At 41.3% G+C, this 288358-nt stretch overlaps 9 protein-coding genes and 1 long non-coding RNA gene across 14 annotated transcripts; 7 read left to right on the top strand and 3 right to left on the bottom strand.

Moving 5' to 3' along the window:
* Positions 1–27700: 27700 nt before the first annotated feature.
* pou3f3a (POU class 3 homeobox 3a) lies at positions 27701–28999 on the top strand (the record flags this gene model as incomplete). Its single annotated transcript, XM_080457077.1, has 1 exon — positions 27701–28999. The coding sequence occupies one exon, from the start codon at positions 27701–27703 to the stop codon at positions 28997–28999; it is 1299 nt and encodes a 432-aa protein (XP_080313203.1).
* Positions 29000–42106: 13107 nt separating this feature from the next.
* On the top strand, positions 42107–43267 carry gpr45 (G protein-coupled receptor 45; the record flags this gene model as incomplete). Its single annotated transcript, XM_080456886.1, has 1 exon — positions 42107–43267. One exon carries the CDS (start codon positions 42107–42109, stop codon positions 43265–43267), a length of 1161 nt encoding a protein of 386 aa, XP_080313012.1.
* Positions 43268–45869: 2602 nt separating this feature from the next.
* On the top strand, positions 45870–50161 carry cUnh2orf49 (chromosome Un C2orf49 homolog). The gene is made up of 4 exons (XM_080457007.1): positions 45870–46028; positions 47284–47450; positions 48382–48634; positions 48818–50161. The coding sequence occupies exons 1-4, from the start codon at positions 45915–45917 to the stop codon at positions 48872–48874; spliced, it is 591 nt and encodes a 196-aa protein (XP_080313133.1). The 5' UTR covers positions 45870–45914; the 3' UTR covers positions 48875–50161.
* A 1028-nt stretch (positions 50162–51189) lies between these two features.
* fhl2a (four and a half LIM domains 2a) lies at positions 51190–59028 on the bottom strand. Of its 2 annotated transcripts, XM_080412659.1 has the most exons (7): positions 58874–59013; positions 55175–55249; positions 54249–54422; positions 53655–53829; positions 52438–52607; positions 52142–52328; positions 51190–51734 (listed from the first exon to the last, which is right to left on the bottom strand). In XM_080412659.1, exons 3-7 carry the CDS (start codon positions 54402–54404, stop codon positions 51583–51585), a joined length of 840 nt encoding a protein of 279 aa, XP_080268785.1. In that variant the 5' UTR covers positions 54405–54422; positions 55175–55249; positions 58874–59013; the 3' UTR covers positions 51190–51582. The 2 variants fall into 2 exon arrangements, with proteins under 2 accessions (XP_080268785.1, XP_080268786.1); XM_080412660.1 differs by lacking the exon at positions 55175–55249 and having other exon boundaries at positions 58874–59028.
* A 6155-nt stretch (positions 59029–65183) lies between these two features.
* Positions 65184–66719, top strand: LOC308073572. The gene is made up of 3 exons (XR_013932010.1): positions 65184–65304; positions 65880–65953; positions 66623–66719. It is a non-coding gene; the product is annotated as an uncharacterized lncRNA (long non-coding RNA).
* Positions 66720–74634: 7915 nt separating this feature from the next.
* On the top strand, positions 74635–109878 carry nck2a (NCK adaptor protein 2a). The gene is made up of 4 exons (XM_080412936.1): positions 74635–74872; positions 95790–96031; positions 105363–106147; positions 107174–109878. Exons 2-4 carry the CDS (start codon positions 95806–95808, stop codon positions 107366–107368), a joined length of 1206 nt encoding a protein of 401 aa, XP_080269062.1. The 5' UTR covers positions 74635–74872; positions 95790–95805; the 3' UTR covers positions 107369–109878.
* A 20475-nt stretch (positions 109879–130353) lies between these two features.
* On the top strand, positions 130354–136738 carry ecrg4a (ECRG4 augurin precursor a). Of its 2 annotated transcripts, none has more exons than XM_080412398.1 (4): positions 130354–130499; positions 134333–134380; positions 134492–134655; positions 135914–136738. In XM_080412398.1, exons 1-4 carry the CDS (start codon positions 130439–130441, stop codon positions 136061–136063), a joined length of 423 nt encoding a protein of 140 aa, XP_080268524.1. In that variant the 5' UTR covers positions 130354–130438; the 3' UTR covers positions 136064–136738. The 2 variants fall into 2 exon arrangements, with proteins under 2 accessions (XP_080268524.1, XP_080268523.1); XM_080412397.1 differs by having other exon boundaries at positions 134486–134655.
* Positions 136739–136871: 133 nt separating this feature from the next.
* On the bottom strand, positions 136872–185419 carry uxs1 (UDP-glucuronate decarboxylase 1). Of its 2 annotated transcripts, XM_080457185.1 has the most exons (15): positions 184473–185419; positions 177312–177339; positions 176183–176231; positions 172959–173002; positions 170233–170293; positions 169091–169271; positions 161406–161510; positions 158548–158607; positions 156485–156606; positions 149742–149861; positions 147923–147966; positions 139232–139292; positions 138781–138838; positions 138043–138146; positions 136872–137764 (listed from the first exon to the last, which is right to left on the bottom strand). In XM_080457185.1, exons 1-15 carry the CDS (start codon positions 184558–184560, stop codon positions 137633–137635), a joined length of 1257 nt encoding a protein of 418 aa, XP_080313311.1. In that variant the 5' UTR covers positions 184561–185419; the 3' UTR covers positions 136872–137632. The 2 variants fall into 2 exon arrangements, with proteins under 2 accessions (XP_080313311.1, XP_080313312.1); XM_080457186.1 differs by lacking the exons at positions 176183–176231; positions 177312–177339; positions 184473–185419 and adding an exon at positions 175086–175090.
* Positions 185420–192188: 6769 nt separating this feature from the next.
* On the top strand, positions 192189–232344 carry tmtops2b (teleost multiple tissue opsin 2b; the record flags this gene model as incomplete). Its single annotated transcript, XM_080412153.1, has 4 exons — positions 192189–192546; positions 223269–223594; positions 229906–230154; positions 232321–232344. 4 exons carry the CDS (start codon positions 192189–192191, stop codon positions 232342–232344), a joined length of 957 nt encoding a protein of 318 aa, XP_080268279.1.
* Positions 230266–277176, bottom strand: st6gal2a (ST6 beta-galactosamide alpha-2,6-sialyltranferase 2a). 2 transcript variants are annotated; one of them, XM_080413117.1, is made up of 7 exons: positions 277025–277176; positions 275018–275080; positions 256375–257430; positions 247359–247456; positions 246107–246208; positions 241776–241950; positions 230266–234789 (listed from the first exon to the last, which is right to left on the bottom strand). In XM_080413117.1, the coding sequence occupies exons 3-7, from the start codon at positions 257348–257350 to the stop codon at positions 234542–234544; spliced, it is 1599 nt and encodes a 532-aa protein (XP_080269243.1). In that variant the 5' UTR covers positions 257351–257430; positions 275018–275080; positions 277025–277176; the 3' UTR covers positions 230266–234541. The 2 variants fall into 2 exon arrangements, with proteins under 2 accessions (XP_080269243.1, XP_080269242.1); XM_080413116.1 differs by lacking the exon at positions 275018–275080.
* Between the last annotated feature and the right edge of the window lie 11182 nt (positions 277177–288358).

Raw genomic sequence — 288358 nt, 5'->3', positions numbered from 1 at the left:
GAGTTTGGTTTTCACTTTATTAGCTTTTTCAACGCAATACTCTTGTGTGATATCAGTGGTTAAATGAATCAGCACATAATCTTTAATTTGTGTTAAGTAAATACACAGAATGTTGTGTAAGTAATCCATGCATTCAGAGAATATATTAATGCTCAATAGTCCAGTCCATTTTATTTCCTTTCAGCGTTGTTACATTTCAGAACCAGGCAGCTTCATATTTGGGCTTGTCTTCCCCTCGAGCAATTAATTAATGCTACAGTACAAACAGCCGATGTATTTTGTCATGAATATTCAAACAGGCCCCATGCATATCATTTCTTATTCAGTGTTGCAGCAAGGGGCTCTGGTGAAGCAGGCATCATAGCTTCAAAGCCTGTGGGGTGGTAGTCTTATACTGTACTTATCTATCTTCATCTATAGGGTACTGTAAGTAACCAATTTATCTGACTTGGTGTGCATTAAAAGGTTGTCCGATTAAAATGTGATGCCATCGATCATTTTCCACTACAACTTTGGTTCACTCCTATATTATGTTGCATTCTCATCCTCTAGCTGTTCATCACATTAGTTTTGTTCTATTAAATTGTTGCTTTTAACCAAAATGACAGGAAACAATTCCAGAAGACAGTGAATACATTTAGGAAAAGAATCTGGGGTGTTAATTCAACTCTGAAAGTGTAAATATGGAGAGTAAATAAGAGTCAAATTTTACACTTTCAGAGTTGAATTAACACACTGTGTCTGACAATCTCAGTAGTGCAATAAAAAGTGTTTGTTTGTTGTTCTATTCCACTGAACCGTAAGCCCTCAGACTGTTTTAATGTTGTACATGTTTATTAATGCCGTTTTACAAGAGGGCACTGTCATATCCCTTTGTCTTAAGCACGTCAGTATGTGTAAATTAATTCAAAGATATACGCATACATGCCCTATTTAACATATTTAATAACAAAAAAATATACAATTCTAATGTAACTATTCAAATTATTTTTTCTTTCTGTGTGTTGTTCTTCATGTGTATTCATAAGAGTTGCTTCATATGCAACCTCACCTCATTAGAGTAACATTTATGAAAATCATTATGTATTACATATTGAAATGACACAAAAGGAAACAGGCCTATTACTAACAGTTGAACTACATCTGTACAGACATAAGAGTCACATAGCACGGCTAATCTAGGTGACATCTCTCTGAAGTTAGAACAGGTCAACCGGGCGACGTGTGTCCTGGGATGTCAATGCACAAACCTGTAACAGCACTGACCACAGCACACAATCTCACCATAGCTTAAAGAAATACATGCACGCTACCTGATCTTTAAATTATTAAAAGTATTAAAAACAATACTTGTTAACCATATTTTACAAATATAATATATATACATATAAACACACACACACACACACACACACACACACACACACACACACACACACACACACACACACACACACACACACACACACACACACACACACACACACACACACACACAGTATATCACAATGTTATATGTAACAATATGTTACATATAACAGTCCAGAAAATATACAAACAAAGACAACTACAAAGACCCAGACCGGTGAAAGGGATATTTTAAATACACAAAATTGCAATAAGAGATTTTAAGGCAGCTGGATGAAGCAACGGAGAGACAGACATATACTTTACCTGTTGATTTCCAGACGAGGGACATCATTTTAGTTTGAAGTTCCAAATAACTCACTTTAGCAGGGCCGTGCTGTACTGTACTCTTTTGTCTCAACATGGCAGCACACTGCCTGTATATGCTCCCTCAGCTGTCGGCAGATTTGTTTTTATACCGAATCCTACTTGCAAAATTAGACCTTTGACCCCTAGTGGGATCAGCTTTTCTTTAATGTAAATCTTGAAAGGAAATGTCTTTTACAGATTTTGCAATGGTAATGGAGACTTTATATTAATTGAAAGATAATGTTATCCTGGAAGTTGGGGGAAGCAGAGCCCGGTGAATAATGTATCTACATGCAGATGTTAAATGAATGTTAATGTTCATGCATCTATGGATTTATACTTTTGGATTGTTATTGAGTTTGCCCTTATATTCTCAATGCTTGGAAGATCTGTCATTTTATCTTAACTATGCTGTTTGCTTTTATGTAACTATTACAATATGTTGTGTGCCACAATACACAGTGTTTTTTTAACCTTTTTATCTGTATCAGTTTTGCCTGTCTGTTTGATTGTTTATTCTACTCATTTATTTTTCTTGCCCGTATTCAATACAACCGTTACTGTCCATCAGATCCTGTCGATCCTTTATTGTCTCTTCCTCCACTCTGACTTTCATCACAAATTTCACATATTTTTGGGTGATTTATGCTTTTTGTTCACTTTCTAAGACATGGAAAAGCCATTTGAAGGGGGCATACTTTCAGAGCAGGCCATATGCCTACAGGACCATATGAGGGCTGGTAAATGTTACGTTGATAAATAAACATTATTTAAAAGATCTGTCAGCCTCTGTTAAAATGTCCCCATAGCCGTGGTTCATTTGATTCACTGCTCTCGGGGTAAAGAATATTTAATTACCACTCTGAATGACATGAATAATCACAAGTTGGATTTTCTGGTAGCCACCAGCACACTGAGAGGAATTGTGCATTGATGCTGAATATTTGCTCACTAAATTCTACAGTATTTAGCATTATAATTCAGAAGTTCTGACTAAATTGTTTTCCATGTTTTCAGCTTTTGGTTCTGCTAATAAACACTTATGGCTACAAATATTATCGAAAGATATTTATAACCACAGATGCTCGGTTGCCTGTAATAGTGCAGCCTCTACCAGTTAATATAATAGATCTAGACCCCCCCCAGTCATAAACATGTATCATTCCAACATAGTTGGACGTAGATGAAAACTATGTAAACACTTGCATGTCCATGAGTGCATATCTGTCTGAGTGTGTGTGTGTGTGTGTGCGTGTGCGTGTGTGTGTGCGTGTGCGTGCGCACACGCGCAGCAATATGTGTGTTAATGTATTTGTGTGTATCAACCTGAACCTCTGACCGTGCTCCAGTCATTTAGCTTTTTCCTCACACTCAGCAGACAATATCAGGGTAAGCACCAACTGACACCTGCTTGTTGGCACCTGCTTGTTGGCATGGCGACATCTGTGCTTCCGGGATGGGCAAGGGGCATCTGCTCAACAGATAAGGGAGTTGAATGAGTTGCCCATGGTAACGGGGTTCTGAGCAGGCTTTGGCACCAAGGTACAAGGGACAGTGGAGGATGACCAGATGAATTCCTATTGACCACCCTGATGGGGTGGAGTCAAGGCGGTCCCCCCAGTATGACATAACAGCAATGGCCGCCATGTGAATGGTGTGATCGAGGAAGGCTTGGACCGTTGTTCTTGTGACAGCCTTAACAGTTGGTAAAAAGATTTGTCCATTAAAAAGATAAACATACCGTACATCAGGTCTAAGTGACAAACTATCTTGTTTAAACTGTTTATATTGCATAGCTGCTACTGTATGTCTGTTGTCTGTTACATTTTGTGTGAGCAAATACATATACTGTACATAAATTAGGTCTTATCTCTTATAAACATAAAAAAGTGTCCATATTTCTGATGCATGGTGAAGAGATGCTGAATCTGTCTAACCTTTCTTTGGTTTCTGCTAACTGTCTTCATTCCTTTTCTTTTGAACTATTTCCCACTCCAACACCTGTTCCTTCAACCTGTTCCTGTACTGGTTCCATTTTAATTATTGCCCTTGAACTTGCAGTATACATTGTTCCATACCCAGAACGTTCTTTTTTATTATTACTAGATGTGGCTCCATTTAATTTTCATTTCAAGTTACTGACCAGGTTTTTAATATATGATTGCTGCATTATAGTCAATGCTTTTGACATGTTATTGACATGTCTGCATGTTTTATTGATCTGTTCCACAGTTTTGAAACATGTGCACAGTAGAGATAAACATTCAGAAATCAATAAGCACATTTTTAAAGTTATAACGTGATAAGATTCCTCATTTGTTATTGATTTAGACACAATTTTCCTATTGCAATGGTTGTATAAGAATAGTCTGGGTTTGATTATTTTCCCTGTAATTAAGGATTGCACTTTGCTTACAATAACTGCCATGTACTGTAGTGAATATTGCATTTGTGTCTTAGTATGGCAATATTTTATACGTCTATTTTAAGTTCCACAGATGAACCACATGAAACCTTGAGTCATACCAAAGACTATATAAAAATGGTACCCAATGCCTCACTGCTTGGTACTCACAATCATGTGTTGGATTGGGGTTAGTCGTTGCGACATACAAGTGTCATGTCCAGGGAGTGTACATCTTGGCCGTGGAATGAACTTGTACATCGAGCTGCCTAACGCTATACAGAAACAGAAGATAGGCTCCTGACCTATGGTCCACATGGCTTGGGAATTGTTGTTTCCCCAAGGCTTCTTACTTACTTACATGAAACCTAGCATCCCTATTCTGGGGCGAACTGTGAGAATGAACCATTTAGCGGCTGGAATTAGTACAGAGGCCGGAAGTTGGTTCAACAGAAGAGGTGTAATCATTCACCATATAACATACAGAGAGAGACGTCACAGGCGCTCCAACACAGGTGACATGGTGGTGCCTATCTCTCATCTTACCACCAACTTAATCTCTTCGATACTGGCAGCATTTTATACTCAGCTGGAGGCAATTAGTGTGGACTCCACCATGTCAAGGGGTGGATTAATGAAGAATACAAATACATAAATACATAATAACTTTAACTCATAAAATCTATTAAAACTCCATGAACTACACCACTAATGATTCTCATACCACATTACTCTACAACGATATCGTTAGCTATTCTAAATACATGGGGCAACTCCCCCTCTGCCATCCTGACTTGGTCCAGCCCAATTACACTGGAAGACAGCAGCAACTTGGTACAAGTTTTCAATCCTTGCTTAAAGTTACAAACATTATATTGCACTTCTCTATATATTCACTTAAATGTAAAGTGCCAATGTGCTGTGCAAACATGTAAATATCAATGCTGTGCAAATAATCAATATTTCAATCAGGTTATAATGTGCACAAATGGGTAGCAGAGGACCTCTCATGAACATTTGGCCAAAATAGCCTTAGTATCTAGTGTTTAAGTGGTTAATATTACATTTCAAAGTTTGAAGGTGTGTCACTTGCAGTCTTCTCCTTCTTTAACCTTCGCTAAATGCTTAAACAGCATTTTATTCTCATTCCAGTCCCTGGGAATACATTTTCTCAGAGTGAGTTTAATATCTTTTTTGCTTTATATGCCACAATGATGGATTATCTTGATTGTAGATCGTAGCGTTGACAAGAGATGGGGGGGAAAGCAGGATAAGCCCCCTTTTGGTGGCGTTTGTCCAACTTCAAAGACCTATCAACGCAGGACAATAAATCTTCTGAATGCATATTTAACACTGAATCAATGCACACTGTAGCTTGAAGGTTAACCTGCTTTTTGATTGAATTTGTTATTCAAATACAGCCGGCTTGGTGCAGCAGTCTTTGACCATCCACAGCACTACTTACTCATGGTTCAGTGGATTTCTGCAGGTAAGAAAAAAAGAAATAAAATGCTGTATGACCATGTACAAAATGGTATACTCCTCTATGATGCCTCTACATATTATGATGGTTCTTTATTAGTGTATTCAATTTTCTGTAAAGAGTTGATAATCACACTTTCAGAATCTTAATCACTACGAAGGATTGTCACAAAAAAGGATCTTTCACACTGATTATGTATATGATATGATTAGATATTAGGGAGAGATGTTTTTTTGTTTGGTGTACTAGGGCCAGCAACTATAGCAACTGTGTAGAGCATGTAAACGTGCAATTAGTAGACATGGCTTATCAGATTTTTGGTTGCTTATACATCTCTGGTATAGACGTGTGGACAGTGATGGCTATTCAAACAATCCAAAACAAGGCAATATAATTTGCATATACCATCCTACAGTATATCAACGCCAAATATATTCTTGTATCAGATTTGTGAGCTTGTAGATCAGGATTTTATGTCATATCCAAAATAAGGATGCCCGATTGAAAGTGGTAAGAAATCGGGGCACGTCGGCAGAATAATGCAGATACCGATGTCATAATATATTTTTTTATGAGGAATAAAAAGGAATAAAACAAGAAATCTGAGATTCTAATGTCACGCTGACGTATTGCCTTGTTCTTTTACAATGATAATGAATGGGTGACTAAATGTATGGACTTAAATCCAAAATCTCAGCTCTAAGCTCTATCAAGTCCAAAGTAAATTATCCTAAGAAAATATTCCAGATACCTTTTTATTTTTTCATAGGAGTCTGTTATCAGTAAGCCAATGACATCACAGACTGGAGGAGGGTTAACGTTTATTTCATTATTTGTCTCTGGCTAGGAAAGGCAGTGAATAAGTGAGGGGTCACCAATAAAGGGCAAACTTCTGTTGCTGATATTATCCTTTTCGAACTCCAGACGTTTCTGAAAAGGATGGCCAGCGACTTTGTCTGGGGATTAGCCCCTGTTCTGCTAACAAGGTGCTGTGCCTTAGAATTAGAACTGGTAATGACTTAAAGAGCATCAGCTATGGCTCGTTTGCTGTGGAGAGGAAGAGTAGGCTGTCTGGAGTATCTGGTTTAATTAGGGATTTGCTAAAACACAGCTCCCACATGGCCCTGCCACATTAGCAATACTTACGTATGTGCTTATGTCTATTAGTGCTTGAACTCCTCAGGGGCTGCATGTTATCCCATAGCCATCCAATAAATAATACACTAAGCAGAAATTATAATAAATCCAAAGACAGGCAAACTATGGAACTATATTGTTTGAAATGTTTGGACATTTTACTATCTCTAAAAGAGTGAAGATGGTCCAAACATAAACTTGGTTGTAAGTGAACTATTTTATTTTATTTTAACGTGTTCTTCTGTCCAGCACCTGGGATCTTTTTTGGATGTGCGTGCCTTGTAAACCTTTTTTTTCTATCTCTGCAATGACATTCCTAGCATGGACAAAATCTGGTGTGATACTATAGTCTGTAGGCTATACAATTCTCTATGCAAGATTTAGGAAAAAAAACAAACAAGACAGCACTAAATATAAACACAATATTAATTTTAAAACTGGTTGGCTTCTTCCTTTGTCAGTGTACAAAGCCACCAGCAGTGAGAAAATGAAGAAATATATATAGCGTGTGTGTGTGTGTGTGTGTGTGTGTGTGCGTGTGCGTGCGTGTGTGCGTGTGTGTGTGTGAATTCAGTATGAATGTGGACAAACACTATGGACACAATTTTACGAATTGTTTTTAATTGAGAAAATATACTGATTTATTTCATATTTTTAAAGCTGTTGCCTTGTACATTGATGAAAGAAGAAGCCAACATGTTTTCAGTTGTTTAGTGTGCTTATGCATGGTGCTGTCTGTTTCTAGAAATTGTGTATAAATAGTTTTGCCTACCCTACATCCAGACTTTAGTATCACACCAGATTGTAGATACTAAAGTCTGTCTGGGCAATGACATTCCTTATCTAGTTGAACATGACAGTTGTAAAATAGGCTACATTTCATGCATGCTGCATCCAACAAAGATTGATATTTTTGAGCTTTGTATCGAAAGTAATAAGTTCACTTTCATTGCTGAGCAGACTTTCAAAGTCAGCCTTCTTGTACTGAAAGCGAAAATCTCAGTCAGAACCTTTCTCAATCAACCCCAGATCAAGCACAAAAGCAGTTCTGACTCTAAATAATACATGACTCACCTTTCCATATACTCTCCCCACAGGGACGACGAACGGGGTGCAGGTTCAAACATCTCTCCTCATCTTCAAACATCTTCCCTTCATCTCAGCTTCTGTCTGGCTTCCTGATGTGGCAGAGACTTGGAAGGAGCAGGTTAGAATGACTGCCAAAGGGCAGCACCGCTGAAAGAAGCAAATATCTTCTCCTATACCTTGGGATGTCATTCTCTTTGTTTTAGTGAGCATTAAGCATTGTCCCCATAGATGTTCTGTTTGAAATTAATTTAGCATGCAAAGGATAAAAAATGCTCAACAAAGTGCTAAAGTGAATACACCTCTCATTGGCCATCTAACTTTTGGAGAGGCTTGTCTATGTTTGTAAATTACAAATGCATTAACCTAAGCCATACAAAAAGTGAATTCTTTATTCAAATGTTAATATTACCCTTTAGGTTAATGCCATGTCATTGCAACAGGAGGTAATAACTGTATCTTGTATTACAGGTATGTGTGTTATCCTTAGATGTGGTTATTGGATACGGCTGTTAAATCAGTATCACACTTTGAGATGCAATTTTGTGAAGAATGTTAGACTCTTAATTGAGGGAACTCTTAAAATGTATCTTTCAAATCACTGGTCATTTGATTACAACAAAATAATATTCCTTTTCTTTGAATAGAAATACAGGCACCAGACAGCTCCACAGGACTCACAATGTTCTCTTTTGCTGCTGATAAAGATTGAGCCTGGTCCTTTAGCTCCAAGTGTAGTCATGTGTATAATTGCTCTGGGACTGGAAATGCACCGTGTGTGAATATAACGGAAAGGCCATTTAATGGGAAACACTGTCCAAACAACACAGCTCCAATTTGTCTAAATGTCCCAGGTCACATAGAAGCTATGGAGGACGAGCAGAGGTTCATGATAGGAGCAGCAAGTGACGTGGGGAGAGAGAGGGAGAGGGGCGAGCATAATAGGATAAGGAAATGAAAGGGTAAGTGATGGGTGGCAGTTTAATGCTTACCGTGCATTAAATGACAAAAGCCACAATTTAATGTTTTACATTTTGATGGACTTGGCGCAAATTCCTCGTCAGAGGCTTGTTTGGTACCTCCTTTGGTAATAAGCTGGTCGGTGACACAATCGGCATTCACCTGATTCAGTCATTGAACTGTGTCCAGGTTTCCAATAATTTCAAAGCCGTTTAATTTCAGAATAGCAAATTGGCTGATGGTCTCACGCACTGCAATACTGAGGAAGAAAACATGGTCAATAAATGTGAGACCTTATACAATTTGACTTTGATTTATGTTTTAATGTATATGGCAGACATTAGGAAATGGGCCCGTGAACATCACAGATAGAGTGTTAGAATAACTGCTGATACTAGAGAAGGAGAATTATGGCAAACCGAGTGTGGGCGTGGGGGACGTATGGTCTGGAGTGAGTGGGCTTAAATGTAAATGTTCCATTGATCGTGCGGCTGAGGCACTCTTATTGATCAGCTCAAGGCCAAGGGCAGGATGAGGCTGACACCTCAGAAACTGACCTGTAATGCCTTGACCTTGGCCTCAAGCCAGAGAGCTAGCCTTTAACCCCCATCATCTGACCTCTGACCTCAAGGGGGATGGGGGGAGGGGGGGCTCCAGATGTGACCTTTGCGTGGTGTGTTGGTGCTGTGGCTGCTTTTCCTTTCCTCTGGTTAAACTGCCCGCGGCCAAGGGAACATCTCCAGAGAGCTCTGGAAGAAGGTGGGGGTTAATACCAGTCAAAAATGCTTCACTAGAATATGACTGGTGTTGCCCTGCCAAGGAGAGAGAGAGAGAGAGAGAGAGAGAGAGAGAGAGAGAGAGAGAGAGAGAGAGAGAGAGAGAGAGAGAGAGAGAGAGAGAGAGAGGAGAGAGGCAGAGGCAGAGAGAATGTGTGGAAAGAGTGGAAAGAAACCAATATGTTCCAACATTCATTAACAACTTAAGCTCAAATAGCTGATCTACGTGCTCATAATGATACAATTTGTGTGAGCTCTGCTATTTTCCACAACTAGCCGCAGCGGCCCGAACCTCTGGAGTTTGGGCCAGCCGGCCGGCCGGACCTCCCTTAAGCCAGTTTTAATTTAGGATATTTGAGAATTTAGACATTTTTGGAAACGTTTGAATATCTGTCATTTTCTTACTTTAAAAAAAAACGTTTGAATATGTTTTTATTGCCTATAATGCTATGACCAAAGAGGGATGCCAGGGTTACTATGGTTAATTAATACTAACATGAGAACACACTAATCTTGCATAAAGACATGCACGAACACATATACATACACACAAACACAAACACAAACACAAACACACATACAGTATATGCGCAGACAGAGCTCTTGCAATGTGCGTACAATCTAATAGCAAATGGATCACAGTATTAGCCAGCTGTGACAGATCTGTTGCCTACCCTGTATCAATAGACCACACTAGAAATAAAAACGTAGCACTGCTCTCTATGCAGTTTTTGTTGCTCTATGAAGCAAACACGCGTTTACAGTTAGACAGGTAGACAGGCACATGGAAAGACATCCAATTGGATGGACGGACGGACGGAGGGATGGACGGACGGACGGACGACTAATGGATGAGGAAAAACATCACTTCTTGAGTTTTGAAAACTTTAGAACTTTTAAAACTAAAAGTGCCTGTTTTATTTACAAATGCCTGATGGACTGGCTCCCCCTCCTCTAAGGGAATGTATTTGAAGGAAGAGGGACACGGGACGTGGCACTAGGTTAGATTCCAAAGGGGACTGCGAGGTCCACCTTTGGACAAAATTCTGAATTCAGTGTGAATCCGTTCCTTCTATGCCATGCCTCTCTGCCTACAAACTACTGCAAAAGGAGCCAGGATGTTACTTCTTCCAATAATAATTTCAATAATTTCAACGTCCTGCCTCCCAGAGGATTTGGGATTTTGTTCAGATAACTGGATTATAACTGGGATATCATTATACTAATCACATTTAAACATGTCCATTTCCTCACTGGTTATGGTGCCACAGTACCACAGGCAGAGCCAGACATGATCAATAGATCATCAGACAGGTTAAAGGTGAGAGGTCACTGCCACAGGGGGGCTGTGTGTGTGTGTGTGTGTGTGTGTGTGTGTGTGTGTGTGTGTGTGTGTGTGTGTGTGTGTGTGTGTGTGTGTGTGTGTGTGTGTGTGTGTGTGTGTGTGTGTGTGTGTGTGTGTGTGTGTGTGTGTGTGTGTGTGTGTGTGTGTGTGTGTGTGTGTGTGTGTGGGGCAGTTTGTATTGCTGAATCAGATCACAAAAAGCACGCTTGCCCACCTCCAGTCACCAAATATTTGTAATACACTGTATCAGGTAATTAATTTTCACTGGGAGAACAAACGCATTTCTTTGTGTCTTCATGGGTGGGCGGGAAGAGCGGTATTGATTACCACCAAGCTCCACTTCAGCCAATTGGAGAGAACGCCTGAGCCACTCATAAATCGCTGATAATTTTAACGCTGGGTGCATCAGTGTGGAAGAATAGAAGATAGCCATCTCTGTTCCTATAGACAACAATAGAAAATTGCTATAATTAATTTAAATTATACATTAGTAGTAGTACTGTACACCTGGATTTGACCAAATCGCTCATTATGTGATACAAGGCAATACTCAGATTGAACTAATTAACAACACTGATCTTTTCAGTGACACTTACAGCAAGCATCTCAATCACATACCATTTTTACAATACTAATTGTCTTGTTACATGGTCCCGGTGTGTTAAAGCCTCCATGTCGTATGTTCACAACCCCATCCATCTCCAGTGGTTCCACATTGTGTGCTTATTGCCTTTATCAATCTACTGGAGCACAGAACAAAGACCTCTGTGTTCAAACAGCAATTACTCTCTCATCTCCTGAGACATCGGCCCAGGCCTAATTGGATTTAAATGAACCCCCAAATTTCCCTTTGTTACGGCAAATAACATGCAAGGCTTTTTAATTAAGATCCGATTCCAGCCCGTGTGGAGGGGCCATGGTTGCTTTCATGTTCACTCTTCAAATATAGCCTGGAGAGTGAGATGCAGAGCCAGTATGGCGGGCAGTTCGGCCCACTGCCCACTGTCATCAGGGGGTGCAGGTGGTGGGAGGGTCTATCAGGAGAGTTGGATCCGTTAATTAAAATATTCTAATTGTAATGTGATTGATCAACTTCTATCAGAACCACGAAGAAGAGAAGTTCTATGTTGGACTTTTGTTGTAGTGTGAACATACGGGCATCACCGGAAGCTTTGCTGGGTGAGATGGAATGGAATCACATTTGCTTTGACTCATTTACAAGTTTGCACAGAGTTTGTAGTAATGTAGTATTATACTTCCTCAAGTCATTGTGTTTGATGGGTAACTGGCTGGACATTGAGAACATCTTGCGCAACAGAACTCAATATACCCAGCATTTTTTTAAAAGATAACTGTCTAACTGTAATCAAATGGGGTTATCGACCTCTAAAGACATTACAGCACCTATTGCGACCCATAGATATCATTATAGCGACAGGTTCCAGTTGACACATCCCATTAAGATCATTCTGACATTCTGTAAAATAAATTCTACCTTGTTCGTCACCTATTGAGTGGCTATGCTGCTGAAGAAAAGGGGGTACAACTAGAACGAGTACCCAAGGCAAAATGTAGACTACTAGTCACATTTGCTTAACAGATACCCCTGCACAGGAACAATGCATTGCCTTTGGCATATGCTGTAGGTGCACTAGCTGAATGAAATGTGCTGAGTCTCATGGTAAAGGTGTCAGCCTTTGCACTTGGACTCTGAAATTGACGGTACTCATTTGCTGCTTCAAAAGTGACTAGATTGCAACTAAAGAGTATTCTCTCGATGGATCACTATTGTCAGGGGAGATATGATTGATAGATTGATCTGCTGCCTACGTCCTCTGCAGAGTATGCAGCCGTCACACAGCCTGAGACGGAGGAAGCCATCAATCAGCCAATTGCATTCATGAATCATTCAACCTTTGACTTCGTTATGACTCAGCTTTGGCCAATCAGAACGAGCAAGATTCAGGGGAGAGGACAAACACAAGAGCACACGGGGTACATGCTGAGCATAGTGAAGATGGAGCAATGCCTTTGTCATTAGAATTGTGATCACTATCCTAGTATCCTTAGCTGTCCATGTATGTCAATGTGATCCCGATCCTCAGCAGAGGATGGTATAATCCATGGATGTCAATCCACTGAATCCAGACCAAATGCACATAAAATCCCCCACTAAGCGAAGCACTGTTACTATAGTATAGAGCCATGAATCAAGGAAGTAGGCTACCAATGGAAACGCTGATTGATAATGGATGAGAAAGGATTGTCTTTTTCATTAACTGAAGAAGAAACCTCTAGCTCCAAACTCTTAACCACTTACTGTAACTAAGCCTTATACTTGGTTGACCGAAGTCCCTCAGGGCTCTACAGTATACACTTTGCGTCTTCGCTGAAAGTAGCCGATCTACAAGCTCACAATGGGTCGCAACACGACAAGCTTGTAGATCTGCTATTTTCAACGAAGGTTTCCCCCAGAATACGGATGCTGGGGTTTAAGTGGGTAACACAGTGTTGGCCATTATAATAACTTCTGGAGGGAATTACATATTCATGCTTCACTTTCCTAATGTGTGATTTTCCTTTTTCATGGAGATGGAGTGTGCAATATTAAGTTAAACTAAGGAAATATTAGGTTAAGCAAACAGTTTGCTGTGTCAGAAATGGCAGGTTCTACTATAGAGTCTGCTTCATTATATGTAGGCTTCATTATTATTCACACTTCAAGACTGTGTTAACATTATAGATTTGAAGAGCAAAACCAATTACAAAGAGCACTCCGTATCCTTGGACTTGGGACTGTGTGTGTGTGTGTGTGTGTGTGTGTGTGTGTGTGTGTGTGTGTGTGTGTGTGTGTGTGTGTGTGTGTGTGTGTGTGTGTGTGTGTGTGTGTGTGTGTGTGTGTGTGTGTGTGTGTGTGTGTGTGTGTGTGTGTGTGTGTGTGTGTGTGTGTTACTATACTTGTGAGAACCAAACGTCCCCACAAGTGTATAGTAGAATTGTTTTTATGGTTAAAAAATATTTGTAGGCTTACAATTAGAAAACGATTCAGGTTAGGGTTAGGAATTGGGTTGGAGTTATGCCTGATTTATACTTAGTTGCATACCGAAAAAAGCATATCCACATGCTCACACTTCGTTGCAGCGTGAAACGTGGTGTCGCCTATTTTCGGCTTGAGGGGTAGGGCTAAAAATGGCAATTTCTTTTTTAATGGTAATCATAAAATTGGCATCCTAAAATGTTGATGTCCTCACAAGTATAGTGCGTGAGTGCATGCGTGCGTGCATGCATGTGTTGGGCAAATGAGCCGGTGAAGCTGTACTAGGACAGTATTGAGGGGGAGGAAGAGAACTAAACTCCAGATTCTATGAGTGTTTACTCTGTAGGTTCTCTCTCTCTGTCTTCACGTGGACAATATTAAGTGCGCATATGAGAGGGGAATTCAGATGTCACCGGGAAAGCTGAAGTTGAACAGTTGCGTGCAGTTTGTGAGTGAATTAATCATGATGATTAATTGGCCTTCAAGTTAAATATCCAGTGAGTGATGTCAGGCTGCCAGACGTCAGGGCTAAATTGACAGGCCTTTAAGCAGAAGCAGATTGATTTACACAGCGCCTGATGGATCCCCCTCCACTCTGAAGGGGGAAGAAAGGTAAACAACTCTTTTCTCTTCCTTCCACCCCTCTGCCTTTTCTTCCCCCAAGAGCACTTTGTGCTGTCTGTTTTGAACTACGTATACCTTGCTTTTGTTTCTGAGGCTATTGATACATCTTTGCAGTGCTGCCCTCATCATGACAACAAAACAGTGCTAACAGGGAAAAAAGGATGCATTTTTAAGAATGTCAGTTGTTTCTTTTACTCATTTATTTGCATACAAATGCAAATCTGAAACTTGAACTCAGGGTTTTTTGATATCCACGGATATCCAAAAGCAGTCAATTGAAGTGGTTCTCAAAGTGAGGTCCGGGGACCCCCAGGGGTCCTTGACGGGGTTCCAGGGGATCCCCAGCAAAATGAGTTTATAGCATCAAAATCGGTTTAACCACTTTAGATTTACATATACATTGGCTATTTGAAAAAAGCCTATCTACAAGCTCACAACGCGTCGCATTGCGTTGTGAGCTTGTAGATCTGCTATCTATCTATCTATCTCTCTCTCTATCTATCTCTATCTATCTCTCTCTCTCTATCTCTCTATCTCTCTATCTCTCTATCTATCTCTATCTCTATCTCTATCTCTAGGAGGATTTACAACGAGACACACAATGGTCGCTCTGCCAGGTCTACCGTAACATAACTTGGAACACTGATGACGTGTCCAAGTTTGTGCATCAGTTGATGTTTTATTAACTGAAAACTCTGGGAGTGGGAGTACCAGTGACAACCAGGAACAGACTGGGTGACGACCACAAAGAGTGTGGTGACATCTGGAGAGACAGAGGACGGCCGGAGAGACGGCGACCCGGGGTGGAGAGGGTTGGCAGCCCAAACCACTTCTTCCGTGAGGAAGAACCAAAAGCTACAGACTGCGGTAAAACCTGCAAGGAGGTTTTAATCCATCAAGGCAGAATGAGATGTTTGTGCTGCAGCAGCAACGACGACGCAATGCACAGAAGAATGCTCACTTCTGGTCAAACGAAGGAGGAGCCAGGCCCGGAGGCAACCCACAGTGCCTAGAGCCTCCTAGTGTCGCCAACACCTGCTGCAACATCTCACCTAACCTGACCTGGCATTGGCTGGACTGACGGCGAGGGTTCGCTCACATACGTTCCAAGTGTGAGTGGATCCACGTTGTCAGTCTGGCTAGTGCCAGGCTAACCCTAACCCCTAATTAGCACTGTCTCTAACCCCCAAGAGACAGTGGGGGCAGTAGCATGCCACTTGGACACAGGCACAGTCTGATCAGCCTCGTCGGGTCGCCTGGAGGAGGGGTCTGTTGCAAGAAACAACACAGATGATGTGTCCAAGTTTGTGCATCAGTTGATGTTTTATTAACAGAATATTAGATGTATCAAGGCCTCTGACCTCTAATGACATTCTTAGATTATGGTTACTTTTTTTTCACTGTGAAGTGTGAACACTGTCACTTTCTTTCGCATTGCACTGATTGAAATGGACACTTTTTCTGATTGGCATTGCACAGACTGTAATGGACACTTTATTTGTTTTAGGCATTGCACTGACTGTAATGGACTCTTTATTTAGTTTTAGGACGGGATACGGTGAGACACTGTAACTGTGTGTTGTTGCTTTCCTGCATAGTGCTGGAAAAGCATATAGACACTGTAACCTTGTGTTGTTGCCTTTTGCGTTGTGCAGTGTTTGTTTTTCCTGCATACTGCAGAACAGTTGTATAGGTATATACTATTGTATACTGTTCTGTTTTGACGGCACTTCTTGTTTTATTTTTCTTGCCTTTTTGCTGTATAACGACAGTACTTTCTTTCCTTACTCTTTACCTGTAACTCTGTAACTCTTAACTGCTGTGCTGCCTCTGGGCGACTGATTCCCCCCGCGGGACCAATAAAGGTATCTAACTAAACTTAAACTTTGTGTGTGAGTTGAGTGAAATAAAAATACATTTAAAGTAACTGAAACTGAAACTATTAGTTTTAGCCTATTTGGTCAAATTTGTCAAAGCAGCAAGCATGTGGACGTATTGGTGCATGTTTATTGAGGACATCGCTAAAATGTCACAGGTTTGACTCAAGCTCATGAAATGTGTGGCTTGTCATTTTTTCCTGTCTCTGTGCTGTCTTATAAAACTAGATTTCCTTGTAAAGGAGCCATCTGCATCTTATTGCTTATGAGCTTATGTTGCTGGTTCATACAGTACAAGTGTTCAACTCAAAATGTAAGTTTTAAAATACATAATCTCTCATAATTTTAGTGACACTTGCTTTGTTATTGCTGATTGATGTGTCTGATAAGTTACAAAACAATTGCATATGTATAACGTCATTATGATTCATGGCCGTCATTTGACTCCGGCTCATGACATGCGTAAGCACTCACATACAGCAGGGAACACGGAAACACTTAATTGATCATTCACAAACTGTTAGTTAAGGAGTTGTTAATGATTTGTTAAATGTTTGTTAATAGTTGGTTACGAATGTATAACTATCTAAGGGATAGCTAATAGATCACTCACAAGCAATGAGCTATAAATGACTTGTTATAACTATTCCGTATAAATATTTTATAGATCACGAACAAGCTAGTAGTAAGCTACTTACTAATGACTTGTTAAGTATTTTCTAATTTGTTTGTTGATTAACAACTTTAGTACAAGCCATGTACTGCCAACTCATCCTTTTCTAACATCTGTACTGGAAAAGGCAACGCAGAGCCCTTAAGGAGTGAATAACAAATTGTGATTTAAAGGTTATTGAATACAGTTGTTAAGACCATGTCAGCAGTTTATATATAGGGACGTTATTCTAAAGTTGCAACAGCAGGCTCTTCATGACTTTAGTTCCATTTTCCAGAAGGTGGCGTACCTGTTTCCTGTTATGGGTTTCTCTCTCATACTGTAGCTTAATTTGATTGGCTTGGCAGCAGATTTGAACTGGAAATACATGATGTTGTGTGACAAGACACAAAACCACTCCTCAGTCCTCATATTTTCTGGTACAACCAGCATCAACAGCTTTCTTGTTCTACAACAACATGGAACGTTATCTGACTTATCTCCAACAACTCATGTCTCCTCACTTCACCAACTTCACCCTCCAGCCAAGCCCTGAAAATCTGACTACAGCGGCTCTTCTGCTCTTTTAGGCCTGTGCTGTGTGTGTCCTGAGTATTCTGGGAATGTAGCTGTGCTGGTGGTTCTAATATGCAAACTGGAGCAAAACAACTTTACTCATCTTCTGGTGGTGAACTTGGTTTGCCGTGACCTACCGTGTGCTGTGTGAAGATAATCATCATCACAGTTAAGCACAAATAGGTAAAAGGGGAGAGAGCTCTGAAAGTGGGAATAGGTCAGGTGTCTTGTGTCATGACATGGCCATCAGCTGCCTCCTTTGGATGAAGGATGGATGCTTTGTCTGCTACAGGCTGCCACAGATGGAAGGGCAAACTCTGACTGCCACAGTGCTTTTTACTTTCATTGTGCCTTTCTCTGTCATGACATCTTTCTACATCTGCCTTTACTGGAAGGGAAAAAGAGAAATTTCTGTCCAGCAACAGCCTAACAAGCCAGCTGATCTCGAGAATCATCATAACTTTCCTTGTTCTCTGGGCTCCTTACCACATTGTCAGTTTCGTGGGAATATGTGGAGCTTTACTTCATACATCACAACCTGATGAGATGTGTAAACTGGAAGACTTCAAATGGTTCATGTTTTTCCCATGTTCAGTTCAGTCCCATATGCATTTTCTTTTTATAAAAATTGGCCAGGCAGTTACTACCAATTTACATTGTTGCTGCTAAGAGGTTTTTAATTGTCAAACATAGTATAATTTTGAGAATAAATAAAGCTTGAATGAATGAATGAATGTGTCTCATGCACTTTTTAACTTAATTTTTAACTATATATTTATCTTATCCTTCTTATTTTATTTATGTTTATTTATTTATTTGTACATCATTACAAACCAGTATTATCTATTATCTGCTTATATATTGTATTGCTGTTGTTAGCACAGTCTTGCAGAGCATGCCACACAACATTTTGTTGCTTTGAACCTGTATGAGTGAGTGACAATATAACCCTCTTGATTCACTTATACTACCTGTACTGTGTTGTTCTGCATTTTCCTGTTGTTCTTAATTTTGGTGTTATTTGAGAAGTATGAAGTATATTCATAGCATGCTCAATTTCAGTCCAACCAAAACAAATACTCGAGTATACGTTTTTTTTACAGATCTGTAGACCACAGTAAGGTCTTCATAACATGGCAGGAGTCAGAGTTATTAGACTATAGTTTTGTATTTTTAAAAATATTATTACAAAAAAAAAGTTTTTGTTTTTGTTATTTGAGTTCAATTCAGTTGAGTTAATTTCCAGAGTGGGTTTGATAGCTTGAGTTTAGTTTTTACTTTACTAGTTTGAGTATTTGTTTCAGTATTTGTCAGGGTAAGATTTAAGATGCTCAGAATAGGTACTGTATTGTGCAATACAAACACATCACTTTGTGAAGGAAATTGTCTCACATCCCAGTCTCAGTAAACAATGCCTCCTCATGCGTGTTGCGTTGACAAATTGGACCAAATTGAAAAAGACTAAAACTAAAGACATTTTCTGCATTTAATTTTAGTTAGACAAAAAGTACACAACATGGTTTCAGTTAGTTTTTCTTTCTTTTTTTACTTGACTAACTACTTGACTTTACTTGACTAACTGTTGTCTGTCAATTTTTACACTCAGAGTTAAATTTACACGTTTTGTTGTACTGTGTGGTTGATCACATCAGAAGAAATAATTTAAATAACAAAAACAATAAATATATTTCAGCCAATGTTTTACACATGTAAAGCTGTGATGTGATGATAAAGATTCTGAATGAATCCTATAGTACTTTTCTGTGCAAGTGCAACTGAAATCTTTTTGCTGGTGTACTACCGTACTGTACTGTACAACGGAGGGGTCAGGGCTGGTGTAGAGCACAGAGGCTAGTGCACTATAGTTGTGTTTTTGATGTTCAATGCTACCTATTCCCTCTCTGTAACCCTCTCCTGAGCCCCTCTGATCTGCTCTGCAGCTCATTAAAAACGCCCTCTCCACCTCCACATTAGCATCAGAGTCATGGTCAGGCTGCTTTGTGTTATGAGGATGGAAAACAATATAAACAACAACAACACAAACGATAGTAGCCTTTAGTCCGTGGAGGAGAGAGGTCTTTGATAATGTAGATCAAAGACAGCTATAAGGTAGACTGCGTGTTTTCAACGCATGCCAAGGTCATCTCTGATCTTGCCTCTGTGGTGTTGGCACTGATGGGGGCAGCCTAATGGCACACGATGAGTCTGGAGATCTTGCAGGGACACACATGCACATGTGTTTTCTGTGAAGCATTGAAAAGTGGGCATTACTCCATTGCCATATTGCAACTACACTGTATGGCCTCAGACTGTGTACAATTGACATGGACTGATGATGCGTACGGCTAGGGAGAGATTTATTTAATTAGTGTTGGAAGTTTTCATTTTATGTTCTTGATGAAGCACAGTGCAGTGAATGGAGGCAGACAGAAGTTCTCGCTTCGCAGACCTTCCGCAGTATTCATTTGTTCTCTTTTACAAATGGGTGCTTTACCGCTTTTTCAAAGCAGCTGTGACGCCTCAGTTTGGTCTGGTATAAGTTGAGTGAATAATATTAATTGTAAATATACATTTGCCCTTATACAGCAGGGTACAGTAATGTAGTAGAGCAGTGGTTCCCAAATGTTTTACCAAGGCACACTGGTGTGCCATGAGACAAGTCCAGATGTGCCATGGGATTTTGTTATAATCACATTATCATTGCAATATATACAACTGCTCAAAAAGTTATGAATGATCTTTTAAACACTTAAAGGTTAAAAAGGTTAAAACAACAAAAAAGGTTGTTATTTGGGCCCTATTTGTAGATACTTTGGACCACAAATGAAGGGTGAGTGTTTGAATTTATCCATTCTGCGAACATTCCAATAGCTTTTACATACAAACTTTGTTTGAGGTCCAAATGATCAAAAAAAATTGGCCCAGGTTTAAACCGTCTATACTTGGTAAACTAATATACTCAGTTGACTGGGGTCAGCTCTGTACTTGGTCCGCTCTTTAAAAAAAACCCTGTACACCCAATCTCTTTGCCAAAAGTAGCTGATCTACAAGCTCACAACGTGTCGCATTGCAATGCGGAGTGAGCTTGCAGATCTGCTATTATCAGCAGATTTTCTACTATTTTTTACTATCATTGTGCGCAATAATATCGCAATACAGAGTCAAATTCTATACCCCAATTTTTTTTGTCCAAAATAATTTTAACCACTTTCAAGATATAAAAATAAAATAAAATGTTTATTATTACGTCACAAACCTGTTACAAACGTAACATCCGGATTGGTATTGGCCAAATCTGGTCACAAAGGTGTTACAAACATCCGGATTTGATTGGGCAAGCTTTGCGCTCTAATCAGCACTATCGATTTTCAGGCCACAAAAATAACAAAAAGCAAGATAATAAAATGTGACTGTATGACCTTATTTGGCATTAGTAAATAAAAATGTTTGTGATAACTGATAACAAGTGTTTAAAGAGGCAATTTTGCAGGGATATGAATACAGATGGGCCTTAATATTTTGACTTGCCCTTTTGTGTCTGTTGGGCACAAAAGGTTTGAAAATCACTGGTGAGTTCAATTTCCATCCAAACTAAAATGTGTGCACTCATGTTAATGAATGGGGCTTTTGAAGAAAGTGTCCCTGAAATGCCTTATGTTTTACTATATTGCATTGGGAACTTAATCAGTCACTATGTTTTCCCCATACTCAACATCCATCCTCTTAGCGAGATATTGACACTGTTGTGGTAAAATAGAAATAGCATTTCTCTGTGTTGTGACACTCAATCAATGTGCAATGGGGGTTGTGACTTTCAAAGGGTACAATATTAATGTGATTCTTCTTCATGAGCAGTGAAGAGCTGTTAATTCCAAAGCTGTGTGCCGTCATTTACCTGCTGTGCTTAAGAGAATACATGGTACTTATTTAATTAGATCACACGGTAGCTTTCTCTGCTGATGTCGTGCTCAATTTGACACAGCACCACTTACCAGTGACAAATTTGTAATAAGTGTGTTCTTGTGTTCTGCTAATCCGGGAATGTTCAAAGAAATCAAACATAATTGTGCCAAAACATAGCTGATTATGAATCCAGCTACTGTAGCTTTCACTCAGCTGATTAATCAGCTGGGATAAAATTGACTATTTGCATTCCTCTGCATACTTGTTTAGATATGGCCCCCTGCTTTGAGTTGTGAACTGGCAAGTCTAAAATTAAGGAATCATTTACATATTAGCTGCAGGATACTTTCTTTACTGATGCTTGGTTGAGATGATGACTATACGATTCACTGTAGTGAACTATTTGGTCACTCACAGGGAGACTGGGTGTGGGGGGACCCGTTTAAATGGGCATTTAGGACGCAGCATGTAGAGAGATGTAAATTGAAACGGTGTGAGACGGACGTTCTGTGGCTTGTATCAGAAGTTACTTAATTTTTCATCATATGATATTTCCTTCCAAAGCCACCTGAGAAACGTCCTTAACTACAGAGATCCTCTATAATCATGTAGCCCCAGGTGGGGGCTTCAGAGAGAAATCTGTCCATTCATGAAAGGCCCGGGGCCAGCCAGACACAGTCTGACCAGCCAGGCCTTCAGGGACACCCGCTGTTTGACTTGGCCCATGTCTGGGCTTGGGTACAGGGCTACAGTTGTCCGGACCCACAGCCTGCAGAGCAGGAGGTATTTCCTGACAGAATTTCCCCTGTTGCTTTGCAACGTCTTATTTGAAAAGTGAAGTGAAGGAATGTTTGAAGGGAAAGAAGAAGGAGAGAGAATACAGATACAAACACTTTACATACCCACAGAGAAAACAACAAGACCCAGTCCATAAAAATTCTGTGCTCATGCACATAGTGGTAAAGTAGGTAAAGCTAAGAGGGTAAAGGGAAATGAAAGACTCTCTCATCTTCCTCTTCTGCAGCATCACTTCCGCATCGTCTTCATGTGCAGGAACGTTATGCTTTGTACAGACCTCGATTTTATCAAAAGATTCACAAAGCACCCAGTTTCATCTTTTCTCAATTTCCTTTCTTCTCCTTCAATGACAGTCCAGATGTTTCTGTTCTGTCCTCTCCGTCTCCCTGCATTTCATGTGGCGTAACATAAATATTCAACGTAACCTTCTGCTGGAAACACACCAGTAATGCTAAGGAGATCTTTCATCATAAGGCTGACAGACACATATAAGACACACATACTTGGATCTAAACCCCTGCGCACACCTTTAATGTGCATAAAAATACAAATATTACAGTAAGTAGAGGAAACGGTGATGGCCATTTTTCTACCTCATCGTCTGTCCCATTTCTTGACACTTTGGCCCCCCTTTGCAGAGATAATTCACAAATTAACTTCCCCCATTGACACATAATGGACTAGCCCACAACAATGTTTAACCAGCACATCTGTCCTTTGGGTATCATCATTTAGCCCACAGCAGGGGGGGTTATTGACTGCTGTTCCAGTGCTGAAAACATGGCAGGTCCCCAGTCTTCTCCTTTCTTCCCCTCCTGCCCTAGTAAGTGAACCACATCAAGTGGAGTGTGAGAAACGCTACGCATATCCCAAAAAGCTTTTCCACGCCTGCTGATTTATCTCATTATTATGGACAAAACAACAACTACTCAAATTGACACTGAGACATATGGCCAAACATCAGAGAAGTCTATCTTTATGTTGAGACATTATTAGACATATTTGTTTCAGATTTCACTGTACTTTGTGGCCTGAGGCTTCAAGGATGTATATGCACTTTGACGATGTCTTGTTGATATCTCGTTGTCCTCCCCCATTCCTATTTTTCTCATTTCTTAGCCTTTCTATCATAATATTCTCTCTCTTACTGTGTCTCTGTGTCTGCGGCTCTCTTTTTCCAGATATAAACATGCTTGGGTAGTGAGGCTTTTTATGCGAAGGATTTCTCTGACTCAGGGAGAGCTGAAGGTCAAACACCCTCATGATCAGATTCAGGATCATGTGGAATCTGTGAAATATATAAGGATGGTATGAAAACCTCTGAGTTGCATTCCCTTCTCCCGCTCTTTCGCACATGTTGACAGTTGGTGACTGTACACGTGTGTGTGTGTGTGTGTGTGTGTGTGTGTGTGTGTGTGTGTGTGTGTGTGTGTGTGTGTGTGTGTGTGTGTGTGTGTGTGTGTGTGTGTGTGTGTGTGTCCTCTTTAAAATGAAGGTCTAAGAAAATATTGCAGTACTATATTCTGTCCATTCAGCTTCCAAAGTACCACTGAGTGCATCCGAATGATGACAACAATAACAGCCATGCCTTTGTCATCCAAGTTTTTGTTTCTGTCTGCCTGCCTTGCTCTTTCTCGTTCTATTTCTATACCTCAGACCGCTAAGAACAGAGGAAATCATCTGGTTCTTTGAGTTGAAAACTCCTGGAACACAGATGAAGGTTTTGCCTTTGCAATTTTCGATGGGAGCATTTGCATATTTCAAACGTCTACCAAAGAAAATAGCCTGGGGCAGGAATGGCCAAGCTGCTGTGCATATTGAAGACCGACCAGGGGGAGAGCAGAGAGGAACAGAGTGAGGGAGTAGTAGGCTCTGTGTAAAAGCTGTAAGGGATATCCAGATGAACAATGGGGTCAAAATAGGCTACCCGACAAATGTGTGCTAATTGTATTGAATTAATTGCAGTATTTATTGCAGTAAAACATTGAGAATTAACCCTGTAGTCAAGTACATCTCTGATTTCTCTGATTGGGGTGCGAGAGAGAGAGAGAGAGAGAGAGAGAGAGAGAGAGAGAGAGAGAGAGAGAGAGAGAGAGCGCGCGCATTGTATGAAGGCCTCTTCACCCAGCTTCCTTCATGAATAACAAACAGAGGACCCTGCACTGTGACCATGCCAGCACAACACATGAAAAACATTACTGCAGTCTGTCTGGTTTTCTGTAGGCCTATACTGCTAAAAACACAGAGAACATTGTGGTACATTTGCAAAATGTCTCAGCCTTTACTCTGTATTTTATAGTTCACTAGCTTATTCAACAGGTTTCATAAAATGTTAACCAGTGCAGATTGAAGGCTATAGCCTATTTATAATTGATTGTTTGAGAAATAAATCAAGGATTCCACCCTGTGCATATTAGAAGTAGCCTATTCCATTATTAGTGAGGTTTAAAACCATCCATTCATTCCATGGTTCACCAAATTGTAACTGCCACTGGCTTTAAAGTTAAATGTTCTCACCATAGTGGATTAAGGAAATCCCCCCCAAACTTCTGCAGCTTTAAAATATGTTGGGCATTATGCTATTGGCCTATATTATGGTCATATAGTTTGAGAATATGGGACTGTGGTGTTAATAATAATAACACTGTTAACGGTTTCAACACTGCAAATACTTGGATATGGGTGGCCTATGCTATGGGGTCCTATAGCCTAACTGTCGAATAAAGCACCTATCCTCGCGCACCCTCCCTGGAAGGTCGCTGCATGGGGAGACACCCGGTTTCCATGGTGATTTGAGAACTATGCACGATTGCACGAGGAGATTATGGGTAGCCTACATATGTCACATTTAGATCCAATTTTATTGATTTTTCTTTTTCTTCCTTGCTTTAAAAAATGGTATCTTAACTTGTTAAACGTCTTATCTATTATGCGAGCTGGGTCCAAGAATAACAAAATGCTCGCCCCAAAACACAGTCGCCCCGGGGAAAATCCGGTGGTATTCACTAAAACGTAACTCAGTAAACTAAACCTAAACCTAACCTTATTCTTAAACGTAACCTCAGTAAAATGGTGCCAAAACCTAACCTTATTCCTAAACGTAACCTCAGTAAAACTATGTCTAACCCTAAACTTATTTCTAACCTTATCCTCAGTAAAACAAATACAAGAATACAAGAATCAATGGTCCGCGAAAAAAATGGGGGCAAGCGTGTTTTGGGGTGAGCCTTCGGTTACCGTGCCCAAACGTTTGGCCAAATCTGCGGTTATGGTGGCTGTGCCTAAATAAATAAATGGGCCGGATATTTTCCAAAATGTAGTTTTATCTTTCTACTTTCAAGCATTATAGGCTACTTTTTGAACCAGAGGCCAAAACTAGTCCGCTGGAAAAGAAAACACGAATTGGCACCACATTTATTAGGCTGCACCTGGGTCCCTCCACCACTATCACAAAACTGCATGTGTTCAAGGTGATTCTGCACACATTTAGTCTTTTAAAAGTGGGGAAACTTGTGGGCAGAGAAATGTGAGTAAGTTAAATAGTCTACGTTTATTTACCAGGCCAACCATAGCTCGTATGGAAACATTCTGTAACTGTTAGAATAGACTGTATTAAGGGTGGAATATCAACTGCTTGCTTGGGTTGCACCCCGCGCTCACTAGAGCAGTGCGTCACTCAGTAGTGTAAAATAATAAGTACATTTACTCAAGTAGGCTACTGTACTTTACTTAAGTATAACATTTTAAGGTGTTTTTACTTTACTGGAGTATTTCCAATTTTCAGTAGGCCTAAGCCTAATTTTTTACTTCTACTGACATTTTGAGTTACTAGTTACTTTGCAGATAGGCCTAAAAGTTATTAGATTATAAAACATACATTAACCAAGCCCTATTTTATACATAGGCTATTTGAAAATAGCCGATCTACAAGCTCACAACACAATGTGTTGTGAGCTTGTAGATCTGCTATTTTCAAACATTTTAGTATAGGCGATTTTTACTTTTGGTACTTTATATATTTTGATGCCAATACTTTTGTACTTTTACTCAAGTGACATTTTGAACACAGGCCTTATACTTGTAACAGAGTATTTTTATATTGTGGTATTGCTATACTTTAAAATATGTAAAATATCTCAGTAGCCTACTTGTCCACCACTGGCGTCACGCCACTGTAGCCTTCCCTTTGCCGTTATGAAAAGGAGGGCGCATTGAGATGCAAGAAGCGTATAAACCTCTGTGTATCCAAAGCTGCCTTGAGTAGGCTATCTTGACATGGCCCTGTTGCCCTACTTTAGCTATATCCGAAATAGGCTAATTTCTCAAAAAACTGCAATATGCTAATATATTATTAATCAATAACGCTGATGATGATATATAATAATATATAATAATAATAATAATAATAATAATAATAATAATAATAATAATAATAATAATAATAGGCTACTTGCAAGTTGCAGCTGTCACTATAATCTAAATATTTGAAGTAAAACCATTAAAGTGTATAGGCTATAATCAATAAAGTGTTTCCTTAGCCTATAGCCTACATAATGTTTTGCGGCATTTTTTTTCTTTAGATAACCAGTTGTGCTATTTTATGTTAAACTATAGCCATAAGCCATAGAACATTTTATTTTTGTGAACTGTGCGCACCCGAGGCTTAAACCAACTCCTCTGCGGGTATCTGTCCAATCAGCGGGAGTTGTGCTCAAACTTCCTGTGGTAATTGGACGGAGATAGGAAAGGAAAGGCGTGTGCATGCTTGGCACAGGGTAAACACTCGCGTGTCTTCGCGCTGTAGCGGACGCACAGGGTAGAGTTGATGGAGTGAGCAGAAGATTAGAGAGAGAGAGAGGACCGGCTGGCTACAGTGTGTCTTCATTTTCATCCTCTTCAACGCATTAATATAATACAGGGTACCAACAACAAGCCCAAGACCTCCGTATCTTGGCGAGGACAATAGAGAAGATTATTTTCAATTCACAAGCCTGTGGATTATTAACCAGTCGCTGAGTTCACGGGCCCACAAACTTTTGATGGCTTTTATTTCTTCGCTGTGGAAGTAAAGGGGAGATCTAGCTTATTTTACAAGACATTTCTATGCACATAAGTTATTGCTTTATAACTACATTCCATGTAAACTTCTATGGAGTATATGGCAGAACTTCTAGCTTTTTATTATTATTATTATTATTATAGCAGACAGTATACTAGCACATAGTAATTTTGCTTTAAATGACATTTGTAGCCCAGTGAACCCAATGGAATAGGAAAAAAAGAGCATTCAAATCAATCTAAAAGAGACCAAAAGACATCAAGATATATGGTTTGGGGAATGGCAACAGCCACCTCAAGCCCATATTTAGCCAACAATAGGATTTTATCGACCGGCTCAATCATACACTCTGATCGAGGGGGCATTGGCATGCAGCCTGGCAGCACCGCTGTGACAACGGTGTCTGGTGGATACAGGGGAGACCCTTCCATAAAGATGGTCCAGAGTGACTTCATGCAGGGAGCCATGGCGACGAGCAACGGGGGGCACATGCTAAGCCATGCCCACCAGTGGGTGACATCGCTGCCCCATGCAGCCGCTGCAGCGGCCGCGGCCGCGGTGGCAGCCGCCGAGGCCAGCAGCTCTCCGTGGTCCTCCTCCAGCTCCCAGCCGCAGGACGCGAAGAGAAACGCGGGGAGGGAGGATCTCCACTCCGGCTCCGCTGCTCTGCACCACAGGTCTCCTCATCTGGGATCCCACCAGACGCACCCGGGAGGCTGGGGGAGCAGCTCAGCCGTGCACATCAGCATCGCCGAGGGACAGCAGCAGCAGCAGCAGCCCCTCGTCTACTCCCAGCCGGGGGGCTTCACACTGAACGGGATGCTCAGTTCCCCGGGCGGACAGAGCCTGATGCACCCGGCGCTGGTGCGCGGCGGGGAATCCCCGGATCTCGACCACGGGAGCCACCACCACCATCACCACCACCACCACCATCACAACAACAACAACAACGACAACGCACATCACCACCACCATGGCGTGGGCCACGACCCGCACTCTGACGAGGACACCCCGACGTCGGACGACTTGGAGCATTTTGCCAAACTGTTCAAGCAGCGACGCATCAAGCTCGGTTTCACCCAGGCGGACGTGGGCTTGGCGCTGGGCACGCTGTACGGCAACGTGTTCTCGCAGACCACCATATGCAGGTTCGAAGCGCTTCAGTTGAGCTTCAAAAACATGTGCAAGCTGAAGCCCCTGCTGAACAAATGGCTGGAGGAAGCCGACTCGACGACGGGGAGCCCGACCAGCATCGATAAGATCGCTGCTCAGGGCAGAAAGAGGAAAAAGCGCACCTCAATCGAGGTGAGCGTAAAGGGCGCGTTGGAGAGCCACTTTCTGAAGAGTCCCAAACCCGCCGCACTGGAGATCACCTCCCTAGCGGACTCCCTCCAGTTGGAGAAGGAGGTGGTCCGGGTCTGGTTCTGCAACCGCAGGCAGAAGGAGAAGCGCATGACGCCCCCGGGACTTCCACACACCCCGGACGACGCGTATTCACAGGTTGGCAACATGAGTTCTGATTCACCGTCACCAATAGACTGCAAAAGAATGTACAGCGAGACGTGAAAACACGATGGACAAAACTACCATATTAATGGACAAAACTATGCTATATAGGCTAACTTGAAATGTAAAAAGAAAAAATGTGAACAGGCATTTTGGAAAATATTTCAATATTTCCTTTCCTTGAGTAATTTGTTTATTAAATAGCCTACTAGGCTATAAAATGGTTAACCCATCCAAGAACACTAGTCCTAGTTTGGTCTTAAAACATGTCAACCAGTGTGTATATTTCTTCCAATAATATAGGCCAAAAGACCTAATTATGCCTTTTCAGGTATTTTTCTGCACTATAAATCTGCCAACAACTTTTGAAGGACAGAAATTAGTAAGTTGGAGCTGGCAATAGGTAACTATTTTAAGTGTATCTTATACACATTATGTTCACCAAAGGACATTTTATGGACTAATAAATAAAGAGAAAAAAAAAGAAAAGGACATTGGGTGTGAAGATCTAGAAATGTACTTGGACACCTCTGCAATGTTTCATAAGTTCCTAAGTAATGCTGCAGTGTTTACTTTCTCATAATAACAGGATGGAAAGTGATTTGCTTTACTCATCAAGTTCTTTTTTTGACAAGCAATAATTTATATTCCTTCAAACATGTGTTTTCTCACCTTTGTGTCATGTGCCAATGGAGTTTTAATTCTGATCACGTTAGTGATCAATTATTTATGTCAATATGTTAAGTTCAATATGTACAATGTACAATAGGCCCATGTTTTGTTCTTGGTAGGAAGTTTGAGTTTGAATGAGCACACGCATACCCTTAAGTTTGTGTATTGGTAAGCCTACTTAGTATTTTGGTGTGATGATTGAGGCTATTTATTTTTCCCCCCACTGTGTTTATTTTCATGGATAGGCAAACTATTTAATAAATTTGTCATAAGAAAATAATTGTGCTAAGCTTTGTGAGAAAACACACGCACACACACACACACACATACACACACACACACACACACACACACACACACACACACACACACACACACACACACACACACACACACACACACACACACACACACACACACACACACACATTTGAAATATTTATTTATGTCCACATAAAAAGATGTACAGGATGTACAAAGGACATAAACACTGCCAGTGCAGTCAGATAAAGGGAAAACAGCCAGTTACAAAGTGCATGTAAAGCAGAGCATTGTTACATACAAAACAAAAGATGGCATACTTGTCGAACACAGCGGACAACAATCATGGGTAAAGGAAGCAACGCCTCCTCCAAATTGAGCGGCTTCCTATAATAGCTGATATTGAGCAGTACCTTGCTAATTGTTTAGCCCTCCACACACACACACACACACACACACACTCACACACACACACACACACACACACACACACACACACACACACACACACACACACACACACACACACACACACACACACACACACACACACACACACACACACACACTGAAACACACACCATTGTTTACAAGTTCATATACTGCACAGCTTTTTTTACTATATTTTTTGCAGTCGAAACAAACTATTACAATGTAGCCTACTTGTATTGCCAAAGAAACTAGTAGACCTAAGCCTCTTTTTATGCATTTTGTCAAAATATCCCTAAAGCCGTGGCGCAGTCGGTAGCGCTGTCGCCTCACAGCTAGAAGGTCCTGGGTTCGATTCCGGCCGGGGACGCTGTGGGCGCTGGGGGCGTGTCTTCTCCGCCGCGTCATCAGCGCCCATACCCTAGGTGGGGTTGGCGAAAGGGCCTACTCTGTGTGGAGTTTGCATGTTCTCCCCGTGTCTCCTAGGGTAGTTAATACCCTCACAAAAACATGTAGTAATCCTGGTCACTATACTGCCTCCCCCTGGTCAGCCGGGGCGCCTGATGGAGGGGAAGGGAACTGGTTGGAATAACGTGTTCCTTCCACGCGCTACGTCCAACCAGGGAAACTCCCCCCTGTCAGGTGACAAGAAGGTCAGTTGGCTCTCATGCATTGAAGGAGGCATGAGCTTGGCCCTGGCCTCCCTTGGCTGGTGGGGGGAGTGTAGTGCCCAGGATCACTTAGCAAATTGGCACCGGGTGAAAAAAAATCACACCCTGTGTGAAGTGGGTGGTGTCTTGCTAGCTAATCACAATACTGAATGGAGTCAACCAATCATGTACAAAAAATAAATACATTTATTGAAACACTCTTTATGATGGAAGAAACCATAACTTAAAAAAAACAAATTTATGTTTTTTTTAAAGTTATGGTTTCTTATATAGGGCTATGCACATGTGTCATGTGACACTGGCCAATCACAGTCCTGAATAGACTGTGATTGGCCAATCACGGTGCAGGGTTAGGCTTGGTACATTTTTGGCCAATCACAGCGCAGGATTTGTTGTACAAATATCCAAACCTCACTTATAGGGGCGGTTTCACCGCCCAAAAAAAGGGTTACAAAATCGAGGGATAAAAATGTATTTTAAAAAAAGAAAAGAAGAACAGTATGCCTATGAAAAGCAACAATGTAGCTAATGCAAAATTAGTATTCAGGCATCTGATGGAGAGACATTTACAACAGAAATTTGTTGTTGAATCATATAGCCTGCTGACCATGTCAAAACGGCAACCACCTAAACCCTCTCGACTAGACTTAGTAAACTGGACCTGAGTTGGCTCAGTACACAGACCGTTTTTTCATCTACACTAAATCTCTTTGCCAAAAGTAGCCGATCTACAAGCTCACAATGAGTCGTGTTGCGACACGTTGTGAGCTTGTGGATCCCCCCAGAATATGGATGCTGGGATTCAAGTTGTTAATGCAGGTCAGACGTGGGAGGTACCTTGAAAATATTGGTAGGATTGTGATGATCAGTTCATCCTCTGGCAGGCCTATACGGACTGCAGCTCTGTGGAACACGGCCAAAAAGAGGTCGGCTACTCCAGCTGGCAGTTCACCTCCACAGCCGTTGCCAAGGTGACAGCGAGATGGAGTGGCAGGAGGGGTGAGTTGGGAGAGGATCTATTGCCACAGATGATGAGTTTGGCAGATTGGCAAGAAGAAACTGAGCACTCAGGCCCACAAAGACCACACAGTCAAATCTGGAGTGTTGCCTCTGAAAATGTCACAATTGCAGCATATGGCATAGCGCTACGGGTTCACTGTCAGAGTTAAATGAACACTCCAGATTTTTCTGTGCGCTCAATCAGTTTGTGTGTGTGTGTGTGTGTGTGTGTGTGTGTGTGTGTGTGTGTGTGTGTGTGTGTGTGTGTGTGTGTGTGTGTGTGTGTGTGTGTGTGTGTGTGTGTGTGTGTGTGTGTGTGCGTGCGTGCGCGCGCACGCATATACACAGCCTTACCGTATAAATCCCATATCCTGTTGATAATGAAGGAAAAAGGGAAAGATATGGACGGCACAGTGTAAATAACAAGCTGAGTGAAACTTGGAAGGGAGGTGAAAGGTCAGTTGCTACAGTAGCTGCCATGTGACGACTATAGAGAGAACACAGAGGAAATTCAGCCAAGCCTGTCGGGTTAATATATCACCTTCCGCGGTTGCATTGCTAAATACAGTTCACGCATGAGCTCTATAGCAAGCAGATACATTCTTGAAACTCACAAATTGGGTAATGCCATGTAGAAACAATCCCCCCCCCCCTGAAATTGGCATTTCCAGAACTGCACATGCAGCCAGGTGGAGGGAGGCTACTGAGTAACCTGTGGATTAGAGTAGAGGTGACTGGCCGGTTTGTCTACCCTTACTGTTGGGTAAGGTAGTGGTTCTCAACCTGTGGGTCGGGATCCCCAGGGGGGTCCGCATAAGATTTTTTTGGGGGGTCCCCAGATGACAGTGAAGTCACAATTTAAGGACGTTGAAGTAAAAGTAATCAACAAACTATACTATAAAAACTGGTCAAACATTGGCCAAATTGTCAAATAATATAAGAAATAGGCAAACATTTGGAAAATAGACAACCTGCAAGCTCACAACGCCTCGCAACTCAAGGCATTGTGAGCTTGTAGATCTGCTATTCACAATATTTATCTGTTGAACGGAGTCAAACTAAATTGAATCCCTCAACTCCTACATTCCAAGTGGTGGGGGCTCCCCAGTTCAAATATGATAATTTTGAGGGGTCACAGCATGAAAAGGTTGAGAACCACTGGGGTAAGGTAGCGGTACTGTGAAACCAACCGTAGGCCTAAGGCTAAATCACACAGAAACACAATGATAGAAAACAACGGCCTAAACAAACTTTTTTCATTTTTTGGAGATTTATATCCACGTATGTGTTCTTGCACAAAATGTACCCTTTCTTGGAACTGCAATTTACATATACAGCAACACACTTAAAAAAATGTGGTGTGTGCATGCGTGCATGCATGTATATGTGCATTTGTGTGTGTGTGTGTGTGTGTGTGTGTGCGTGTGCGTGTGCGTGTGTGTGTGCGTGCGTGTGTGCGTGCGTGCGTGCGTGCGTGCGTGCGTGCGTGCGTGCGTGCGTGGGTGCGTGCGTGCGTGCGTGCGTGCGTGCGTGCGTGCGTGCGTGCGTGTGTGCGTGTGTGTGTGTGTGTTTGTGTGTGTGTGTGTGCTTTCATTATGCATATATTATGTACCTCTCTTGGCTGAATATTGGCAGGATTGAGAGGAAACTTGGGCCTCCTGGTTATAAATAGCAGTGTAACTGCAGAGACATGAATGAGTTGATTGAGTGGACTCTGCAGGTATACAGCAGTCACTCCAGGTCAGCTCTCACTGACCACCATCCGTCTTACTTTTAGACTCTGTGAGTGTCTCTCAATTTGCTGAGGAGATATAAGATATAACTGTACATACACTATATAATCCAGAGTGTTAATGTAACTCTGAGAGTGTACAAATAGACCTGTGAGGGTCCATTTGGTAACATTTGTACACTCTCAGAGTTACGAATTAACAAATTAACACTGAGGATTAACATTAGACGACAAGGTTCATGCTGTTGCTATTTTTCACAAAATCTTTAAGAATATTCAAACACTTTCAAAAAGTGTGCAATGAACAGCATGTAATGATTACATTTTGGTATACAATTTTGGTTTAAAAAAAAAGAAAAGAAAAGGTAAATCGCATTTTGGAATAAAGACTCTTTGGTGCTGTCGGACAATATAACTCAGAGGTGGAAAGGTGGTGCCATAGTTCAGTGTAATCACTGATGGGAATAACACTGATGGGCCCATAACATATTCCCCAAGAGCTCCAAAGGTCCGTGTTTTTCTGATGAAACTGAGGTGAAATCTAAGCCTGTTGGATTGTAATGTGATCCCCTCAAATCTTAGCAATATAAGAGGGAGATAAGAGTGGAATTAAAGGATAAGAGAAGCCCTTTTTTTAAGGTTTCTGTCATCAGACATACTTTAGCTGTCTTCTCTGAATATCAATGCTGGGATCTGTACGTATATGTGCAGATGGTGCATTTGTTTGTTTCAGTCACCACAGAACTAAAACAAATCCGCCAAACAATAGAAACAATATAAGACCAGCTCACGGGAAAGCACTTCATATAATGGCATTGTTCTCCAAAATAAAAAATTGAAAAAAGAAACAAAAAGTGCGATGTTATCTTTAGCATTGAGTGTTATTGCTTTGCATTACTGAAATAGTGGATGTTATTTACCATTACATGCTGAGGATGTAATTACCTCTGCCAATAACAGCTGCATGTGTAATTGCTCATAATTGCTCTTAGAACCTTGTTCAGAACTACTTTACACAACATAATTATTGCATGGTAATCCCTTGCTCAATACTCAATACGTCTGTGTATCACAGAAAGTCCGATATACTGAACAGTGGACACCGTAAAATCCTGGGTGTTCATTGAACTATGTGAAGTTAAATAAGCCCTCAGGGTTTTTCTTTTCTGTACCCACATGTACCCACTGTTTTGTGTTAATTATTGTCACATTGTGGAGGTTTACCACCAAAGTCTAACACTGATTAACACGTGCCTTTCTCAGTGTTAATCTGAGCTCATGAGATACAGTACCACTACCTCCTCTCTGTGGGGTCTGAGCAAGTGGCATGTATTCATATAAAACATTACAGATGCATTTTAAGCACAACAAATCTTACAATATAAGGATTGGTAAAATGTCTAGTGTGTGCCTGATTCTCTCTCTGGGTGTGTGTGTGTGTGTGTGTGTGTGTGTGTGTGTGTGTGTGTGTGTGTGTGTGTGTGTGTGTGTGTGTGTGTGTGTGTGTGTGTGTGTGTGTGTGTGCTCGTGCACACACTCTCGCACGCACGCACGCAGGCACGCAGGCACGCGCACGCACGCACGCACGCACGCACGCACGCGCACACACACACACACACACACACACACACACACACACACACACACACACACACACACACACACACACACACACACACACACACACACACACACACACACACAAACACACACGTTGTATTAGCCTACTATACTTGTGCGAACATCAACTCACCAGTAATGTGTTTTTCTTTTCTTTTTCTGCAATCTTTGACTTTAAAGGTAGGGTTAGTGATATTTTTCATTAAAATAAGTGTTAAATAGCTCTATATTCTGATACTTATTGCTACAGATAGAGTGTCTCTCCAGCTCTTTAATAAACAGAAAATACATTTTCAGCTCGGAATACCAATTTTATCCAATCAGGAGAGAGAACTCACACAGGATACAGGATAAACATGTGAAATTGGAAATGATGACACAAAGAAATGAGCAGACAAAATTGGAACTTCACTATAAAACTTAAGCTGATAAATCGCTACACTCTCTCCTGATTGGCTGACATTTTTCAACCCACCTGAATATTTATTGTCTGTTTATTAAAGTCAAAGAGCTGGAGAGACAGCTGACCCATGTTGCTGAACAAACTCAGAATACATTATAATATATATTGTTAAAAGGTGTTAACCTTTTAACAAAAAGGTTAAAACTTTTTGTTTTAACCCACAAATATCACTAACTACCCTACCTTTAACCCTGAAGCCAAAAATAGCTGATCTACAAGCTAACAACACATCATGCTGCCAGGCTTTGTGAGCTTGTAGATCTGCTATTTTTGGTGCATGACACATAAGTAATAAATCAAGCACAGCCCTAAACCTTTTAGCAAAACTAAACAATAAAAGCCTGGAGATCGAGGCTACCCTAAACCTAACCTCTAAATGCTTAATCCTTACCCTAACCCCAACCTGAATATTTTACTAATTGTGAGCCTAAGTCTAAAAATCTTTTGAACAATGAAATATCCATTTATTTTGTGAGGACCACGAAAATGTTCCTTACAATGTCTATTTCTGAAGATCTACTGTACATTTGGCCCATACAAGTATAGTAGACAGATACACACACACACACACACACACACACACACACACACACACACACACACACACACACACACACACACACACACACATACACACACACACACACACACACACACACACACACACACACACACACACACACACGCGCGCGCGCACACACACGTGTGATAAGAAGATATATTTGAAATGTTTTTCTAAAAGTGAGGTCAATCTTGCGTTTGTTTGGCTCTGCTGACCCAACAATATTGTTGCCAATGGGCTTTCTAAAACTTTGTCAAGCTTCTCCTCTGTTTATTCTGATAGTGTTCTCTTTGCCTATATATGTTTGATCTTCTGGTGAATGATGGAGCACCAAACGCACCCCATCAGGAAGAAATTAAAGCAAACATCTGTGGAATAATGGACAGGGAAATGAATTTTCTCACCAGCAAGCGTGTTGTGTGGGTGCCACTGAACGTGACCAGCATGCATGTGCCAGACCGGTGGAGTGGAACTCGTTTGATGGCTACGTTCGACACATGGGCATGATGCCAATTTAGACAAGCATGCCCACGAAACGAATCTCGCACTGCATGCTAAGTGTGTGTGTGTGGTGTGTGTGTGTGTGTGTGTGTGTGTGTGTGTGTGTGTAAGATGAAAGAGAACACCGGTTTTCCTATGTAGAACCAAACGTAATTTACAATTGAATTTATCTGCGGAAAATCTGTCTCTGTAGTCAATTTTCTGCACATCTGCACAGAGTAGAAACATTCCAGGACTAGTGTTTTGTGGATCCTCCTCAAAAATAAGAATTGGTCTATCTTGCCAATACAATGGCTACAAAGTGAAATTCCATTTAATTGTTGCCAGTATGAATATGAAAAACTAACTTTGTTAGGTTTATATATTATCAAAGGACTGACATGGCTATTAAATAATTCCTCTGAGCCTTAAATGGAATGCCCTTTGGATATAAAGTACAATGCTGCCATCTCCTGGTTCATATTATTAATACATGTCAGTTGGAGCCATCAAAATAAATAAAAAAGTAAATACATTTGGCCAAACAAGACAGAAAAGAAGAAAATAAATCCCCGATCACTTGAAAAGGTTTTTTACAGCAAAATTATCATCACCATTTCAAAGGATTTATTCTACTTTAATTATTCCCTGCAAATTGGGTTGGAAAACCTGGAAACATTAATTGGATGGCAAAACAAACAGGTGATGAAAACCTGTTTCACTTAAACTTATCACAAAATAATTGCATTCATCATCATTCATTCATTAAGTTATACTCTGCTATCACAAAACTAAATATAAAACTTAATGCAGAATAAAGCAATGACAATTTTTGTCCAAATGACCCTGTGACCTGTGGTTTATGAGGTGGGGAATCTAAATAGCCTAAATAAAATAAATAAATCACATGATATCCCTCTGGCCTGTAAGTTACAGGCTGTAACATAATGGGTAATAATGTCAGATTGTTCATATAGAGTTTGTTTAATGATATTCCACAAGGAGAATCAATTGAAGCCTACTGCACTGCACCTTTAAATCAGGGAACAGCCTCTCTTCTCGCGCGTCAGCATTAGCGGGCGCCACACATGATGGCAATCGATAGGCAAGCAATGTTGCCATGGTCCCTTATTAGAAGGAACTTTGGGCTTGTTTTTCTGTAAAGTTGATTGTAAATATTAGTTAGTTGCGGCCGGGTTGCGTTTTTTTGGGCTCGTTTCCTAATGTTGTTTGCTGGTTCTCAAACATTTTCATGTCAAGGACCCCCCAAATTAATATATATTTGTCCACGGACGCCCCCATCTAAAAATATTTTGTGACCCCTGAACCAGATTGGTGTTGTTCTAGCTGTAGAATACAACTCTCGTAGACGTATATATGATTCTGACGTTTTCAATCTACGAGAGTTGTAGGGTTCACCCCCCATGGACCTAGGGACTTTCAGCACTATACCCCGTAGACACTCCAAACATGTACAAATTGATAATAAAGGTGCTTACCCCCACGTTCCAAATGTTAACTCTCGCTACGGGGTAGTAGTTTAATGTAATAATCCATATCTTTCAATAAATAAGTGTTTTAATGCCGTCTGTGGCCGAACGCCATTTTTTCACCCTCGTTTACTTCCTGTTTACATTGAGTGTAATTCCGGGTTTCACCAGATGGGCGCGTCACTACCACCCATTGGGAACTTCCGACAGATTCGGCCACAGACGTCATTAAAACACTTCTTTATTGAAAGATATGGATTATTACATTAAACTACTACCCCGTAGCGAGAGTTAACATTTGGGGGTGGGGGTAAGCACCTTTATTTTCAATTTGTACATGTTTGGAGTGTCTACGGGGTATAGTGCTGAAAGTCCCTGTATCCATGGGGGGTAAACCCTACAACTCTCGTAGATTGAAAACGTCAGAATCATAAATACGTCTACGAGTAACTTGTATTCTACAGCTAGTGTTGTTAAAACAATATTCAAAATGTTTCACTTATTTTTCAAGATTTATTTTTGGAAAATATTTAAAAAATAACTGATGCGCATGTGACCTATTAATAGTCGCTTATTTTGGGCTTGTTTTCAGAGACCTAGTTGTTGCTTATTTCTCTCGCAAAATCTGGCAACATGTATAGGCAAATATTGGAACTATCAGCCAAGGCGTGTGGATGGAGGCGGACGATCACCGCTGTCACCTCTGGACTGCACTGAGACATGACGTGAGACGAGCTGCACCGCTGTCTGAATCATCATTTGCCCGTCAAGGTAAACTACAAGTTGTTTTTCATCATTTTTATTATATATGTTATGTAGCCATAGTGATGCTTAAAATAGCTGACTATTCAGATAATCTTTACACCTTCGTATCAATACAGATCCAATAGGCATGTGAAATCTGAATGCAATTAATTGAGAGAGAGAAAGAGGGAATCGAGGCAATTACAGAAGGCCAGTTAGCCTGGGCCCTGGGGGTACCGTTCTGACTGTCAAATAAAATACAATTACAGTTATGATAAAGAAAATAATTGATCATTATATTGGACTAGAGAGACTACAGTGAGCTGTTCGTGCATGAGAAAAAAGTAAATTAAACTAGTCCAGTTTGATGTTTTGTAACACTTGTCATAGGCTATAAATATAGGCTGCACATTGTAATACAAAAAGTGAGACACTGGGCCTGAAATATACAGTATGATACTCTTATATAACCAAATAAGTAGGCTAATTGAAAATTAATAAATCAAATCAATGTAATTCAATACCACACTTACAATGCATTTCCTCCAATGAATTAGCCTAAATAATCAAGAAGTAAGAAGCACATTGTAACACTATCTGCTTGCTTACATTACAATTCTAAATATAATCCTCCTTGCACTGTACAACCATAGCCTACCATTTTGCACACCATGAGCTTAGCATATTGTCACTCAAGCTCCATGGGGCTTGAACAAAACAAGCTCATTATTGATTTTGCATTTTAAATTACTTATTTTTTATTACCACAGACAAACAAACGCTATAGCTGCTTTTCGTTTTAGGTTTATCATCCTCCTCCCCATCTGCCATCTCTGTCAACATTTTTATTATTATTGTTTGTTTGTTTGTTTTTTTGATTGATTCATTTGCGGTCTATATTAATTTCCACCATCTGGCTCAATGTGTCCCTTAAAGGGGTCTGATTGTTCAGGCCAGGGGGATGAAGAAATAAATGACCCCTGAACACAGACAGTCACATCATGCTATTGTCAACACCATGTGTGTAGCCCTCTCACTTGTCAGGGAGTCGTCTTGTCCCGCTTATTGTATGACGTGATGGTTTGATGCAGGTTGTAATTGAAAATGTTGTGTCACAGACATTTGCTGAGGGGATGAGAGTGGGGGGTTGCTTGTTGCCATGGAACGGCTGACCTTGTTACCATGGCAACTACCAGTAACACTTACTACGCAATAGCCTATGCAAGGTTTTGTGTAAGAATCCACAATGGCATTCACATAGTGTTTTTGTCATTGCGGTATCAACATTATTGGTCTTACTGTTTAATATTAATTTAAAAAGCCGACTTTTCCTACTACAGTAAATCTTTAATTAATTTACTAGATTTGACATTTTTTTTAATGTATGTATGAAAATCACTGTAATGGATGTGTTCTATTATCCCACATACAGTATATGCAGGTTTCCTTCATTTTATGTACATGTGAACATACAAATGCCCCCTTATAGGTCAAACAATCAAACATTGCGGTTGAGATTAGGGCTGCAGCTATATCGATTATTTTCTTAGCCATCATTATATTGTTATTTGTATTGTTATTTCGATCAATCAAATAATATAGGGATCAATTATTAATCTATTATTATATTAAATGATTGATTATCAACTATTATAGTAATCGATTAAATCGATTTGTTTGATTAACTATTGCAGCCCTAGTTGAGAGCAAATCATTCAGATTTGGTGATCAATTCTCTTCTCTCCTCCAGGTCCAGTCTGTCATTCCAGGTTCAGAGCTGAGGGCAGAGAGAGAGAGAGAGAGTCTGCAAAGTCTGTTTTTGAAGCCTGTACATCTGACACGCACACGCACACGCACGCGCACGCACAAGCACACGCGCACGCACACGCACACGCACTGCTCTGCAAGAGGAGCAACAAAGGTGTCCTGTGATTGAATGCTTGTGAAGATGCTTCTGATGGCGGTATCAAGCACCAAGACGGTACCCAAGCATCACATTCTACTAAGCCAACAGAAGACAGACAGGTGTGTGTGTGCGTGTGTGTGTGTGTGTGTGTGTGTGTGTGTGTGTGTGTGTGTGTGTGTGTGTGTGTGTGTGTGTGTGTGTGTGTGTGTGTGTGTGTGTGTGTGTGTGTGTGTGTGTGGGTGTGTGTGTGTGTGTGTCTGTGCATGCGTGTGTGTTTTAATAAGTATGCAGCACAATTGTGTGTATACGTGTCAGTCTGTTTGTGTCCCTTGTGTATTTTGGGAATATATATGTGAGTGTGTCTGTGTGAATGTTCACAGCTCAGCTGCTCAGGTCTGTTAATCATCAACCTGATTCAAGTCCACAGCCAGTTAACAGCATGGCTGTCATCATCCATGGGACCATGTCATGCACTCTGCAGTACTAGAGCAGTGGTTCTCCAACCTTTTCATGTCAAGGACCCCCAAATTAATATGCATTTGGCCGCAGACCCCCATTTAAAAAAATGTTGTGCCAGGGACCCCCATACAAGATTTGTGTTTCCAAAATGTTTTAAAAGAAAATATTTGTTTTCAATATTCCTTTGAAAATAGCAGATCTACAAGCAATGTATCGCGATGTGTTGTGAACATGTAGATCGTCTATTTTCAAATAGATGATGTATATAGGGTTAAAGCGGTTAAACAGATTTTGACACTATATTATCTCATTTTGCTGGGGACCCTGGAACTCCTCAAGGACCCCTGGAGGCCCCCGGACCCCACTTTTAGAACCACTTCTGTAGACTGTGACTATGCTGGTCCTATGTTTTAGCTTAGCTGAGCCCTTCTGACTACCAAATCTATGCAGTCATTGTCTTTGGAAGCCATTTCATAATATCATAATGCTAAACCACCCAAAATCCAAAGAGGTCTTTGGTTGTTTTACACATTGCTTATAGTATGCATGTTCTTCCATTTCCGTTTCAGATATTGCCATGGATGACCACAAGTGAGGGAAGAGACATTGAAATAGAAACCACAATAAAAATCATGATGAACGTCTGCTTTTGGACAGACATTGCATGATAATTGTTGCCATGGCATTTTGTAATGAAAGCCTGCTGGAAGACTGTGACCTCATGGAGCCTGACAATATGGAGGAAGTGGCACAAAGTCTGCCATCAGAGCCTGGGACTCCTCTCATGCCTGTAACTCTGCGCATTACTCTGGCAGCTATAATGATCTTTATGATTACTATCGGCTTCCTGGGCAATGCCATAGTTTGTCTGATTGTTTACCAGAAGCCTGCCATGCGCTCCGCCATCAACCTCCTCCTGGCCACTTTGGCATTCTCAGACATTATGCTTTCTCTGCTCTGCATGCCCTTCACTGCCGTCACTGTCGCAACATCTGACTGGCGCTTTGGAAGTGGGTTTTGCCGGGCATCAATCATGCTGTATTGGCTATTTGTCTTGGAGGGTGTGTCTATCCTCCTCATAATCAGTGTGGATCGTTTCCTCATCATCGTACAACGGCAGGACAAGCTAACCCCTCATAGAGCCAAACTGCTGATTGTAGCTTCGTGGGTTTTGAGCCTATGTGTGGCTCTCCCATCTGTAGTGGGGTGGAGGGCTGGGGCAGCAGGTATTGGGGGCGCCTGGGCCCCACAGTGTGTGCTGGGATACAGTGAATCTCTAGCCGACCGAGGTTACACAATACTGCTGGCCGTAGCTGTGTTCTTTGTGCCGTTTGGTGTCATGCTCTACTCCTACCTGTGCATACTCAACACGGTGCGTCGCAACGCCCTGCGCATTCACAACCACACCAGTGAGCATTCTTGCCTGCCTGCCCTCAACCAAGTCAGCAAACTGGGTCTGACCGGGCTGCAGCGCCCCCCTCAGGTCAATGTCGATATGAGCTTCAAGACAAGAGCCTTCACCACCATCCTGATCCTCTTCATCGGGTTCTCTGTATGCTGGTTGCCCCACACGGTGGTCAGCCTCTTGGCCGTGTTCAGCCGGCAGTTCTACTACAGCCCAGCCTTTTATCCAGTCAGTGTTGGCGCGCTGTGGCTCAGCTACCTGAAGACAGTTTTCAACCCTGTAATCTACTGCTGGAGGATCAGGAAGTTCAGGGAGGCGTGCCTGGAGTTCATGCCCAAGAGTTGCAGACTGTGTCCTAGGATGCCAGGTAGGAGCCGTCGGAGGGTGAGGCCCAGCAACATCTATGTGTGCAGTGAAACCCAATCAGCTGTGTGAAGAGGCGATGCTGAATCTCAGAAATCTGGTATACAGGAATCAGCTTTTTGTCTGCTATTAACTGCTTTTTACTTATTTTCACATGAAGAGCAATGAAAGGATTATTTGAGTGGTGTTCGCCCATTAAACAGCGCCCAGCCTGTATTCCTCAGGTGCAAAGGGCGGTCAGGACCTTATATGCTAAAGCTTCGACTTGTTATACCATGACACGTTATATGGTCTGCCTCTCAGAGTTACTGTCGCTCAAATATTTCACACCAGCCAAAGTCCAGTTGTTTTGATCTTTCATGACTTGATCCTAGTCTATTCTAGAGCTACTTCCCTCTCCCAAGTACTCTGGTCCCCCCCACTTGGATCTTCAATTCATATACATTTAATTTGCCTTCTATTACTTACTGAATTGTTGTGTTTCCCCACTATGTTGAGAAGCACAAATAACAATTTTGCAAAATTCTTCTGAGGATTGGGCAGACAATATTCCAACAATGTGATTTGTATTTTAAAGTCTGTAAGTACTGTTCAATTGATGGTTTGGTTTGTAAGCATAAAATATTGTATTACTTTGCATCTGCCCTAATTAAAGGTGCTGTAAGTGATTTATTTTTATTTTTTAAATTATTTTTATTAAAAGGTTAAAGCTCTTTATTCCGATAGTAATCATTGCTATAGAATGTTTGTTCAGTAAGAGGTGTCCCCATCTCTCCAGCTCTTTAGTTATCAGAAAATAAAATGTCATGTGTGGTGCCATTCAGGAGAGAGAACCCCACAAAGATCAGCTTACATTTTATAGTGTTCCAGTTCAAAATTTGTCTAGTCATTTGTTTTTGTTTCATTGCTTCCAATTTCACTTGTTTATTCTGTGAGTTCTCTCTCTTGATAGGATAAAATTCAGTGGAGGAAAGTATCTAGGTACATTTACTCAAGTACTGTACTTAAGTACAATGTTGAGGTACTTTGACGTTGCTGGAGTATTTTCAATACTATATACTTATACTCCACTACATCTCAGAGGCAAATATTATTTACTCCACGACAATTGTATGAAAACTTGACAGTTACAAGTTACTTTGTAGATTTAGATGATTATTACAAAACATACATTAACCACTTCAGCCCTACAGGTACTTCGGCTATTTGAAAATAGCAGATCTACAAGCTCACAACGCCTCAACTTTCACTTGTAACAGAGTATTTCTACATTGCAGTATTGATACTTTTACTTAAGTAAAACATTTTAGTACTTTTTCCACCACTGATAAAATTGTTATGCCAACCTGAAAATGTATTTTATGTTTACTAAAAACACGGAGAAACAGTGAGCCCTGTTTCTGAACAACATATCGATTGATCTATTGCAATGATTATGGTGATAGTATCGGAATATTTTTACACTTATTTTAACAAAAAATACAGCTTGCAGTGTAGCTGTAATGGAAGATCAAAACTTACGATCCACATTATAATTACATGTTACATATATGTTTTTTATGTACCGTGGGCCTGGATGCCAAACACAGATCCTAGCTGGCAATCACCCTTTTCAGTGTCAATTATAGCCGCTTTGCTGGACTGAAGACTTCTATTGATTATGAATGTTTACCTCCTTCACTGAAGAAAACAATACACTGTAGGGTGCTTTATTTTGGGGCTATATGCATTGTTTAAACCTACAATTAAAATGGTAATGTATTGACAAAGAGAAGTCAGAGAAAATGCTATCTTGGTGGTGAAAAACAGTGGATAGCTTAATGGAGGATTCAGATTTAAAATCATCAGACAGAGTTGTGGGCTGTCAGTGAAAAGGTTTTACTTCAAAAGGTAATGTATCAATTAAGAAACACAAAATGACATTCATCTTTCAATATACAGTATATACAGTCAGTAGCCTACTGGGAGGAATGAGAGAAACCAAGGCAGTCGACTTCAAGTAACAAAACTAAATATTTTATTTCATTGCCAAGTTTTGGCAATGATTCATAAAATGATACAGTACTCAAGTAAATGTACTTAGTCACTGTCCACCACTGTTTAAAGACCTGAGAGAGAGTAACACGGTTTATGTTGGTGGCATCACTGGCATTTCAACTTTTGGTACTTTAAAGGGATAGTTCACCCCCCAAAAATCTTTTTTTCTATCAATTAGTCACCCCATGGAGACTTGAATTCATGGATATTATTTTGTTTTTGTCGCATTCCTAAGCCAATAATTTGATGACCAGAGGACCGGTGGGCAGCGCAGCGGTTCCGGTAGGAGACACAAAGGAGACTCTTTGTGTCTCCTACCGGAACCACTGCCAGTCATCAAATTATTGGCTTAGGAATGTGACAAAAAAAATAAAAAATATATCCATGAATTCAAGTCTCCATGGGGTGACTAATTGATATAAAAAAAGATTTTTGTGGGGTGAACTATCCCTTTAAGTGCATAATAATTGATACCAATTATTTTGTGCTTTTACTCAAGTACATTTTTAATTCCGAACAAAGTACTTCTACATTGCAGTATTGATACTTTTACTTAAGTAAAGAATGGGAGTACTTTTTCCACCACGGCCTCTGCCAAGCCATGCAACCATGGCATCCAAACATGACCATTGTTTGTATGACGCGGAGGATGCTGGGAGAGTAGGCTAGAGAGGTTTCAAAGATGGCGACCTACACAGGACAAGAAGAGAGAGACAAGTCTGCCTCCTCGAATGCAGATCTATTACTACACCCTGAGCTCTTGTCTCAGGACTTTATGCAACTAATGTTATGCGAGGTAAGGACGCTTAAAAGGAATAAAGGCAAAAGCCTCCCGGGTCTTCAGTGATATGATAACAATAACGCATAACGTTAGCCAACAGGCTAAAGTATGTAGGTAATCTCATTCAGAGATTTGCTATGGGGGGCTCCGCCTGATTGAACATAAATTGTCGTTTTTGTACGGTTGTGTGTGCCCTGCCACCAAAATTGTGCTGTTGTCAGTTGAACATAGTGGCGTAGTTAATTTCATCCAATTTCCAGTGGTGTAAAGTAACTAAGTACATCTACTCAAGTACTGTACTTAAAGGTAGGGTAAGTGATTTGCTTTGGTTAAAATAAGTGTTAAATAGCTCTATATTCTGATAGTACTCATTGCTATAGAGTGTTTGTTCAGTATTAGGAGTCTCCTTGTCTCTCCAACTCTTTATTAGACAGAAAATGCATTTTCGTTTCAGTTTCATTTCCAATTTTATCCAATCAGGATAGAGAACTCAATCAGGATATAGATTAAACAAGTGAAATTGGAAGTGATGACACTAAGAAATGAGCAGACAAAATTGGAACTGGAACTCTATACAAATTAAGCTTAAAAATGGGTACTTTCTCCTGATTGGCTGAGATTTTGACACCTACCGAAAAATGTGTTTTCTGTTTATTAAAGAGCTGGAGAGACAGGGAGACATCTGTTACTGAAAAAACACTCTATAGCAATGATTACTATCAGAATATAGTATTTTAACCTTTTAACTAAATACTTTTTGTTTTAACCAAAAAATATCACTTACCCTACCTTAAGTACAATGTTGAGATATTTTTTACTTTCTTCAGTTTCTATAATTTGCAATACTTTTACTTCTACTCCACTACATCTCATAGGAAAATATTCTACTTTTGCTCCACTACAATGATATGAAAACTTTAGTTACTAGTTACTTTGTAGATTTTGATTATTATTACACTAACCACTTCAGCTATATATTATATTTCGGCCATCTGAAAATAGCAGATCTATAAACTCACTTGTAGATCGGCTATTTTCAAAAGATTTTTTATACATTTTGAACTTGTGAAATGGGACATTCTGCACAATGACTACTTTTACTTTTGGTACTTATTACATGTTGATGCCGATACTTTTGTACTTTTACTCAAGTACATTTTTAATATGGGCCTTCTACTTGTAACAAAGTATATCTACATTGCAGTATTGATAGTTTTACTTAAGTAAAACATGTGAGTACCTCTTCCATCACTGCTAATTTCTGGGACAGAAAAAGATCCGTACCGGAGAGTGTGAGAGCCGCGACGGGCTCACAGAGCTCTACCTCCGGCATGTCATCCCGCTCCCGCAGAGGAACTTGCCCAACAGCCGCTGGGGGAAGAGGATGGAGACGTCCCGAGCAAGACAGACGCCGGCTGGAGGAGAACGATCTCACAGGTAAAATAATAAGCCTGTGCTTTCAAACATTTTCATGTCAGGGACCGGGTCTCTGGGACCCCAAATTAATGTGTATATGGCCGCGCCATCTGAAAATATTTTGTGCCAGGGATGCCCCAGCCCTATTAATTGCTGCGACTTGGAGTCAGATATTGTCCTCTAGTTTCATATTTGAAATTTATTGCAACGTGTGTTTAGTCAATTCTCTCCACTTTTCCACGAGCTTCACACGGACAACATTCTCTGTCCCCGGGGCCTGAAATGACTGCTGGACTGAACATATGAAAACCTCCTTTGGGAGGCACAAACGTATGGGCCCGGGGCACACAATTGACAGGTGACGATTAATTACCCTGCACCAATCTCAACGCACCTGTCAAATGTGTTTGATGCTGTATTAACACATTTTGCTGGGGACCCCCTGCAACGCCCCCAAGGACCCCTGAGATAAGCAATAACCTCCCAGGGCGTCTGTTTTTAAAATTGTGGCTGGGCTGTATTATGTAGGCCTAGTTTGAGTGTCTCTGGGCAGGTTTCCCTATGTTGTGATCAGAAAGGTCAAAAACCCATTCAAGGTCCAGTCCCGACTTTTAAATCTGGTAGTCTTGGTGATCTTACGTCAACGTCCTTTACGTTACTGCTTGTTTACTCTTTTATCGTTTTTTAACTTTTTAACTAAGTTTAGCAGTATCTCTCTATTCTTACCTGTATTTGTCCTGTGTTTCGTGCTGCTATTACAACTGAACTTCCCTCTGGGAATCAATAAAGGTCTATCTACTGTATATATATATATATATATCAGAGGTGAAAAGTTGAAATGCTTTATTCAGTCACTGTGTTTATTGTTACATTGCACATGATACCATACAGCTGGCAGCAACATTATAGATTTCCTTATGACTTTTGTTGTCACTGTTGTTTCATTTTTCAGTTCCAATAATGATCACAACAGGAAGAGGCCTCCTGTTGTGTTTCATGGCAGCTCCTCTCACTCTGGTCCACTAAAAGTAAAGAAACCAGAGGGAAGTGCAGCATCAACAGCGTTTAATGACAGGTTAAAACCTCCTCCTTCCATGAACCTGGCTAACCCCGTCCGTAAGCTGTCTGGCACCACATCTTCATCTTCCCATCTTTCTTTCGGCAGCACTGAGACAAATGACCTCAAACGAGAAGCAGACAGCTCGGTATGGAAGCTCATCATCTTTCTGCTTTGTTACAAAATATTTTTGGGGATACATCTAGATTAGTATTTAAGTTTTTCTTTTACTGTACTTAAGTACTTGTATGTACCTTTTGTATGTTTTCCTTAGGATTACACGTTTGGAAAAGTTGTTAATGCCCCCACACACTTTTCTCTTTTATTCCAGGGTGTGTTGGAGTCTCCAGAAGTGAAGAAAAGAATCCAGCATGTGACATGGCCTTGATCTCTAACCTTATCGAGGAAGACCTGACGAGACGCCGGGTTCTAGAAGAAAAGACTAGGCCGCACTTGGTGGTCACCAAACATCTCGTCCTCACTCCCCCATCTCAGTGTCTCTCACTTCTTGCATAAAGTGTGCAACTGGAAAGTGGAAATCTCATCAACCCCTACAGTAAGTGTAGGTCATCTTACTGTCCTGTCTTGCAGTTCTAAGCTGCAAACCTGGAACTGGCAGAGTTGCGTGACGATGACTCATGATGACTCGCTCTGGGGTCATGAGCTTCCATGTTATTCTCTGTACCCCTCCCTCAAGTGCCCTTACTGCCAGCAGTTGGCAGCTCCCCAAGGATCCCACACACTGAGACGGTGAAGGGCAAAGGACAAGACTTTCTGTACAGAAATGTTGTACATGTTGAGTTGTCTTAGTGGTTGTTTGGCACTAGGTTGGAATATCAGAGGGGGAGGACACAATTTATTTTCCCATGGTTTATTTATTATTGTCTAAAATATTGCACTTGGAAAATTGTTGTCTAGAACTTTCAAAATCTGTTCCTTAAACAGATGAAGGTATGTTGTTTATCTTCCTCTAAACACATAGTGTATCTAACAGGTATAATGAAGGAGGAAATGAATTATGTGGAGATCTGGATTCTCTTTGGATTTTTCTTTTGATACTGGAAAATAAAAGCGTATAAACAGCAATTTAGAGAGTATACATAAATGTGTGTATGCAAATTGTAATAGGATTTATGGACTTAATCCTGCTGAATGATTTTCTTCCATGACACATTTGGATAAAGTCTGTTCCACTGTGACTGGTCAGGGTTTTTGCAATTTAGCACTGTTCTGTACACGCCATTGATATACTGTACATATAACACAATATTGAAGTGTTATGCAGTTATGTCTAAACATAATTTGGTGAATGCGTCTCTTAGTGCATTTGCACACTAGATGGAGCTAGAGATGTTGTATCAGTTCACAGTTGAGGCTGAATAAAGAAAGCTGTCCCATTGAAACACTTTATTTTGATTTTAGACAAGCAGATTGAGTAAACGTCTTTGAAAATATTTGATTTAGACAAATTGCCCTTCCAACAAACATTAATGGGAACAAGATTTGCCAAGCCCTTGAATCCAGTGTCAACTTTGTAGTTTTTTCTCTAAAGTGTTATTATAAAAATGTTATTTATTCAGAAACAGCGTGTGAGCCAATATGGATTCATTCATTAATGTCTGTTCTCAGAACTTCATTGTGTTGCAAGAGTTAATAATAAAAGCAGTTTAAGGTTTTAATAGTGCCTTCATTACTACAAAATAGTCTAAGTTAGTACTATCATACTTTATATCTGGATTTATTTATCCATTTAAAAAAAGCATGTACTGTGCACTACTGGTTCAGTACTGCACTTGACTGAGTGAAACTGTTCCTGTGTTTGTTGATGTTCTACTTAAAAAAGTACGACAAATAGCACAAAAAAAATCGATCTACAAGCTCACAATCTGTTACATTGTGACACGTGAGCTTGTAGATCAGCTATCTTTCGCTGTTGTTATATTCAATCTTCAAAAATGTACATGCCCAATATAAGGACTTCAGGGTGAAAGTGATTAACAAGAATTCTGAATCTTACATCACTTTATGCACACCTCTATATAGCATTTAAAATACATCACAGTGTATTTCATGGGTTATTACAGCATTCATGCACAAACTTTAAAAGGATCATTACAATATCAAGCCGGTGCATGCAGGAAGGAGTAACATGTTGATAATGTACATTAAAGGTAGGGTAAGTGATATTTTTTGGTTAAAACAAAAAGTATTTTGTTAAAAGGTTAAAATACTATATTCTGATAGTAATCATTGCTATAGAGTGTTTTTTCAGTAACAGATGTCTCCCTGTCTCTCCAGCTCTTTAATAAACAGAAAATACATTTTTCGGTAGGTGTCAAAATCTCAGCCAATCAGGAGAAAGTACCCATTTTTAAGCTTAATTTGTATAGTGTTCCAGTTCCAATTTTGCATGCTCATTTCTTAGTGTCATCACTTCCAATTTCACTTGTTTAATCTGTATCCTGATTGAGTTCTCTGTCCTGGTTGGATAAAATTGGAAATGAAACTGAAACTGAAACGAAAATGCATTTTCTGTTTAATAAAGAGGTGGAGAGACAAGGAGACTCCTAATACTGAACAAACACTCTATAGCAATGAGTACTATCAGAATATAGAGCTATTTAACAATTATTTTAACCAACGCAAATCACTTACCCTACCTTTAATATGTAAGAGTATTCATTTCAAAACGCTACACTAAACATCCATCCAATATATTTTTCAAATATTTTAATTTCATCCACAAAAATTATATTAAAATTATATATTTTTTAAAAGAAAAGTATGCAAGGTAGCTATTGTGCTTTACAACCATATGGCAGCAATTGTCAGTAGTCGGTTTCCCAATAGCAAATGTCATATTTTGAGATGAAAAGCTTTGTGAATTGAACAACACGGTTAGTTCTAGTGCTTATTTTGCACTTCTTATGCTGTACATTGTACACAGCAAAATCCTCAATGTTAATTTATCCATTTGTAACTCTGAGTTAAATTAACGCTCAGAATTGTACTGTGTATATAGATTACATGATTTGTATTCATTCCTTGGTCATAAGGCCGTTCCAATCAGATATGTCGTCATCCCTTGCATCAAAATCAGATGTCCTTGCCACACTCGGGGCATAGGATGTCATCACGCTCGGTGAGAAAGCCACGGCCCACCAGAGACACGGAGCACTTCTTGCAGTTGAAGCAGTCGTTGTGCCACTGGCGCTCTTCAAAGGAGATGTACTTGCTACCTCCAAGTCCTAAAAAATTAAATCAGGCCCAAGTCATGAAAAAGATTAACCCATTCAATCCGGTAACGCATCTCTGTCATTTTAGATTTCTTTGGCTATTCAAAAATAGATGAACAGATATACTATGAGCTTGTAGATCTGCAATTTTTTTCTGAATATATATATTTATTTAAAGCTAACATTTGTAACTCAAATCTTTGCTTCTGGGGGTCCCCGGAACACAATATCTGACAAATGTTCGCTTTAAAAAATATATATTCAAAGACTTGCAAACATTTTCACGATTTCTCAAAAATAGCCAAAATAAATCTAAAATGACAGAGATGCGTTCCCTGATCGAATGGGTTAAACAAACAAAAAACAGGACAGTCTATGAAAGATGGATTACAGACAGGCAGTGAGGGTCCAGGTCTTACCACTAATAGGGGTGGTGCAGGAAGCACATTTCTTGGCATACAGGTTGCAGAAGCAGTTGAGACAATAGGCAAAGTCATCCCTAGAGGTAAACCGCTGACCAGACAGCTGCTGCTTGCAGCTAGTGCACAGGAAGCAGTCCTTGTGCCACGGCTGGTCACGATAGGTCACCCCACCGGTGGTGATGGGCTGATAAGGAGAGGGAGAGTAAAACCATCATGTATAAGCATCCATTTCTTTATTAATAGGTTTCTGCGTCATGCTCATGATGCATGATCTGAACATCCACGTATCCCACCTTCTTGCAATGCACACACTGCATGGCAAACTGCTTCTCATAGCAGGGCACACAGAAGTTATGGTTCTCCTTGGGGATAAAGCTCTTGGTGCCAATCGGCTGCTGGCAGCGTTGGCAGGTAAAGCAGGTCTCATGCCAGCTGTTGCCCTTATGTTCCATCTTCCTGGACCCTATAGGAGTATCGAAAAGACGACGGCACAGAAGAGAGAAAGGGAACACAAAGAGAGGTATATGGACTTAAACTTGGTTTGAACAGATGACATTTAAAAATACTTCTTTGGATTTGATTTGTGCATGCATTGCAGATTCCAATATTCCAATATAATGTACCATAGTTCTATAAAGAACCACTTTGTTTAAAGGTGCAATCTATAACCTTTCTTTAGTGAATACAATATTTTGACCAATCTGTAGAATTGTATTAATATACTAGATTAATGTTAATACAATATAACTAACAACTGCGTAGTTGGTGTATCTGCTCTATATCCTGTGGTCGGGTAGGACCACAACTGGTTTCTCCTACTCAGCTTTAATGGTTCTGATTTCTAATTTATTTCCTTATATTACATGGTTCCATGTAGTCCCATGTATGATTTTATATGAACATATGTTCTGTTGATATGAATGTTTCTTTGAGAGTTCACGCCTTCAACACACAAAGAAGTAGCTTTGAATGGTGAAGTGGTAGGCATCTGCATCTAGAATTAAGTTAACTCTAACAACCTACCTAGTTTCCATCATGCTCTTTAAATAGGTAAACATTTTAATGAGTCAAAATATGCACTACTTACCACGATTGTGCATATTTAGAGCACAATGCTTACATTCACAAATGTTTACTGAATCAAATTCAGTTTGTCACTAATGGGGTAACTACCCTTAGCTATTCACTTTTCTTGGCCAGGTTTATTTGAGTTATGCATTTTTCAGTCTGTCAACAGTGTTATGGTGTGATATTAAAAGGTTACATTGGTAACACCGCCAGTGTATAGCTTGATTTTTTAAATATCCACAAACTCACATCAATTTATAGTGTTAAAGTGAGGCCATTTTGCAAGTTTGTATTCATTGATGCAAACGCAAATTAAAAAAATTAAAAACAAAAACAAAAGAAAAGCAGAGGATTTCTGAATACCTTCCAGATTCATTTAGATATTTGGTTTAATTTGGCCCAATATATGTCATAAATAGTTTTTTGGCCTTTCTCTTCCTACCTGGCATGATGGTCTTCTTGCAATCGTGGCACTTGGAGGAATACTCGTTGGAGTAACACTCAGTGCAGAGCAGTTGCTCATCCTTGGTGGAGAAGGGCTTGTCCACCAGTGAGCGCTTGCACTGAAAGCACTGGAAACATTCCTCATGCCAGTGTCTATCCTTATAGGACAGGTCCTGCAAAGGGGAACCAGCAGGACAGTTATAGGATGAATTTTGCAGCCTACTTCATAACTTGAGACATAAAGAGACAGTCAGAGTGGGTATGTGTGTGTAAAGCCAATTGTTATGTTAAATAATGAAAAATAACAGATTTGAGAAAATCAGTAGTTTTTCAGCGAGCAACACTGTGCCGTGAATCAGCATAAATTAACCTCGCATTCACCAGGCTTTCCATAGTGCCTGTGGAAAAGCCTGGTTTGGTTTCTATTCCGAATTAACCAGTCTGATCTGGCTTACTGTATCTGGTCATTTTCACACACACACACACACACACATTACAAACACCGTTTCCGTATCCGCTCTAGACCCAGACCAGATCAGCAACATGCAAAGCCAATTGATCCCAGTCCAAGCACAAATTAAAGGTTCCCTACCCTGGTGTTGCAGCCAATGGGCTTCTTGCACTGCTCGCAGGTGTTGGAGTACAGGCTCTCGTAACATTTCACACAGTAGGGGTTTTCCTCCCTGAGAACATACTTCTTCCCAAACAGGGATTCCTTGCAGTAGTGGCAGTCATAGCGTTCTGTCATCTCGGCTCAAGGACCCTCCTGATGAGATGGAGATAAGAGAGGGAGAGTCATAGTGTCAAATCTAATTGAGTTGGCGTGCATGCGATTGGTGCCTTTGAAGAGCATTGAGGGTGCTTCAACATTGCAGAAGTACTAGGAAGCTGTTGACAGGTAGACCGTCTGGCAATGTTCACACATAGTTTTTTTTATACCCGTGCTTACTGGAGAATTTGGTGTGGGTTGCCAATGTTTACCCAGAGTCAGAAACATAAGACATAATCTTATGTTGGCCCAAATGCGTCTTTGAATTTCTAACATATCCAAGATTTCTGGAGTTTTGTAGTTTGTTATTTTTTTAATCTCTCTCTCCTGTCTCTCAGCAAAGCAGTCCCCTGGTGTCAGTCGTGGAGGTTTGACAGTTGAGAACGTTAGAAATAGCTTCTATCAGTCATGCTTAGAGAGACGGTCAATTTTTAGCCCTGTTTGCATACCAGTGCTTACTCTGCCACTGTATGCTGACCCATCCATCACCTCACCTTCAGCTGTCAGCACCACATCACAGTACAGTATCAGAGTACTGTGTGTGTGTGTGTGTGTGTGTGTGTGTGTGTGTGTGTGTGTGTGTGTGTGTGTGTGTGTGTGTGTGTGTGTGTGTGTGTGTGTGTGTGTGTGTGTGTGTGTGTGTGTGTGTGTGTGTGTGTGTGTGCGCGCGCATGCGTCTGTCTGTCTGTCTATCTGTCTGTCTGTCTGTAAGCAGGTTTAAATAGTGCTCTGTAATAATGGCTACTCACGATCTGCAGCTGTTATCAACACTCCCCTCTGTTAAGCCCTCTGGTTATCCCCAACTGCGTCTGGACAGCCTCGCTCTGCCAACCTGTGTGTGTGTGTGTGTGTGTGTGTGTGTGTGTGTGTGTGTGTGTGTGTGTGTGTGTGTGATAGTAAGTGAGGGAGAGAGTTAGAAAGACAGCATTACCAAGCACACTGCTCCCTGCAACTGCCGTGCTTTTGTCTTTTCAACTATTTCCCCTGCTCTCACACACACACACACACACACACACACACAAACACATGCGTCTTGTCTGCCCATTTATTCCTCAGCCATGCTTTGACCATATAAGGAGGCAGAGACTGGAAAACTTCAGTCTTCCCTGCTCCGATAAATTCCTTCTTTCTCACTGTTTCACACTTTTCCGCTCATTTTCCCCCCAGAAGCTGTTTCACTCTCTTCTTATTTGTATTTCTGCTTTTGTCTTGATGTACCTCCTACCATACTTTCATTGTCATCCCCTTTGGTTCTATCTTTGCTCTATCAGACAAGAAGCTGTTCATATCAGACAAGAAACTGTTCATATCAGACAAGAAACGGTTCACACAAGGCTAAAAGCTGTTCATATCAGGTAAGAAGCTGTTGTTCATATCACGCAGGAAGCTGTTCATATCAGTCAAGAGACTGTTCATATCAGGCAAAAAGCTGTTCATATCAGGAAAAAGTCTGTTCATGCCATCGGCGGCTTTTTGACCACCCAGATAGTACAATTGTTCAAATTGAAATGGCATCCATAGGGCCAGCATGACCCTTGAGATTCGTAGACGATCCCAGATGCCCTAATAGCTTTTCACCCTCTCCACCCCTCCCCACATTCCCTCATTGTCTGATGCTCCCACCATGACTCACCTAGCTTATATAAGGGTTTATCTGAACCCTAAAAATAAAAACGGATAATCTGAACTACCACGAATAAAATCTCCAGCTATTCAAAAACGTCAGGCAGCTGTTTCCGAGCTTCTGGGTTCCCTTTGATGCCGACCATCTGGGACGGGAGTCAGCTAACACCAAATGGAGTGCCAGCCAGATACAGTAGACACCAAGCCCTTGACCAGTGCCCAGCCAGACCATAGTATCACATATGCCTTAAGACGGCATGTTTATCTGTAAAGGTAAACATGCCGTCATCTCAAAGTTGACTTTTAGATGATCATGTCAAGGAAGATCTTTCTAGAATTAGGGGGGGGGGGGGGTCTCTTTCAGTCCCTCCCCCCATATTTCCTTGGGCAACTCAAACCTGTGACCTTCTAGTCACAAGCTAATGGTTCTATCCATTAGGATGTCACGATCTCTATCTGAATTGAAATCACATGTATCCTTGGGAATGCACGCGCACTTACACCTGCGCGCACACTCTCTCACGTAGTCACTTACATGCACCTCAAGCACAGCAGCACGAATAGTGCTAGCATTGTTGTACACAGTGGGTGAAATTAAAAGATAACTACCCACATTTCCAATGAAAGATCTAATTTAGGTTCTACAAATTAAATTCATTTGTATGCTCACTGTAGCCGCTGAATTTCAGGAAAAGGACAATCATCCACACAATCTAAATAGGGATGAACATCATCTCACATGCAGGAGCAATAGTCACAATTGGCTTCTTCAAGACACTTGTGACAAAGTCTTGCTTTTGACTACAACAAAATTGCTCAAAACAGTATAACGTTACTGTATCTACAGGCAAGCACTGCCAGGCAGTTCATTGAACATCTCAATGACATGCAACAGTGCCACAGTAATCTCATGTAATCTCACTTCTCCATTTTGGGTCAAGTGTTTTGACAGCTTTTGGGAGGCTTTAGAAACACCTCCCAACACTGGCCTGCATCCATACACTGCAGTCTATATCTGTCTCCCTACAGTCTGACAGGTACATGGCCCACGACCCACGGGGCGCCACTCTATCTCAACTCTGAAACGGTATCTATAACCCTCCGATATATGAGACTGAGCCACAATGGTGGGAGTGGCACCCAGTGACATGCAACACTAATGACAGTTATCTCTGTGGAAATTGGAATGCTTTTAGGGAGTCTACTAAATGTGGCACTTAACAGGTGGCCAAGAAATTTATTTTTGTCACAATAAATCCCCTTCCCTACATATACTGTGTAGTGTACAATAATGATAATTGTATATGCATGCCTTTTATATGCATTGCGCCACAGACCACCATTTGATACAAATGTTGTTTTTATTTTGTTGTTTTTTTAATCTCTGGGACCTCAATATAATTGTAAAATCCTTAGTGTTAATTTAACTCTGAGAGTTCAGTTTGTACACTGGAGATACAGACCCATAAGGGTTAATTTGGCTCCTGTCAATCATTTCGCTTGGAACCCCCTGGAACTCCCTAAAGGACCCCTGGGGGTCGCTGGACCCCACGTTGAGACCCAGTGTTGTACAACATCCTGAACCAAGTTTAAACAGATGTGTTGTGCCTCACATCTCTACTGTGATAATTAAAACTTTTCTCCCAATCAACCAGCCTCAGCTTCATTTTGGACTTTTGACTTTATGTCAATTATGTTCAAATGGTTCTTCTGAACATTCTCTATCACCATACTGTAGCACACATCCACTACATTTTGGCCTGCACAAAACCCCTGTGAGCATGCAAAGATATAATGTTGCTGACAAAGATAACTGAAATACAAAATAATAAAAAGTGACCCCTGCATATCGCACACTGCCTAAATTCATGTAAATTTTAAACACCTGTCTTCGCTCTGTAAAATATGATTTGAGTTGCGTATTATTTACACGGCAATGCTGGGAAAAGCATCAGAGCATTCCTTAACAGAACTGCACATTTTTACATTTGCAAAAGACAAAACAAAAACAAAGTCACCTACAGTCAGTCAGTAAGGTCAGGCCTATTAACTGAATTTGGCTATTGCAAATAGTTCTTAATGCAAACTCCATGTAAAGTTTTCTCAAGGTCTCTGTCTCTGCTCATGCTAAATAGAAGAAAGCACGTGACATAGGGCTGACTGACATATGAATGTGGAAATGCAAACAAGGGCAACAGACAAGGTAGTTTTTAGACAAAGAAAAAGCTAATTAAGCTTGCGTAAGTTGAATGTAGATAAAAGAGAACAAAGATATGTGGAAATGAAAACAGGGGCAACAGAAAATGATGTTTTTAGACAGAAAATGGATGGATAGCAGTTTTTATTCAAGGAGATAGTGCTGCTAGGCTGTCCGCAGGGAGTCTCTGAGACAGAGTGGAGGAGCTAAAGTTGAACAGTACCAAGAAAAATCCTCAGTGTTCATTTATCCATTTGTAACTCAGAAAGTTGACAAATGTGACTCAATGGATCCGTAAGGGTCTCGAAACATTTGTAACTCAGAGAGGGTACGTTAGGGTCCATTTGGTTCCATTTGTACACTCTCTGAGTTAAACGAACACTCAGGGTTTTACTGTGGAGATGGTTCAGAAATGGGGATGCGGTGGAAAGTGAAAGGAGAAGGAGTGCATGGGGCAGATGCAGGGTGATGGAGGGTGCCAGAGGTGGGTCGACAGCTGTGTCTCAGAGAAGGTGAGGGAGGGAGGGATGAACGAAGACCAGTGAAGGTACAATACAAAGGTGAAGGAACGGATGAGTGGAAAGATGGATGGATGAAAAGTGGAGCAGTGAACGGAGCTGGGTCTTACCTTCCTGTCTTAGGAGTGTGTATCTGTGCGGAGTCTGGCCAGACTGAGAGAGGAGACTGAGAGTTGGCTGTACTTACTCCTGATTGGATTACTCCACCCATTGGAGCCTAATTGACATGGAGGGAGGGACAACTGTGTTGGCAGAAAGCAGCAGGCGGTCCTTTTTGAGAATATCTATATATACACTGTAGTGGCACTAGAGAGAGATAACCCAGAGTCCACCCTTCACTCACTCACTTACTTTCAGCCAGTCACATCAGCCAGCCCATGTGGCCTTTTAAGGTCTTTCAGTCATTCAGTAGTTCACTCACTCACTCACTCACTCACTCACTTACTCACAAATTGCTCATTTGCAGCGAGTGAGTTGTTAATGTGAAAGCCAGGACCAAGCTGTTAAAATACCCTCTTCTCTGTTTGTGTCTCTCCCCACTGTAACAATATCCGATCATCACTCCATTTCCGTTTTTCCTGAGAAGCGGGCCAGTAATAACAAATATCAGCAGCATTCTTAGGAATCTAATTAAAGAGCACAAGCCTTCTTCAGGGTGAATTCTTGTTGTTTCTTTGCATCGGGGACCTATGTCAATTTCATCATGATAATACTGTATTATACACGCACAAACACACACGCACACGCACCCACACACGTACACACACACACACACACACGCACACGCACACGCACACAAATCAAACAGAGAAAAGATACGGTACAGGCTTCTTGCACATTATTGCATAAAGCCACAATATCTGTATGTCCTTTGATGTATATAAAGCTGTGATGGAAAGCCTGCCAAAGGTCAAATGTCAAAGATTATTGTGCTGGGAGGTCGCTGTACTCATCTAGCTCATCTTTCTCTTCCTCTCTAACTTTCTCCTCCCGTGAGAATAGCCATGCATGGTCCCATATGCATGGTGTGGGGTATGGCATCCAGGCATGGTAATGAGAGAAGCCTGTTTGGTTTCTAAGAAAATTGTAGCACCAACCTCCCTCCCTCACTCTCCCCCTCCATCTCTCTCCCCCTCCATCTCTCTCTCTCTCTCTCTCTCTCTCTCAGTTTGAAGCAGGTTATTCTGACCTGGTGGTCCCTGGACACTCTCCAGTAAGAGGGGATGAAATGCGTCACCAGTGCTCCACTAAGATTCAAGTGCTCTATTTGTAGACCTCTGCAAAGAGTATGCTACTTAAAGAATTGTTAATCAGTAGGTATTTATATGTCTGCGAGTGTGAATGTATCTGTGTATACGCGTGTGTGCACGCACGTGTGTGGGCGTGTTTGTATTTGCGTGCATGCATTTTAGTGTACATATTACAGTGTATCAGAAAGGGTCCAATAGAAATATCAGAGGGGAGGGACGAGTAGATTAGGAATACATCAAGTTCCTGCCAAGATTCTGCTGTTATCTACAAGTCCTGATGGTCATCTCAAGAGGCCTTTTAGCTCAGCAGCCACTGGCCAAGGGCTAGGACAGGCCTTTGTCCTCCTGCCAGGAAAGAAGTCCAGCAGAATATTACTGCACAAGAATGCAAGGTACAACTGAGGTCATACGTTCATAACTACGATCATAACCCATAATCATGTTATTTCATATATACTGTATATATAGTTAATTGACACACAGGTGTATAATCGAGTATGTATTAATCTTATATTGCACATATTTGATCAATTGTCTATTTTATTGTATGGTCTTATTGCTGAAGGTATATTCATGATTATGATTATTATGCCATAGTCATTTCTGAAAACCTATAGGCTATTGCATAAACCCTCCAATGACACTGAGAAACAGCAATTTGCACAACTCCAGATTTTTTGGCATTGTAATTTGGCTACAAGTAAGAAGACCGGTTTGAGACAGGAAACTACATTGAAAAGAAGGCAATGACCTGCGGACTGGAGGGGGAAATTTAAGTCAGATGACTTAGCTTGTTCATCAGAAGCAGTTGTTGTAATCTCTCTTTAGGAGATGAAGTCAAGAGTTGTGAGGGATTTAATTTGATTTAGCTGCCTAGACTCCTTAAAACTGAAGTGTTTTCACATGCCGATCAGGCCTCAGTACCAGATGAACAGTTTTATGTACTCCAGTGGTTTTATTTGCACAAGACCAATCAGTCATATAATGTAATAATAATAATTAATTATAATGATAGTCTACTAGGATGGCGGCGCCGGCCCAGTATGTCGAGTTACGAAGTTACAAAGCCTAGCTAATAAGCTTAGCTTAGCCAACAATAAACTCCCTTTGCGTTGGTCACGCCACGCCCAGCACAAACGTCACGCCACGCCCAGCACAAACGTCACGCCAAACCCGGCACGAATATCAAGCGAAACCTTCTCGCCCCTCCCGTTTTTATGCGAGATCTTCTGGGTCTCCAAACAATATGGATAAATCTGCAAATCCCCTTGATGTCATCAATATGATTTCATACAGTAACTGACATTGACTAGCCTGGACTCCATACTTGGGCATGCCGCACACGGAACTCCATATGGGCATAAAAGGGACACGCACAGACAGATACAGAAATCTCCATAAGGGCATAAAAGGGACACAGACACTTTAACAACGGGTACAATGGGTATTGCATAACCGGGTGGGGCATACACCCAACTTGCATCGTTCCTGACTTGCATTGTTCACAAGTAGTTGGGCACCGCACCGGTATTATTATAATGATAATAATGATAGTGATCATAATAGTGATCAGAATAAGCATAAAAGCACACATGCAAAAAACAAATAACCATGTCCTCCTTGCTGCTCTGACCTGGCACAGAAAACAATCTCAAAAGACATTCATTAACAGGTAATCCCGTCTACAAGTCTCTTGTGTTCAGCCAACAATGGGTTTTGGAAACTGTGCCTCAGCGCAGCCAATTGAAACTTTGCCCAAGACTACCTTCGCAACTTAATTATTAGTCTCCAGTCCCTGACCTCAGCCCATGGCCTTCAGTGTTCTGCCTCTGTTCCACTGGCCAATGCCTCCATCATCTCCCCCATGCCATGGCCCCCAGATCCAAGCCCCCCACTCAGCTGCTAAAGGCAGGAGGGATAACAGTGCAGCTGTCTGGGCGCTGCCAAGCCATAGTGATGCTAAAGCCTGGTACTTACTGCTGCTGCAAATACAGCCTGGTGGAAAGGTCAGGTCAGACAGAATCCGTCATCGTGGTGGACTGTTAATCATTAATTCCAAGGCAACCAATTGCAGTGGAACTTCGCCGGGTCTCCCAAGATCCCATATGATCCTCTTGAAGGACCATCTGAACCGCCGCTCCAACACAACACTGAAATTGATCCCACTCTACAAACTTTAAAGAACCTGCAGTGTCATTCCGTGGGTCTCAAATGAGCAATTAAATCTAATGAAGACGGATGGAATCATTTCGGTCTCCCACTGTGGGAATAGACTCCTTACAGCTTAACAAGTGTACAGTGAGAGACTGTGTTTAACTTTATGACTTCCCTATAGTCTTCCTTTTTTGCTGAATGCTATGGAGACCCCTCCATCTTCATTCAGAACTTACAGCGCAACTTTAGATGAGAGCTGCACTGGTCACCAGCAGTAGTTAGTAGGCCCGTAACGATACAGTAACTGCATCGATGCATCGTTTTGAATTTTCAACGATCTACTATATCGATATGCAAACAGCTAAATATCGTATCGTTTGACTTTGAATCGTATCGAATCGTTTTGCAATGCAAATAATCGTATCGAATCGTTCTGCAATGCAAATAATCAATTATATCAATACTAAGTACTTTTAAGAAGAAGAAAAGAGAAAGAGGGGTTTATATCCAGTATCCAGGTATTTATTTTTCACACAGAATTCTTGGGTAAATAAATAGTTACTATATCGATTTTAAATCATTGAATCGAATCGTATCGTTCTAAATTAACCTGTCCTGTATCGTTCATGTATCGTATCGACTAAATCGCTGAATCGAAACGTATCGTATCGTTCTAAATTAACCTGTATCGTTCATGTATCGTATCGACAACCAAGTATCGTGATACGTATCGAATCGTTGTTAAAACGTATCGTTACACCCCTAGTAGTTAGGGTCTGTTTAAAAAAGAAACAATAGCCAGAGAAAAGTTTTATTCCAAAATGAGAGTGCCACCTACTCGTGCAAAAGATTTCAGTGCCAACATTTATCACAATGATGTGATTTTTCTATTATAGCTTACCTCAAATGACAGTTGTTTTCCCCACATTCCCCTGCGGCCACAGCACACCTAACCAAGTTAAGAAAACTCAGATTTATAGGCCAATTCAATTTGGCTAACAAGCCCTTATTAAGTTAATAATATAGTGGCTAGTGGCTAATATAGAGGCAAAAGTACAGTATTCACTCCCCTTTACTATTCAACAAATCTCATTGTGCTGCAAGCAGTGGTGGAAGAGTACTGTTTTTTTTTTACTTAAGTAAAAGTATCAATACCCTATTGTAGAAATAGTCTGTTACAAGTACAAGTTCTGTATAAACAATTTACTTGAGTAAAAGTACAAAAGTATTGGCATCAAAATGTACTTAAAGTACCAAAAGTAAAAGTACCAAAAAATCCTTTGAAAATAGCAGATCTACAAGCAAGTCGCAAAGGGACACGTTGTAATAATCAAAATCTAGTAACTTAAGTTTTCCAAAGAATTGTAGTGGAGTAAAAACTATATTTGCCTCTGCGATGTAGTGGAGCAGAAATAAAAGTATTGACAATTGTAAATACTCAAATAAAGTAAAGAATATGTCAAATTTGTACTTAAAGGTAGGGTAAGTGATATTTTTTGGTTAAAACAAAAAGTATTTTGTTAAAAGGTTAAAACACTATATTCTGATAGTAATCATTGCTATAGAGTGTTTTTTCAGTAACAGATGTCTCCCTGTCTCTCCAGCTCTTTAATAAACAGAAAATACATTTTCCGGTAGGTGTCAAAATCTCAGCCAATCAGGAGAAAGTACCCATTTTTAAGCTTAATTTGTATAGTGTTCCAGTTCCAATTTTGTCTGCTCATTTCTTAGTGTCATCACTTCCAATTTCACTTGTTTAATCTGTATCCTGATTGAGTTCTCTGTCCTGGTTGGATAAAATTGGAAATGAAACTGCATTGAAAAATGCATGAAAAAGCATTTTCTGTTTAATAAAGAGGTGGAGAGACAAGGAGACTCATGTTACTGAACAAACACTCTATAGTAATGAGTACTATCAGAATATAGAGCTATTTAACACTTATTTTAACCAAAGCAAATCACTTACCCTACCTTTAGGTCCAGTACTTGAGTACATGTACTTAGTTACTTTAGTTTTCACCAATGGCTGCAAGTTAATTAAAAATGTTTCTGTAGGGGGGTTTCAGTTGTGTGCCCTTTGTGATGTCCTTGTTGGACCACTTGCAAACAGCAAGGAATGAGTCAACACTACTTTGAAATGAATATTTCTAGGTTCCTTCATCACCACAATCCCCTTACACAACCCACCCTAAATACTTTACTACCCACATACATATTTAGATTTTCATTTTATCTACAAAACCACACACACAGACGCACAGGCGCAGGCGCAGGCACACACACACACACACACACACACACACACACACGCACACACACACACAGGCGTATTATAGCGTGTAATACGAATCAGGAGCGTGTGCGCAGGAGCGTGTGTGCTCAGTGCTCACGTAATTGACATAGCTAATTGAATAACTAGTGAAAGATATTGAAGAAAGGAGAGTCAAATTGAAGATCTTCTGTTATCATTTTCACTCTTTCTTGTCCTAGTAGCATGACAGTAGAGTGATGTGGGTCTATATATGAAGGAGCAAATCCTTTGTCACTTAACCCGGCCTTGTATTCCCAGACTGCTAAATCCACTCCGAGATTGGTAGGATGTTTGAGTGCTTGCAGTCACTGGACACACTTTATTTAGCCTCTAAGGTTGCCTGTACTCTCTCACTCCTTTTGCCATAACTCCCTGCTCAATGCCACACACTGACACACACACACACACACACACACACACACACACACACACACACACACACACACACACACACACACACACACACACACACACACACACACACGCACACCATCACCAGATTTAAAGATTGTGTATCTCGCTGAGCCTCATGTGATTGCGGACTTAAACTGGATGGGATCTGCTATGAACTCTAGTACCATGACAGAAACCGGCTTGCTCCAAACCACAGAAACAAACCCTGTCAGCTGATTGGGTTGGAGAGACTACTGCAATCACATCTGACCTCTCACTTGTCCGGAAAACAACTGGGCCCATCTCTCTTGCTGCTTACGTTTATCTTACTAATTCTATCTTCAGCAAGGCGAGGACAGTTGCTGCAGTGGCACACTGACAACCAGGGACAAGACCCAGAGCCCAGGACACAGATCCATGACAGGCACACAAAGTTGGAAGAATGCTACTTGTCAGATTGGTATATGGGCTGTTGCAGGGTATTTTCAAAGATATGGAGTTCTAGACAGACGTCCTATACAGTATGTTGTGTAAATCGGTGAAATCGGTTTGTGATGCTGCTTTTCACCAAATTTAATTAACTGGGTCCTAAATTACTTTTTTTTAAAAGGCCTTATTCACAGATAAAATATGTTTCTCTCTGGATTGGCATGCAGTGTAAAGCGAAGTAGGGATCTAGGTATTAAAATAGTCTTGTAATGTCACTGAAGTCAGCTGAAAGTGTTCAGTGCACTGTAGCATCTTGTGAGTGTGAAAGTATCTCTTTCAGCAGTCAAAATATGTATAATTAGAGGTCTAGACCAAAAGTTCCCAAATTCTTCACACTAATGAAGCGTGTTTTCTTTTCACTTATACTATATTTTCTGAGTAGCGTACTTGTAGGTTTAGTGCTTGGTCACAAATTTTAGAAGAAGAGGAGGAGAGGTTACAATGCAGACATTATACGGAACATTATACAGAACCACTATCCTACACTAACTTTAACCAAGTATTTTCCATCCCTGTCAGAATGCCAGTCTCCTGACAATTCAATGAGGCTGACCTTTGATGATACAGGCCTCGTGCTTTCTGTCTATGACCAGGTTAGGACAATCTAATACCAACCAATCAACCTAGACTCTAATTACAATGACTACAATGACTCTATTCAAAGTTTGAATATTAAGTCATGAGGGTACAGGTATGTCCGGAAAAGATTGCTTAGACCTAAAAGAAAGAACACCCTTCCTATCAAACAATTGGATGATTTGCATAGTTGTTTTCATACCATGCATGAACTTGACCATATTGCATACTATTGGTTGGATTGTTTAGACATTTAATTAACATATTTTTACAAGCTATGCCTTTATGGGGCAGTTACTCTTATACTGCACTGGGATTTATTGATCTGTGTGGGGTTTCTTTCCACATATCTTGCTAAATCCAAAATGACACGACAAGGCAATAATGAGGCAGATATTCTTAGGAAGGTTCAAGAGTGGTGAGATGATGGAGTGGAGGAAAATGCCTTTTCACTTTCCTGTCAGCACACATCACATCGACAATGACAGAAATGCTTGTGTATTCTTATGGATTAATAACCTGCTTACTCTGAACGTCCTTCTGCAGTGAAATAACAGTAGTACTGAAGTCATGCAGATGATGATCATGATCATAATCTGAAACAGCATTCTAAAAGTGTAAGAGACTTTTACATCAATCAATCAATCAATCAATCAATCTTTATTTTCTCTGGCATGGCTCTGCAGGAAGCTAGCTGTTAAGAGGGTCGGTCAGACATGTCCCAGTGAGCAACAGTCTGCAGAAGGAGCCTTTGGATGCAGTGTTGGCAGCTGCCCTGGTTCTGCAGAGTGACTGACTGTACTGATTCACATCAGAGTCGCAAGTATTGAACTGGATTCAAGGATTCTCATTCAGGATTCACAGATAGAACACACACCAGTGTTTAGTTCACTACTACCCGGGTAGAATTCCTATTTTTTTCCAAAGACAATTAAAAAGGTAATTTTAAAATTTTCCCAATATATATATATATATATATATATATATATATATATATATATATATATATATATATATATATATATATATATATATATATATATATATATATATATATATTTGGGATACATGCTATAGGACCTATAGGCCTATGTGAGAGTATAAACATAAACATTCAATGCCTTAAGAATCAGGAGGACTTTAGACTTTAAATCAATTATTAAAGATCTAGGGGGCTACAGTAGTTACTACAGTAGGGCTACAGTAGTACTGATTTTGGAAGGGTTTTCACTCATATAAAGTTGATTATAATTAAATCTGTTCTGAATTTCTTGGAGCTGTGACGGTCGCACACACATATTGCAATGTACTAATTAAGGCTAGGCTATAACATTGTGATATTGTTTTGTTTGTCCTAGTGATGACAACATGCCACATACTTTACGATGTGTTCAGTGTCCAAAGATTTGTCTCCATATAGCCTGTCTTCTCTGGTTGCACCATGATAATGCAATAACAATCCTTTTCATTATTTCATACGTGCACAACCCCAAAACATTGTCATCACATTGGGCATGTGGTGACTCTCTGACTGCTCTGTGACAGCAAGAAAGAAAGATTGATAGAGCTAGACAATGAATGAGAAAGCAAGGAAGAAAGATATAGAGACATGGTAGCCTACAACATGCTGTGTTACTCTGATCTAACTGCATAATTGCTATTATTTTAAGACATGCGTCCATGCTGTACTGATCACACCTTTGTAGTTGTGGTTAAATAACAGAAATATGTTTTTCTCCATCTTAACAGCTTTATTATGTCAGCAGTTTGCCTATCATGTGACATCAGAATGGTTTTTGGACTGTTTTCCATGACTTAGAAATAAATGAAATGATTTAGAGATGGTATGGGTGATAGCTTAGTTACTAGTCCCACACAGACAATGAGTTATTAGTAAGTTATTATGCCACACATATTTGGAACATACGTAAACCTCCAGAGACACTGAGACTTGTGCCAACCCTGACTACCTTTAAATCCAGGCTGAAAATGTTTGTTCTCCATCGCCCTTTTTCTAAAAACAAGCACGTAATCTGTGATAAGCTGTGACCAGTTCTCAGTTTGCGTTCCAAATGTTTTGGACTGACAGACCGGCCAACAAACCGACCGACTGACAGAGTGCAGTGCTAGCTCCATGGTTGCATCAAAAAGAAACCTTCAGCTTTTCAGCAAATTTTCTGATGCAATATGGTGAATAAATGTTTGTGAATCGTTTCTGATGGAGTATCATGTTAGAATGGAAAATGTCCAAGCGACTGACTGGGGAACTGAGTCCCTCTAGTGTGTCTCTGTGTGTGTCATGATGATATTGCTGATAATGAGATGTATAAATGTATAAAATCATCATCTTTTACCTTTATTTTTGCTATGTCTCTTTTTGCAAATCATGTTCCTCTTATTCTTTATTATTTTTTGAATTATGCCTTTGAATGCCCTTTGATACTTTGTAAAGCATTTTGAATTGCCTTTGTGTAAGGCTATGTGCTGTACAAATAAACTTGCCTTGCCTATGACATTATACCATCCAATATCTTACCAAATACATCATACATTATTCACACACTTCCATACATGGGATAGTGCACATTGCAAACATTGTGAGAGAACCCTCAAAGTCAAAAGTGCGCTAATGCCCTCAACAGTATTCCCCGTTGGGATATACTGTACATCATCAGTTATGGTCAGGTGGGCTCCATGCAGGACGGGCACCTTTGTGCCAAAATAACCGTCTAGTTTGGTCAGGGTTGTAAGTATAGCTCTGCTCTGTTGCAGGGCGCTCAGCAGTCACGCCGTGGGAGTGGGGCGCTTCTGTGTTGGATGGTGAGAATGGAAGGAGGGGTGTGGGTCTAAAATGGAAGACATCCTGCTTATAGAAGTGGTGGTCAGAGTGCTGACATACTCGGCTACAGTTAATAAGCCATGCCCTCCTGGGAACTTAAAGGAGGAGGTGTTACCCATCTGCACACTCATGCAGTGTAAACGGTCTATTGACACAAAATGTTTTGTGTCAGCTGGTTATAATCATGCCACTCACTGTAATTATGTTGCGCAATAGTAATATGCCAGGGTTTCCTAAACAGTGAAGACAGATTGGGCCTATAGTGAATCCAATTAAAATCAAACAGGAAATCTAATGATAGCATGTAGGGCATTTCACGTGCAGACTCAGCTGCATTCAATTTGCCCTCCCTCTGTTTCAAACATGCTGCCATGAAATTGAACAAATAAGCAGCAGGCCTACGTGCATGCAGGCTACTTCAGAACTGCAATAACATGTTAAGATCTAGCCTATACTTTATTGGTCAGGCGGTTGGGGGGGTGTGTGTGTGTGTGTGTGTGTGTGTGTGTGTGTGTGTGTGTGTGTGTGTGTGTGTGTGTGTGTGTGTGCGTGCGTGTGCGTGTGCGTGCGCGAGAGAGAGTGCGTGCGTGCATGTGTGCATGGCAATATGGCTCTGATGAGACAAAGCGGTTGGCTGGGAATCGGAAGGTTCCCAGTTCAGTCCATGCTGTACCGGTTCCCGGTCCTGTCATCATCTCTAGACTAGTGACCTTGACCTTGAGCAAGACACCAAACGAAACCCTTACCTGCTCCCAACGAGTAGGTTTGCATGGCTGCCTCTGTCGTCATTTTGTGGGGTGGGGTGCTGGTGGGGTGGCGTTGGGTGATCAGAGCAGAGCAGAGTGCTATCTCACCATGTTTGTGCTAACATTATGTTGGCCCTGTGGTGCGCTTGTATCTCTTTCTCATGGGATGATGATATAGGTCATTCCTAATTTATGCTTCGTCACGAAAATGATGTACAAGCTCTTAACGCCCTGTGATGCATTGAGAACTTGTGGGCTATTTCCAGTGCTCACACCGGTACTGCACTTTGCCCTCAGTCAGGAGTACTCTGCCCCCTTGTGACAGTCTATGTACTGACCTTCTTTCCATTATGATGTGCTTCTCTGTCAGCAGGTTGCAGTTTTAAACTAACATGGTTTTCGGTGAGATCTGGATTATTAGCCCAGGGGTTCTCAAACCTCTTCATGTCAAGGATCCCCAAATTGATATGTATTTGGCCGCAGACCCCCATACAAGATTTGTGTAGCTAAAATAAATACAATAATAATAATTCAAATCAAAACTTTTCAAGATAAAAACGATATAAAAAAGCAGATCTACAAGCTCACAACGCATAGCCGAAGTATAGACCTTGTATGGGTTGAAGTTAAACCAGGGGTCTTTAACATGGGAACTGGGACCCCCGGGACACCGGGGTCCTCAGAGTTACTACAGGGGGTCCACCAAATCATTGTGTGATAGGAACTTTAGGTAGCACTTGCTATGCATCCTATGTGTATAACGCATCATGAACATACTTATAATGCATTATAATCTGCTCATAACCCTGTATAATCAGATTTATAAGAGCTCATAAACACTCTTAATGCTTTATAACCATAACCATAACACATTATAAAGCTTGTTATAATGACTTATAAGTTCAAGTATAAATGCATTGTATTATGCTTATAACACGTGATGATTGCAGTTATACATATTCATAACAACGTATAATGCAATCATAAAACATTATACAGCATGTTATAATGACTTATAATGTCAAGTATTATAATACTTCATAATTGCTACCCACATGGTAACACTTGCTATGCAACCCAAAATGTATTCTCATTGTTATAATCCATTATAATCAATCATTTATTATAACAGTTATAATGCATTATAAGTGATAATAAGGCATTATAACAGTGATTAAAATGCGTTACGACAGTTATAATTAGAAGTTATAATACAGCATGATTAAATGATCATAAAGTAACAAATGGCCACTTATAATAACTTATGATCATAGTGTAATGCATTATAACAGTAATTATAATGCATCATAATAGTGATTTAAAGGCGATACAAATTTAATAATACCAGCTTATAAAATGATCATAATGTCACAAATGTTCACTTTATAATAACTTATAATCACAGTATAATGCCTTATAAGTGATAATAAGGCATTAAAAATGTAATAATAAAGCCTTATAAAATGTTCATAAAGTAACAAATGACCACTTATAATAACTTGTAATCGTAGTATAATGCATTATAATAATGCATTATAATGGTTATGACACATTATAACAGTGATAATAAAGCATTATCAATTGATTATAATGGATTATAACTATGAGAATTAATTTGGGATGCATAGCAACTGTTACCAATTTGGCAACAATTAAGAAGTATTATAACACTTGATACGTATATAAGTCATTATAAAAGGCCTTATAATGTGTTATGGTTATGGTTATAAAGCATTATGAGTATTTATGAGCACTTATAAATCTGATTATACAGGGTTATGAGCAGATTATAATGCCTTATAAGTATGTTAATGATGCGTTATACACATAGGATGCATAGCAAGTGCTACCGAACTTTATTTACATTAACCACTTCAACCCTATAGCATCCCTATTCTGAGGAGAACTTTAGCCAAGAATAGCAGGCAGATCTACAAGATCTACAAGCTCACAACGCCTCGTAGCGCGAAGCGTTGTGAGCTTGTAGAACGCTTATTTTCGGCAAAAAGGTTTGGTGCAGGGAAAAAAGAGCAGACCAAGTACAGAGTGAAAGGTCAAGTTTACTAAGTATTGACAGTTTAAGTGGTTAAATGTCTGAAAATACATGAATCCAACATACACTGGTAACAGGTCTATGAAGCTATCTATGAAATCTAGGAAATTTTAATCTTTTATCCAAGTGGGGTCCCTGCTTCATCTCTCTCTCAGCTAAGGGGGTCCTTGGGCTGAAAAACTTTGAAAACCCCTGGATTAAACTGATTTTGATACTATCTAATTTTACTGGGGACCCCATGGAACCACTTCAAGGACCTCCCGGGGTCCCAGGACCTCACTTTGTGTTTCTGCTTAGTATGAATCTACAAAGCTTAGCAATTTTATATACGAATAAATATTTAACTTCAAAAACGTTATTCTTGCTATAGTGTATTTTGTACTTTGCCCAAAACCTCATACATATCAGCAGGTATATAATATACAAATATGCCATTCATTACTTCCTTTCAGTGTAGGAATAAGGTAAGACATATGGGGGCGCCTTGGGACAAGGAACACAAAAATGAACATATTTGTACTAGCCTACTAGTTCTATTGGCTACAAAGCATAATGTGGCATCACTGGCTTGGAAGAGGTTAATTAATAAACATAGTAACTCTGCATGTTATCAAGACCAATGAAAAGACCAATGTGTGTGCAAGCGTGTGTATATTATAATTTTTTTCCTGTAATGCTTAGTAGCACTTCACCCATTTTCCACCATAGTGTCTTGGTCCTCGTCACTGCTCATGAGATGACACAATTTCTATCTACTCACTCTGACTGTGTCTCAGAAACCTGCCTGCCAATTACATTGTTGATGGGGATTCCAAGCTAATAGAAACTATACAGCCTTTCTCTTACTGGAAAGTTAGCATGCTGAAATAGAAGCCATTGTTCTTGCATTAGGCCTAATAAGAAAAAATCGAAATTGAAATCAAAATTACTAAACCTGCTTACTGATTATGTCACTAGGTAGGCAGGTTTTGGAACTGTCCCCAGCCCTCCTCTCAGTTGTAGACAGAAATGGTGCCTTCTTATAGCAATAGGTGCAATAGATGGTCCATTAGTGAGGACCAATTATATGAAGATAGATGGGTGAAAAAGTAGTCCTTTAGGATCTAGCTGTAATTAACATTTAAGCTCCATGGCCACTTTGGCCAGGCTCTCTACTATAATAAAAATGCACTTTCCAAATTCCCTTATGCCTGGATGTAGGAACACACACACACACACACACACACACACACACACACACACACACACACACACACACACACACACACACACACACACACACACACACACACACACACACACACACACACACTCACTCACTCACTCACTCACTCACTCACTCACTCACTCACTCACTCACTCACTCACTCACTCACACACTCACACTCTCACACACACAGATGCAATTATACAAACACTGAATATTTGAAACCTTCTTAATGAGAGTGATGGAAAGTAACTAGGTAGCCTATACGTGTACTCAAGTACTGCCTACTACAATTGTGAGATATTTGTAGTTTACTTGAGTATTTCCAATTTCCAATACTTTTACTTCTACTCCACTACATCTCAGAGGCAAATATTGTTTTTTTTTACTCCAGGACAATTATTTGAAAACAGATTATTATTGCAAAACATACATTAACCACTTCAGGCCTATATACATTTCGGCCATTTTTTTAAATACATTTTGAAATTTTTGACTCAGCCTGCCCTCCTAAAACGCGAGGGGGCCGTGTTTTTTCAATAACTTTTTTTTATTTATTTTTAATATTCTTCTTGGAAAATGATTATATAATAAATAATAATTATAAAATAAATGAAAAAAGTTATCGAAAAAACACGGCCCCCTCGCGTATTAGGAGGGCAGGGTGAGTCACCAGAACCAAGGACAGGTGTTTTTGATCAATCTAACATGTTAAAAATGGAGTTTGACGTTATAATGGATTTGTATAGGAAGGGGGCGTGTCTGATAAGATGAATATCAAATATCTAAATACTGAATCAAGCAACTTAAAAACGGTCTGGGGGGCTCACAAAAGCCTGTGTAGACGATGAAATGACCCAAAGTTTTTTTGAAAGTGAAATATCCCTTTAAGTAAAAAAAATTGCCTAGTACTTTTTCCAACACTGACCACTGATTATCCCTGATTGCACCGTACACTGAGTTGAATGTGTCACTTTCGCGTTATCATCGGCAAGTGGCAGTAAATCCCCCTCGTCCCTTTACCCGGCGGGTCCTACACAATGTTGCCATGTCTGCTTATTATAAGCGACTTTGGGCTTGTTTTTCTGTAAAGTCGCTTGTAAATATTGGTAGTTTCGGGTTGCAGATTTTTTAATATGTTAATGAATATGTATTTGTCTGCGAGCCCCCACCTGAAAATGTATGCCCATGCGCGGACCCCCCCCCCCCCCCATACAAGATTTGTGTTGTTAAAATGTTTGTGTTCCACATATTTTCTCATTTTCTTTTTTTTAGCAGATCTACAAGCTCACGACGCGTTGTGAGCTTGTAGATCGGCAATTTTCAAATAGTCAATGTATTATGTTTAAAGGGCGAAGGGCTCGCTTCTTTTGGACTTGTTTTCATATACCTGGTTGCTTGTTTCTTTCACACAATCTGGCAACACTGGTCCTACACGCGCTCCGGTGGTGGTGATGTCACTCGTCGGGCGAGTGGATGGAATACCAAAACACTCGCCCCAAAACACAGTCGCCCCGGGACAAATCCAGCGGTATGCACCTGGTATTCCTAAACGCAACCTCAGTAAACTATGCCTAAACCTAACCTTATTCCTAAACGTAACCTCAGTAAAACTATGCCTAAACCTAACCTTATTCCTAAGCGTAACCTCAGTAAAACGGTGCTAAAACCTAACTTTACATGCCTAAACCTAACCTATTCCTAAATTTTACCGCAGCCAAAAACTATGCCTAACCATAAACTTATTTCTAACCTTATCCTCGGTAAAACAACCGCTGGTGGCGAAAAGAATGGGGACGAGCGTGTTTTGGGGCGAGTTTTCTGGTTACCAGTGTATGGACTGAGGAGGTGGAGGCAGCCAGTCAGTCTCAGTCACCCTGCGACGGAAAACAAGCCAGGATAGACCGAGCGAGTAGTACAGCTATAGTTTAGCCTTTTCAAACAAAGGGAACTGTACGAGAACCCGAAGAATTATCGGGTTTGGTGTTTATTTGTTTGTTTCTTTTGTCCAGGTTCACTTTAATTGATTTACAAAAGGGGTTTCGTCCCGCGCGGTTTGCCCATGCATTCACAGTGGAGTGAACACTAAAGGTAAGCAAAGCGTAAACCCGCGATTTAACTACAAGTTGGGCAGTTGGATGAAAGGCTATGATGTGCCTCGTTCACAAGGTTGTTGTTGCTTGTCGCTGCTATATTGCTTTTTAAACATATAATATAGACAATAACTAAAGTTGTGATCAAAATTGTAGCTTCTCTCGCGTCTCACTTCATGGTTCTTTTTGCGCTGGCTCTTTGTCCAGTCTGTCTGATGTGGCCCAACATGTTGAGGCAACAAATATCATAACGCTCGCCCCAAAACACAGTCGCCCCGGGGCAAATCCGGCGACCTCGGAACCGTTGCCACCTGGTATTCCTAAACGTAACCTCCGTAAACTATGCCTAAACAAACATAATCTTATTCTTAAACATAACCTCCGTAAAACGGTGCCAAAACCTAACCTTATTCTTAAACGTAACCTCAGTAAAACTATGCCTAATCCTAAACTTATTTCTAACCTTATCCTCAGTAAAACAAATACAAGAAGCGCTGGGTGCGAGCTGTCCGCCAAAAAAATGGGTGCGAGCGTGTTTTGGGGCGAGTCTTCCGTTTACCGATTACCGAGGCGACCACTTTGATTAAAGCCCGTGGTTCACTTTGTTTGAGATAAAGGCATTGTTTTGATAAGCCTCCTCTTGCATTTACCCGGTTTGAGTGGGACCTCTTGTAAGCCATAGGCCTTGCAGTTTGCTGTCTGTAGCTGCGTTTAGGCAGCAGGTCTACAGTAGTCTCACTATCCCCCTAACTTATCTACAGTTTACTACAAGTGTGCCATGTGTTGCCTATGTCAAATAGCAATATAGGTAGACCTGCAGTAGTTGACACGTTAAACATAGGCTTGTATATATGGGCTACTCACTGCATGTCTAGTTTTTCAAGTTTTCTCCTGGGCTGGCTAATTGTAAGGGGTGCATGTCATGGCATTATTTAGGGTTCTCCCTTCAGAGTTCAACGCCAACCAGCAACCACCAATAGATTGTATTTATAAAAGTATGGTAAATGTTTAGAGGGATGAAAGTTTTGTCTAATATCAGTGTTACTGATCTAACACTATGTAGGAGAGATTTCAGATTGCCAGTATTGTTGTTCAGGAACTTCAGGTAGGCTATAGTTTCATGACACACCTATTTTACCTCCACGCCCTCTACTTGATCACCATGGTAACACTTGTTTTATAGGCCAAGGTTCGCTTGGCAATGATAAGTATGTGGAAGGCATGTCTGGGAAAGGGCATTCTTTTGACATTACTTTGTTGATAAGGATAAACTTCATTCAAATGAAGCCGGTTGAATTTCATTTAGCTTCAGGGCAGGTTAAGCCTTTTATTGGATGAGAATTAAGAAGAAGAAGAAAAAAAAGGCTCAGCAGCACATGTAATTGAAAGTCCCAAGACTTTAAAGAAGTAAATCAATAGGCCATTTATTAGCTGCTGACTAGTGCAGATGAGTACAGACAGGGAGAGTTATCAGTAATAGATATTCATATTCTGCACACATCCAGGACGTTACTACATGTCCCTTAATAGTCTGTTTACTGCTTGCTGACATAGTGTAGAGCAGTGGTTCTCAAACTTTTTCATGTCAGGACTCAGGAGTCTCAGGACCCCCATGTATTTGGCGTTTTAGGCCCCCATCTGAAAATATTTTTTTTTGCCAGGGAGCCCTCATACAAGATTTTTGTTGTTACAATGATTTAAAAATATAACAATTTGTTTTAATCTTTCCAAGATTTTTTTAATAATAATAGCAAATGTACAAGTTTGTAGATCGGCTATTTTCGAAAAGTCGATGTATACAAGGTTAAAGTGGTTGAACTGATTTTGATACTATATTAGCTAAATTATCTGGGGATGCCCTGGAACCCCCTTAAGGACCCCTGGGGATCCTGGGCCCACTTTGAGAACCACTGCTGTAGAGATCTTCATCAACAGGGCCCTTTTCCTATTAGTTGATTGAGCGTAAAGGAAGCAACAGAAGTACTGGGAATTTGTGCGTAGCGAGAAATTACTGTCGGAAAATGTATTGGTCACTAGGTTTAACAAAGGAGGCTCATTTCGGAATCAGACCTTTCACATGGAATTACAACATGACTAATATCTTGATTTTGCCATCTTGATTTTGTCTGCCAGTGTCTCATGCTCCGCACATCTATTAGGTAGGTTGCCTGCATTGATTGAGGTGCATGCAGGATCTAAATAAATTACATTGTAATGCAGGTAGAAGGCTTAATCTTACTTATGTAATGTTATTTGCTAATCGAAACCCAAGGCTGCATTCACAAATCTTCTTCAGGATGGTGACATTTTTGATTTGGGATGTGATTTATTTTGTGAAGCTGAAAAACAAATTTGGCCTTAAAACCTCTCCCCATGACAGCTCTTCCCTTGAGAGGGGGGTTTGGGGCCTGTGTAAGTTGACTGTCTCGCTCTGTGACTGTGACTTGTCCCTCCCTGTGGAAATAAACAAGTGCAGATGGACAGTTGGGAGACATGGAGAGGTTTTTTATGAAGGGTGGGAGGGAGACAAAGGCCATCTTATTGTCATTGTTATATGTCTCTAATCATCTTAAATCTGGGGCAGGGCGGCCATTAAATGGGCAGTGGATACAGTAATGAGGGTGAGGCTCTATACTGTGACCCCATAACCTAGTCCTAGAAGAAAGAGGATTTATGGTACTATTGAGAATATGGGGGCAGTGGGTGACAATTGAAAAAGATTTGCGTGTCCTTTTATGCATACCTCCTGTGTTTATTTGAGAAAATCATTTGACGCCCAGTGTTCTTGAAATCTTTCGGAAAATCATTCAGTTTGAAAACTGTTAAATGCTGTCTGTCTGTGGGTCTCTTAGGCTTCCATGCACACACACCATCTCTCTACTTTATACTTTACTTTCTAGTTTTAGTCTCAAAGTCCTTTCATTTTGTTATCACAGACTCGGTCAGTGGTCTATCTCAATGCAGCCTTTTGCTGACTGTTGGTTTCACTATCCTTGTGTCTGGCTTGGAGTGAGATGAAGAGAGAGCGATTGGGGAGGGGTAGTGGAAGTGTGCCAGTGAGAGAAAAAGCTGGCACTTGTATACTGGTAATCTCTGTCATGCACTCACCCTATCAGCCCTGGACTATTCACCCGAACCCTAAAGCCAGGAGAAGGTGAAGATTTGGGGTTCAGTGGCCACTTAAGTAATCATTTTCAGTTATGAAAAGTTTGACGTACCAATGTTTTTTCCTACAACATAAAAATGTGGCCCTGGTACCCCCTGTTGAAGACCCGATGCTATACTGTATCTGATTTACTTGTATACCACTTAAACAGCACAGCTCGATATCTTTTATCAGGATATGTTGCGAAATTAGGCATCCCTAAAGTAATTTTATTTAGAAAAATATAGACAATCTACAAGCTCACAACATGGTGCATCATGAAGCGTTGTTGTGAGCTTCTTTTAACATTTTGCCACGACACTGTTGTACAAAGTATAAAATGACGTATAAGTGGCTAATTGATTTGTTGATTAAAAGAAAAAGTGCTTCTCAATTATTAGATTAATTGAAAAAGGAATCGATAGAATAATCACTAAGAAGATAGATACTTGATAGTTGCAGCCCTAATTCAATTGATTAGTTTGATTAACTGTTGCACCCATACTTTGTAACCTTGTATCACTTTTTGTTGTCACTTATCAAAGTTGTCAACAATCCATTTATCTTTGTGTTAAAACTGAATGGAAGAGGAAGTCAATGCAGTTCCTAGTTACTACATTATACACAACGCCATTGGGATGGATGGAGAGAGTTTGGTCATTGTTTATGAGTCTGCTTTATCATTTTATATTTGTGGAGTCATTGGCAGGTCCTTCATGGTCTAATTGATTCAATTAAGTGGACATTTCCCACTGGCTCTGCTGATCGACACACACACACACACACACACACACACACACACACACACACACACACACACACACACACACACACACACACACACACACACACACACACACACACACACACACACACACACACACACACACACACACACACACACACACACACACACACACACACACTCTCTCGCTCTCGGAGTGTTCAGTTATCTCACGCAGAACATGAGAGCTTTACTTATCTATACACCACAGAATGAGCCATATTCCAAGTCCCCTCTCAGAGGACCATGACCCGTGTTACATACGTCCCTCTGAGCTTCAGCCTCATTAGCGCCGCAGACTCTTTCCATGCCATGCACTCTTCTTCTGAGGGCACCATTTCTCTAGTCAACATTATGATGGATGAATGTTGAAAATGTATGGGTTCCCTTTGCATAGTTGTGCTACTCATCCAGTTTCTTGTGAATCTGTTTGGGGTTCTACTCTAATAACCGAAGAGGTATGTTGATGTAATCTGATTGTATTATCTCCGCCATGCTGTAAGGTGAACAGTTTGTGTGTGTGTGTGTGTATATTATTGTATTTCTCATAGTTTATTATAATTCTCATAGTTATATTATAATATTGTTTTTATAATGCATTCTAAGAACTGTTATTATTTGTTATAATGTGATTATAAGTCAGAATTGGTCATTGGGTGCTTTAAGTAAATCACATTCCTGGACGTGTAGGAAGAAACGTGTTGTGGTGTTTTTCAATAGATTTTCCTTAAAGCACCCAGCCACCCAATTAGAATAGTAAGTAATCATTCAATGTGACTTACAATCACACTATAATACATTATAGCAGTGATTTACAGCGACAAAGCAAAATACATTTGACTCTTATGTACTTGAGCAAAACATTTTTTTAAATCAGGAGCAGGTAGCTAGCTATACAATCAAAGGTTCTACCATACCAAACATCAGTTTAATCTGTGAAAAATGTTTCTTTGTGTATTCTCTTTTTCTTTGAATAACACTGTACTAACGAAAACCAAAACTGTGGGCATTTCAAATCTTCAGTTTAAAGAACATATTGTGAAGTCTTTCCTAGTGAAACGGGCAGGGTGTGTCTCAGCCAAGTGACGTCGGGCAGTGGGGGGCAGATCATTCACTGACTGAATCAGTCAGCGCAACACATTCAGCCGGGCCATCCCATCCCCTCGGGCTGTGGGATCTAAATGCAACAATGCAAGACTCACTCACAGTGCGTTTTACACTGCAACAAGGCAGTGCTGATGCTGAATCAAGTTTGTTATTGCATTGCCTATTTCTCACCCAAAATGTTTTCAGATGCATATGTTAGCATACTGTTTACGTAGTAAAACAGTATGTGTAGAATTGCCCTCTAGTGTGACTCTAGCATAAATGAATCAGCTCTGTGTGGAAGAGGGACATTAAACTAACAGGTGCCAGATCATATTATTGGTTGAAATTGATCTGGACCTGCTGATCAGTAATCACACATAAATATGGTTTCCTTTGACAGGAAGTAATTGAGGGACCTTTTGATATAAAAATACACAAAACATTTTTTATTTATTTTGCATCTATTGTTAACGATTAACGTCTCCATTATGACATGCTAGGATATGCTCTAAAAGTGTGAAAAACATATTACTTATTTCAGCTGCTCTTTAATAAATGTAAAGAAATAACAACAAGCCACAATAACAAGCTTCTTGGAGCTTCGTGGCATCTGTTTTCATCTGAAAAGTATGTTAGTGAGATGGAATAAATAGAAATGTAACTTTCCAAATACATTTGAGGTTAACAAGTTTCCCAAAATGAATGGGAGAGAAATATCAATAAGTATCAGGGTCCGGATGTGGTCTGTGGGCAGCCAGTTGCTCATCATAGATTTATATAATTATAATTACACCCTTGTGAAAGAGTCACAGTAGAATGAGCAAATCAGTGGGACGTTTGACTTGAGCTTGTTGAGATCATGGCATCCAGGTTTCTCAATATGGTTTGCAGAGCATTCGGCATAATCCAGAGAATAGCCAATGCATACTCTGAAAGGGAAAGCGAAGTAGTGCCACAGAGGAATCTCATGTCTCACAATAGAACGGCGCGTTTGCTGAGACATGCGTTGAGGGCAGCTTAGGGAGATGGAATTCAACACCAGTGAAAACCTGCCACATGCTCTGTTGCCCCAAGACTGCACGAGCAAAACAAAGGTCAGGCTGTCACAATTATATACTGAGCTACAAAATACACACCAGTTGAATATCCTGAGCTTAATTTATACTTTGTTGCACGACTGCATCGCTCACCAAAGCTATTTTTCCACTACTTGTAGTTGAAATTCAATTATTATCGGTGTGCAATATGGTCCTACCATGAAGTTTGTATAAACGAGTCTGGTCAAGACATCCAGCGCAGCAGAGTGCACAGGGCAATGAACTCAGTCACAGCCTCACTCATATTATTATAGACATGTTTCATGGTTTTCAGATCTGTTTCTGTGGGTTTTGCAGTTTGGTTTCATATCTGTTTCTGTTCTTTTAGCAGCACTGGTTCCATGTTGCCAAAGAGGAGCTGTGGTACATTTAGGAGTCCCCAGGGGGTCCTTGAATGTACACAATTCTGACCATTAATGTACTGTAGACCTGGTTTAATTTCTGAGCAGTGAATAACAAATACAAACAGAGCTGTTGTGGCCCTTGAGCTTTCTGACAATGACTATCTGTATCTGTAAATCCCTCTTCTACAGAAATGGAAGGCCATCTGTATATATACTGTATGTATATGCTTTTTTTTTAATATGAAGTTTCTTCATAGAATACCGCTTATTATGTATAATTTCACAATATTCTAAAGTGTGCTGCTTCAGGGTGAATTCCCAGTTTCTGGATGGGGCACACAGTAGTGATATGCTTTCTTTACACACACACACTCACACTCACGCACGCAGGTGCACACACAGTGCTGTATAAAAATCATGCTTTATTTATGAGATGTACAGCTCAAAGTGCCACAGGGCAGTGCATGCATAGTATTCCACACATGCACACACACAGGTTTAGTGACATATTGCTGGCAACCTATTTACGCTATCTGCGGCAGAGGCAGAGCTGTTTTGAGTGTGACCTCTGTCTGCCTCAACAGTGTGTGGAGGGCTGCTGGCAGATGTTTGCTGAATGTGGTGCTTCAGTGTTTTATGTGGCCACAGCACTATGGAAGAAATGATATCATCAGCATGCTTCATGTCGGGAACAGAAACATCGTCCTCCCAGGCAGAAGCCACACAAAAATGACTAGTGGCATTGAATGGTCTAGCAACCCGTCATGCAGTGGAATTCGAAAACACAGGGGAGTGTAAAGCTGGATTTATACTAAGTTGCATGCATGCATGCTGGTGTCGTGCACCGAAAATAGCTGATCTACAAGCCAACAACACGCCGCAGTACAACGATAGTTCAGAGATGAAAAATAACAACGGTTAAGTTTCTTGTGTCCCTTTTGGCCAGATGTTATATTCCTTGAATTAAGTAGTCTGTAAACACTAATACCTAATTTTTACCTGGTTGAGCACTGTGTCGCACACATCCGAAAATAGCAGATTTATAAGCGACACTGGCACACAACTAATATTAACCCATTTAGATCCAGGAACCCCTTTTGGGGTAGTTGTTGCTATGTACAGTATATAGCAACATCATTTTTTTGTTATTGTTGAATACATATTTTAGGTCAGGATTGAGAAGGCGTTTTTAGAATCGGCCTCAAGTCTAAATGGGTTAAGGACATTGACATGCATCAAGTTGGTCCTCTTGTTTACCTCGAAGGTGGGATTTTTTTAAAGCGTCAAAATGTCTATGTCTGGGACATTTGTCCCGCATGAACCGAACAATGTCCTGCATTTTGCGCCTTTAATTACCCCATCCCTCTTCAAAAGAGAACATCTGTGTTATAAATCAATGTGCAAGTGTGGCTAGTTGTGTTGATTGAATGTCTTAACGTGAGAGACAGATCTCAGCGTTAAGAGATCCTGTCACAACAAAAGGGGTCACTGGTGCACTGCTCAGGCAGCACGCAACCAAACATAGGAATACTTGGAATATTAAACATCCCATTTACCAACGCATTTGCAGAGACTGTTTTAATTGATGGACCGTCCGTCGGACTCGGGACCGATCCAAGAACCACTGTTGAAGTGAAAAACAATACAAGTGAAGAAGTTCACACAGCGAGCTAATGCTGTCCATTTCCAACAAAGTTCAACCGAATAAAGCATTAATTTGCAAACTTGTTTTAAAAGCAGCGGTTCAAATAGCAACAATGTACTGTAGGTCTGTCCCGATCGTAGGCTTTCCGTAGTGTCTTTGCATACATTTACTTTTCCTGTGTCAGGCTGTGAGATGCATTTTTAGGGCTTCTACTGTCCTGCAAAAATTGACTATTTTGAGTTGGTCACCCTACCGCCTACCATTACTCCAGAGATAGTGTGTATCAATTTGTGAGAGTAGTAGCAGAATGTGTGTTAACCTAGTGTGGCACAAATGGCACGGACGGAGGGACGGACGGGTACAAAAATTGCACTGCACAGACCCGAATGAAACAATAGAAATACAAAAACACATGCAATTGAATGCAAACACGCACATACACACATACGCTAGGACTGTTTTATGTTATGTAATACGTACCTCTGTTGCTCCACTCTCTTGCTCCGTTCCACATGCACTCTGACCGGCAAAGCTGAGCTATTGAACTTGAACCTTGAACTTGTAGCCTCATCTCCTCATCCATATACTCTCACTTACTTAATCCTCTTTGTGCTGGATACATAAGGCAGGGTCCCCCAATAGGCGGTCCACGAGAGGCAAAAAAATAATAATAACATCTGTATTACTGTTCAAGCAGAATAACAAACACATCTGTAAGTAAATTGTTGATTCTGGACTTATTTAGATTTTCAGTATGTACAACTGGCTGCTGTTAATTAGTGTGGTTGCAACCAGACTATAGTACTCTACTTTCTTTATCTAGTTCTTATAGATAAACTTTATTTTTACGTGCTACTCCTCCCACAGTTTTTTTCCCCCAATTTCGTGCCATATGTCAAAATGACCGGCTTCATCGGGAATCCTGTGCTTGTACTTTGCTAAGACATTGGTTACATAGTTTAATTGATATTGATTTATTAGTGCATTAAATGTCCCCATCCACTTTAATGGGAAAATGAAAAAACTCAAATTCAAGTATTTTTTTTCTCAGAAACCGTAAGGGCTAGAGTTACAAGACTTGGAGGGGAGGTTCATAATTTAGTGTGAAATTATTAAAAAAAATAATATCATTCGGCCACATGGTGGCGCTATAAAAGCCCACTTTACGTTTTGGCCTATAACTCTTGAACCGTAGGTCGTAGAATAAAAATCTTACCCCCTAGATTCCTTGGGTCATGACGCAACTCCCTATATAGGCCACGCCCATTTGCGTCTGGATAGATTTTCCGCCATTTTGAATTTTCTTCAAAACACTTTTAGCTCCTTTTCCCAAATATTTTGTCCAAATCTCACAAAAATCGGTACACATGATCTCTGGACCCATGCGATAAACACCTCCAAGTGGAATTTTGATAGTCCTCACGGTTCGTCCGTGATCGACTTCCAAAGTTAGTGGGAGGGGCCCGTTTTACCAAAAATGCCAAAAATCACGAACGAAACGTCCGGTCAATCCCAAATTTGAATCACATGTCGAGGGTGTACAGTATGTACGGCTCATAGCTGTTGCACCAGGTACTGGCAGAGGTTGCCGTCGTGCAGCTGTTATTGTGGTCCGCATAAAAACAATTTTGTGAATTTTAGTTTTATTAAGAAAATATGCAGTTTCCTCTTGTTTTCATTGCTGCTGGCCTTTTACATTGACAACGGAAGAAGCTGACCTGTTTTCAGCTGGTGAGTGTGCTTATATTGGTGCTGCTGCTGGTCGAGGTTGTTTTTAGAAATTGTGCAGGAGAATTTGTATTGGGTGCATCCAGACTTTAGTATCGTGCCAGATTATAGATACTGAAGTCTATCTGGGCTAGCTCTCCATTTTCCACAGGGCTGTCAGAAGAAAGTTATACAGTACAGTATAATGTATACACAAACGGATGCACAAGACAAGTAGTATACCAGTGGTCTTCAACAGGGGGTCCTCAGAGTTACTAGAGGCGGGCCACCAAATGTTTAATATTATTAACAAACGATAACCTTTTATTTGCACAAGACTGATGATAGGATTGTCAAACAAATCTATGAGGCCATTAAAGCTGCAGCATGGAGTCACTTAAAAGTCACTTAAAAGAAAAGAAAAGACCCTTGGAATACTTAAAAGCTAGTCTCAAATCTCTCAACGCCAACGATCAACAGACATTGATAAGACAATCAGTTAAATATGGTGCGCTAGCTTTGAAAGCCTCTCATGAAGTTGCATGGAAGAAAAAAATGTAACGCAACTAGAGGTTCACATCCATAAAATGACACCTAATAATATAATAAATGGTTTCTGTTGTTCCTCAGTGCATGTTGAAAATCTCCCATATATGTGCTTTTGACACGGTTTCTGTTGACTCACTCTGACATCAGTGCAGGTTGAAAATCAAATCTCCATATACAGTATGTGCATTTGGTTTATGTTGTGTATGACATCAGTGCATGTTGATCTCTCCATATATGTGCTTTTGACGTGACATCAGTGCATGTTCTCCATATATGTGCTTTTGACGTGACATCAGTGCATGTGCATTTGACTGTGCATTTGAAGTTATACAGTGGAATTTCACGTCATCTAGGGTTGACCATATTAGATCGCCATGGTTACTCAAGAGGTTAGAGTGAGCGACTTCATGTACTCCATCTTCGTGCATAATGGTCAACTCAGAACTCCATATATGCCAGGTCATGGTTGACGTGAAGCTCCTTACACAGATCCTTATATGGTTTGTTTGGGTCTGATGTAACGCTGTCACAGTCAGCATGACACATGCCATATTTGGGTGTAGCTGCAGTAGGAACTCTACATATGGTGGATATGTTTGAGTCATAGTGAAGTCTATATATGGTTATGTCTGAGCCTAGTCATGGGGCCCTGTAAAGGCTGCGGTCCGCCCGCCCATTAGGCAATTTTAATACATTCAAGGTCCTTGGCCTGAAAACCTTGAAGTTCACTGTAGTATACGATTTATGATACCTTGCTCTGTTTCACTATACTAGACACTTGATACAGAAATTAGAACTTTAGGTAGATGTATAATGATAGTAATTTTCACCATGGGGCCACTTAGAGTACATTGTAGCCATTGCAGATGGATAGTCCGGTGGGACCCTGACACTAAATACTAGATACTTTATCTTAATTTGATTGGTCCGGGATGTTAGAAAATATACAGTACTTGCCTGAGCAAGGGTTTGGTGGGATGGGGCATCAAGGATCCCAACAGGTCTATTAGTGGTGTATCACTATTTCTTTATTGTTCTCTCTACATAAGAAGACGTTTGTCTCTGGGGAGCCACCAGGTTGCACTTGATCAAAGAGAATAATTCAGAGCTGTGGGGGGTGGACTGGAGAGGAGAGTCGAGAAACAGGAGTTGTGTTAACTCTGTGAAAGAACATGGGGTGAGAGACTCCTCCTCAGGCAGAGTTTTCAGAGAGCTGTTCCAGTACTTTCTGTCCTCCACCACATATTTTTGCATACTTATAATTATCTTTGGTCCGGTAGGCACTGTACCTGCTGCCTCATCAGGTGTTAGTTGTTCCGATTATACCTTTTTGAATTTGAATTTGGCCCAAATTACTTTTGATATTCCTTTAAAAAAAACATGTGGGTTCGATCCATTCGAACTTGTCGATTTTCGAATGTATATTATTTTTGATATAAAACATGCAGTAAAACTTAATTCCAAGACCGCAGAAGTCTCTTTCTTTCTCTATGCGCCGGCCACGATTGGTGCTGAGAAACCCGCTCTCTTGAGAGATGATGAATGATTCATACTTATTTTATTCTTTAGCCTCATTTTAATAAAGCTGTAATGGTTTAGATACAAGCCCTTATACAAGGATTTCTCTTGGATGCCTTCTCCAAGGATGTGCTCATTGTGCTGTGATGGAAGTTGGAACAATCTTTACCTCAACATGACACGTGAAATTATAATTAAAATAGATTATTTGTTTTTGTTTAAATCAAATTAAATGCATCAAATGCATTTCTTGCATTTCCATACATAGTTTTTACATAGCTTTTTCAGTCTTGACTCTTGTCTCATTGTAAACTGTCAGCCGTCACTACAAAATGAATTGCCTGTTTCAGCTAGACCTGCTTTCTAGTACGAGCGAATCGGGTTATCTGTGTGTGTCTGCGCGGTGTGAAGTCTGCGAGGCAGCTGATTTATCCTGCACACACACACACACACACACACACACACACACACACACACACACACACACACACACACACACACACACACACACACACACACACTCTCCCCCTCTCTTTGTGTATTTTCCCTCCCAAGTTACCTCATTATGGCAATGTCTATGGCCGCAGCTCATTGCCTGTAGAGAGGGACGTTCACAGATGTTAACCTGCATCATTACACGGATGGATAGGGATCGTGGACTGTGATGGTGAACCCGTCAGAGTACTGTAATCCCCCCAGTCCACAGCTCACTTCTCACTTCTGGCATTTCGTAACTGAGATCCAAATCATGTCAAATAAACCATCTTGGCTGATTAATGTAATGGGGTTCTTTGTGTCCTTGGGAGGAGTTTATTCTCCACAGTATCTTTCACTACTACTGATGTACTGAATTCAACAGGACAGGAAAAGACCTTTCACTGGCTTATGGAGGGAAGTGTTGGGAGGGTTGCAGGAATAGGAAGGCAGCGTGAAAACACACACACACACACACACACACACACACACACACACACACACACACACACACACACACACACACACACACACACACACATTACCACTGCTGTGGCTTGTGCGTCCCCAGATGGGAGTTGAAAACAGCAAATTTCATGAGCAGAAGTAGAACAGAGTAAACTCACTTACAAATGTACCTTTGTGTGTTTAGAACCGTTGGTTGCAGGGATCTAAATTGTGTTGCATGAATTCTCAGAGGCTGTTCTTATTGGAGTCAAATTTGGTTTACAGTATGGTGTCTAGGGCTGTCCTTGATTAAATACATTCTTAGTTGACTATAAATATGAGGTACTAATATATAATATTCATACTTGTTGTTGACTCGCCTAATCAATTAGTTGATTCAATTATCTGTAAAATTGAGTTTGCTGCACACGTCTAATCATGCAGAGATCAGCCATTTCAGTTTGGTGAGGTTGAGACCTGAACTGAATATTTTAACGTTGATTTAGCAATGGCTGCTAGCTATTGGAAGTTATAGACTGGCATAATTAAAAGGTTTTATCAACTAACAAAGTCTTGGTCGACTAACTTCACACACCAGGCAGAATGAATAGCTACGAACAGTGGCCAGTGCCATTCATGTGCTCATATTATGACCTGATGTATCGAGGGGAGGTGTTACCCTTTAGCCTCTCATGTTGTGTTCCATTGCAGACCTAACCTGCAGTAGACAGGAAGTGTAATTCTTTTACGAGGGCAATCCGCAGGTAACATGAGAATAGAGGCATCGGATTTCATCAATTTAAATTGGATGTGTATGATTACTGTAGGTTAACAGTCTGCTGAAGCTGAACCTCCTGACTGCTTACACTAGCAGATCTGGAGTGAGTCTCTCCTTAACCTTCACTGCATAACTCTTGCAGTCATTAACTCTTGAAGGGAGTAGCATACTTCATATCCTAAAAGGATCTAATTGCTTTACATCTAGTGCCAGTGCTTGCTGTTGAGCGCCGTGGTTGGTTCACTGTAGGACTGCAGTGTAAGAAATGCAGCAATTTGTGGCTTGTTTTGCTTACACCATTTAATTGATCTGATTCCACCTGCTTTCCATATCCAACTCAGCAGTGTTCCAATAAGAGCCAATAATAATACGGCAGAGTAGATACAGTAGCATTTCTTGCCTTTTTCCTCAAAGTGCTCAATATGGTTTGGAGCCGCTTAGATCTAGACGTCTACAGTGAGTTTATTTGACTTTATTGAATTCATCACTGCTTCTGAGGTTTTACGCAGAGATGAAGGGGGAAATAATCATGGCTTTTGTGTACTTCACTAGATAGTTTTCCTCTGTTGAACAGCACACAATATTTGCAAAGCCTGAAAATAAAATATAGCACAGTACAGCGGTACTCAGTTCTCTGTAGCCCGTGGCCTCAGAGTCATTTGACCTGGAAATAACCCCAATTTCTGATTGCTAGAAAGCACTGGCAAACAAACAAACACAGATATACTGCACGCCAGACTCCGCCAGAGGTAAACAAACAGGACCGCACATCAAAGCCGTTGTTCTCTTTACTACTACAGGCTGCAGCAGTTTGTTTTGCTTACCACGGAGCCGGGAGATACGTACCAGACTATCACCTAAGGAAATAGAACACACACGTTTTTATGAATTAGAGATGCACAATGGATAGAAAAATGAAAACTACAAAGCTATGGTAATAAACCAGAGAGTCTGTGCAGAGGATGGTGTTTGAGATTTGACTGAGTGATGAACCAGCAGCACAGCCCTGTTATAGGAAATGTTAGGAGACAAAGTAGGTAGGAACTCAAGCACAAGTGCACAGTACAATACTCAGTGTTAATTTAACTGAGAGTATACAAAATGTAATGTCCCGAATTGAACAGCAGAAAGAAAAGGAATAATAGGATGAGAGTGGAACCTTTGCATTCTAGAAGACAAGAGTGGAGTGCATGTGATAAAGGCAGTTTATGTAGGGTGTACCCCTGTCATTGAAACCAGGACCACCCACCACACGTAGTGTAGTCATGGAGATTCACTTAATAATGTCCATGGATGAAACGCATCAGAAAATGAAAGTGACGTGTGAGTCAGTTGCTTTGAAAGAGAAATCTGTGCATAGGAATGGGCAGTTGAAGACAGAAAGGAATTCCTAATTTCTGGCTGAACTGCATGTCGCTCTGGACTTTTTGTGTTTCCCATGTACAATAAATAGATTAACGGCAAGTTCTTGAACCGCAGACATCCGAATTGGATGAACTGTTTTGATCATATACAAAATAGGATCTGTGTTAACATCACAAATGTGTGCTTGGCTCGTCAGGGTTTAGTTGAAGTGCTCTGACCAAGGCTCTGCACAGTAGAATCAGTTTTTTTTAAAAGAGCGCTGCCCTATCCTCGACTGCGTAGTCATGTGGCGAGGGATGATAGCAGGCCTGGATCTAATTCTGTGGTCTGTGGAGCGCGCCGGTAGCTGAACTCATCTCCTCCGTCTATTTTTGAGCCGGCAGTGGAAAAGGAACAGCTTGAGGTCTTTCCCCAAGACCTCCTCGAGAGGTTCGAGTATCGGGGAGCCTATTGATGTTTTTATCCTGGTCCCTTTGATGATATTCTTGCACGCATGCCGCATGGTACCCATTTTCTACCCCGACACAGAAGAAAAGCAACCACCGACCTCATCAGAGAGACAGAGATGAGCTCGAACGCTGGCGTACACCACGCCCTCTCTGCATGCAAGAGATTTTGTTAAATGAAAAACGTCCCCGTTTTATGATGCGACATGTCAACAATTGGATCTTTCACTCACCACATTTGTTTATTTTTGCTCTGTCAGTGATGTACAGTATTTGTTTGAGACGTGTTCACAGCAGAAGTTCATGACGTTGAACATGTTAACATCGAATGCCTCAAAGTAGGGGTGTGCGATATGACGATAAGAATACAGCGAGTACACATTCTATGAGTTGCAGTTCTATACCTTAATTTAGACTTCTGTGGTACAGCGGTGTCATTCGCCAAAAAGACCAGTTCTACAAGCTAACAACGTGCCGCGGCTCAACGCGTTAGCTTGAAGATCTATTATTCTTGTTCACCCATGCTCACCCATGCTTCCACCGGCCCCTCCCCCTTTTAGCAAGCTGTTCTTAACCCTAACCCGTATCGTGATAAAAAATTGTGATCGTGATTCTGGCTGAAAAGAATCGTGATATAATTTGCCACATCGCCCACCCCCAACCTCAAATGTATTTTGTTCTCTATTAGGCTTGCTCACTCAGTCTCTGACCTGTTTTTAGAGAGCATTTGTAACAGCCAGAGCATTTAGAGAGGTCTATTAGGCCTCTCCTGATCACAGAGGCCCGTTCACTGTCAACCAAATGGGATGCACTAAGCACGCCAGGGTGCATTTCCTTCTGTTTCAGCCTCTTGAGGTTGCTCAAAAAGCTGCAGACACTCAGTGCTCATAGGGGGTAAAATGGTCCCTCTCCCTTAAATGTGAACGGCTGGAATGAAGGGGGTTGAGGGGGGGTGGAAACATTCTCCTATTGGTCGATCTACTGGCTGGGGTTGACCTGAATGCCAAAAACAGAAAGCTCTGCCAGACATTTTTTTTTTTTTACATTCTCTCTTTTTTTCATAATCCTCTTTTACCTTCTCTTCTCTTTGTGCTGAAAGAGCCTCTGAGCCCCCTTCCCACCTCAGTGAAGGGAGCTGTGAAGTGCTGGCGTAGTCCCACTCAGCAGTCTGTGGGATCCTCATTCTTCTTTTAACACTCTCAGAATGGAGGGTCACAGGGAGCACAAGCTCTCACACTATTCTGTTTTAACCCCTTTTCTCCTGTGTGTGTGTGTGTGTGGGGGGGGGGGGCTTGCACACATACAAATCCTTTCATTAAAATACAATCTTCTGCCGTCTTTCTGGCCAGATCAATAAAACAGGTGGAGCTAATTGATTTAAAGACCATTTGATTCTAAAACATACCATTTTATGAACCCATTTATAGCCCATAGCTTAATGACTCACGCTGGAGTAAGCTGAGCCTCGCAGACTGCTGGCGGTTGTTTAGGCAAGGCTCTCTCCAACTGATTTCTGTAGACTGACAGTGATGGCGTGTTGGCAGACCATCGGTGCGTGTATAAGAATGATGGCTTACGTGGCACTCTGGCATGTGTCAATGCACACAGGAGGAGGATTGATCCTGTTCTCGGTGGCATTCCCATCACTCTCCCTAATGAGCATGGTTGTCAGGGCGACAGAGGAGTTAGGGGAGGGGGGGCGAAGGACTCTGGCACTGATGGGAGCATACATACGACTCATCTGTTAAATCACTGATTAACACGGGGGCAGATGGTAGGTGGATTTTGGAATTTTATGAGGAAATATATTAGAATGAAATGATGAATATAAAAAGAAATTGGCATTTTGCTCGTTGTAATCTAGCCCTGCTGGCCTGAGGCAGATAGAAGCCTCATGCTCACATACCACCTGTCACACGGACGGTTTAACGTCACTGTCCCTCGACATGTCCCCGTAAATCTTCTACTTCATGTATACTTTCCAAAGAAACAGTCCAGCCACTGACTTGGGATATGTTTGGATATGCACTGAATTCTTTCTTGGGTCGCTATTGCTGGTGTCCAATGGAAAGTCTTGGCTGTATGCTGCATGCACAAATGAAGTTATTGTTAACCCCACCCGCCTCTTCCGGTGGCATGTTGCACAATTCCCTTCTCGGCTGCCTCACCTCCTCTGCTGTCCCTGTCCCAGCCTGTAAGGGAATCCAGTTTGACAGCTTTAGTGACTACAAGCAGGGGCGCATTCAGAAACGCAGCATTCCGTTCTTTTTATCTTCCGGGCTGTGTGTAGTTACTAGTTTCGTAGATATGGAAAGAAGACATTTGTGAGATGTTCTCCTGTCGTGTGACACACATCTGATTTTGTTTTGGCAATGTAGCTATCTGCAATCAATGCTTGGATAACTGCAATTTCTTCTCTGCCATGTGCAGTGCTGTCTCTGTGTCTCTGGCCTAATTGAAGTGGAATTTAATATCTGGTCTATTAAAAAAATACGCCCAATGCCTCAAAGTGTTCTCATTTGCATTTCATGAAATATTATCTGCATAGAAGATATGAATCTTCGCAGCGGTAATGGAATCTTTAATATGCTGTAATTTGTGAGGCTTACACTTCTCACGAGTCATAATTCTCTTTTGTGGCCAAGCTTTATCTACTCCAAGCCCTCTCGTTAAAGAACAAAGTGCAGATGACAATATGAGAAAGGAAACGTGTGATCTCTGGCATCCCCGTTTTTATGGAGCAACCCGATGTGTGTTTGTTACATTCTACTCTGGAACGCTCAGTCTTTGTAGTGTACACACACTCACTTTAACCCATTAAGACCTGAGGCCGATTCTACAAATGCCTTCTAAATCAGGAGTTATCACACTCAACATTTTTCAAAAATGTAAAAAAATGCTATTTCTTATCTGCTATTTCTTCGCAAAAATCTAAAATGACAAAGATGCTTTCCTGGTTTTAATGGGTTAAAGTACTCTTTTCCTACCCTCTGGCCAGTTAAGGGTGTTTCACTCAGCGGGTGTTTAGTATACACCCCTGAAACACAATGAATAGTCAATTGTCGCATTACTATGCAGATGATACATTATTCATAAATGATTAAACATGGTGTAATGACTTTCATACATCTGTAAAAGGTATGTGACTGATGCAATTGCAACCTGGTTTTGAGTTGAAATGATACATAAAAAATGTCCACTTTAGCAAGTGCTCTTTGGTTGTTGGTTGGGGGCAGGGTATTTATGAAGTAAGGGCGCAGGTATAGGACACTGAGGTGCAGAAGGGCTTGCTTTGGGAAAAGCCTGATACCTTCTGGCATAGCTGCTTTAAACAACAAGACTCACTTTGTATACTTTGGTCTGTCATAATGTTATTATTGTTGAATTGCTGTTATTGTGTACTATTATATGAACTGTTGTCTGTCTAATATGTACAGTGATTTGGAAAGGAATTTCCCCTTGGAGACAATAAAGTCTAAAGTAAAAATGTTCCAGAATTTACCACATCCCACAATAGAAGGGGTTTGTATTACTTCAGATCGGATGTGCAATCGGCTAGTTTTATTGTTAGCAATTAGACGGAAGATTTATGTGACTGAACTTCGAAAACAGAAAACAATTGCTTTCTTCAGTCTGTATCATTCGGTCTCCCCATTCCAACTGCCTCTGAATCATCAGATAATCTCTCCTTCATATTAACCAAACTTTCTTCCTTCATTTACTTTGACTTATTATTTTCCAGGCTGCTGTCTGTGAGCTTTGCAGTGTTTTAGACATAGGCTGGATGGCTCAGATATTTTTCATACCATCAGTCCTCCTATCGAAACGTTTGACAGGACGGAAGTACGCCAAACTAGATCAAACTTTCACGATACTTTAATGTGTCATACTGTACCACACACAGACAGACGTATACACACACAGAGGCAAAACATATTCTCCTGCCCTGCCTTAGCCCTGGTGGAGATAAAGAGCAGTCTGTAACGTCTCTGGTAAAGGCAAGCTTCAGAATGTTCTCCACTAAGCTTTCTACATGCCATATTTAGGCATCAGCCTCCCTGATAGGCCAACCCAACCCATCGGCTTCGCGGATTGGCCATGCTTCTTGTGACATTTGTGCCGCTGTGCCAATGTAGCACTATTGGACTCCAGTTCATTTATAGAGCAAGATTAATCAATACAACTTTATTGAGAAACCGCCAAAACCTTCCAAAACTGTTACTTTTCAGCATTCGTATTCAAAAGTAGCAAAACTAGCAAAAGTATCGGATCGACAAGCTCAAAACACGTTTCTTTGTTAGTTAGAATATGTTATAGAATAAGTTAGAATATGGAGGTAGGAGGTTTCTGCCCAACAGCAACGATATCTAAAGGATCACCAAATGCAGCCGATAATGCCGCTGTCGAAGTGGGGCACAACTTCAAGGTGTACTTTTGGAGTGTACACCCATATGCATTTGATGTCGACTGTGAGACTGTGCTTCAATATGTATAGACATTTATAAGATGTGTCCATCTATCAAACTCCAAAGAGTTCTGTGTAGAGAGGTTGAGAGTGAGACTAAATCCATTACATATAGAAAACACTAGGTGGATGATCTCCAAGGGCATAACCATGTTATAGACATTGGGGTGTATGGGATCTCTGGGTAGATATAGCTCAAGTTGATAGAGCGCGTGCCTTAATCTCAAGGCCACCTCTGGTCAAATCCAAAACAACGTGTGTGTGTGGGAGCATTAGGACATAACTTGAATCCCAGTTAGTGTGGACATTTTTGGATTTGGGGTTGCACAGCCTGAGATATAGGAGAAATAGCTCAATGCATGAGAGTTGACAGGTCTGCCCTGAAATGTTACATATTGCCTTATCAAGCTAACTTTACCTGTATTTAGGTATGTAGTTGCACGCCACATTTCCCGCTTCTCCCAAGCCCCCAGAGCCACGGTAGAACGGTGAAGCGGCCGTCGCCTGGTGGTCAAATCTGGGATAGCAACATTTCCGCATTTAAAATGCTACTGCGCGTGCGTCTACCGTTTGAAACCGTAGTGCGCCTGCTCATAACTCTATGGCCTGCTCTATTGGCTCCGATATTGGTACTTCCGGCAGACTTCCTGGTGCTTCAAACGCCACTGAGCTACTTTCATTGAAATGAATAGCTGGGGGCGGGGCAGTCCGCCCTCTAGATATATTATATGGCTTCTCCGAATTGATTTCAGCCTTACTGACTCCTCTGCCTCGTTGGCTTCTCTCATGACTAGTTTCGGAGCATGTGAGAAGGAGCATGTGGTCAGTGCAGTACTGGTTATTTTATTTATGGTTATGGTATTTTGAACGTTGGTGGTACTGTATGACTAGTATATATCGTCTTTAATCAATGTATGTTGATTGTGGTAGTTATACTGTAAACGGTAAATAATTGAAAACTAGACCTAAAAAATAAATACATTTGCAATTCGATATTTTTCAGTCCTAGTGATGTGTCTTGTCCCATAACTTACCACAACCATTCTCCCTGGTATTCCGCAGGGAGACTCCATGAAAGATGACAGAGGAGGTGATTGTTGTAGCCAAGTGGGACTACACTGCCCAGCAGGACCAGGAACTTGACATCCGCAAAAACGAGCGCCTCTTCCTGCTGGACGACTCCAAGACCTGGTGGCGAGTCCGCAACGCCTACAACCAGACAGGCTACGTCCCCTCCAACTATGTGGAGCGCAAAAACAGCCTGAAGAAAGGCTCACTGGTGAAGAACATCAAAGACACACTGGGTAAGAAAATGTTTTGCATTGGTTTGCCCGAGGGAAGAGGTGGTTTGTTTGTTTCTACATCTCGTCAGGTTTGTTACTTGTGTTGGGGAGAACTACGATAGTTCGTATATGTGGATTGCTGGTAGCAGGTTGCCCTGAGCGCCGTCAATTAGAACGGTACCTCTCCTGGGTGCCCTAGTGACTAGGATCCCGAAGATGGATCAGATGTGGTAGAGTGAATGGTGTGTAAGGCCCTCACTCTTGTTAGTTAGTTATACTTATTAGTTAGTTATACTTATGAGTCACTGAACTGAAATGTCTCTGATCTGGATCTATCGGGCGTAGCTCAGCCCTATAAAGCCGGTAGGAAACATCCTACGTACGTTCGCCATATAAGGACGACCCTAGAGCATAGCCGTTTCATATATTGACATCAGGAGATGCCCGTATAGGGGGCGTCTCCGTAACAACTTGGAACCTCGTTTTCCCTTCCTGTTCAGTATCCAACTTTGCTCCTACTCCCTACCAGTCCCTTCCAGAGGAGATAGATGTGGTCATTAAAAATGCACGGGCCAAAATGATCTCCAAAGGAGATGGGAAAGTAAATGTATTTTCTATTTTGACCACTATTTTAAAGACTAGATTTTCAGGCCTCTACACGGCCTTCAAATCCAGCCCCTAAGTTGAGCTGATCAGAGCAATGGTCACCGATTTATGGCCATTTCAAATGTTAGGCACTGCTGTAACACTGCTGTAGTGCCCCATATGTGTGCAATTTAGGTGTTTTGGTGTAACTATTGCCATGGCAGACCCCTGAACAGTGCTTGTGCCAAGTTTGGTGCGGATTGGAGCAACAGTGTGCCCGTGGTCCCTGGGGGGCGCACTTGGCCCCTGGTGTGACTATTGTCATGGCAGATGACAATAGAGCACCGAAGTCTGACGTAATTTACACATCCTACCTGGGTCGCGGTTTTTCCCCCCCGTTCTGAATTCCCATAGACGTGTTTAATATCGCGTCAAATAAGAACTGTGTTCCAAAAATAAACAAATGACCCCGGCGGTTTTACTCTTATGGATATGAACCATCAGAGAAAACGCTAATGTTACTTCCGACGAATTAGTAAACTTTTCGCCAGAAACAGACTGTTTCAAATATGAGTGACTGACTATCATAAACGATACAGAGCCACCTCCCTGACAATATCGCCGAGACAGTTTGTTTATTTTTTAACTACAATTCTTATATGAGACGATTCTAAGATGACCCAATGTTATTCTCCATAGCGAAATTACTTAACGAACCAGGGGATGGACGAATGACGTCAGGACTTCTGTACTCTATAGACCTGGTTGTCCCTCCCCCTCTCAGTGGCCCTGATGTGTGTGTCTGTGTGTGGGCGTGTACATGCGTATGTGTTACCCTGGTTCTCCCTCTTATTGGGGATACATACTAAATGATTCCCTGACTGTCACTGTCCTAGTTGGGAGCTGTCAGCGCCCCAGGGAAAACATTAATTTGGCCATCGCTCTCTTGTATGTCAAGACATTGTCTCTGGCTCTTGAGTCCTGACATCACTTGAATATAGCAGCCTGTAGATGTAGCTAGACTGAGTGACAGTAGTGTCATGTGCTGAAATCAGCTGAGGGTGAAATGGATTAAACTCCACTTAAACTATGTATTAATAGAGAAGGGCTTACCGTATCGTGCAGGGTTGTCCGTGTCAAGACTTTTAACAGATGATTAGAAATGGGCAAGACCGCTCTGCTTCCTACAACAAACATTATAGAGGGAGAGAAAGCTGAGGGGAATAGTCATTGATTTTTTTTTGTGCCACTTGCAATTGCAGGAGAAGAGACACCAGGCAAAATTCTATCAGGCTGGTAATTTTTCAAATAGTGGTCATATTTGGATTAAGGAAGGAAGTAAAGTCCAATGAAAAGAGGACAATGAGAAGGGGAGAGAAAAAGAGAGATGAGGGATGACAGAGGGAGTACAGTATGTTTCTCTGACGCACTGATTTCCTCTCAGCTCTGTGGATACCTCCCCTCTGGGAAAACTACCAGACAATGTGGGCCAACAACATGGCACCGCCTGCCACAGTCTTCCTCACTAGAGCAGCATGTCTGTTTTGACAGGACATGCATGTCTCTCTCACCTCGCCACCCAACCCCAAGGGCCAATACCCGTCTTTTCTGCACTCTTTTTCTGCCTCCCTGGTCGTGACTCTCTGGTAGATTGATGATCAGTAGAAGAGTCACTGGCTTAATGGCAGCGCTGGAATAATGGATTATCCATCGGTCCCCAACCAACGTCACATATTGACTTGCACATTATGGCCTAGTTCTGTTTCAATCTTTAGCACTCAATGTTTCATTGTTAAAAGCCTGATTAATTCAATGGGTGAGAAAATTTAGGTGATGAGGCGATGACTAAAGGTGAAGTCTAAAGGCCCTGACACACAAAAAGCATCATTGATGTGAGCACCAGTGAGTGATGCGACTTGTGTTTCTAGAACGTTCAAACAAAAAGTGAAAACAAACATGCATATACTGCAATACAAGTTTGAAATGAAAAGATATTACCTTGATGCGTTGCTCCATTTTAGTCTGTGCTGCGCGTCAATGCTCCAAAAATACAATAGTTTGTCCATAGTTTTGCCATACAAAATAACTTAAAAAAATAGGGCCCAAATATATTAGGCCAATGAATAGATTTAAATATACAGTGAACTTTAAATATAAAATATAGCTGCAAGCAGCGATAACACGGGGCCAGCGATTGCAGAGAGAAGAAAGACGGAAGCAATGATAAGTAATATGCACAATAAGCCATAGAAACATAGAAGACTGAACATGAGAGAAGACCATGCAATTAACATGAGCATTTTAAACCCTCACTAACCCTAACCTCAGTAAAACAACGCCTAAGCCTATCCTCAAGAAACACTATGTGCAAACCTAATAATGCCAAATCATGATCACCTCAATACATTGTCGGGGACAGGGATCGAACTCGCGGGATCTCTTCTCATTGAGCTAGATTTATGGCCTCCCTGATAGTGTCTGTTGATATTTATAAGTATTTCCGTCCATTATGAACCAAGCCTCTGTGTCCCAAACTACTCTAGATCACTGGTTCACAAACCATTTACCAATAAAAAAAAATTGTCTCCTCGGAACGAAAACTAGTGAAAGTAGCCGATCTACAAGCTCACAAAACGTTGCTATCTGAAAAGTTGTGAGATTGTAGATCGGCTATTTTCACAATGAAGTATGTCATACATTACAAAAACATACTCTCTCAAAAAAGCATTTCATGTTACCTTTAACAGTTGCACATGTATTAATTGATACAATCATGTTATGTGCAATGCAATTTAAATGAAGTTTGTATTAAGTGAGGCTTGAACTGGCAACCTTGACGTTGTAGGGCAGACGCTTTAGCGAGAAGCCATTGGACCAACAGACCTAATGAAGTGAAAAAGGAATACAGACAGATAATACCGTTTCACGCAAATAGCTCAAAAATCTGGGTTTAAGTGTTCTTCAAACTGACTCAAAATTGCGGAAAATGGGGCGGAGCTTACTGGTCAAAGTGATACATGTGTTCCTCAAGTGTCAAGGCACAAGTGTAAGCAAGTTTCACGAATTTCGGCCAAACGAACATGACTTATACCTGTTTAAAGTTTGCATTAAAAAAAAAATGCTATAGCGCCCCCCTTTGGCCAATGGACCCTTCGCTAAGCCCCACCCACTCCACTCTGTGACTGGTGGTGCGAAGTTAGTCACACCCAGGCCTGGCAGCGCCTGGCAATCTCTGCTTCTCACCCATTGACTTGCATGTTAAATGACGGCTTTTCCCCTTAAAAATAATCGATCATTTCAGCAGCAATAGCTTCAAAATCTCTTCTAAATCTAGTCAACAAGGCCTGCAGTAGGCTATGCACTGGACAAATGTGCATGACATTATTTCAATAAACTAAAAACACGGGAAATGTTAGAGGGAGTAATAGCCATGGATACACGACGGCCGTCTGTCTCGACCGTCATGGATGAATTTCAACCTGGTGTTTGCACTTTCTCCATTTATAGCCCGTACATCTACAGAAACGTTCATATTTCAAATATAAAGTGCTTATCCCTTGGCCACGGATGTTACATTTATGTACGGGCTCTCAAAAGTACCCGTATCATCCGTATTGTTCAATAAAAAGCATTTTAATCTGATCGGTGGCCATTTTCTCCATATGCTTTCAACTAAGCGACCCTATCGGTTGGTAGGTGTATTGCACTCTGATACATTATAACTCTATGAGAAAATGGCCACCGATTGGATTAAAATGCTTTTTATTGAACAATACAGAATATACGGGTACTTTTGAGAGTCCCGTGCATCATTTTAACATCCGTGGCCATAGGGTAAGCAATTTATATTTGAAATCTGAACGTTTATATATATGTACGGACCGTAAATGGAGAAAGTGCAAACACCAGGTTGAAGTTGATCCATGACTGTAACAGGAGTTTTCATGTACCGCAGGGTAAGACTACAGTAGCAGTTAATAAATAGACGAACAAATGAATGAATATACTTTAACGTGCGGAATCCGAAACAGGCAGCGCTGTGATTCTGAATTTTGTTACGATTACGGTGATTATAGCCTATTATTGACACCACCTGGGCGAGTGAGTCGTGTCGTGTAACTTTCTGACGTTAAGCTGTGTAGTTCAACAACACAGCCATATTCAGCCTTGCAGTTTAAGTGCAGATTTCAGCTTGGGAAAAGCAGCCTCCAACGGGTTTGGGTACGTGGTTCATAGTCACCATTGCGTTATCGTGGTATTCCTATTCTTGCTATTATGTTGCAAATGATTGTGTGTGTGCGGGCGAAATAACATTGACAGCTATGGCAGGTGACGAAAGCTTGCCAGACCTATGCCAGGCTAACAACGGTTGCTAAGCTGGCATTGGACAATCGCTTTTGGGGTGGGGTTTAGCGAAGGGTCCATTGGAGTAAGATTGGTTTCAGTGATATTTGGAATGACCCTCTACATTTCTGCAAAGTTTCAAAGAAATGTGAGTCTGCATGTATGTGTTAGGGGCAGATGAATAATTTTCATAAAACTGCAATAGTTAAAATCTATCTCCTCCTGGGATTTTTTTGTAATCTGCACGAAACTTTTTACACATGAACTTTGGACCTCTGCCGACAAAACTAGTGGCGGATTTTCCATAAGTGAAAGAATGAAGCTTTTAAGAGCCAATGACTCAAAGTGTGAAAGTTGTTCAGCATGAGGAGACGCATATGTGTATCCAAGTTTCATGGCTGTACGTCAAACAGGGCATGAGTTGTACCTGTTCAAAGTGTGCTATAGCGCCACCCTTTGACGAATGAGTGTGAGAATTATTTCTTGATCGTTTTTCACCCATCTACCATATGGCCGAGTTTCGTAAAAAGCGTATGCACGGTTAAGCCAGAACTGGCAAAAACGGCAGAAGAACCGTAAAGAACACTATGCAAGGAGAAAAAGAGAGATAACCTCAGGGACCGTTTACAGAAGACATGCAAGGCTCAAGTCTTCATTTAGGCCAAGGATGCGCAACTGGCGGCCCGCGCCGTCACTCAATGCGGCCCTAGGCCAAAATCTTTTCTTTTTTTTTTGCCACTCTTGAAATCACAAAGAAAAACTAAGTAATCTAAACATATGAAATGGTGAACTATTGCCTTCAGCTGTTCCATCCAAACATGCAACTTTCCATGAACCATTTTAATTACAACAGTCCACCAGTAGAGCGCTCTCTCGTTTATTTTAATAGAAGCCTTATTAATTATAATTCTAGTGTTCATTTGTGTATATTTTTAAGCCAAGGTTACAGCAATACTCTGAAAGGCATACTCAGGAATGTGAAGTTTTGTTTAGCAGAACAGCTGTAGTAAGTTGATAGACGCATTACTAAATGCTAGATAAAAACAAAGTTACAACGAATAATAATTGTTAATATATCTTATTTATCACATATGTGACTATTATGGGCTTTTTGAGTAATGGGGTACTACTGGCGAGAGTGCTGATAAACAATGCGGCCCCCTAGAGTGAGTGTGGAAATGTAGTGACCCTCACCACCTACAAAGTTGCCCACCCCTGATTTAGGCCATTGGGTTCTAAAGTGTCCAGATTATCCAAAGTGCTTCTCTGCGGTGCAATTTATTTATTATGTCACCCCCCGTGGTGAGGCAGGGATTTTTTCTATTCCCCAAAATCTAAGGGATGCTGGGGAACCATGATTAGCTTGTTTGTAATGCCTGGCCATGGCATAATCAAGGTTATTGGTGCGGATAGCAGTTTTGTGCTCACCAATAAGTGCTCTCTTGGTTTGGCCAATGTAGGCCAGTCCACATGGACATTTAAGCACGTAGACCACATGATTTGGGGAAAATATAACAAGCTCATGACGTGTTGTGAGCATGTAGATCAGCTATTTTGGCGCCACACTGTTGCATAAAGTATACAGTGGGGCTTAAGTGGTTAAACAGACTAATTGATTTAATCGATTATAAAAAAAGATCTATTCAAATATTGTTGATTTGTTGATATAAATTTACAAAATATCAAAACACGCTTGTCGATTATTCAGTAAATAGAAATAGTAATCAACAAAATGATTGCTTAGAAAATCATCAATAATTGCAGCCCTAGGTGCGTTTGATGACACAAGCATCTGACACTTTCAGTGTCATCGCCTTAAAGTCATCTTCAATGTACTGCTGCAAGGTCATCTAATGGAAGTAATAGGATTGTAAAAAGAACAGAAGAATCTGATGGCTATTGACCAAATGTACAAAGTCTCTAGTTTGGAATCGTACAGCTTTCAATTTTATCAGTATTTTCAGTATTTTCAATGCTAGTTTTTACTTAAGCTCTCAATAATGTGTCTCCCTAGTCACGGCAGAGTTAAATTGTAAATGGATGCACGCTGTTCTCTGTGTGTCCTCATTTAGTCTTGCAAGGACTAAGAAGCAGCAGAAGATAAAAGACCAAAAATATTCAACAAACTTCCTACCTATGCAGTGCCTTTTTGACTTCTTTCACTTTGTACTGACTTAGTGTATCTACACATAAGTTATGAGGGTTCTGTCAGAGAATATGAGGCAGGAAGAAAAATAGGATTCCTTGTACTGTCTGGCACAATGTAAGATCCATATTTGAACAAAACACTAGGATCTCTGAATTCTCTTTTAGGATGCTTTACTGAACTATAAACAGATTGCATCAACAGTATGTGAACAATCTATTTATAAAGCAAGGAATCTCTGCATGCGTGCGTACGTGTGTGCCCCTACACACACACACACGCGCGCGAGCATGCATGCACGCACGCATGTGTGACATCCCCAAACTCTCCCAAGATGATTGGTTGAGACACTTGCCCATATATGGAGATCCCAGGCCAGAACTCTCTCAACTTAAGTTGGTGCGTCATCAATATGACGACATAGATTTGCCTCCAAATGCTCTGATAACGGGTAGTGCACTGCGTACTCTGACAACCGATACTGACTCCATCTTAGCTGAGGGGGCTTGAGCACCTGCCCCTGAGGCCCGAAGTGCCCTTTAAAAAAAGGCACCTGTGGCAGATATTTGTGGAATATGTACTGTAGTACCACAGGGCAGCCCTGCATGACGCAAACAAAAAAACAACAACCGTGCAGTCAATCTCCCATTTGATTTAGTCTAAGTGCTCTTGTAAATGATGCCAATCATGGAGATATTGGTAGTGCATGGCTTTTTCCAAGTACTGAACACATTTCATAGGTCCAATGCAATGGCAGCTGGTATGTTTGGTAGTATGGAAGACTCACTTCAGCCAGGAACCTCTGACCCAGTCTTAAGTTCTCAGGATCAATATGCATGTAGTCCTGCTGTGGTAGAGCACAAGAGGCTGTTGCTTATTGAATAACATGATATGTCCACATGATGAAGAGATGGGTGAAGGTTTGGGAGTGAACGTGTGGGAGGGGAAAATATAGTCTATTGCCAGCCAGCAGGTAATTTCCACTTCAGTGCCTTGAAGTGGAAATGAGTGAGGCAGAAGTGTGTGTGTGTGTGTGTGTGTGTGCGCATGCTTTTGCTGAGCTGAGGAGGTCTGCTACCCGCAGTGGCTGAACATCTCTGTTTTCTACCCCGTGGCGGCTCCTTTTTCTCTCTCTCTCAAAGTAGACCCAGGAGATGACCTTTCACCCTGGCTCATGGATATGATATTCTTTATGATGCCTATAGTATACAAGTATCAATATATGAGCTATGCAGATCACCAGGTGTTGCTATATGTTGTATCAGCATTCACATTCTTCAATTAAACATGAACCGCTCAGTATTCCTGTCATCTTATCTCGCTCTTCTCAACTCCCCCATTACCCTCATCTTTTTCATGTTTTTTTACCATCATCATGTGACTACAAGCTCACGCTGGCTCTAGTTCGTTCACTTAGTGCAATCGTTCTTAGTCTGCTTTGCACGTTCTTCCATTTGACAGGTGAAAATCTAGTATCTCTGTGATGTTGTAGTTGGCCCTAGTAGCACTCCCACGTGGCCTCCAAGCTCTCAGTGTGTTTTAAACAGATGCCTTTGTTGTCTCAGAGTGGGGTGTGTGTTTTTAACGGATGCCTTTGTTGTGTTGTTGGAGCGGGGAAGAGTACGACAGGTAGGGAAGGAAGCACCTTTGATCCTGTGGCTGCCTGTCATCATCAGCCCAGGCTGCCTGCTCCACTTTTCCCAGCCCTGTCTACTAAGTTCCAACACCTATTTTCAGCCTTTTGATTAGCTTAGATTTGCGTATAGAGCATGGAGATTACACAGATAGTTCAAGGAGTGTATAATGAGCACTGGATTCTCGAAATGATGGCCATGTGGCTATTTTTGGTAGGAATGTCTCTTCTGCGTCCTCCGTCGGGGAATCTTCTCTAAGCAAGTCCTCTGTCCCTAAAGGGCATCTCCTCAATTGGATTCCTGCCCCAATAACGTTTCCTTTCCTTGTAGAACTCAGAGAGAGACTCAGACCTTTCTGTGCTTGTTCATCAGCCCCATCTGCTGACTCATTCACCAGAACCTCTCACTAACTATGGCTGCAATATCCCTTTATAAATCCTGTAAATCCTACTGATACAGTGTTGTTGCTGATGATTGATTTCCTGTGATTTTCTATGTATACTTATCCATGATTGAAGGTGTTTACATGTCTTTAAGAGCATGCATAGTCTTAGTAACTATGCACTGGCGATGTAGAACATTGCAGTCTTGTCTGCTCTCACTGATTAAGTCTGTATTTGTCCCTGCTCTCCACAAATCTCAGGCTTGGGAAAGACCAGGAGGAAGACAAGTGCCCGCGATGCTTCCCCGACGCCAAGCTCGGACACAGAGTACCCATCTAATGGCAGCGGGGGAGGAGGCAGCGGCGGAGGAGGAGGAGGCGCGGAGAGAGTCTACGACCTCAGTGTTCCTGCCGTGGTCAAGTTCGCCTATGCCGCAGAGAGGGAGGATGAGCTGACCCTGGCAAAGGGCTCCAGGGTGGTGGTGATGGAGAAGTGTAGTGATGGCTGGTGGCGGGGCAGCCAGGCGGGACGTGTGGGGTGGTTCCCCTCCAACTACGTGCAGGAGGAGCAGGGGGGCGGGCCGGACGACAGGAGAGAGGAAGACAGCCCGGGTGGGCCCCGCCAAGGGGAGCTGCAGGGGACGGCTCTGGCCAACGGGCGTCGCGGCAGCGGGCCACTACACCTTGTTCAGACTCTCTACCCCTTCAGCTCTGTGACGGAGGAGGAGCTGAACTTTGAGAAGGGAGAGGTGATGGAGGTGGTGGAGAAGCCCGAGAACGACCCCGAGTGGTGGCGATGTAAGAATTCGCATGGCCTGGTAGGCCTGGTGCCTAAGAACTATGTGGTGGTGCTGAACGAGGGGCATGGCTTGGCACCCTCGTCTGCGCCCGGATCCCCCCAGAGCCGTTCTCTGGGACCGGTGCGCTCGGGGAAGTTCGCTGGGAGGGACTGGTATTACGGCAGCATCACCCGACACCAGGCCGAGAGCATTCTCAATGAGAGGGGAGAGGAAGGAGACTTCCTCATACGGGACAGCGAGTCATCGGTGAGTGAACAGATTTAAGGGGTATTAATGATGAAAATGAATGTATTTGTATAGCTCTTTTCTAAACAGGGTTACAAAGTGCTTAATCTCTCAAGAACAGATTCAGAGCTGCGCTACTGAATCTGTCGGGAGCCCCGTTCAGAGCGTGTGAGCGTTGGCCTACAAGTGGGCGTGCCTTCAGATCAGGAAGCAGGCCGCGCTTTACCCAATCAATTGTAGTGGGCGGGATTTACATCTGTGCGTTCGCTTCCCACTGGAAACAAACCCAAACTCATTTAACTATAGCATCCTCGGAGCCGACAAAACCACGGAAAGTTAGTAACATTTTAACTTGTTCTTTCATCATAGAAACAAGTGGGCTTATAACCAAAACAATCCATGTTCTTTGGGAGAAATGGTGTTAGTGTTCCGTGGAGAAATATTGTTAGTGGGAATGAAAACATAGGCGCACCACCGGAAGTGAGGGCAGAGACAAAACGCTGGTTTCCAATTTCCATTCATCGTCGGTCTATTTAATCACTCCCCCCAGAGTCACATGCAAAAGTTAAAAGGTTTAACTTTTGCATGTGCTGTTTTTCCTTTTTATTTGACGATGGGTTCCCAGATTGCAAAGTGCTTTACAGAACAAGGTAAAAAAGCAGCAAGATGACCATAAAGATTAGGATATTAAAGATATTAAAAGTGCAGTCCATGAGGACAGGCTGAATAGATGATTGTTATTTAAAGAAACTCTCTATTGAATGGAAAGCTTTTGCCACTAACTGCCAGAGAGACATACTTTGTTTACAGACCATAATTTACTGTAGTATACTGCCATCTGCTGGTACATACTGGTATGTACAACCATAAAACTTCTCCACCTTTCTCTTGCTATTTGTAACCTTTTCAAATCCATCTATTTCTCTCTCTCTCTCTCTCTCTCTCTCTCTCTCTCTCTCTCTCTCTCTCTCTCTCTCTCTCTCGCTCGCTCTCTCTCATGCTTTCTTTCTCTCTCTCATACTTTCTTTCTTTCTTTCTTTCTTTCAGCCCAATGACTTTTCGGTCTCTCTAAAGGCACCAGGGAAGAATAAGCACTTCAAGGTGCAGCAGACGGAGGGAGTGTACTGTATCGGCCAGCGCAGGTTCAGCTCCATAGATGAGCTGGTGGAGCACTACAAGAAAGCTCCTATTTTCACCAGTGAACACGGAGACAAGCTGTATTTGGTCAAAGCGCTACTGTGACTCCCACACACGCATACACACACCAACACTGGAGCGCGCTTGTATGACACACATGCACACATACACAGATTACTGTACCAATTCCACTCCCTGTCTTAATGCAAGCCTTAGCTCTCGGGGGGGGGGGGTGATCAGCTACACTCTCATTTACTGTTTCAGGATTTATATACCTGGTGGTGATTAGGTGAAATTATCTGTAGCCACAGAGCCCGTAATCCCAAGACGGCAAGCAATGTGTGAGAAGATGCTCAAAAAGACATTCATTATAGGCAGGACATATTCAAGCCCTCTTTATTTCTTACTGTGAGAGGCTAACTATGTCAGTGAGCACATCAGCTGCTAACAGAAATGCTTAAGGTCTTGTTTAGTGGGGTCACCCCAACTTTACCCTAGATATGTCATTTTCTTTACCATTTACTTCAAAACACACACAGGCTAAAGCATTGCTGTTAAACCACCAGGCATACATACAGTAGGACAAGTGTTGAGAACATTTGAGAGAGAGGATTTGCTCTGGCGGAGGATCGTATATTATTGTCTGGTGTCATTCCTGTCATTGTCGCCAGCCTGTATTTTGTTCCATTCTTGTTCATCTAAATGGACTCCATTAAAGTGCTTTTATTTTGAAACCCTTTTTTAAAGATTGAATTTTGGGCGTTATTATGCTTTATTTAATGTGGAAACAGAGAGTTATGACACTCTTTGATCTCACCGTGATCACATGGGCCATGTATCACATGTGCTTCATCAACACCCATCATGAGGTTTCAATGTTTGAAACTGTACAGTAGTGTTTGGAACTATTGGTCCATTCCAAATCAACTCTTAAGTTGGTTTTGGCAATACATGATAGAAAATTGTATATCATAGGAATATTCTTCATTTAACTATAACATAAGTCTATGGGAGTGTCGTAAGACTCTCTTTCAATAGCTTTCTGGGTCAATGTTGAGAGACAGGAAACCTAGGGGAGAGAGAGGAGATACATGTGAGACAAGATGGAGCTCGGATTTGAACCCAGGCCCTTGAGCTCACAAGGAGCATATGGTCTATGCACAACTGGCTGAGCCACCAGGCACCATCTCTGGAGGTAACAATGATCGACCCAATGATTTCACAAAGTGACCGTAATACCCCCCCCCCCCCCCATATTCTTAATCCCAATTGTCATCATTCCTCCACATGATATCTACCCCTCCTCCTCTATCCACTTGTCTTCCTAGTCTTTATGTCCTCCTCTCTTATTGTTTGTTCAAACCGGTCTTGATCCTTGAGGGATTGTTTTAAACATATGGCTTAATATTTAATATATTCTAGCTACAAAGGAGGAGGACTCTGATGTCCACAGACAGTTTGAATGTCTGTCGATCAACCAACCAAATGTGCCACCCACTATCCCACTCACTGCACTGCCATTTGTCAGTTTTAGCTCATCAATAATAAACTCTATGAATTCAAACTCACAGGTACTTTTCTATTCCATTATGTCTCCAATAATGAATAATTCCAATAATACTCCAATACCTCGGAATATAACGGAAGCCTACCTTTGGTAGCCTTTCTGCCCCAGCTTAGAAATTTATTTTGAGTTCACTGACTAATCTGAAAGTTCAGATATGAAATGGCTTAGTATGTAAAATTGCTCCTCGCATGTCTTCCTGCAAATACACAAAATTACCTCTTTTGATTTAATATTTATCAAACATTTTTTAGAATATTGCTATGAAGCAAGGGAGTTGCAATGAATCAGCTACAAGTAGACCCTGAAGACAGAGTAGTAAGAACAGGCAATCATAAGCTATAATACATTCATAAACCAGCAGTAAATGATCAATCAAGTTTCTCTGCAATTAGTTGTTCATTTAAACCAGTCCAACACATTTGGCTGTATCAAAACCAATGCTGGTTCAAACAAGTTAAAAGCAAATTTTCATTGTGTTCTGTCTTAAAAAAATGTATAAAACAAAGACTGCAATTGACTTCTGCTTTATGAATGCCTTATAAAAACAAGATTTATTCTAGTCTTACCAAACCTTTGTTTATTAATTTGGTTTCGTTTCCTTTGGCTATGTGCTTCTGTTTACCAATGAGAGTATCGGATCATGGGGTTCTCAGCTTTTATAAGACATGATATATCTGAATGTTATTGAACATTGTTATTTAATTCTTATTTCCACTGTATGTATATATTCCAAATAAGATCAGGTGCATAAATGAATCGTTCTGATCCAGCTATGGTACTGTACCGCCGACAACATGGTGAGAATTGAAATACTTTTGTTCAATAAAAGTTTTTTGCAGAATACTTAAAAACAATATGTATTTGGGGTCGAAATCTGTTGCTGTTATGTTGTGATTCATCGCCGGATTTTGGTTTTTGACAGGACACCTTTCCAGTAGTACCAAAAATGTGTCTCCTAATCACATTTGTCTTTTTAACCACTTATACCCTATTTTCTACTTAGCTGATCTACAAACTCACAACTCACATTAATCTATAATGACTTGCCCAATCTGTAAATAGAGGCCAGGTTATTTGCTCTTTACCCCTTTTTCTCCTCAATTCAGTTGTTATGCCTATTGATTCCTCCACACACATATTTCTGCTATTGTATCCTACTGTCTCACCTGCCAGTGAGGTGCCCCCAGTGGGAGAATGTAGCAGCGCCTCCCTCCTACTCCTCCTGCCCAACACTCTGTGCTGTTATATTATACCTCTATGGTGCTGACAGGTGCCGGCCCCAGCCCGTCGGACTACGTCAAATATCACCCTCCTCGCCCAGCTTCCCTCCCTGAACCAAGGAATTTATTTTATAAGGAAGAGACGCCGACGTCATTTTCTCTATCCTGCAATTCCAGCCGGCAGATTTGTCGCACTGGGTGGCAGACTCACACCGGAAGTTCAGTGAAATAACCAGTGGTGTAATGGTGATTTCCCCCCCCCCCCCCCCGACGGTACGGCGGGACGGCAGTGGCATGCACGTGCGTGCACGTGCGTGCATCGTACCTTGCCGTACATGCGTATGAAGAAATACTGGTCACACGGTGTCCCGTCCCGTCCAACGACCAAAACACCACTGGAAATAACATTGTAGTCTATGAGAGCCGGCTGGACAGCTTATGAACAAACACTATTTCTGAACGATTGAGACCTTTATAAAATACTAGATAATAAAAAATAAAAGCAGACGTATCACACAGTGTTGCTTTTCGATGTGTACACTGTATCATTTTTTCGAGGTATCTAAAGAGCACAAAGTATGTTTCTGAACGACAAAGTATCGCGAGACTGTCCACCATTTCCTGTCTGGCAACCAAATCTTGCGATACCTCCGAGACAGAAACGATACCTGCCGCTATTTAGATGCCTCAATAAAATGACGTACTGTGCAAATCGAAAAACAAGTGATTAGAAAACAACCTGTGATATGTCTTCTATTAGATTCCTGAACCGATTATATGACAAAGGTCGCAATCGTTCAGAAATAATGTTTGTTCATTAGCTGGTCCAGCCGGCTCCATTCACTGCAATGTAGTTCATCGAACATCCGGTGCGAGGTTTGCCACCCATGAATGTCATGGCGCATCCCAGGCGTCCAGCACGTCTCTTCCTCTGAAAAGGTTCCTTGCCCTGAACACAGGCCAATTGTGTTTGTATAGACACTCGACAAAGCCGGATGCGTCGCGGCGGATTCGAACCTCCGGTCTCTGCAGTGGTGGGCAGGTACTAACACTGCGCCACTCAAGCGCCTGCCGGTTAAAAGTAGTTAACTACCACAGCATCTGGCTGAAATCTGGAGTCAGTCACCAGAAATGAGTGAATATCTGGATGGGTTGCTGATTAAATGGCAGTCTGCCTCAGTTTTGATGACACTAAGGCGGTTGATGCAATTGATTGATTTTTACCCTGCTCTTTCCAATGAGCGATCGCAACAAATGACTAATATCTCTTTACATCAGTGGGATGAGCCATCGGTGTACTAGATGACGCACAAAATACAGCACGCCATGTGTCTTCAACTGACATCTGTGGAATATGACCTTCATCTATAAGAGAACAAGGCTTAGCTCAGGCCAGCCCTAAAATTGATTTCCAAAGGATGATTCCTTTGAGATATTATGATTGATCCATGTCCATTAAACTACTCTACTGAGGTAGTGGTTCTACACTATGTTGCAGTTCAATTAGTTTACTTTCCCAACAATGAGAGCTATCAAGACAGAGGTCTGTCCACCAGCCACAGTAGAAATCAATCAAGAAAATGATGGAAGAAAACTGGAAGTTGTAATGAGCGGTAATAATAGCTGGTCTGAGAAATGACTGGGCTGTGGGTGGGTCCAGTACACATAAACCCCCAAAAGATGGCAGGAGAGGACATGTTGGATTGGATCCGATAGAGTATATGGATCATAAAGCAAAGCATTGGCCTGGTACTCTGTCAGTGACCCTCCCCCACACACATGCTGGCACATACACACCTTCCACGTCATGCTACAGTTACAAAATGTGCATAAATTGAAGGAACACTTAATTATCAATTACTCAATGTCAGAAGCATAGCGTAATCCTCCGAGATACAAAATACAAAAGTGGATTATATTAACTAATGGTTGGGGTTTATTTCTGCAGGTTAATGGCTTTTCTTTTCTTTTCTTTTTTACGTGCTGTTCATTATTGCATAAGATATTACGAGGGCCTCGAGCTCACCCTGCAATGTACACTGTTGAAAGCAGTTAGGAACCACTGTTTGAAGTCTTTGAATACCACCTTTCACTCCAACTGAAAACTGTTAGCATAGTTAGCATAATGCAAATGTACAAATGGAACTCCTACATTCACTTCCTTCCCATCCGTCTTGTTCCACTAGTGTTTCCAGCGCTCCTTCACTTATGTCCTCTCAGAGCGCTGGTATGGTAGAAACAATGTACTGCAGTACTGTTGTATTTCCATAACGGCAGACAAATATGGTTTTGACACAACCGTAGCCATGAGGAATACAATTATGTGCTGCTCATAGTTAACAGCAATCCTACACTCTCCTTTTCTCAAAAAGCATTAAATATTTAGTTGTTTCTTTGTGGTAGCCTACTGAAGATACATCAGTGAAATGCTGATACAAAAGTCTTTGGTTCAAAGCCAAGGATAGCAAGTTTTATCTTTGACTGCAGAACACAAGGCCAGAGAAAGCTGGAAACAAAGTGAGCTATAGCGGGAAGACTTGTACCTCTCACTGTAGAGGAGAGGTTGAGGAGTCCTTTCAGAAGGACATGAAAGAACATACAGATTCCCAATGGTAAAAGACAGAGATTCTTGTTGGATGATGTGGGAATGTGACCCAGAAATGGACTAAAAGGAAAGGTTTTCTTTTTCTTTTCTTTCTTTTTTCCCCCTTTTTACATAAAACTGTGTCAGCTGTCAGCATTGACCAATGTTACAGTGAAAGAAGAGTAATGTGAAATTGACTAAAAGGAAAGGTTTTCGGAAGGCTTGTAGTACCATAGTTAGCGCTTTCATTGTAAAAAAAATAGAAAAATCCCAAAACACCGGACATTTGAAGGATTTTATAAACCCCCCCCCGGACAGGCCGGACAGCACCCCAAAAGAGGACATGTCCGGGTAAAAGAGGACGTATGGTCACCCTAGCTTGTACTGTACCTCTCACTGTAGAGGAGAGGTTATTAGTGACGAGTCCTTGCAGAAGGACATGAAAGAACATACAGATTCCCAATGGTAAAATACAGAGATTCTTGTTGGATGATGTGGGAATGTGACCTAGAAATGGACTAAAAGGAAAGGTTTTCCTTTTCTTTTCTTTCTTATTTTCTTTTTTTTACATAAAACTGTGTCAGCTGTCAGCATTGACCAATGCTACAACAAAAGAAGAGTAATGTGAACAAAAAAGAACCAACTTAAAATAAGATATATGATAAAAATGAAATCCTCACAATCCCTTGCCTCTAACCTCACCACCAATTCTTTCACACTTATGACCAATTCAGTTTTTTGAGGTTGAAGGGAGAGGTGGTAATTCAAAAGAAACACACCTATTATGACGTGACCACTCCCTGAGTCCCCGTGATGGAACGATTAAATAAAATATCCTCCATACATAAACCACCTGGTGATAGATTACTGATTACAACTGTTCGAACATCTTCCCTCTGGACTCACATTTGTCAGTATATGTAGTCCTCATGCAGAGCTTAGGCCCAAAGAATAGGTTCACACTTGACAGTGATCTACACAGTATTCTCCATTGATACTGACAAAGGAATTTGGGTCGCCCCTCCTGGATTTGGGACTACATTTCAAACCAGACTGAAAGAGAGGGTACTTCCTGACAGTAGCAAGGTTACTCTCTGAGCTCTGTCAAACTGCTGCCATAATCTGACAGTGACAGTGCCCTGTAAATAGCTCACATGGCCAAATGAAGAGAGCCATAACTCTCTCTGACACTCTGCCAGACTGTTCCAGAGTCCTCTGTCTCATTTGGAGGTGGAAAGAGCCACATCTCCACATATGTGGAGATGTGACTCACTCAGGCTTTTGCTGTGTAGAAGGCAGTGGTGGAAAAAGTACTACATTTCTTTTCTTAAGAAGTAGAAACACTCTGTTACAAGTAAAAGTCCAGTAATGAAAATGTACTTGAGTAAAAGTACAAAAGTATTGGCATAAAGATAAGCTTAAGTACCAAAAGTAAAAGTACTCATTATGCAGAATGTCCCGTTTCACAAGGTATATGTATTTGAAAATAGCAGATCTACAAGCTCACGCGACGCGTTATGAGCTTGTAGATTGGCCAAAGTTTAAATAGGGCTTAATTGGTTAATGTATGTTTTGTAATAATAATTCAAATCTACAAAGTAACTAGTAACTAAAGTTTTAAAATAACAATATTTGCCTCTTTTTAAACTGTAGTTAATGTAGTGGAGTAGAAGTAAAAGTATTGAAAATACTTCAGTAAAGTAAAAGTACCTCAAAATTGTACTCAAGCACAGTACTTAAGTAAATGTACTTAGTTACTTTCCACCACTGGTAGAAGGAGAACACTGTCTCTTTTTGAACTGCAGCTTGTGGCTAAACACTGGCACAGTCTGTCTGGACTCAAAGTGTGATAACTGTCTGGTACTGTATGTGACTCAACCCATTCTATTCATCCCGCATTTTTCTCTTTTCTTGCCTCCTCCTTCCCGTACGTTTTTGTGTGCAAAACGCAAATTAAATATTTTGATTTTGATTACTAAAACACTTTATTTACAAGGTATCAATGCAATGAATTAATTATGTTTGGCTGCTGTTCAATGACTTCAGTTCAGCTTTTAACTAAATAATGAAATAATTGACCTCCATTGAGAAAAAAGAATTATGATTGTTTTATATTTGCATTTGTAGTTTAGTTTAATATTGATGGTTGTATTATTATTATTATTATTATTTATTTGTGTGATGTCTGTCTGCTCTATTCTTTTCCTTTTTTCTTTTTGTTTATAGGCATTTTATAAATATGTGAACGACGTTCTGTCATTTTTTTATATAAATAGTTGTGTCTGTCTTTCACAAACTAATTACAAGCTTTTTCATTGCATTTAAATAGACTGGTATGATGCCTTAATACATGTTTTCTTAATTTTTGGGTATAGGCCTTGCTGGAGAAAAATACACCAGCCGCCACTGTATACAACGTATATTCAACTGACCTGTGCCCATTGGGCTTGGTCCATCTTCCCTAGCCTCTATCTAATTCACATACAGGTATAAATCTGAAATTGGATGCCTGGAACGTTTTCCCTCACGTTTGAGTGCATGGATATAATCCAATCCAAAATACTTATTGTGGATTAACAGGATGAAGTTCATGACCCGTAGGAGAGGTGTAAAGGAGGCTGAGACAGGGTTTGGAGAGGGAGCTGGGCATATAGAGGAAGACTGTGAAAAACAAACATGGCTACCTTCCTCCTGCTCCTCCTCCTTCTCCTACTCACCCAGAGTCAGTCAGCCTCCTGAGACAACAGTAGACACACAGTGACAGGGAGGACAAGGACCTCAAGCACCTCAAGTCCAGCTGAAATCATATCAGGTAAGGACAGTCTAAATGTCATATTGATTTTGAGTGAAACACACACTATTTCTTTTAGGTTATAGCCTACTTCATCTCTATGAATTGGCAATTAACCACTTTCAACCTGGCATCACTATTTTTGGGCATGTATTATGGATGAAAATGTTCAAACATTTGCAAGCAGTTAAATCAGTTTAAAAAAATTGCTTAAATAGCTAATCTAAAAGCTCACAACGCATGGCATGGCAATGTGATGTGAGCTAATACTGTACATGATGAAGTATAAAATATAGGTGATTAAGTGGTTAAGAAATATGTGATTCTCACAAAAAAAACATCTATAGAAATAGATAAACTGCAACCAGATTAGAGTACACTTTATACTACTGCTCTTGACAAAAGATACACTTCACATTCACCTGCTGATGTATGACACTTTTCATATTGATTATTGAGCAGTTCTTGTGTTTGGTTGCTCTTTCTAGTGTGTTCTCATCTTTTCTCCATTATAGATTTCCTGTCAGCATGCACAGTCTGTTAGCATCTGTGTTGTTGTATTTCTTTCTGTTTGGTTGCCTCGGCCATACAGGTCAGTAAACATCTTTTAAATCGTGTGTAACACCAGAATTTCAATCACATTCTCTTTGAGGGGGAAATCTCTGTTGTGAATCGTCTTCATGTTGTGCTGCCATGTTGTGGCCAAACATACTGTAGCCAATTGGCCACATCACTGCATCATCAATATTATATCTCTGAGAGTCAAAATTGACCTTTGTGAGTCGATTTGGTTACATTTGTTCACTCTCTGAGTTAACCACATGAACTCTAGCGTCCCTACTCTGTGAATGTCATAATAAGTGAAAAAAGACACAGCTGTCAAAAATAGATGAAAATTTGGGGAACATAATGTGAGCATTTGGCAGAAATTGCAGATCTACAAGCTCACAACGCGTCACAACATGATGCGTTGTGAGCTTGTTGGATCAGCAATTTTTCGCTATTGACGTACAACGAAGTATATACAGTAGAGTTTAAGTCTTCTCTCTCTCTCTCTCTCTCCCTCTCTCTCTCTCAGGAGCAGAAGAGGATGAAGTGATGGAGGAGAGGGCAGAACGGACCATGCCCTATTGGAATATGTGGTCGTCAGACTTCGTCGGCTGGCTAGAGGAACTGCAAGCGCAGGCCGCATACAACCGCATCGAGGACCTCGCCAGGACCTTCTGGGCTCACTTCCCCATCGCCAACACGCTGGGCTACGATAGTCCTGATGCTAAGCCCATGCCTGAGGAGTGAGCCTGAGGAGTGCTTTGTTTCAACAGCATGCGGGAGGCTTTTGTCAGACATGACTACAGTCATCTGATCTGACCCTACACAGTAATACCCTCAGTGGACCCATTTTTTATACTCTCAGAGTCAAATTAACACTGACTGTTTTTCTGTGTATTATTACCATGAATGTTCACTCCATCTTAGCATGAATATCTGCATAATGTTTTAGGGTCAATGTCTTTTGTGTCCATATGGTTTAGTTAAATTTAAAAGGGACAGAATTTGAAAATAAACATACAAGTTACTTGCATACTGTACTTCTTTTTGATGACCTAATCTAAGATTTCTGGTTTTGTTCAATAATTGATAGAATATTGAGGGCAAAAATGACAATTATTGTTACCGAACAACTTTGTACCAAATAATTCAACTTGCTTAAAAAGATGAAATGATTGGCCTGGGCCGTAGAGTGACAGTCCAGGCACCCTAGACTGCAGTGCCTGACGGCGTGTCGCGGGTTCGACTCCTGTTCCCGACGACCTTTGCTGCGTCTCCCCATCTCTCTCCCCATTTCCTGTCTGCCTACATTCCCTATCCCTCTCTAAATAAAGGCATAAAAGGCCCCAAAAAATATCTTATAAATGATCAATAAAACACCCTATCAACTAGATGAGAAATTAGTACTATTTAATAGTCATTGAAAGAAATGGATCACCAAAGCTCTGCTATTTTTGGCAAAGAGATTTGATAATTATTTGTTTACTAAGTATCGATAAGTGGTCAAATAAAGATAATTTAAGGTAGAGAAGGGAAGACTCCCATGGTTGCAGTTGAAGAGTATTGCTTAATTTATGTTTTGCCAAAAATAGCCGATCTACAAGTGTTCTCATCGGCAATGCATTGTGAGCTTGTACATCTGATATTTTCAGAGTGCGACACCGTCATACAATGAGGGTTGTGTGTGTGTGTGTGCGTGTGTGTGTGTGTGTATAGACCTGGCGGTGTGGTGGAGGTATTTAGGAACAGATTATAGATCATTTAAATCAATTTATTGCTTCGTAGATCAGCCATATTTACTACTTAATAATATTAGGTAGTAAATGATGAATGATTAATCAAATATGCTTTGAAATGATTCATCCTATTTACCCATGTCTCACAGAGAACATGAGGACTTATGAGACCTCATTTCACGCTTCTATGTACTGCAAATGAAAAATTATGATTTAAAAGTAATTATCTTTTTTTCACCTGAATCACACTTTGCTGAAATCCAGAACCGCAGTTCTTTATAAGTGAATTGATCTAATTTCTGCTCCCATCAGCTCCATACTCAAATACTGTATGAATAATTCATATATCACACCTGAGGGAAATTGGGGTTATGTCTGAGCCTGTGTGTTTTCAGTATGACTTTAACAACATTGGTTGTGTCCGAAACCACATACTAACATACAACAAACTACACAGTATGCTATTTTCAGCCTACTATTTAGTATCCACTAGCAGTATACTAAATTGTATAGTATGTAATCTGTGGAGGGGGGATGTGGTGGTGGAGTGTGGAGGTTATGAAAGGGTTTTGTATCCTCCAGACAAGCTGAAGAGCATACAGAGGGGACAATATACATTATGTGAAGAGAATATGCTCACTGGCTGTGAACATTGAATCTAGGGAAGAAGGCGTACATGAACTCAATAAAATCTTTGCTGACGTCTCTGCCCGCTTTGTTCTGTCTCTCCACCTCTGCTCTCAATGCACACTCCTCCTGTGAATGATTGATTAGAAGTTTGCAGAAAAAAGCACATGAAAGTACAGTTCAAATACAAGGTCAACTAAATAGGATGAAAAAAAAACAAGAAAGCCAATGGCTTGTTTCAATTGGGGTCCTTTTGTACTCAATTCATAGTGACATTAAATGACAGACAGATATACACTACTATGCAGAGATCATATAAACAGTTTAGAAATGAAAAATAAGAAAAACTAAAAATATGTACAGTAAAAGGTTCGAGGGGGCGTTTACCTTTTACAGGGCCCAGTTTCGAATTGCATCCACCCCATTCAAAAACATTTTGTGCCAGGGATCCCCATATGAGATGATTTGTATCGTTAAAGATTTTCAAAATTACCAATTCTTCAAAATATTTCAAGATTATTTCAAGAATAACCAAAGTATAAATTAGAGTTAAAGTGGTTAAATTGTTCCCCATTTTGCTGGGAACCCCAGGGACCCCCTCAAGGACCCCTGGGGGTCCCCTGACCCCACCTTGAGAACCACTGCAGTAGGCTAGCTGCCCGTCGCCAATTTACTGAATTCCACATTTGTTCCAAATGATATTTAGTACAATAGATACTAAATATCTCGCGGGGGGATTTCAGTCGCCCAGAGGTAGCACAGCAGTTAGAGTTGCAAAGTTACAGATACAGCAATACAAGGTAAGAAATGACAATAAGAAAGACCATCAATAAAGAACAACAGTATACAAACGTATACACCTACAGTATCTATCCTGCACTATGCAGAAAAACAACAACAACAGGTTACAGTGTCCTCACAGTATCCCGCCTAAAACTAAAAAGTGTCGGTGTCAAACCGTGCAAACAGTGCAATCAGTGCAATGCAAAGAAAAGTGACAGTGTTCACAGTAAAATCAGTACATTAACTAACTACCCTAAAGTATCATTAGAGGTCAGAGTCAGGTACATCTTTTATTCCAAGTTATATTACAGTTGACCTGACAATAGTAACAAATACAATAATAATGCATTAAAATGATATGTTTGCAAAGCATATTATAAGTAAACATAGCATACATGTCAACTAGCATACATGCATGCACACACAATTTACACTACATTACAATTTACATTATCAGTTCCAGCCCAGGCTGATGTGCATTTCAGCATCATTCATTGTAGTGTCTGCGAGGCTATGATAATTGATAACAACATACATTTTTCACTGTGGCTTTGCTGAAGAATAATGATTGACAAACAAAGTGGCACCGGCTGACATTTGATAATTCAGTAATTCAGTGATGGATGGCTGCATGCCAAAGTCATAAATCGTTACTGTGTTGCTTTTCGTAAATGCACTGGAAGGGAGGGAAATCTATGGGAATTGAAGAGCACTGAAATAATTTCAGAAATAGTGACATATATTTGTATTTTTTATGTAGTATAATAGGGCATACTGCTATGACAATAGTGAGCCATCATTTGGCACAGAACAACGTGCTAAATATCAAAATACTGTTGCTTATGAAGCACTGGAATAAGCTTAGTCTGTTTAAAATAGTTGTAGGACAATGCAAAATAATGCAGCCTTTAATTAATTTGACACGTAGTTTGAGACTCCCTGGATAGCAACGTACTGTAATCCCATTAGACGTGCAGATAAGTAAGACACGTCATGTGTAATACAGTACAATAACTGCCTCCACCATTTCACAGCCTAATGAAATATAAGTCTCTTTGCTCTGTGCTGGAGATAAGCTGCTCACAGACACACGGACGGACCGACAGGGGCGAAAACCACCCGGCCTGGCGGAGACAATGACCGTTAAGATTCTGACATGCTGTAAAAATAAAAAATAAATAAATGATCAAATATGAGTGAGAGACATACAGTGAGAGACAAAATGGATGGATTTGATTTGACACATTAATTATATTTCAAATGCAGTTTTATTTTAAGTATTGTGGTGTTTGAACTCCTAACCTTGAGAGAGCATCAAACAACAAAGACAAGCGTGCATCTGGGGATTTGAACCCAGGGCTCTCATATCAGAGGCACTATCACTAACCAGACTGATTTGTTATACATGTTACACTTATTATCAGGCAACGTCACACTGAAAAGAGCCAGTGTGTGCGTGCAGGCTCAATGTTTGTAATTTTTGTAAACAAATAATTGGTCTGTAGGCTACCAAGATCATGGACACAATGTCATAGGGTAGCCAGGTGTCAATCAACTGTAGTCAGCCTACCAGGTTCTGAGAGGGGGTGGGACTTAAAGAGGAAGAAGTCTGAGAGTGAGAGAAACAGGTGAAACTAGAAAATGTGCTCCTCGGAGCACAAGTCTCCGCCAGGTCAGGTTGGTTATTATGGCGTCCTGGGGCCTGTTCCTCGAAAGGTGAATTAAATAAGCCTGGATTTAAGTCAAATCCAGGCTTGACAAAGTCGGGTCCGTATAGCCTGGTTTATTCGGTTCCTGGAACGCCAAGCCAGGCTGAAAAGGAGCGACTTTGTCGAGCTAGGCCTTGTCAAGCCAGGCTGTGTCGAGCCAGGATAATGAAGCCAGGCTTCACTTATTTCTATAAAAGACCATGAAAGTCGATAGCAGAATCCTTGAACTTGACCAATCATGGAGCCCAAAACCAGAGCGGCGTTCTTCTCTGTGGCTGAACAGCAGCACTGCAGCAGCTCATGGAATCTTACAAGGAAGTAAAATTTATAATAAGCAAGAAAGGAAACACGGCCCCAATAAATATAGATCCAGGGAGAAAGCGTGGCAAAGTATTGCCGACAAATTAAATGCACAAGTTGTCCAAAAATATGCAATTAATTTATATACAAATCCATAAATATATAATTCAGTTAGGTTTAAACATAAGGAGTTTAAGTGAATGTTGGAATTATAATTATAAACACTTAGAATAATTTTCTAATTTCAAATTTCTAAAATCGAAGATCTACAAGGGAAAAGCTTGCCTTTTGGCGGCCGGGGGTCCACGGTCCACGGGGTCAACGGGGGTCCGGGAGTACACGGGGGGCCGGGCCCCCCGTGTACTCCCGGACCCCCGTTGACCCCCAACAGAGGTCTGGGGTATACAGGGGTCCACGGGGGCGGGGGTCCACGGGGGTCCGGAGGTCCATGGGGGTCCGGGGGTCCACGGGGGTCCGGAGGTCCATGGGGGTCCGGGGGTCCGGAGGTCCATGGGGGTCCGGGGGTCCACGGGGGTCCGGAGGTACACAGGGGGCCGGGGGTACACGGGGGTCCTTGTAGATCTTTGATTTTTGCATAAGAATTGAATAAGTGTAGAAAAACTCATTGGTTTATGATTGGAGTCATTGGACTAACAGCTATTTCACAAAACTTGAAGAACAAGGCACTGGATTAATAAAGCTTGGCTGTTAGCCTGCTCCTGACCAGGCTAACTTCACAGCTAAATTGCCATGGTAACTAAGCTAGGCTTGCTTCAATTCTCTTTTGAGGAATCGGATAAGGCTAAACTTAGCCAGGGTGAACTGGCTAAACTAATCTTCAAGATAATTCACCTTTTGAGGAACCGACTCAGCTCTAATCCTGGCTAAATTAAGCCAGGATAGGTGGTAAAGCCAGGCTTTAGCTCTAATTCACCTTTTGAGGAACAGGCCCCTGGTGGCGCTATAATAGGCCAATGTGAAAAGGGTCCCATTCTTAGGCTTTTCACAGCAATCGGACACTGCATTCATGATTTGAGGCATTTTGTTCGAAAAATCTGGTTTGCTAAATTAGACTGCTGGTGGCGCTATAACAGGCCAATGTGAAAAGGGGGGCATTTATTCCTCGGCCTAGTGGGAATATGGGTGCAAAATTTCAAAATTGTTCCTTTTTTTGGACAGAATCTGAAGGAGTAAGAGCAAAACAAATGTTTTACAAAAGTCAGCCTCCTGGTGGCGCTCTAACAGGCATATGTGAAAAATTCAAGGTTTTTCCTTGGCCTCTAGGGAGTGTGCCTGCAAAGTTTCACGCAGATTGGTGCAGTTATAGGTAAAAACGTGAATCGGCCTGTTATAGCGCCACCATGAGGCTGATTTGAAAGTTTTCAAGTGGCATTTCTTCATGGGCCAAGTGGGAATCTACGTGGAAGATTTCACGGAAATCGCATGCTGCGTTCACGATTTGAGGCATTTTGTTCAAAACAAACCAATCCTGCAAACTTTGGAAGCCAATCTTAACCAATCGGACAGATCCGTGTTGATCACATGACTATAGAGATACTGTGTACCGATTTGCGTGTTGTTGTCCAAAAATGTGTTTTGCAAAAGTCGGCCTCATGGTAGCGCTATGACAGGCTGATCTGAAAAATGTGGGACAGAGGTTCTGCTGTGTCATCCAGGGAGTGCAGTTTCACAGCGGCCGGGCCAACGGTGGCGGAGATTAGCTGGTCGCAGACAGAAGGACGGATGGACACACGACGGACGGACGGACGGACGGACGGACGGACGGACGGACGGACGGACGGACGGACGGATGGACAAGGGGCAAAACATACTCTCTCGCCATAACTTTCGGCCTGGCGGAGACAATAATTAGATTTAAAGAACAACAGTGGTGTAAAGTAACTAGCTGTGGCTGGAATGACCAGCAAAGCCAAGCTGGGAAGCTGGGCTTTGCTGGTCAGTCCAAAAGAACACTTTAAAGCTTTCATGACATTCACTTTTACACCACATTCAAAGTCTTTGTCCTGGTCCTTCAAACGTGTACAAAAAGTTGTAAGTGAAAATTCCATTCCAGTGATCAATGGCAGGTGTTTTTCTCTCACATTTCTAAAGCCTTTTCAACTGCAATGAAAAAAGAAATCTTTGCCTGCGGGTGTCGCTGGTGAGGGATTTTGCCTGTCAATCATCGCCTTTGCTCCGCCCCCCCCCAAAGGAAAGGATAGGGGAGGGGAGGGGCGAGGAGGAGAGTGGGCGGGATTAATCGACTGTGACCTCACTGTCGAAGGGCCAAGCTCAGATTACTTTTCAGCCTAATTATTCAGAAAACCCCAGACCACAGAAAATCCACTGAATGTTCTAAGTTAAGGTTTTTTGGGTGTAATTGAGGTCATAAAACCCCAAATAAAACATTGAAAATAAAAAAAGTGAAAATGAATGTCATGATACCTTTAAAGTGCTAGAAGACTACATCTATACATTAAACATGTGATGGTGTAGTAGACTAATGCTCAAACTCTCAGCACTGGGTTTCCATGTTCAAGTCCCAGACCTACTGTAGTTGAATGTGAAATTATAAATTTCAAAAGTACTGAGTAATGGTGTAGTAATACTCAGTCTTTCAGCAGATTTGTCAAGTTGTCAAGTTTTGCCAGCTAAACTACAAAGAAATAACTAAAATGCACTAAAAGACAAATTCGGGGTAGAATAGTAAAGTTACATGATGAAGCTCTATATGCTGACGTATTTCAACTTTACTAACTGAAGGCTGACATATAAACACTTCAAGAGTACCAAGAGACATATGATGGGAGTGGCTGAGAGATGGTGTCTCAGTGCAAAGATTCCATGTTCAAATCCCAGTCATTCTATGGTTCATTGCTTTTCAACTTTACTAACTGAAGGCTGACATATAAACACCTCAAGAGTACGAAGAGACATATAATGGGAGTGGCTGAGAGATGGTGTAGCGGTCTGAAGATCAGACTCTCAGCATGGAGATGCCATGTTCAAATCCCAGTCATTCTATGGTTCATTGCTTTTCAACTTTACTAACTGAAGGCTGACATATAAACACTTCAAGAGTACGAAGAGACTTATTATGAGAGATTTTTCAAGGCCAAAATACATAAAAGCAAGTCAAAAGCACGAAGACACATGTGAAGGGAGTGCTGAGAGATGGTGCAGTGGTCTAAAGGTCGGACTCTTAGCACAGAGATTCCATGTTCAAATCCCAGCCCTTCTATGGTTCATTGCTTTTCAACTTTACAAACTGAAGGCTGACATATAAAAGAACACTTCAACAGTACTAAGAGACAGCTGCTGTTAGTCGGTGAGAGATGGTGTAGTGGGATAGTGATCAGACTGTCAGCACAGAGGTTCCATGTTCAAATCCCAGTAGTCCCATTCTTCAAAGTTGTTGTACTTTGACATTTTCAAGGCGAAAATACAAAAATGCAAGTCAAAAGCACAGACAGACATGTGAAGGGAGTGGCTGAGAGATGGGGTAGTGGTCTGAAGGTCAGTCTCTCAGCACAGAAGTTCCATGTTCAAGTCCCATACTTCAAAGTTGTTGTACTTTGAAAATGTCAAGGCCAAAATACAAAAAGCAAGTCAAAAACAGGAAGTGGCTAAGAGATGGGGTAGTGGTCTGAAGGACGGACTCTCAGCACAGAGGTTCCATGTTCAAATCCCAGTCGTCCCATACTTCAAAGTACTTTGACATTTTCAAGGCCAAAAAGCAAGTCAAACGCACTAAGAGACATGTTAAGAAAGTGGCTAAGAGATGGGGTAGTGGTCTGAAGGACGGACTCTCAGCACAGAGGTTCCATGTTCAAATCCCAGTCGTCTCATACTTTAATGTTGTAGTACTTTGAAATTTTCAAGGCCAAAATACAGAAAAGCAAGACAAAGGCACGAAGAGATGTGTGAAGGGAGTGACTGAGAGATGGTTTAGTGGTCTGAAGGTCGGACTCTCAGCACAGAGGTTCCATGTTCAAATACCAGTGGTCCCATACTTCAAAGTTGTAGTACTTTGAAGTTTTCAAGGCCAAAATACAAAAAAGCAAGACAAATACACAAAGAGACATGTGAAGGGAGTGGCTGAGAGATGGGGTAGTGGGCTAAAGGTGGGACTCTCAGCACAGAGGTTCCATGTTCAATTCCCAGTCGTCTCATCCTTCAATGTTGTAGTACTTTGAAATTTTCAAGGCCAAAATACAGAAAAGCAAAACAAACGCACGAAGAGATGTGTGAAGGGAGTGACTGAGAGGTGGTTTAGTGGTCTGAAGATCGGACTCTCAGTACAGAGGTTCCATGTTCAAACACCAGTGGTCCCATACTTCAAAGTTGTAGTACTTTGAAGTTTTCAAGGCCAAAATACAAAAAAGCAAGACAAATACACAAAGAGACATGTGAAGGGAGTGGCTGAGAGATGGGGTAGTGGTCTAAAGGTGGGACACTCAGCACAGAGGTTCCATGTTCAATTCCCAGTCGTCTCATCCTTCAATGTTGTAGTACTTTGAAATTTTCAAGGCCAAAATACAGAAAAGCAAAACAAACGCACGAAGAGATGTGTGAAGGGAGTGACTGAGAGATGGTTTAGTGGTCTGAAGATCGGACTCTCAGCACAGAGGTTCCATGTTCAAATACCAATGGTCCCATACTTCAAAGTTGTAGTACTTTGAAGTTTTCAAGGCCAAAATACAAAAAAGCAAGACAAATACACAAAGAGACATGTGAAGGGAGTGGCTGAGAGATGGGGTAGTGTTCTGAAGGTGGGACTCTCAGCACAGAGGTTCCATGTTCAAATCCCCGTCGTCCCATACTTCAAAGTTGTAGTACTTTGACATTTTCAAGGCCAAAATACAAAAAAGCAAGACAAATACACAAAGAGACATGTGAAGGGAGTGGCTGAGAGATGGGGTAGTGGTCTAAAGGTGGGACACTCAGCACAGAGGTTCCATGTTCAATTCCCAGTCGTCTCATCCTTCAATGTTGTAGTACTTTGAAATTTTCAAGGCCAAAATACAGAAAAGCAAAACAAACGCACGAAGAGATGTGTGAAGGGAGTGACTGAGAGATGGTTTAGTGGTCTGAAGATCGGACTCTCAGCACAGAGGTTCCATGTTCAAATACCAATGGTCCCATACTTCAAAGTTGTAGTACTTTGACATTTTCAAGGCCAAAATACAGAAAAGCAAGTCAAAGTCACAAAGAGATATGTGACAGGAGTGACTGAGAGATGGTGTAGTGGTCTGAAGGTCGGACTCTCAGCACAGAGGTTCCATGTTCAAACCCCAGTCGTCCCATACTTCAAAGTTGTAGTACTTTGAAATTTTCAAGGCCAAAATACAAAAAAGCAAGTCAAAAGCACGAAGAGACGCCTGCTGAGGGCCCAAAGGTGCGTTGGCGCAGTGGTGTAGTGTGCTTGATCGGTTGCCTCTGCTACAGACAGTTGGCAGGTTCAAGTCCCATGCCATCAACGTACTGGAGGACCATCGGGGGGACTGCGTCCCTCCCCTGTTTCCTGATAGTTAAAGGTGGGGGGTTATGTGTGAAAGAACTCTGCCCAGCTAAGGTTTTACAGAAATACATTTTAGGTCCCGTGAACCCATCACACCCCTGACTGCTTCCGTGGAAGCTCAGCAGGGTGTTTGGGGATCACATGGTTTTGCTGCCTTGGTGCCTCTGAAGGACTTGTATGGTACCGCTGGTTTGCGAACAGGGCCATCTGGTGGATAATCACTGAAAGCACTGAAAACACCAAAAACACGGAGGTCACCGAAAACACCTCAGAGGCACTCGGGGCACCTCGATGGCACCTGAATTAGTTGGAGTGTCCTTCTGTAAAACCTTAGCTGGGCAGAGTTCTTTCAGACATAACCCCCCACCTTTAACTATCAGGAAACAGGGGAGGGACACAGTCCCCCCAATGGTCCTCCAGTACGTTGATGGCATGGGACTTGAACCTGCCAACTGTCTGTAGCAGAGGCAACCGATCAAGCACACCACACCACTGCGCCAACGCAGCTTTGGGCCCTCAGTAGGTGTCTCTTCGTGCATTTGACTTGCTTTTTTGTATTTTGGCCTTGAAAATTTCAAAGTACTACAACTTTGAAGTATGGGACGACTGGGATTTGAACATGGAACCTCTGTGCTGAGAGTCCGACCTTCAGACAACTACACGATCTCTCAGTCACTCCCTTTACATATCTCTTCATGCCTTTGTCTTGCTTTTCTGTATTTTGGTCTTGAAAATTTCAAAGTACTACAACATTGAAGTATGAGACGACTGGGATTTGAACATGGAACCTCTGTGCTGAGAGTCTGTCCTTCAGACCACTACCCCATCTATTAGCCACTTTCTTCACATGTCTCTTTGTGCTTTTGACTTGCTCTTTTGTATTTTGGCCTTGAAAATTTCAAAGTTCAAAATTTGCACAACAATAACACAAATAGCTGATCTACAAGCTCATATGGCATCACGCATCACATTGTGACCTGTGATTATATTAACTGTTCCACCACTACCTCCAGGTTCCGAGAGGCGTGCCATGTTAGGGGGCTGATTTCAGCAAGCAATTCTGCTGTGAGAATTCTCAGGGGCACCGTACAAACAGCTGACATGAAGAGGGGCCTGGAGATGGAGGCAGCAATTGAGTGTGCAAGGAGGAAGAACATCAACTATTACCTGTGGGGTGACCTGTGTGGCCTTGTGAAACATATTAAAAGTGGCATTTGCCACCCGCACATGCTGATGTCCTCACAAGTATAGTCATCCGTGTGTGTGTGTGTGTGTGTGTGTGTGTGTGTGTGTGTGTGTGTGTGTGTGTGTGTGTGTGTGTGTGTGTGTGTGTGTGTGTGTGTGTGTGTGTGTGTGTGTGTGTGTGTGTGTGTGTGTGTGTGTGTGTGTGTGTGTGTGTGTGTGTGTGTGTGTGTGTGTGTGTGTGTGTGTGGGGGCTCTAGGCCTGGTGAGCAGTGATTAATAGACTCCAGGTGTTGGTTTGGTTCAGTTCAGATGAAACTCCAACTCCTATTATTAACCACCAACATTTAACAGCTTTGTTTAAAATAATTCAGTTTGGAGAACTAGTCTGTGAATTAATGACATTGAAATGGACAAAATGAGGCATTATATTTTATAACAGAGTGAAGGAAACTCTTTCAATCTACACTCCGAAACGGAGTGTAGATTGAAAGAGTTTCCTTCACTCTGTTATAAAATATAATGGCTCATGTATATATACATCAGCTATTTGAAAATAGCTGATCTACAAGCTTGTTGATCAGCTATTTTCAACAAATCAGACCCTTAAACTAAGCTAAACACTCTAAGGAGCATGATAGTGATCAGTGAGTATATTTATGAATCATTACATTTGTCTAACATGGACTGTTGTTAGCTTTAAGCCCAAGCTGCAGACAGCCCAGTACACAATTATACAATCCCAGATCGATCTAAAAACGAATCCACTGTATTCACCAACTCACCAGGTTATTTGAGCATAAAATCGTTTGCTTTACCATGTTATAAACTGCTTCACAGAACCTTTAAACCCTTATTTAAATAGACGATGCTAACGCGTTAATTTTCGTTAGCATGGCCTTGATCAAAGCTGACCAAAAAAAATTAGGCAGTTTTAACACAAAATAATCATATTTGAACAGGGGACCCCCACCCTGATAAGCATTTACAATTGTAGGAGTTGAAGCATGAAATGTAGTTTTACCCGGTTCCACAGATTAATAGCAGATCTACAAGCTCAGATCTGTGATCTTGTAGCTCGTCTATTTTCATAAACATTTTGTTGCTTCTTTCCTATATTATTTGGCAATTTGGTCAATGTTTGACCAGTTTCTTGTATAGTTTATTGATTAATTTTGATGGAGTCTTTTTTTTCTGTTGCTTTCTTCTTTTCACTTTTAATTTGGTATTAAAAAGGTTACTTAAATTGTCACTTCACTGTCATCTGGGGACCCCCCCCAAATCCCCATCTGGGGGTCCCGACCCACAGGTTGAGAACCACTGTGTTAGTCGACCAGCCACAGCCCACTTTGTAGATACTAATGTCAGCTGGTTATGGTGTAGGCCTAAATACTGAGTGAAGGGGTACGGGGAGACAACTGGTTATGGTGGAAATACTGAGTGAAGGGGTACGGGGAGAGTGAAGTGCTGAGGGCTGAGGCTGAGTCTGAAGAGGTGAGTCTTCAGATTATGGCAGAGAATGGGAGTGAGTCTGCAGTTCTAACTGTCTGCAATGGGGAGTTTGAGCCAGGTTTGAGCCAGGAGGGAGAAGAGTCTTGGACAGGTGGGGTACAGCGTTCTCCAGCACACCACTCATCTTGTTGGGAAACTGTCTTTCAAAAGTTTTCAAAAAAACTGTGAGTTCAGAATACTTTCCTAGAGGATTTCAAATGAGCTCCAACAAGCATGTGGTAAAACATTTTACACTAGTCATTAACTATATAATATTGACCTTGTTGGTTTGACCATTTAAAAAATATATATAGAATATATTTTAAAGTAATATTTATTCAAGGAGGATCTAGGTTTGGGAGAGGTGGTGCAGCGCACTAGACAGGCCGCCACTGGTTATAAACATGTGTATGTGTAAAAGCTGTTAAGTGACCTGTAACAATGTCCTTGGCAATGTTTAACACAGGCTGCCTCTGACCCCACACAGGCAGTTGGGAGCGAGCAGGTGGTGGGATGGGATTAGCATTTCCCAGCCAAGCTTATTTTCCATTTCTCTGGCCAGATTGTTCATATATGCTTGATTGTTCGGGCGAATAAGAAACAGTATTTAGCAATCTAATGCCAGTAGCCTTGTGGCTTACACATGTGGGAGCTTCTAAACCTAACCAAAGTTAAAAAGCCAGATTGCATTTCCTAGACCTATTGGATTTCACAACTGCCACATTCAGTGACATAAAAATGTATTATCAATTATCAATCAGGAGAAGAAGGGTTGAACAACTGAGCCCACAAGTCCAGCCCACAAAACGAATCAGGTTATCAGATTAAAAACTAACAACAACATATGGATGAACTGCATGTTAAAACCAGTATAGACAGCAAACCCAAATCTTCCATCACTGCTGCCTCTGAGATGGAAAACTACAAAAAGTACACATGAACATTCTCTTAGGAGGGAGAAAGGTTGTAGGCTGGGAGGTAGACGACATTCCATCGCCATGGGCCAGTTTCCACTTGCATCTGGCTTCCCGCCCCCTCTCTCCCTCTCAGTTCTACATCAGTGTTGTGTTGTTGCTTCTATTAGCGGGTCGGTACCAAAGGCTGAGCGGAACACGATGGCCACTCGGCAGCTCTTATTGGGGCTTTCTGTATTGCTGGCACTGTTGGCTCTCAGAGGTGAGACACAGCACTTTTTATGTCTTGTATTTTGTTGTTGTTGTTGTTGCTGTTGCCGTTACTCTGTTTTACACTTTTCTGTGGTATCACTCATCTCAGACATCAGTAACAAACACTGCCATTTCTACACTGGGCTTTACATTTTAGGCTTTCATGGAATCACAATTTAGAATTCCAGATGTTACAGGCAGGTTAGTGTGTAAAACTTCTTTTAGGTGCCCTGGCAGTGGCACATTTCCTACAGCATAGAGATACTTTGAAATAATAGTTGAGAAATTAAACCCTGTGCTGTTATGAGAACAGAGTGAATACTATACTGTAGTGTTAGTACGGAGAAATAGACGGGTGACAGATTAAGAAAACCCTGAATAAATGAGTGGAGAAACAAAGGCTGATGCTTCCATACAGGTGGACTACATGATATAATTAAGAAATTAACATCATATTAGGCTCTGTGGCATGTATACAAATGATGAGCAGAGCATGCTCAGTTCATCTTTCACCATTCACCATTTTGGATCAAGATAGCAAAGTAAAAAGATCTAAGTGACTATAAAAGAAGGTTTGTTATTGCGGCACAGTTGGCAGGAGCTTCAGGCACAAGGACTGCTCAATTTTGTTTCAATCGGCTTTGTGCATGACTTTAGTTCCCTTTTCCAGAAGGTGGCATTCCCGTTTCCTGTTCTGGGTATTTTCTCATAGCATCATTTGATTGGCTCAACAGCAGATTTGAACCGTGTGTTTCTGCTTCAAATCTGCTGAGCCAATCATAATGAACCTATGAGAAACTGACTTGGAACATGAAACGGGAATGCCACCTTCTGGAAAAGGGAACTACAGACATGCACAGAGCCTGATCAATAGAAAAGACATTTGTAAGTAGGGTTGGAAATTGTGGTCAAAACATAACGTAAAAAATATGGACGAAGGGAGCCCCATTAGTTTCTACAGACCCATTTTGAAGCCACTTTCTCTGAGAATTCAAATCCGCCATCTTTGAACTTCCGGTCCCGAAAAGAAACCGGAAACGACTGCTATTGGCTGCAACCGCAGCGGGGACGGGTCTTCACTCATTAGAAGCCCTAGAAGCATACCCTACTTTATAAAATGAATGGGACCATCATTTACTAAACGCTTATCATGATGATTTAAAAAAGACTTTAAACTAGCGATTGTAAAGTCAAAAGTCAAAACCTTGTTCACTTGTATTGAGAGTAAATTCTTGTTAGTAAATCTTGTGGAGCCTGCAGGAGGTGATATAGCGACATTTGCTGGGCCATTAATGGGAACTGCATGCTGATGACTTCCTATTTAGCCTCAAATCCAGCAGAGCTTCCATGATGCCACCTCGGTCAAAAGCACAGATTCAGTGACTTGATACTAACCCTAACCCCAATCTGGGAACCCATCGCCAAATAAAAAGGAAAAACAGCGCCCTCTGCTGTTTTTTACTCTTTCACTTGGCTCTGGGAGAGGCTATTCACCTGTTTCCTAAGCTGTGTGTTTTCCACTTCCTGTCGATTTCATTGGATATCATTGGTCATCTGACCAGTTTCATTGGATTTCATTGGATCAAATCGACAGGAAGTGGAAAACACACAGCCTAGGAAACAGGTGAATATGGTGGACCCGTGCGCAAGGAAACCGGGGTTTTGGTCCATAGATATAGAAACCTAGATACCTCATTGGCCTCTGCAGTTCGTTGGAGCGACCTGTTTGGTATGGTGGCCGCCATACGTGCTGTGATTGGCCAGTGCCCGTCCCCCCCGGAAATGGGGGGAACGGGCACTGGCCAATCACAGCGCGTCTTTTCCAGGACTTGTCAGAATCTAGTTGTCCCGCCCCCACCTGCCTCTCATTGGCCTACTGAACGCCCCCTTCTGTGACGCAGCGGAAATTTCCAGCTGTCCCCCAGGAACAAAAGCTTCCTTGCCCAGGAAGCGGAAGCCCAATACAAAGTTATTCTTGGTGGTCCACTTTACCCCTGTGAAGAAACATCTAGCCTGATGGGAGTGGTCTCTCCCAGGATGACCATACCCCCATCCGCAGGGCACAGGGGGTCATAACATTATTTAATGGGTATGAGAATGATGTAAATCTATTGCTATAGCCTTCAAAGTCACCATACTGTATATCAACACAATTGAACACCTATATGGGCGATTTAGAACTCTTCACCAACATCATCAAAACACCAAATGAGGGAAATCAGGGAATATCTTTTGTTAGAATGGTGTTCCATCCCTCCACAAGAGTTCCAGAGACTTGTACAATCTATGCCAAGGCACACTGAAGCTGTTTTGGCAGCTTGTGGTGGCCAAATACCTTACTAAGACACTTTGTTGTTTTTTCCTGTAATTACTCACCCGTCTGTGGGTTGGCTCTTGGCTAGGCAGCTGCAGGTAATGCAGTAACAGTTCTCTGACTGCTCTCTCTCTCATGCATGCACGCACGCGCACGCACGCACGCACGCACGCACGCACACACACACACAAAGTAGTAAAGTGGTTTGACAAGACAAGGTAACACGTGGACAGAAAATTGGGAAGGTACAAATCTGTAAAGTGTGACTTTAGTCAGATGTAAATGTAATTTCATACGCAGCTGAGACAGGCCTACTTGATTAAAAAAGAAAGCGGTAAAAGTTCTGTTTTTGTTGTTGCACTGTTCTTTATTTACTGGGAGAGAGACCTGCAAACAATTTCCTCTAAATACCTCCATGTGTAACATTAAAACATAATTGCACTCTCTGTGTGTGTGTGTATCCTCCGGGGTATCTTCTCTTAGTATTAGAATCCGCAAGGCCTCCAGTGTTCACGGCACACCAGTTAGTGCAATGATCTCCAAACCTTGCACAAAAGCAAGTCATGGGTTGGGACGTTCAATAGGCATGCTTTCAACTATCATAATTTATTTTTATTACTTGGATTAAAAGTCAGATCGTTCCTCTGCCTGCTGCCATTTTGGCCAGTAGGCGGCTGGCTCTACTGTGTACATGCGCCATCTACAGGCAGCTACAGAGAGCACATTCACATCAACAGAGCTGCACTGGAAACTGCGCAGTTTCAGATTTCACATTTTAGGATGGGGCCAAATGCCCAGTTTTATGAAGCCATGTACAGGATAAATGGATGAAAGGCATTCAGGCACAATCAATACCCACAAACTCATCAATAATAAAACAAGATTTTTTACATTTTGGTAACATCAAGCGAATTGTACATTTTACACATCTGCTGGCTTTTAGATGTCAACAGATTTGCCTATTCATTTGTCAGTGTGGTCAGTTACTATAGAAAATGAAGTAATGCCCCTCTTCATACTGGTAGCAAAGTGAGAATTGACTGATGACACAAACCCAATGTTTAGTTTGGATGAACACCAAGAAGATAGTGTGCATACTGTGTCTATGGGTATGATTGTGTACTTGACTTCCACCCAATGAAACTCAAAATCATAATACAATTTGACATGCATGGAATAAAGACATTTGGTAATCTACCCTCACATTTGGGTAAAATGATCTAACAAATAGCACACAAAAAAACCCTACATGCTAGTCTTTAGTCAAGACCAAAAGGAGAGAATATAGAGCCATTTAGAATTTCTACATCCTCTATGAGTAGAAATTGTTTTGTATACTGTATGTAGGCTCACATTTTGTCAAACACTGAAACAATGACACTAAATTATACTGTATAATTATGTTGTGTGCATCTTCTATTAGGGTTTCAGCTGACTGGATTTATTACATAATGAAGCGGATGAACCTGGTCTTGTAATTTGTCTCAACGAAACATGACAGTCTGTCCTCATTAACTCTCTATTGACAGACGTTTCCAGTGAAAGCAGCCTGCTCAAGATCTTGAGGAAGAGAGATGGTAACGCTCAAACAGTACATATACTTCTTGCATTCACAGGCTTAGTGCAATGTTGTAAATCCTTTTGCACACATTTCATGTGCTTTTGTCCGCTTTGTCCTAATGTGGCAGATGCTGGGAATGCTCCTTCAAAGTCTGCTGTAGCGGTCACTCCCTCCAAGGCTAAAGAGTTTCTGGCAAAGCTGAGCAGAAGCAAAAGGAACGTTTGGGATCGCAGCAGACCAGATGTACAACAGTGGATTAGGCAGTTTATGTACATGGGCTTTGATGAGCAGGTGAGTAAACGGGATGGTCTGGGGGTAATACAGTATACGCTCTGTGAAGGTCTGTCAAAGGCGCTGGAGTGGCTCAAGAATCAAGAGGGTTTATTTGTCACAATTATACAGGTACAATCAGCGAAATGTTGGCAAGATCTGCAAGACTGTGCTAACAGCAACACAACAAGAACAATAATATTGAATGTGATAAGATTTTTATTTATTTATTTATATAATGCTATTAAAAGGAATACTGATAAGGCTCAGGAGGTAGAGTGGTCACCTGGTTTCTGTCTCCTGAGTTTGTGTCAAAGTATCCTTGGGCAAGACCTTGAACCAATAATTGCTCCCCAGATACTGTTCAGTAGCTGCCCTGCTCCTAATAGTTAGGATGGGATACATGCAGAGGATATGTGCAAATGTATTGACCAATGAAACATTTGTTTTTCATCCCTGAAGTCTATACAAACACAAATATTCCTTTAGGTTTTGCACCCTTGGAACACAATTAGAACAAAAATGTTAGATTAATGCAGAATTTGGCAATTGGTTGAATGCAATGTTTTCAAACAAGCTCTTTCTTACTGTCCTTAAGTAATGTCCAAGCAAGATCATCTGTAATTGCTAGGATGATCAAGTCACTCCATCTGCAGTGAGGCTCTTACCACAAGAGTCAGTGTACATGGTAAACCAAACTGTTCTGTGTCAATACGTTGCCTTGAAAGTTCAGTTGCATATTTAGTGTTTTTTACATTACAGATGCAGACAGAGTGGTTTCTCCTCTGTAATGTATCAATTGATGCAACTGTCAAATGGACTAGCTTTAGAAGAAAACAGGGTTTTTTGATCTGATCATAAAAACAATTAAAAACAAATTTATTAGGAAAAACACACAAAAAAGGCCTTGGAACCAAAACCAAAGCCTACAGTCTTTCGGTCTTTGGACATATCAGTGGTTCAAAACAGCAGAGCTGAGGAATTCACAAGGGACAGCAGGAAATGGAGGGGACAGGCAGGGCGACAAGAGAAGAGAAAGAGGGACTGAGTGAGTAATGGAAGAGTGTGTCCCACACTCAACAGCACTTGTGGCTTCAGCCAGCAGGATTTAATCAAAGGCCCCCATGGATCTGGAGTGTGACGCCATTTGCCATTGCCTCCCTGCTGAAATTGACAGCTATGGCCTTTAAATGATGTTGGCCTTTCATGCTTGTCTTTCCTTTGAGGGTTGAGTTTACTAATGAGGTCATGTGTTTGTGCCCCCCCCCACCATTATCAGAGGCTGGAGACTGACCTGGCCTACTGGATGGATCATGCACGCGCCAATGACCAAGGCCGTCAGCACCACTATGATGAGAACGCCCCCATCGCTCCACGAGATGTCAGCTCCTACAGACACGGAGCTGATGTTAACTACGACTACTACTAACTTCCATCCCTCAGTCACACACACACACAGACTGTCCCTGCTGTGAGGTCTGAAAGATGCGTTATGACAGTGCCTCTTCTCAGTCTTAAGGTATTTTCAGTGTACTCGCTTGGATCTGCGGAGTCGCACTGCACTCCTGTGTGTGTTTCTGTGCGTCGTGTAGAAAAAAGTTCCAACACATTTCAACTCTGGCAGTGGGCGGGTGTGTGCATGAGGTGAGCAAAAATTCTAGTTTCACTGGGTTAGGCCCGCTGGTTGCTCCATCAGTGAGATTGATTTTAACAGTTTGCAGTAAGGGATAACCCACGCCTCCCGACCTGCCTGCTCACCTCTCATTGTAAAATTAATTTACTAGGTGCCTCAATTGCTCTCCCGTGTGAAAAAAAAGTGTTTCCCTGTTACTTACTGAGTGAGCAGTACCATTGTTAGTCAGTGACATTTATAGATCTCTATTGTAGCATGCATCATTCCGTTCTGTCCAACCAACACGCACATGTACATCAAAGAGAACAAATTAAAATGCCAATGTTTTGCCCTACAACACCTTTGTCTCTCAACTCTATTACTAACTCTAAATCAGTGCCTGCGTGTGTACAGTATGTAACGCTGTTAAAATTCCTGTGTTTGCTGAGTGTTCCAACAAAGGATTCTTGTAAATAAAAAGACTTAGGGCTCCACCGTCTCATTGCACTGCACCTCACGAACAGATTAACTTAACAATGACACCTGGGATTCAAAATGTCAAGCCTACACACACACACACACACACACACACACACACACACACACACAACTGGAGAAAGCAAAAAGAAAAATAATAATATATATATTGGAAATGTTTTATTAAAATAGCATTTTCACCTGAAACTGATTATAAGATTCACCGTTTTGACATTTTATCTTTCACAGAGGACCATGGGATTGGTGATTTCTTCAAACAAATGCAATGATCCAGTTAACAGTCTTCCTCTGCAGGTGCTTGAGGTGTCACAGCGTTGTCCAATCCTGCAGCATGCTGCAAGACACTAGTGTTTGATGCACCTCAAAGACAGAGAGAGAAGGTACAACGTTCCCTCTGGCAAAAAAACGGTCTTCTGTAGTCACGGTTAGGTAGTCCCTCAGAGACACAACAGCGTGAAATCATTAAAACAACCAAATGAAACAAAACAAAACACTGGCACACACTGCGAGCGTAAACACTTTTCCCAATGCAACATTTTAAATAGCAAAAGCGTAAATTCACAAAAGAATACCCAAACGTGGGTACCCTGTGTTTCTCGTCTTTAATTCCAGGACTCTGAGGGCCACGGTGCATCCGTGTGGCTTTTAAGTCCCTGGGAGGGAAGCCCTTATTCTGTGGCTCCCTGTGAAGAAAAAAAAAAACGCCAGCAAAACAGCGACGCCAATGAGCAGGCGCTGTCTCAGGGACTCAAGACATTATCTCTGCGTCTTGAAATACACAGATTTCTCAGAGTGCACTTCTTTTATTCCGCAGAATTGCCCTTCAAGAGTCAAGAGTCCTACATTCCTTCACTGCTGCAGGAGTCTTTAATGGTGGCAAAGCTGACCTCAGTTGTGTCTGGGTCGTCCTTTCTTCATACGGGCCGCTTTGGGTTTGGGGATGTACTGATTGTTGGCCTGGTGCTCCAGCTCTCTACTGAAATACTGAATAGTTTTATTCAAGCCCTCCTCCAGGGGCACCTGTTAACACAACAGAACACAAAGATAAATTACACAGCCACACTGATTTCACAGCTTCTGTGAAGCTACAGGTATACTGTTACAGCAAGATTAATTATGAAAGACAACTCACAACCGGCTTCTTATTGGTGAGACAGTGATCAGTGCACAAAACTTCAGTAGGCTCAGCTTACTCTATAGCATGTCTAAATCTATTCAACATACAGTACAGAGCTACCATAATATCAACATAAATAATTTTCTGTCAAGTCCAAACATTGTCATTATTATGCACATACCACAGGTTCCCAACCCAGTAGCATCTTGGCTTTACGTATGTCAGGTCGTCGCCTTTGTGGGTCGTCTTGGGCCTCTGGAAGGAACTGGATCTGACTTTGGCTTACTGTGTGTGTGCACGTGCGTGCATATGTTGCATGCAGGCACAAAATAAATAGAAGGAAGAGAGAGCCATTGTTAACACTAATTAGACTCATAACTCTTAGATCAACACTTTTGATAGCATTGAGTAACAACACACACACCATGCTGCACTTCACACAGATACAGCTAATGGTCAGATGACATAAACTGAGTAGCTGAAGGAGAGAGTTCAATGAGATAGATGATAAGATAGAATGTATGTGAGGATAGGACAGTGGTTCTCAAAGTGACCTGCAGGGGTCTTTGAGGGGGTTCCAGGAGGTCCCAACCAACATATTTTTATTTAATTAATCCTATTTTATACTTGCAACACATTGTGGACTTTTGAAAAAATCTGAAAAACTGAACAATTTTGAATAGTTTTTAACAACACAAATCTTCTCTTATGGGGGTCCCTGGCACAAAATCTTTTAAGATGGGGGTCGGTGGCCAAATACATATCAATTTGACATGAAAATGTTTGAGAACCAAAGGCATAGGGGGAAAAAGATATGGGCGGATGGACATTAATCGATAAAGAAGTGGCAGGAATATAGGCAAAGCAGGAATGATTGGAACGTGGGGGGTTGGAGAGGAAAGAAGCTCTTGACCCTTACCGACAAGACTTTTGATGAGTTGGGCAAACTCCAATATGGTGTGTTCTTCTGGATTCCCCTGTGAATAGAATTTCATGAGCCTGGATCCGATCAATAACAAACAGGTACAGATGACGCATGCTGGACTGCCCAGGATTAACCAGTACAGAATTAGACAGTCCGAAGCAGTGGTTCTCAAAGTTGGGTCCGGGGACCTCCAGGGGTCCTTGAGGGGGTTACCAGGGGTCCCCAGCTAAATTGTTGATAGTTAATAAAAACCAAATGGACCCTTACAGGTCTTTAACTCCGAGGGTGAACAAATGGAACCAAATGGTAAGCGTTTGGTTCCATTTGTACACTCTTGGAGTTATGGGGTGGCGTGGCCTAATGAATTCCAAACTGGGGGTCCTTGAAATTAAGAAGTTTGAGAACCACTGGCATTGAAGGACCACATGCAGAAGAATGTGCTCACCAGGTTGACAGGGCTGCTGATGTTACTGTTCATCAACAACACCAGGCCGTTCACCAGATCACTGCAGCGGAACAGAGGAGAAAAAAAGAGGGACATTGTGTGATGTTGATTAATTTTCCCTTCACTGTCTGTAGCTTAACACATTGACAGCCAGAATTATTTCAGATTTTTTGCAGTTTATTGCCAGGGGTTTTTACATTGAACAAAAAAAGAGTACTCAGGAGCCGAGATACAGATTTTTTTTGTTTTAAGTTAACAAGGAAGTGGATAGGAGTCTAAATCTTCGAAAAATCATATCTCCTTGGTCTTTGGGTCAAAAAATAAAATAAAAAAATATATATATTTTTTTTTTACTAAAAACGAGTTAACTCGATCTTGGCAATCAAGTGATGGATTCTAAAAACGAGTTAACTCGTTCTAGGCAATCAATGTGTTAATGTAGGTACAGTATGTGTTCGACATGCAGAGAGAAGCCGGGAAGGATCAGAGGACTTATTAATCATTTAGAGCCCAAGAGCTCTATACTGGTTCCACTCCCCATCTAGACCAAATCTCTTGCCCGAAAATAGCCAAGAACCACAACGCATGGGCTATTTTACACTTTGTCACATGACAAAAGCGACTTTCAGTTTTTCAGTTACAAAATCTGTTCTTGTTCTGTCGAGCGATGTCATGCTGTATGGTTGTATACATGAACCAGACTTAGACACCTTTTACCAACTGCATTTGTGCACGTGTATAACATATGAACACTATGCTAATAGCAACCTTTTCAGCCGGTATACAGTGGCTGCTGTGACCCAGTCTCAATGCTGTTTTGTCACACTGTGAGAAACGAGTGGAACGTAACAACAACATCCTCTTCAGCAGGGAATAAAGAATTCCCCTGGGCTGTATGAGAGACTAGTGATTTCAGGAAGAGACAATTGTTGCCGCGAGGCACTCCAGAGCATCATTCCCCTTTCAGAAGCCCTCTGACCCGTTATCCCTTTCAGAAGCCCTCTGACCCATTATGTTAGTCTTACAATAAAAACGCATGGGTCTGTCTAATGTTTGCAAACACGTGTACTTATCTACCTACTGTACGCACATGAGCATGCATACTGAGCCAATGAGACCATTGCTGCAACTTGGCCTTACCATTTAGCTGGACAGGTTGAGAAAGGAAAAAGCAGCAGTATAATTATTACTTAAATCACATTCTCAACACAGCACGTCACTCATCCAGTATTATCACTAACATTTGGTGAGAAATATCCCCACCTCAAACGTGGCCTGGCCGACTACATTTGTGCACAATTTATTACTGTACATAATGTATTTGATTGAAGGCACTGCAAATGCACTGGCCACTTCAAAATACATGCATAATGTATGTCCATGTCTTAAAAATGTCATGTTTAAATACATCAGCATGTACTATTTCTGTCATTAACCTACTGTAAAGGCAAGGCACAAACTGCTGACACCGGTTTCTAGATGTTTAAAGAGAAAAGTTAAAACAGCTGCCGTTTATCAAAAATATGTGTATCTGTATATTGTATGTGTTAAAGCATCGAAATGTCCACAAATGATTTCAAATTGTCAACAGTGTCTCTGTTCATCAAAATAATCTGCTCAGTGCTCGAAGCTTGGAAAAGACATACAGTAAAATATAATGTAGGTCCACTACATGTACACACATTCTGCACAAATGGTGATAAATGGTGCATTTATATAGCGCCTTTATCCAAGGCGCTTTACAATGATTGTGCATTACATTTCACCCATTCACACACACACATTCATACATCGATGGCGGAGGAAACCATGCAAGGCACCAACCTCCTCATCGGGTGCAATTAGGGGTTCAGCGTCTTGCTCAAGCACACTTCAACACAAACTCTGAGGGAGCTCACCTTTACGGAGGTAAAAAGATGATGCTGGAAATAATACAGCAGGGCATACTGGAAGTGAAACGCTGCTATCTGATTATGGACCAGAGCTTATTGATTACTGAGGGGAAATTCATATTTTGGATTAATATATCACTGTCCTACGTCGGAATGGGGAATGGATCGGTTCTGGACACAGCTAGATTTCATCCATCCTTCCTCGTCAGATAGTAAGACATGCGTTTATGTAATGTGGTCAATAATATTATAAATGAATAGCGTGACAAAGGAGTTGGCATGATGAAAGTCCAATAGGTGAAACTGTGGCCACACGGAAAACACGGCGAGGGATCTAATAACTTGGCTCTAAACTGAAACATTTTAAGAATCGGTTGAATTTGCATCATGTCTATAATATGCATACAAGCATAGATTGTTTAGGCAATATATATTTTCTTTTTATATGTGTTGACAAATGTTGGGCACATACGTATTTCATTTGAGGTTTGGCACCATTGTAATTGATTTAGCAAGAAGAATAAGGCATTCTAATGACATACGCAAGCTTCGGTCCCATGTAAGCCTGCCTCCGAGCAGACGTGAGAAAGAGCGTGCCTTCGTAAAAATTCACGGACAAAATTATTGATGAATCACACTCATAACGTGGGAAGTTGCGTAAATTCCTTTACTTTCAAAATATAGGCCTAAACAGCTTAGTGAATCGGGCCCACTGTCTCTGGTCCAGTCAGCTATTCATGCTGCAGATTAGTATGAATAGAGTATGGTATTACATAGCTGGGAAAAATATATCAAAACCGATATTTAGAACCAATATATTTACAACCAACCGACTTATAACGGAATAATTGAGAAGCAAGTTTTTTTCCCCCTTGTATTTCAATGACTCAACATGAAAAAATGTGAATCAACTACATTGATTAGTCTGACTAACACTTAACCCTGTGTTATACTTTGTTGTACACTGGTGGTGTACAAAAAGAGCGATTTTGCAGAAAGAATAAGCTAACTCTAAGAGGAAGCCATGTTACCTAATGCCTTCCAACATTTCCAAACACGCATCTGAATCTGTGCTGTGGCTCGATCAAATTGTACAGGAAAAAAGAAGAGAAACGTTCATTAAGTACACCTTACAACATAATCTGATCATGCAAACATTTCATGAATCAAATTAAATCTGCCATGAAGTGGTCACATCCACTTTCTCTCCTCTCTCTCTCTTATGGTTCACAATGTCATCAGGTAAACCCCAAAGACAAATAAATAAATTATGAAGCTGGCTATGGCCTAAATGTTAATCTGGCCCATAATGCCCTATAGGCTGCTTGGGCTGGGTGAGCCTAATCTGGGTTCACGGGGTGCTGGGATCCAGATCAAGTCTTTTCTAAGCTTCTTACCCTTCTCTGTGGCTCCGGGGGGGGGGTCAGAGAGCTGGGGCCAGCCTGCCTGGGTTCAGCGCTCCAAATTCAGCGATGCCACAATACAGCAGGGAGCCATTTAGCTGAGCCTACAGCTACTAACATAGTCACAAGATCAGTGGACACTGAGGGCCAGTCCGATAGGTTGGGCTGTTTATATTGAATAAGCCATATTAGAGTACTGTGTGTGTGTGTGTGTGTGTGTGTGTGTGTGTGTGTGTGTGTGTGTGTGTGTGTGTGTGTGTGTGTGTGTGTGTGTAGCACATGAATGCACATACACACAAACACTTTTTGAAACCACTGAGCAATTTTTATTGAGTTGTTTGAATAGACAATTTGAGAGAGAGAAAAAAAGAAAAAGACATCCAATACAATGCAATCTGATTGGCTATTGCTGTGTAAGTGTAGCCTGGGACCTGACGAATCTGCCAGTGCAAAAAAAAAATGCACTCGGCGATTTGGTTCTGGCACCGCTCCGTTGTGAATCCATTTCCTGCTCCAGAAGTCTGGGGTGACCAATCAGGGCCCAGTATTCAAATATGGGAGACTGTGATTGGTAGTTGGTTGTAGGTCTAACCAATTGCGTCCAGAGACCATTGTTTTGATCCCGCCCCTCTTGGAAAAAAAACGTCCTCATAGAAGCACCAGACTCATATCCACGCAGTGATATAGTCTGGCTACGTGAGGCTAGTAATATGCCCATAATTTACCCCCCCCCCCCGCAGGCTGCGTAGATCTTACAGCCGCACAGATGCAGCTCACTGTTGTGAGCACAGAGGGTGCCGATGCCACAGCAGCTCGACATAACAAAGGGGCTTTGAAAGGAACGCAGTGGAGGCGAACTCTGTTTTCCAGTGATAAAACCGCAGCCAGCATTCACTGCACGACCTCTACCTCTGTCTATGGTTGATACAATAAGTTAATGGTGGGGTTGGGGGACATGGGGTGTTTGTTCCTGACAGCAATTCTCCAAGCCTAAAAGAAAAAAAAAAGACTTGGAAAAGGAAAACCGGAGCCAGAATGGACAGCCTGTGATGCCGATTGACAACATGACATCTTATGTTCATTTGCATGAACAAGTTGCCATGTTGTACTTTGTACCCGTTGTCAGGCGGGGTGTAATGTAAAGCAGCTCACCTAAATACAAACACTGACAGGGAGGACGGTTAAATAAGATGGTTTGACAGGAGAGTGGTGACAATACATAGTGAGAGTGGACTCAACCACGATTGGCGTATTGGTTTGGACAGGTCCCCAGAAGAACACCACACCATGGCCTTTTATCTCACATCAATGCACTGATTCACCTTGACCAATTCACAGACAATTCCCCCAACATGGCAACCATCCATCCACCTCAAGGGCCCTTAAAGAAAAGATTGTCCTTGTACTTGATGACATTACTATACAAAAGAAAAAAGACAATTTAATCTAAAGAAAAAACATCCAGAATTGTATAAGGTTGAAAGAGCTCCATAAAGTTTGTGCTAATGGGGTCCTTGCAATTAATGCAATTTGCTGAGATGCCATTTTTCCAAATTGGATGATGAGAAACTTGTTTGTGGGAATTAATCACATTAGATAGAAACTCTCAAAATGCTTGAAAGGAGAAAGGAGATGAGCAGCTAAACTGATAGCTAAATACTGGTGCAATTAGGGGAAAAGTCCCAGTGCTTATGATCTTGCTCTATTCAAAGCTTGATCTCAAAGAGATCAAAGTTGAATTATTCTGGGCCATGGGGCAAAACAACTATTGTAAATATATCCTGGTTAGAGGGAACGGAGATTAGACATAGGATAAACATAGGTGGAACATGGTGATACAAAAGAAATGAGTGAGAACTAGAAGTTCTGTTTTCACTCCATTGTCAAAGCAATCAATTGTGAATCAAAAGGTGGAAAATACCCCCCTGCGAGGGGGAAAGTAAGTAGGTAGATACTTATTTTCTGAAAGTAAGTACGTAGATCCAACAATATTAGGTGAGGTCAAGCTGTACCTTGGTACCCAATCACGTCTTTCTCCTGCTAAATTGTCTTGAGATTTCTCACTGGCTCTGGGAGTTCATGCTAGCAGGTGACAAGGCTCCTAAGAGAATATAAAAGCCTTTGCTTCTGGAGAACTAGTGAAAATTACTTTCAGGAAGCAAACTGATACATCAGAAAACTGAAGTCATGATGTCACAGAAAATTGTACAGGATATGTGATGTGCGCTGCAGAGTGGGAGAGTGCAACAAGTTGTGAGCTTGTAGATCGGCTATTTTTGGAGAAGGGATTTGGTGAAGACGGAAAAAAATGGTCCAAGTAGAGTTGTAACTTAGGTCTGTTTTAACAATAATATAGGGTTTAAGTGGTTAAAGTCTGGCAGAGAGGTGAAGGTGACTAGCCTGGTAAACCATCCACGTCGTGTGAATTCTCTTCCACTTTTTGGTTTCGGCAAACTGCCCACCCAGCATTGGGGCCAGACCGGTCTGCAGAGGACACATGATAATGTGAATTCACGCGACCGGGATGGTTTACCAGGCTCGAAGGTGACTGGAGACTTCCAAAAGATGTTGTGAGAAAAGACTCAGAAATACAGGAAATCATCAAGTGAGATCAGTCAAGTCATTTTAAGTCAAGTTCAAGTTTGAGGCTGGCTTTCTGTTGTTTATGCGGCACTAATTGAAATTACACAGGACTCCATTTGAAAGGTTTGCTTTGACAAGATAGGGGAGCTTCAAGGAGAGCAGCTTGTGCCTGCAGCTTATTGTGCCTGCACAATATCAGACCAAGATGCCAGTGATAGTGATAGACGGAGACTCCGAGGATGAGGCAGAAATGTGTGAATTTCTGCGTACATGTTGGTATTCAAAGTCCACATCATGGTGCTTTCTGTCAATGCAAATTCAAACATGCACTTGTACTCACGCCACATGACCATTCACGCTCATCGATTGCCAATAACAACTGTTATTAAATCCATGAACCTGCCACACAGTGGCAGGGTTTGCATGCAAATTCTTCTAATTTTCGAATCAACAAGCTGCCTCCCTGCCTTTGAATTGAACTCAATTACTAGAAAAGCACTGATAATCCCATCAAACACCAAAGGAGGATCTGTCCCTGCCTATACGAGTCCGCATCAGGGGAGAGACATGCTGTCAAAACATCTATGCGTATGGGAGTTGCCTTGCAATGTTTTGACACACACACACACACACACGCAAAAAAGAAAACGTAAAGTATGAGAGAGAGATTCAGGCTGTTGGAGGGAAGTTGTCCTGCCTGATGAGTGATGACATTATGACTGTTATCAACAGCTACGTATACTCTACATCCGTCTAGGGATACAAACGTATAAAATAGGGCTTAAGTGGTTAGTCAGACAACTTGATTTTGTCGATTATAAAAAAATCGATTAGAATTTTTCATGTTGATTCGTTGAGATATAATGTATATGTATAAATATATATACAGTATATATGTTACAGGGAAATTGGCATTCCAGGGAAATTGAAAAAGGAGCACTTGTTTTTACCACCCACCCAGGCAATTCTGTAGAACCAACGCTAGAGGGCAATGAAGCCTCACGCGTGCACATGCGTGTGTGCATGTGTACGCATTCGGCCGGTCTGCGCGGGCACTCGTGCCTGGAGGCGCTCGGGCGCGTCTCCTCGGCCTCAAGCTCTGCTGAGTCGGCGCACCTCCGTCATGGACAATAACTATTATCACGTGTGCGTGTGAACGCGTGTTCAGCGTTCCCCTAGCGTAGCTTCCTGGTTGCTGTGTGGGCGGGGGGGGAACAACAAAAGCCAGGTCCGCGCGTCGCATCAAAGCCCCGCCTCGCGCCTCCTCCTCCCCGCGCCGCCTCGTATCAAAGCCCCGCCTAGCGCCGCCTCCTCCTCCTCCTCCTCCTCCTCCTCGCGCCGCCTCGTATCAAAGCCCCGACTCGCGCCTCCTCCTCCTCGCGAGCCTCACGTAAAAAAAAGAAAAAAAGAAAAGCCCCGCCTCGCGCCGAAGCCCTGCGCCTAAAAGCAAGCGCTCCTCTTTCAATTTCCCTGGAATGCCAATTTCCCTGTGACATATACAATATATACATATACATTATACACACACACATATTTGCTTTCAGTGAGCTCTATCCAACCCTTTTTGGCATTAGATGCCACCGACTACAGAGGAGCAGGTCACTTGTATCTAAATGCTTTAACTCTTGCTCAGTATTTGCGTCTATGTGACCCATAGCAATGTCAATATTGAAAACAGAAAGATTGAAATTTATGTTGGGTCCCTGGTTTAACACATTCACTGCCATTGGAACGTCCAGAACCCAAGATAACGGGATCCGAAGATTTACTGCTCCATTCACTTCCTGGTTAACTTATTACTTTAAAATCCTGTATCTCGGCTCCTGTGTTTTACTATGTATTTTTGGCGAAACATGCCATTTTCAACTGGGTATAACAAGAGAACGGGAAGTCACAATGATTTTATTTTGTGTGTACAGTGATTTCCTCCGTGATTAGCAACCATCAGGGACTGATGGACTGATCATACTTGAGATAAATATTCTGTGGTTCTTGAAAAAATTGTCAGAATGCTTAAAAATGCTGGCAGAAGCTACCTGCCAGCATTAGAAAGCCCCTGGCAGTGAATGTGTTAATAATGCTGAATTTGATGGTATCAACATAGTGCAGGGTTTCTCTCATAGAAACATTTTCCATTATCGCCACCAAGTATGCATAACTGGGCTGGACTGCTTCAACAAAACAGGTCCGGAGGGCACTTGCCTGGAATGCCCTGCATGGGATGAGGAGTGTGAGGAAATCTGACATGGGAGAAGACCTCAAGAAGCGGCTGTTTGTAGCTACAGTGGAGTCAGTACTGCTGTATGGGGCAGAGCCATGGACAACAGGAAAGGGCCCTGGATTGGAGTCTACAAAAGAATGCTACGAATGGTCACATGGGCACAACCAAATCAGAAATGTGGACCTCTACGGGGACCTACCACGGGTCATAGACAAGGTCAGAGAGAGAAGGACAAGGCTGGCTGGGCACTGTATCAGGCACCCAGAACTGGTGGCAAGCAAATTGACACTGTGAGAGCCAACCCAGGGTACAGCCAGGACAGGAAAACCAGGGTACAGCCAGGAAAGGAAACCCAGGGTCCAGCCGGGAAAGGAAAGAGGCGCACCACCTACGTAGATGCACTGCGGCGCTACAGCAGAGCTAACAACACTGTCTCAAGACCCTGATGCTAGACAGGAGGGTGTGGAAGGCAGCGATTCAGGAGTCCCGAGTTGGTGTTGGCTAGACCACACTCTTTTCTATTTGTTGTAGCCCCTTAGAGTTAAATATAAGTTTAAAATATATTTTGTGTAGCTAAAATAAAGGGACTTACCTTACATACTGAAATGCTCTCGTCTGTGATCCTGAACCATATACCTACAAGAAGAAGAGAGCGATTGCATTACTGTATATATTATATTAGGACATGCAATGACAAGGCCTATCTATCGTGTTCTATATTCAGTCAGAGCTTAACTCTTCAGAAGAGTGGATTGTGGCGATTAGCGGGGCATTGCCACTACAGCCCACTGATTATGTGTGAATTCAGTTCATTCACGTGATGACGTTGCCCAGCCGCACAGACTTTTATGAATGGAATGACGTCACTCTACCTGCCTGAGTAGAGTTGGCGTCTCTCGGTCCCGCAACTCGGTCGCATGGACCGGGTTGCTCGGAGCCGAGGATACAGGTTCATTGGAGGATCACACTGAGAGGACGCATTTACTCAGGGGATCGTTAAGATCGTCGGGAGTAAAACCTCGGAGGAGTGTGGATTTAACCAACACACTTTCAGGGCAGGACTTTTTTTCTTACAACCTGGTACCGTGCAGGTTTATGGGGACCCGTCGGTCTATGTGGGAAATGGTTGTGGGCTTAGACCTACCTAACGGGAACTGTGTGTGAAACTAGACCTACCTAACAGGAACTGTGTGTGAAACTGAACTGTGACAAATAACCTATAACTTTATTAGTCAGTTACGTTGAACGGAAATCTCTGGTGTCTGCAAATTATTGTGTGTGTGTGTGTGTGTGTGTTACAGTGGGGATTTATAGGGTGTGTAGGGAAGAGGGTGGTGTTAACCACAAACACTTCTTGCACAGCCTTATGGCTGGTTAGGCTGGTTAATTGAACATTCTGTCAGGTGAAACACCTGGCTGGCACCCAGGACCATTTTGCATTCGGCCAAACCGTTACAGGATGTGACTAGAGGGGAAAAGTTGCAACTTGTTGCATGTTATATATTCTGTATAACATTACTAGACAAATTATTATAGATTAATAAAACTAAATGAAACACCAGATAATAATAATAATAATAATTCTAAACGTCAAACGTGTATGTATGCACACAAACTTCAAGAAAATGTGAAGTTGAAGTGGATACATACAAGTGTATGCACACAAACTTCAAGACAATGTGAAGTTGAATAGGATCTATGTGGATACATTTGGGTAAAGTTACAGCTCCAATTCCAATAGCAATTATTACTATATAGCTTGAGGAACCGAATATAAGCGGCCGGCGGCCGCCATGTTCTTTTCTGTCGCTCAATTACTTTGAATGGTGTACTCCTTCTTGATAGTGTCGAGTGTTTGTTCAGTAACAGGGGTCTATTTTCTGTTTACTAAAGAGACAGGGAGATCCCTATTACTGAGCAAATCTATAGCAGTGAGCATCGGAATACATTTATTTAAACTATGTAGTTTTTTTTGTTGAAAAAAAATATATTTTTGTCCAATCTGTATGGTAGAGTATGAGTAGAGTATGCTAATACAATTTATTACATGGCTTGGTTGAATGCTTGATTCGGATTGGTCAATCGCTGAATTCAGCTGTGTGTTATTTCTGGATAATGACCGATGAGCTCAATAACAGACCGATGTCTAATCAAAGGCTCAGAGCACCTGGCTGCGCTGCTTGAGGCGACGTGTTGCGCTAGGCAGATTTTTATGCTAAGTTGATGAATTTAATACATAGGACCACAATGGAAACAAGTCCACAGGACTTTTTTTGTGTAATCCTTTTAGCCTAAATGTCCGACTGTACCTCGTGCCGTTTACATTTCTGACTAATAAAGTATTCAATCAATCAATCAATATATATCACTTACACCGCCTTTAATGGAATACTCGCACTCACAAAACATACCGTGAGAGGTTCTGCCTGTAGTGCCTGCAAGATGAAGTTGCTGACAACACGTCCATCGTTCATATGCATTCGTGAGCCAAATGTGTTGAATATTCGTGCCACTCGCACCTCCACCCCTTCCTGTGGGCAAAGAAGCTAGAATTTAACAACAACAATAATAAACAGCAATTTATTAGCAAAAAGCAATTGGGCAGTTACTAAGAAAACATTAGAAACTTGAATTTCCTTCCGGGATCAATAAAAGTTGATCTTATAACTAAAGATACTATCAGAAATTGCTTTCACTGTGGTCACAATTATATATTTTTTAATGAACTACAAATTTAATGAACAGTCTAGGACAGGGATTTTCAAAGTGAAGCACCCCCTTATAATCTTTTATTGACAAATATAACTACAACACTTCTGTCCAGCATAAAAACATTAATCTGCCATCTGGAGTTGACCGGAGACACCAAACAAAGAAAATCTCTTAGCAGTCCTCAAAGTATCCTCATCCACATAATACTGTAAACACTCTTCTTCTCCTCATAAGGCAAAACACACAACAGCAGCAGGCGCTGATACCATCATTGTCCAAGGAGAATATTTGCAGAAAGTATATGTGCGTTTGATTAGGAGGAATTGGGAAAGCTTTATTGTTCTCTCTCTCTCTTTGAGTAAACATTCAATACGCTCATTTCCAACACATGTTTACTGAGTAGATATTTGAAAGATTAGGCTCAACCAACTCAAAAGAAAATAGCCACCTGGCAAGTGTAATGATATAAAAGCCCAGATATAAAATGTCTTTGAATTAAGGAAAATAAATCTATTTTACAATCGGTTTCGTATGAGACTTATTCAAAGGAGGACCTCATACATTGCAATTGTGTCTTATTTGTTTGTATTGTCCTTTGTTTTAATGGTACAATGAGATACCAGGGTTGTGGCTCTTTCGGAGCGGGAACTTTGGGGGGGTGGGAGGGGTAACATACATTCACTGTTTTTGTATGCCATTTGTTATAGACCTGTATGTGAAAATATAAAATAAAAAAACCTTGAACAAAAAAAAAAAGGAGGACCTCATGTCTCGCACTGAAAATAGCAGATCTACAGGCAGATCCACAACACATTGCAGTGCGATGGGTTGTGTGAGCTTGTACATGTGCTGCAGTATTTTCGGTGCGAGAGATCGGCTCGTACATCAGCACATACAAATCAGGCGGAAGATATTACCAGGGATCAAAGCTGGCAAACTGGACCAAATTAAAGCATCAAAGCAAGGACAATCACAGGGAATACTGTCTGACTGGAAAGTGTTAATGCTATGACAACTAACTTCACAGTAGCTACAGTATATTGAGAACATCCTTCCTATGGGAAATCTAACAACAAAAGCCATTTATTCATAAATGGAAAAATAAAGAAAAACGTATAATCAATGAATAGTACTGATCAGAACCTGTTGCCCAGTAACTCAGGAACAAAACAAACAAGTGGAACCGTCTACGCAATGATATGTGACGGGGATCAATAAGAAAGCAATCAGTCACATGGCAGGAGCCCATCAACAGGGGCAAGATATCGATTTGTTGGACTCTAATCTTTCCAAGAATTCCTAAGACAGGTCATGTACATTATGTAGGTCAGCCTGGCAACCATCATCAAGCGGATCGTTCCAAAATAAATCTATGAATCTCAGCCGCCACAGATCAATACTGATCACAAGCCATCTTTACTCAGTTCCGCAGAGCAATAGCTAAGTAACCCAACCACAGAAGTCCGTATAGTGGCTCTGAAGACAGTCACTACAGCGATTGCAAGTGGGTCCCCAAATAATAGGCAAAAATTACGATTTTATTGATAATATAACTCCTTTTTCCCTCCAAATCTCTTCACCGAAAATAACAGATCTATAAGCTCGCAACACGCCGCAATGTGACACAGCTTGTAGATTGCTATTTTTTCTGCAGAACAGTGACGCAAGAGTACTGTATGTGTGTGACAAATGTATAACTGAAAAATAAACAAAAAATAAAGTGCTGAATGGGAAAAGGGTGATAACACAAAATCTTTTATGAAATATCTTTATTTCATCTGGTTTTGTCTGTTATGTTTTATTGGTTTTATGTGTATTGAATGTTCCTGTAAAACATTTTGATATTATTTTGAAAGGTGCTTTACAATATATAATGTAGCTTATAATAATAATAATAATATATAGACTACCCTTTAACCCCCACCAAAAAAACTAAACAAAACAACCATAAACTTCGTTCCAGTCACCCTCAAGCTTTGATAATATTTCAGATGGAGAGAGGTGCTTTATTTGGCTTTTCAACACACAAATGAAGACTTGGAAATGCAAAACATGCTACAATGGGCACACCCAGCAAATAACACAATGACACAATAAGGACAATATGATGAAGTGGACCTCCTATATGAATGTGTGTGTGTAGTGTATACTATATATCTATATAGAACGTACAGGCGCACTGCTGCAGAGGTGCTTTCTTTTCATGTATAAGCTAAACTGAACAATAATAAGGGCCTATTCTTGTCATCACAGTGGGCATTATTTAATCCTCATCTTAATTCAAATTAATTCCATGTGACAAACAACAACATGGCAGACCCATCACCTCACAGGAGACAGATATTATTCCCCGATAGGCTAAACATAAACACGCAGCATGGGATGTACACGTGAACGCATTCAAAAGATGCAGGAGGAATGAATTCAATGGGATGCGATTATGAAATGTTGGACAAAGATAAAGGGGTGAGAGCTGCAGTCATTCACCCCCTGAAGCTGCAATACTGCTCCACCTCAAGTCTAATCATAGACCCTTTGTCATGCATGATTATTGGGTGGATGTCGTGTCCAAACCCATGTGTATAGAATATGTTTGCTTAAAAAATAGCTCTGAGGTGACTAACATATTTTGGAGAAACCATGCACTATTTTAAAGTGACGCAGGCAGTAATTCAGATAACAGTATATCTGAATATATGGTAGTAAATGGTATAGGAATAATCTATCTCTTTTAATTTAGTTTAAACTGAGGAAAATTGGCATGAAACTTTGCACGCACACTCCCAGTAGGCCACAGAAGAACCCCCATACCAAGAGGCTGTGTCACATTTTGCCCTATAATTCTTTACCTGTAGGTCACACAATTAGAGTTTCTGCCATACTCACAATTCGCTACAAATTATCTGGAGTCATGTATGTATCAGTCAGATTTTTTTGTTAAAATCAGATGCAAAAATGCGACTAATCACACATTCATGGGCATCTAAACATCTCAGAGCCAAAAGCGATTTCACTTCCACACATAGGGTGTGCTACATACACCATAGATGTCATTATTTGTAGCAGAAATATCATCAGTCATGGACTGAAAAGGGTTTTGATAGTCCATATTGACTGCCTGCAATTGCCTTCACAAAATTGTGTGTGGGGTATAACATATAAACATATATCATGAACGGAACATCCTACAAGCAACCAAATTGAAATCGAACATTGAGCGGACACTATTGAGCGCACCTCCTTCGCGGACACTATTGAGCGCACCTCCGAAAGCGCCTTCACTTCTGCCCATAGGGGGCACCACGACCGGCTGTCGTACAAACTCTACTCCCCTTGCAGCTTACTTGTATACTGACGGCTGCACCCCACGACTGACACAGCCCTGGGTATGCAACCAGGCCTGGTGGATATCTGCGCTCCAAGGATCACACTTTTCTATTTTTTTCCTATGGGATCTATATTCTACAAAGTACTTTCCTACTCACCTGTCACCTATTCATTGGTTGCACAGAACTACCATTATGTATGTGCGTGTGTGTGTGTGCGCGTGTGAACCCTCATTAGACATTAATAGCAGGGTCAAAGAGGGTATCTTCCACCTGCAGCACTCTCAATGTGATAGCCTTACATTAGAGAGGATTATGAGCAGGGAACAAAGGAGAATGATAACAGAAAAAATAAATAAATAAAGGAACAAAATAAAGGAAGTGAGCAAACGAATGAGGGGATGGATGGCGGCCAATTATTTTCACAGGTTTGCAGGAGTGCATCATAGTCTTGTAGAATCAATATTTACACCAACTAATTTGCATATCTACTTTCATGCAGCTACCAAGATGAACACCAACAAACGGCGAGTCAGGCTGTATGGGAATTTACATATGCTCTGAGCTCTGTCTGAGCTGCTGGAATCTAGCAAGTGGTGTTAACATTTAATCAGCCCCATCAGTGATTACTTTCTGTCCAAGGAGAACGCAGGGACAAGCTTTTTCACACATTGCCTAATTCATACTCATCACTTTTGCAAATGTCAATGAATTTCAATTGAAGGGACTGGGTGACAGTTTGTCATTTGCGATATTCTAACCTGCCCTGCTGATGTGACTGACAACTGGATATGGGAGGCGGACACTTTTTCTCAGAATTCCCCTGGGACAGGGAATAAGGGTGACGAGCAGCTGAAGAGAAAAGCGGAAGCAGGGAACGAGATAAAGAAATATCACCCGCCTAAGTGAAAAGGCAAGTCACAACAATCAAATCGGATCATCAAAGGCTGGTGTCAGTCAGTCAGTGAGTTAGCATGAGAAAAGGAAAAGGGAAAGAATTAATCCAAATGTCTGAGAATGTGTGGAAATAGAAAGGCAGAAGTAGAGCGCGAGTTGACACCACATCTTCACCACGTCTACCATAACTGATGTGTTACGTGAGGTGTGTGTGCATAACTGTGTAACCTGAATATTAAAAACTGCATTTCCCCCCAAATCAATCACATAAATTTTCTTGGAGGGAAATACAGTATATCTCAAAAAGCCTTCAGTCATTCTTGTGTCATCCACATTCTCTATGCCCTACATTATAAATCATGCTGCATGTTATGGCCTTCAATTCATTGAACCACTTTTAACATCGTCAGTTAAAATAGCCGATCTACAAGCTCACCAGCTGTTGCATCGCAACACATTACGAGCTGGTAGAACAGCTCTTTTCGTACGGCGAAGTATGAAATAAGGTTTAAGTGGTTAAGCCACATTAAATCACCACAGATTTCTTAAATTTTTATGCACCAAGAAAAAAGCTTTGTCTACGTGTATTGCAAGAAAAACTGAAAACTCAACGTTATGAGGACAAATATGTTGTTTAGGTCATTATTAGTCACTGTGGGGTACAGTATGTGTGCGTCTCTGTGTGTTTGGAATACGTAACGTGTCTGGAGTGTAATGTGCAGGTTCATGTGTTGGGACAACTAGAGGCAAATACGGCTGCCTGCAACTATTTTCTTAGGGATTATTTTATCGATAACCCTTTCATTAATTGAATAATAGAAAAGCAGGTTTTTAATATATTCTGTTTAGATATCATGTACAAGCTCACAATGTGTCGTATCGTAACGTGTTATTTTTTTCAGTATTGTTACGTTTTTTTAAACATCTTATTTTTTTGCGTTTCGTCTATAATCACATGCTCAAAATAGGGATACATTATGAATCTATTATTTTATTAAATTCATGGTTTGATTATTAATATAGATTTGTTCGATTAACTGTTGCCCGTAGAGACAAATGTGACCAGGCATCCCTGTTTACATTTCATTTGCTTCTGTACATTCCAAACCCTGCTACGAAATGAGGCAGTCTTTGATTCACGAAGGTCAGATCAAATGGTTCTTTTACGTAAAACATCTTTTATGTAAGCGAGGGAACTGGGGGGTGGACGAGCTGCGTCGCATTGATGAATATAAGAAAGTATTTATAATTACCTCCGCTGTCAAGTCAGTTTCATGGCAGAATATGTGGTGTTGTTAAAACACCAAATTATATATTGCATTAAAATCCCACTGAAGTGATGCAATGTACAGACTAATGAAAATATGAGTATGAATAATGAACAAGAAAATGTACAGAATGGAACTGTCCACCTCCACTTGCTCAAGCTGTTACACTATGATAATGTCTAAAAAGACATCCAAGCACTAATAATTAAATGACTGGTTTTATATGACATTCTTTAATATATGAAATCCTTTTCAGCATGCTAGTGGGATCCGATCCAAGTCTGCTTTTCCTGCTTATTTCTGCCACAGGCAAGGGTCTTATCCCTGTATGAAAGGAGTACCAATTCACTCCACAGAAGGTCAAAATACTGAATTTACATCCTGGGTAGGGATGGGGATCGAGAATTTAGGGCTCGTCTGAGGACGACTTAGAGAGAGACGGAACCGATTCAGAAGTCATTGAGAATCGGAACTCGATAAGGTTTTGGCTTATCAATTCTCTAGGTATCTGACGAGAGTCATTTTATTGAAATAGAAAATCACTGGCACAAACATATATGTGTTTCTAATAAAGCTTTTGAATTCTGTAACATTTTTGCCAACTACCACAGTAAAAACAAGAACATGAATTTAATGGCTTGCATGCGCATGTTGCTTCAATGTTGAGCATCAGTTGAAGCCAACATGCTCTACCTTTGATTGTCTGCGCAAATTTAAGTGCCCCAGATGAGCACCAATTTGTCAACAACTACCAAAAATAGAAAAGGATCGATAAGGAATCGGATCGATAAGGAGATCGAAATCGACAGAAAATTAACGATCCCCATCCCTAATCCTGGGTCATGTAATTTATTGTATCCTGCGAAACTGGTTGAAGAATCCCTGAAGAATATTCACCTGCTACTGTATTTTCTCAGCAGGAATGACATAACAAAATAAATAAACATGTACCTGTTTCATATAGGCGTAACACATGGTCTCTGCTACACGCTTGCCCTCATCGTAGCAGGCTCGTGGACCGATAGGATTTACATGTCCCCAGTACTCCTCATTCTGCGGATGCACCTCTGGGTCTGTAACACAAATTGTTTTGTTAGCATTGTTAGTATGACCCCAGAGATAATGTGTACCAATTAGTGTCAGTTTGGGGCAAAATCGGTAAGAGTAGTAGCAAAAACTGTGTTTTGAAGAAAACGTAAAATATAATCTGGCTCAAATTGCCGGGGCTTGTATGAAGAGTGATTATGAGTATAACCTACGGTTCAAGAGTTATTTATAGGCCAAAACTTGAAGAAGGCTGTTTGGGGTTGGAGGTTCTGCCTTGGCCAATGGCCATCCTTCATTAATATGGAGCGGAGGAGGACCAGGCACACAACACAAGCATAAGCACACAGACTCTGTGTGTGTGTGTGTGTGTGTGTGTGTGTGTGTGTGTGTGCGTGTGCGTGTGTGAGGTGATGGTGGTGAGGCGGCAAACAGGAGAGCGTAGCAGCTGGGCTCAGCATGAGAGCTTGTGTATGTCATCGATCGGATCAGTGAATTAAAAAAATCAACCGATCGCTATCGCTGATCTATCAATCGGAGCAACTCTAATCCGTGTTGTTTTCCTGAGTAACGATGCACTGCACATTTGTACTGGGATTCACACACTTTATTACCAGGACAGGAGGTTGTCATGGGTTTGGGTACACACCAAATATTTCTGAGAAAGAGTTTCATCCTACCCCGAGTCACAAGATAATTGTATTGTACAATGACACATATCTGTTGTGCCTCTTCTGTCAATGATGGCATTACGAAACAATATGGAATTGGCATGTAGTCAAAAATAACTGAGAAGTACCACATCTTTGAGGCTCCATAGTCAGGCACCACATAATGGGAAGATCTCCAATAAAAAAGGTCACACACATGAAAGTCATCCATCTAGTAACAGCACGTCCAGCATGAACCAGCCAAAACCCAAGGCAGCAATGCAATCAATTTACAGGCAGGCGAATTAGGCCTAGTAGTTAGCACTTGCTAGCTCTGTAGGGAATATTGCCACGAGCGAGCCCACATGATAAACGCATAGATTACAGGGCAGACAACTGACAAGAGTCCTCATTGATCGGTTGTTTGTGTGCGCAGACTGTGCATGCACATGTGAAGTGGGCATTCGTGGAGCTTAATAGTTAGCCGAGGGTTAATTTTTTGGTCTGCTCATCTAGAGCACCATGTGTTGATTCAGTAAACTGGTGATTAAATATTTATTCATTATTAACCACCCACAATGTTTATAAAATGTCATACTTGCATAATAAAGTTGAAGTAACCGATAATTCATTATCTATTCATAATTAACCCACAATGTAAGAATAAATTAAGTATACGTGCTTAATGGGGGTATCAGATTTTTTTCATTTCTTTTTTCTATGTATCAATCAGGCCATGCATATAATAAATTTTTCTGGTTGATGTCAACATGACCAGGTTCAGCATACTGATACTGTCATTATAGCTATCACATGCATGGAATACATTGCATTTTCATTGCTTAACATCCCCAAAAAAGTATAAATCACATGGCTGTTAGTGCTTATACACCTTTCAGGTGAATGAGGGATGTGAACTATCTGGTCATCATTCGTGTCGCGGAGTCACAGTGGCCCTGTGGACCGCCTCCAGGCAAAACAAAGGCTTTTATCTTTTTGTATGCAAGATCATTATGGATCTTCCAAAGGTTTCACAGATGTTGCACATTCCAATCAAATGAAAAGGTTTGTTGTAACGTTAAGTTTAACTTATACTGCATAACACTTAACACTGAGAATGGAACATGAATGAAATATCTGAATGATTACATGTTTATCACATGTCTCCAGAGATAATGTGTAGTTTTGGGGGTAGTTTTTAGGTAGCTAAAAACGTTGAAGAAAATGCTAAATGGCAGCAAATCGAGTAAGGCAGAAATGGGTGTGGCCTATATAGGGAGTTGCAAACCCCTTAAAATGTTCCCTTTAAGTTTTACTTACCTCCATACACCTCAGATGTAGAAGCCAGTAGAAGTCTGGCACCAACACGCTTGGCCAGCCCTAGGACAAAAAACAACACATTGAGACAAAGCCTCCCATGGGAAAAACTGAGCAGGTCAATCCCAGGGATACAACCTGGAGAAAGCGATAGTCAGCAGGAGGGAAAAAACGAGGATAGAGAAGCACAGCACACCTGTGGAGAGACATAAAAACAAAAAAAAGCCTTGAGGTTGACTTGGGAAAAGTAGGTATTGGATTGTACTGTATGTATATTGAATACGTTGGGGGAATTTCTGTCAAGACTGTACCCTGAGGGTATTTGCAGCACAGCCAGTGCAGGATGAATGTCTTTGAATACAAATCAAGCACTCTAACCATTTAAAGGACAGGCTGTAATGGTTGCCTGTTTCAAGCTCATTGACTATGAGACATGTATTTTATACATACATTTCTGCCGATATAATGCTGCCAAAGCAAGCCATAGGTTTTTTTTTATGTTTTATTCACATATACAAGATTAACTTTGACTTCAATTGAAGTCAGAAACTACTCCCCCACATTTTCACGTTCCCTTGAAGTAGGGATATAAGGTGCCAATTTGCCATTTCTAATCCTCACATCAAATAAGTGCATTGTGGGACAGCTGCCTGGGGTCTTTACCAGCCCACCTCACGATTTTTTGTATTCCATTCCGATTGGTTACAATTAACTTAAATTTGCGGGCCCTGGGTAGCCAACCCGGTCTGGCAGACCTCTGCCCTCCGATGTGCACACTTTTCTAGTCCATCTTCCACTGTGTTTATGTGCGGCTGTCTTGACCAGGACATTCTTTTAAAATGTCCTGGTTAAACACAAATAATCAAGCATTTGGATGTGAATTGTTTACCTCTTAGGTTCAAAACTTCTGCGTTGTTCTTGCAGCATATTTTTCCACCCCTATTGATTAGCGCAAATTTCTCTGCTAATCAAATATGTCCAGCAGAAAAACATGTACGTCTGGTGTTGCCTAGGAGGACTAGGTGCAGCAGCGGGATATATCGCCATGACTACCAGGACCGAGATACGATTCCGTTAGACAGCGAATATTGGATGACCTGTGACATGCCAAGTCTCCTGGTCACGATGACGTGCCTGCACTGCCAAGTTCCAACTACATACACAGTAACAACCACCAAATAAAGCCAAGAGAAAGCGACCTATACTGTAGACCAGTGGTTCTCAAACTTGTATGTATTTGGCCACGGTCCGGATCCCCATCTGAAAAGATTCATTGCCAGGGACACCAAGAGAAGATTTGTGTGAAAAATCCAAAATTATTCAACATTTTCCGATGCTTTCAAGAGTTTCTTTTTTAATGTTCAAAAATAGCAGATGTATGAACAGAGTGACACAATGTGAGCTTGTATATCTGCTATTTTTGAACAGCCAACGTATAAAATATTGTAAAATGTGGTTAAAATGATGTATCAACTAATTTTGCTGGGGACCCCCTGGAACCCCACCCCCCAAGGACCCCTGGAGGTCCCCAGACCCCACTTTGAGAACCACTGCTGTAGACAGCACAGTCCTTATCTGAACCTGATGTAAACTAGGAGTGTAGGGCTGGGTGATATGGACAAAATCAAATATCACAATACTTTTAACCAAATACCTTGATATCAATATTATGGGGATAACTACTGGTGCTTTCACAAAATATAACTACAAAGCGGTGCTCAGTGGAGCACAAATCTCGACCAGGAGGCACACCCCAATAATAATAATACGTACACTGTGTGACGCATTAAAGTAAAAATGCATCTTTCTCCCTCTCCGTTTTCCCTGTGTCTGGTGCGCAATTGCACACGTGTACATTTGTCATAGTGGCATGTGGTATGTTGTCACATTTAGTATGTTGGTGTTAATCAGATGTGGGTTTAACTGAGAGGCATCTCACTCCCGTCTGTGTGCACATGTGAGAGCATCATAGGTGCATGGTCTCACTGTCTCTTTCTGTGTCTGTGTCCAGTGCACATGCATGTCATAGTTGCACAGGGTAACATGTCACGTATGTTGGTGTTAGACATGGATGTGCATGTGCATGTGTGCATGTGTCATAGGTCCGTGGTCACTCTCTCCGTCTCTTACTCTCTTGTGAGAGACAGAATTGTGCTTTCGGTTTACACATGCTCGCAAACACCATAGCGTGGAGAGACAGTGAGTCTGATATTTTGATGCTGATCACTGTAGTAGTTTTTGAGAAGACCGACAGACAGAGGGCTGAAAACAAAACTCTCCTTTTGTACATTTTGGGTAAATAATTAGGAGTAATGGCTATAATATAGGCATAATGATTACAATTATTAAAATAGAACAGCTAGAACAGATAATTTCTGAAAATGACAGTACTTTACTGTAATACAGACACCATATGATGATATCATGTCTAGAATTCCAGAAGATATCTAGTCTCATATCATAATATCAATATAATAGGGGCGCTGGTAGCCAAGTGGTTAAGGCGCGTACCACATAGGCTTTGATGCCTGACAGCGTGCCGCGTCCCAGGTTCGATTCCCGAGCCTGGCGGCGGATATGCTGCATGTCACTACCCAACTCTCTCCCTGTTTTCCTGTCTCTCTCAAAAGTACTATCGAATAAAAGCAGAAAAGCCCCCCCAAAAAAATATCTTTAAAACAATACAATTATTATATCAATATATTGGACAGCCCTGGTTGCAAGTAGGTATTCTGTACAATGGTGCAAAGGGGGAAAAACAACTGAAAAGAACAAGTGTTGCAAATCAACCTATTATTCACTAGATTCATATTCATATGCTGTACAAACCAGATGGAGCCTAGCAGTTTGTAGAGACTCACCTAGCATGTTGAGAGTGCCTATGGTGTTGGTCTTCAAGGTCTTGATAGGGTTGTACATGTAGTTGGGAGGAGAGGCAGGAGATGCCAGGTGATAAATCTGATCCACTGTGGAGAGGAAGACGATATATACTGTGTTACTGTACTGTATATACGAGAAGGGTAATGAGAAGAAGAAAATCTAATCATGTGGATCTCGGGATCTATACTGTAGATTCCCGTTTAGTCCATAATACCTGGCTTGCCAAAAACTGAAAGTGAGTGACAAAGAAACAATCCCAGTGTCCTATTCGGGTTCCCCTGATCAAGCTCTAAAGCGTTTGATGACATTTCAGATCTTGCCCTTGGCCTTTAGAGGCAATTTAGATAACGGGTCTTTGTGAGGAAGGTTTTGATTACCTTAAGAAGCAGCTCCCTACTGTGTTCCTGAACAGAAAACTCATTGAACACACAGTACACAAAGGAATATTTGTGATAATGTATAGAATAGACTATTCTATTGCTTGGGGTGTTTTTTGTCAGTGTATATGTATATATACAGTGAAATTTGTCCTCTGCATTTACCCGTCCTTTAACAACGAGGAGCAGTGAGCTTCTACGGCGCTCGGGAACAATTAGGGGTTAGAGTCTTGCTCAGGGACACATTGCTGGCATCAAATCTGGGACAACCAGGGCCTCTGGCTTCCCAGGCGGGCTCACTAACCACTCGGCTATGGCCGCCCCGAATATGTATATCATTGCCATGGACCCCAGGAAGACTAGCGGGTGTTTAGGTGTCAGGTAATAGGGATCCTTTTTAATAAACAATTAAACGAATAAAAAAAACTTGAGTATAGTTCATGCATATGCACCAACACCATCAAAGTGTCATGACTTCACAAACACTAACTCATGCATTTTACAGTCCAAGCACTTTTTGAGTGTGTGTAACACACTCCTATAAACAGCCTGCAAAAAAGTGGAGGAGTTAGGGCCTTATAAGGCATTAAATGGGAGGAGTAAGGGGCGTGAACTCGCGTTCATATTTATACCCCTTGGAAAGGGGGCGTGTCTTTAAAAAAAGACGAGGCCGAGGCAGAGCCCGTCCACCGATTGGTTGTGATATTGCCCTGACAACCACGTCCGTTTGTGCTTATCGAAAATACGCACCCCTTTAGTCAGGCACTATTTACGAACAACTTAGTGAATCAGGCCCAAATATGTATATTTTTTTATACATACATACATACAAATAAATAAATCTTGGCTTGGTGGGCGCCCCCCCAGCCTAATGGAGCCCTAGGCAATTGCCTACTCTGCCTATTGGCTGGGCCGGCTCTGGCTGTACTGTATCACTCACATTATCAAACATATTCCCTAAGTCTTATTCCTTATGACTAATGTTTTTTAATAATATATATATATATTTTTTAAACATTTTTAAATGGTGAAAATAGCCGATCTACAAGCTCACAACGCGTTGCTGTAGATCGGCTATTTTCACCATTTTAAAATGTTTTTCAAAATAATAAAAAAAATCCTAATAAGATTACTTATTAGAATTAACTCATAAGGCATAAGACGCCACGCAAAATAGGGCCCATTGCATTATGTTATAAATATGGATCCATGGCAGACTGTTTCACTGTCACATTATAAACATTTAACATTTGAGAACATGCAGATGTAATATGGAATGCAGGTATGTATTAACTCATATATGTATTACATATGTATTCATTACTAATAATTAATTGGAGTCGAGTTAAAATAATTTCCCTAAAAATCATTAACATAATGCTGCCTTTTAAGAGATGTAGATTATTGGGGGGTCATTTTGTTTTTCTTTGAGGACTTCGAGGGCCGGATTGATGGTCCAAGGGCCAGGTCCGGCCCCCGGGCCGTATGTTGCATCTTATGTTGTATCTTGCGTGACAAATATTTTCTGAGGTGGTACTCAGTCTAAAAAGGTTGAGAACCACTGCTGTATTAGATTTCAAGAGGTGGGTCTACTTGCATGATTCATCACATGATTCACATCAGTTTGGAAACCAATCCTTTTAAGATGTGTGTTTGGTGGGGATCTTTTCAGTATAATAGCCTTCAAATTATGTTACAGTTGGCTTTGCACAGAAACATCCGGTAAAAATACTTTTTACTTTTACTCTTAAAAGTAAATTTCAGAGCCTGTACCGCCCCCGGTGTGTAAGGACCTGTACCGTTCGTCAGTAGAGTTGCAGCTTAATTCCATACAGTACATTGCATTTATTAGATACATACACAGCCACAGAAAACACAATGAGTGTTCATATGGCTGTGTATGGAACACATGCAATAACATCCTGCTATATTGTAACCTTATCAATCACTAGAAAAACAATCCAACGTTCATCTACAGTACTGCTGATGATTATAGAGTGGGCAATTAGACTGGAGCAAGCGTCAGATAAATTATACAAGTTGTAACTACAACAAACTATTCACATGAAAACACAACGTTTTTTGCTAGGCAAAAATACACCCTTTGCCATGCACTTATTGCCATGCATATAGTCTCACATGTACACTTTTTGTCATACATATTTATTGATGTTATTCACATTTTTAATGCTATTCATAACATATGCAATGTAATGTTTTCATATTGGTCAAGGTGCGCTGTCACAATGTTTCCGCATTTCATCTGCATGTTTTTATAGTGTGTGCGTGTCCGCGCGTTTTGCGCACGTGCACGTGAATGCATGTACGTTCCCCCACTTATAAAAGTAGCACTACAACACTGAACACACACACTCTCACATTGGATATGTTATCCAATTAATTCTTGTTTGGCTCCAGAGACTTAAGGGAGCGGTGAGTCAGTGAGCAAGAAATACAATCTGGATGCCAACCAGCAAATATGGCCGTGATATGATCTATTTCAATCTTTTATGGATCACAAGCCATAAAGGCAAGGAATACCTCCACTCAATAATAAGAACACCACAAATACCTCCCTGGCACAAGACCAACCACAGTCTCACAGTTTTCATACATTATTGGAGCCTAGAGGTGTATATTTAATTACTCTCATTCATTATTGGAGTCTAGAGGTGTATATTTAATTTCTCTCCTTAACTCTCTCAGTGCCACGCCCCGACATATCCCGAGTTTTTCCCGAGTACCCTCAGTGCCAGCACGAGAAATCCCGAGTTTTTACTTTTGACTGTGGTCGCGTTATTCTGTTTATTTTTCATGATCACTTTCGCTTCCTGACTCCTTCAGACTCACCCGGAACTGGATGTAAAAAAAAAAATTTAATTTCCGGGTCACGTTGTTTTTCTCCGGTGATTTTCGGCCAGAATAGGGAAAGTCACGGTTTTTCACACGGTATAAAAAGCGAACGGAGAGGTCCACGTCTACTCTCTTTGGTCTGGGTGACGATCAGTCATCGTAGTCGTGTATTGCATCGTAATTTAGCGCGATCAACGATTGTCGAAAATGTCAACATCCGGTTCTGACCGGATATGACGTGAGCCTGTTTGGGAGGGGGCGAGTGAGCCAGCGAGATCATCAATGTGTCGATTTGTTGCTCTCTACTGGTAGAACTGTATTATGGGTTTAAAACCCCAATCAGATCATTTATTTGAATGAAAAATTACAAAATTACAAAATAAAAAAAAACGCAAATTCCTGGCAGTTTGGGAGTACTTTATGAAAATACTCTTGGCACTGAAAGAGTTAACATACTGTAAAGCAGGGGTAGGCAACTTTAGGCACGGCCCGGGTGCCACCATTGGCAGGGGGAAGGGTAATCACACTGGCATAAGTGTGCCAGTGTCTGGCATAAGTGTGCAAGTGTCTGGCAGAGTTCTGAACTCTGAATGATGAATAATATGGGATGGGAGTCTGAGATAGGAGGGGTTATTGAGTATAATGATCATTACAATGTCCTATGTGAAAGAAAATGTTGCACTTTTTTTTAAGACCGTTATGTATATGGACAATCAAAATCTGTTGAAAATATTTTATATTAATGTTAATATGGCACACTGACTATCTAGAAAATATAAAGATGGCACTTCATGTCAAAAAGGTTGCAGACCCCTGCTGTAAAGCATACAATTGTCCTTTCAGACAAACGTGTCTGCATTACAAACACCCTGGGTAGCCTGGACAAAGGATAAGTCTCCAGACTGCCACTAGCAGTTGCTGAATGACATCTCCTTCCTGCACGGCCACATCAAGGTTTCTCCCCAGTCCTCACATGGAATTGACAACTGAATCAAAAAGGGACCTGACAGCAAGACGAAAGGCTGCAAATGAAGGTGAAACTACCGCAGATGGAAGATCATTTTCACAATAATATCAGTCTGCTATCAGCATGAAGACCGCTAAACCATCGGGTCTGTGGTTGCCCCTGTTGGGAATCTGTCTAACTGTAAGTGCAAAACCAACATAACCATTTAAATCCTCTGAATGTGGATTTAGCTAAATGATGCAGTGACACTGAATGGACACACATGAACACAATGAATATTGGGCTTCATGCAGGTAGCGATATAAGAACAGATTTTCTCTTAGTCTTATACAGGGTTTTTTCTTACTGTGTTCTTATCTGGGATTCAGCAATGTTTTCTTATTTTTGCCTATATATGGGCGTATTGGGTTTGTTTATGGTTATGTCAGAGTGACATGGCCGTGGTCTGTCGGCCCTCCCAGTAGACAATTTTAATATAGGAAGGATAATAAGATTAAGAGTGAAATATCACACCTTGGTAACGCACACAAAGAAGATTATGACAATATATAGCCTCACAAAACCCAGTAGAGCATAAAAAAATAAAATAAAGTCAACTTCATGTTGTTTCACTATTTGAATTAGGAAGACGACCCGGACTTGATCCGCAGATGCGGATCTTAACACTGCCCTTATATGGCATGTAGGAGGGCGTTACAGGGCGTTATCTAATTTAAGTTCATATTTGGAACGGTTTGGTGCATCCAGGGTTGGCTTCTCTTAGTATTTCTCTTAACAGACAAAATATCTGATAAATATAAACACAATTTAAGAGAGCTGCATGAGGCCCTTTGATCATTATGCATATTATTACTCTCCAATGCTATCATTTGTCTCTTTGCCTCTCCATTAATACCTCAGAAAAACCTGTCATAATGGATATAAAAAGACGAACCATCATTGACCAACCAAAAGGAGGTGGTTTCATAAGGTGTGTGTAGTGTCTATTCTGTACAGGAAAACAAAGCCTTGCTTTCATGAACAAGAGTCCTTCTTTGACAGAGACCAATCATATCTAATCATGGCTCTGCTGATCGTAGAATCGCAGTGAAAGCAATTTGCAATGCATTGAGCACATCTGAGAGCAGCATCTTTCAATCACAGCCTTGACAACCATTTTTCACTGGAAATGACAGGGATTTGCTTTTCAAATGGATGCGATTCATCACAGAGTATGAAAAGTCCTGACATGGATAGTTTTTGTCATAACTGAAAGACACAAATGGAAGTATGCAATGAAATAATTACGTAAATACTTGCAAACAATACATAGAGATTAGATTGTATCTGTCTGGGGAAATATACATTTCAATCAGAATATACACCTTGAAATGGTGCATTTATGCAACTAATAATGTAACTATAATATAGTATACTATGGAGCTGCCTGCCTGTCATCTAACTTACAGGCAAAACCAGGCATTGTCCTCTCACAATACCATGAAAAAGTGAAAGTGGACAGAGAGGAGTGATGATTGGTTAACGAGGGGTAACATTTCAGGCTAAGCCAATCAGAGACAGAGTTGGGCGGGTCTTGCCTGTAAAAATACACAGACACACAAACGCTTGCTAACACACACACACACACACACACACACACACACACACACACCACTACCACCGCACACGCACAAACACAAACACAGTCTCAGCGCAGCGCAGACAGTGCAGCTTTAGTTTGCAGCTTGGAAATATAACCATTATTTTGAATTTGTTGGAATAAAGGACACACAATATTGCAGTGAAATGTAAACTGAGTGCAGGACATTGTCCACATCGAGTATCAGCAATGCTAATCTCCTGAAGCACCTAACTAAAGTACACAGGGTTATAAAACTAGTCGCCAAAGACCCCTCCGTCTCTACCACCCGGCAGTGACCCAGATGGAGCAACTCCTTCTAAACAGCCAAAAAACGTTTTAATCGCCAGAACATGTCACCCATTCAAGTCAACTAAACAGATTGCTTGCCAGGTATGTTGTTGAGGAGGACATGCTTAACATCGCAACGGTTGAGTCTGTTGCCTTCAGAGAACTAATAAGCAAAATAGCAGTGAAAGCAGCAGGGCCACTACAGTGCAGAAAGATGTTTAATTGTTCCACTACATTCCATAATGACAATTGCTACAATGGTCTTTTCTCTCACTGTGCCACAGAGTGTGTGTGTGTGTAATACAGGCAGTGGCGTCCCCAGGAATTACATTTAGGGCAGGCGAGCCCTCAAATTACCCCCAAAAAAGAAATTTCAACTCAATCGAAAATCAGCGATCGAAAACCGGCGAAAGAGGCAGTTTTCAAGATGTTTTGGCCATTATCTCTGGAATAGAAGGTCCAATCTGCTCAGTTCAAAGCTTGTTGGATGCGTGACTTTGAGGACATTAAGCACGCAATGACACCTTTTCGGGTTATTTGGGTTTTCTAGGGGAGGCAAGATCTTAGTTGGGCAGGCGACCGCCTGTCCTACCTCTACAGTGGGTACGCCACTGAATACAGGGGTAGGCAAGCTTAGGCACGGGTGCCAACATAGACACAGGGGAGGTGATCACTGGCACAAGTGTGAAAATAAGTGTTTAAAATAAAAAGGTTTAGTCAGTTAAAGTTATCTACATGCAAATTACATCAAATTCATTCTGATAACTCTGACTGGGGAGGGAGTGTGGGAGATAGGTGGGTTATTGCTCCGAGTCTAATGATCATTACATCCTGATGTGAAAGAAAATATTTCTAAAGAAGAAACAACAAATAAAAGTTATGTATAGCCTATTAACATCATTTGGAAATAATATATATTTTGTTATTTTATTTTATACATTTTTTCTTCTTTTAAAAAAAAGTTAAGTTAAGTAACTAGTTACTAGTTACTTTCATAATTTAGTAACTAATAAAGTAACTAGTTACGTTTTTGGAGTAGTAACTAGTAACTATAACTAGTTATTTTTTTTAAGTAACTTGCCCAACACTGTTCATCGCTACGGTATGTTTTACAACTGAAAACTCTCCTTGTATTCAAGACATCCCGGGGTGAGTAAATTATAGAAATAAAGTAATTTCTTGGGTAAACTATTCCTTTAACTCATTCACTGCCTCTGACGTAATTGACGTAATTATTCCCGTTTACCAATACTGCCACTGACGTAAAAAACGTTTATTTATTTTTTATTATTTGACCCAAAGACCAAGGAGATATGATTTTTCGAAGATCTAGACTCCCATCCACTTCCTTGTTAACTTAAAAAATTCTGTATCTCGGCTCCTGAGTACTTTTTTTTTTTCAATAAAAAATCTCTGGCAGTGGGCAAACGCGGCCAGCAATAATTGTGGCAGTGAATGAGTTAAGATACGATTTTCTAATTAATATTTAGATGTTAAGTGTTGTAAATGTTTGTAAATGGAAATCCCACCAATCATGTAAAATAGAAGAGTTTTCCTCACCCTCAATATAGAGAGGCTCAACCACATCGTGATTGATGAGCTCAAAGTTCTCGTGACCTATCCAGTGTTCCACGTTTCTCTTCCTGCCCGTGAAAAAGTTGTCCACCACAGTCACCTCGTGGCCATCCATCATCAGTTTATCAGTCAGGTGGGAACCCACGAAACCCGCCCCACCTGTGATCTGGTGTAAGAGTGGACACAAGATTATCCCATTAGAAAATGATAAATATTTTTTGTGATATAACACAACATGCCTGATTCCCTGTGGATTAATCCGACACATCTCAATGTGCAGAATGACATTTCCAACACTTAAAAGTGCTTTCTTGGATGAGTTATTGTGACAAATCACATTCATCTAAATTGTTTAGCTAGTTAAACCTTCTATCTTGCTGACAATGACAGTGGTCTTTTTGCAGCAACACACTGCTGCTGAAATTAATGTAGTGGGAAACATTGACAAATAACCCCTTTTGTATTCAATAACATTTATACATGAAAACAATGATAAATGCATTGATCTATGTCTCTCACACACAGACAACATTTCATTATCAAAGTCCTCATGCCAGCACACTGCTGTATGAATCTATAGTGAAGAGGAACTGCAATTTCGTCACGAGAGGCAAGGAACATGAAGCTAAGGAAAAGCTGGCAGGTGAAAAACATTGAAATGCAAGATTTGAGCTGTATGGAACTCCATATTTGCACAAATACCGTATTTGTGGATGTGTGGAACTCTACATTTGGGCAAGATTTGTGGGGTACATACATGCATACATACAGGGGACATACAGACAAATGCTGGGGACATGCATATATACAATGCTGTATTACATAAAGGGGACAATGGTGTTAGATGATTGGTGTCACACTGTAAAAAAAGTAATTGAAATGTTGTTGTATGACTAAGCAGGTACACTGACTGAGTTGAGGCCAAGAGGGGTGCAAGATGAGAGAAGCAGCAAGCCAAAGATTAGTGGAGAGTGTGAATTATGAAAGTATTACAGGATGCAAAAAGATTAATGTTGAGTCAATTCAATGTGATTTTTAAGAGGATTACTGAGTAAACTACAATTCTACAAGACAAGACTACTTGAAAGCATCTATGCGTGTGAATGTGTGCTATACTTCTCACGTACCAAAATTCTCTTCCGATCCTTTTCCGACAGGAATTTCACAGGTGGGTATTTCTGAGAAAAACTGTAAGAATAGAGATTAATTGTTTGATGAAGGACATTTAGGAGAAAGACATAGGCCTAGTTAAAGACATAAGAATCAGTAATGAAAACCATTATTTGAAATGACAGCATTAGTACATTCAGAACATTTTCTTACAAGGTTTCTTGCAATGCCATTTTATGAGGAATGCTCCACGAACGAACAGAAAGATGAACAAATTACTACCTCCCATGCACTTCCAAGCCATTTACAGTATGCTTCGGTGACAAAGTGACACGCACAAATTAGCTTAGCACAGACACATAATGCCAATACAAAACACAGCGCACAAGAGTGTTAAACTACAGTCTTGTAAGTAATTCTAATGGGCAGGAGTTATAGGACTGAGGTTGACATCGCCAGAGTAGTGCAGCAAACACTGATGAGCAAAGGAAATTAAGCAAGAAAAAAAGAGAAGACAGTACTTTAGCTAAGAGTCGGCTGTAAACGCATCTCAGCGATAAATGGACTCTTTGCGTTGCTGTCCTAAGTCTCATGTTAATCACATCCATTTACCTGGCTGGAGAGTTGCCAGTAGTGGCAGGTCCAAACTGCTGATTGTTATTTAAACGGAGTGGGGGGAGTGAGAGGTAGCTTGCAATCCATTTATTTTTCTATCAGTATGTCCCGCCCCTCAATTATTTTCCCCCAACGCAATCTCTGGGAGATCTCCCATTATGTGAAATGAGATTTCCGGCTGATTTGGTCACAGCGCATGCTCAAGTCTTGTATAGTGCCTGACAAGAGGTAATATGTATTGTGCGTACTGTCTGTACATCTATTCTTAGAGCAGAATTGATAGTTGATTCAAAGTGCCCCATCCCATTATGTAAAACCCAGTGAGTCTACAGCCATTTCAACACTGCAAGCTCTGTCCAAGTTATACCCATCAGCAGCCAACCTACCCACACCACCCTGTAAACAAACCGTGACAAACAGTATTTGACAATAAGCTATGTAATGAGCGTACAATAATAATTGGCTCTATTTAGATCTATTTTTGTCTCAGCCAGGCCAGACGGCCGAAGGCCGGAGACTATGTTTTGCTTCTATCCGTCCATGAGTGCCAGTGTGTACGAGCAGCTAATCAATGGCACGGCTGGACCGATCGGAGGAAACTTTTTAGACACACTTGCAGGAGGCCAAGGAAGAAGCTCCAGCCCAAATCTTTCCAATCGGCCTCATGGTGGTGCTATATAATAGGTAATATAATATTTTACTCTTGATACAAAGTAATAAGTAATATTATTATTATTATTATTACTTTTTAAAGGAGTAATAAGTAACATATTACTTTCCTAAGTAATATTGCCAAACACTGGTTCTAAACGCCAGACCCCGCCCAGGCGCCCACTCAGTAAAAACTTGTCACAGAGGTACAAAGACATTTCTTGCGTCAACAAAGAACAGGCCAAAGAACACATTATAAAAGTGTCCGTGCTATTCTGCAACATTAAATAAAATGTTAATCTATGTATTAAATTAAGTGTTCATGTATCATCATTGTCTGTGTGAATAAATAAGGCTATGGGTAAGTGATAAATCAGCAATCATTGTTGCCCAAGGTTATCCAACCAAAGCTAGCGTATCTGCCAGAGCCCCCCCCCCCTCACACACCCAGAAAACACAATAACAAATCCATGCCCCACACACAAATGTTTGCTTTTTGCAATAATCCAGAAGCTTTGCAAGGATAATACATATTTAAAACACTATCTTCCTGACAGGATAGGAGGCGTGCTGTCTTTGTTGTGTTTGGTTAGCTGTCTTAGAAGATAAGAACATTTGCTGCAGAGTCCAGTGCCACTTCTTGAGAGGTAATGCATAAACAAAATCACAAGTAGAGCAGCGTACCAACCAAAGACGTCTTTTATAGTATTACAGTTCAGCCACTGTTGCTCAACATGAATGATGGCTAGAATAATTAACTCATTGACTGCCACTGACGAGTACACTCATCAGTTGGCCCGAGGTCCACAGTGCCAATGACGAGTATGATGAGTTGTGTTTTCAGTGGTTTTCCACTAGATGGCGCTGTTCTGCAATTGTTTTTGTTTTGCAATACAGTCTCTTGTGTGTTGGTTCGGTTCAGTCTTCACAGACTATATTGTACACTCATTCCACATGAATGGCTCTCACAGAGTGCGAAAACACACCTGTTATCATTGTAGGACTATCTGCTAAGTTGGCAGTACTCTCAACAGATGAGAATTGTAATGAATGGTCAGTTTAGTCGCCAAAATGACAACGACAAGACTTGAGTGTAACACACAAAGTTGTAACCCAGAGGTTAATTCCTCTTTAAGTAACTGTGTGTGTGCCTAGCGGCACACCTTTGAGTCTCACGACATGGCTGGCTGCAGAACCATTTTTTATTCAGCTGAGAGTGAAAAAAAAACAAGCGATGCCACTCCCTCCATCCAATCTAGCATTCACCTCGGAGCATTCTGAGGGACAGCTATCTGGTGGGTGTTATTTGCTTTTTTTATCCACATATCCTGGACTGCTGAGACACAAACATTGCCCATTTTCCTACATTTACAGATATATACAGTATACAATGTATATAATTTACACACACACACACACACACACACACACACACACACACTTTTGAATATACTGTATAACCATGTTGCATACAAACCTCAATTCCAGATCACGAATCTTCTCTCTGAGGGGGGCCACAGCCTAGGGGTGAGACAAGAGTAGAGGTAGGATAAGGAGAAATAGTCAGTGCTTCAGTTGTGACCAACTGAAGGGAGCCTTCAGTAATAGCACACTGTTCCCAAACTTGAGTACACTCCCTCCTTCATCCATTTGCTATTAGGATCATAAATTCACATGTAGGTACACAAATGGTGTTATACCAAACATGACCTGTGAATTATCCTTGAGTGAATGGTACTCAAAAGTACTTGTGGCATTACATCTCAATATTACCTTAACTTGAAATTTGTCTATGGTACTGTAGTTCGTGTTCCAAAACATTTGACACCATGGCATTCAATGGGAGTCCGTTCACCAGAGTGTAATAGAAATGTCAGTAAAGCATGTATTGCCGAAATGAAGCTTATAGATTCCTCTTTGAACTGTAAGGTCAACCAGATAGCAGACAGACTTGTTTAATGAGCAAATGCACCATTCAATAAGCTACCATTGTGATCCATTAATAGGGTGATAATGAGCTGTTGCATACTACTGTAGCTGACTTTTCAATATTGTGTGCCTGTGTGCACGCATACGCATGCAAATAATCAGTTATGCAAGTGACTTTTTAATTCTGTTTGCATGTGGATGTGTGTGGTTTTGTTATGTAAATTACCCTTATATGCAAAAAGAAAAATGCACCACATACAATCACAGTCCTGAATTTGAGAATCGTCTTCCACCACAAAAACTATACAAAATGTGTATTTTGCCTTTTATGATGGGATGAAGCTAATTGTGGGATACAATACATAAGTCCCTCCCAATTGCCGTTTTGCAATTCGGGGGTCATTCAATCAAGGGATCATCTGACGCCCACCCCCCAAATCTGGGAACATTTGGTCTATTGCTCCCAGAGTTATGCCCCGGACAGGTATTTGCGGACAGACATTTATTTTGCGGACAGAGATCTGGTGGCTTATAGTATGATTTTTGGAGAACCTCTGATCTGACCGACTTCACATCGGCACAGCACCCCCTCGGATCGAATAACTGTTGTACCCATTGTCAGAGTAATTAGTGCAGTACCCACCCCTGGGCACCAATTTACGCTTCGCAGCTTCATCGTGTCTTGATGGCGGACGACTGACACAGACCTGGGTAGGCAACCCAGCCTCGAGGGGATCTGTATTCAGAGGAGCGCACTTTTCCAATTATTATTATTATGATGACGCCGGTCTACTCGGCTTTCTTCCGTTTCTCTCTCTCTGTCCACCCCACCTCCCCCTCTCTCTCACTCTCTCTCTGTACCCCCTCCTTCTCTCCCCCCACCCCAGGCTCTAAGCCCGGCACCCTAAGCCGGCACGAACGTCAAGTGAACCCCAATACAAACGTCTCACAAAGCCCTGCCTATCACTTAACACATTGTGTGCCAGAGGTTTATTAAAATAGGGTACATCTAGTGCCAGCATATCTTCCATCCACTTATGTTGATATGTTTCGTGCTGTGGAAGCCCCGACGCGGAAATGCATGTAAACAAAGCGTGCGTGCGAGACGGCGGAGGGTCCCGACTAATGCCTGGAACAATAATATTTCTAACGCGATCCTCCATTGCAGAGTGATCACCGATCGAAAACGTCTCACTTCCACCACGTTAAAAAGAAATGGAGATATTAAGCTTTTAGTCAAGGAGTTAACATTGGAGCGGCCGACCGGAAGCATTTTTGACATGGATCCACATCCGGCCTCTCCTTCTTAGAGACTCCTTGGATGATCCCAAAGTTTAGTTAGAGCGCCCCACGTGGGATTTTTTTTTTTTTTTTTTAAATGGGCCAAAAACGGTCCGGACCGTTTATGGCACATAACTTCTCAAAAACGGTCCGGACCGTTTATGGCACTCAATGTGTTAAGGAGCCTAATAGACCTACCAGAGTAGCCTCCATCACAGGAAGGACATGATGCATAACAATATTGCCCGACATGACGCATAAATAATATATACATAACTTGCATAACTAGATACTTAGATAGACTTAAGATCGAGATTACATTTTCCGCTGTCAGTCTAGTTACTGTTGCTCTTTCATAACATTTCTGAGATTATAATTAATTTAAAGTCTACTGTTCATCAATTCATAAACTTCTTGATAGAATCACAAGCTTCTGATCTGATACTTTGTCCTAACACATGTCATTATGGAAATAAGTTGTGTCTAATGCTATTTGTTCCAGAGTTTGTGCTCTCTCTGTTTGATGTCTGTTTTATAATTCAAAAAAGAAAATTGAGATGTTGGAGATAGCGGCAAACATAATTTAATGCCTGTCCTGTTAAATTATAACGTCTTCACAGTCACATAAACCAGTTACGGCGTTGGATTTGAATGATTACAGCTGTCCCAAAGGCCCTTTAAGTTTTGGTGTCTCATTCACTAAACCTCTTAGACAATAGACATTACAGGAGGAAGACACAATTTTGACAAGAAGCACAACCACTGTGGGTGGTCCAGGTCTCCTGACTTTATTACCGCTGCTCCCGCAGAAGGTCAGAAGCTTTCACTTCATGCACTAGTAGATTTGTTTCCTCAGCAGAAAACTGTGTCTCCTCCAACATTTAAATATTAATGCACAACAGTGCAAGTGTACCAAGCTCTAAGGGAATAGGAGACACTCCGATTGGTCTAATTTATGTTATGCCCAAAACACACACATTCAAATTCACAGATTAAATACAACCCCTTTGTGCCCAACGCCGTATGCCCAGATACGCACATCTTACTAGCAAAATTGATGTTGAACATGCCCCAAGGCACAGCTTTAGGCCAAGCGCTACCTTGCACCATAGTCTGTATAATGAATAGGGCTTTAAAATTCATCTTGTTGGCTATTTAATTTGAGAATATCACTATTTTGAATACACATGTACTGTAGTTTCACTGTTAGAATTATAATGACAAATGGTTTTCAAAGTCAAACAGATTCCAGCTTTAGCAGAACTTTGTGTACTTCGATTTCAGCTACAGTATACTAGCAGCCACTCAGAAAGAGCATCAATGAGACATACACATCCATTTTGAACGGATAAATTGGCCTTAATGGCCTAAGAGAGTGTGTGCGTGTGCGTGTGTGTGCGTGCGTGTGTGTGAGAAGACCCAGGGATTGACATATAATGGTCAGGGAACAAATCCAGGTCAAAGGGGCGAACCAGAGACTCTTGAACTCACTTCATCAATTCTCTGTTCAATCTTCATCTCTCCATGTTCCTGTATCGATCTGTGACACAGAGAGAGCAGGAGAGCAAAGGACAGAAAAAATAAACGAGAAAAACAAGAAAATAGATAGAGGTGAAAAGCTATGTCCAGATGGTAGCATTTACCCCCCCCTCCCCCCCCCCTTTATTGTGGTTGGTAGATATCTGCTCTTTCATCGCTGTCGATCCATGCAGTAAAGCAACTATAACAATTTCAGCCTACCGCCAAAAGCATGAAGCTTACTGTTATTAGGTTGCAGTTCTATCTCTCTCCACCCTCTCATATCTACCATACCTCCAATCTATGCCCTCACCAAGGCATATCATCATCACGGATAGACAGTAATCCTATATTCTTGTCTGTTCTCCCTCCCCCTCCCAATGCATGGATGGACTGGGATGTGGGATCAACAGCCCCTACAGGTAATCTGAAACAGATGAGCCACTGCTTTTCTCACATGATTCATCACCTCAGCCTCATGATCAGCAGCTGCAGTTTGACAGTAGTTACCCATGTTGTGCGCACACACACACACACACATTAGCTGAACTTCTATTTTAAAAGGGAGCCAGATAAAATCTGAAAGTAGCATGCATGCAGCATTGTTGCTCAATTGGAGAATCTTCCTACAAACAAGTGTGAAACTAATGAGGAGAGAGGAAGACAAGATTGTTGAGAATGTGAAGAACTAGTCTGCAGCACTGCCAAGGCATGAGTTGGCAATGACAATTCATGTGGCATGATTGTGGGCAGAAGGAAACAAAAGAGGCACCATCTCAATCAAAACGTGTGATGGTATACAGTAGATTGGAGCGTAACATAGGGCTGGGTGATATTTGTGACTGCATACCTCGATATCGGTTATGTGACGATATGTTGTGGATAATTGTGCTTTCAGAAGATTTCTAAACGATTATTAGGAATGTGGATATGATGATGAATAAATAAATGAAAGCATTCATTGTAATGCAGCCATTAAGACTAGTAAAAGACAACATTAAAGCTACAATTATAGTGCCCACCAAGATAGTGGCATTGGCTTTAGCTGCCAATCATTTGAAATGTTAGTCAACAAAGTAAAATAGAAATTAATAAACCATACCTCATGTTTGTGTATGTTCCCCAGACAGCTGGAAGAGAGAAAGGACAAATAATGAATTGGTTAAAAACTGGGAGAATATAATTTATTCACACAACAATGGCAGGAGCCTAGTTGCCTGTCTACCCCCTCTCACTCTCCCCTCTCTCCCCCTCAACAGCTGATCGAGCTCTGGTCTGAAGTCACACACACAACTCTCTTTATCTCCCTCCGTCTCTCACTGATCAAGCTCTGGCAACAATGGCAATTTGCTCCGACATAAACCTTTGCCCAACAATGCAGACGTCGGGGTCTGCCATCTGGGGCATAATTCTATAAATCTGAGGGGTTGTGAGATACTCCACAATCCACATAGGAACGGTGTGGCTCCAATGTGGATCTCGGACTTAGGCCCGGGCTACACACACATTTTTCTGTGAGTTTGGGCCTCTCAGCCACACGAATATGACGTTTTTGGCCACTAAAACTGGGATTTTTGTAAACGGATAAAAAAGGTGAAGATTTAGCATAATATCCAATTCAGTGGACCTGTGTAGACATGTAAAACGGAGAGTTTGAGAAACGATGACCACTCAATTTGTCCATGGCCATTGTTGGCTTGCGCCTGGAAACTCCAAAAATGATGGCGGATATCTATCGGATTGTTTATGATTGTTAATCACTGTTAAAACATTTGCGGAGGTATTTCTGTATTCTACCGGCAACATGCATACAATGTTTGGCACCTGTCGGTCCAGCCGTTTGCGAGATTAGCTCCGGACATACAGACACACAGGCCCTCTCATAGACGGTTATTGCAAGATTAGCTACGGACAGAGACACACAGGCCCTCTCACAGACGCCAGACCTTGATTTAGTCTTAGCTGTAAATAGATATACTTTTCACCTAACTTTGTTCTTGTATTTACGTTTTATGCTCCGTTTCCCTGTGTAATGTAATGTAATGTACTCCACTGTCTGCCTGTTTTTATATGTTTTTCTATCGGGAATGCGAATGTAAATTGGCATCTTTGCTAAATTCTGTGTATTTACGACGTTGCATTGTATGTATTGTTTGTTCATTAATATGCGGTGTCCCGTCTAAATAAACAAATAAAGTAAGTAAGACAGCTAGCCTCTTGTAGAGACACGCGGTAAAACAATGTTCTGAAATTAATCTAGTTCTCTCTCATCTTTGATATTTTTTAATACTGTATATAGTCAAGTCAACATTTGTTGAAATTAAATCACGCGAGACGTTTAATCTTCCATGAACAAAGAATTCGGTGTCTTTATTAACAAGCTCTTTCTTTTTTGATGCTTTGGTCCTTGTCTGAGAGCACCGGCCGTCATCCTTATAAATAGGTTTTAGCAAGTGAACACTCTACAAGAAAATGCACTCTTGCAAAATGTGTGCACTCACACAATATCAAGTACACACACACACACAAAAGTATACTAAACAATTGCCAGCATCACTTTACACAAAGACACACACTTGCACGCCACACACACACACACACGCACACTAAAGCTGCAATCCGGAACTTATAAATGAATAAAACATTTAACCAATCTGTATGGTAGATTATGATACAATACAACTAGCACATCTGCAGTGGTTGGAGGTGGACAATTACTGTACTGGTTGACATTAGTAGTACTGCCTGAAGCTCATAAGTACAGCATCTCCCCTGGACAAGTGGTGATACCATCTTGGAAGAGCTGTAGATGTTGCTTGGACGTCAAACTTATGAATTGCAGCTTTAATTAAGTCCCAAAGGAGGCAATTGACGGAATGAGTGGGGAAGAGAAGAAAAAGGCAGAAAAAGAAAAAGGCACAGTATTTTATGTGGACCAGAAGGATAATAAATGTGTGTCCTAGTTGTGTGAATGCCTGTGGATACATAAAGCACCTGACCTTCACTGCAGTCCCCTGTCTTTGCCAACAAGCCTCCAGGGCCCATCAGTAAAGTAAAGGGGGGCGCATGCTACCATTTTCAGTGATGACCCTCTCACCGCGGTGGTTTAAAAACTACAACATGCGCACCGCTCACCTCAACACATCTCTCTGCTGTTAGCCTGTTACTGACCGACATCACCGGACTATGAGCACGTATCATCACCTTTTAGGTGAAAACGTTTCATGCTACCAGTCTCAACACCCACACACACTCTGAGCTAGTAGCATTACGGCGTTGTGTGACTATTGTAACATCCAATCTGTTATCTGTCATCTGTAACATTACGTTTGGTCTGTGCTGATGTCAGAACTATAGGCTATAGGCTGTTTTTCATGTTCTGCATTAGGCAGGAGGACACATTCTTGGGTCGCGAACTGATTATATGAGTAAATATCTTTTTTTTTCATCATAAATAAAATAAAACATCTAAGAATTTCCATAAAGAAAAAAAACATGAAGTAGTAGTGAAAATAGCAGATCTACAAGTGCACAACGTGCCGCGATGTGAGGTGTTGTGCACTTGTACATCTGCTATTTTCACTAGTTTGGGTCCCGGGGAGACATCAAATTTCTCTTTTGGGTCTCGAGCTAAAAAGTTTGGGAACCACAGGTATAGTGTATACGTCGGTATACTTTTATATTTATTGACGGTGTCTTTTGTTCTGAACCAGGCGGGGTGATTGTATAGGGTGTACTGTATACATCTGTATAATTTAATAATAGGGGGTCTTTATTGTGATGTTACTCTTCTGTACCTTCTGTACTTCTTTGCCCTGTATCTGTCACTTTTACTGCTGTGCTGTCTCTGGAATTTCCCCTGCAGGATCAATAAAGGCATCCATCTATTCTATACAGTACACACATACCTTACAGTAAGTACACAGTCACACACACTTTACTGTAAGTACACACACACACACACACACACACACACACACACACCTTAGCTTGATTCTCTTGGGGAACTACAAAGTGCAAACAAACCAATCAAGTTGAAGTTTACACCAAACCAAACAGTTTATATGAAACAAATGTGTTGCTCTTGTGCTAACAGCTAATACACTGTATTATGCAAATAAAGTATAACCAATGTTGAGGAAAACATATTGTTGGTCATGTTTCTTGGCAATATCTTTAGTCTAATGTCACTTAGATTTTAAAGTCTATCGTCATGTTTTCTTTATCATGATGATCAGTCAATGAGGAAGCAATTCCTTCCTTCCTTATTGCGGAAAATATACCGCAATAAGGAAGGGTGGGAGAAAAAGATAATGTAAGTAAATTGCATGATTCAACTCCCAATTTTATGGGCAGCATAATGCAGACAGGTGCCAACTGTCCTCATTTACCACTGAGCCCATCATAACTAACTCTCTCTCAACTGGGCCATTGCCCTACTTCTGACCACAAAACCAGGCCTGAACTAACCTGAGCTGTGATTCATCAAAATGCATCTTCTCTTTACTGAAGAGCTGGAGACAGAGAGCCCCCGGTTACTGAACACACACTATAAAGCAATGATTATAATCAGAATATTGAACTATTTAATACTTTTTTTTCCAACAAAAAATATCACTTACCCTACCTTTAACCATAGTTTTCCCCGTTTTTATTTCACATGAGAAAGACATTGATTTCCTAATAGTTTTTCTTTATTTCAGATTCAACATTTCTTTAAAGTTTTAAACACTGACATGAACTACCATGAATCTAAATTCCAAGAGAAAAGCTAGTTCTGTGATATTCTCATATGTTGCCTTGTTGGAGGAGATGGCTGTGTGTGCACTCCCAAAACATATGATTTAAATTGAATACCGTACATGAATTGTGAAACAAATGTTGAATTGTGAAAAATGTTCTTCTTCTGTCGTATGTCCTTAGACCTTCAGCTCTGTTGCAGGACATACGACGAAGAACATTTGTTTCACAATTCAACATTGTGACATTAAAACAAATGTTTAAACATCGATACTCCTGGTATATTTATCCTGAAGCTCTCAAAGAAGAATGAATCAGGTTTTTTATCATCATCTTCGTCATCGTCTTTTCTACTTTCTGTTTCTGACCAAATGGTATGTTATGGCCTCTGTGATTTTATTGTTCCTCTGTGAGCCTGATGGATGGGGAGATGAGGTACAATGTTCTGGTTATCATTAGTCTAACCCTTGTTTAATAGTGAGGAGACATTGGAATCTTGCAACAGCTGACTAAATAGATTCCATAAATGTGAAAAAAAAACTAAGAAAAACACGATTTTGATTACTTCTGATTAATTGGCATCCCTACCGACATCTTTCAATGTTTTTTGCATTCAATTTGTGAATGTCTGCACAATTTAACATGAATTTTGAAATATATATTGCAAACTCAACCAGGAAAAAGGAAGAGAGAATGTCAATGGAAAAACAAAACGCATGGTGAAATTCATAGGTTTGATTTTGAAATAGTGCCTCATTCATCATGTCATTGAATCAACCACAAATTCCAGCACTGATATGATTGGGAAAAACCCTGACTGATTTATAGCATACCTCCAATGCCATTAAAAGTGAATAAGTGTAAAATTATAAATACAGCACAAAATGCACCCATATATCATCTCACTTAGCTGGTACGAAGATACACTGTTTAGTTATTTGTGAAGAACTTAATATTTGATGAAGGTTAGGTAATTTTCTTTTGCTGTAACATGTACAAAGCCACTGATCTGACTGTCCAAATATTGTCCAAAAATGTGAACATGATTTGAAGCAAGATAAAGATATGGTATGCTGCATGTCCAGTTCAGGACTGGATAGGTTTACAGGTACATGAATCATCCAATATTACGAGTGAGAAAATGTGTTGTCTGTACTCCATTATCCCTATCTGTGATCTCCCCCTACTAGCTCCAGAACACAGTCACACAGCACTGCCATCCAGCATAGGAGGGCGGAACAGTCTATTTTTGACATATTGTGTGTGTGTACATATATGTGTGTGTGTGTACGTGTACGTGTGCAATACAAAAAGTTTGGAAATTTGGGTTAAATTATGTTTCTGTCATAACAATGTTTCTTGGAGATAACTGTTGGAAAGTCTGTTTATTTCCCTTTTAAATGGTGCCCCATTTGTAAGGAACAAGCATTTGTGCGATGAGTAGCACAGCCAAGTTTGTGGGATGCGCCCATGAAAGATTTGCCAAAACTATCTGCCAATGCCAAACAGCTTATTCTGCTGACCTGTTAGTATTGACTCTTTGTTTGGTGGACGGAATGATTGAAGTGTATCAGTATGTGACAAGGAAAAAACAAGACAATATTGGCAATTTTACAATGTATTCATAACAAACAGTCAGGAGCCTCAGCAGCGTGTGGAAGGACCACATGCTGGTCACCACCAGCCTGGTCGTACATTACTGTTGTATGGCATTCCACTCCTTAACCCGGATTTGTTGCATGTCAGCCAACGTGGTTGTGTTGGTCACTCTAGGGTTTTCCAGTGATGGAGAGATGCTGCCCCACACAATCGCACTGCCTCCACGATGTTACTCTATCGGTGCAGCAATCAGCATATACATCATGGGTGCCATTCAGGCACCTGAATGGCTGCGGTTACATGGACATCATGTATTCATTCAGAATGAACTCATTCCGAATAGAGATTCATAATCTGTTCCACTCTCCTGTTTACATGGGACCTGAATAAAAGTATTCCTTGTTTACATGACCCAAAGCATTCATTCGGAATATAACTTTTGACATGCGTAAAGTGGTTCCCGCTTATGCCCGGGCATGGACCAGGGGCCGCTCGGCTCCACTACCCGGGGCGGAGCTTCCCCTGGTGGGCATGGGAGGAGGCAATAGCCCCCTTGTGCCTCCGCGGCGGAGGTCTGTCGGTCGTAGGCAGGCCGGGAAGCAACGCAACGACTCCTGGCTAGGCAGCGTTGTATGCAATCGCCGTTTTAATGCGAAAGTAGCAGATCTACAAGTTCAGACTGTCTGTTCTTTTTTTGTATTTTGATTATAAGTTCCCGTTTCAAAGATTGTTCCTCCATCACAGGCTCAGATCCTCGGAGCGTCCGTTCTCCTGGACAAGTCTGGGCTTAACCATTACAGGCTTATTAAATGATGCTATAGAATAGAATCATTCATTTTATTCCGCAGGAGCGAGCGCTTCTCAGCACCAACCGTGGCCGAATTAGAGATTTTATAGGTTTTTTGGGCAATTCTGACAGCACTACTAAGCACGGTCGGACGTGCAAAAGAATGCATGCATTCCAAACAGAGAGGAGCGTTCGGAAGAAAGTGTTTATATGGTAAATTCCGATTTGAGGTGTTTACATGAGCATTTTTATTCTGAATGAATTCATTCATTCATTCATTCCGAATATAAGTGGAATATACCTGTCCATGTAACCGCAGCCAATGTCAGCATCTGGGGGTACTAGAAGCTCAAAACGATACCAACAGCAGACTAAACTGTTTGTAATTGGCAAAGAAGATTTGCCAAATTTTTCATGAGCACAACCTTACATACTTAGCTGTGCCCCTTACAAATGGGGCAACATTTAAAAAAGGAAATAAACAGGCTTTCCAAAGGTATAAAAGTTGTTGCCAAGAAGCACTGTTACAGAGACATAACATCTACCAAACAAACATTTCCAAACTTTGTGTTTGATGTTGGTGGACGGTTACACACACACACACACACACACACACACACACAAATGAATATCAGACCAGGTTTGACGAAACTGAACATTTGTCACAATCTCTAACTACATGTAAAATCTACCCTCATTAACCATTGTCATGTACTCATATTTCCCCAGAATCCCTCTCACCCATGCAGCTAAGTTCATTCATAACATCACGCATTAGGTGAAAGGAAACTCCTCACTATACTGCACATCCCAGGTCCCTCCTGTACATCCCGGATAATGGGTACATCCTTATGAAAAGTCTTGTTGTTCCCACTTGACTTAATTAGAAATTGAATGACACCATCTATCTATACACGATGGAGAAAACAGTTTAGTGGTGACAAGAATTAAATGGGGGCAAAGTAGTTAAGCAACCTCACCAGACACATTGACTCAAGTGATGGCAAGCAAGAAAACCTTGGTCACTGACATACAGCTCAACTGTCATATAACTGACTTTCAATTAAGATAGTTTTAACTTAAAGTTAATGAATGGGTCGTATGGGTCGTATACTGTCACTGAGACAATGTACTTACAGGCAATGTAGGCAATCAATGCGAGGGCGACGAGGAGCTTCATCATTCTTCTGTTTAATCCTGATAGCATCCAGACGATCCGCTTCATCCTCTGCTTATTGCAGCATATGGAACCAGGAAACCCACCAAGATGAGGTCGACAACTACAACATTTTTAGTCAAGAAGAATCACCCGCCTCCTCAGTCATGTCCAGGGTTCATTAGTCACCGTAATAGTTAATGAGTCAATGAAAAAAGGCTGAAACAATAACAACAACAACAAAAGTAGCTAGACAGGACATGCAAGCTAGCCGCGGCTGCTACGTCAACAGAGCACAGAGGCAGCCAGTCATACGTGGCTAGCGCCGCTACACAGGTAGCAACCAGGATCAGGTGGCTAGCCTAGTGCAGCACTGTTGTGCTAACGTTAGCAACTTGCCATCAACTTATAGTGTTTATACGTGCCACATGGTCACATACGTAGCTACTTTGCAGAGCTGCAACCCACAGTCCTCGTTAACGCAGTCCCGGCAACTTAATAGTCCATTTAGAAACCGCACAATATGCCGAGCGACTGACTAGTTAACAACTAGCCAAACATTAGCGGTTAGCTGGCTAGCAAGGTACCTATACTGAAGTGACAGGGTGTTTTATTGCCGGTCATAATTGCTGCACACAAAACATGCGAGTTCCGGGAGTTATATAGTAAAGTAACTCGCAACCAGACGAACGTTCATCTTTATCCACGGAGAGACGCGCATGTAACGGTTTCTTCTCTGCTGGGCCGAGGTACTTCTCCACAGGATGAGCGACCATTCCTGGCTCGATTAAGCATCCTGCCGGCTGCCGCTGTAATAATCAAAACGGTACACACGTCCCATCACTTTTACTTAAATAATCGCTGCTGGGATGTAAACCCGCCCGCGTAAAACAACCCCAAAAAGAAGTCTTATTCTTAAGAGCGAGTGTGTTTTTTTAGGCATAACTTCGTGTACATTCGCCGTGGACACAATGGTTCATTCATAACCCTCACGAATTTGGGTAATTTTCCACATGCATGTGCGCGTGCGTGTGCATATATATATATATATATATATATATATATATATATATATATATATACATACATACATACATATACATACACACCTACACACACATATATATATATATATATATATATATATATATATATATATATATATATATATATATATATATATATATATATATATATATATATACATACATATACATACACACCTACACACACATATATATATATATATATATATATATATATATATATATATATATATATATATATATATACATACATACATACATACATATACACACCTACACACACATATATATATATATATATATATATATATATATATATATATATATATATATATATATATATATACATACATATACATACACACCTACACACACACACACATATATATATATATATATATATATATATATATATATATATATATATATATATATATATATATATATATATATATATGTATATATATATATATATATATATATATATATACACATATATATACATATATATATATTTATAGTGTCTGATGGACTTTACTGAGAGAGTTAACAAGTGAAAAAAACTATTTTAACTATATATTAATAGTATGGGAAAATATCCCAATGTTATTTAATTTGCTCTATTTGATACATACACCTACATAACATTTGTAGAAGACACACCAATGTAGTTACAACACTTGTATTATAGCCCTCTTACACAATTAACATGCAGTTAATGCAACATGGTAGATGCAGTACAGTCCATGTTAGTTAATATAACAATGTATTAATGTGGTGTACTTACGTGATAGTTTATGCTCTATCACACTGGTTCCCAAACTTGGGGGTCCCCAGATAATTAGCTTAATGTGCAACATTGTTTTCTCAATCAACAGTAAACAAACCAACATAGTATAAGTGTATACAGGGGATCTGCACATTTCTAAACTTACAATTTAATGGCATTGGCCAAATATTACGTAAGAAAGAGGCAAAAATTGTAAAATTAGCCGATCTACAAGCTCACAACGCCTCACAGTGCGAGGCGTTGTGAGCTTGTAGTTTGGCAATTTTCACAATATTTATCTGTGGAACCGATTTTTTTTTTTAATTATTATTATTTTTATTTATTTTTTTATCCCACGATTTTGTAACCCCTATTTTTTACACCCAGTGCCAATTGTCTATGTAATCCTGGGCACTACCTTCCCTCTGCCAACCTAGGGAGGCCAGGGCCGAGCTCATGCCTCCTTCAATGCATGAGAGCCAACTGACCTTCTTGTCACCTGACAGGGGAGAGTTTCCCTGGTTGGACGTAGCGCGTGGAAGGAACACGTTATTCCAACCAGTTCCCTTCCCCTCCATCAGTCGCCCCGGCTGGCCAGGGGGAGGCAGTATAGTGACCAGGATTACTGCATGTTTTTGTGAGGGTACCTCGGGGGAACACGGGGAGAACATGCAAACTCCACACAGAAAGGCCCTTTTGCCAACCCCACCTAGGGTATGGGCACTGATGACGCGGAGGAGAGAACACGCCCCCAGCGCCCACAGCGTCCCCTGCGGGAATTGAACCCAGGATCTTCTAGCTGTGAGGCGACAGCACTACTGACTGCGCCACCGTGCCCCCCTGTGGAACCGATTACTAAACTAAATTACTAAATGTAATGCCTACAATTCCAAGTGCTTGTCAGGGTGGCGGGTCCCCAGTTCAAATATGATTATTTTGGTTGGGTCACGGGGGTCGCGTGATGTAACCTGCAGTAACTACAGTTTTAATGTAGCTCTGTTACTTTTTATGAAGAGTAGCCTAACTAGTAGCTTACCTAGCTAAATTTCTTATGTAGCTTGCCTTGCCACTGCAGGATATACTGTAGGCAGTAACTGTGGGTTTAGAAGCAATGAAGCACTATTCATATAGTCTGTGACAAATTTCTCCTTTAATAATGTGGGAACGAACTAATATCTCATGATACATTCTTGATTTAAAATGTGATAATGTATAGTGGGCCATATTTAGCATGTCATGAATAAACCATGACAAAATCTGCATATGCTGTGTCAATCTTTCATAGAGATGTGTTGATGAAGTTTTGTTAATGTAACATATTACAAATATATGACAAATAATTATTGAAGTACAATGACAAAACACAGTAGTTTACTAATATACTACTCTTGATAGTTTCAGACAGAAGATCAAATTAAGAAGGCTTTCCTGTAACTGTGTTGACAAGTGCTTTGAAATATGAGATTAATTTGGCTCGCTTGAGCTCCTCTGGCAGACTTACAAGCTGCATGTTTGTGTTCAGCTTGATGTAAAGCCATGCCAATTCCAATATCCTTAACAACTGTTTCACGCCTTCTGAGCTCTTTTTAATGCTTGATCCTACTACACAGAAACACAATAATATTTTATAGGGCGTAATCCCCCACCAAATTAGGTGAATGGTCTTATGAGTCATAATGTGGCAATGACCGTCAAACAGGGTTTTGATACTCTGTACCATTTGCCTGTAATTGCCTTCAAAAACTTGTGGACGGGGCCTATTTCTTGGGCAACATCCAATCATTCCCGAATTGCAATTGAGTGGCCTCTATAGTGCTCTATAGGAGGTGTTACAAACAGCCCACAACTAACACAGCCCTGGGTAGGCAACCCAGCCTGGCAAAGATCTGTGCGCAGGAGGAGCACACTTTTTTACTTTTCAAAGTTGGGCTCTAGACAGTCACTTTTTCCTTGAAGGCTACAAGCTAAAAAATGACAATAACTATTTTTTTTATAGAATAGTTATTACTACAACAAGGTTTCAGCAACAGCCATCACTGTGGCAGAGTACATTCTCCACAACTGTCTCAGCAGACACAATTTTAATCTAAAAAATGTACCATTATAATCTAAAATTGTCAGCTGTCTTCTCCAAATCTTCAAGTAATTAATTAGACACTCCCATAGCTATTGTATTTTTCAGTGTACTACACTGATAATTCCTAATAAGAACTGATCAGCGATTACAAGCAGCGTAGCCCATGGTGTGCAGCTGGTGCTTGATGCCTAGCAACACAATATAAATGAATTTCTGATGAAGTTAAGATCTTTTAATTTGAACAAATGAAGCCTATTTGCCTTTTATAGTCGCATTGAAGACAGCTCCCTTTTGAGACCAGCTCAAGATGCTCCATAATGATTTTAACTACACCAAGACAAATCAGCTCTGTAAGTCTTTGAAGGGTTTTGCAATGACCACCATGCAGATAAAGCAGATCACATTCACTTCTTACCATTACTATCCTTCCCTAAGGTCTTACCTGGTAAATAGGCTTTCACATTCTTTGATCCTGCTGTGGAAGTCATACCAAGATCAATTGAAATGGTTTCATTTATCCAGCAAATAATGCATTTATCCTTTTTGAGCACTAGATTTTGAATGCATGTTTAATTGGATTTTTGCATTATGCAAAAAGGTCAGGCTTGTGATTATTCTAGTTTCACAACCATGCTTCACTTGAGATGTTACATACATAGATGCATGCGTACGTACGTACGTACGTACGTAATTTGTCTTCAATAATATTTATTTAAATCTTCATGCACTGTGCAAATTCAGATTGTATAGCGTTGTGGCCTAGATGTGTGGTTCTACAATTATAGAAACTAGACCATACCCGTGGGGGGATATGCGCACATGATGTGGCAACCCGGGAGCCAGCGAACACAAAAACGCTAATAAACAGCTGAGATTTTGTGTAATCGGAAAACGGACTTCGTTGTTAGGTGCACATGGTAAGGGTCAATGGCTGTGTGCAAATTCAGATCAATTGCTCCAGCCACTGAGGAGAACCGGGCAGAACAATTTTGGCCTCACCACCACGGCACCATGCACCCATGCACTACAGAGGTTTGTCAAATTATAGGTTTGTCAAATTATAGGAGGATAAACAATGAAAATCTTGACCACATGGGTGAATTATTACAGAAATAATGTAGCTCCATTCCACTGAGCACAATAGCACAACAATTCTTGAATTTCCATATAATAACCGACAAAAAATAAAACAGAAACAGAACACTTCTCAGTGGACACACACAGGCTTTCAATGTCTATTTCTTGATGCATGCAACTTTAAATTAAGTACAAACAGTATATAAACATAAATATCTTTCTTTTATACTCCAATCTGTTCTGACTGAAACACACTGAAGATAGTGCAGCACATGGCTGACAGGCCAACAAGAATACACTGTGGGTGGGACTTAACAACTAAGAAATAATTAATTATCAAATCAATCAATGTAAACTGAGGCAGTAGAACACAAGAAGGGAACTAAAACAAAATACTTAAAAGGACATGGAATCTCCTATGTAAAGGTTTTATTTTGGTGTTTGTTTTGGTAGACATGCAGGGATGTTTTTGGACAATACCAAAACAAACAATGAAAATGTACACACCACCACACTATTCCAGTGGCCGATGACTACTGGGCTGGTATAGAGATAAATCATTAATAAACAAAAAAATCTTGTTTTGTTGTGTAAACACAGGGCAAAGTTACACAAATCTAGGCTATAACACGAATAAATTAGCCTGCAATATAATAACAGGCTGCAATATCAAAAACAGGCTATGTCTCTGTAAGTCAGAGGCATAGCCTGTCTGGAGGTTTGATATTACAGCTGAGATATTTAATTCAATATCATTAACAGCATACACACTTGCAAGTGATGAGGCCGCTTTTTGTTTGTTTGTTTGTTTGTTTGTTTGTTTGTTTGTTTGTTTGTTTTGTTTGTATAGAGCCCGCTCAGCAGTTCGGGAGACACACTGAATTTCAAGAAGCAATTCATATCTCTAATCAGTTCACATTTCACTTGGTTTAGAATGAGATGAAAACATGAAATAACATAATGTAATTTAACAATTTTATACATTAACTTCAATTAAGAGTCTGGCAAGATTTGCATCCTGATACCCAACCACACATCTGAGACACCTGAGAACAATCAGTCAGGGTGCAAGATGTCTGAATAGTGAACAGTATTTACAGTGCAAGTGGTACTGCCAGCAAAAGCTGACTTTGGACTGTCCTCTACTTTTAAAACTGACATTATTTTGAATTGTCCTGCAAAATCTTTGTGAGTTTTGAATACTGCATCCCCTAAGTTATCAGAAATTGCTATTCCTGGAGATACAGTATGAATTATCAACTGTTTATTCATTTCATAAAGTAGTCTATTACTTGTAGACATTCATTTCCTGCAAGTGCAACTAACATTGTTGCAACTAACATTGCAACTAGCAAGATTATTTTTTCGTCTGGCAAATCTCAGTCAGATGCTGTTAAAAAATAAAATCCCTGATTGGGAAATATATTCACTGATATGATAGATAGGCCTATGATGATATCGTGTATTTAGAAGTCTGATTCCAGTAAACACAGAGGTACATTGCTTAATTGTGAAATGCCCGATGCCGCTACATGTCCAAAAGTTAACACTGAAGATGACATGTGCAACAATGTAGCCTATACTTTAAGCACTAAGAAGGCAATGGCCCAAAAGTAAATGAAAAATCATGGCTTTTTGTTATGAATAGGCTATGCTACAGTATGCTATTCATAGTCCACAATTTAGATGGCTGATGTTGAAGAACAACTGGCTATTGCAAAAGGAGAAGCAGAAACTCTCGCTTGACGCAGCAGGTGAAGAATCTTTTTTTTTTTTTGCATTGTCACTTTATTGCAACTGAAACATTTTGATGACAGTAGACCTAATCAACTGATTGACTGGCTGACACTTTTTGTTTTTAGTGTCTACTAGCCTACAGTAGATCATGTTTAATCAAAGAACAGTGGAATGTTTTGTATTATATTACATTAAACTATACACTGATTAGCCTATTTAAATGTTATTTTTCATTGTATGACACAACATAACATGATGCATAGCACAATATCTCTCTCTCTCTCTCTCTCTCTCTCTCTCTCTCTCTCTCTCTCTCTCTCTCTCGACAATACCTTGTCGGACAAAGAAGTGGAATACATTTCTCCTGCAATGATTTCTAACAACTAGATTATGCCAGTGATGAAGGTGGTTACCAAAGCGTAAACAAAGAAAATATGAAGTCATAAAGACTGCAGGCTGGGGCTGGGCACTTGAAATGAGGTCGCTTGTAGGGTAATAATCGTCCGTTAGATTTGTGTGACTGTACAGCGGAGTGGAGTCTGTGGAGACGTTGAAGCTTACGCGCGTTACGCGATGGGTACTACAGCAGCAAGAGAGACGCGCCGCGTGCTCCAGGATTGCCTTATGAGTCACGATTTCGAATAAATAATCGAGTACCCAAGTAATAATAAATGCCTGTACGTGTTTGCAATGGCTTCATTGTGTTTTATATCAACTGGGACGAGATGGCAGCAGCATGGTCGCAACAACGTGAGTAGGGATTGTTCAATATCGACAACATCTGACTTCATCTGAGAAGCAGGTTGCATGTTGCTGCTGGGGTGCGAAGAAGAAGCATGGATAAAGACTTGAAAAGTAAGCGACTTGCCAGTTGCCACTGCCAGATTCACTACAAGGGACTGCACGGTGGACGATGATGATGACAATAGCCTAGTAGCGTGAACTCAGTGCGAGCAAAAACTTCAGCCTGAGCGAAGACAAGACATTTCTAATGAATGAATCGCAGGATGTTTTCAGATCAGCCTGCGATCTGAACATCGCAGGCTTCAATGTAAGTGATGACCAGGACGACATGCCCACTATCTCCCCGGCGGGGTTCATAGTGCTGTCCGTGGTGCTAGGCTTTATCATGACTTTCGGCTTTCTTAATAACTTCGTAGTGCTGCTTCTGTTTTGTAAATTCAAGACGCTGCGCACACCGGTCAACATGCTCCTGCTGAACATAAGTGTCAGTGACATGCTGGTGTGCATGTTCGGCACCACACTCAGTTTTGCTTCCAGCATTCATAGACGGTGGCTGCTGGGTCCCGTCGGATGTAGTTGGTATGGTTTCATCAACTCTTGCTTTGGTAAGTTAACTTATAAGTTTACTTTCTTGTAAATTGTATAAGAAACGTGTGTGGGATGGGTTGGGGGGGGATAAGGGAACCATGGCTGAATATATGCCCCCCCACCTCCACCATATAGCTATCATCTGTTCTCCCAAATATTGATAAGATCAGTATTTAGAGATTGTTTTAAAGTAGCTGTCATTGCCCCCAGTATAACATTTACCAATTAGTAACAACTGCTGACATATTGATTTGCTGATGTAAGTCTTAGGGAGTCCTGGACACCTATATTAAACTGCACTAAATCTATACATTCTAGGAAGTTCTGTATACGTGATCTGTCTGTCCTTCATAATATCTTGAGTCTCGTTCGTCCGATCGATTTCACACAAGGTGTAGTACACTAGGTTGAAGTGTGAGGTTGATTGGACTAGAAAAAAGTTTCCTTCGGGGGTTTGGCCACTTCCTACGTATGTGAAAGGCCCCTGGCTGTATCCCCAGACGGATACAGGTCCAGTGGGCAGCTAAACATTGTGGGCAGCTCAACATTAAATGGGCAGTTTGTTCAAAATGTAAAAACAATGAAACGAAAATGGTATGGAATAATGTAAAGTATTATACATTCATTATTTAACAGAGTATGTCATCTCCAGTATTCTGTTGGATTTTGGGAGTTTGATACTTTTATCAGGCTTTACTAACTGACTGAAGCAATGAAAGAGCCATCTTTCATTGTAATAATAACCACTAATTACTTAAAAGTGACTATCTCTTTATAATTGCATTCAATTACAATGTATCAGTTAGATACATGGAGTGTACACTGTATGTGGGACTGATGTTTATCCAGACATAATTTACATAAAGCGACAATAAAAGAAAAACATTTACACTCTCTCATTGTTGAGAGAGAGGTTTTTTGGGGTGTGTGTGCCAGAATCAAAGTGGCATGGAGAGAGAGAGAGAGAGAGAGAGAGAGAGAGAGAGAGAGAGAGAGAGAGAGAGAGAGAGAGAGAGAGAGAGAGCGAGAGCGAGAGAGAGAGAGAGAGAGAGAGAGAGAGAGAGATAGAGAGAGACTGCTCACACCTTCCAACAAAATACATGGGCCTTGGACACATGGGTTGCCACGCAAAAAGGCTGAAATTCCCCAAAACAGGAGAAAAAAAATGAGAAATGGCCAAGGAGTTGTCAAGGAGGAATGGTCAAATAAAAGTTGGCAGGTATGGGCTAGGCACAGTGAGCGCCACAAAGATGTGCAGCTATAAAGCCATATTTCTTTTAATGTATTTAAAGTCAATTTGTTTAGCCAATTCACACTCAATGACAATTATTGTGATGTTATAGAGGCTGTGTATATGGATTGCAGTATCACTCCCCCCAGTAGCCACAAACGACATAGCTTGTTCTGCATACAGATGGATTTATTAATGTACTCTTGCAGACATTCAAACCCAACGTCAAACTGAATAAATAAAGCACAACTATACAAACGCTTGTGTTTGTAGCCTATAGACAACAACAGAAACATAACATAAACAATGTACAAATGGCTGCATATAGACTTAAAGGGAATGAGTCCAAATTCCCACGAACAGACTCACAGCAACACAAACTGCAATAAAAATAATTTAATCAAACAAACGTTCAAACCCATATAATGTTCAATATTCGCTTTAGATATTAAAGATTCAGGACAAACACACTTTCTCCCGCATCTTCACACAAAGGGAGGAAGTTCAACCACTGACGTGTTCCGAGTCCCAGAAATACCATATAAGGAGTTCCAGGCAACTAACTAAATACAGTATCCAGTATAACATAAATATACTTAACTTAAACCAATGGGCATGGACATAAATAATGGACATGGGCATAAATGATATAAACAATAAAGAACCAAAATTAAGAAATACAATAACAAATAATTATTCTGGCAGCCAAACTCCCACCAAATCTTACATTACATTACATTACGGTCATTTAGCAGACGCTTTATCCAAAGCGACTTACAATAAGTGATATAATAAGTGATCTTAAATTTTGAGATTTCTTTCACCATACATTTTGAGATTTCTTTCACCATACATTTCTCAACATTTGAAATCAAATTTCTCAACATTTGAAATCAAGAATTTCAAACCTTGTTTCCCATATGAAACTTAATTATCAAAATAACCATGATCAATATTCTGCTTCAAGCAGAAAACCTTTTTCATTCACATCATGTGTACAATAAACCCGTTGTACAACCTTCAAGTCATGTGTACAATAAACAATACATTTTATAAAATTAACCTTGACCGTTGACACCTCTTCTCTTCTGGCAGTCAAACAGTATTTCTTAAACAGTGTTTCTTTTCTCTTTCCTTTACAGAACAGAACCTTGTACCTTAAGTGCAACAAAACAAAAAACAAATGAACCTTGCCAAACTTACGTGGCTGCACTCAACACTTATTGACCCCTTTGCTTTAGGTTTGAGACCCTTGTTGAGCACAACATTTAAAATAAATGGCTTTTACCGTTTCCCAGACCTCGGTCAGGCGGCCTACCAATTTTGCACTCTCCCACCTTGACATATCCTAGGGGTAGTTCTTTTTTCCTTTGCTCTTTAAACTTAGTATTTTTCTTAGTTTTTGCATCTTCATTTGAGAAAAATCCCTTTTCTCTTGATGTTCTCTTTTTCATCTCTTTCTACTGGAATCTTCCTTTGTAACCTTGTGGGACCTTTGGTTGCTGCTTTCCTTGCAGTCGCAGGCTTATCCTTACTACAAGCTGCTGTATTCTTGGGGTTCGTGTTAACAGCAACTATAGCTTGACAGTTTGCAGTATGTGTCCAGTTGGCGTCAGCCTCCTTGTTGAGGTTGAAAGTACTGAAGCACCGGTACCCAGGGTCTTTCACTTGTTTGCTCAGCTTCTTGTTGCCTTTTAACATCTTTCATGCTCCTATTCTTGTGCCGTTTGCATGTGCTCCCACCATTACTGGTGATGCTGCAAGGCAGGGTTTCCTCTCCACACACAATTGTTCTGTTACAAATCACCAGTTTGAATTTGTGGGGCTCTTTCGTTAGAACTAGTTTCTATTATTTTTTAAATTGCTTTGGTTCTTGGATTTGGTCTTTCTGTCTGCGGTCTTCGTGTAGGCATGTGGGGTGGCGTTTTGTACATGTGTCATAGACCATCCTTTTACTGCAGCCCTTGATGTCCAGGATGTAGACAGCCAAAGCACAGTCTCTCACACTGGATGAACATGACTCTGTCTTCAATTGGCATTGCAGTGAACTTATGACAGTGATGTAGGCTGTGACCTGGTTTATTGCAAAACTGACATATGACTGTGGACCTTAAACTGGTGGCGGTTGTGAAGATTCTGGAAGTTGGAATTTGGTTCTTGGGTCTGGAACGATTGTCTTGTTCATGCTGATGTAATGCACTCTATGAGGTTATTGGATTACATGCAGTACTATGGCTTCTTGATTTAGGAATGTGACAAACTGAAATGGGGGAAATGTCCATATAGCAGCTGGTATTGTGTGGCTGCTCTGTTCCAACCAGTACTTAACCAGTTAGGTAGCTTTGTAGTTAGTGTTTGGTTATCCATAGCATCATTGAGAACATTCAAATGCACATTGTGTGCAATGGCATGCTTCACAACTTCTTAAAAAGTCTACAAACTTTCTTAGCTCAGTACTGTCTCTTGAGGTGATTTTTGGCCATGGGTGTAACTTGTCACGGAAAGCCCTTGCAATAATAAATGGATCACCATATCTTTCATCTAACAGATTCCATGCCGCGTGATATGACTCCTCTGTGTCAATTAGAAAATAACCTTCAATAGCCTCTGCACCTCCAACATATTTTTGTAAGAAAACGATTTCTCCACTGTAGGAATGTTCTTCCTCTCAATGAGGGTCTGAAAGGAGTATTTCCACATATTGAACTTAAAGGAGGAGTTCACCCAAAAAATTACTTATTTTCTATCAATTACACACCCCATGAAGCCTTGAATTCATGGATTTATTCGAGTTTTTGTGGCATTCCTAAGCCAATAATTTGATGACCGGGTGTATTTCCAGTAGGAGACACAAATAATCTACTTTGTGTCTCCTACCTGATACATTAGCCGGTAGGAGACGGGAATCAAATTATTAGCTTAGGAATGCGACAAAAACAAAAAAGAATCCATGGATTCAAGGCTTCATAGGGTGTGCAATTGATAGAAAATAAGTCATTTTTTGGGTGACCTCCTCCTTTAAGTGGATCTCCAGTAAAGATGGCGGGCTCTGGGATAGGTAGCCGTGATTGCCTCAGCTAAAACCTTGACGAGCTTTGTGATGTCAGGCTCACTTGTTGTCACAGCTCTTGGTGGTGGTGCTCTTGGCGGTGGGTGTTGCTGATGCAAAGTGTCCTGCTGTGATGTAACCCTTTGATCTTGATTGGCTCCATCATAGACCTTAAGCCTTGCTTGGGCAGCATTCATATTTTTCAGCTCCTCCAAAGGTTCCAGTTCTCTTTTCATTTCTTCCTGTTTCTTTAATTGAGCAGCAGCCTCCATTTCCAGCTGTTTCAATTTCTCTTGTTGCCGTTCTTGTTCAGCCATGATTTTTAAAACAGCATGTGTAGCTGCATATTCAGCAGCAGCTTCTTGTTTCTTAATTGATTGTACATTAGAATTCACATGAGAACAATTAGAACGATTTGAGGCTGACAGAGAAAGACTGTTGGTTGAAACAAACGCAGAGCTGACTTCAGGCCAAATGAGCTCCTCTTCTGCTCCTTTAATCTGAGTCGGAGCATTAAGAACAACATGTTTAGTTACTTTTATACACTTATTCAGCTTGCGGTGCATGTCATTATCTGGAGTGTCAATCTTCTTGTACGCATCATAAATGCCATTCAGTTCAGATACCTCCTTTTGCAGAGAACTGATGTGTCCTTGGAGGATGCTATTAGGAGCCTTACTTATGACAGCTCTTTCTGTCAACTTTTTTCGAATCTTCTAATGTTCATACTGTACACACAACCAAAACGATACAACAACATTTGCAATTCCTTTCCTTTCCCAGTTAATGTGTGCCCTCTGTGAGGCTCCAACACATGCTCATCTATGGTGGTTCCAGCATCTTTAGTGTCTTTTATTTGTTGGGCTGGTTCTTTAGTTGGTTGTACATTAGGCTCTTTAGTTGGTTGTGACTTTTTTATTATTAAAGGGGCCAAGGCCGTAGGGCCTTTGGACCCTTATTGCACCTGTATCTTTTATTATTATTATTAATATGGTAGATGCCAAACGCCCAAGCCACGAAACTCGCAACCATTGGCCAAAGGGTGGCGCTATAGCACTCAATTGAAAATGCCAACTTTGAACAGGTATATCTCATGCCCTGTTTGACCTACAGCCATGAAACACACATATGCGTCTACTCATGATGAACAACTTTCACACTCTGACTTTTGACCTTTGATCTTTAGATCTCCCACCATTTTGAATTATATGAAAAACTGTAAAAATCTCCTGGGATTTTTGAGAAATCTGCACGAAACTTCCATAGACCGTAAAAAATATGGACAAAGGGAACGGTGACGTCACCCATTGGTTTCTACAGACCGTAAATGAAGCCGATTGTTCAGGAACGTGCAATCCGCCATCTTTAATATATACCATTGGGCACGTCGGAACTCAAACGCTATTGCTTGAGACCAGACATGTGACCAGGGAACCGGAAAACAATCCCCAAAGAATGCTATTGGTTGGGTAGCTTGTCAATCAAGAGCGGGGCGGGGAATGAATGCTATTGGTTGTGTAGGTTGTCAATCAAATCATCTCGCCCCTCCTGGAGCATAGTCTACTTTATCGTCAATTTTAGAATAAATGGGACCATAATTTAGCAAAACGCATATCATGATGATTGAAAGGAGACCTTAAACTAGCGACTGGAAGCATATAGTATTTATGACCATTTTTATTAAGGTAAGAAAATCTAGTCTAAAGTTCGTCAAAAGCCCATCCGCTTACAACGAGAGAATATTCCTTCTGACACCTGCAGGGGTAAAACAGCGCCATACAGGCCATTCATATGAACTGTCTCTCTTCCGTATCGGCCTCATTGTAAATATGTCAGGCTGGCCCCTTGGAAACTTCTTACACATGAACTTTGGACCAATATGTAGGCTATGTGCAAAAATGAAGCTTTTAGAGCCAATGAATATTGCAGTTTTATGAAAATTTTTCTTCGGCCCCTAACACATAAATGCAGACTTATATTTTTATGAAACTTTGCAGTATGGTAGAGGGTCATTCCAAATATCACTGAAAACTAATCTCACTCCAATTGGCCAAAGGGGGGGGGGCTATAGCAATCGGTTGAAAATGCAAACTTTAAACAGGCATAAGTCATGCCTTGTTTGGCCGACAGCCATGCAACTTACTTACACACGTGCCTTGACTCTCTTTGATCAGTAAGCTCCGCCCTTACATTTTCCGCCATTTTCAGCAGTTTGATAAACTCTTAAACCTGTGTTTCTGCAGTGATTTTTGAGCAATTTGCGTGAAACGTTCTACACTCAATCGACCATTATCTACAATCCCAGTTGAAGAGAAGTTTGTACGTAAAAGAATGAAGCCTCCATGAGCCAATGGATATTGTAGAGGCCTGGCTTCATTAAAAAGAATCATCTTTGCATTCTCCTTTCCTGGTTCAAGCCTCACTCAATGCAAGCTACATTTAAATTGCATTGTACAAAACATGACCCTGTTAATTAATGCATGTGCAATAAAAAATAAATAACATGAAATGCTTTTTTGAAAGTAGTTATTTGTAATGTATGACATACTTTCTTGTGAAAATAGCCGATCTACAATTTCACAACTTTTCAGATAGCAACGCGTTGTGAGCTTGTAGATCGGCTATTTTCGCTAGTTTCCATTCCGAGGAGACAAAAAAAATCTTTACTGGTAAATGTTTTGTGAACCAGTGATCTAGAGTAGTTAGTGATACAGAGGCTTGGTTCATAACGGACGGAAAACTGGGGGGCCATATTTCTAGCTCAATGAGAAGAGAGGCAGCCTGTGAGTCCAGAGGGCGCTTGTTCGATCCATGTCCCCGACAATGTGTTGAGGTGATCATGATTTGGAATTCTTAGGTTTACAAATAGTGTTTCTTGAGGTTAGGTTTAGGCGTTGTTTTACTGAGGTTAAGGTTAGTGAGGGTGGGGGCATTGCACAAAACATGACCTTGTTAATTAATGCATATGCAATTTTTAAAGATAACATGAAATGCCTTTTTGAGAGTAGTTATTTTCAATGTATACCCTATTTCCTTGTGAAAATAGCCGATCTACAAGCTCACAACGTTTTGGATAGCCGATCTGAGCTTGTAGATCGGCTGCTTTCACTAGTTTCGGCAGAAGGAGCGAGTGCATTCTCCGGCAGCGGCAGCAGCCGCGGAACTGCCGCGGAACTGCCGGTGGAGGAGCGGCAGTTGCCGGCAGTGACTGCCGGCGGTGGAGCGGCAGCTGCCGGCGGAGCAGCGGAACTGCCGCGGAACTACCGGTGGAGGAGCGGCAGTCGCGGAACTGCCGGTGGAGGAGCGGCAGTCAACTTCTTTTTTCCGCCGATAAAGTATAGTTTTGGACCATGACGGAGGCGCGCCGACTCAGCAGACCTTGAGGCCAAGGAGTCGCGCCCGAGCGCCTCCAGGCGCGAGTGCCCGCGACGACCGGCCAATGGTCTGCTAGTCGACTAAGCGCCGTCCGAGTTATGTACCGATAGGCACAGAATCGTAAATAATATTGGTGGCAGCTCCGCGGCAGCAGCCGCTGCCGGAAAATGCACTCGCTGTCCCTCAGTTTCGGTTCCAAGGAGACATACAATTTCTTCATTGGTAAATGGTTTGTGAACCCGATCTTAGCGTTAGTGAAACAGGGGCTTGGTTCATGACAGAAGGCAAGAGTTTATGATCTTCAACAGACACCATCAGGCTGGATGAAGCTATAGCTCAATTGGCAGTGTGGCAGCCTGTGAGTCCTAAGGTCAAGGGTTCGATTCCTGTCTATGTCCATGGGTTGAGGTGTCCGTGAGTGAGGTTCTTAACCCTGGATTGCTCCCCTGCATGCTAGCCACAATCCCTCAGCACTCTGCTCAGCTGTTGAGAATGCTCATTTGTTTGTTGCATGGGCTGCTTTGTCTCAAATTCAATCTATTCTGTTTCTATGTCTTATTGAGCTATTGTTGCACATTGCTTTTTGCCTTCATTCCTTGGCCCCGTTTATCGCTGCTTGCAGCTATATTTATTACATTGTTGTCTCCGCCAGGCCGAAAGGCATGGCGAGAGAGTATGTTTTACCCCCTGTCCGTCCGTCCGTCCGTCCGTGTGTCCGTCCGTCCGTCCGTCCGTCCGTGACCAGCTAATCTTCGCCACCGTTGCCTTGATCGCAGCGAAACTGTGCACACACACTCCCTGGATGCCAATTCCGAACTTCTGCCCCAAATTCTTCACATGGGCCTTTTATAGCGCCACCAGGAGGCCAATTTGTGCAAAACATATTTTTTTACAGTACTCCTACAGATTTTGTCCAAAAATCCCACAAATCGGTACACAGTATCTCTATAGTCATTAAACGAAACCGAATCTTTCAGATTTTTGATATTCCATCCTGATTGGCTAAAAAGGGCTTCCAAAGTTTGCAGAAGTACTCCGTTTTGAACAAAATGCCTCAAATCATGACCACAGCATGCAATTTCCGTGAAATTTTGCTCGCATATTTCCACTATGCCGAGGAAGAAATGGCACTTGAACATTTTCAAATCAGCCTCATGGTGGCGCTATAACAGGCCGATTCATGTTTGTACCTATAACTGCACCGATCTGTGTAAAACTTTGTGTGCGCACTCCCTAGAGGTCAAGGAAAAACCTTTGCCCTGCATTTTTCACATTTGCCTTTTATAGCGCCACCAGGAGGCCGACTTACGTAAAACACATTTTTTTATATTACTCCTTCCGATTTTATCCAAATTTCACGCAAATCGGTACACATGATCTCCATAGTCATGTGATCAAGACGGATGTGTTTGATTTTTCATATTCCATTCTCATTGGCTAAGATTGACATCTAAAGTTTGCAGTAGTGGCTTGTTTTGAACAAAATTCCGCAAATCATGAACGCACCGTCGGATTGCGGTCAAACTTTTGCACGCACCTTCACACTATGTTGAGGAACAAATGCCACCCTTTTAACATTGGCCTGTTATAGCGCCACCAGCAGGTCTAATTTAGCAAAAACATTTTTTTGCACAAAATGCCTCAAGCCATGAATGCAGTGTCCGATTGCCGTGCAAGGCCTAATAAGAAATGGCACCCTTTTCACATTGGCCTATTATAGCGCCACCAGGAGGCCACAATAACCTACCTGACCTGGCGGAGACCTGTGCTCCGAGGAGCACTTTTTCTAGTTTTTATTGATTTTTTAGGTTTCAATAACAACAATACATACATACACCACAGGACTACATATATCCACACAGTACATTAACAATATCTTAAATAAAAAGAGTAAAGTAAAAAAAAAGTTAAAAACAATACAGATTGTGACTTGCCATACAATATCTAGTGATTCACTGTCCTATACCCAAGTGTCCCCAGCCGGGAATTTTAGATTAAGATAATCTAAAAATGGCTGCCAAACTTGGTAGAATTTCTGGACTGAGCCCCTTGTGGAATATTTAAGCTTCTCAAGTTTTAAATGTGCCATCACATCTCCGACCCAGCGTTGATGTGATGGAGAAATGGCTGATTTCCAATTGAACAAAATAAGGCGTCAAGTCAATAAAGAGGAGAAGGCTATAGCATCAGACTGAGAGACAGATATGTCATGGACATTGACATAAATTATATAAACAATATAGAACCAAAATAAAGAAATAAAGAAATTATTATTCTGGCAGCCAAAGCAGTGGTCAGCTGTAACTCTGAGCTGATAAAAACTAAAATGGTTTATTTTATGTCCATTACATCTATAACTGTGGGTAAACTTTACACACAGTATACACTGTAAAGCCATTTGCAGCTACACCGTTTCATCTCTTTTCTTTTCGTATAGGCTATGTCCAGGTCCTGGTATAGCAAAAAAATGCAGTCACAGGCCCGGATATGGTATGATGTTACACACCGCATGTGTTAGTCGTCCGATTCTGTGACCTGCCCTCATTGCAGTGATGGCAGGACTCGACGGGACATAAACTTCGATAGGTAACCAAATGTGATGTAACACTGCACTGTCGTAGATTGTAATGCCAAATACGTTTTATGCCCCACAGCTTCCTTGGCCTCGAATAAAAAGGTCCATACAGGCTTGCGCATACAGGCTTGCGCACACACGCAACGTCTCGCATGTAACCCTAGCCTATGAGCGTTTGAGCGATTTTTTAGCGATTTTTGTGGCAACTTTGAAGTCTGTCTGTCTGTCCTTTGCATGTCTTGAGAACCGCACAAATAGCTGGTGTATTGCTGAGTACCCAAGGGAATGCAGTGTTTATCGGATGAGCAGTTCTCTACAATGCTACAAGTAGCACTTCTGTGGCGCCAACCAATCGGCTGCTCTGAATGGCGCGATCCCTGACAATGTTGCAAGCAGCAACACGAGAGCCAAACAATTGGCTTCCAAACCGAGCACTAGTGCAGAGCCCGTAGTGTCAGATGGATCCACCGTTTCATTATTAGCATTTTGAGAGGCATGCCAAACAAGTGAGAGAATTGGTCTGGCCTATGCAGTCAGTGTTCCACCTTCGAAAACAACATAACATCTAGGATGAAGGCTGATGTTTTCCCATGTAACCCCTTTTTTAAATTACACATTCACAGTGTTGCATGGTATCCATAAAGGTTTTATAATATTATTTATGTTCTCATTCTCATGTCTAGGGTCTACTAGCATTATGGAATGACAATGCAATCTGATTTACTACACCTTAACTCATATCCTTGCATCCCTATTTTGCATCCAGTTTATACAAACACAAGAGCTTTGACATTCCCGGGTATAGAAATAATTTAGATATAATACAGATTACCGTACAAGATTCTCACGACTTTACTGGCTCGACATGTTGGTGATACGATGCACAGCAAGTTGTGTGCTTGCTTGAACAGTTCGGTTTGTGGTGACATAGGCGGACGCCTAGAGCGGCAGTTTGGAGAGGCGGCAAAAAAAAGTCTGGGAAAAAAATAATAATATATATTTTAATTAATTTTAAATGTTTTGATAATAAATCGGTAAAATCAGGCAAAAATAATAATTAAATAACAAAACTCTAACCTAACCCTAAAACCGAAATAAAGTAGCCAAAAACAGAAAAAGAATTATCAAAATCCGCCCAGAAACCGAAACATTTCGCATCAGAGGAATCTCGCCTAGGGCGCTGATCAGCCCAGAACCGGCCCTGGTGGCAATTCTCCGTTGTCTGCTGGCATCTCTCTGACCCGGACAGCTCCAGTCCATGTTGGCTCCTCTCAGAGCGTGAAGGTTTAGAAATATGACATGATATTAAACAATAAACAATTGGAGAAATCTAAAGGCTTCTTAACATTGTCTTGTAAGTGCGTAAGTATTCCCAGGAAATCTTCCATCACTTCACAAACACTTTTCCGCGACTGTACTGTTTTGTTGAGCTGCCGTGCTCCTGAGTGTCTCTCTAGCCAGATCCCAATACTCTCAAACTTCTTTAAAGAATGGGAATGCTCCTCGTTCCGTCAGCGTAATTTTGAAGTGACTGCAATTACTTATGATGTGTCGCACAGCTAGATCGCTGGACAACTCCGGAGCCTGGAGGGTTGTCACATGGAGGAGGAGAATTTACACGTCACACACACACACACACACACACACACACACACACACACACACACACACACACACACACACACACACACACACACACACACACACACACACACACACACAAATCAGTCATCTCTGGAATAGCAATGCCAAATACTGTACATACATACAGTACAGGTGGAAATGTCTTGCAAATTGTAGATTGACACACGTCACGGAACACAATGAAAATCCATCTCTCAAGTTTTATCTCAGACAAACACCCAAGGCGGAGGAATTCTCTCATTTTTTTTCAGAAGGTCCTCCTGGAGCGGTCAGATGATAAATATTTAAGATGGCATTACGTTACATTCTTCTCTCTTCCTTTACCCATTTCGACTGTCACGAGCCTGCTTCTTCTAAAAGATGTCCTTTCTTGATATCATAAGAACTATCAGTGTTGTGATTTGGGTGTGTGTCTGTGTGTGTTTTCTCATCTTTGCATACGTCTATATTCTATAGAAGTCATACTTATTTTTTATGTCAATGCGCGTATGCTGTACTAATGTATTGTACTATATACTGTGATAAATCTATGTTTATATACTGTATATGATTACCAAAAACCTAATATCTCCCTCAGCCAAGAGGGAGTTAAAACGTTGGCTTTAGAATCCCGGGCATTACATACATACATACATATTATATGTTACAGTATGACTGGAAAACCAATCATATTGAAACAGGAGTGCTCATTTTCTTCAAGTTCACCTCCCGCGCTCCCCCGCGGCGGGGCGCGCCCCCCCCCCCCCCCCCCGTCAAAAAAAGAAATGTAACCATAACCCATTTATATATACATTTTTTATTTTGATATATTATAATCATAATATGCAACGGGAGTGAGTCTGACTGCAGCATATCGCCAAAAACAGTCGATCCACAAGCATAAGTGACAATTGACAAGTGCAGATCCATCTGTGTATGTCTAGATTCAGCGGGCAACACTATCAGATTAATAAATTAGCATATTGATTAGCCTACGTGACGTTGTTGTCCTCTCCACTCATTGTAGTAGGAGCTCATAAATTATTTACATCCTTAAAATCCTTATGCAGAGATTAAAAGCCGACTTTTAATTTACCGTAAACTAAACTTTGAAGTGGTGTTTTTCTTTGCGACAGTATACCTCCACCCCTAAGTGTCTCGTTCTATGAAGTTCAAGTTGTCTGTCTGTACACCGGCTTCGAATGCTATCAATGCATTGATTGGGAGATTATCACGTTTTATCAGACCATTGAATGGGCAAGTAGGCGACGAGTAGGCGATATACTGACCTACCCGCGATTTGTCAGACCATTCATGGGGCGTAATCAGGAGCTACTGACCTACTTGGAGGCGGAGCAGTCCCCACAACATTATTTACGATTCTGTGCCTATCGGTACATAACTCCAACGGCGCTGAGTAGGCTCAGGCGAACGTCACCGTTCAGGACGGCAACTCGGTCGCTTTAGCTCCCTCGGTGGTCCTTCACGGGGTGACAGTTCGCCTGAGACTGCGCGCCTCCGTCATGGTCCGAAACCAAAACCAAAACCGAAACTGAACTATTTAAGTCATCTCCGTTGGTAGGTCAGTATGTCTTGATAACACCCAATGAATGGTCTGATAAATCGCGGGTAGGTCAGTATGTCGCCTATTTCGCCCATTCAATGGTCTAATAAAAGGTGATAATGTCCCATTCAATGCATTGATAGCATCCGAATCAGGTGCACCGTAAGTGTGTCTCAACAATTTTTGTCTCAAGGCATGTCGATCGATATAATGGACATGCCTTATGTCACATTAGCGCAAATCGGTTGGTAGGCAATAAGCATGCAGAGATTCTTTGATATGAATCGGTGAATCGATATAAACATGCGCGATATGACTGCACCGGTTCATACAGTGTGCATCGGATACAATTTACGCGATGCATCGTTCGCTGCGTGTCTGCATCCTATCTTGTGTTTCCGAGGCGCCTTGAATGCACCATCAGCCAACAAAAACAGCCGGTCTCTGACATTCTGACATTCAACAGGTTCACAGTGAGTGAACCTGTTGCAGACTACAGACTAACTTTGCCGCACCCGCAACTACAGATAGCCCCACGGGTTAAAAATGCAAGAGAAGCACCACTAAGCTTTATAAAATCCCTGTCCGTTTATCAGTTGTTGTGTCACTGCAGCACGCTGAATGATAATCCACAGCTGTTTGTTCTTCTTGCAGCGTAATTGACAGCTTTCTCTCTCTGCTGCTGCTGTTCTATCGAGGCTAGAGCCTAATTTATCATTTATAATTTATAATCCTGGATTATATTCATATGATATACAGGCCAGGGTCTTCAACGTTTTTCAGGTCAAGGACCCCTTAGCTGAGAGAGAGATCAAGCAGGGACCCCCGGTACATAGGCTTGTATAAAACTGTGTTGCAGATTAAACTTTTTCATAGACTTGTTTGACAGCACTATCATTAGTGTGTGACGTGTAAATTAATATTTTGTGTTTATATGTTTACACATTATCTTTTCTATTAATATGTTGGATTTATGTTAGTAACATTAATCCATGAATGACATTTAATCTCTTAAAGCCTCAAATTGACCTTTGGCTCTATACTTGGTCAGCTCTTTTTTTCCATCTACACATCAAACCTCTGCCGAAAATAGCCGATCTACATGTAGATCGGCTATTTTCGGCTAATGTTCCCCTCAGAATAGGGACGCTAGGGTTCAAGTGGTTAATGTAAAAAAAAAAAGAAGCTTCCTATCACGCAAGTATTTGCCAGCCCCCCGTAATAACACTGGACCCCTGTTTAATGATATATAATAATGATATACTATATGATTAGTAATCAAACAATTCTACAATAACCAGCAGACCCCAAATTAGTTTTCTCTCAGAAGTCTATGAGTTGGGTTGTTAGACAGAGATGCAGAGCCTAGTACTAACCTACAGTAAAACAATAAATTGCTTTGAATTTAAATGTAATGCAATTTTAGTACAAAAGCACCGAATCACATCGTATCGCATAGTATCGCATTGTGCAGAATTGAATCGCCATCAAATCGTTATCAAATCGCATCGAATCGTGAACAGGGATGATTCATATCGCATCATATCGTCAAGGGCTTCAATGTATCTCTAATGTATCGTATCGCTGGCAGCGTATCGAGATGCGCTTCGAATCGGCCTCAGTGATGGAGATCCACATGCTTAGTAGGCAACGTTTGATGTCAGTGCAAATCGCCTTGTTTGGCAACAGATTCTGTTGTGTGTGACATCAGACCAGAGATCAATCAGCTTGGGAGAGAGGGGGAGAGGGAGAGGTTGAAAGGGAGAGTGAGAGGGAGAGAGGGACATAAAGAGGGAGGGAAGGAGGTTGTGCGTGACATCAGACCAGAGCTCAATCAGCTTGGGAGAGGGAGAGGGAGAGGTTGAAAGGGAGAGTGATACAGTGAGGGAGACATAGAGAGGGAGGGAGGTTGTGTGTGAAATCAGACCATAGCTCGATCAGTGTGAGAGAGAGACAGAGAGAGAGGAAGAGAGAGGAGAGGGAGAAAGAGAGAGAGAGAGAGAGAGAGAGAGAGAGAGAGAGAGAGAGAGAGAGAGAGAGAGAGAGAGAGAGAGAGAGGGAGAGGAAGAGGGACAAGGGAGAGGGAGCAAGAGCGTATTTTCACTCACACAATAACCTGGCCGATGCTGGGTACTGAAATATGAACGTGCTGCTTCGCAGCGTGCTGTCAGCGCAATAACCCCAGAAACGCCAGGCAAGCTGATAAGTAAAAACAGTCAACAGTCACACAGTCAAACAGTCAAACCCCAATGAATTCGTAATGCTTAGAATGTATGGTTTCACAGTCAGACATGTTGTTGCATTTTCTTTCTGGTTAGCGTGAAATCATTAAGAATAATATAAAACCATTCTGTACACCACCAAGGTGAATTGGCTTAGTCTTGACTCTTGGTTGTGTCGTATATTTTGAAACAGTAGACAGTAGTAGTTATCATGCCTAGCTTGCTTGGAAGAAAGTGTAGAAGACGTCCGGATATCGTTTGGATCATTATTCGGTTTAGTAAAGTCATAGATGGTTTATGTTCAATAAATATAAGCAGCTTGGGGTCCATGATATACGATAGGTGACATTGTTGGGGGTACTGAATGGGGGCTCACCCAGAACGCTATACAAGCAAGAACCACCACTGAGAAGAGTATTTGTATAGCACGTTTCATACACAAAGGCAATTCAAAATGCATGACCTACTTGTCAGAGTATCGTGTTGTGTCTGTGTGTACGCACGCACGCACGCACGCACGCACGCACGCACGCACGCACGCACGCACGCACGCACGCACGCACGCACGCACGCACGCACGCACGCACGCACGCACGCACGCGCGCACACACACACACACACACACACACACACACACACACACACACACACACACACACACACACACACACAGGGCACACCTTGCTCTCCCCCTGGAGTGGCCTCATTAAAAGAACATTACTGCGTCAGTTTTCTAGTGATGCATGGCCACCCTTTGGGTGAATATAGCTGAGTGCGTGTGTTAAACAGCCAACCGCCACAACAGCAGCAAACAGCCATTGCAGTCTCTGCCTTAGAGATGATACATTTTCTCCATAAATCTCCCCTCCCTTCAGATAAGGTATATCATAGCACAGAGGGTTGCCTCCCTAATAGGAGAGCACAGTAGTAGTAGCATGGCATGTGAACGCATGTGTCTATTTGTGCAGGCACACGCACATCTGGTGCACGGCCATGATTGATTACCAGTCATTCCTGGGCTACCCACGGCTGGCCTTAAATAAGAACTAAAGTAACTACTAGTGCAGAGGACACAGAGAACACAGAGAACAGACTGAGCCCTCAGCCACAGAGGACATACAGGACCTGCAACTTTTAAATGTCCTGACATCTTGTGCTATCATCAATCATCTTGTTTTCCTCTAAATGACTCCTCTCGTGTCTGCTCCTATAACCAATCTGGGAACCCATCGTCAAATAAAAAGGAAAAACAGCGGCCCCAGCGTTTTTCACTTTTGCATTTGACTCTGGGGGGAGTGATTAAATAGACCAACGATGACTGGAAACCGGCGTTTTGGTCCCACTTGTTTCTATGATGAAAGAACAAGTTAAAATGTTATGAACGTTCTGTGATTTTGTCGGCTCCGAGGACGCTATTGTTAAATGAGTTTGGGTTTGTTTCCAGTGGGAAGCAAACGCACAGATGTAAATCCCGCCCACTACATTTGATTGGGTAAAGCGCGGCCTGCTTCCTGATCTGAAGGCACGCCCACTTGTAGGCCAACATTACATTACATTACATTACATTACATTACATTACATTACATTACATTACAGTCATTTAGCAGACGCTTTTATCCAAAGCGACTTACAATAAGTGTATTCAACATAGGTAGGGAACGAAAACTACTAATCACCAGAAGTCTTTAGTGCATTTTCTGCAAAAACAAGCAACCAAGAGTATACCTAGCGCTAAGGTAAAAGTGCAATATATCAGCTACCTATTTCCTTAAACAGATGAGACAAAATAGCTAAATCAAATGAGCATGAGCTAAAACAAATAAGTGTATCGACTAAACAAGATCCAATAGACAATCCAATAATCCAATAAACAATACAGCAATAGAAAACAAGCGTTCGTACAACTAGTTAACAACAAGTAGGTCAGGCAGAGAGGAAGGGTAGTGTTTCCTGAAGAGGTGGGTTTTCAGCCTGCGGCGAAATATGGGCAGTGACTCTGCTGTCCTAACATCAGTGGGAAGTTCATTCCACCACTGTGGGGCCAGAACAGAAAAGAGTCGTGACCGTGTGGATCGGCCAGAAGGACCCTTGAGTGACGAGGCAATCAGTCGCCCCGAGGTGGCAGACCGAAGTGGTCGGGCAGGGGTGTAGGCATCGACCATAGCCCGGAGGTAGGAAGGAGCTGTTCCTTTCACTGCCCTATAGGCTAGCACCAGGGTTTTGAACTGGATGCGAGCCGCTACGGGGAGCCAGTGTAGAGAGCGGAGAAGGATGGTTGTGTGGGAGAACTTGGGGCGGTTGAACACCAGACGAGCCGCAGCTTTCTGAACAAGCTCCAGAGGTCTGATGGCAGATGCCGGAGCACCAGCAAGGAGGGAGTTGCAGTAGTCCAGGCGGGAGATGACGAGAGCCTGGATGAGCACCTGGGCTGCCTTCTCCGTGAGGAAGGGGCGAATCCTCCTGATGTTGTAGAGCAGGAATCTGCAGGACCTCGTCACTGATGCGATGTTTGCTCACACGTTCTGAACGGGGCTCCCGAACAGATTCAGTAGCGCAGCTCTGAATCTGTTCTTGAGAGATTAGCTCCTAACAGATTAATAATTTCTTATTTGGTCCAATAGATCTGTCCTTTTCCAGTTGATCTGTTATTAGCTGTCGTTAGGTAGCATATTGAATGCTGAATGATATCTTGAAAAATTGTTGGAAAAGAACAGGATTTTACAGACTGTACAAGATGACTCATAGCTGCTGTCTTAAAGGGATATTTCACTTTCAAAAAAACTTTTGGTCATTTTATCATCTACTCAGGCCTTTGTGAGCCCCCCAGACAGTTTTTAAGTTGCTCGATTCAGTATTTATATATTTGATATTCATTTTATCAGACACGCCCCCTTCCTATACAAACCCATTGTAACTTCAAACTCCATTTTAACCATGTTAGATTTGTCGAAAACACCCGTCCTTGGTTCTGGTGACTCACCCTGCCCTCCTAATGAGTGAGGGGCCGTGTTTTTTCCGATAATTGTTTTCATTTATTTTATTTTATTTTTTTATTGTATTTAATTTTTTTAATTTTCCTTTTTTTTTATATATATAAATGAAAAAAGTAATTGAAAAAACACGGCCCCCTCGCGTATTAGGGGGGCAGGGTGAGTCACCAGAACCAAGGACGGGTGTTTTTGATGAATCTAACATGGTTAAAATGGAGTTTGAAGTTACAATGGGTTTGTATAGGAAGGGGGCGTGTCTGATAAAATTAATATCAAATGTCTAAATACTGAATCGAGACACTTAAAAACTGTCTGGGGGGCTCACAAAGTGTCTTTCAATGTAACTACCGTAATTAACATTAACATGCAGCAAGCAATTACAATTTAACAGTCAGTGAGCATTTGTTTCAGCATTTTGATGGGGAACGCATGTTCCTGCATGAACATTGACATTTGTTTTTATACGCCATGCATATTTGAATGTACAGTAAGTTACCGTAGAGTCTACCGCGTAGACTGTGCGACTGTCATTTTCTGGAGGTTGATGGTGGACAGAGAAAAAAAGCACAGGAAATGAGTGTATGTATAGCTGAATCTTTAATAAACGCAGAGTGTAAGATTTATTCTTGCCTAATGGCAGATCATAAGCAGCAGCGGATAAGAGAGAGATGGATCTTGTATCCACCGATCTGACATGTTAAAGATGACAGAGCGATACCGTGAGAGAAAAACACCTCTCTTTTCTTTCCCCATCACTTTCTTCTCTCTTAATGTGATACCTATCTCAACTAACAGTGCCAGTATGTCTAGTGTGTTCAAATAGTTGCACTTAAGAAGTATCTTGAATCAAAATTTTCTGTAAGAACAAACTCATCTCAGATACTAGGTGCACATTTCCCACAAACAAGGCATCTGAACTATGGGCCTCATTCACTAAGCAGCTCGTTTATGCACATATTTAGGACTTATCGCCATTTAGCCCCCCCCCCCCCCCTTTCTATGCTGCCTCGAAACGGAGAATTGATTTTTTTGGGGTCATGCGATCAGCGATGTACGGAAAATGTCTTTGGCCCACCCTCCAGCAGCCTGCAATCTAGAATGGGGATTTTACCTCCAGCAGAAACGGCTTGAAGCGGCTTGAAGATAAACGTACGACTTGTTCTAGAGCATTTTCAGCCAATTCAGTTAAATATTGTGTACAAGTCCTATTTTTTGTGAAACAGAATATAAATCATATGCTATTATAAACCACAAAGATTTACTTGCAAAGCTATTATATTCTGTCGCACGGATATATACAGAAGTAGGTGAAGATCCGATGTGACGTAAATAAATACATTTAAAAAAAAAATTGGACCGGTAACATGATGTTTCTGAACGGACGTGATAAAGGGTTGACGTTTTGGCGCCTCATTGGAAAGCTCTGACGCTGTTAAAAACGTCATCACTCTCGTTTAGAAATGTCACGTTACTGCCACAGAAGATACTCGCTTTCCAAGTAAATCTTAGCAGTTTATAATGGCATATGATTATTAGATTATTAAATATGATTGAAAAAACAGACTGACAATTATTAAATATACGTCAGTCATTTCTATATATACTGTATATATAAGTTATTTGTCATATCTGCCCTGTGCATGTTTGTTTAAAAAGCCTAAAAGGCAAATATAAATGTCACTTTTATTCATATGTTCCAATGTTCAATGCCAAAAACACAATTAAAGTAAAATGTCATGATCGTGACAGCCCTAATCTATAAGTGGCACCTTGTTCTTCATGAATGCTGTCACCAGGGCTTATTTGATGGAGCAGTAGGGCAGCGGAGGGCTGTGTGTGTGTGTGTGTGTGTGTGTGTGTGTGTGTGTGTGTGTGTGTGTGTGTGTGTGTGTGTGTGTGTGTGTGTGTGTGTGTGTGTGTGTGTGTGTGTGTGTGTGTGTGTGATCACGTGCGTGCTGGTGGGTTACTTCATCGTGTGTGTGTGTGTGTTCGCTGCCGCTCCGTGACGCAGCGGCGATGTGTATGTGTGTGTGTTTGTGCGCGCGCGTGTGCGCGTGTGCGTGTGTGTGTGATCGCATGTGTGCTGGTGGGTTACTTCATTGCGCGTCTCACCGCGGAACAAAATATTCACATGCGCGCCCAATCAGGCAGTGTGTGTGTGCGTGTGTGCGTGTGTGCGTGCGTGTGTGTGTGTGTGTGTGTGTGTGAGAGAGAGAGAGAGAGAGAGAGAGAGAGGGAGGGAGAGAGAGACAGACAGTGTGAAACCTCCCATGCACATCTTGCTCTTTGTGTGCGTGTAGCTGTGTGAGTGTATACATATCTCTCACACCTTAACACTCAACACTGCAATCCATGTTTGTGTATGCATGTGTTACACATACATACTGTACACTTCTATGTATATGTGTGTGTGTGTGTGTGTGTGTGTGTGTGTGTGTGTGTGTGTGTGTGTGTGTGCGTGTGCGTGTGCGTGTGCGTGTGCATGTGTGCGTGTGCATGTGTGTGTGTGTGTGTGTGTCGCGTGCGTGCGTGCATGCGTGCGTGCATGCGTGCGTGCGTCTGCCCACCCAAACCCATGATATTTTCTAGTAAGCTTACCCAAACCTGCTGACCCGCAGGACAACCTATGGGTCCTGCACATCACTGCTGGGATCACTATCAATCGCTTCAGTTACAGTTGAAATATCAGCAGTTATTGGCAGTTACATTTGAAATATGAACTATATTTTATTGAATGTCAGGATTTGAATAACTACTGATAACAACAAATATTCCATTGATGGACAACAATTGATTTAACAAATTGCTTCACTTGTTTGATGCACATTCCTTGGCTTAACCCATAGAACATGTAGTATCTGTAGTGGCTGGAACTGAGAATTTACAAACCTATCAACTGCAAGTTGTGTTAGAAATAGTTTTTCTTGGACAAGTTTAAAAGTGTAATCTTCATAATGATGGCAAAATAATGCCATAACAGTCAAAAATGTATTGGAGCTATTTGGAAATTATATACAATCATTGCTTGCTTAATATTGCCATGGAATGATTGTGATTTACGCAACGTTTTTGCTTCACTGTGATAACTCAACTCAGCCTGGTAAAGCATGTGAAACATGTTTGACACTCCTAGCCTATGCCCTTGAAATATCTAGATAGCACAAATATACTGAAGTGGCACCATGAATGTTAAATCATATAATCATTATTATTAATGAGTCAATAGGTGTTCATTAATTCATTTTCAGCATGTGATCATTTTAGCCCTCTCACGACACAGACAAATGGATGTGGAACAACAAGTAGACTCGGTGTGCAAGCTGACATAAAAGACCTTTCACTACTGGTTCCTTTGCAATGCTGCTTTTTCTTGTCAACCCGTTTTCACTTCTACATTTAAAATAATGAATAATAATAATAATAATAATCAATTAAAGTAAATCACAATTTCTATTTTCCTTAGCATTGATTTTTATTTTCTTCTGTTGCCATATCTCAGTCCGTGTTTGTGCAGTTTTCCACCAATATTTCACAAGAGTTTCAATCTGTATGACCGATAATCACTGATTATCAGTGCATGTATGCAGGAAATATGTAAATCTGCATAGTGAATCAGAACTAAAAGTCAGAATGCTGTCGGAAACAATACCAAGAGAGTGTAAAAGCCCCGCTTTACTTCCACTCTGGTCGGTGGCTGTGGATTTTTTTAAAGTAACAAGTATGTACATACAGTACGCACAACCAGTGGTGTGTTCTAGGTTTTTTCGGAGGGTATACGATACGATATGATGCGCGTGGTCGTGGGTATACGCTATCGCGTTTTCAATGGATGAAATGGTCATTAGACTGTATACGCTTTGTAACAATCGGCCTTTTACTTTGAAAGGATAACTATTAACTAAAGGAAAGTCAACGGGATCGGCAGGTTTTTAACTGAATTACTTTATATTTTAAACCACAAAAATAATAATTTACATAGCAAAATGATAAATTAATACATTTCGGGCTTTTAAATAGACCTTTGTCCCTATCTGTTTCCCTATAGACCAATTATTTGTTTAGCAGCATTGAGACTGGATGCACAGGTGATTGTTTCATGCAATCAATTCTCAACCTGTTGTTTCGGGGTGCGCTGAAACCCCCTCTTGTGTGTTGGCTAGTGAGGCGCGTCCTAGCGAGACCTGATAGAATGGGTTTCTTTTGCAACCAGTATGACGCTTGCAACCAGTGTGAAGTCGTCTGTTAAGGGGTCTATTACACAAAAGAAATAAACAAACAAATCAACAATCAATACTTTGTTCAGAAACCACTCCCAACCCAAACAATTCCCGCTATCTTTTGTAACCTCCTTAGATCACAATAAACAAACTTAAACCATAAACAAAGTCACAACAGTCGCTTACTCGCTTCACATAACAATAATAAACAGTCCCACGTTACGGCCCGAACGGCTTCTCCTTACCGCGGTCCCACAAGTGTCTATAATGTCCTTAGATCCAAAACGAAACGTAAATGGTTTTCCGCACTAACGGTCCAAAGAATAATTAAAGTTCGGGGTACCCCTTAAGTTTGTAATCCATAACGAACAACACGCATGGATTTATCTCACCCGCCGTGGCTCTGTTCGATTCCACACACCGACCAGCATCTCCCATTCATAAATCCAGCGCTCGAATTCCCGCAGCTTACTAGTTAGTTGAAACTTTATGACTTAAACGCGGTGTATTGCTGGCGCCTAGGAGATCTCCTCTCTCTTCCCCCTGTTGCTTCTGAGACACATGTTTGTTTGTTCCCCCTCCCCCCTGTCACTCAATCACCCACAGAAATCAGACCCCGGGTCAAAAGTTATGAAATGTCTAACATTTAGGCCACTTTGGAAGAGGGGTGGTAAATCACACTAATAGAAGGCTCCCAAATGCAGTGGTGGTCAGAATATGTCTCCTTGTGTCCAAGATAATATTCTCATTCTCTGGTAATTTTTTTAAATTGCAAAGACGCAGCAGCTCTGTGCTCTGTGCGCCCTGGGCCCTTCGTGGTGCCCGGTGCTTGGACCCGGTTCGGTGCCCCCCGGCGCCGTTTTGTCAACGGGGGGGGCGGGAGCGCGGTCCCGTTTCGGTGCCCCCCGGGGCTGTTTTGTCAACGGGGGGATGGGGGGGGGGGGTGTAGCGCGGTGCCCCCCGGGACTATTTTGTCAACGGGGGGGGTTTTCAATGTTGTAGCGCTCCGCAGTTTTTCGCAGTTTTTCTTTTTTCTTCACGCCGTTTGGTGCCCCCCCCCCCAGGTTGGTGCCCTGTGCTTCAGCACCTCAAGCCCGTTGGATAAGCCACCACTGGCCCTGGGAGTCCCATTTGGATATTGATGATGACCTTACTGTAGCTACAGAAACAGATAAAGAATGCCAGGAGCCAATGGATTCATGATATTCTTAAATGATGAGAGATATTTGAGCACATTTTATATCAGCAATAAAATAGGCAGGCAACTTATGGAAATGTTTTATCCCTTTCTCTCGCTCTATCTCTGCTCACCGCTTAGCCCCGTTTGGAACCTCACTCTCCACCATAGCTCCGAGTTGAGGTTCCGCTGTACCGGCTCCCAGCAGAGGTAGAGTCTGTCCACACGTAAAAAGATCACCTTTTTCGCAACATTGTATAAAAGTATAAAGGTAGTCTCAGACACCTGCAGATGTTTAAGCTTTTTCTGGAAAGTAATTTTTTTAGGACAGGGTTGAAAACAACGTTTTTTCTAACCCCGTCCTAAAAATTTTACTTTCTAGAAAAATCTTAAACATCTGTAGGTGTCTGGGACTACCTTTACTTTTTGGATACGATGTTGTGAAAAAGGTGATCTTCACTACGTTTGGATGGACTCTACCTCTGCCGGGAGCCGGTACCGTGGCAGAGCTATCGTGGAGAGTGAGGTTCCTAACGGGGCTACTCACCACTTGTCTTTCTTTGGAGACGCATAACAGTGGCAACCTTTTGTTTTAATTCTTATTAATAGGATCAAACTGCAGGTTGGGAACAATGTATGTTGGGAACAACGCATTTGTCTTCGCACCCCCGCTTTTCGATTGGGTTGGCCAATCAGGGAAGCCGATGCATACACTTCCCCAAAGGCATGGAGACACACGGAAAGGAAATGGGGGGCCCTATTTTCACAGGTGCCTTACCCATTATCCCTAAACTTCTTTGCCATTTTGTACTATTTTTAGAAACATTTTCAAATAGTTCAAATAGCCAATCTACAAGCTCACAATGTGTTGATGTAGATCGGCTAGTTGAACTATTTGAAAATGTTTAGGGATAATAGGTAAGGCACCCGGCGAAAATAGGGCCCATGGGGTTTAAAATCAGTAGGGTTCATACTCTAGGGAGCATGAATGCACACAAGTGTCATGGCAATCTACCCATTGCATTTTGAGCTATCATGTGTGCAAATGCAACTTTTGGCTGAAGGGTGGTGCAAGGGTCAGAGGGTCACCAATATGTATATAAGTTTCATGGAAATCTGCCCTTTAGATTGTGAGATATCAGTCAGTCAGTCAGTCAGTCAGTCAGTCAGTCAGTCAGTCAGTCAGTCAGTCAGTTTTAAGATATTTAGTTTGAAACCAAAGTGTTGGACTGACCAACCAAGCAACTGACAGGCAGCCATTCTAAAACAAACAGCTCTTTGCAAGCACTCTTTTAAGTAGCATTTGGTAGCTTTTGAATTTTGCACAACTCTGCGTCAGCTGAACTAAAAACCTGATAATCGAAAACTTAGCTTGTTCATGAAAATTCTTCAGGACTCTCTAATTATAATTAGTTTAGTTTAGTTTGATTTAATTCCCAATCTAACTATCAATTTAGATAATTATTAACAACATTTGAATCCCCTTATTATCAGAAGCATGTATAGTAGGATTTTCTCACAAAGATACAGTATCTAGCTTTTGAAATAGCGGTTTGTTTTTCTAATAGCCCAGTATACTGCTTCATAACCAGTTTCTTTTATTTTTTAATGTTTCTTAGTCTTACTCTTTGATATCTGTTTTGCGACCAATACACAGTTAATCTGAAAACATCCTCTTAACATGCAATTTTGTACTTTTGCCTGAATTGTCTTCCGCTCAGGGCCTCTGAAAACTCTGGCGAGATAGGTTAAAGACTGAAATGGCCTTCCGTGGCGGGTTTCATCACATTTAATCCAATGGCCCTCATGCATCTGCATGTGGGATAACAATTGAATAGCAAGAAATCAGTCTCTCAGTGTTCTCTCCATGTGCACATTGACAGCAAAGAATACTGATACGGTATTCACCAGGGTTTTTAACCACACTCATATTATGTGCATAAGTACCACACACACATACCAACTCCACAGGGAGAGAGTAATTCTGATTATGTGTTGAGCGTGAAAAGAACTAAAACTATTTTTTTCTCCTTCTTTTTTGATGGATGAGTGTTGGTATTCTCTGTGCTTATGGGAGTTGAAGCTGCAGCATGGCTCATTCTAACCCGGAGCACAGATAAGATAACCCATGGCGAACCCCAGAGAGTAGAACTAGGGCAGTGGTTCTCAACCACCAGTGGTCCTTGAGGGGGTTCCAGGTGGTCCCCAGCTAAATGAACGAGAGTTGGTAAGCAAATGGACCCTTATAGACGAATCCACAGACACGCTGCCTGTAGGCGGCCATTGCTGCGGTGTCGCGTCCGCGGAGCGTTGACACCGCAGCAATGGCTGCGCGCAGGGCAGCGCTCCGTGGATTCGTGTATAGATCGTTAACTCTTGAGAGTGTAAAATTGCCCTTACAGGTCCATTTGGTTTCATTTTACGCTCTCAAGAGTTAAATTATTGTTAAACATCTGCATGTCTTAATTCATGAGAAAGTCTACACAATTAGAGAACGTAGAAGAATTGTTATTTTGATCAACGTTTGCCCGTTATCTCTCCTACGGTACCAACATCAATACAGCATGGAATTGTGGACAAAATCGTATCAAACGACAACAAAATATTCTAAGTCTTGGGCCTGAGAGTCTAAATGTCATCAAATGGTGGTCCGTGGCTCAAATGCCGAATACATAATGGACCTTGATATGAAAAGGGTGGAAAACCACTTAACTAGACTCGAGAATACAAGAAGAGGCCTGGGGATGAGCTGCTCCTGTACATGCTCTCCTCAGGGTGTGGTTCAGGGCAACTGCAGGCATGGCTGGCATACAAAATCTCGTCGAGTGAATATTTATGCATTTCATTTTAGTCATTGTCTCCGCCAGGCCGAAAGGCATGGCGAGAGAGTATGTTTTACCCCCTGTCCGTCCGTCCGTCCGTCCGTGTGTGTGTGTGTGTGTGTGTGTGTGTGTGTGTGTGTGTGTGTGTGTGTGTGTGTGTGTGTGTGTGTGTGTGTGTGTGTGTGTGTGTGTGTGTGTGTGTGTGTGTGCGCGCGTGTCCTGTCCGTGTGTTACCAGCTAATCTCCGGCACCGTTGGCCCGGTCGCTGCCAAACTGTGCACACACACTCCCTGGATGCCAATTCAGAACTTCTGCCTCAAATTTTTCACATGGGCCTGTTATAGCGACACCTGGAGGCCGATTTGTGCAAAACCCATTTTTTAATATTACTCCTACAGATTTAATCCAAACGTCATGCAAATCGGTACACAGTATCTCTATAGTCATGTGATCAACACGGATCTGTCCGATTTCCCATATTCCATCCTCATTGGCTAAGGTTGGCTTCCAAAATGTGCAGGATTGGTCCGCTTTGAACAAAATGCCTCAAATCATGAACGCAGCTTGCGATTTCCGTGAAATTTCACAAACACATTCCCACTACGCCGAGGAACAAATGGCACTTGACATTTTTCAAATCAGCCTCATGGTGGCGCTATAAAAGGCTGATTTGTGTTTTTAACTATAACTGCACCGATCTGCATGAAACTTTGCACGCACACTCCCTAGAGGCCAAGGAAAAACATCTTTCCTGCATTTTTCACATTTGCCTTTTGTAGCGCCACCAGGAGGCCCACTTATGTAAAACACATTTTTGGATAATAAGCCTTCAGATTTTATCCAAATTTCACACAAATCGGTACACATGATCTCTATAGTCATGTGATCAAGATGGAACTGTTTGATTTTTCATATTTCATCTTGATTGGCTAACATTGACATCTAAAGTTTGCAGAAGTGGCCTTTGAACAAAATGCCAAAAATCATGAACGCAGCGTCCGATTGAGGTGACACTTTGCACGCACATTCGCACTATGTTGAAGAACAAATGCCACCCTTTAACATTGCCCTATTATAGCGCCACCGGGAGGCCGATTTTTTCAACACTTTTCTTTTTTGTATTACTCCTACAAATGTTGTCCAATCATCATACAAATCGGTACCCATTATCTCTATAGTCAAGTGATCAAGATGGTTCTGTCCGATTTTTCATATTCCATCCTGAGTGGCGAATTCCGAACATTGTTGGCCCACAATAACCTACCTGACCTGGCGGAGACCTGTGCTCCGAGGAGCACTTTTTCTAGTTGTTCATGAGTTCATGTCAGCATGTCAAACCAGTTAAACCCCATATGTTTTCTGTTATTGTGGGGAAAGCTTTCGCTGAAAATAGCGAAAAGATTCCCCAATGCAAGTATACACTTAAAGTTACCATTTTAAGAGCTTTTTGAAAAAGTAAGTCCAAAAATAGCACAATTCCCCAAGTCCCTGGCGGCTCTGTTGGAAGAGCTTGAGTCAGAACAACGCATTACAGGAGTTTGTCTGATGTCACTGTGCTGAAATGCATAGAGAATTACCGTGGTATATTCTACACTCTAATAAGTAAATAAATACATAACTTTATTAATGTACATGACAAACAACAACACATTCACCTAAATGCAGACAGTGTGTGGGATCGACACTCCTGCTGGCACTCCTGCAGGTTGAAATGTGCCTCGTATTTCAATATTGTAAACATGTTTATTTGATTGATGAATGGCCCAAACTACGAGTTTACTGAGAGGACCCCCCCCCCTCACATCTGATGACACTGGACAGCGGTCTGATACAATAGTTACATTAAATTAGATTATTACATTATGTATAAGATTGAAATTAAAATGGCTACTTATCTCTGAAAAACAGTGCTCAAAGCAGTTGGATAAGTTAATTAATTGGCAGTTTTTATTAGAAGCCTATTAGTAAGTTTTACTTCTTACACAAACGTGTTGTTTTGTATGTGTACCTAGGGGCGCCGGAACAAATAGTTTATCTGGGGGCCAGTAGAGAGGGGGTAAAACATTGGATCATGACAAGGTTCTTTGCAGACCAGCTGTACATATCTACCGTTATTGTTGTTTATAATTATGCTTGAATATTCTCTCTCGAATATTATCTCTCTCCCTCTTTCCATATCTCTCCGACACACACACGCACGCACGCACGCACGCACGCACGCACGCACGCACGCACGCACGCACGCACGCACACACACACGGCTACACACACACGGTTATGCCTACTCAAAGCATGTGTCAGAAAGATCAATGCACGTACATTTACGTGACAACCGGATCAGCAACTTGCAAAGCAAACTGATCCCAGTATACTAAACCACCACACCATGAATAAAATAAACTTAGATTAGTTGTTTCACAGCGTAACATCGTTTTACCTGCCGATCTTAAGGAGCATACGTAGTCAGAACATCCAAACTATGTTCGGGTAGGGTAGATATTGGCGCATACGGGTTAAGCGAGAGGTGGAGCTATGGCGCCATCGGTTCAGGAAAGATGCGTCTTTAGGTGTACACACGGAGACGCAAGGGTGGCGTCTTCAGAGTTATTCACTCTGGGACCCGAGTAATATGAGCGTATTCACGCACCCAAAACGCCGGCTCCGTGTGGACGAAATGTCTAAAAGATTAAACACTTATGCGGATACACCTAAAAACATCTTCGTGTGGACGTAGCCTAAATTAGGACTCCTAATTTAGGAGTCATACGTCACAGATATATCATAGGTGACTACCTTTATAGATGACTAACGGCTGAAGGCTGGCCACATGAGTCCGAGTTCCACATTGGAGCCATGTTGTAGATCCTGGGATCAACATGATTTGTAAATATTTTTAGTTGGCATGGATTCAGCTTTATAAGCAACAGTCAGGATATTACCAGCATTCGTCATCCTCAGGCTGGAACGGTGAACTGATCTAGGGGCCTTCAAGGATGATGGGTAAAGCCCACTTCATACTGCATAGGAAGATAATCATTATCCCTCAATATGGACCAGCATGCAAGGATATTACCATCTGCCACTCAAGAAATGGAGAGGGGAAACCAATTCTGGATCTGGTTTAAGGGAGGCAGGCGGGTGGACCTCTGCCCGCCCACGTAGCGGCCTGAACTCTAGATTAGATGGCCCGAACCTCTAGTTATTCACAATCACCCAAACAATGTAAAAAAATAAAAAATAAACAGTGAACAGTGTGCATATTATAATTCCTAATTGGCAAGTTCAATATTTAAAAAAGAAAATGGATTCCAAGAGCAATATTTCATAGGGTAAGGATTGGAAGTTAAAGCTTACAACCCAATTACACCAATACAATAAGTGTTCCCTTTTGCAGCAACCCCTATTTTGACTTCTCACTGGTTGTGTGAGAACTGTAAGTTAAGTAATATATCCTCTCACGCTTACCGTACCGTTACTAAACCAGGAGCAAAATCCTTGTACATAAATATGAACATCAGATATGATATTATGTATATTCAATTACATTAGGCTAGAATTGATGAACTGCTCTCAACTTAAACCAAATCAGACCGAGTCCGAGATCAAAGATCGCATGTTGACAGGGTAGTGTGCATGCTAAGGTGACCTTTTGAAGAGAAATCCACTGCTCATGCTATAGAAACCAGAATCCATTAAGTGAAAGAGTTTGAAAATAATCAAATACCTGTTTCAAATCCCAGTATAAACTGCTAATCATGAATACCATGTTATCAATGGTGAAATAACTTGTATTTTCTATGAAATGTGCTATTATTTATGATTTCTTCATCAAATGGCGTGTAAAACACACATCTAATTGTAAGGCTAATTTGTCTTCTCCTTTCTTTTTGTCAGGTATTGTGTCTCTCATCTCTCTGATGATCCTGTCCTATGACCGCTATAGCACCCTGACTGTATGCAACAAGCGGGGCCCAGACTATCGCAAGCCCCTGCTGGCTGTGGGGGGGTCCTGGCTGTACTCGTTGCTGTGGACAGTGCCCCCCTTGTTGGGCTGGAGTAGCTATGGTATCGAGGGGGCCGGGACAAGCTGCTCGGTGTCATGGAAGGCTAAGTCGGCTGAATCGCACGCCTATATCATCTGCCTGTTCATCTTCTGCCTGGGCATGCCTGTTATGGTCATGGTCTACTGCTATAGCAGGCTGCTTTGGACAGTTAAACAGGTACTACATCAGGGAAAATATGTTTGCGTGCGTGTGCTTTGGACAGTTAAACAGGTACTACATCAGGGAAAATATGTGAGCGTGCGTGCGTGTGGGTGCATGCGCACACATGTGTGAGTGCATGTATGGCCATGCAAATGGTGTACGTGTCAGGCTTACTATTTAAACAGTGAGACGTTAAGTGTCTTTCTGGATTCAGCTACATACTCTAGTATGCTACAGAGATTTACTTTCTAATCCTGTGGCTCAGGCTGATATTGGGCAGGACGAATGCACGGGTGACAATTTGATGCACATAAGATAAGATAAACCTTTATTGATCCCTAGAGGGAAATTCAGGTATAATCAGCAACAGCAGTAAGAGTGGAACATTGGACAGGTAAGAGTAGGAGTAAAATTCAAGTTCCAAAATAAAGATAACATTAAATAGACTTAGATTCAAATTAGATTCTGGCACTAGACATACTGTATGCACTGGATCTCTGAATTAAATAAAGGTGGTGTAAGTCATATACAGTATATACTATAGTTATGTATATATAACTCTATATGCTGACAATAAGCGTTGCCTGTAGAGGGTTTGTTCAGTAACGGGGGTCTCCCCGTCTTTCCAGCTCTTTAGTAAACAGATAATACATCTTCAGGTTGGGATACCAACCATCCAATCAGGAGAGAGAACTCTGACAGAATACAGCATTAACAAGTGCAATTGGAAGTGAAACAAAAAATTAGCAGACAAAATTGGAACTGGAACACTATAACATTTAAACTGATAGATGGGTTCTCTCTCCTGATTTGATGATTTGTTTGTGTAAATATATTAAATATATATAATATGAATATATTTCTTAAATATGTCTACATCTCGGTGGAGCAAACGTACCGAGTGAGCAAATATGTAATGACTTGTGCAAAATGTTTCAGCCCAGGAACAGTAAAACAGCAGAGGAAGAATTGTCTTATATTATTGTTCCCTGTCACAAGCAACTCATTTATATCTGTTAACATCTTAAAAAAATGGCTTTGGGTGTCCTGACCCTTTAATGAACAGTATAATTAGAACATGAATCAATGTACAGTAGTTTAACATTAGTCCTCATTACTAGAACCAATACTAGCTTCTCATTGCTGGTCCCCGGTTCTGCCAAGCTGGGCTGACATTCTGTTATAATCCACTGTGTAACTTGACAAGATTTCAAACATCATTCATCATTCCACGTGGAAAACTGTATTGGCGAACAAAAAGGTAGACCCATTGGGATTTACCAACAGTGTAGGGAGGAGGATGTTGACGGAAGTTAACCAGTGTCTTGACTGAGAATACTACTATATCAGCAACTGTTGCTGTATTTTGGTGTTTTCACTGTATTTGTGGTAGAGACGTATTTGGGCGTCACTTTTTGAGAGCATCTAGCCAATAACAGCGCACAGGTGTCTTAGGGGTTTCTATTTCAAACTCCTGTGTGAATGTTTGTTAATGGAAATGCAAGCGAGCACCTGCCCCTCCCCCCACTCTCTTTCGGACAGTGAGAGGGGAGTTTGAATCCTTGTTTACAAACAGAAAGCTAGCAAAGTTACATAGTATACAGTACCTTTGTATAGAAATGTGTATTTTGCAAGATTTTCTGCCGTCGACGTGGTGCTGAACCATTCACCAATCATGCAGGGAGGTCACAACAGTGAAAGTGTGTGTGGTTCAGATTCTCTCATGTACACAATTTCAAAGGATAAGTAGGAAAAAGGTCAATTGTCTAATTTGTTCCTGCTGAGCGCAACTGAACATCTATTACCAGGTGCTGAACATGCACGTGTCTGTGCACTCCGGTCCTGTGTGTGTACGTATGTGTCTGTGTGTGAGAGAGAGACACACTCTTGCAGACTGCTTTTTGCCTCAATTTATTGAAAATTCTCTCTGTCTCTCTCGCTCTCTGTCTGGAAAGCAATTCAATGGAAACTCTAGTCACTGGTGTGTAGGCAGCGAAAACCGACAATATTTTTTATTGACTGATGATAAAACATAATTGACACAAGGAATTAGCGTTCAGACTTTGCAGATCACAGAGTAATTTGAATGACAGAAATCTACGTACGGTATGACACACAGTATGGCTCTGCGGCCAACCATGTTGCGTAGGCTAATAATAAATCACCCGTCTTATTTACACTCTGCAAGTCAGGACCAATCTCTTCTTTACAAAACACAATGTTATACAACAATAGACTTCATGAACACATCAATGGTCCTTCGTTCTTAACCTCCTGGGGATGCAAGGTTTTGTTGCTAATCAACAATAAAACATAGTTTGGAACAATTTGTTTATTTAGCTCAGTCCTGACAACTGTGCTACCACTTTTGCATTTTCAATGGTCTAGTTGACCTTGTTGAAAACTTCAACAAATAATGTGAATTACTGTTGGACATGCTTCAATTATGTTCAATAGTAATTTATGCAAATATGTTATAGTTTTAAGATGATAAACAGAGAAGTTGTCATTTACCATCACTGCCAGTTGTGTGATGGTGGTGGACACGTGATGGTAAAGACAATTTTCACTTGTTGGATGAAAACGATGGCTAGGTCTTAGCCTGGCTAAGCTAAGTTGTTAGCTAGCATACAGTACATTTAATATTATGTAAATGCATTAACATTTCTTATTTCTCAAGTAAAATACTCAAATTGTAACTCGGTTTGGTAATGACTCCTTATAAACATAATCTCAGATCAGGACGAAACATTTAAATTACTTACCTGTAGGCATCAGGATGGTAATGACAGATGTATGAGGGACAGTGATATTTAACCATACAAATGTGCAAATTGCACATAAATAAACCATATTAAAGTTAATATATAAAGTTATTATGAGGAAATGCATAGTAAAATCTTTATGAATTTAAACATTTTAATTACTTTGTTATAGAGAAGTTAAAGGGTCTACACCATGAAAATCACTTTTTTCTTGGTTTTTTGTATTTTTTGGGGTCCCCAGTGTCTCTTGTACCCAAAAAAATGTTTTTTTTTAAAATTCAGTCATTCCTTCTCATTTCATGGATTTCCAGAATGGGCGTGTCTGAACAGGCGATCTCAGAATGGAAATGTTTATGATGTCACAAACATTATTGATGGCAAACCCAATGTTAAATGAAAAGTGCCCGAATCGCTCCGAAACTTTTTCTACCCCCCCTAAGTGGGGGTCTACGAACAAATACTTCGGGCTCGGATTTTGGCTCCGCCCCCCGGAAGTGGGTGAAACAGGCACCTCAAACACTTGGTGGAATTGTTCAAAAATGTTCAAAGTGTTTTTTTTTCGATTTTGTATTTTTCTTAGATGCTTCTTTTTATGCAGAATTTTTCCATTTTTTTTCTTTTTTTTAATAATTTTTTTAAATATTTTTTTGTATTAACAGACAGAATTGCTCAGTAGCCCCCCCCTGCCCAAGAGGACGTTTTGGTATTGCAGCTGAAAGCGCTGTATAAGCCAGAGACAATTGACTTGGGATGAGTATATCTGAGTGATGATTTAGGCTCAAACCTTTTGAAAAAGGTTTGAGGGACATACACCATATGATATTAAATATCAAATATCTTTTTTAAATTCATGGTGTAGCTCCTTTAAAGTCTGGGTTAGGGAAAAGCCCTAAACTGTGAAATTCGGGTGCATTTGAGTTTTCAACATACTGAAAAAGTATTGACACCCAATATTTTCTTTCATAGCTACTAATTAGTTGAAGAATCTCTCACACACACACGTGTGTGGTTGTCTACTTGCTGCATGGAGTTGGAGAGACTTTCTTCTTTTGCCTCGGCCATTTGAAGTAAATTAAATCCCATTAATTGCCTAAGTGCTAGTACTGTACACCTTTTGCAAACTCTCCATCACAGCCACCTACGTATGCATGCACACACACACACACACACACACACACACACACACACACACACACACACACACACACACACACACACACACACACACACACACACACACACACACACACACACACACACACACACACACACACACACACACACACACACACACACACACACACACACACACACACACACACACACACACACACACACGTTGGTCTAGTCTACTGTGAAGAGCTACTGTTCACGCACTGTTGGTTGCCCTTTCCATAGTGTTTTCTGCTGATTAGAATGGAATCCCTGTAGGCAATAAGGAGCTTTCACTAAGTGTACTTCACTCACAATTACCCTTTTCTGGGTCACATTGGCTAAATTGAGTTGAACTCTTGTTAGACAAACCAGTGACACCTTTAGCCATTAAAGGGGGTGTAGGTGATACTGTATTTGTCTTTTGTTTTTTTATACATGTATTTTTTTTGGTATAGTATATGTTTGTTCAGTAACGGGGGGCTCCTCATTTGTCCAGTCCTTTAGAAAGCAGAAAATATAATTTCAGGTCGGGATACCAATTTTCATCACATCACTTCTGTATCCTATTTTTTAAAGTGTTTTTCATGTAATGATATGCACAAAATAGGGATGCCAGGCTTAATGTGGTGCAAGAAAACTGTGGTATAACTTAACAAGTACCAATACTGTATGTCACCAAAAACGGTGTTCTCAGTACACCGTCATTTTATAGCACTCATTCCTTATTTTCATTGAACAACCACTGAACCCTATAGCAACTCCTATTGCTAGTCGTGATTAAAGGTTTGCTACCTGTGGTATCCATTCAGCGGTCATCAGTGAGTCATACTTGGCTCACACCCAGTGAGATTCTTAGCTGGGAGTGTCTTCTCGGCAAGGATGTGTTGAGTGGGGGGGTTTTGCCATACACCTAAGCCAATAAATCGCACAATAAATGGTGAGCCCAGCTAAATTATATTAATATTAGTTTCTGATAAGTCTACATGTCATCGTATCTAAGCATTCTGTCCATCAGTGGGGGGTTTCCTCTTGATAAAGTGGATTAGTCAACGGGAGGAATTCTCTCCCCATTTCTCCTTATTGGATCCAATTGGTCTCCCGACCTGAAAATGCATTTTCTGTTTACTAAAGAGCTGGAGAGACAGGGAGACCCCAGTTACTGAAGAAACACTCTATGGCAATGGTTACTATCGGAATATAGAGCTATGGCACATTTATTTTAACAAAGCAATATCACGTGACACTTACCCTACCTTTAAAGGTGCATGAAGGTGCAGTTCTTTCTCCTAAGTAATAAACATCTGTCTGTGCCAGTGTCCTTTGCATTATTTAGCACACAAGCTGCCTCTGACCCCAGACAGTCGATCATTACTGTTAGCCAGTGCAATCTGCTGTAAACTACATTACTTTCCCCAAAAATCGTTGTTTCTTTAATGCCCCAAATGTCTTCCAAATATAATCTCTACCCCCCCATGAATCCTGCTTTTGAGACCCAATCCTGGCATGCATCAATACTGAGGTACTTTACTATGCAGTGCAGACATTAGAGCAAGGGCAGATGGCTGACAACTGCTGGAGTCCTCTACTAAATTAAGGAGGCAGTGGGAAGGAACTGATAGACATAATCGTCCTGTGGTGGAAGAAGCACCCTCAGCCACAGCTAACAATGATGCTTCACCACAGGAACCAAAGAGGAGAGAGTTGTACAGCAATGGATCAATGGCTGTGAAGCTACTGTACTGTAAGAGAAGAGAGACAAGGAGGGGCATTATACTGAGGAAGTGCGAGAGAGAGAGAGAGAGAGACAGACAGACAGACAGACAGACAGACAGACAGACAGACAGAGAGAGAGACAGACAGAGAGACAGACAGAGAGAGAGAGACGGACACAGCTCTCAATATTAAAACTGAGAAATACAGAGACACTGAAAATTAGATTACAATTAGGCTTGTACCCCAGGGATGCAGGCATGTACAGTATAAAGGCACTTCTTCCATTTTAATCTCCCCTTCACTCACATACATGGGTAAAAACTTTCTCTACCCAATAAAACGCAAGTGTGTTAGTCGGGAATATTTATATCAGCCACTCTTACATCAAATTTGCTAGTAGGCAGTAGATAAAACAAGTTTTAATCTAGCATGTGCTACATTTTACGTTTATTGGTTCAATGCATCACAGGTTTTACTGCAAAGAAAATAATTAAAAAGCTCTCATCCATGACGGCAGTCATCACACACACACACACACAGCCTGTTCTTGTCAGGCCCATTACAGGTCTGCTTAGTTGTGTCACCATCATATACCTTACTACGACCAATTAGCTGTACCATGAATCTTTATGCCCTTTTTTTGTGTTTGTGCTCAGCTTCCCGTCCGCATCTGTTTCTGCTTCTCCTGCACAGGTGGGTAAGATCCGTAAGACAGCTGCCCGACGGAGGGAATACCACATCCTCTTTATGGTGCTGACCACAGTGGTCTGCTACCTGCTATGCTGGATGCCCTACGGTGTGGTAGCCATGATGGCAACCTTCGGCCCGCCAAACATCATTAGCCCTGTGGCAAGCGTGGTGCCGTCACTGCTGGCCAAGAGCAGCACTGTCATCAACCCTCTCATCTATATACTCATGAACAAACAGGTTAGTGAGAACAGTGTGAGAGAGAGAGTGAGTGAGTGAGTGAGTGAGTGAGTGAGTGAGTGAGTGAGTGAGTGAGTGAGTGTGTGTGTGTGTTTTCAATAACAGGTAAACAATCAAGCATTACATTTACAACATCTTTATTTACATAGTAGAAAACAATGAATTAACAACAGCTGAATTCATACAAATAGTCTATTTAAACATCCATTCAAGTCTAATAAAAAGGGCCTTCGATGACAAAATCAAAAAGAAAACCTCTTTAAAAGAACTCCCTAAGGCTTATGGGAGTGAAATATGACATTCACTCCTCATTGTGGTCAGTCACCAATGCCTCTTCTTTATCCCTTTTCTCCCCTCCCCCTGGTTAACCAGGGATCCTCAGTGACTCATGGAAATGTACAAAGTGAAACAAAAAAATTGGACAACAATGCTCATATTTTAAAAGGCAGTGTGGTGCAGCAATTCCCCACAATATAGAAGAGAAAGAGAAAATGTACAAGGAGATAGGCCTCTGGAATTAGAGGAAAAGAGGAGAATGAATGAAAAGGGAGCACCATCACACATTTTGCTCTTACATCACGCTCGTTGTGAGTGTAAGAGCGACATAAGAGCAAAATGGCCGCTGTGGGAATATGGTCAATAGCATTGACCACCCTATTGAATACTGCACATGAAAATGTACTTCTTATAACCACATTTTGTGACAGTCACAAGGCCTGAAAATAATAGACGCTGTGTGAAGATTTCATTGAGACTTCACACAACTGTCAGTACAGTACTGTATGTGCACGCTCCAGAGGTCCACGTTGTTTATTGCCCTCCTCCTTTCTAAACCTATGGCAAAAGCCCACCCAATTCTAAGCTCCTCCTAAGCCGTCGGGCTCCCCTCCCAACTCACCCCCTCCTATACCCATGCTTTCCACTATGGTGAATTAATAGGTTTGGGTGACAGACAAAATCAATTGTATATATTTTTTTACCGAATATCTTGATATCGATAATGTGACAATATTTAGGGGGTGATGAGACTTTGCTGAAGATTTTTCAGCAACGATCATCAGTAATGGGGATAAGATGGCCAAACAAGTAGAGGCATTCATTGTTCATTACACTCAGTAAGAACAGTCTAATAAGTATTGCAATTGTATCACTTTACTTTAACACAGCCTTTAAGACCAGATGAAGACAACATTTAAGCTATATCAAGATTCTGCAACAATCAAAATCCCAAACAATATCTAGTCTTATATCAAGACATCAATATCATGTCAACATATCACCCAGCTCTGGATTATCCCGCGCAAAATGACCAGTAGTAGCCAAGTCTGGTTTTACCTGCTGCATTTTGACAAACGCGTGTGAGGGCACTGAGCAGATGTTAAAAGATGCCTCACATTGCACAATGGGGCTTTATGTTAAAGGAGTAGTTCACCCCAAAAAATACTTATTTTCTATCAGTTACACACCCTATGAAGCATTGATAGCCAATAATTTGATTACCGGCGGAAAGATGCTAATGTGTCCGGTAGGCGACAAAAACAAAAAAATCTCCATGAATTCAATGCTTCATGGGGTGTGTAATTGATAGAAAATAAGTGTTTTTTTGGGTGAACTACTACTTTAAGCACTCTAAACTCAATCAAACATAATATTGGTTGATACTCTTAAAAAAAAGGACTCATTCTGCCTTTAAATCCACCTAGCAAGAAAAACCTTTCAAAATGATAATTGGCACAATATCAAGATTCCACTGCAGTTGCCAAAACGCATTGCACTTGTTCAAATGCTTCTCTAGGGAACTGTGCAGCTGTATGTAATTTCCGTATCCACACAATAGTATACTGAAATCTGCACACCACCAGTGAAAATAAACAAATAAAATCTTCTTATAGCACACCCACCTACTTCTCTCTGAATACTAAAGACAATGCAGTCTGTACTGTAGGTACAGTAAACAGTTTAAGACTCTTTGCCCTGCTCCACTTTTGCATGCTATTCAGGGCTTTCTTTCTTTTCTGGACCTTCAGTGTGTTCGCAAGCAATTAGATATATGATTTACCTCAAGAACAAAACAAGATAATAAAGAAAGCTGTAAATCTGCATGACTGCTAAAGAATACAGTCTCAAACTAACCTTCAGAGAAACTCTTTACGGTATGTCTTCCTTTGATCTGCAACCAAGACGTTCACCCTGGTGCTGCAGTAGCACAACTAGATTTGTCTGCCTTCTCGTATCTGCAAATGAGACAACCACTTTGAATCCACTTAAAACGAGCGCCAGGATAATACTATATACATACACGAACATAACAGCTCTGACTCTTCTTTTCATCTACTGCCTGGAAAGTGCAGTCTTTCTTCAGCACACACATCTTATACCCAAATAACACTTTTTTGAGACATTTCAACATCATGTACTAAACCACACACAATGGGCACAGCAACATTTCTTAGTATAATAAAACACTGCTACAAACCTCCTTTATACGTCTGGCTGCAAGGTTGCAGTATAAATCACAACTCCGTCTTCTGGCTATATGATGTGAGAATTTGGCGATGAATAGCCAAACACATATTCACAATTATCGATCAAAATATAGAACAATAAAATAAAGAGGTAAATTCCCTTTCAATTAATGCAAGAAACCTCTGTAGCTCTCACTACATGCCTGGCACAGACTCACGTGTAAACATGAAAACCATCAAAGCAGAGAACAGGGTGAACAGGCCTGTACAAATTACAGCTTCAAAATATGTTTTTCTGACAAGGTCTCCGCTATCCACCGCAGCAGGTCTACCAGGTCTCAAGTCCAATAATATAGAGGGTTGAGAATGAGAAAATTTGAAAATTGTCGATGTCGATAGCAAGTGATGGAAGCTATACGTGGGTGCAGTACTGCATGCTGCTTTGAAGCGACAAGAGAAATTTCAACAAAGACTACTGCATACACAGGTCAAATGTCAGTGGGCTGATTTGGCCATTGCAAGGGGTGATTTAATTACATTCATTAAAAAACTAATTGGCTTTCACATAGCGGCTAATGATTACACAAGGTCTTGGCAAGACGTCTGACAACTCATCACTGACTATTTTTCACAGCCGTGTAAATACAGGCTATAGCCAGTAGAACTCTTATTCTCAGCAATTTAGCTAACAATGCTTCTAAGTCCAGTTGCTAGACAGGTTAATCAACAATTTAACACAATGATCCTGCGGTCATGACAATAGTATACACAATACACTGAACAGTCCAAAAGGCAAACCATAGGAAAGTGTTTAGTTGGTTCACTAAGCACAGCATCAAAGCTGTCCTATGCACCTACAGTATATGGATTGAAGATCCATTTTGGCCCCGATTTTTGTGGATATAACACCCTAGTCAAAATATGAACAATTGGGACTCACTGAGTAGGATGAATCCAATAAGAGCTTTTGATCTGAAAGACAACAAGGCGTCTTGGCGTTGAATCAGAAGTCGTTCTTAAAGTGCTAAGTAGGAGTGACAATCTGCTTGTGAGTTGGCATGCAGTTTGTGTGCAGTCATTTATGGGAGAGGGATTCAGTACTGAGTGTTGCGGCATAAATAGTGCGAAATAAACCCCTGATGACAACACCAAAGAAGACTTCTGACTTAACAAGAGGCGATCTGACAAAAGTCAAACAGCAATACCTGCTATAAGTTAATGAAATGTACATCCATCCTGACAGATAATACTGATAGTCTTGAGTGTTGGGTGATCATACCAAGTTTTTCTCCATGTGTCTTCTTCACTTTGAGTGTGTGTGTGTGTGTGTGTGTGTGTGTGTGTGTGTGTGTGTGTGTGTGTGTGTGTGTGTGTGTGTGTGACTGCGTGCATGCTTGTGTGTGACATTCAGTGCAGAGAACTGCTTGCTTTGTCAGATATTTCACAACCCATTAGACCAGTAAAAACAAATATTCATCATTAAAAAAAGTGGAGCTTCCTTTAGGCAGAGACCAGACCCACCACTAAGCTCTTCATTAGCACAGAGTTCACAATATTAAAACATATCCAGATATTGAAAACTGACTAGTCTACCTAAAAACACTGATCTATTGCTACCTGGTCAGCTCCAACGCTAACGTGGCTCAGCGAAAGCAGAGAAGAATTCCCTTCAGACCGATTTGCTGCCAGTCTTGGGGAAAGTAAAATATCCCGAAGAACATTCCAGGTCCATCCCAGCCTGAAGGGCTATGGCTTCTGTTCTTCACAGGTCTAACTTGTTGGTTTCAGTACGCCCTATGCCCTGTGGCTTTATAGCACCCCTCCCTCAGTCCACAAAGAGGGCTGTGTGTGTGTGTGTGTGTGTGTGTGTGTGTGTGTGTGTGTGTGTGTGTGTGTGTGTGTGTGTCTTGGCTCACAGGGTAAAGATTGTTCATATCTCAGATGTCACAGTTGACGGTGCTGAATCCAGGAAGTGTGACCCGGCCTTTTCTCCTGAGGTCACTCTCAGGGCCTGTATTGATTCTCTGGATCAGGCTTTTCTCAAAGAGGAGGGGGTGGTATGCGCCCAAGGTGCAGGCGGCGTCGTAGTAACGCTCGTGGTAGTGGCACAGGTCAGTCTGCCTCAGGGAGGGAATGTACTCGTACACGTGCACTTCTTCGCACAGCGCCATCATCAGAAGGATGCCTACAATGATGAAACAAATACAATTAGTTTTAGATAGTTGAAGACACACCACTTCTGCTCTGCAGGAGGAAACGCTTGTCTGCTTGGATAATGCAATGTGTTTTCCCAGTTTCCATTCAGTAAAATAAACTAGAATATGTTTTGGGTGCAGTACGATTACATACAAAGTCAATGCAAAGCACATGACTTGCCGCAATGTTGCAGCAAGCAGGCAAACCGAATGAAATGTTTCTTCACTTTGAAGTCTTTGCTCCAGCTGAAATATCCCAACACAGGCGACGTTCGCTTTACCCTTCGCGTCTCGACAGCCAATCACCGTTGATTTTGTTCTGGTGTCCGGAGGTCCTAACCCCTGTCCAACGGCTCATCAAACTGGCCAATAGTTAGCATCATATAGCGAGCTGGGAGCACATCCGGATGGTGTTGTGAACCCAAATACAACAGCGTTAAACTTTGTTTGGTGGTGGTGATATATGACTTAGTTGATGCAGAAGTTGATGGCGAGAACAAAAGGCTTGGTATTTTCCGTAAGAGAAGGGTGAATATTCCTGTGTTTGCGTCACGAACAAGCGAATGAATTCATTTTGACCAAATCTGACAAGCGTGTCAAAAATGAATGGTCCTGTTAAATGCTCACTACATACTGTGCATTAGCTTAGAGTCCAGTCCCTGCTAACTTTGACTGCTCTCTCTGCAATGTTCCCTGTGCCACTTCTGCATTATGTTTCCCTATGTCACAAGAAAACTCCTCTCTCAGGGGTTAGACCCCCCCCATGATGAAAATATTTCACCTGTTCATGCGTTATTTAGCAGCATGCTTTATCTCTGATGTGGTGTGCTTGTAAGCTGGTCATCCTTGGCTTGTATTGCCTCATTTCGATGCTTTGTGGATTGAATATAAGCTACATGAACTTCCCACGTAACTAACAGATATCCTGCAGTGTGCAGACATTAATCCACACTCTTTTACCTTGGTTCATTATTAACCAGGTAAATCACTTCACCGTATTCAAGACGGGCAGAAGATGAGAACGGGAGCAGGAGAGAGGGGTAGCCTCTGCACATGTATATCACAGCGGGCAGCTGTCGAGGCCATCTATGTAACGTGTTTAATGACCTAGTAGACCCACACTAACACTTTAAAAAAATGCTACTGCACTGATGCAGCATGCCATTAGTGAAACATTTCCACTTTCCAGACAGCCATACCCATCGACTTGGAGCACATCAAAGCACACTAAGGCAGCAGGATTTCTGCCTGGCCGAGCTCTGAAGAGGTCCATGTGACCAGCCTCTTGAGAGGGGCAGACCAAGGTCATCCCACCCCTGGTACGGGATGACCGCTCTATGAACTGCTGGCATAGCTGTGTGTGCATGCATGTGCGTTGTTTATGTGTGTGTGTGTGTGTGTGTGTGTGTGTGTGTGTGTGTGTGTGTGTGTAGTCATACTATGACTATCAAACGTTCTCTCTCCCTCTTCAGTTTTACAGGTGTTTCCTAATTCTGTTCCACTGCAAGAATCGGTCAATGGACAACGGCCACTCCTCTATGCCCTCCAAGACCACGTTCGTCCAGCTTACCCGCAGAGTCTACAGCAACACGGTGGCTTGTGATGCCCATGTGCCCAGTATAATCCACCAAGGCTGCAGCACTCCAGCAACTGAGCACACCAACCGTATCGTAGTCAACTCCAGAACAGAAGTACCATCAACAAGGCCATGAGGGAAAGCAGGACCCTGGCCAGAATAAAGCACTCGTCGCACACATTGCAAAAAAATGTTTGAATTCTAATCTGAAATCACTGCAGATGATGTCACCAGCAGGTACATTTTCAAGCTATCCAAAGTCCACCTCTGACACAGAGTGAGTAGACAGAAATGGTACCGTCCTATAGTGATTATTTATGAGGACTGATATGGAGATTAAGTTGAGAGAAGGTAATTATCTTCAAGCTGGTGCTGGTCACTCACTTATGCTGCACATTCCCTTGTGCAGTGTCGGAAAGCTGGTGCCCATTATCGGCTTCAGTCTGTGACTGTGAACAATACTGCAGAAATATGTGAATTGAAGCCGGATACATCTACAGAGCAACAGGTTGAAATGTTGGAGCGAATGTTGTGCGTGAAGAAAACAGTGTTCTCTTCATTTACGTGTGTGTGTGTGTGTGTGTGTGTGGGGGTTTTATCCCTGATTCCATTTTAATTATGTCTATGCTACAGATTGTATAACATGCTTATTTTTCAAGATTTATTGTTTAATCGGATATTTATTGTAATTGTGAGACTTAATATTGTGTCAACTGCTAATTTAGTTTTTTTAATATAAACTTGCATTTAATGTAAAAACTTTCAACTTTAAGTATAAGTCCAAAAGCAAAAAGAACGTGTCAAATCTCCCATAATAACCACATCGGTAGAAAACAATTAGAATAACTTAAAGGACCATACTGTTGGATATTTGGCCCACTGACTACGACTCATGGTATATTTGACGGTACTCCCAAACATTTTCCAAAACATACTGTGGTTTGTTCGATTTCCAAGGAAGAGAATGGAATCCATAAATTTCATTATGGTATGAAAAAAACGTTGCAGGACAGAAACTGACCGTTTTGGTTACATATGCTCATGAAATTTTACCCGTGCGACCCTGAAATAATTGGGAACATTTGTGCACATGCAAATCATTTGTCTGGTGCGACTATAACAGGACGTCAAGTGCACTACGAGCACTCCTCTTCCCTTGACATATAGGAAAAGCAGGGCTGTACCGTGGAGTTAGTTTGCTCATTGGCACAACGGAGTGGAGACGTCGCTGATGGCTGCTTCTTCAACAGTCCAGTGCTTTCTGCACGATCCTGAGACAAACATTGTGATGAGAAGCGGGGCTGCTTACTGCATGGGAGAATCGTTGTGTACGTCACCCTAGTCTAGCCTTTTAATAAGTCGCTGTTGGCAGTTTTTATCTACAGTAGGTAGAGATGAGAGAATAGTCATACTGTAGGAGAACTCATGGTTGCTATCGAGTGCAACAAATTAGTACTGAAACATAATATATAATAATATATATAATATATCAAATATTCAGAATCAGAATCAATATGTAGCCTACTGAAAGATGTACAGGATATTTATGACAGCACTCAACCTGCCTGATACCCACATTAGACGCGAGCATACGCGGTCAATGTAATGACGCATATAACCTCCACTACACCACTAGTTGCTGCCTGACCATTATTCTCCCTTCATCCTCTTTTCTCATAACATTTCTACAAATGCACACTGTTTATTCTAAACTTTCCACAGAAGCACACCCTTTATTGTACCATTGCCTACATTGTGTTGTGGGCATAAACATACAGCAATGTTATTTTGGTTACTATATTTACATTGCAATTCAGTTACAACTTAAAAATTCAAATAAGATTAAACAAATGGGCTACCAAATTGAACAAATAAGTAATTGGAATGTGTGTAGAGGGTCCTCCTATGGAGAAATGTTATACCTCATTCTCAGTGAAGAGATAGATAGATATAGAACTTGAGGACAGAAAGTCAGGAGACTACATTTAAAAAATCCTGGAACCGCCGCCCCAGGATATTGCATACTGTGGTGTACCATGCATAAGGCTACTTTCACCATTTTATGTTAATTGAAACCATACTATTATATTGTGGGGTTTTGTATTGATAAAAATAATAATAATAATCACATGCACACATTTTGGAATTGGGGAGCACCAGTGCAAAACTAATTAAAGAAAAAAAGTTATTCTGAGCCATGCAGGGACTTGAAACTTGCTTCAGATGGGTATCCTACAGTGAAATTTATTGTGCAGTTATTTCTTGTTGAGTTAAAATTGTCTTTGCGTTGTTTTTTGTGTGTGTGTGTGTGTGTGTGTGTTGTAAGATGTATTTTTCGCATTTGTGAGCATTATTTATGATGGATCAGTGTAGAGAAGAGACAGGAAACCAAAGGCAGTGAGAGAGGAGACATGCCAGACAAGATGGGGGTCAGATTTGAATACGGGTCCTAGCACTCAGAAGGAGCATAATGGTCTGGGCACTAACAGGCCAAGCCACCAGACACCTCATTGTTGTGTTTTAGTGCATTTTAAAGTGCAGATTGACTTAGATTTAGCTGAAAATCACCTCTGTCTGGATAAAATATAGATTTACCAATGAGATTCAAATATCCTTGACTGATTAAAAGGTAGAGTTTTGTGATATTCCTTGGTTAAAAACAAAGTTAAAGCTCTATATTCTGATAGTAATCATTGCTACAGAGTGTTCAATAACAGGTCTACCCATCTCTCCAGCTCTTTAATAAATATAAAGTATATTTTCAAGTGGGTTGCCAATTTAATCTAATCTAAATCGGTAGGGTATCCATTTATCACCTTCAAAAAATAATTAAATCTAAATATGCCTTTAGGTCCTAAAGTTCAGGAGATATAGTGCACAATGTGTAAATGCACAAAGATTCTAACTGTAGCAGCAGTGTGGGTGTGTTCAGATCTTATCTTTGTCTGGGGCATTTAACACGTTAAATTCCCTGATATCTTAAAGAGGCCACATTGTGTTTGGCAGACATGAAGTGCATTGCAACTACGCTCTTGGTTGCCGATACTCCTTGTATGTTCAGAAATGTGTGTCTTCAGCGCCCAATTGGATTTTCCCCACATACCCTGAAAGAGTACCCTGAATGAAAACCTGTATAGACAATGGCATGTATTGACACCGGTATGGTCCTTTAAAAATGATTTTATGTATGAAATATGAGGACAGGTTGAGGTTTGTCTTTTTACCTGAATCTAGGAGGAAAGCAATTCTGTCACAAGAGCAACACTCAGCTTTCAAAGAGATGGATGCATGATTTGACATGTCAAATATTGAATAGTTTATTATTTAACCATGGCGTGTACCATACAATTCTATGTACTGTAATTCTTAGTGAATAAACAAAATATTTTTTTTCATAGACATTTTCTGCACAACTAGAGCTTTAGATGTGTGTGTGTGCGTGTGCGTGTGCGTGTGTGTGTGTGTGTAAGCTTGGTTCTACCGCTGTTGCTCTAGTGCCTGGACTCTGCTTGCCATTGAGCAGGTGTATTGTATACAGCACTCACAATCTCCAACTTTTCACCACTGATGTGACGTGCATTATGGTATTTGTCATCAAAACATTTTTTGTCATCAAATTTTCACCAACGCTCCCTCGCTGACCCCAGCCTCTGTTCTGGTCTAACTGTGCACTGCACATTGGTGTGCATGAATAAACTACTGACAGCACAGTGAAGACTGAGACTGAGTGACTCTGAAAACACAGGATGTTTTCTAAAGATGGCAAGTGCTGATGCTGTGCCACAGTAATGACTTTAAACTGAGGTCATCCTCTAATGTCTAACTGCATGAACACTGCTTGCCTTGCTCTGAAAAAAGAAAAGAAAAGAAGAAAAAAAACGATGGGCCTGTATTTGGCCATTTCACTTTGTATGTATGAATTCATGTGATGTTTGAAAACCTCTCCCATGTAACACCCACGACAAGAAAAGTGCAATGAAGCTACAGTACATGTCTGTTTCAGCCATTTGAAAATGCAATATTTTTTCATTTAAATGTTGACATTTGAGATAAAGCTGTTAGTTGTTAAAATGCCGTACTCTACAACAGTCCTCATCATTTATCTATTTTATGTCAGCAACCTGCACAGCATTACCCAAACATCATAAAATATTACATGGCTTTTAATAATAATAATAATAATACATTATTATTATTATAAATACATCATGTAAACTTAGCCAATCATGATTCACTGGTCAACAATTATTTACATTTCTATACATAAAAACAGGTCCTCAACCCAAAATGTGTTGCAAATCTATAGTTGAGAAACACTGGTCTCCATGATTAATGTACAGCCCCGCCTTCCTTTGCTCTCGTGGTCATAATGACTATATTTATTCAAAAGGACAGAAAATTGCACAGCATGTGCTAGGGTCCTCCAGCACCAATTACCATGCAGCCATGGCAACTGTCGACGGATGTAAATAAACAAGATGAAATGACAGCATTTGGATCGTAAAGAGAACGCACACAGACATAAAATAAATTGGTTTGGCTATAGGTCCAGTTACAGTCTTTTGTCATATATGCAAGGGAGATGTGCTGTAACAGTAAGCCATCTTAGAATTCACACATGTTGGCTTTCTCATTACGACTTGAGTCAACCACAAGACCATAACTGCCAATTTAGCACAATATATTGGATGCATGTTTGTTATAATTTAACAATAACGTAATGCAATTATTATAATATATGATATACAGTATGTGCCTGCCTGTAGTGTTGCGTAAGATAGATAGAGGTGTGTGTGTGTGTGTGTGTGTGTGTGTGTGTGTGTGTGTGTGTGTGTGTGTGTGTGTGTGTGTGTGTGTGTGTGTGTGTGTGTGTGTGTCTGAGCGTGCGTGTGTGTGTGTGTGTGTGTGTCTGAGCGTGCGTGCGTCTGTCTGTGTAATACAGCTCATTGGAATATTTTGATAGCAGACACCACACAGCGATTTGAAGGTGGAAGGGAAGCAGATGGAGAGGTGCAGGAGAGTGTGAGAGATGGGGCCACCACTAGTATAAGTCCTCTATGATGTCCACAGTCTCGCTGCTTTGAAGAGTAATTCAGAGTCAATCTGTACGCCTCGTGGATAGCATCAGAGAAAGATTGAGAAACATCAAATCCCTGAGTACAAAGGTGCGAGTCTGTGTGCGCACAGACACACACTAATGCACAAGCAAGGAATATATAGGACAGAATGCAGGGGAGAGTGGATTATGGCAGCAGGAGTGTGGTATTTGCATATGCCTCTCTGTGTGTGTGTGTGTGTGTGTGTGTGTGTGTGTGTGTGTGTGTGTGTGTGTGTGTGTGTGTGTGTGTGTGTGTGTGTGTGTGTGTGTGTGTGTGTGTGTGTGTGTGTGTGTGTGTTCACCTATAAACCCAGAGGAAGGCGGATTGGGCTGGATGTTCTCCTGCGTGTTTCCCTGAATCACATCCCAGAGTTTCCAGACGTAGCTGGGGTGAAGCACGTAGAAGGGCTGACCAGGGTCCAGCCTGCGGCGCTCTACATATGGGCTGAACAGGTTGTAGTCTGGGCTGGCATACCACTGAGGAAGAGAGGAAGAAGGCACGTTACAGTCTGCAACACAGGGAGTACTGGACATGCCGGGAGGTTTCTGACCTCAAATATACAAACGTCTGTCCTCTGTCCTCTGCACTCACTCCTCATCACCTCAGATGTTAATTTAACTCTGAGAGTGTACAAATGCAACCAAATGGACCTGCAAGAGTACATTTGGTTTCATTTGTAGACACAACATTTTAAAATGTTAAGATCCTTATACACTTGAACCATAGCATCCCTATTCTGGACATGTCATAATAGGCTTAAAATACCACTTAGATCAAGCAATTTCCAATTATTCCCTTATGAGCACTTTTTGAGTGCAATATCCAGCAAGCTGTTCTGATCTGCAGGGAAAGCTGTTGAGGGAGTTTGCTGCTCCTCTCCGCGCCTTTCTAGAAGTAGTTGTGGTCTTCACTTTAGCTGCATCTTTGAAACCATATAGTTACGATGAAGGTCTTCACTTTAGCTGCATCTTTGAAACCATATAGTTACGATGAAGCACTGCATTCTAAGCACTGGCTAACAAGCCTATGGAAAAGTTTTCTTGAGACAAGGTGTCATTGCAGTGAATTGTATTTAGTGATCTTTATCATCTTTACAATGACAAATGCCATGAATGTTTTATGAAAGAGAGGGAAATTATGATAATGTACTGTAGATATCAAAAATAAAGATATCCACAACCTACAAGTATTTATTTAGAGATCTGTGGGTAAGGTTTATCTGTACCATACCGAACATCCCTGTGTATGTAACCCTGTTAATACAATTCGCTCTAAATGATGACACAGCCACCGACAGGCGTGTCATAATTTGCAATTAGATGTTAGTATTTTCTGGATTCGATTCTCATGACAGAAAAGGCTCAGCTACTGTATAGCAGAGTTCAAGTTACATGCACAGTTTTATTATGTTTCATCTCATGTTGATTGTTATAAATGCTGTTCTTTTGCTTTAATATTAAATAATTAAATAATACAATAAAGCAGCCAGGTCGGGAATCAATAGATTTATGCATTGCACATTTCTCCTTTTCCGGAAATATGACCAATGTGTCAATTGCCTGGGATTTCCCAGGACACAGAGTGTGTCATTTTCAGGGGAAATATTAAACCCTAGTTTTGTTCATAGAGGTTTAGAATGAAACCTTTTTCCTTTTTTTTGGGCCTTTGAGGCACATGCCTTTGGGGCAATGCAACAAATGGCTCAATTAGGGGGATCACAATGACCCATAGCAAACTTTATAATGTAGTACAAATAAACTGCTTCACAATAACAATATTGGTGTACTGTAACTAAGAGTTCCACTGAAAAATGGAAATGATATTTTTTCATCATCTACAATGAGAATTTCATGGGAGGGCGATTCCTGGTTTTACAGACAAGATATGAGAAAAACATGGCGGATGAGGGAAAAAATATTCTCTACCTGGTGGGTGGAGATATTAACACATTACCTGCCAAACACGAGTATACCGTTGTTGAAAAATACACCCGTTTACCATTACCGCCAACAACGAGTATAACCGTTGTTGTTTTTTTTTCTCGTATTTTTTTTTCAATTTATCCACACCAGAGATATCGCGATCCAAAGATTTCTAGCTCCATTCACTCCTTGGTTAACTTATTACTTTAAAATCCTGTATCTCGGCTCCTGTGTACATTTTTTTTTACCATGTTATTTTGGGTGAAACATGCTATTTTCAACTGGCTGCAATTATGGAACGGATTACCGCAATCGGATTATTTTTTCCACGATTCTACGAGACTCCTGTGTGTGTGTAATGAGGGGATCACCGTGAGGACGGTGATCACGGAAAATATTTTGTGACTACTTAAAAAAAGGTTAAAAAAGGTTAAAACAATGCTGGCAGTGGAGGGGGGGAAAAAAATTTTTTATTCCCCTTCTGACGTATGCAAGGGTGGCAAATCAATAATTATAATAATAATATGTATACCTTTTTATTTTATTCATATATATGCCTTTGTCACATCTCTCTTCACAGGTAGATTCATAAGGCAGAAGGTAACAATCTAAGATGTACAGTATCTGCCTACCTGCTCAAACAATGACAGATATAACTTTCGTGATATTCTGCTTGCTGGCTCTGGCGTAACGACATACCAATTAATATCACACAAGCCATTGTTAGAGTACCTGATGATGCATGCGCCTACCTTATAAGGACAAGACTAAAGGCGGTTACACACCGGCGAATATGCGAATATACGCAAAATTCGGACTCGTTCCGAATAATTAAAAGACGCTTTTTTCGCTCCGCGAAACTGGTGTGGAAGCTTGCATTGACTTTATAAGGGTTTTTTTTTAAACGTATTATTCGCATGAAAAAAATCGCCCCGGTGTGTAAGGACCTTAAGACCGCACGTATAATCTGCTGATGTCGGTGTCCGATTTAATTCTGCCCGATGATATTTTCAAATAAAGATTTTTGTACTATGATATACAGCAGGTTAGAATACACAGAGCACCGTGCAAAGATGCATTACTGGCATTGGCTGAAAGGACACACCGTTGCCCTCAAGTAGGCTATTCTGTGGTTTAGTGGAGTTCTATATGTACGTAACAGCTAAGATAAATGGGTTTCTAAATTAACAAGAAGTACACAGGTTGAACACACACATGGGACAGTTTCCTTGCAAAGCTAATTTAAACTAACTGAAAAATAAGTTTTTGCTTATCAGAAAAACCTTTCTCTGATAAGCATGGTGAATTAGCTGTTTTTATAATGAGCTTGTCAAATACTTTTGAGTCTGTCTGGCAAGAATCCAGCATGGACTAGGCCTGGAAAATGTCAAGGTTCATTGGGGCTATAGACAAATGACCCCATCTGCAAAGAATAAAAGGTTGGGAGCACTCAGACTGCACGACTAACAATAGTCCATCCTTCAGAAGGACAATAATTGGTTATTGGCTACTTAACACTCAAAACAGGACAAAAGACAATTCTTAAATTGAGGCCACTCCATTTCAAGGTCACAATACTATTAATTCACATTGTGAGACAATGACTGAAGGAGAACTTAACAATTCAGATGGTTACGGGTGGATCAGGGTAGGAGGGGTGTGATCCAATTTCAATTTTGCAGTGCAAATCCTGGTATATTAAGCCTTCAGAAGTCTTTTCCCTCATTCGTGGGGCAAAAGACACATTCTCCTGAATAATCAGGGAGCTATGTAAGGAGAGAGAGAGGGAGAAGAGGGAGCACGGCAGCAATGGCAAGTGGCAGAGAGACGGGGAGCTGATTTGGCCAGCCATCAGATGACGCAAAAGCCATAAAATGACAGGTTGTGGGCTGGAACGGTGGGTGGGGGATGGGGGAAGTGGGAGCTATTTGAGCGAGGGGGTACAGGTGCAGGATAAAAATAGCAGCAGCGTCACAACCGATAACCCTGAACACATAGTAACACCGAGTGAATACGCTGAGGGAAACGTGCACAGCGCATGATCGTGGTACAGATGAAAGGTGGAACTGGATCGGTATTCCACTGATAGGCAGAGACGAGGGGGCAGAGGGCAGCGACAGAGGCGAGTAGACATCAAGGATTGGGAAAGGGAATCACAACGTTAGATGGTGGATGGCGGTGGGGGGGAAGCGGCAGGTAGGTTGGCGAAGGAGGCGGGGAAGTAAAAGGTCGATGTGTGATAAGCAGCAATGTTACATTTGTGCATGGTCCCCCCCCCCCCCCCACACACACACACACACACACACACACGCGCGCACACACACACACACACACACACACACACACACCCCCCCCCCCACCCCTATGTGGCTATGGCATGGTGACAAACGAATGTAACCTTTCCATGGATGGCCTTTGCTACTTACGACCCCTCAGGATTGCAAGCGTAACCTTGGTACACTTATGACCCAATTCAATATGACCTTGCTGTCTACATCCAGTCCTCATACAAAACATCTTCACATGGTACCATGCGAAGGCTGCTATTGTCTTTCAAAGTCAGCAACAGTGGTGGCAGCAGAGAGGTGTGTGTGTGTGTGTGTGTGTGTGTGTGTGTGTGTGTGTGTGTGTGTGTGTGTGTGTGTGTGTGTGTGTGTGTGTGTGTGTGTGTGTGTGTGTGTGTGTCACAGTTCTATTTGATAAGACATACCTTGTGCAGGTTGAGGGCATAAGGGGCAGGGTCCCAGGCCACCAGGGTCACATTCTTGTAGAGAGAGCTGGTGTTGAATCGATGTTTAGGATTGGCCAGAATCTGCAGCGGGGGATTCATAATGGAAGTCAATGTACACTGGTGTTTTCTGATCAAATAATATGTGGGGAGCAGTCCCTTTAAATCTTATTGAAATGACTAGTACTAGCATCAGGAATCGGTGTGTGATTTATACAAACTGGACTGCCAAAGAAAGTATTTTGTCGTTTTTTTCTCCTAAATGGATGGTAAACATCAGGCATATGTCCTATTTTTTTTCTTAAATCTGTATTCATGTCGTCTGGGAAGTAAAGATGTAAAATGTTCACAAATCACAGCAGAGACTCAGGTTCAATCCCCTGTAGCGGTGCCTCTGGCTGTAATTTGGCAGCAGGTCACTGCGGGTGTGAAGCCAGCGAGGGATCATATCGTCACTGTCGATTGTAAACCTCCTACGTCCAAAACTGTTACTTTTCAGGAAAAAAAAAAAGGAAAAAAAAGTGTTTCAATAGATCCAATGTAGTTTTTATTTAGCAACAAGCTCTTGTTCTACTTTCGTGCAACACTCTTGTAGAACGAAGTAGGGCATTCATTTACGTTTTAAAATATGGACATACAAGGTTTCTGTCCCACAGCGACGATATTCTTGTTGCTGCACTAGCGACCCCTGCTGGTTGGCTGAGGAGCCTGTTCGGCAGGGAGGGGAACCTCCCTGTGAAATCCCTTGCTGCCAAGTGAAAAACAGTGACTGGCATCTCTATGTTTATCACAGGAGGCATGTGGTTGACTTTATCCTGCACCCAACGAGAGTGGAAAAATGTTCACCCCATCATCCCTGCGAGCACGTTTGTCTCCTCGCTCATTATATGTTCTTAAAAGGACATGTTCCTACAGAACCTCAATGCTGGAGGAGAACTGCAACACTGAGAGGGTAACAACAACATTCGCTTTGTATCCACAAAAAAACAACTTGTTTCAAGTGTGTGTGTGTCTGTGTCCATGTGTGTGTGTCTTTGTGAAATACATTTGCCCACAAGCGCGTGTGTAAGTGCATTATGTCCATATGTCCGTTCTGTGTGAGTCATGGTTCGCATTCGCATGCAAAGCACAGGCCACATTCCTGTGTGTTTTAGTGAGTCATTGACCATCTAGGGAAGTATCAGTTATTTAGTCTTTATCTTACCATTCATCCTGTAAAGCCATAGACACTCACCTGTGAGTTAATGATGCGAATGGTTGTTCTGCTTCCCACATCCTTTTCGTAACCCTCTGTTGGTGCAGCGTTGAACCGCAAAACTGCATCATGGGCATCTGAGGGAAACATCAAAGAGCAGGCTTTACTTAAAATTATAATGTAAAATAATGTATATATATTTAGAACCAAGAACCAATAACAGACTTAATCTTGCTCAAGTCAGTTAATCGATTCATCGAAAATCTTTTTTTTCTCCCCTAATTTATAATAATTTAATGATTTATTTCTTATAAAAATATGAATCGACTAAATTGATTACTCTGACTAACCACTTGACTAAGCCTGTATGATACTTTGCTGACAATGGTGGTAATAAAATAATAGTACAAACAGCCGATCTACAAGCTTACGACCTGTCGTGATGTGACGCATTTTGATCGAGCAGATCTGCTATTTGCTATCTGCTATTTATAATCGTTTGAAATAATTGTGATATTGATTTGGAAGTCATATCGCTCGGCCCTAGTTCAAATGATGTGTGCATGCCATGCACAGATTGCATCATTGCACACAACTTGTAAGCACACACGCATGCCCATCAATAGTAGTTGTCCGCCAGACTCATATGAGAAGGCAGAGTGCTCTCTGGTGGTTAACTTGGATAACTGAAAGAAGAAAAAAAACACCACAAAAAGCTGTGCATGGAGCCTTATTTAAACTACTGTAGAATCCTGGCGGGCAATAAAACTCACCTCCATACGAAGCAACAGACATATTCACCTTATAACGCCCTTCACAAACAACCATGAAAACCTCAATATGATAGATGGTTACAGTTATAATTAGAAAGGTGTATTATCTGTGCATCCAATGATCGATCTGTGCATTCCACTTCAGTGGTATAGGGCATGGATGAATGATACTTAAGGGTTGATCTGACACTTAAATGGATGAGCTCCCAGCTTTAGTCCCGAGCCTCCTTCATCACTGCCACCAGTCAACTGTTGAAACATAATTCTGTATACAGTATATAAACCCCACTCCTCGTACTCCAGGAGTACATGTTCACATGCCGTGACATTGAGGCTGTACCTCCCCACACATACAGAGTGCCATGTCCATTCCGCTCAGGGTGAGTGCCTTCTCAGCGTAACTTTTTAAAGCAGGGGCTTATCTAAATCTCCACACCATGATTAGGTTGAGGAGAAGAAGACAGCATACTGCTGACAGGATGATTAGATCCAACAAAATGCAGGGGTTAGAACCCCACGTCCCCACCCCCATCTTCTAATGGTCACCGTGTGAATATGGTCAATTGCTGATGAAGCCAAAATGCAATGGCCTCTGTCCTCTTTTGTGGCGGAGAAAAAAAAGAGAACCCCCTGATGTTTGGTACGTCATCCGGCATAAGAGCTATTTTTGCAAAGTCACCAGTGTTCTGGAAGGCTTTTCTCAGAGAAATGTGATTAAATATTAAATAGGATGGATATAAGCTTACTCAAAATTGCTGATGCATGGTCTAAATGAGTCTCTTGAGAACAGGGAGGGAAATGAGAACAGGGAGGGAAACCCCAGATACAGTACGTCCCTTAAAATACTGGAAATATTGGTTCTGGTACTCAGCAGGAGTACAACATGGTGCAAGTTACAACATGTGCAGGGAACAAAGCACAAGCAGATGTGTATGTGAACAAGGAAAGGTGGATGCAATAATGCACTTACTACTTAATGATTAATGTTTTTAATATAGTATGCAGACAAATTTTTACTTTAATTCAAATAGGTCCTAATTATTTTACGGATAGTGCATAGTGTTTTAATCCAGTGGTTCCCAAACGTTTTAGCTCGAGACCCAAAAGAGAAACCTGATGTCTCCCCGGGACCCAAACGTGTGAAAATAGCCGATCTACAAGCTCTCGACACGACGCATTGTGAGGTTGTAGATCTGCTATTTTCACAACTTCTTAAAAAAATATTCTGAGATTGTTTTATTGTTTTGATTCTATTTTTTTTTTCATCTTTTGAAATAATGTAAAACAAAATTGTAAGAAACAGAAAAGGGAATATTTACTTGCAACCCATAAAAATGGGTCATTCTACAGGTGTACTCTGAAAGGTACCATAATAGCTACCTTACAAGTGGAATAGCAGTGCCCTCTACCGATAACACAGTTGAGCAGTACTGCCGTTTCATAAGCAAATATTTTAATATGAATTTGAAGATATAGCAACCAAGATACAGCAAAAATCGCAAGGTTATCCATTATAATACAGTACCTGGAGATCAGGAATTTAGTTAATCCAAAATAGTTACCTTACAGTAGGGATCTACTAGATCTAGTAAATCAGTCAATTTAAATATTCTGTATTCACGCCTCTCTGTTGCCATGACAACTGGCGTATTATAGCAATGTTAAAATAATCATCATCATCATCACTGAAACTGACAAATTATGGGATGCTAGATTCCTATTACCCTGCTGTTCATACTATCCACCACATGATGGCAGCAAAACATAACAGACTATTTGAAGACAGCACTGCAGTCATCAGTCACACTTTCATTATAAAACATGACTGCAAGCCACGTTGAAAAGGGTCATGGTAATCACGTGGCCACTTCCAGTAATCGTTCATTCCTGCGTCCTTCACAACAATACTATGTTTTGATGTAGTGGAGCCTTCTGGGAAGGATAGGCACAAGGGTAAAAGCAAATGGGGTGAGGGGGATCAATGCAGTTTGAATTCCTGCTGAAGCTAATCTCAGGAATTAATGTAGCAAAGATACTGCCTGCCTGACATTGTCAGTTCAATAATTAATGAGCTTATTACATTTACACCATTCATATTAGTCACTAAGCCCCCTGTCATGCAAAATGATCTTTTCTCCAGAATTTGACACTATGATGATGAGACTATGAGCTAGTTCTGCTGCTGGTTGTGCACAATAACCCCAGGACGTTGTTCATGTATGACTTATTTCTTATCCAGCTGCATTCCAGGCTGCTCTTCCCTATATTCATCTACAGTAGTGGTTCACAACCTTTTCTGGATCAGGGCCCGCTTGAAAATCTCGAAAGCGATCCCGGACCCTATCAGATGGGCAGTGATGGGAAGAAACTAAGTACATTTACTTAAGTACTGTACTTAAGTACAATTTTGAGGTATTTGTACTTTACTTGAGTATTTCCAATTTCCAATACTTTTACTTCTACTCCACTACATCTCAGAGGAAAATATTGTACTTTTACTCCACTACATTTATTTGAAAACTTCAGTTACTAGTCACTTTTTAGTTATACATTATTATATTAAACATACATTAACCACTTTAGCCCTATTTTATGCCTAGGCTATTTGCAAATAGCAGATCTACAAGCGCGTTGTGAGCTTGTAGATCGTCTATTTTCAAATATTTAGTACTTTTACTTTTGGTACTTTAAGTACATTTTGATGCCAATACTTTTGTACTTTTACTCAAGTCAATTTGTAATTCTGGACTTTTACTTGTAACAGAGTATTTCTATATTGCAGTATTGGTACTTTTACTTAAGTAAAGAATTTGAGTACTTTTTCCATCACTGCAGATGGGTGGGCCGAGAATGCGTGCGTTTTTTGGAGCATGTTGATTTTACTTCCAATTTGTTTTATCATTTCTCAGGTTAACTAGGTTTTAGTCATTACATATAAAACATTTTCGTTGTTTAACCCCCCCTCCCCCTACACATCCCCAAGTCCAGGGACATCTACCACAGAACAAAATCACATAAACAGACACATGAAATATAAATTCCAGGCTGCTCTTCCCTATATTCATCTACAGTAGTGGTTCACAACCTTTTCTGGATCAGGGCCCGCTTGAAAATCTCGAAAGCGATCCCGGACCCTATCAGATGGGCAGTGATGGGAAGAAACTAAGTACATTTACTTAAGTACTGTACTTAAGTACAATTTTGAGGTATTTGTACTTTACTTGAGTATTTCCAATTTCCAATACTTTTACTTCTACTCCACTACATCTCAGAGGAAAATATTGTACTTTTACTCCACTACATTTATTTGAAAACTTTAGTTACTAGTTACTTTTTAGTTATACATTATTATATTAAACATACATTAACCACTTTAGCCCTATTTTATGCCTAGGCTATTTGCAAATAGCAGATCTACAAGCTCACAACGCGTCGCGATGCGACGCGTTGTGAGCTTGTAGATCGGCTATTTTCAAATATTTAGTACTTTTACTTTTGGTACTTTAAGTACATTTTGATGCCAATACTTTTGTACTTTTACTCAAGTCAATTTGTAATTCTGGACTTTTACTTGTAACAGAGTATTTATATATTGCAGTATTGGTACTTTTACTTAAGTAAAGAATTTGAGTACTTTTTCCATCACTGCAGATGGGTGGGCCGAGAATGCGTGCGTTTTTTGGAGCATGTTGATTTTACTTCCAATTTGTTTTATCATTTCTCAGGTTAACTAGGTTTTAGTCATTACATATAAAACATTTTCGTTGTTTAACCCCCCCTCCCCCTACACATCCCCCAGTCCAGGGTAAACAGACACATATAAACAGACACATGAAATATAAAAAAGAAAAATAGAATATGAGTACGGACATAAAAAAAAGACGCAGGAAGGAAGGGGCAGAGGGAGCATGTTGATTTTAATGTTCAATCAATCGATTGTGTTCCGGCTTGGATCAATGGAACTAACATAGTAATAGTAGTATACTTTAAAGTTCTTGTGTTTCGGTATCACAACGAAAACAAATTATTCAAGGTTTTAAATAAAAAAGTACTATGATTCTTTTTTTTAATAGTAATGTTATGTTATCAATACAGTCTTTTATTTGGGGGCCCACTTGTGAATCTACCAGTCATTAATTAGCCACAGTCACAGAACGAGTGTTTAGACTCATTAGTAGTTATCAAACTACATGTTCTGAGGGGGTAACATTCCATTAATTTCTTTAGTAGAAACGACAAACAAGGCCAGGTCAATATTTCGTTATTAACTAAAAGGATAATGACACTAGATGGTGATTATTCATAGGGAGTGAACTACTCCTGTAAGCATTATTTTATACTTTGTCGCACAGTGGTGTCATGTAAAAATAGTGACAATATATAGATGATCTATAAACTCACCACGTTGTGAGCTTGCAAATTGACTATTTCCGTTTTTTACTTTTCGCCTATAATTAAATGCCTGTTTCATTATCGATTGATTTTATGTCAAGTAATTATCAATAATAGATTGTTGTATAATTGATTAAATCAATTAGTGTGATTAACTGTTGCACCATTGTTCAGTTTTTCTCTAGAAGACTTTCCAGCAGTAGGCAGGCAACGCTGTTACACACACAGTGGAAGTAAGTAGAAAGAATACAAATACTCCTACTGACATGACATGGAATAAATTATTCTTTTCTCTGTTAGGCCTTACTGTCTTTATTATCATGTCATGTGTACAAGGTTGTGTAATGGGCTGTCTTGTGACACACATTGACATGAGGGTGTTATTCACCCGTGGCCAGTGGTGGAAAAAGTACTAAAATTCTTTACTTAAGTAAAAGTACCAATACTGCAATATAAAAATACTCTTGTTACAAGTAAAAGTCCAGAATTAAAAATGTACTTGAGTAAAAGTACAAAAGTATTGGCATCAAAATGTACTTAAAGTACCAAAAGTAAAAGTACTAAATATTTGAAAATAGCAGATCTACAAGCTCACAACGCGTTGTGAGCTTGTAGATCGGCTATTTTCAAATAGCCTTGGTATAAAATAGGTTTAAAGTGGTTAATGTATGTTTCATTATATCAATTTATATCTGAAAAGTAACTAGTAACTAAAGTTTTCAAGTAAATGTAGTGGAGTAAAAGTACAATATTTGCCTCTGAGATGTAGTGGAGTAGAAGTAAAAGTATTGGAAATTGGAAATACTCAAGTAAAGTGCAAATACCTCAAAATTGTACTTAAGTACAGTACTTAAGTAAATGTACTTTGTTACTTTCCACCACTGCCCGTGGCCTTATTATGTGCAGTACAGTTTGTAACTATGAGGGCTCCCTGTATCAACACGTACAGTGCCTTGCGAAAGTATTCACCCCCTAAGCCTAAATTCTTCTCGAGTATGATGCTACAACCTGGCACACCTATTTTGGGGCAGTTTCTCCAATTCTTCTTTTCACATCTTCTCAAGCTGCATCAGGTTGCTCCGGTGCACAGCCGGCCATTTTCAGATTTCTCCAGAGATGTTTCAAGTCTGGCCTCCGGGTGGGCCACTCAACTGTCATTTGCCTTTTACTGGGGATTGGCTTCCATCTGTCCACTCTACCATTAAGGCCTGATTGGTGGAGTGCTGCCGAGATGGTGTCCTTCTTCTAGAAGGTTCTCCCATCTCCACAGAGGAGCTCTCAGAGTGACCATTGAGTTCTTGGTCACCTCCCGGACCAAGCCCCCGGATCTCCCCAATTGCTCAGTTTGGCCAGTTGGACCGCTCTAGGAAGAGTCCTGGTGGTTCCAAACTTCTTGCATTTACGAGTGATGGAGGCCACTGTGTTGGTTGGGACCTTCAATGCTGCAGAAAGTCTTTTTTTTGGTAAGCTTCCCCAGATCTGTGCGTCGATACAATCCTGTCTCAGAGGTCTACAGACAATTCCTTTGACTTCATGGCTTGGTTTGTGCTCCGACATGCACTGTTAACTGTGGGACCTGATAGAGACGTGTTTGGCTCTCTAAATTATGCCCTAATAAATGTATTTTACCATTAGGCAGACTCCAATCAAGTTATAGAAACATCTCACAGATGATCTGTGGAAACAGGATGCACCTCTGCTCAATTGTGAGTGTCATAGCAAAGGAATACTTATGCACGTGGGATTTTTAATCTTTTAATACATTTGCAAAAAAAAAAAAAAAACAACGTTTATTTTATTTCATTATGGGGAATCGTGTGGAGAATCTTGAGTAAAAAAATGAATTGAATCCATTTAAAAAAAAGGCTGTAACATGACAAAATGTGGAAAAAGAGAAGGGGGGTGAATACTTTCGAAAGGCACTGTATGGAAGATCTGGTCTCTCTATCAAAACCTACCACCAACCTGTGTGTATCATGTACTTCTCCCATGAGCTCATGTAATAAACGTATATCTTAGAAATACAAAGTGTCTCCAACTGATTGATGCAGAATTACTCAACAATTGTGAGCACAAGTGCATAGGGCAGATGTAGGTTACTTGCATGTGTCTAGTGATAATCTGTGAAAATAATAACCAGGATAAACAGGACAAAAAGAAGAGACCTACTACAGACAACAGCACACATGGTATTGGGACAGGGAGTCCTAATACCCCTTTTAAGGTTAAAGTTAGCCCCAGGCAGCTGAGCTTGAGAATCGCAATGTATTTGAGATGGAACTATATTATGGCTTGATTACCAGAGGGGGGTTCTTCGTTTCTCTAGTGAAGCCATCTGTCCCTTAGTTCACACACTACCCACTCCTCATAGAGATGCCAAAGACTCTGAACGAAGCACGCACATTTTAAGTACGGAATATTACAGGGACACGCAATAGAACTCAGAATAATGCACAACCCAGTCAAACAAACCACCCACCCCCACACCCCCCCCCCACACACACACACACACACACACACACACACACACACACACACACACACACACACACACACACACACACACACACACACACACACACACACACACACACACACACACACACACACACACACACACACACACACACACACACACACGGTCTAGTTAATATTTGTTCTGTCATCTCTGTTCATAAAATGTTTCCTATCACTGCTACACAGATGATACTCTCAACAGTTTTTCTCTGTCCCTCCCTCTGCCACACAGGTTGAAAGAGCAAATTGCAGCATGCCCTCCTTGCTGGTCTACCATCATGCTCACTCATACCCCTAAAACCGATCCAGAAAGTTGCGGCATGCCTGGTCTTCAACCTCACTAAATGACCTCATTAAATTTCCACGTCTACCCAATAATCTGCAATCCAATCATCACCCCATTACCTTCAGGACCTGATCCACCCCTACACCCCTTCCTGCACACCTAGATCAGCTAACACAGGACACCCTGGCCATCACTCCAAGAATCCTAGACTCTCCCTCCTAGAAGGACCCCCTCTCCTCAGGCAGGACTGCAGACTCACTCTCCATTTTATGTCTGAAAACTCGCCTTATTAGACTCACCCCTAGCACTCCTCATTCCTTGTATAATTTCTTGTTGCTTATTGATAATAGACGCTAGTTATACCATGCAGATGTACAGTATGTTGGTTACTTGTTCACATATGTGTATATATGTTATTTAGAGAGACATTATACTGTTTGCTTGTCCACAAATGCTAAGTAAGAAAGTTATTTAGTTGAGCATGCTTGCTGTTTAGACAAACGCTACTATAGGTGTTCCTGGTATCCCAATTACTTTGGAGCTCTTTATTGTTTTTCTTTGCACTCTATTTACTTGATCGTTTACTTGTCTTTGGTGACTAGGGTTCATGCAACTCTGATTTTGCACTTTGTAGGCCTAAGTGACAGTGGATAAGAGCGTCTGCTAATTACTGGTGATTACAAAATGTTATGGCAAGAAAAAGGATGGGAAAGTGTGAAATTACAATAATCATCTGAAGAGAAAAACAATCCAAAGAATTTGCTTATTTGTGGAAAGCACAATGTCTGCTGCTCATACACAGAATTTTAGATCAATGCTGCACGTCATAGCATGAAAAACAATTTCCCCCTGCACACACCATTTGAGAGCCGGAGATATTGCAATGATTATTGTGGATCAATGCTATAGTTCCATTTTCTGGCACCGACACTGTCAAACCCTCCCTTGGCGACCCAAAGATTTATTACAATGCAAGAAATTGTATATAATTCATGTAGATAAATGGCTGTGTAGTTGCCACATCACCTAACCTATATAGCACTCAGCACTGAAAGGGTGTAACAATACCCCAGTACTTTGGACTTACCAATCTCCTTGCCTAGTCCTGAGTGCAGGATAGCCCCTGCAGAGGTGACCACAGCGCAGGTCTTGAAGCCGCTGTGGTCCTGCCATCTGTGGAGCCGCTCCAGAGGAAGGGGGGGCACCAGATGGGCCCAGCCCAGTGTGGAGAAGGGCTGCTCTGATCCGTCCACTGTCCTAAGCCTTGCCTGAGCCTTCAGTTGACACAGCAGCTCCTTTGCGCTTTGTGCAGTCCTGCGGCGTCCCTTGTAGGCTACATGGTGCTTGTTGGCAGCTAGGTAGTCCTTCATGGCGCGCTGCAGCCGAGGGCTCAGCATACCGGCAGACACACGGCCCCGCCACAACCGCTGCACCACCGATGCAGACTTGGAGAAGTAGTACTCCTCCAGGTCGGAGGAGTCTCCTCCTCCTGCCCTGCCACCTACCGCGGTCCTCCTGCCATTCCCCACCTCTTCCCCTTCCTCCTCATCCTCCTCTTCCTCTCCACCGTGATGACTCGCGGCTCTGTTCCGGTGCTCTATGGCGTGGGCAGCTCTCTCACGGCTCTGTGTCACGGGGTCCGAATGAGAGCCCACATTCTCTGTGCCAAAGGAGGACCAGGCAGCCAAGCTCTGGGGGTCTAGGTAATCTGGGCGGCTGGCCTCCTGGCTGGCATACAGGCCATAGGGGCTCTGACTCCCCTCCAGGCTGGACTCCTGGGTGACGGGGCTGGCCGAGGGCTCCTGGTCTACAACAGCAGAGGCAGTGGTCAAGGTGGAGGGCAATTCGGGTCGGGAACCCATGATGGCGCGCTGCTGATGGGAGGCCTGTATGGAGGCCAGCCGCCGTGTGTCCGGGTGCTGGGAGAGGGTGGAGCCAGCAGAGGACAGGGGCTCATCCACACGAGCATCCAAGAAGTACGAGAGGAGGGCCAGGAAGAGGAGAACCCAGGCCAGCATTCCCACCAGGATAAACCTCCGCCACTGCCTCATACTGGACTTCATCACCTCTCAGTCACATGCACTCCTTTTCAACTGGCCCTGCCTCCGCTCGCAGCCCTGCAGCCAAGACTTAGCCGGAAGGCCTGGAAAATGGAAAGGGCAGATACAGTATGGAACTCAAGTTAAAGCATAGTGATCAGAGATCAAACGAACATATGTGTAACAAATAAGCAGACATTTTAAATAAATATGTCTGCATCTTACAAAAGATTGAACTGAAATCATTATTCTATTTGTTGGTGTCCATGTGCCTTCTAGAATATAACAGGATCAGAAGTGCTGGTATAAATTATTGTAGAGTCAGCATGTTAATGTACAACATGGGTGGAATTGTGAGCATGCATGCATAGTACTGTATGCATGCACTGACTCACACACTCACTATGCTCTACAATAACCTGCATGGCAGAGCAAGTACTGATGTAACAGTCCCAGTCATATGAATTAAAGCACTTTTATATGGCTCTGAGACGTCAGGCAGGCAACCACAAGCATCCCAACCCAAATCAAAAATTAGAAAATAGCCAAATTGATAAAAGACCTACTGTCTGTACAAACGAACTAAAAGAAAAAAGAAAAATCCTAGCAAGACACTTAACCCCACTTAACTGCTCCCTCCATGATGCATCATAATCATCTGAGCAGCCATCAAAAATTAAAATGAATTTCCCCTGTGCGTTAGTAAGGTGCACTCTACAAATGCTAATAAGACATAGCTATAGTATGAACACTGCAGGTACAGTATGTGGTAAATACTTGACAGATGAGGTTGAAAAATATATTTATCTTCTCTGTTTCAGTATACTATACATGCAGGCTATGTACAAGTTAACACACTGACGGGTACAAAAAGAACGGCCAAATGAATGATGTACTCTTCCTGTAACTATTTTTTTTTGCATCAGGTTACTATAATTCATCTTACTTGGCTTACTTGTCACTTCTTGTATTTTGTTGTTATATATATTTTTTCCCCTCACCCTGCTGGTTCTGCTGCCTTCTGAAGTCTTTCAGCCAACATACTGTATCTTTTCCTGTCACGCTGATTATGTTCTGTTTACCTTCTCTCTGATGTTTGTTTTGAGGTGAAATGTTTTCCTGTTTAGTTTTTTTCTCTCACCGCTCTTTCACCACAATTTTTTTCTAGTATGTTCCAATCTGGTTTCTCATTGCATGCATTATATCATCTCTCATGTACCACTAAACTGAACACTTCTTCTTCCTCCATTTGGAGATGCATATACAATTTGGAGGATTTTTTTATTCCAGGAAATAATCTCTATTTTCTCACAGAGGAAAATGTATCAAGCTCACAAAGAAAATCACAATGTATCTATCTAGACTCACTGCTGCTACATTACATTACATTACAGTACAGTCATTTAGCAGACGCTTTTATCCAAAGCGACTTACAATAAGTGCATTCAACATAGGTAGGGAACGAAAACTACTAATCACCAGAAGTATTAAGTGCATTTTCTGCAAAAACAAGCAACCAAGAGTATACCTAGCGCTAAGGTAAAAGTGCAATATATCAGCTACCTATTTTCCTTAAACAGATGAGACAACAATAGCAAAATCAAATGAGCAGGAGCTAAAACAAATAAGTGTATCGACTAAACAAGATCCAATAAAACAGTACAACAATAACACAAGCGTTCATACAACTAGTTAACAACAAGTAGGCCAGGCAGAGAGGATGGGTAGTGTTTCCTGAAGAGGTGGGTTTTCAGCCTGCGGCGAAAGATGGGCAGTGACTCTGCTGTCCTGACATCAGTGGGAAGTTCATTCCACCACTGTGGGGCCAGAACAGAAAAAAGTCGTGACCGCTATATACGTATTGCTTTGTTATTAGTGTTTACAATGGCTATAACTGTAGAACAGGCCTTACTGTGCTGGTAAACCACAAAAAGAGAGATGAGAGAGTAATAAAGGAGAACAATTTCTACATCTAATAATTATGTGTTCTTTTATTTTGGCTTTTAAATGTGGATACATTTCTCTAGAGGTTGACACAGCAGACCAGTAGAGGCAATCGCCTCTATTCCTATTTACTAATTATGGTTCTCTTGTCTCTTGGCCTGTGTTTGTGGCTACAGAGCCCAGCAATGTACCACGTCTAGTAGTAGGAGTGATCTCTGGGGCGCCTATGATCCTCCATACATCCAGAAACAGGACCCCCTGTCCTCCTGGGCCACACAAGGAGCCAAGGCTCACCCAGTGACCCAGGGCAAGCCTGAGGAACACAGTAATTGGACCTGAGGGAGAACAAACGTACAGAGATTGCCCAAGAACGACAGATAGATACAATCAAACAAGCAAGCAAGCACAGAGACACAAAAACACACACACACACACACACACACACACACACACACACACACACACACACACACACACACACACACACACACACACACACACACACACACACACACACACACACACACACACACACACACACACACACACACACACACACACACACACACACACACACACACACACACACACACACACACACAGCGAGCTGATAGAAGAATTTCCCCGATGGTTCAGTGTGTTTTGTGCTTTCAGTCTTAAAAGCCCTGAGGCTGGAGAGCTGAGTGTTAGGCTATAATCCTCTGTGTAGCAATTTGGACATGTTTGGACATCATTGGGGTCAAATGTCAAGCAGTGGAAATACACCATTTAACCCCTGGAAGTAGAAACCATGGGTCTGACTGCAGAATCCATTGCAGCAATGAAAACAAACAGGCAAACACAGAAAGGAACCTATCAACAAGCAACTGGCATCTATATGCATGCACCACTGCATCACTGAACAACCCCCCCCCCCCCCGCTCGCACACAGCCAGCCCGCCCTCCCGCGCGCATGTGTGTGTGTGGAGGGCCATGAGCATATGGATGTGTGGTTGGTTTGCTTCACCTGGTAGCAATCAAGAGGATGTGCTTCGGCAATGGCGGTAAAAGGACATAAATGTGTGGCACAGACGGAGAGGCTGCATTGCGGGATGAGAGCTGGTATTACAAGACATATCAACAAAGAAATACACAAAATAATCAAATAGACACATGGCCAGTTGGCCACTGCTGCAAAGGTTAAGTAACAAGAGTTAAGGGAACAGGCAGAAAGGAACAAATAGATTAAATGTAATGGATAATTTATACTTTGACGTACTATGTGCTCAACAAAAATAAACACATTTTAATTAATAATTTGTTATTTTTGGGTGAGCGCCAGGGTCGTGCAATGAGGTATAAATTAGGCTTAAAGAGCTCAAGAGAGATTGAGGGTAAATGGGCGGAGGGCATGTAAGAGTGCTCTTTTAATAGGAAAGGGGAAGAGGGGATTGGTTAAATGTTAGCAGGCCCTTTGCCCCAACGAAGATAATTATGTGGTCTAACTTTTACATCCGAGAAAAATGAGAGTGAGTGTGTGAGCGGAAGTGCATGTGGAGAAAGTATATGGGGAAAGAGACAGGCAGATAGAGAGTGGGAGAAAACCATATTAAGCTGCGAGACATGCCTTGTGTCAGCACATTAGCAGTTTCCATCCTCAGAGCACCAAGGTGATTTATCTTCAGAGAAATAGGTTTCTCCCAAATATCCACTGCTTGTTGGGGCACAATGGTAACAACATTGAGATCGCAGTGGTGAAACGGAAAGCATGCCAAGAAACTTGAAAAGGATCCTCGCAGGTAGTAGGCGAGGCCAACTATAGTCTATATTTTCTGCTATTTTCTTTTCACAAGTCGTGTTTCCAGAAAAAAAAACCTGGTATACAACTGTTGCGAGAATTTCTGCATGTCTGTGAGTGTTGGAGATCCCACTTTCTGGCAAAATGGTAGGACAGAGTGGCAGCGTGTTCCATGGCAGAGAAACAAACAGAAAGAGTCTAGTGCAAAACTATGTAATAAAAGTGTAGTCAATCTATAATTCATTGGCTTTAGAGAGCAGGTCTTCATCTCCTCCACACAGACACGGAAACACAGACACGCTTTCTTCAACTTTAATGTAACTATGGTTGACAATAACCACATTACAGCAATACCGTGGCCATGTGATGCCTATTGGAGAGTTGAGCTCATTGCCATCATTACGTCATTAATGATCCCACTAAACCGTTTCTCTTTCCAAGTTGTTCGCCTTCCACGATGTTGCCATCTGGACTTTACCAGCCGTGAGCGTGTTTAAAATGTAGTTATTTCCAACACAGCAGCTCGAACAGAATGGTCCATGATGCCACAGAAGGGCTCTTGTCAGCCCTTAAAAGGTCACAGTAAAATGCATAGAGAAAAACAAAAGCAGTATTTGTTGGCCAACACCTAATCCAATATTTTGAAGAAAAGTGCCAAGCACACTGCCAGTAAGCTAACTTAGTAGGCTACCTCTGCTATTTTGTTCCACGTTTCATATTTCTTTAAATATTTATGTTTAATTTTAATATATAATGGAATAGGGTTGGAATTGGACTGTCTGAAACCTTGCCCAAATTTGGAACACATCATAGACAACTGACATCACAGCTGGCCAGTGGCCACATGGTCCAAATCCACATTGGCGCCTTTGAAATTCCCATAGACCCAAAGATAATCACCGTCTTCAACAAGAAAACAAGAGTCTAAATGAGAGGGCAAGGTTAAATTGCATTCTTAGAAATATTATGCCTTGGTTGAAAATGATATCTGCCTTGCTAAAATGGTAAATGGTTTATATAGTGCCTTTATCCAAAGCGATTTACAATATGCATTACATTCACCCATTAATGTGAATTAGAGCCCATTGGGCACTGGCCTACTTGGGAACGATGAAAGTCGGTAACGATGCAAGTTGGGAATACATGCCCCATCCGGTTATGCAATACCCATTGGCAGAATATCTCCGTCTATCTGTCTGTGTCCCTATTATACCCATACAGTATATGGAGATTCTGTATGTGTCCGTCTGTGTCCCTTTTATGCCCATATATGGAGTTCCATGTCTGTCCAGGTCAGTCTATTAAATTAAGTCATATTGATGACTTCAGGGTAGTCCCTAAATGGGAATTTGTGGATTTATCAATATTTTTTGAAGATCCACTGCTCCAACCAACTTCCCAATCGCATCACTCCCTGCGGTCCTCCGCGATACGCAAGCCAAGTTTGTACTTGATCGGTCGGGTGGTTCTCGAGATACTCTGGTAAACACTCACTCACTCTGAGAATTTCGTGAATTTATAGATAGATGACGACAGAGGAAACCATGCAAGGCACCAATCAGCTCATTGGGAGCAGTTCAATGTCTTACTCAGTCAAAGGCACTTCGACATTAACCCAGGTATCGAACCGGGAAACTTTGATTCCCAAGAGGCGGCTTTACCACCTGACACACTGCTCAACCATATTATATCATTAATCATTCTTATTTTAAAATGATGACCTGACATATTTTAATTAAATTTCATCAAGGGGCAACTAAATGCTATGCAAAAATAACCGTTGCCGAGTCCTAACGTGCCCTCCCCAACATCTCTTTGTGTATCTACAGTACAAGCACCACCAGTGGTGAAACAACTGAACTCCAGCCACTATTCCGGTCCCTGGTAAGTGCTTAGCAGGCCCCTTGTGGGAATATGCCACTGCCACTTCTCGCTGGAAATTGTTCAATTCACTTAAATAAGCCCTGCTGAAGGACTGGAGTGGCGAGGACATGTTATAAATGCATCCCTCAAAGTCAGCCAGAAAAATGACTTAAATAAACCAACAGTGATTTCTGTAAGAACTGAGAGAGCCTCTGGCTTTCGCTTAAAAAAAGTATACAGCATTGAGTGTGAACTAGTAAACAAATACATGTAGGCCTATCTAACAAATTATGCACTCTTTAACCCTGAAAAGCTAGCTGCCTTTTGTTCTAAAAGTTTTTTTTTGTTAAAAATGTATTGGTTTACAGAGTGTGAGTTATACGTATAAGGCCATTGAAGATGAAGGTACGTCGTTACATACAGCTATCAAAAAACAAGACATGGCAATAAAGATAACAAAACAAAGACCATAGTGGCCTAGGATTGCTGAGAGTATTTTGTATTTCTGCTTGCTATGACAATGGGAGAAAACTGCACACATCCTCTCAAATAAAGCACAGGCCAACTGGTTTGTTCCTCATAAAATATTTAGATATCAAGAGTGGAGGTGCTATTCTACTTTAATATTCATCTTTCAGAACTTCATGCTTGTCGGACAAGTTACTACAGATCTATCACTGAGGAGACAAAACAGGAGTCCAATAACAGCGTGGCCTGTCTGGCCTCCATGTCTAATCTTCAGGTATCAATATACAGTATCTCATAATATAATGGCAGAATGCAGGATAAACCCTAGTGATTTTGGTGATCCCATGGCCTTTTTTCCAGCACCATTAGGCCAAAATTGAAAAAGCAAAACGGTAGATAACAGCATTCTGGTACCATTAATCATGCATGAACAATCAAGTGAAACACATTATCAAATTATCTAGCAGTGGGAAAAAGCATTCCCCCCCAACCTTCCAAGCAATTCCACTTCCTACGTGTAAACCCATCGTAACTAAATTTTTATACCTCGATTTTGTAACCCTTTTTTCACCCGGTGCCAATTTTGCTAAGTGATCCTGGGCACTACACTCCCCCCACCAGCCTAGGGAGGCCAGGGCCTCATGCCTCCTTCAATGCATGAGAGCCAACTGACCTTCTTATCACCTGACAGGGGGAGTTTCCCTGGTTGGACGTAGCACGTGGAAGGAACACGTTATTCCAACCAGTTCCCTTCCCCTCCATCAGGCGCCCTGGCTGACCAGGGGGAGGCAGAATAGTGACCAGGATTAAAACATGTTTTTGTGAGGGTATTAACTACCCTAGGAGACACGGGGAGAACATGCAAACTCCACACAGAGTAGGCCCTTTCGCCAACCCCAACTAGGGCATGGGCGCTGGTGATGCGGAGGAGAAGACACGCCCCCAGCGCCCACAGCGTCCCCGGCGGGAATCGAACCCAGGACCTTCTAGCTGTGAGGCGACAGCGCTACCGACTGCGCCACCGTGCCCCCTTCGTGTAAACCCATCTTACATACCAAGCTATTAGGCCCCCATCCCAACTTCCATACCCCCCGAGCCTACCCCCCAAACGATACCCCCACCTCCCAACCGACCCCGGCCACACACCCTCTTAACCCACATCTTCCACACAGTTCCTACTTGAAGGCCCCCCAAACGTCTCCACCTTCCAAGCAGTTCCTACCTGTACAAACGCCCCCCCCCCCCGACTTTCCATGATCTGAGACCTATTGATTGTATCTGAAGTGCACCTAACAAATGAACAAACTGCGCAGAATTTGTGGAATCTCAATACGGCTGTCATTTAGGCTGAGGAATTGATTTCAGAACGTCTCGTTACTAGCTGTTAATCAGCCACTTAAGCATATTATTTCACTGTAGAACGAAGTCAGCTGTCATCATCATATATCATGCAAGGAAAGGAAATTATAGGGTTGTGAAGATAAGAGACATGATAAATTTAAAGTAAAAACAGAGAGGAGCTGATTTACAAAAGATAACCGAGACCACAAGTAGAGTGGAAACTCTAAGCAGTATGAAACGGAAATATATGACGTTCAGCCCCTTAAATGCACAGAAGCTTCCTCTCTTCGCTGTTTAATGAAGCCCTTGCTACAGCTTCACGCTGCTTCGGCCTCAGGGGGCACCAGGGTTATTACTGTCTAGAATTTCAGACAGACTTCTGTAATTATACTGTCGGCATATGAGTTCACTAAAGGTTTCCACTGGACCTCACATCACAGACAGTCCTTGCCGTGGAAACACGGCACCGATGTTAAGAATAGCTTGTAGACTGAATGGGTGGCTAGCTAAGTGCAAAGTCACGGGTTTCTGATGACAGCGTATTAACATGGGACTGCATCAGAGCTTGAACGCAATGTTGTTGTAGTGTTTGTGAGTAAACACTTCGACCAACAATTTATTCATTTCATGCCCGCCATACTCCTGCCAGTGCTACTCCTGTGGTTTTGTTTCTCAGGGAGAAGATGGTGCAGGAAAAGGAAAATGAAGTCAGAGGGTTGATGATTGGATGGGGTGGGGGGCTGAAGAAAGATGCAGAAGCCCCATCTCTGTGACGGATGGATGGATTAACCCTCCTCCTTACTTCTCTCCCCCTGTGGGCTGAGCATTCAGGGGTTAAACCCTTCCCACGTTGCTCTGCCTAAACCTAATCCTGCCATGGCTCCACTGGTAACATTATGTCATGATGCAAACCTTCCTCAGCTCTCTCCCACTTTCACTACTCACCTTCCCTTCCTTCCTCCTCCTCTGACTGTGACCTACATTCTCTGCTCTGGTGGTTACACATACAGAGTGTGTGTGTGTGTGTGTGTGTGTGTGTGTGTGTGTGTGTGTGTGTGTGTGTGTGTGTGTGTGTGTGTGTGTGTGTGTGTGTGTGTGTGTGTGTGTGTGTGTGTGTGTGTGTGTGTGTGTGTGTGTGTGTGTGTGTGATCTAAAAGTCAGATCATCCGCTGAAAACATCTGCATGTGCAATGCATGTACAGTACATCATCTACATGCAGAGACTGTAAAAGAGCCAAGAGCCACCCAGGCTGTTATTTGTTATATTAGAAATAAACTATTATTATTATGCTATTAGAATGGCAATTAAACATACTGGAATCACTTCCCATTTAGTTAAAAACAAAAGGGCAGATTCAGACTCTCGTCCACAACCAGTAATCACAATGAGAGAAAGAAAAATACAATAAAAAGAACAACAAGATCAACCAAGCATTCACACGGTTCAAATAGTTGTGCTAAAAATACACAGTAAATGAATAACTTGTTTTGGTTTCAGATCACACAGACAGAAGACATAAATAAGGTAAAGAGGAATTTTAAGGTCCCCTGCATAAATAAAGGATGAATAAATAACTAAATAACTAAATGAATAAATAAATTATAAATGAAAATGTGCCCACATGCACAAACACTCTCTCAGAAGGAACCCATTGTACATTAAAGAGCTAGACATAATTTTCAAGTCACCCGTGAGGATATACATGGCTATCCCGATAACGGGAATTTATCACGACAAAATTAACATGACTTTTTATCGCGATAAAAGATTAAATCTTACATCCTCATCCCCCCGTCCTTACCACTTGCACCTAGCACGTGGAGCAGAGGGGATACTGCAGGCCATACAGATCCACAACTCATTTCAGCCATCCAACCCCCTGCCAATCAAACGCTACTATAGAGCGTTGCGCACACAGAGCCATGGGTGCTGCATGCATGCAGAACATAGCTGGGCCTGAACATAGCTCAGCATTTAAACCCACACACACTGGTATAATTAGAGATGTACTACCGGTAATTTAGTCCCTCCTTTGCAGAAAATATACAGCAGCTCAGTATGTACTGTACATGAGGACAGAAATAGAATAAGTTACTTGGGGAAATAATTTATCTGTAACCCACTCTCTATTATATATGGTCATAACTTAAGTCATACACCATAGATGCACAAAGGTATCAAGGGAGTGGGCGCAGTGTCATCTAAATTAGTAGGCTTTGCAGAAGTTAATATGATCAAATAGCAATGTGTATTGTATATGTATTTTATAAGTCTTTCGTTGTGACACCACCTTGCTCTCTTGGTGTAGGATTAGGCTAATTTTGCGGTCATGCGACGAAGTACTACAGGGTCAGAAAACGTCATTAAAGATTAAATGTCCTTGTTGAGGCAAATTAGGTTTGCCCTGTCCCCAGCTATCCTTCTTCAACCTCTGAATGATTCTATCAGCAGAGCAAAAAAAGGCCTTGTTTTCACAGTACTTATAAGCTCATTAATTTTGCTCTAAGGCAGTGACGACTGCCTAATATTGCCAATAACAGCCAAAAGTCGTAGGGGAGCGGAAGACACACACACACACACACACGCTCCTGTCACCTTCCATCTGTTCTATGTGCTTCACACCTGATCCATAGCGTGGGGCAGAGACGGCTGGCGACAGAGCTACAGGGTCTGGAATGTACACACAGGCTCTCTCTCTCATTCTCTCTCTCACACAAACACACACACACACTCACAAGGATTGTCCCTCTGCCTGTACTGTCCATGACAATCGCGCTCATCAAGCCAAAATAGTGAGTTGCCACCTGGTACCACATATGAGACACACACCTGGACCAACGGACCAATTTAGCCCCACTCCTCCCATCAGAGCACCATGTTAAGTATTCAGATACCCTGTAATTATGACTGCGGTGGACATGTTTCATTTAAAGCCAGCACAGACCTAGAGCGAAAAAGCAAGACACAGCCAGAGAGAGTAATAGACAAGAGAAAGTAAGAGAAGACTATACGGGTAATACAACTAGAATAATCCATATATTATCTAGGACACAAAAGATAGAGAGGGACAGTATTGTTGTTGGTTGTTTTTACTTCATTCCGTCTGTGTAACACTGGTGGTGATCAAAAGTCTGAGAGAGGAGAATCAGGCAAAGGGGTACTGTAGAGTGAGTCTTTCTATGAGCTAGATTATTATCATACTCGTGTATTCTCTATGACAGTGGTTCCAAAACTTTTTAGCTCAAGACCCAAGAGAGAAATTTTATAAACCCGGGACCCAAACTAGTGAAAATAGCAGATCTACAAGCGTCGCTTCACACCGTGTTGTGAGCTTGTGGATCTACTATTTTCACTACTTCTTAAAACCTTTTTTTTAATGGAAATAATTTTCTTTTTTTATGTCATACTTTTGAAAAATGTTGGAATTGTTTTTAATTGATGAAAAGTTGTGACTTTTTTAATCTTTTGATTTAAAAAATATATATTATCTAGGAAACAAAAAAAGGGGATATTTACTCGCAACCCATAAAAATGTAACCCCCAGTGTTTAAGAAACAGTGCTCTATAATAGTATGTATACATTTGTAAAAAGCCTAAGAGGTTGGGCTGTCACGATTACAAATTTAAGTTGACGATTCATTGTCACACAAATAATTGTGATTAACGATTTAATTGTGTTGTGTTAAATGTTTGTGTTAAATTCTTTATGTAAAATTTTTGGCATTGAAAATTGAAAAAAATTAATACAATTTGAATTTCTGTTTGGTTTTTAGGCTTCATAATCACAAATTGCACAGGGCAGATATGACACATTTAATAATTAAAAAAAAAAAAGCACATCAAAATGATATGCATATATGGCCGTGGACCCCCATATGAAAATATTTTGTGCCAGGGACAACCCCAGAAGCGAAGATTTGTGTTTATTAAAATAAATCTAAATTATTCATAAATGTTTTCACACACTTTCAAGATTTTTCAAACATTTTCAAAAATAGCAGATGTACAAGCTCACAGCACGGCAAGAAGTGATGCGCTGTGAGCTTATATATATCTGCTATTTTTGAGTAGCCAACGCTAAAATATAAAATGACACAGATGCTTTCCCGGTTTTAATGGGTTAATCAATCAAGCAACGTTCCCGAAAAATTATGCCTTTGCCTTCCTTGAGTGCAAACAGAGACCACCTCCTACACCTTTATTTTATAGGTGTTAGGGCAAGTGATATTGTTTTGTTAAAATATGTATTAAATAGCTCTATATTCTGATAGTACTCAGTGCTATAGAGCAGAGGTTTTCAACAGGTGGTCCGTGGACCACTGGTAGTCCGTGAAGGTGTTGCATGTGGTCCCCGACCATGCATTTAGTCATGTAAAAAAAAAAATCTTCCACAGAACAGTGCACTGACTAAATTAACTGGTAATCTATGATGACGCGTCAAATCTTCCACAGAACAGTGCACTGACTAAATTAACTGGTAATCTATGATGACGCGTCAAATGTTGTCAGTTACTGGAAAGTCAGAGCTCAAGAAATTCAACAGAAAAGGGAGTTCGAATCTCAAGAAGGGGAAATGTACCGGATTGCCTCATTGAGTCATCATTATTAGGATATGTGCCCATATAATCGCATGCGTCTGCTCACTCATACATAAGATACAAATCAGTATATCAGTTAACATGAGTTTAATGGAATGTTGGATAAAGTAAGAGAATGGAGTGGGATAGGAATAGATCAGTGGTTCTCAATCTTTTTTTTAGCTCTGTACCACTCGCATATTTCAATTAAATAATGCCTCGGCTTGATATAATTTGTTGCATGTAGTATTGTGCAACAAATTAAATCAAGCCCTTAACAATTTCAAGCTTTTTTCTCCCCACACCACAAATATTTAATTAATTCTTTGATGGATCATTATCACCTATTATTTAAACATATTTTAATACATTTAACAAAGGCATTTTATGTATGCATTTAAATGTTTTAACATTTTCCCGTGGACTACCTGCAAGCCTAATTATGCCATGGACCATAGTAGTCTCATGGACCATTGGTTGAGAAACAGTGGGATGTATGGACATGGATGCATAGCAAGTGTTACCAAAGCACTAATCTTAACCCAACACAACAGTGGTCCCCAGGTTGATTTAGTCAGTGGTGGTCCCTCGTTCACAATCAGTTGAAAACCCTTGCCATAGAGTATTTATCATTATTTTGTTCAGTAACAGGAGTCTCCATGTCTCTCTCTACAGCTCTTCAGTAAATAGAAAATGCATTTTCAGGTCGGTCAATACCAATTTGATCCAATCAGGAGACCTATAACCCTATTTCATTTTTGGGGGGAAACCTGATTCATGCAAAATGTTTCATGCACCTGGTCAAAACATGTGTACTCACCCAGGATACAGATTAAACGTGAAATTGGAAGTGATGTCAAATAAATGAGCAGACAAAATTGGAACTGAAACACTCAAATTAAAGCCGATAAATGGGTACTCTCTCCTGTTTGGCTCAAATTGGCAACCCACCTGAAAATGTATTTTCTGTTTTTGAAAGAGCTCAAGAGGCAGGGAGACTCCTGATACTGAACAAACACTCTATAGCAATGATTACTATCAGAATTTAGTGCCTTAACCTTTAACAAACAACTTTTTTGTTTTAACTAAGAAATATCACTTACCATACAGTACCTTTAAGACTGACAGCCTTTACTTAAAGAGGCTACTGTCATGGTCACCACACGGACATAAACATTTTCGAAATAAACGTGCATAAGTCTGCAATCTCCATTTGTTAAGACCAAGAATAAGGCTAATCTAGTGGACAAAGCAGGAGTGAGAATTGAATGCTTAATCAAAGAGCATACTAAAACCCTTTGCCATGCTCCAAATTGAATGCCAATCATATCTAACCATCCTGGGACAGGACAGGAGACACCAAAGTTGAAACAAATTCAATTGGGCATAGTGGAATTGTCATGACCTTCAAAGCACTGCCTATATTCTGATGAATAACAAAGGGCAGCAGTTGTTAATGGCAGCCTTTAGCAGCACACAGAGCTTGCTTGAATTCATACTGCCAACAGCAAGGTCCTGTGAAGGAAATGCAGCATTACATCTCCTATTATGGCCCATAAATACAGCTGGAAGTGCTGACACCCCGGTGGAGCAGTACTTGACGTGAGGAAGTGAATGGAGTCCACTTAGAGGACACTTTGTCATCCATTCCCTTCCTTGAGGTTCTTTGGAGACAGTTATCGGATGAGTGCATGTACGGACAAACTTCAAAGACAACTAGCCCCTCCCTCCCAACTGCAGTGACCTCAGTCCTGTAGTTTTACAAAAATTACTACAAAAATGTTTGCCAAATTTAGAAATGTATGCTGCTTAAATGTCATTAATGGTTATTATTTGTGTCTAGCACAAGAAATGGGGAAAAGTCTTAAAGCTGCAATCTGATACTTTAATACGTATTTCACATATCACGTTTCAGCCGTAGTGGCTAGAGCTACCTAGTAAAGTGTGGGGTGGGGGGGTAAGTTCAAGTTGCCCCATTAAGATTTAAGAAGACACAAGGACACCAAATTACATCATTGACATTTGGTGTCCTACCTGACCCCAGGGTCTAAATTTCTCAAAGGAAGAACAGGGAGACCACCTTCAATTCAAACACTGCAGATGTGCAGATTTTATTCTACATCTACCATATTTATTCATTTAAAAGAATGTCCTGGATTGCAGCTTTAAGGTGCCACAAAAAAAAACAGGGGGTTGAAGGCAACCAACCTTTAAAAGGAAACTGCAGTCAATACAAACACTCATACATGCTAACATGTGTGCCAAAATACCTAAACCTTTATTTTTTGGGGGGGAACCTGATTCATGCAGAATGTTTCATGCATCTGGTCAAAACATGAGAATCTAAATGGGATAAAGCCGCCTTTGACTGCCCAGAGAGCAAGACTTAAGCTCTAGAGACATTTTCAGATGGCTTAACCTCCCTGTGATCTGTCTGATCTATGGACAGTGACACCTACTTTACTCCTAAGCTTGAAATCAGCCAACATGACAGACTACTACACAACCTACACCACACTGAACCTCTTTAACATCTCATACGCCGGTCAAACACCTAACATAAGGAGCGCAGCACAATAAGTCAGCCCAACGACATCCCCCTGCAGTGTCTAAGTGACATTCGCAGGAAGTTTATAACCTAAACCTGGTGTAGCAGGCTAATTACCTCTGACTTCCATGTGTTTCTCATGCAGCGTCCCGTCCTCTGCTGTGCCCGCAGACACAGCCAGGAGTGAGGAGCACAGCTGGTCTTGATGACTCTAGCGCTGCTCTTGAAGGCTGAGCTCATATAACTGCTGCTCTGCTCTGTTAGCCTGCATCTGAAATTACACCTTCACCTTCCCAGAGTGCCCTGCCCATGCGATCTTTCATTACTTTCTTTCTATCTGTCCATACCCAAACAGATAAAAATGAAATTCTAGCTCTAACATTAACCAACGGTAAATTTAAGTCCGCTTTTTTAAAATGATTAAAAGAAAGACATAATGGAAAATGATGAGTTTAGCTGAACATGATAGGTAACCAACCCTACAATCTCTCAAGGAGGCATTGATGGTAATGCTTTAGAAGTGCTGCTACGGAATGCAACCGTTATGTCACATCTGTCCTTCACAGAACACAAACTCTGTATCCGCACTTTGGCTTTGTAGGGCAGAGTAGTCTAACTGGGGTCATGGGAGAAAGTGGCCATTGCAGCAGGGCTAGGGATTGTCATTGTGAAGGAATATTGCATGTGATTGTGCACATATAACAATGCAGCCCTCACAACCACCACACTCCTGTACACATTCTATACAGCCAGAGTAGGCTGGATTCACTCCAATAAAACCACAGGTGCAGAGACACAGAAGTGCCAGTCTGAGTGTGGCAGCGATTAGGTAAAAACACAATGTGCAAAAACACATTTAGATGTGTGGAGATCACAGCCCCCTTGGGGGGCACGAGGTGTGTGTGTGTGTGTGTGTGTGTGTGTGTGTGTGTGTGTGTGTGTGTGTGTGTGTGTGTGTGTGTGTGTGTGTGTGTGTGTGTGTGTGTGTGTGTGTGTGTGTACTTGCACGTGGATAAGTCCCATGAATTGATTAACCTACCACATCCTGACACCTATCCATGTGGACAATACTGGCAATGACTCAGCTACACTGGAAGACATTTAACAATTAAAGCTAAACGTTTTTGTTGTTACTTAAAAACGGTAGCCACAATCCCATGATCAGTAATCCTACATGCTTTGGTTATTAACATTGTATATTATGTTGAAAAAACATTTTGCAACACTGCAGGGAAATAGTATGACATACACATTATACTATAACCATATCTGCATACTGTATATGTGTCATAATAACTACATTATTCAAATACAATCCTCTTCCAAAAATAGAGAACAGTCTCCACATGGCCTCACAAATAGGCTACATAAAGAAAGACACATACAATGCAAAATAGGGTACCATGGTGTACTAATGCCACACACACACACACACACACACACACACACACACACACACACACACACACACACACACACACACACACACACACACACACACACACACACACACACACACACACACACACACACACACACACACACACACACACACACACACACACACGTATCAATGTGAGTGTCAGTTCCTATCCTCCTAACCCACTCCTCTTGAAGGTTTAAGTTATTATTTTAACATGTCTTTATTGCTTTGTTGTTGTGTTAACTGCTCCATGTGATAACTGGTGCTGCTGTCTTGAAGAACACTCAGTTCTATCTCCTCCAAGAAAAGAAAAAAACGTTCTTGTCTTTTCTTAAAACAGTCCTCAAATGCGTGGTGAAGATTGGGATCGCAAGTGTTTAATTCACCTGCTTCCCAATTATGGTGATTGATTGTATCTAATTAATGTCTCCAGAAATAGAGTCGATTCCAGTTCTAAAAGTAACAGCGTATGAATGTAGTGGGGTGAATTTGTTTTACGCAGACTCACATTACCTGCAAATAAACTCACAAAAAAAAGAAAAACTTTCTGGTTGCAAGAGTCGCCACAAATCATCGTTTGATAACAACAGAACACACCACTGACCACTACAGTCTATGGCAGGGGTCTTCAACATTTTTCAGCCCAAGGACCCCCTAGCTGAGAGAGGACCCCCCACTACATATTTTATACAACGTCTGGAGCACTGGATAGGTTTGTCAGGCATGGCCCTGTCTTTGTTTTACTCTTACCTAACAGGCAGAAGCTATTTTGTCAATCTAGCTGACTTTGATTCAAACAAACACAACATCTGTTCTGGTATTCCACAGAGCTCAATTCTTGGTCCTTTATTGTTCTCCCTGCATATACTGCCGCTTGGAGAACTTATTACCGATCACAGAGTCAATTTCTATTTCTATGCTGATGATACCCAGCTATATCTTTCTGCAGCTCCAGACGACCCCTGTGCTCTAGATCCGTTGTTGACCCGTCTGTCCAGCATCAAATACTGGATGAGTGAGAACTTTCTTAAGCTAAATGAGGATAAGACAGAAGTTCTCATAATTGGTTCTAGTGAGCAGAGAGAATCAATAATAAGTAGACTCTGTAACCTGACTGTAGAAAGTAACAGTAAAGTTGGAAGTTACAGTAAAGAACCTGGGGGTTATTATTGATTCTGAATTTAATTTTAATACACACATTAATCATGTTACCAAGATTGCCTGCTTTCATCTGAGAAGTATTGTGCGAATTAGAGCCTATCTGTCGTTGGACGATGCAAAAACCCTGATCCACGCTTTTGCTTTCTCTCGGCTTGACTACCGCAATGCACTTTTTTTCTGGCCGGCCTGAAAACAACTGACAGATAGACCAATTATTTGTTTACCAACATTGAGACTGGACGCACAGGTGATTGTTTCATGCAATCAATTCCCAAGTCCCAACATATTGTTTCGGGGTCGCTGGTTTCAGTTCATTCAACCTCCTCTTGTGTGTTGGCTAGTGAGGCGTGTCCTAGCGAGACATGACAGAATGGGTTACATTTGGTGCCGGCCTGCGTGCACATACTGGTTCTTATCAGTGTGACGTCGTCTGTTAAGGGGTCTATTACAACTTGTTCAAAACGTGGCAGTCAGTTTTAACTAAAACTAGGATGAGAGAACATATTACTCCAGTTCTAGCTTCACTATATTGGCACCCGGTTGTTTTTACTTGTTTATAAAGCTCTAAATGGTCTGGCGCCTTCCTACCTCTGCCTAGATATGTTCCAAACCGCCCCCTCAGGTCTTCTAGTGCTGACCTGCTCGAGGTGCCTACAATGACATATAAAACACACAGTGAAGCAGCATTCTGTTTCTACGGGCCGACGGCGTGGAATAAACTCCCATTACACATAAGACAGACAGCCTCTGTGAATAGCTTTAAAGCACAGCTAAAGACCTATTTATTCACTCTTGCTTTTAGTTGATTTTTAAATCTCTGTGTTGTTATTCATGTCCTCACAGTGTCGCCTGATTCATAACCTTTTTTGCTTTTATCTTAATGTCGTTTCATGCTTTTGCTTTATTGTTCAATTAGTTGTACTTTTTCTGTAATTGTAGTCTTGCTCTGTAAAGCACTTTGAGCTGCATTTCATGTCATGAAAGGTGCTATACAAATAAAGTTTATTATTATTACATATTGTTTCAATTGTGTTGCAGATTAAACTTTTTCATAGATTTCATATAACTTCATAGAGCTTGTTTGACGTATGATCTTTTCTATTAATATGTTGTTTAATGTTAATGTGTATTTTCAGACAGCAACCCTTTAAACCCTCAGTATTACATACTGAGGTCAAGTTGACTACATTTTTGTCAACTTGACCGTTGGCTGTACTTGGTCTGCTCTTTTCCCCTCTACACAACTCTCCGAAAATAGCCGAGCTTGTAGATCTGATTTTCGGCTAATGTTCCCCATCACACAAAGATTTGGACCCTAACCCTTGGAACCCTGGAGTTACTCTGAGGACCCCCTGTTGAAGACCCCTGGCCTGCTCTATGGATTTATGTCTAATCTCACCCACACTCCATTCCACTCTTGCTAGCTGTGTGTGATTGCCAGGCACAGTGAGGCAGCAATGTGGGATTTGGGTATAAGATGTAAATGGAAAAAATTACGATGACTGTAGGCTACATACTTTCCTAAATTGTAGAACTGTAGTAGCCTATATAGCTCCCCTGTCCCAGTGACCATGCGCTATTGGTTGAACTGATTTAAAAGGCAACCTATTAAAAAAGCACAGATTTCCAAGATAGGCTACATACTACAACGGCCTTGAAAGTGGTCTTCTAGCTTTGACCATAGAGGAGGCAAGATTAGGCTAATTCAAATGTGTTAAACTGTCTGCTTTAAATTGCACGTCTGTTTCACTTACAGCAATTAAATTACTTATTTACTGGCTGCCTTTTCCAATTTCCACCAATATAACTGATGGCTCTGAACCTCGCTCTACCGCAGCGAGATGGCCAATCGAAATTGATATCGACAATCACAATACATTAAATGTAATCTTAAAGTAATATTATTTCGGTTAAAATAATTTTTTTGTATTAATAGTATTAAACCTATAATTCATTTCAACCCGTATTTATATATGAACAAATACATCGTCAGCAGTGGCAATCTATATAGGCTACCATACACGCATCATCTCCTTTGCTCCTATATTATGTCCTGGACGCTGTTCTGTTCTGTTCGCACAAAGCAAAGCGCCCTGCTGAAGCGTGAGGTTCAGTGTTGCCAGCTTTTGCGAGAGAACCAAGCAACCAGGTCTATAAAAACAAGCCCTAAAGAAGCGACTAGGCTACATCCCTTTGAAAATAGCCGATCTGAGCTTGTAGATCTGCTATTTTCACAAATTTGGGAAAATTCGGAATATTTCAAAAACATTTTAACAACACAAATCTTGTATGGGGGGTTCCTGGCAGGACATATTTTCAGATGGGGGTCCGCAGACAAATACATAATTTTTTGGGGGTCCTTGACTTGAAAATGTTTAGAGAAAACAATGGTTTGAACAACATCAGGAAACAAGCCCAAATAAGCAACTAACACTTTAGAAACAAGCCCCAAAAAAAACGCAACCCGCAACATAACCAATATTTAACAAGCAACTTCACAGAAAAACAAGCCCAAAGTCGCTTATAATAAGCGGACATGGCAACACTGAGATCTGCTTGGGGAAAATCCTGCAGAAAAGGCGAACAACGCCTTACCTAAAAGATGTTCCCGTCTCCATGATCGCACGCTATTCGGTAGTCCATGGTCATCTCTTTATTATGATTCTCCTCGGTGCAGAAACGGCGTGCGAGATGCACGCCTCCGTTCTCAATTCAAAGCGCACACCATTCAGCAGCACGTCGCTGTGTCGTCTGTCTGTCACATTGTTGCCAGCCTTTTCTTCTTGCCTCCACATCTGAGATGAGGGGGCGGAGCTACGAGGGCTTTCTTCTAGCTCGTGAGAAGCCGGGCCGAGGTGACAGTCAAAGTCAAGTCAAGTAGCCTACCTGCACTTTGTAAAAAACTTCTGCAAATAAAATGGTGGATAACAATTTTCACCGACATCAGCACAAGTTTGTTTTGACTTTCTTAGCTAAAGTCATATGATCAGGTTGGTAGACCTAGCCCTAGCCTAAGGTAAACTTATATACCGATAGGCCTAAAAGTGTGTGTGTGTGTGTGTGTGTGTGTGTGTGTGTGTGTGTGTGTGTGTGTGTGTGTGTGTCTGTGTGTCTGTGTGTTTGTCTTATATAGAATAAAAATGACAATATTAATTAATTATTGGCAATAATTGGCAGTAACTAGAATAATAAATTATTGGCAATAATTAATTATTCTAGTTAAGACAAAAACACGCACGCACGCACCCACCCAAATCATCATGATTTGTGTGCATGGGGATCTTAAACAAGCTCAGTGCTTAATGAGTCTTCCAGTTTAGTAGACCTTGTATTGTGAATTTGTACTTCCATGTACTTTTTTCTCATGTCTTACTAAATAAAGTACATCAATCAATCAATCCACACACACACACACACACACACACACACACACACACACACACACACACACACACACACACACACACACACACACACACACACACACACACACACACTGAATTCACAATAACACCAAAACATGGTGGCATTATCTTGTTGAGGAATGCCTCAAGACCACAGAGACATCTTTGGTTTAAATATGGTGTGTTAAATCACTGCAGTATACTTTCCCAGGGCCTTTTCAAAGACTAAAATAATTCTTGTTTACATTTCACAACTTTCGAAAGCCACAGTACAGTATGTGTGTTTGGCAATTATTCCTATTTATTGCAGGTGTAAAACTGAAATGTGTTAAATTTTATATTTTATAGATAGAGGAGCATAAACATGATTTGGTAAAACACTTCAATACATTGCAGTGTTTGGTCATGTGTATCTCAGAGGTACAGGACATATAACCACTGTAACGCAGATTTAGTTTGTGTAAGAATAGCATTTATTTCTGAGTCTGTGAAATCCATCGACTGGACTGACATATCCCACTAGGGTATGTGTGCTTGGAAGTCATACTATGGCATAGTTTGCAGTGAAGGTATATAGGCCTACTGTACAGTATGTTTACGTGTGTGTGTGTGTGTGTGTGTGTGTGTGTGTGTGTGTGTGTGTGTGTGTGTGTGTGTGTGTGTGTGTGTGTGAGTGAGTGAGTGAGTGAGTGAGTGAGTGAGTGAGTGAGTGAGTGAGTGAGTGAGTATGTGAGTGAGTGAGTATGTATGTGAGTGAGTGAGTGAGTGAGTAAGTATGTATGTGAGTGAGGGAGTGAGGGAGTGAGGGAGGGAGTGAGTGTGTATGTGAGTGAGTGAGTGAGTGAGTGAGTGAGTGAGTGAGTGAGTGAGTGAGTGAGTGAGTGAGTGAGTGAGTGAGTGAGTGAGTGAGGGGGGGGGTAGATAGTTTGTGTTGGCCCTATTTGTCTAAGCTCACTAATGTACAAATGTTTAGCCTCTGCTCTGCCTCCAGCATGCGGTTTTGTGCTGTACAGTAATCCGTCAATGCAATGAGGACTGTGTGTTTGCGCGTTGCTCTCTTAATTGCCTCATCAGTAAATGTCAAACGTTCAAATGGCTCTGCCGTCCAGATTTATTTATTCATTTGTGCTTCATCAAGCACTGCTGCTTCATGGTGCAATCACAGTTCCACAGCCGAATTTGCCCGTGAATAATAAATCATAGCACAAAGAGAGCTAGCTACCTGTCTATGGAATATACGACCACTCGAAAGTCTACTCTTATTATAGCAAAGTGACCCCTGTGACACTGAAGGATATACTCATATAGGCTTGTCAGCACACAGGTACACAGTCACACATGCAAACACACTGTTAAGAAGGTCAACACGGATGCTCAGAATCTATTGTAAGTTTACTTCCAAAGAATCTGACCAATGCATGCTCACCCACTATTGAGACACTCTCAGCGCACTTGGTGGCAGATGAGTCACACTCAGTCACCAGTAGACCTTTGTCACTCAGCATGTGTGCAGAATTCACTCCCTCCCAGATGACTGAAAGCCGGTGAGTGTGCGTGGGCTGGGGATAGCCACTGGGTAATGTCTAATGTGTTATGACTTTTGTACTGAAACGTCTCCTTCAGTTCGCCCCTACAGCCCCCTTCGGATCAGCAGCCGTGGCTGGACACCTGAAACAGGTGCTTATCATCTCATCCAGTTATGCCAGAGTCTATGTACAGCACAGAATGTCAGTCAGCAACATTTCATACCACCGCCTTTGGTCTAGGCTTGGATTACAGTGTGATGAGAGAGAAAGAGAATGTGCACGTTTGAATGAGAAACTGTGCTTATGCATGTGCTGTGCATATGTGCTGATCAAGAGAGTGCATGTACCTCACGTACTGTAATGTGAATTTCCTTTGTTTTACTTGAAAGATCGTTCCATCCTTTGACTGATCATAACAGTTGCCATATACTGTATATGAGCAGTATGTATATATACTATATATATATATATATATTTTCTGTACCATCAAAAAGATCCCCCCCTACCTTGCTATGTGACTTTTGTATAGATTCAAATCTTAGCTGAAGTCTCCATTCTAGGAGTTAAACTTGTTCACTCCCAGTTTTACAGGTTGTGAATGTGATGCATTGACATATATATGTCCCCTGCTGTTTTCTCTATATTTACTGTGTTTTTGTTTGTAGGTAGAATCTATCTCTTCTATGACCTCTCTGCCAGCAAAAGCACCATCACTGCTTCTGTCATCATAATCATCACGCTCTATCAAGGTTTTTAACGGTTTGATTGAGATTAATCTAGAGAGCGTATCAAGCATTCTACCACAGTTCAAATGTTATCTGAACATCTGGTAATCTCTCTGAACAAACCCAGTTTGTTGTTCCTTGCGTCTCTAATCGTGGTCATTAGAAACCCGAAAGAGTATGACGGTTTCCATGGAGATGGCGATTGTCTGAGGTCTTAAATGTCCCGCTCATTTAGTCCCATCTGTTTGTCCTCGTTACAATGCCCCTACTTATTAAATTTGATTATAGGATTGATTATATGAGTTAACACATCATGAAACCTCTGTAGTGCTTGGTTTAAGCTGATGAAATACCTGTTCAGGCTCCTGGTTTTTTTTAATGAGGGGTACTTCAGTGATGTCATGGAATTCTGGATCAATCATGATGTTGAGGCAAGCAGAGTCGGAGACACTTGAGTAATTCCTAAGAGAATTCGGGGAAGAGGTTCTGCTCTGGCATCCAGGGAGTGTGAGTGCACAGTTTTGTTGTGATCGGGCCAACGGTTCTGGGGATTAGCTGCTCGCAGACAGACGGACACACACACACACACACACGGACGGACGGACAGGGTGCCAAACATATATAGTCTCGGCCATGCCTTCGGCCTGGCGGAGAGGAGAGCATGTGTAAATATAAGCTCAGCTGTACTAAATAAATATCAGGCCTGCATGAGGTGATAACACATTATTAACACTATTTGGTTTATCTCCAGAAGGCAGAAGCACAGCATTGGAAACCTATTAGTAAACTATATGCATTATTATCTCTAATAGGGAAAAAAAAGAGAAGTAGGTCATTCTTTCCGAGTTTTGAGTTGGCCACAATAAATGTGTGTGAAGTGTTACTAACCAATTAATCTGCTCTAACTAACATATATTTGCAAGAGTCAATGTGACTCTTTGTCTTATATGATGGATTTTATGGATTCTATTTTATGTGTTTTTAAGCAGAGGCAAAGCTCAGGAACCCCGGGTATATTTCCTATTAGCATGCAACTGAAAACACATTCATAAGCTTTTAAATTTGTACTTGTGATGGCTGTGTGATTGGAAACAGAGTGCAAGCCTTCCCTTGACCGTAGTTAATTAGTTTGTCGACCTGTTTGTTTCGTTACATTTATTCTACAGTACCTTTTACCTTCATGAAATGCAATTCTGACAAAATGTCTGTAAATCAGCCCCTTGCATGCTCTATTCTCTTTCCACCCGACAAGGTAAATCAACTGACCATTAATATAGCTTTTTATTGATTGTGAAAATGTGTGATAGGGTTTCCTGGCTGTATATACTACATACTGTAAACTGTTGTATACTGTAGACACCCCTTTAACACCATACTGTGTGCAAATGAAGTATGCAGTGTGGTGTGAATAAGCTGTCCCATGTCAGATGTACTAAAAGAACGCCAGTCACACTTTTAGAGAATCCCTGATGGAGGCCATCTTTTCTCTCTCACCCAGTAGGCTGCTATTTCCTCCTTGATGCCATGTTTTCACACTCTGGATTTTGTCACTTTGCCGGTGTTTTCACACCAATGGTGTGTGGACCTCCTGAGGTTCCCCCAACTTCCTTGACATGCTGCCTGTCACTGAATTTCTGGGACACGCATCCCTCAAATCCCTCTATACTACCAGAGTGACAGTCAATATTGCGTCTGCATTTGTGACTTTTGTCCCAAAACGCTCTCTCTCCTCTCTTCATTTCTTTTTCTTGTTTATCCCTTTCATATCCTCATTAAATAATAATAACAAGTTTTCCTGTGCAACCCCCCCCCCCTCTCTCTCTCTCTAACACACACACACACACACACACACACACACACACACACACACACACACACACACACGCACGCACGCACGCACGCACGCACACACACACACACACACACACACACACACACACACACACACTCTTGTATTTTTCGATTGTACGACTGTACATTGTGAGGTCACAATCGTTACCATTAGTTATAAGATTTCAGTTTGACAGTATAATTTCTGGAATGACTTGAAAATTCTGTGTGCCCTTATCCCATGACAAGTATGTTAAATCTCTAGTTATCCCTTTGATATCCTGCCCCCCTTCCGTCTCGCCATCTTCTTACACTTCAGTAATCATTATCTGACTGGTGTAAGCTAGATGTAATACCTTCAATAATTACATATTGTTTATAAGATAAGCCTTGTTGAGCTAACTGAGATTATTCTATGAACCCCTCCAAATCCATTATAATATGAACCATGGGGGGTGGGGGTGTAGGGACTAGTGTATATACCTCAGTTCTGCTATTTCTTCAGAACAACCACTCACAATTGTACAGTAAATGTACAGTAAGCTTTGTCAGTGAAAACATACAGCAGCTTATCTGGTGTTACTCAGAGCCCATACTGTACGTTCATCACTCTCTATTTTCCTCCTTCTCCTTTGTACTTACTGGTGGAGACAAGCATGCGGGGGAGGGGGGGGGGGGTGTTTTAAAAGCAAGTCCATCCTCAGGCAGGCAGGGCTCTGCCTGGTCCTCTGTTAGCAGCATTGGCGTATTCGCCTGGCACTAGCTTGGAACTAGGTTGTTGCTATGGTGATAGAACACTTGATGGACAGGTCTGTGTATGATCACTGGCCCTCTGTGAGCCCTGCCTCCCTCGCCCAGCATCCCGTTTCGATGCCAAACCATTTGCATTTCTGCCTCTCTAACTAAAATACATTCATATGTATCATACAAATACACACTTGACTATACGCATACTGCATGTACACAAAGCTACATAGCTACTGCACATACATACATACATACATACATACATACATACATACATACATACATACATACATATATACATACATACATACATACATACATACATACATACATACATACATACATACATACATACATACATACATACATACATACATACAGTACATAATGAATATACACATTCATAAAAGTTCAGATTTATATAAATATTATAAGCCTACTGTGGTGCTGTGCCATGACAAAAACACAGCATGTCATGCACTATCTGTTCTGCTCTGTAGATAGTGCATGTGTGGATCACATGTCCTGTATCTGTGGAAATGAAACGATTGCACACTGACAGTTTTCATGGCATGCAAGGCAGAAGACATTTCCCCATATGGATCACATGCCGACACAGTTGATTATATGCATGTGCATATAGCATAAGTGACAAACCAATGCTGTTTTCACTACTGATGAGCATAAAATGCATGCATTATTACTATTAGTGTGGCTGTCCCGAAGGGCAACAGACTATTACTTTGTTGTTTATTTCTAGAGCAACCCCAAAAGATTGCCACGCTACTCCTCAGTTTTGGCGGCACACACTTGAGCCATATGTCAAATCGACCGGCTTCATCGGGAATCGTGTGCTTCCATTTTGCTTAGGGATGCACCGATATATCGGCCACGTATCGGCCGATATTTGCCGTTAACGGTCAATGTCGGTATCGGCAAATAAAGCTGACAATAACCGATGGCAGTAGCCGATATTTATCTGTTGTTGATAAGCATCCATTTTGCGCTGGCTATGTTGGTGTATTGGTTATCTGTAGCCTACCAAGCTGTAGATTTTGAACAGCTATTTCTTATAATGGAGATTTATTTGTTTCCCTGGCACAAAAGGGGGAAATAATAACACCAAAAACAAAAAAAACTAATATCGGTATCAGTATCGGCTATCGGCTATGGGCTATCGGCTAAATTGTTATTTTAAACATCGGTATCGTATCGGCCAAGAATTTCCATATCGGTGCATCCCTAATTTTGCTAAGCGATATGTTGTATAGTTTGTTAGATTTATTAGTGAATAAATTCATCCCATTGACATGAATGGGAAGTATCTTTCTCTCGGAAACTGTAAGGGCTACAGTTATAACTTGGAGGAGAGGTTCACACTCTCAGCCAATTTTGATAGTCCATACCGTTTGTCCGTAATTGGCTTGCAGAATTCGTGGGAGTGGTCTATTTCTAAAAACACCATATAACATGGACGCAGGATCAGATCAGCACCAGCATATTCCTCGGGTCCCGGTGGCTGCAACCCACGACTCGCGTAATTTATGCACAGTTTAATAAGCTATCTTCATTGAACAAGCCTAATTCATATACTCGAGTATAAATTAAGGTTTAAGGCTTATCTTTTCATGTGATATAGATGATATCAGTGGATTAGTGGTGTAGGCCGTCTGAACAGGAGCAGGGAAATCTGCACTACATTCAAAGTGGCAGAAGTGTCTAGCACTTTAGGTGGAGACATGGAGTGTTAAAAAGGATTGGCATCAAAAACTGTCACATAATTCTCATTATGATGGGTGCCTTTCCTTTAACGCCATTCTTAAGTAAAACATTTTAAAGGTAACTTTTAATTAATGCGCTTATTTGATCTCACTTTAAAACATTTGCTGTTGTGTGCAATATGTTAATCCTGTGATTACCCCCCCCCCCCCCCCCCACACACGCACACACACGCACGCACGCACGCACGCACGCACGCACGCACGCACGCACGCACGCACGCACGTACGCACGCACGCACGCACGCACGCACGCACGCACGCACGCACGCACGCACGCACGCACACCCACACACACACACACACACACACACACACACACACACACACACACACACACACACACACACACACACACACACACACACACACTATGGTGTACTATGGCCAGTACAAGCCTCACACATTCAGCAAATGACATGCGATTGAAAGACACAGAGTTGAATAACCTGTTGAAATAGCCTGAAATAATAATAGGCAGCCAACATATTTATTTATGTTTTTACACCTTTGCTTTGATATTAGGCTACAATAAGCTTTGTAATGGATAATTTTAAAGGCTTTAAAGGATATATCAATCAGTATGGCACTCAGGCAGGCTAGAATAATGATGTAGCCTACATACTTATACTACATAATGCGTTTTACGACTTAAAAGATCAATCAACATACATCCTCCCGGTCCGGCATCCCTCCCCAACACTCTGACCAATTGTTTTCATGTGCAGTAGATGCTCGACAAAGTCGGATGCACCGCTATGGATTTGAACCCACAACCTCCGTGGTGGTGGGCAGGCACTTTACCACTGCGCCACCCGAGTACCATTGTCTTTTATTTGTATCACTAGTGAGATCACAGGGTTCTGAGGATGGTTGGTCAGATCAAACCACTTTCCGGGTTGGGTTAAAGGAGCAGCAAGGCCACTAGGGGCCACTAGATGAGCTTTTAGTTAGACTGACCTACAGCGACGCGTTGTGATCTTGAACATCGGCTATTTTCACAATTTTAAAATGTTTTTCAAAATAAAAGAAAAGCCTAATAAAATGTGTCTAAAGGCATAAGACGCAGCGCAAGATAGGGCCCTTTAGTCTTGTTCACTTCTTTTTACTTTATTGACCCCCTCTAAATGCACACCACATGAGGACTATATGGCCATCATTGGTCTCCAGAATACAAGACCATGTCAGATCGAGTTGCAAAGTCAAGGTATCATTTGGTTGAGCCTGACATGGGTTCTGACTGTGCAGTTCACCATGCCTCTTTCACATGACCAACACCTGCAGGCCGCAGACACAATAAGCTTTGATTAGCTTTGCAAAACAGGAGGCATCCACCCACGCATGAGATGAGAACTCATAATTTTCAGTGGTTTATCCACACTTGCCAGGTCCAAATTACATATTTCAGACATCCAGAAACTTCTGAAGCACAGTCGCACATGCTCGAAGTCAAAGTATAAGCATATCCATGGCACCAAAATGCAATATTTCTGTGCATTATGCTCATGTAGTGGGTTAAGGAACACTTCATAGGCTTAGCTTCATTAAAATACAGCATGCTCAGAATAACTTGACTGCGTTAGATAAAAGCCTAGGTGAAAAGGACCCCATCTAATCCAACTGAAAGACTTGGGCTATGAGGATTTGCATGACAAAACAAATATTGTGAAATGCTATTAGAATGAAGTGAATTGTCTCAGTCTTCTGGGAATAATTTCACAGCCTGCAATCATCTTAGAGGTATGAAAACAATATTTTTTCGAATCCATTCTTGTTTCATTCTTTGCAGCTGTTGTGTCTGTTATGTAGCTGTGTGCAATATGGGCTAAATTTAAATATTTCTCTCTAAAAATTTATAGCAGTTCCTTCACAGAATCACCCAAGGTTATTACCATATACAACATGTACGGTACAGACTGGGGGGAGAAACTCATCCACCATTACATTTTGCATACACCATGTACAATATTCTAAACACTTCTGTATAATGCATATGGAAACACTGTGTCTCCACGTTTGCTACCAAAGCCACCATTGTTGCTTTATGGCTGTGTGGTTAAGAACACCACTATGTAATTCACTTGCTCTCTGGTGGTTCATAATGATGGCTCCCTTTTTCCCAAACTGCCTGGCCTCCCTTTCAGATATAATGAGGGAACATGGCAGTCAAACTAGAGGATTGAAATGGTAATGAGTAAGGCTTCCCGGTACTAAGAGGCAGCAGGACTGATTTAGCATTGCCGAATTAGAGAGGGGAAAACAGGAACAGACAAAAACACATTTAGATGAGTGCCTTATGGTGCCCTGGAGAAGGAAGTGTGTACGCACGCACGCACGCACGCACGCACACACACACACACACACACACACACACACACACACACACACACACACACACACACACACACACACACACACACACACACACACACACACACACACACACACACACACACACACACACACACACACACACACAGTATATACAGTATATCAACTGAGGGCACTTGACCATAGCCTTATACTTATTCACAAAGACAACAAGAAAATGGCATTTTTGATCAACACTAGAATTGAATACATAGCATTACAAAGAGGAGCTTGAGGGAACATAGGGCTGAGGGAACATAGGGGCTGAGGGAACTTGGGTATACTGTACTTCACCATTCTGAGGTTTGATGGCTTCCACACAGAACCGTGTTGTTATGCGTGTTGAAGTATTTCATGTCTATTCAGGGGTTTTTACTTGGCCAAAACTGCACAGAGCTGGCTGCAAATTTCAGTGATGATGTTTGGGTTGTGAGCTGAACAGAATGAACAGTTCTATGCAAGGCCACAATGCCTATGCCATTCATCTTTCTGTAGGACAGAATGCTTTGAGAATGCTTCGAGTGCTTCATCTCTCAAGTCTGGTTTTAACAAGATACAGTAGTTTCATGCTCAACTAAATATATATATATATATATATATAGTATAAAAGGCACGAAAATAGCAAATGAAGTTACTTGTCAGCACTCACTATGCAACACTTTTAATAACACAGCAGAAGGAAATGGACACATTTACAGTATCAGACATGTGGGTGTGAAGTGTGGTTTACAATATAGGACATTATATAAGCCACGCTCAAAAGTGTGAGACTTCTGTTTCTTTTTTTTTTCTCTTTTTTTTTTGACAGTGTTCTGTCACTATGAACGTCAGATCTCACCAATTTTTTTAAAATAAAAAGCTATCAAAATATGCGATCTAACGCAAGGCCTATCCGCGCACGTTTTAAGCTGTGGCGGACCCGGGATGGAGTTATGAATATTTTCTACTGTGCCATTCATCCTAAGATATCATAATGTCATAGAAAAGGTAAGAAAACCTTAGTCCAAAATTCTCCTTTAAGACCTGCTGAGACCGATTCAATGCCTTCTAAATCCTAGCAGTTTTCTGAAAAACGTATGTTGCTATATGTAGCTAAAATCTAAAATGACAATTGTAATGTGCTAATCAGCAACTAACAGTGTACTGTTTGGTGGCCAAATGTCCTCCTTGTTTGACATTATTGTTTGAGTTGCTTCAGCAATGAGGTCACTCGTGGTGCCAGTCCAGCACACGTGGCATTTCGCTGGGCTGATTGGACAGCTGCTATATAACACCTGGGGAAGATACGGCAGCTGACCGGGGCGGCAGTGGCAGGTAGAGCGGCCGCTTGGGTTCGATCCTGGGCTCCCCCAGAGTTAGTGTTGAAGTGTCCTTGAGCAAGACGCTGAACCCCTACTTGCTCCCGATGAGCAGGTTGGTGCCTTGCATGGTTTCCTCGGCCATCGGTGTATGAATGTGTGTGTGAATGGGTGAATGTAGCACAATCATTGTAAAGCGCCTTGGATAAAGGTGCTATATAAATGCACCATTTACCATTTAAAAGTCAGTG

Source organism: Gymnoscopelus braueri, assembly GCF_963280865.1.
Source record: "Gymnoscopelus braueri genome assembly, chromosome: 18".
Taxonomy (NCBI): Eukaryota; Metazoa; Chordata; class Actinopteri; order Myctophiformes; family Myctophidae; genus Gymnoscopelus; species Gymnoscopelus braueri.
Note: the sequence above shows the minus strand (reverse complement) of the source record. Positions and strands in the feature narration are given on the sequence as shown.

Excerpts from the sequence above, each read along its gene's own strand:
- st6gal2a (XM_080413117.1), bottom strand. The coding sequence starts at position 257,350 with ATGAAGTCCAGTATGAGGCAGTGGCGGAGGTTTATCCTGGTGGGAATG. Across the intron at positions 246,209-247,358 it reads TTCGCATCATTAACTCACAG|ATTCTGGCCAATCCTAAACA; the intron begins GTGAGTGTCTAT and ends CCCCCGCTGCAG. Across the intron at positions 234,790-241,775 it reads GCCTTCCTCTGGGTTTATAG|GCATCCTTCTGATGATGGCG; the intron begins GTGAACACACAC and ends TCATCATTGTAG.
- nck2a (XM_080412936.1), top strand. The coding sequence starts at position 95,806 with ATGACAGAGGAGGTGATTGTTGTAGCCAAGTGGGACTACACTGCCCAG. Across the intron at positions 96,032-105,362 it reads GAACATCAAAGACACACTGG|GCTTGGGAAAGACCAGGAGG; the intron begins GTAAGAAAATGT and ends CACAAATCTCAG. Across the intron at positions 106,148-107,173 it reads TACGGGACAGCGAGTCATCG|CCCAATGACTTTTCGGTCTC; the intron begins GTGAGTGAACAG and ends TCTTTCTTTCAG.
- uxs1 (XM_080457185.1), bottom strand. The coding sequence starts at position 184,560 with ATGAAGCGGATCGTCTGGATGCTATCAGGATTAAACAGAAGAATGATG. Across the intron at positions 173,003-176,182 it reads TTGAACAGAGAATTGATGAA|GCTGTGGCCCCCCTCAGAGA; the intron begins GTGAGTTCAAGA and ends TCTCACCCCTAG. Across the intron at positions 169,272-170,232 it reads AGGATCGGAAGAGAATTTTG|ATCACAGGTGGGGCGGGTTT; the intron begins GTACGTGAGAAG and ends CTCTTACACCAG.
- ecrg4a (XM_080412397.1), top strand. The coding sequence starts at position 130,439 with ATGGCCACTCGGCAGCTCTTATTGGGGCTTTCTGTATTGCTGGCACTG. Across the intron at positions 134,381-134,485 it reads GATCTTGAGGAAGAGAGATG|TGGCAGATGCTGGGAATGCT; the intron begins GTAACGCTCAAA and ends TTTGTCCTAATG. Across the intron at positions 134,656-135,913 it reads ACATGGGCTTTGATGAGCAG|AGGCTGGAGACTGACCTGGC; the intron begins GTGAGTAAACGG and ends CACCATTATCAG.
- fhl2a (XM_080412660.1), bottom strand. The coding sequence starts at position 54,404 with ATGACAGAACGCTATGACTGCCACTACTGCAAGGAATCCCTGTTTGGG. Across the intron at positions 52,608-53,654 it reads CAAGAAGACCATCATGCCAG|GGTCCAGGAAGATGGAACAT; the intron begins GTAGGAAGAGAA and ends ATACTCCTATAG. Across the intron at positions 52,329-52,437 it reads AGTGTGTGCATTGCAAGAAG|CCCATCACCACCGGTGGGGT; the intron begins GTGGGATACGTG and ends TCTCCTTATCAG.
- cUnh2orf49 (XM_080457007.1), top strand. The coding sequence starts at position 45,915 with ATGGCGACCTACACAGGACAAGAAGAGAGAGACAAGTCTGCCTCCTCG. Across the intron at positions 47,451-48,381 it reads GGAGGAGAACGATCTCACAG|TTCCAATAATGATCACAACA; the intron begins GTAAAATAATAA and ends TTCATTTTTCAG. Across the intron at positions 48,635-48,817 it reads AACGAGAAGCAGACAGCTCG|GGTGTGTTGGAGTCTCCAGA; the intron begins GTATGGAAGCTC and ends CTTTTATTCCAG.